The sequence below is a fragment of the Solenopsis invicta genome, chromosome 10 (genome assembly GCF_016802725.1).
Source record: "Solenopsis invicta isolate M01_SB chromosome 10, UNIL_Sinv_3.0, whole genome shotgun sequence".
In the NCBI taxonomy this organism is placed as follows: Eukaryota; Metazoa; Arthropoda; class Insecta; order Hymenoptera; family Formicidae; genus Solenopsis; species Solenopsis invicta.
The window spans coordinates 19,240,631-19,528,988 of record NC_052673.1 but is presented as its reverse complement, the minus strand read 5'-3'; the positions used below and the strand labels follow the sequence as shown (position 1 = coordinate 19,528,988).

At 35.0% G+C, this 288,358-nt stretch overlaps 21 protein-coding genes and 3 long non-coding RNA genes across 69 annotated transcripts in view; 11 read left to right on the top strand and 13 right to left on the bottom strand.

Annotated features, from left to right (window-relative positions):
- The first annotated feature begins 37,816 nt into the window (after positions 1–37,816).
- LOC113003203 (heme transporter hrg1-A) lies at positions 37,817–39,016 on the top strand. 2 transcript variants are annotated; one of them, XM_039454064.1, is made up of 3 exons: positions 37,817–38,050; positions 38,393–38,534; positions 38,790–38,931. In XM_039454064.1, the coding sequence occupies exons 1-3, from the start codon at positions 37,876–37,878 to the stop codon at positions 38,887–38,889; spliced, it is 417 nt and encodes a 138-aa protein (XP_039309998.1). In that variant the 5' UTR covers positions 37,817–37,875; the 3' UTR covers positions 38,890–38,931. The 2 variants fall into 2 exon arrangements, with proteins under 2 accessions (XP_039309998.1, XP_039309997.1); XM_039454063.1 differs by having other exon boundaries at positions 37,819–38,050; positions 38,393–38,566; positions 38,790–39,016.
- Positions 39,017–39,272: 256 nt separating this feature from the next.
- On the bottom strand, positions 39,273–41,564 carry LOC105196646 (peroxisomal membrane protein 11B). Of its 6 annotated transcripts, none has more exons than XM_026131639.2 (6): positions 41,409–41,564; positions 41,190–41,340; positions 40,936–41,092; positions 40,761–40,853; positions 40,064–40,179; positions 39,273–39,977 (listed from the first exon to the last, which is right to left on the bottom strand). In XM_026131639.2, the coding sequence occupies exons 4-6, from the start codon at positions 40,814–40,816 to the stop codon at positions 39,487–39,489; spliced, it is 663 nt and encodes a 220-aa protein (XP_025987424.1). In that variant the 5' UTR covers positions 40,817–40,853; positions 40,936–41,092; positions 41,190–41,340; positions 41,409–41,564; the 3' UTR covers positions 39,273–39,486. The 6 variants fall into 6 exon arrangements, with proteins under 6 accessions (XP_025987424.1, XP_025987428.1, XP_025987432.1 ...); XM_026131643.2 differs by having other exon boundaries at positions 41,277–41,340; XM_026131647.2 differs by having other exon boundaries at positions 41,453–41,544.
- A 625-nt stretch (positions 41,565–42,189) lies between these two features.
- Positions 42,190–44,177, top strand: LOC105196649. Its single transcript, XM_011162683.3, has 4 exons — positions 42,190–42,397; positions 42,892–43,011; positions 43,793–43,879; positions 43,969–44,177. The coding sequence occupies exons 1-4, from the start codon at positions 42,226–42,228 to the stop codon at positions 44,109–44,111; spliced, it is 522 nt and encodes a 173-aa protein (XP_011160985.2). The 5' UTR covers positions 42,190–42,225; the 3' UTR covers positions 44,112–44,177.
- A 581-nt stretch (positions 44,178–44,758) lies between these two features.
- On the bottom strand, positions 44,759–50,668 carry LOC105196647 (fibroblast growth factor 1). Of its 5 annotated transcripts, none has more exons than XM_011162682.3 (5): positions 50,488–50,668; positions 48,822–49,124; positions 46,387–46,580; positions 46,121–46,224; positions 44,759–45,789 (listed from the first exon to the last, which is right to left on the bottom strand). In XM_011162682.3, the coding sequence occupies exons 2-5, from the start codon at positions 49,085–49,087 to the stop codon at positions 45,601–45,603; spliced, it is 753 nt and encodes a 250-aa protein (XP_011160984.1). In that variant the 5' UTR covers positions 49,088–49,124; positions 50,488–50,668; the 3' UTR covers positions 44,759–45,600. The 5 variants fall into 5 exon arrangements, with proteins under 5 accessions (XP_011160984.1, XP_011160983.1, XP_025987387.1 ...); XM_011162681.3 differs by having other exon boundaries at positions 48,822–49,238; positions 50,488–50,624; XM_026131602.2 differs by lacking the exon at positions 50,488–50,668 and adding an exon at positions 50,403–50,421 and having other exon boundaries at positions 48,822–49,238.
- A 115-nt stretch (positions 50,669–50,783) lies between these two features.
- Positions 50,784–52,949, top strand: LOC120358780. Its single transcript, XR_005575636.1, has 2 exons — positions 50,784–51,863; positions 52,609–52,949. It is a non-coding gene; the product is annotated as an uncharacterized LOC120358780 (long non-coding RNA).
- Positions 52,950–53,833: 884 nt separating this feature from the next.
- LOC113003201 lies at positions 53,834–59,752 on the bottom strand. Its single transcript, XM_039454060.1, has 2 exons — positions 59,291–59,752; positions 53,834–56,177 (listed from the first exon to the last, which is right to left on the bottom strand). The coding sequence occupies exons 1-2, from the start codon at positions 59,747–59,749 to the stop codon at positions 55,992–55,994; spliced, it is 645 nt and encodes a 214-aa protein (XP_039309994.1). The 5' UTR covers positions 59,750–59,752; the 3' UTR covers positions 53,834–55,991.
- Positions 59,753–62,357: 2,605 nt separating this feature from the next.
- Positions 62,358–70,487, bottom strand: LOC105196650 (coiled-coil domain-containing protein 13). The gene is made up of 12 exons (XM_039454039.1): positions 70,253–70,487; positions 68,838–70,018; positions 68,623–68,758; positions 68,362–68,532; positions 66,596–66,893; positions 66,112–66,254; positions 65,312–65,483; positions 64,844–65,088; positions 64,505–64,683; positions 64,130–64,394; positions 62,802–62,986; positions 62,358–62,633 (listed from the first exon to the last, which is right to left on the bottom strand). Exons 2-12 carry the CDS (start codon positions 70,001–70,003, stop codon positions 62,489–62,491), a joined length of 3,105 nt encoding a protein of 1,034 aa, XP_039309973.1. The 5' UTR covers positions 70,004–70,018; positions 70,253–70,487; the 3' UTR covers positions 62,358–62,488.
- A 4,036-nt stretch (positions 70,488–74,523) lies between these two features.
- LOC105196653 (WD repeat-containing protein 7) lies at positions 74,524–95,446 on the bottom strand. 13 transcript variants are annotated; one of them, XM_011162690.3, is made up of 25 exons: positions 95,219–95,446; positions 94,299–94,478; positions 93,975–94,207; positions 93,744–93,886; positions 91,396–91,586; positions 90,528–90,673; positions 90,220–90,240; positions 86,278–86,368; positions 85,612–86,026; positions 85,050–85,270; positions 84,291–84,510; positions 83,971–84,085; positions 83,655–83,860; positions 83,291–83,428; positions 83,067–83,135; positions 82,166–82,267; positions 81,236–81,448; positions 80,704–80,968; positions 80,265–80,484; positions 79,883–80,105; positions 79,422–79,759; positions 78,400–78,723; positions 78,165–78,257; positions 77,718–77,915; positions 74,526–77,539 (listed from the first exon to the last, which is right to left on the bottom strand). In XM_011162690.3, exons 2-25 carry the CDS (start codon positions 94,461–94,463, stop codon positions 77,354–77,356), a joined length of 4,536 nt encoding a protein of 1,511 aa, XP_011160992.1. In that variant the 5' UTR covers positions 94,464–94,478; positions 95,219–95,446; the 3' UTR covers positions 74,526–77,353. The 13 variants fall into 13 exon arrangements, with proteins under 13 accessions (XP_025987500.1, XP_025987501.1, XP_011160992.1 ...); XM_026131711.2 differs by having other exon boundaries at positions 86,278–86,365; XM_011162688.3 differs by lacking the exon at positions 90,220–90,240 and adding an exon at positions 89,272–89,298.
- A 589-nt stretch (positions 95,447–96,035) lies between these two features.
- Positions 96,036–99,242, top strand: LOC120356754 (dnaJ homolog subfamily C member 21-like). The gene is made up of 2 exons (XM_011162687.3): positions 96,036–96,314; positions 96,746–99,242. Exon 2 carries the CDS (start codon positions 96,810–96,812, stop codon positions 98,835–98,837), a length of 2,028 nt encoding a protein of 675 aa, XP_011160989.2. The 5' UTR covers positions 96,036–96,314; positions 96,746–96,809; the 3' UTR covers positions 98,838–99,242.
- LOC105196651 (methyltransferase-like 26) lies at positions 96,043–101,140 on the top strand. The gene is made up of 3 exons (XM_011162685.3): positions 96,043–96,176; positions 99,412–99,492; positions 99,774–101,140. The coding sequence occupies exons 2-3, from the start codon at positions 99,461–99,463 to the stop codon at positions 100,414–100,416; spliced, it is 675 nt and encodes a 224-aa protein (XP_011160987.1). The 5' UTR covers positions 96,043–96,176; positions 99,412–99,460; the 3' UTR covers positions 100,417–101,140.
- Positions 100,999–105,033, bottom strand: LOC105196296 (ATPase WRNIP1). Of its 3 annotated transcripts, XM_039454232.1 has the most exons (6): positions 105,014–105,033; positions 103,174–103,600; positions 102,797–102,985; positions 101,813–102,695; positions 101,327–101,548; positions 101,061–101,261 (listed from the first exon to the last, which is right to left on the bottom strand). In XM_039454232.1, exons 2-6 carry the CDS (start codon positions 103,510–103,512, stop codon positions 101,152–101,154), a joined length of 1,743 nt encoding a protein of 580 aa, XP_039310166.1. In that variant the 5' UTR covers positions 103,513–103,600; positions 105,014–105,033; the 3' UTR covers positions 101,061–101,151. The 3 variants fall into 3 exon arrangements, with proteins under 3 accessions (XP_039310167.1, XP_025987509.1, XP_039310166.1); XM_039454233.1 differs by lacking the exon at positions 105,014–105,033 and having other exon boundaries at positions 100,999–101,261; positions 103,174–103,557; XM_026131724.2 differs by lacking the exon at positions 105,014–105,033 and having other exon boundaries at positions 100,999–101,249; positions 103,174–103,557.
- LOC105196657 (protein O-mannosyltransferase 1) lies at positions 104,761–110,260 on the top strand. 3 transcript variants are annotated; one of them, XM_011162700.3, is made up of 7 exons: positions 104,761–104,982; positions 105,944–106,140; positions 106,774–107,075; positions 107,452–107,626; positions 107,702–108,797; positions 109,056–109,357; positions 109,447–109,689. In XM_011162700.3, exons 1-7 carry the CDS (start codon positions 104,869–104,871, stop codon positions 109,634–109,636), a joined length of 2,376 nt encoding a protein of 791 aa, XP_011161002.1. In that variant the 5' UTR covers positions 104,761–104,868; the 3' UTR covers positions 109,637–109,689. The 3 variants fall into 3 exon arrangements, with proteins under 3 accessions (XP_011161002.1, XP_039310164.1, XP_039310165.1); XM_039454230.1 differs by having other exon boundaries at positions 107,452–108,797; positions 109,447–110,260; XM_039454231.1 differs by lacking the exon at positions 104,761–104,982 and adding an exon at positions 105,005–105,197 and having other exon boundaries at positions 107,452–108,797.
- LOC113003218 lies at positions 107,081–108,078 on the bottom strand. The gene is made up of 3 exons (XR_003268330.2): positions 107,881–108,078; positions 107,645–107,786; positions 107,081–107,190 (listed from the first exon to the last, which is right to left on the bottom strand). It is a non-coding gene; the product is annotated as an uncharacterized LOC113003218 (long non-coding RNA).
- LOC105196656 (BTB/POZ domain-containing protein 1) lies at positions 110,129–113,316 on the bottom strand. Of its 2 annotated transcripts, none has more exons than XR_005575670.1 (5): positions 112,798–113,316; positions 111,673–112,647; positions 111,265–111,597; positions 110,956–111,107; positions 110,129–110,702 (listed from the first exon to the last, which is right to left on the bottom strand). XR_005575670.1 is itself a non-coding variant. In XM_039454234.1 (5 exons), the coding sequence occupies exons 2-5, from the start codon at positions 112,579–112,581 to the stop codon at positions 110,538–110,540; spliced, it is 1,584 nt and encodes a 527-aa protein (XP_039310168.1). In that variant the 5' UTR covers positions 112,582–112,647; positions 112,798–113,311; the 3' UTR covers positions 110,129–110,537. The 2 variants fall into 2 exon arrangements, 1 of the variants encoding a protein (XP_039310168.1); XM_039454234.1 differs by having other exon boundaries at positions 110,956–111,132; positions 112,798–113,311.
- A 37-nt stretch (positions 113,317–113,353) lies between these two features.
- LOC105196658 (rho-associated protein kinase 1) lies at positions 113,354–123,976 on the top strand. Of its 6 annotated transcripts, none has more exons than XR_850768.3 (13): positions 113,354–114,163; positions 115,055–115,376; positions 115,466–115,626; positions 115,723–116,061; positions 116,402–117,535; positions 117,726–118,026; positions 118,107–118,130; positions 118,426–118,832; positions 119,004–119,645; positions 119,744–120,157; positions 120,229–120,445; positions 120,537–120,845; positions 122,405–123,976. XR_850768.3 is itself a non-coding variant. In XM_011162701.3 (13 exons), exons 2-13 carry the CDS (start codon positions 115,196–115,198, stop codon positions 122,490–122,492), a joined length of 4,131 nt encoding a protein of 1,376 aa, XP_011161003.2. In that variant the 5' UTR covers positions 113,354–114,163; positions 115,055–115,195; the 3' UTR covers positions 122,493–123,976. The 6 variants fall into 6 exon arrangements, 4 of the variants coding, with proteins under 4 accessions (XP_011161003.2, XP_039310154.1, XP_011161005.2 ...); XM_011162701.3 differs by having other exon boundaries at positions 120,537–120,759; XM_011162702.3 differs by lacking the exon at positions 113,354–114,163 and adding an exon at positions 114,448–114,684 and having other exon boundaries at positions 120,537–120,759.
- Positions 123,977–125,453: 1,477 nt separating this feature from the next.
- On the bottom strand, positions 125,454–144,522 carry LOC105195904. 3 transcript variants are annotated; one of them, XM_026131718.2, is made up of 12 exons: positions 144,271–144,520; positions 140,897–140,980; positions 139,413–139,810; positions 138,791–138,889; positions 137,144–137,511; positions 136,011–136,394; positions 134,978–135,548; positions 133,235–133,332; positions 128,584–128,695; positions 127,874–128,238; positions 127,361–127,572; positions 125,454–127,236 (listed from the first exon to the last, which is right to left on the bottom strand). In XM_026131718.2, the coding sequence occupies exons 2-12, from the start codon at positions 140,959–140,961 to the stop codon at positions 127,080–127,082; spliced, it is 2,829 nt and encodes a 942-aa protein (XP_025987503.2). In that variant the 5' UTR covers positions 140,962–140,980; positions 144,271–144,520; the 3' UTR covers positions 125,454–127,079. The 3 variants fall into 3 exon arrangements, with proteins under 3 accessions (XP_025987503.2, XP_025987504.2, XP_039310162.1); XM_026131719.2 differs by lacking the exon at positions 144,271–144,520 and adding an exon at positions 141,377–141,555; XM_039454228.1 differs by lacking the exon at positions 138,791–138,889 and having other exon boundaries at positions 144,271–144,522.
- LOC120358801 lies at positions 128,599–130,143 on the top strand. The gene is made up of 2 exons (XR_005575671.1): positions 128,599–128,721; positions 129,828–130,143. It is a non-coding gene; the product is annotated as an uncharacterized LOC120358801 (long non-coding RNA).
- Positions 144,523–145,332: 810 nt separating the features above from the next.
- On the bottom strand, positions 145,333–147,525 carry LOC105197883 (growth hormone-inducible transmembrane protein). The gene is made up of 5 exons (XM_039454235.1): positions 147,370–147,525; positions 146,928–147,192; positions 146,633–146,744; positions 145,866–146,483; positions 145,333–145,555 (listed from the first exon to the last, which is right to left on the bottom strand). The coding sequence occupies exons 2-5, from the start codon at positions 147,139–147,141 to the stop codon at positions 145,474–145,476; spliced, it is 1,026 nt and encodes a 341-aa protein (XP_039310169.1). The 5' UTR covers positions 147,142–147,192; positions 147,370–147,525; the 3' UTR covers positions 145,333–145,473.
- A 713-nt stretch (positions 147,526–148,238) lies between these two features.
- LOC105197645 (TBC1 domain family member 25) lies at positions 148,239–155,693 on the bottom strand. Of its 4 annotated transcripts, none has more exons than XM_011164115.3 (10): positions 155,385–155,693; positions 154,609–154,830; positions 153,733–153,842; positions 152,895–152,990; positions 152,609–152,774; positions 151,608–152,319; positions 151,093–151,480; positions 150,565–150,879; positions 150,036–150,452; positions 148,239–149,595 (listed from the first exon to the last, which is right to left on the bottom strand). In XM_011164115.3, the coding sequence occupies exons 2-10, from the start codon at positions 154,648–154,650 to the stop codon at positions 149,139–149,141; spliced, it is 2,703 nt and encodes a 900-aa protein (XP_011162417.1). In that variant the 5' UTR covers positions 154,651–154,830; positions 155,385–155,693; the 3' UTR covers positions 148,239–149,138. The 4 variants fall into 4 exon arrangements, with proteins under 4 accessions (XP_011162417.1, XP_011162418.1, XP_025987385.1 ...); XM_011164116.3 differs by having other exon boundaries at positions 151,608–152,277; XM_026131600.2 differs by having other exon boundaries at positions 154,609–154,740; positions 155,385–155,515.
- Positions 155,694–156,715: 1,022 nt separating this feature from the next.
- LOC105197646 (uncharacterized protein KIAA2013 homolog) lies at positions 156,716–159,500 on the top strand. The gene is made up of 7 exons (XM_011164117.3): positions 156,716–156,932; positions 157,194–157,665; positions 157,754–157,991; positions 158,092–158,330; positions 158,400–158,627; positions 158,827–159,101; positions 159,298–159,500. Exons 1-7 carry the CDS (start codon positions 156,752–156,754, stop codon positions 159,483–159,485), a joined length of 1,821 nt encoding a protein of 606 aa, XP_011162419.1. The 5' UTR covers positions 156,716–156,751; the 3' UTR covers positions 159,486–159,500.
- Positions 159,501–160,045: 545 nt separating this feature from the next.
- Positions 160,046–272,749, bottom strand: LOC105197884 (metabotropic glutamate receptor 8). 8 transcript variants are annotated; one of them, XM_039454227.1, is made up of 19 exons: positions 242,525–242,873; positions 239,652–239,850; positions 235,000–235,206; positions 214,007–214,138; positions 206,292–206,471; positions 200,576–200,745; positions 187,263–187,417; positions 185,825–186,070; positions 183,247–183,402; positions 179,179–179,305; positions 178,340–178,451; positions 173,118–173,341; positions 171,613–171,893; positions 170,586–170,890; positions 170,332–170,487; positions 168,978–169,140; positions 168,830–168,893; positions 168,373–168,577; positions 160,046–167,792 (listed from the first exon to the last, which is right to left on the bottom strand). In XM_039454227.1, exons 1-19 carry the CDS (start codon positions 242,578–242,580, stop codon positions 167,655–167,657), a joined length of 3,276 nt encoding a protein of 1,091 aa, XP_039310161.1. In that variant the 5' UTR covers positions 242,581–242,873; the 3' UTR covers positions 160,046–167,654. The 8 variants fall into 8 exon arrangements, with proteins under 8 accessions (XP_039310161.1, XP_039310158.1, XP_039310157.1 ...); XM_039454224.1 differs by lacking the exons at positions 160,046–167,792; positions 168,373–168,577; positions 242,525–242,873 and adding exons at positions 270,985–271,024; positions 271,593–271,689; positions 271,784–272,749 and having other exon boundaries at positions 168,689–169,140; XM_039454223.1 differs by lacking the exons at positions 160,046–167,792; positions 168,373–168,577; positions 242,525–242,873 and adding exons at positions 270,985–271,024; positions 271,784–272,749 and having other exon boundaries at positions 168,689–169,140.
- Positions 272,750–277,257: 4,508 nt separating this feature from the next.
- LOC105197704 (myotubularin-related protein 14) lies at positions 277,258–282,101 on the top strand. 2 transcript variants are annotated; one of them, XM_026131676.2, is made up of 7 exons: positions 277,258–277,450; positions 278,237–278,607; positions 278,959–279,524; positions 279,986–280,305; positions 280,416–280,851; positions 280,963–281,313; positions 281,387–282,101. In XM_026131676.2, exons 2-7 carry the CDS (start codon positions 278,521–278,523, stop codon positions 281,529–281,531), a joined length of 1,905 nt encoding a protein of 634 aa, XP_025987461.1. In that variant the 5' UTR covers positions 277,258–277,450; positions 278,237–278,520; the 3' UTR covers positions 281,532–282,101. The 2 variants fall into 2 exon arrangements, with proteins under 2 accessions (XP_025987461.1, XP_011162501.1); XM_011164199.3 differs by having other exon boundaries at positions 277,258–277,758.
- A 182-nt stretch (positions 282,102–282,283) lies between these two features.
- Positions 282,284–283,841, bottom strand: LOC105197648 (peroxisome biogenesis factor 10). Its single transcript, XM_011164118.3, has 3 exons — positions 283,148–283,841; positions 282,819–283,070; positions 282,284–282,749 (listed from the first exon to the last, which is right to left on the bottom strand). Exons 1-3 carry the CDS (start codon positions 283,451–283,453, stop codon positions 282,435–282,437), a joined length of 873 nt encoding a protein of 290 aa, XP_011162420.1. The 5' UTR covers positions 283,454–283,841; the 3' UTR covers positions 282,284–282,434.
- A 212-nt stretch (positions 283,842–284,053) lies between these two features.
- The window catches only part of LOC105197651 (ras-related protein Rap1), an 18,735-nt gene continuing 14,430 nt past the window's right edge, over positions 284,054–288,358 (top strand). The window contains exon 1 of the mRNA XM_011164122.3: positions 284,054–284,893. The gene's annotated coding sequence lies outside the window, so the exon portion shown is untranslated. The remainder of the gene's footprint in view (positions 284,894–288,358) is intronic.

Here is a 288,358-nt window from a genome sequence, read left to right as displayed (position 1 = left end):
TATTATCCTACAATCTGGGGGCTCGTCCAGCGATAAGGCTCGTCCAGCGATAAAGCTCGTCCAGCGATAAAGCTCGTCCAGCGATAAAGCTCGTCCAGCGATAAGTGCCGTAACGCATATTATATTATATTACATATTACATGCGAAAACCGTTGGAATGCGAGAACAGTTCAACGCGCGTCGTTACACAGTGATATCGGACAAAGAGACAAACACGAAAACAGAGTGTTGTGTACATAAGTGACTCACAAGGAAATTTCGCGAGAGACAAAGACACCTGTTATTGTGTAATATATTGTGAGACTTATAAGTGAGTTGCGTGCAAGTCGCAATGGACAATATTCAGCATGCAATAATGAAGGATCCGACTAAGTACAAAGTAGAGGCACTTAAGGAAATGCTAAAAAGACATAATCTATCGACGGCGGGAACGAAGAACGAATTGATCTGTCGTCTGATGGAGGCTGATCCGAATGGCGAGTGGCTACGCGAGGATAACGAAGAGTCTCGCGATCGGCGTGGCGATGCGGAGGATGTCTCACAGGCTAGCGTTTCAAGGACGCAGCAAGGTACAAGCGCACGACTATCGGAAATTGAGCTTTACGAAAGAGAGAGAGAAATAGCGCGACGCGAGTTAGAATTAGCGCGGCGCGAAATAGAGATGTTGCGACAAAATCAGCGGATGGAACGCGTGGCAATTAACGAAAATCAAAACGCTAACAATGATATCGTACGAACTCAATCTGCACAATCAAAGATAAATGTAACTGCTATCGCGGATTTACTCGGTTATTTTGATGGTAAATCAGTGCATTACGAGACATGGGAAAATCAGATCCGTTTATTGAAGACAACGTATAAACTAGAAGATGATACGGCTAGACTAATAATCGCTATGCGACTGAAGGGCAAAGCGCTGGAATGGATACATTCGAAACCGGAATATGTTGCGATGTCGTTCGACGCTCTTCTCGGTGAATTGCGGAGCATGTTTCAGCACCGTCAGTCCAAGATGGCACTAAGGAAAAAATTCGAGGACCGGATGTGGAAAAAAGAAGAGACGTTCCATGAGTATGTCCACGAGAAGATCATTACCGGAAACCGTGTTCCTATCAACAACGACGAGATGCTGGAATATATTGTCGAGGGCATACCAGACGATGCGCTTCGAAACCAGGCACGTATCCAAAGGTTTGACACAGTGGAGGCGCTTCTGAATGCATTTGAAAAGGTAACCCTGCGAGAGCGAGGTGCGTTTAACTCGGCAAAATTTGAAAAAAGAAACGGTGTCGCGAATAGAGAGGAGAAGACTGAGAAAGGTGACGCGAAAAGAAGGCCGACAGATACAGTTAGACATTGCCATAATTGTGGTATGCGAGATCATCTGGGGGCAAACTGTCCGACTAAAGATCAAGGCGCGAAATGCTTTGCATGTAACGAACGCGGACATATTGCGTCTAAATGCCCGAAAAAAGCGGGAACCTCGAAAAGCTGTCTTACCGCAACGCGATCTAGGAACCAAAAATATGTTAAAGACGTTTCGATCCAAGGTCATCAAATAAAGGCATTAATAGATTCCGGAAGCGATCTTACACTGATGCGCGCGGATGAATACGTAAAATTAGGCTCACCGCGATTGAAATTAGGCGGAATGCGATTCCGTGGAGTGGGATCAGATAATAACACGACCCTAGGAGAATTCGAGGCCGAAATTCGTGTTGACGAACACAACTATTCCGTGTGTATACAAGTAGTCTCGGACACGTTAATGCGACATCAAATGTTATTGGGAACCAACTTCTTGGATGCTGTCGAGGTCAATTTCAAAGCAGGAAAAATTTCCATTAGTCCGTTACAAGAGTCAACATGCGAGAATAAGCATTCGATACCGGAAATATTTAATATAAATTTGACACACGCGGATTTTGAGATAAATCACGTGGACGTGACCGGCGCGGGAAATGCGGAGCAAAGAGCATCGTTACAAAACCTTATTGAAAATTATAAGCCGAATAAAGCGCGCGAAACTAATATTAAAATGAAACTTATACTAAAGGACGAAGAGCCAGTCTACCAGTCTGCCAGGCGATTATCTCCGTCGGAAAGAGAGGAGGTCAACGCACAAATCGACGAATGGCTTGCGGAGGGAATTATTCAGCCATCGATATCGGAGTATGCCAGTCCTGTGGTATTGGTCCGGAAGAAGGACGGGGCGGCCAGGTTGTGTGTGGATTATCGTCATCTAAATAAAAAGATTCTCAAGGATCGGTATCCGTTACCGTTAATAGAGGACGAGATAGACCTATTGCAAGGCGCTCTGTTGTTTACCACGCTTGACCTGAGAAATGGTTTCTTCCACGTAGCAGTAGAGGAGTCAAGTCGAAAATATACGGCTTTTGTTGTCCCTGACGGACACTACGAATTCTTGAAGGTTCCGTTTGGCTTGTGTAATTCGCCGGCCGTATTTCAAAGATTTGTTAATTTAATTTTTAGAGACCTGATACGAGAAGGGATAGTGATGGCGTACATGGACGATTTGATCATTCCTTCAAATGATGTTGATATCGGACTGAAGAGGCTCGAGAGAGTGCTCAAGGTTGCCAGTGAGGCTGGCCTTGACATCAACTGGAAGAAATGCTGCTTTCTACAGACGAGAGTGGAGTTTTTGGGGCACGTTATTGAGGCGGGACAAGTGCGCCCATCCAATAAAAAGACTGAGGCAGTTCGACGTTTTCCGGAGCCGACTAATGTTAAGCAGGTACAAAGTTTTCTGGGCTTGAGCGGCTACTTTAGAAAATTTATTCCAGGTTATGCTGCAATAGCACATCCATTGTCGAGTCTGCTGAAAACAGGCGTAAAATTCAATTTTGGCGCGGCAGAGAAGAATGCCTTCGAGAGGTTGAAGAAGATGCTGAGCGAAGGACCAGTATTAAGTCTGTACCGGGCGGGAGCAGAGACTGAGTTGCATACGGACGCTTCGGCGCTTGGATATGGTGCAATATTACTTCAGAGAGGCAACGAGGACAACCTTTTTCATCCTGTTTATTATTCAAGCGGGAAAACGACATCGGCTGAAGCTAAATACCCGAGCTACGAGTTGGAGGTCTTGGCTATAATAAAGGCGTTGAAGAAATTTCGCGTTTATTTGCTGGGCATCACATTCAAAATCGTGACCGACTGTCGTGCTTTCACGTTGACAATGAATAAAAAGGACCTGTGCGTACGGGTTGCCAGATGGGCATTGCTTCTGGAAGAGTTCCACTATACCATAGAGCATCGTCCTGGAAAGAGCATGGTGCATGTTGATGCGCTCAGTCGTAATCCGTTACCGGCGTGTTTGGTTATCGACGAGACAGACGCTGGGTTGACAGCTAGGCTCAGGAGAGCTCAAGAGGAAGACGATGGTGTGAAGAGGCTTCGCGAATTAGTTTCTCGCGGACAAGCACAGGAGTACACGTTACGAGGTAACCTACTGTTTAGAGAATCCGATGGTGATCTACAGCTTGTGGTACCAAGAAGAATGCAGGCGCAGATTATTCGTCGAGCACATGAGCAAGGCCATTTTTCGGTGAACAAGACTGAAAGTTTAGTAAAGAATGACTACTGGATTCCAAATTTACGACGAAGAGTCGAGGAAATTGTGCGCAATTGTGTTGCGTGCATTCTAGCCGAGAGAAAGCAAGGAAAGCAGGAATGTTTTTTGCATCCCATTGAGAAGGGGAAGGTTCCGTTGGATACCCTGCATATGGATCATCTGGGACCGTTGCCGTCGACGAAGAAGACTTATCATCACATTCTCGTAGTTATCGACGCTTTCTCCAAGTTTGTGTGGCTCTACGCTACAAAGTCTACGAGTACGCATGAGGTTTTAACGCGCCTGAGGAAACAAGCGGCAGTTTTTTGCAATCCACGACGGATTGTCACTGACCGAGGAACTGCTTTTACATCGAGCGAGTTTGAGGAGTACTGTAAGGTACAAAACATCGAGCACATTTTAATAACAACAGGTGTACCGAGAGCGAATGGACAGGTTGAGCGAGTCAACAGAACGCTCATACCGCTACTGACCAAGTTGGCTGCTCCAAAACCGCATGAATGGTATCGGCACCTTGATACAGCACAGCAGTATCTGAATGCTGCACCTCATCGAAGCTTAGGTTTATCTCCGTTCCAAGTGCTTTTAGGGACACATCCGAGGTTGAAGGATTGTCCAGAAATTAAGGAGATATTGGAGAAGGAGCGACTGGAGTCTTTTCAAGACGCCCGAGAAGAATTGCGAGCTGAGGCGAGGAAAAACATCGTCAAAATGCAGCAGGAGAACAAGCGGAGTTTCGACAGGAGAAGAAAGAAGCCTAGAGATTATCGCGAAGGAGAGATGGTCGCTATCAAGCGCACTCAGCGAGGCCCAGGGATGAAGCTTTCTGGCAAGTTCTTAGGACCATACGAGATTATCAGAGTCCTACGCAACCATAGATATGTGGTGCAAAAAATTGGTGAGAGTGAGGGTCCAAGTCGGACAACGACGTCGGCTGACTACATGAAGCCATGGGTTAGCGAGGACGATCATGATTATTCTGAAGATGATGACGAGGTTTCCGAATGACGCAGGTCGAAGATGTACATTCGAGGGCGAATGTAGCAGCAGGAATGGCCGAGCTGTAGGAGAATAGATATCGGACAAGGATCGAGGGATCGAAGATCGATTGTTATCGGTCGATAATCGTAATGACCTTATATGTTGTCGGAATTTGGAAGAGCGCGAGCGAGCGGGAGTCCGCTGTGAGTCGCGAGCCGAGACAGTGCTCCGTGTCAGAGACAGAGTGTATAAGGACAGAGTAAGAGATAAACAGAGACAGAGTGCGGAAATTCAGAGTTAGCCACGAGTTCGTTTTTCCTTTTACGTGAACTTTTGCAAGAGACGATTGATATTATTAATTCGACTGAAGCGACAAGATTCGCTCTATACGTATATGTAACTATTTAAATCGCGTATTTGATTAAATTGCGACATTATTAATAACAACTACCTTTAATCATTATATTTATTTCTATTTTATCCTTCTTAAAATCATATTATCCTACAGTTATAACATTTATCATAATGGATCGAGTCGCTAAAGTAAAAGACGAAAAAGTTATATCAGTCAAAGTTCGAAATTTTTTAGTAAAATTGGTTTTTTTGCAAATTTCTCCTATATCTATGTGTTCTGATAGCCCACAGAAGAGATACAACTTTTATCATGATGTATCGAATCGCTGAACTGAAAAAGGAAAGACTTATATCAGGCAAATTTCGAAATTTTTGAGTAAAATTTTTTTTGCGATTTTCTCCAATATCTCTGTGTTCTGATAGCCCCGAGAAGAGTTCTAACTTTTATCATAATGGATCGAATCGCTAAAGTGAAAGACGAAATAGTTATATAAGTCAAAGTTCGAAAACTTTGAGGAAAATTTTTTTTGCGAATTTCTCCAATATCTCTGTGTTCTGATAGCCCCGAGAAGAGTTATAACATTTATCATAATGGATCGAATCGCTAAAGTAAAAGACGAAAGTGTTATATCAGTCAAAGTTCGAAAATTTTGAAGAAAATTTTTTTTGCGAATTTCTCCAATATCTCTGTGTTCTGATAGCCCCGAGAAGAGTTATAACATTTATCATAATGGATCGAATCGCTAAAGAAAAGACGAAAGCGTTATATCAGTCAAAGTTGGAAATTATTTAGTAAAATTGATTTTTTTGCGAATTTCTCCAATATCTCTGTGTTCTGATAGCCCACAGAAGAGATATAACTTTTATCATGATGTATCGAATCGCTGAACTGAAAAAGGAAAGACTTATATCAGGCAAATTTCGAAATTTTTGAGTAAAATTTTTTTTGCGAATTTCTCCAATATCTCTGTGTTCTGATAGCCCCGAGAAGAGTTATAACTTTTATCATAATGGATCGAATCGCTAAAGTGAAAGACGAAATTGTTATATCAGTCAAAGTTCGAAAACTTTGAAGAAAATTTTTTTTGCGAATTTCTCCAATATCTCTGTGTTCTGATAGCCCAGAGAAGATTATGACATTTATCATAATGGATCGAATCGCTAAAGTAAAAGACGAAAGTGTTATATCAGTCAAAGTTCGAAATTCTTTAGAAAAATTGTTTTTTTTCGAATTTCTCCAATATCTCTGTGTTCTGATAGCCTCGAGAAGAGGTATAACCTTTATCATAATGGATCGAATCGCTAAAGTAAAAGACGAAAGTGTTATATCAGTCAAAGTTCGAAATTTTTTAGTAAAATTGTTCTTTTTTCGAATTTCTCCAATATCTATGTGTTCTGATAGCCCACAGAAGAGATATAACTTTTATCATGATGTATCGATCGCTGAACTGAAAAAGGAAAGACTTATATCAGATAAATTTCGAAATATTTGAGTAAAACTTTTTTTGCGATTTTCTCCAATATCTCTGTGTTCTGATAGCCCAGAGAAGATTTCTAACTTTTATCATAATGGATCGAATCGCTAAAGTGAAAGACGAAAGAGTTATACAGGGTGTCCCATTTTATTGCTTCCACGCAGATATTTACGTTCCCTTGCATTTTACAAGAAAATGTTTTAGACAAAAGTTGTATGGTTTCGAGGGGTACATAAGATGGTGTCATTAATTTGACTTCGAATAGTTGCTTAAAGGTCACATAAAGGCCAACTTCAATTTTTTAAATAGAAATGCCTATTTTTTATAGCGTATTCTTGTAGCTTATCTCGAGACGTTTAAAAAACACTATAAACAAATGTCTTTCCGTTAAGTATTTTGCGAGTTGTGACGCTTGAAGTTTGGTTGGTTATTTTAATACATCCACGCTAATACTTCCGTTCCCTTGCATTTTACAAGAAAATGTTTCAGACAAAAGTTGTATGGTTCAAAGGGGTCCAACCGTTGATGACCTTGAACTTGACCTTGAAGTCGATTTTCAAAGTCATTTTAAGATTAACAAGTGTTTTTTCAATGGAAACCCGTATTTTTGATCCCGGATTTGGAAAGAGCACAAAATTTTGCATAAAAAATGTGTACCAATGTTAGGGCCTAAAAGTGGACCATAGGGGACTTTTAGACGAAAACAGGTGATTTTATTTTAGCACTACTTTTTGTGATAAAGTATTTAGCACTACACACGTTAATCAAGCACCCCAAGGGGAACAGAAAACTACTACGTCCACGTCGTTGTTCCTGGGTTATGCTAAAAGTAGTGCTAAAATAAAATCACATGTTTTCATCTAAAAGTCCCCTATAGTCCACTTTTAGGCCCTACCATGGGTACATACTTTTTACGCAAAACTTTGTGCTCTTTCCAAATCCGGGATCAAAAATAGGGGTTTCCAATGAAAAAACACTTGTTAATCTTAAAATGACTTTGAAAATCGACTTCTAGGTCAAGTTCAAGGTCATCAATGGTTGGCCCCCTTTGAACAATACAACTTTTGTCTGAAACATTTTCTAGTAAAATGCAAGGGAACGGAAATATTTGCGTGGATGGATTAAAATGGCCCACCAACATTCAAGCTTCACAACTCGCAAAATACTTAACGGAAAGACATTTGTTTATAGTGTTTTGGAAACGTCTCGAGATAAGCTACAAGAATATGCCATAAAAAATAGGGAGGTCCATTTAAAAAATTGTAGTTGACCTTTAAGTGACCTTTAAGCAACTATTCGAGGTCAAATTAATGACACTATCTTATGTCCCCCTCGAAACCATACAACTTTTGTCTTAAATATTTTCTTGTAAAATGCGAGGGAACGGAAATATTTGCGTGGAGGTATTAAAATGGGACACCCTGTATCAAAGTTAGAAATTTTTGAGTAAAATTTTTTTCGCGAATTTCTCCAATATCTGTGTTCTGATAGCCCCCAGAATAGTTCTAACTGTTATCATGATCGATCGAGTCGCTAAAGTGAAAAACGAAAGACTTATATCCGTCAAAGTTCAAAATATTTGAGTAAATGTTTTTTTGCGAATTTCTCCAATATCTCTGTGTTCTGATAACCCCGAGAAGAGTTACAACATTTATCATAATGGATCGAGTCGCTAAAGTAAAAGACGAAAAAGTTATATCAGTCAAAGTTGGAAATTTTTTAGTAAAATTGATTTTTTTGCGAATTTCTCCAATATCTCTGTGTTCTGATAGCCCACAGAAGAGATATAACTTTTATCATGATGTATCGAATCGCTGAACAGAAAAAGGAAAGACTTATATCAGGCAAATTTCGAAATTTTTGAGTAAAACTTTTTTTGCGAATTTCTCCAATATCTCTGTGTTCTGATAACCCCGAGAAGAGTTATAACATTTATCATAATGGATCGAGTCGCTAAAGTAAAAGACGAAAAAGTTATATCAGTCAAAGTTCGAAATTTTTTAGTAAAATTGGTTTTTTTGCGAATTTCTCCAATATCTATGTGTTCTGATAGCCCACAGAAGAGATATAACTTTTATCATGATGTATCGAATCGCTGAACAGAAAAAGGAAAGACTTATATCAGGCAAATTTCGAAATTTTTGAGTAAAACTTTTTTTGCGAATTTCTCCAATATCTCTGTGTTCTGATAGCCCCGAGAAGAGTTATAACATTTATCATAAAGGATCGAATCGCTAAAGAAAAGACGAAAGCGTCATATCAGTCAAATTTGGAAATTTTTTAGTAAAATTGATTTTTTTGCGAATTTCTGCAATATCTCTGTGTTCTGATAGCCCACAGAAGAGATATAACTTTTATCATGATGTATCGAATCGCTGAACTGAAAAAGGATAGACTTATATCAGGCAAATTTCAAAATTTTTGAGTAAATTTTTTTTTGCGAATTTCTCCAATATCTTTGTGTTCTGATAACCCCGAGAAGAGTTATAACATTTATCATAATGGATCGAGTCGCTAAAGTAAAAGACGAAAAAGTTATATCAGTCAAAGTTCGAAATTTTTTAGTAAAATTGGTTTTTTTGCGAATTTCTCCAATATCTATGTGTTCTGATAGCCCACAGAAGAGATATAACTTTTATCATGATGTATCGAATCGCTGAACTGAAAAAGGAAAGACTTATATCAGGCAAATTTCGAAATTTTTGAGAAAAATTTTTTTTGCGGATTTCTCCAATATCTCTGTGTTCTGATAGCCCAGAGAAGATTTCTAACTTTTATCATAATGGATCGAATCGCTAAAGTGAAAGACGAAATAGTTATATCAGTCAAAGTTCGAAAACTTTGAGGAAAATTTTTTTTGCGAATTTCTCCAATATCTCTGTGTTCTGATAGCCCACAGAAGAGATATAACTTTTATCATGATGTATCGAATCGCTGAACTGAAAAAGTAAAGACTTATATCAGGCAAATTTCGAAATTTTTGAGTAAAATTTTTTTTGCGAATTTCTCCAATATCTCTGTGTTCTGATAGCCCCGAGAAGAGTTATAACTTTTATCATAATGGATCGAATCGCTAAAATAAAAGACGAAAAATTTATATCAGTAAAAGTTCGAAATTTTTTAGTAAAATTGGTTTTTTTGCGAATTTCTCCAATATCTATGTGTTCTGATAGCCCACAGAAGAGATACAACTTTTATCATGATGTATCGAATCGCTGAACTGAAAAAGGATAGACTTATATCAGGCAAATTTCAAAATTTTTGAGTAAATTTTTTTTTGCGAATTTCTCCAATATCTCTGTGTTCTGATAGCCCAGAGAAGATTTCTAACTTTTATCATAATGGATCGAATCGCTAAAGTGAAAGACGAAATTGTTATATCAGTCAAAGTTCGAAAACTTTGAGGAAAATTTTTTTTGCGAATTTCTCCAATATCTCAGTGTTCTAATAGCCCCGAGAAGAGCTATAACATTTATCATAATGGATCGAATCGCTAAAGTAAAAGACGAAAGTTTTATATCAGTCAATGTTCAAAAATTTTCCGGAAAATTTTTTTTGCGTATTTCTCCAATATCTCTGTGTTCTGATAGCCCCGAGAAGAGTTATAACATTTATCATAATAGATCGAATCGCTAAAGAAAAGACGAAAGCGTTATATCAGTCAAAGTTGGAAATTATTTAGTAAAATTGATTTTTTTGCGAATTTCTCCAATATCTCTGTGTTCTGATAGCCCACAGAAGAGATATAACTTTTATCATGATGTATCGAATCGCTGAACTGAAAAAGGAAAGACTTATATCAGGCAAATTTCGAAATTTTTGAGTAAAACTTTTTTTGCGAATTTCTCCAATATCTCTGTGTTCTGATAGCCCCGAGAAGAGTTATAACATTTATCATAAAGGATCGAATCGCTAAAGAAAAGACGAAAGCGTTATATCAGTCAAAGTTGGAAATTTTTTAGTAAAATTGATTTTTTTGCGAATTTCTGCAATATCTCTGTGTTCTGATAGCCCACAGAAGAGATATAACTTTTATCATGATGTATCGAATCGCTGAACTGAAAAAGGATAGACTTATATCAGGCAAATTTCAAAATTTTTGAGTAAATTTTTTTTTGCGAATTTCTCCAATATCTCTGTGTTCTGATAACCCCGAGAAGAGTTATAACATTTATCATAATGGATAGAGTCGCTAAAGAAAAGACGAAAGCGTTATATCAGTCAAAGTTGGAAATTATTTAGTAAAATTGATTTTGTTGCGAATTTCTCCAATATCTCTGTGTTCTGATAGCACACAGAAGAGATATAACTTTTATCATGATGTATCGAATCGCTGAACTGAAAAAGTAAAGACTTATATCAGGCAAATTTCGAAATTTTTGAGTAAAATTTTTTTTGCGAATTTCTCCAATATCTCTGTGTTCTGATAGCCCCGAGAAGAGTTATAACTTTTGTCATAATGGATCGAATCGCTAAAGTAAAAGACGAAAAAGTTATATCAGTCAAAGTTCGAAATTTTTTAGTAAAATTGGTTTTTTTGCGAATTTCTCCAATATCTATGTGTTCTGATAGCCCACAGAAGAGATACAACTTTTATCATGATGTATCGAATCGCTGAACTGAAAAAGGATAGACTTATATCAGCCAAATTTCAAAATTTTTGAGTAAATTTTTTTTTGCGAATTTCTCCAATATCTCTGTGTTCTGATAACCCCGAGAAGAGTTATAACATTTATCATAATGGATCGAGTCGCTAAAGTAAAAGACGAAAAAGTTATATCAGTCAAAGTTCGAAATTTTTTAGTAAAATTGTTTTTTTGCGAATTTCTCCAATATCTATGTGTTCTGATAGCCCACAGAAGAGATGTAACTTTTATCATGATGTATCGAATCGCTGAACAGAAAAAGGAAAGACTTATATCAGGCAAATTTCGAAATTTTTGAGTAAAACTTTTTTTGCGAATTTCTCCAATATCTCTGTGTTCTGATAGCCTAGAGAAGATTTCTAACTTTTATCATAATGGATCGAATCGCTAAAGTGAAAGACGAAAGAGTTATAAAAGGTGTCCCATTTTAATGCGTCCACGCAGATATTTACGTTCCCTTGCATTTTACAAGAAAATGATTTAGACAAAAGTTGTATGGTTTCGAGGGGTACATAAGATGGTGTCATTAGTTTGACTTCGAATAGTTGCTTAAAGGTCACATAAAGGCCACCTTCAATTTTATAAATAGAAATGCCTATTTTTTATAGCGTATTCTTGTAGCTTATCTCGAGGCCTTTCCAAAACACTTTAAACAAATGTCTTTCCGTTAAGTATTTTGCGATTTGTGACGCTTGAAATTTGGTTGGTTATTTTAATACCTCCACGCTAATACTTCCGTTCCCTTGCATTTTACAAGAAAATGTTTCAGACAAAAGTTGTATGCTTCAAAGGGGTCCAACCGTTGATGACCTTGAACTTGACCTTGAAGTCGATTTTCAAAGTCATTTTAAGATTAACAAGTGTTTTTTCAATGGAAACCCGTATTTTTGATCCCGGATTTGGAAAGAGCTCAAAGTTTTGCATAAAAAATTTGTACCAATGTTAGGGCCTAAAAGTGGACCATAGGGGACTTTCAGACGAAAACAGGTGATTTTATTTTAGCACTGCTTTTTGTGATAAAGTATTTAGCACTACACACGTTAATCAAGCACCCCAAGGGGAACAGAAAACTACTACGTCCACGTCGTTGTTCCTGGGTTATGCTAAAAGTAGTGCTAAAATAAAATCACATGTTTTCGTCTAAAAGTCCCCTATAGTCCACTTTTAGGCCCTACCATGGGTACATATTTTTTACGCAAAACTTTGTGCTCTTTTCAAATCCGGGATCAAAAATAGGGGTTTCCAATGAAAAAACACTTGTTAATCTTAAAATGACTTTGAAAATCGACTTCAAGGTCAAATTCAAGGTCATCAATGGTTGGCCCCCTTTGAACAATACAACTTTTGTCTGAAACATTTTCTAGTAAAATGCAAGGGAACGGAAATATTTGCGTGGATGGATTAAAATGGCCCACCAACATTCAAGCTTCACAACTCGCAAAATACTTAACGGAAAGACATTTGTTTATAGTGTTTTGGAAACGTCTCGAGATAAGCTACAAGAATATGCCATAAAAAATAGGGAGGTCCATTTAAAAAATTGTAGTTGACCTTTAAGTGACCTTTAAGCAACTATTCGAGGTCAAATTAATGACACAATCTTATGTCCCCCTCGAAACCATACAACTTTTGTCTTAAATATTTTCTTGTAAAATGCGAGGGAACGGAAATATTTGCGTGGAGGAATTAAAATGGGACACCCTGTACCAAATTTCGAAATTTTTGAGTAAAATTTTTTTTGCGAATTTCTCCAATATCTGTGTTCTGATAGCCCCCAGAATAGTTCTAACTTTTATCATGATCGATCGAGTCGCTAAAGTGAAAAACGAAAGACTTATATCCGTCAAAGTTCGAAATATTTGAGTAAATTTTTTTTTGCGAATTTCTCCAATATCTCTGTGTTCTGATAACCCCGAGAAGAGTTACAACATTTATCATAATGGATCGAGTCGCTAAAGTAAAAGACGAAAAAGTTATATCAGTCAAAGTTGGAAATTTTTTAGTAAAATTGATTTTTTTGCGAATTTCTCCAATATCTCTGTGTTCTGATAGCCCACAGAAGAGATATAACTTTTATCATGATGTATCGAATCGCTGAACAGAAAAAGGAAAGACTTATATCAGGCAAATTTCGAAATTTTTGGGTAAAACTTTTTTTGCGAATTTCTCCAATATCTCTGTGTTCTGATAGCCCCGAGAAGAGTTATAACATTTATCATAAAGGATCGAATCGCTAAAGAAAAGACGAAAGCGTCATATCAGTCAAATTTGGAAATTTTTTAGTAAAATTGATTTTTTTGCCAATTTCTGCAATATCTCTGTGTTCTGTTAGCCCACAGAAGAGATATAACTTTTATCATGATGTATCGAATCGCTGAACTGAAAAAGGATAGACTTATATCAGGCAAATTTCAAAATTTTCGAGTAAATTTTTTTTTGCGAATTTCTCCAATATCTCTGTGTTCTGATAACCCCGAGAAGTGTTATAACATTTATCATAATGGATTGAGTCGCTAAAGTAAAAGACGAAAAAGTTATATCAGTCAAAGTTCGAAATTTTTTAGTAAAATTGGTTTTTTTGCGAATTTCTCCAATATCTATGTGTTCTGATAGCCCATAGAAGAGATATAACTTTTATCATGATGTATCGAATCGCTGAACTGAAAAAGGAAAGACTTATATCAGGCAAATTTCGAAATTTTTGAGAAAAATTTTTTTTGCGGATTTCTCCAATATCTCTGTGTTCTGATAGCCCAGAGAAGATTTCTAACTTTTATCATAATGGATCGAATCGCTAAAGTGAAAGACGAAATAGTTATATCAGTCAAAGCTCGAAAACTTTGAGGAAAATTTTTTTTGCGAATTTCTCCAATATCTCTGTGTTCTGATAGCCCCGAGAAGAGTTATAACATTTATCATAATGGATCGAATCGCTAAAGTAAAAGACGAAAGTGTTATATCAGTCAAAGTTCGAAAATTTTCCGGAAAATTTTTTTTGCGAATTTCTCCAATATCTCTGTGTTCTGATAGCCCCGAGAAGTGTTATGACATTTATCATAATGGATCGAATCGCTAAAGAAAAGACGAAAGCGTTATATCAGTCAAAGTTGGAAATTATTTAGTAAAATTGATTTTTTTGCGAATTTCTCCAATATATCTGTGTTCTGATAGCCCACAGAAGAGATATAACTTTTATCATGATGTATCGAATCGCTGAACTGAAAAAGTAAAGACTTATATCAGGCAAATTTCAAAATTTTTGAGTAAAATTTTTTTTGCGAATTTCTCCAATATCTCTGTGTTCTGATAGCCCCGAGAAGAGTTATAACATTTATCATAATGGATCGAATCGCTAAAGTAAAAGACGAAAGTGTTATATCAGTCCATGTTCGAAATTTTTTAGTAAAATTGTTTTTTTTTCGAATTTCTCCAATATCTCTGTGTTCTGATAGCCTCGAGAAGAGTTATAACCTTTATCATAATGGAACGAATCGCTAAAGAAAAGACGAAAGCGTTATATCAGTCAAAGTTCGAAATTTTTTAGTAAAATTGGTTTTTTTGCGAATTTCTCCAATATCTATGTGTTCTGATAGCCCACAGAAGAGATATAACTTTTATCATGATGTATCGAATCGCTGAACAGAAAAAGGAAAGACTTATATCAGGCAAATTTCGAAATTTTTGAGTAAAACTTTTTTTGCGAATTTCTCCAATATCTCTGTGTTCTGATAGCCTCGAGAAGAGTTATAACATTTATCATAATGGATCGAATCGCTAAAGAAAAGACAAAAGCGTTATATCAGTCAAAGTTGGAAATTTTTAAGTAAAATTGATTTTTTTGCGAATTTCTGCAATATCTCTGTATTCTGATAGCCCACAGAAGAGATATAACTTTTATCATCATGTATCGAATCGCTGAACTGAAAAAGGATAGACTTATATCAGGCAAATTTCAAAATTTTTGAGTAAATTTTTTTTTGCGAATTTCTCCAATATCTCTGTGTTCTGATAACCCCGAGAAGAGTTATAACATTTATCATAATGGATCGAGTCGCTAAAGTAAAAGACGAAAAAGTTATATCAGTCAAAGTTCGAAATTTTTTAGTAAAATTGGTTTTTTTGCAAATTTCTCCTATATCTATGTGTTCTGATAGCCCACAGAAGAGATACAACTTTTATCATGATGTATCGAATCGCTGAACTGAAAAAGGAAAGACTTATATCAGGCAAATTTCGAAATTTTTGAGAAAAATTTTTTTTGCGAATTTCTCCAATATCTCTGTGTTCTGATAGCCCAGAGAAGATTTCTAACTTTTATCATAATGGATCGAATCGCTAAAGTGAAAGACGAAATAGTTATATAAGTCAAAGTTCGAAAACATTGAGGAAAATTTTTTTTGCGAATTTCTCCAATATCTCTGTGTTCTGATAGCCCCGAGAAGAGTTATAACATTTATCATAATGGATCGAATCGCTAAAGTAAAAGACGAAAGTGTTATATCAGTCAAAGTTCGAAAATTTTCCGGAAAATTTTTTTTGCGAATTTCTCCAATATCTCTGTGTTCTGATAGCCCCGAGAAGTGTTATAACATTTATCATAATTGATCGAATCGCTAAAGAAAAGACGAAAGCGTTATATCAGTCAAAGTTGGAAATTATTTAGTAAAATTGATTTTTTTGCGAATTTCTCCAATATCTCTGTGTTCTGATAGCCCACAGAAGAGATATAACTTTTATCATGATGTATCGAATCGCTGAACTGAAAAAGTAAAGATTTATATCAGGCAAATTTCGAAATTTTTGAGTAAAATTTTTTTTGCGAATTTCTCCAATATCTCTGTGTTCTGATAGCCCCGAGAAGAGTTATAACTTTTATCATAATGGATCGAATCGCTAAAGTGAAAGACGAAATTGTTATATCAGTCATAGTTCGAAAACTTTGAGGAAAATTTTTTTTGCGAATTTCTCCAATATCTCTGTGTTCTGATAGCCCCGAGAAGAGTTATAACATTTATCATAATGGATCGAATCGCTAAAGTAAAAGACGAAAGTGTTATATCAGTCAAAGTTCGAAATTTTTTAGTAAAATTGTTTTTTTTTCGAATTTCTCCAATATCTCTGTGTTCTGATAGCCTCGAGAAGAGGTATAACCTTTATCATAATGGAACGAATCGCTAAAGAAAAGACGAAAGCGTTATATCAGTCAAAGTTCGAAATTTTTTAGTAAAATTGGTTTTTTTGCGAATTTCTCCAATATCTATGTGTTCTGATAGCCCACAGAAGAGATATAACTTTTATCATGATGTATCGAATCGCTGAACTGAAAAAGGAAAGACTTATATCAGGCAAACTTCGAAATTTTTGAGTATAACTTTTTTTGCGAATTTCTCCAATATCTCCGTGTTCTGATAGCCCAGAGAAGATTTCTAACTTTTATCATAATGGATCGAATCGCTAAAGTGAAAGACGAAAGAGTTATACAGGGTGTCCTATTTTAATGCGTCCACGCAGATATTTACGTTCCCTTGCATTTTACAAGAAAATGTTTTATACAAAAGTTGTATGGTTTCGAGGGGTACATAAGATGGTGTCATTAATTTGACTTCGAATAGTTGCTTAAAGGTCACATAAAGGCCAACTTCAATTTTTTAAATAGAAATGCCTATTTTTTATAGCGTATTCTTGTAGCTTATCTCGAGACGTTTCCAAAACACTATAAACAAATGTCTTTCCGTTAAGTATTTTGCGAGTTGTGACGCTTGAAATTTGGTTGGTTATTTTAATACATCCACGCTAATACTTCCGTTCCCTTGCATTTTACAAGAAAATGTTTCAGACAAAAGTTGTATGGTTCAAAGGGGTCCAACGGTTGATGACCTTGAACTTGACCTTGAAGTCGATTTTCAAAGTCATTTTAAGATTAACAAGTGTTTTTTTAATGGAAACCCGTATTTTTGATCCCGGATTTGGAAAGAGCACAAAATTTTGCATAAAAAATGTGTACCAATGTTAGGGCCTAAAAGTGGACCATAGGGGACTTTTAGACGAAAACAGGTGATTTTATTTTAGCACTACTTTTTGTGATAAAGTACTTAGCACTACACACGTTAATCAAGCACCCCAAGGGGAACAGACAACTACTACGTCCACGTCGTTGTTCCTGGGTTATGCTAAAAGTAGTGCTAAAATAAAATCACATGTTTTCATCTAAAAGTCCCCTATAGTCCACTTTTAGGCCCTACCATGGGTACATATTTTTTACGCAAAACTTTGTGCTCTTTCCAAATCCGGGATCAAAAATAGGGGTTTCCAATGAAAAAACACTTGATAATCTTAAAATGACTTTGAAAATCGACTTCAAGGTCAAGTTCAAGGTCATAAATGTTTGGCCCCCTTTGAACAATACAACTTTTGTCTGAAACATTTTCTAGTAAAATGCAAGGGAACGGAAATATTTGCGTGGATGGATTAAAATGGCCCACCAACATTCAAGCTTCACAACTCGCAAAATACTTAACGGAAAGACATTTGTTTATAGTGTTTTGGAAACGTCTCGAGATAAGCTACAAGAATATGCCATAAAAAATAGGGAGGTCCGTTTAAAAAATTGTAGTTGACCTTTAAGTGACCTTTAAGCAACTATTCGAGGTCAAATTAATGACACTATCTTATGTCCCCCTCGAAACCATACAACTTTTGTCTTAAATATTTTCTTGTAAAATGCGAGGGAACGGAAATATTTGCGTGGCGGTATTAAAATGGGACACCCTGTATCAAAGTTCGAAATTTTTGAGTAAAATTTTTTTCGCGAATTTCTCCAATATCTGTGTTCTGATAGCCCCCAGAATAGTTCTAACTTTTATCATGATCGATCGAGTCGCTAAAGTGAAAAACGAAAGACTTATATCCGTCAAAGTTCGAAATATTTGAGTAAATTTTTTTTGCGAATTTCTCCAATATCTCTGTGTTCTGATAACCCCGAGAAGAGTTACAACATTTATCATAATAGATCGAGTCGCTAAAGTAAAAGACGAAAAAGTTATATCAGTCAAAGTTGGAAATTTTTTAGTAAAATTGATTTTTTTGCGAATTTCTCCAATATCTCTGTGTTCTGATAGCCCACAGAAGAGATATAACTTTTATCATGATGTATCGAATCGCTGAACAGAAAAAGGAAAGACTTATATCAGGCAAATTTCGAAATTTTTGAGTAAAACTTTTTTTGCGAATTTCTCCAATATCTCTGTGTTCTGATAACCCCGAGAAGAGTTATAACATTTATCATAATGGATCGAGTCGCTAAAGTAACAGACGAAAAAGTTATATCAGTCAAAGTTCGAAATTTTTTGGTAAAATTGGTTTTTTTGCGAATTTCTCCAATATCTATGTGTTCTGATAGCCCACAGAAGAGATATAACTTTTATCATGATGTATCGAATCGCTGAACAGAAAAAGGAAAGACTTATATCAGGCAAATTTCGAAATTTTTGAGTAAAACTTTTTTTGCGAATTTCTCCAATATCTCTGTGTTCTGATAGCCCCGAGAAGAGTTATAACATTTATCATAATGGATCGAATCGCTAAAGAAAAGACGAAAGCGTTATATCAGTCAAAGTTGGAAATTTTTTAGTAAAATTGATTTTTTTGCGAATTTCTGCAATATCTCTGTATTCTGATAGCCCACAGAAGAGATATAACTTTTATCATGATGTATCGAATCGCTGAACTGAAAAAGTAAAGACTTATATCAGGCAAATTTCAAAATTTTTGAGTAAAATTTTTTTGGCGAATTTCTCCAATATCTCTGTGTTCTGATAGCCCCGAGAAAAGTTATAACTTTTATCATAATGGATCGAATCGCTAAAGTAAAAGACGAAAAAGTTATATCAGTCAAAGTTCGAAATTTTTTAGTAAAATAGTTTTTTTGCGAATTTCTCCAATATCTATGTGTTCTGATAGCCCACAGAAGAGATACAACTTTTATCATGATGTATCGAATCGCTGAACTGAAAAAGGATAGACTTATATCAGGCAAATTTCAAAATTTTTGAGTAAATTTTTTTTTGCGAATTTCTCCAATATCTCTGTGTTCTGATAGCCCAGAGAAGATTTCTAACTTTTATCATAATGGATCGAATCGCTAAAGTGAAAGACGAAATAGTTATATCAGTCAAAGTTCGAAAACTTTGAGGAAAATTTTTTTTTTTTGCGAATTTCTCCAATATCTCTGTGTTCTGATAGCCCCGAGAAGTGTTATAACATTTATCATAATGGATCGAATCGCTAAAGTAAAAGACGAAAGTGTTATATCAGTCAAAGTTCGAAAATTTTCCGGAAAATTTTTTTTGCGAGTTTCTCCAATATCTCTGTGTTCTGATAGCCCCGAGAAGAGTTATAACATTTATCATAATGGATCGAATCGCTAAAGAAAAGACGAAACCGTTATATCAGTCAAAGTTGGAAATTATTTAGTAAAATTGATTTTTTTGCGAATTTCTCCAATATCTCTGTGTTCTGATAGCCCACAGAAAAGATATAACTTCTATCATGATGTATCGAATCGCTGAACTGAAAAAGTAAAGACTTATATCAGGCAAATTTCAAAATTTTTGAGTAAAATTTTTTTTGCGAATTTCTCCAATATCTCTGTGTTCTGATAGCCCCGAGAAAAGTTATAACTTTTATCATAATGGATCGAATCGCTAAAGTGAAAGACGAAATAGTTTTATCTGTCAAAGTTCGAAAACTTTGAGGAAAATTTTTTTTGCGAATTTCTCCAATATCTCTGTGTTCTAATAGCCCCGAGAAGAGCTATAACATTTATCATAATGGATCGAATCGCTAAAGTAAAAGACGAAAGTTTTATATCAGTCAATGTTCAAAAATTTTCCGGAAAATTTTTTTTGCGAATTTCTCCAATATCTCTGTGTTCTGATAGCCCCGAGAAGAGTTATAACATTTATCATAATGGATCGAATCGCTAAAGAAAAGACGAAAGCGTTATATCAGTCAAAGTTGGAAATTATTTAGTAAAATTGATTTTGTTGCGAATTTCTCCAATATCTCTGTGTTCTGATAGCCCCGAGAAGAGTTATAACTTTTATCATAATGGATCGAATCCCTAAAGTGAAAGACGAAATTGTTATATCAGTAAAAGTTCGAAAACTTTGAGGAAAATTTTTTTTGCGAATTTCTCCAATATCTCTGTGTTCTGATAGCCCCGAGAAGAGTTATAACATTTATCATAATGGATCGAATCGCTAAAGTAAAAGACGAAAGTGTTATATCAGTCAAAGTTCGAAATTTTTTAGTAAAATTGTTCTTTTTTCGAATTTCTCCAATATCTCTGTGTTCTGATAGCCTCGAGAAGATTTATAACCTTTATCATAATGGATCGAATCGCTAAAGAAAAGACGAAAGCGTTATATCAGTCAAAGATCGAAATTTTTTAGTAAAATTGATTTTTTTGCGAATTTCTCCAATATCTCTGTGTTCTGATAGCCCACAGAAGAGATACAACTTTTATCATGATGTATCGAATCGCTGAACTGAAAAAGGAAAGACTTATATCAGGCAAATTTCGAAATTTTTGAGTAAAATTTTTTTTGCGAATTTCTCCAATATCTCTGTGTTCTGATAGCCCAGAGAAGATTTCTAACTTTTATCATAATGGATCGAATCGCTAAAGTGAAAGACGAAAGAGTTATACAGGGTGTCCCATTTTAATGCGTCCACGCAGATATTTACGTTCCCTTGCATTTTACAAGAAAATGTTTTAGACAAAAGTTGTATGCTTTCGAGGGATACATAAAATGGTGTCATTAATTTGACTTCGAATAGTTGCTTAAAGGTCACATAAAGGCCACCTTGAATTTTTTAAATAGAAATGCCTATTTTTTATAGCGTATTCTTGTAGCTTATCTCGAGGCGTTTCCAAAACACTATAAACAAATGTCATTCCGTTAAGTATTTGGCGAGTTGTGACGCTTGAAATTTGGTTGGTTATTTTAATACCTCCACGCTAATACTTCCGTTCCCTTGCATTTTACAAGAAAATGTTTCAGACAATAGTTGTATGGTTCAAAGGGGTCCAACCGTTGATGACCTTGAACTTGACCTTGAAGTCGATTTTCAAAGTCATTTTAAGTTTAACAAGTGTTTTTTCAATGGAAACCCGCATTTTTGATCCCGGATTTGGAAAGAGCACAAAATTTTGCATAAAAAATGTGTACCAATGTTAGGGCCTAAAAGTGGACCATAGGGGACTTTCAGACGAAAACACGTGATTTTATTTTAGCACTACTTTTTGTGATAAAGTATTTAGCACTACACACGTTAATCAAGCACCCCAAGGGGAACAGAAAACTACTACGTCCACGTCGTTTTTCCTGGGTTATGCTAAAAGTAGTGCTAAAATAGAATCACATGTTTTCGTCTAATAGTCCCCTATAGTCCACTTTTAGGCCCTACCATGGGTACGTATTTTTTACGCAAAACTTTGTGCTCTTTCCAAATCCGGGATCAAAAATAGGGGTTTTCAATGAAAAAACACTTGTTAATCTTAAAATGACTTTGAAAATCGACTTCTAGGTCAAGTTCAAGGTCATCAATGGTTGGCCCCCTTTGAACAATACAACTTTTGTCTGAAACATTTTCTAGTAAAATGCAAGGGAACGGAAATATTTGCGTGGATGGATTAAAATGGCCCACCAACATTCAAGCTTCACAACTCGCAAAATACTTAACGGAAAGACATTTATTTATAGTGTTTTGGAAACGTCTCGAGATAAGCTACAAGAATATGCCATAAAAAATAGGGAGGTCCATTTAAAAAATTGTAGTTGACCTTCAAGTGACCTTTAAGCAACTATTCAAGGTCAAATTAATGACACTATCTTATGTCCCCCTCGAAACCATACAACTTTTGTCTTAAATATTTTCTTGTAAAATGCGAGGGAACGGAAATATTTGCGTGGAGGAATTAAAATGGGACACCCTGTATCAAAGTTCGAAATTTTTGAGTAAAATTTTTTTCGCGAATTTCTCCAATATCTCTGTGTTCTGATAGCCCCCAGAATAGTTCTAACTTTTATCATGATCGATCGAGTCGCTAAAGTGAAAAACGAAAATGTTATATCAGTCAAAGTTGGAAATTTTTTAGTAAAATTGATTTTTTTGCGAATTTCTCCAATGTCTCTGTGTTCTGATAGCCCACAGAAGAGATATAACTTTTATCATGATGTATCGAATCGCTGAACAGAAAAAGGAAAGACTTATATCAGGCAAATTTCGAAATTTTTGAGTAAAACTTTTTTTGCGAATTTCTCCAATATCTCTGTGTTCTGATAGCCCCGAGAAGAGTTATAACATTTATCATAATGGATCGAATCGCTAAAGAAAAGACGAAAGCGTTATATCAGTCAAAGTTGGAAATTTTTTAGTAAAATTGATTTTTTTGCGAATTTCTCCAATATCTCTGTGTTCTGATAGCCCACAGAAGAGATATAACTTTTATCATGATGTATCGAATCGCTGAACTGAAAAAGGATAGACTTATATCAGGCAAATTTCAAAATTTTTGAGTAAATTTTTTTTGCGAATTTCTCCAATATCTCTGTGTTCTGATAACCCCGAGAAGAGTTATAACATTTATCATAATGGATCGAGTCGCTAAAGTAAAAGACGAAAAGTTATATCAGTCAAAGTTCGAAATTTTTTAGTAAAATTGGTTTTTTTGCGAATTTCTCCAATATCTATGTGTTCTGATAGCCCACAGAAGAGATATAACTTTTATCATGATGTATCGAATCGCTGAACTGAAAAAGGAAAGACTTATATCAGGCAAATTTCGAAATTTTTGAGTATAATTTTTTTTGCGAATTTCTCTAATATCTCTGTGTTCTGATAGCCCAGAGAAGATTTCTAACTTTTATCATAATGGATCGAATCGCTAAAGTGAAAGACGAAATAGTTATATCAGTCAAAGTTCGAAAACTTTGAGGAAAATTTTTTTTGCGAATTTCTCCAATATCTCTGTGTTCTGATAGCCCCGAGAAGAGTTATAACATTTATCATAATGGATCGAATCGCTAAAGTAAAAGACGAAAGTGTAATATCAGTCAAAGTTCGAAATTTTTTAGTAAAATTGTTTTTTTTTTCGAATTTCTCCAATATCTCTGTGTTCTGATAGCCTCGAGAAGAATTATAACATTTATCATAATGGATCGAATCGCTAAAGAAAAGACGAAAGCGTTATATCAGTCAAAGTTTGTAATGAAGTGATAAATTTTGATGATAAAATACAGTTAACGTCTGAGAAAAAGAAGCGCAAGCATGGAAACATGTTACCGATTTCTATACGCGGTATCATCTGTGGTCCATCAAACTGTGGCAAGACAAACGTGTTGATAAGCTTAATGGAAAGTCCACATGATGTGCGCTTCGAGAACGTGTATGTGTACTCAAAATCACTGCAACAACCAAAATATCAATACTTGGAGAACTTATTGACACCGATAGATGAAATTGGTTATTTTACATTTTCCAACAACAACGACGTCGTTTCACCGAACGAGGCGCTTCCAAATTCCATTTTTATCTTTGATGACGTGGCATGTGACAAGTAAGATGTTATAAAAGAGTACTTTGCAATGGGTCGTCACATGGATGTTGACAGCTTCTATTTCTGTCAGACGTATGCAAAGATACCGAAACATCTTATACGTGACAATGCGAATCTGTTAATCTTATTCAAACAAGATGGTACCAACCTCAAACATGTATACAACGATCATGTAAACACCTACATGTCGTATGAAGATTTTTGTGAATTGTGTAGTACTTGTTGGCAACAAAAGTATGGATTCCTAGTAATAGACAAGGATAGTGCACTTAACAACGGGCGATACAGAAAAGGATTTAACGATTATGTGGTACCGTAACGTGGTTAGTTGTTGACGATACGTTAAGTAAGCAACGTTTCTCCTCCAACATGAACAACAACAACAGTATCGAGGATCGTGAGAGAATAGCAAAGCAGATTGCAAAAACGAGCGATTTGATTCGTAAAAAATATCATGCTTTGAAAACTGGTAAAATAGAGGAAGATATAGCGTTGGAGAAACAGTTTAAACCCATCGGCGAACCTCTAAAACAGATTGTTGAAAATACTGAGAAATCTCAACCGATTAAGAACAATGTCAATTTTGTTGAAGACACCGAGGACTCTCGGCCGATTAAAAGAAAAGTCATTGATGCTGTGAAAAGAAAAATTAAGAAAGAAGTCAATGTTGTGAAAGATGTTAAGGAAGAAGCTAATGTTGCGAAAAAAATCATTAAAAGAAAACATGAGTTTAGCGGTAATAGTGATAGATTGTTTGAATTAACACCACCACCAAGAAAGCAACGCAAGATACAATTGAATGATGACTATGGCGACGACAAGGACACCTTGGATTCATCAACGTTCAGTTTTGAACCAACGTTTGAATCTACACCGATAAAACCGCAAAACCCACCACTACTACCATTCATACCGGAGGAAGAAGATGTCAAAATGAAATCTATATTTGAAACGTCTGTCAGAGAGGCTTTGCAACTACCAGAAGAGCGTGATGTGTTGTATAGTCAGCTAGGACCATTGGGACGAAAGTACGTGGACCTGCTCTTTGCTAACGACAAACAAAACGAGGTTGATTATGTGTACGGTGTATTTTTCGGGAAAGATGGTATGAGGCTCGGAGACAAACAATTTGACATCAACAAAGATGACAAATTAATCATAGGTAAAGTAAGGTACAATGGTACGCCAGGATTATACGAGTTGATTTTCAAGAGACTTCCCGATAAAGCTATTATTACCGAGGATGACAAACAAACGTATAAAAATATACTGTTAAAAACGAATGCTCATAGACGTAGTTGGAGCGCCGATAATCCCATCATAACAAGGGGTACAAATATAAGCAAATCATCGCTCCGCTTATGGGTACAAAAAAGGGTAAAGGCGTGATATCATCCACCATGAGGTTGACTGCTAACAAGATTGATTACGTTCATTGGGACGATCCTAACGAACTAGTGGACCGCCTTCGATTGCTCGACGCTTCTCGTCGAGCTGGCAACAACGCTCATGATAATGAGATTCTGTCAATAATTGAAGAACTTTGCGAGGTCGGCCTTATTATAAATTAAAACCGCACGATACAAAATCATTTAGTCAACGTCGAAATGCCAATAAACAAGTTTGGAATATCACTCGGAAAAAGTGGAGCGGAGCCATACTACCAATGGAATGGATCACTCAGAAATTATGTGCGTGACAATGCTCTTTGCGTGGTCGCAGCCGACTTTGACGCAAGGTCGCGTAAGATTCGACGTGTAGCTCTACCTGTGGACGATGATGATGTTGCAAACAAACGATGCGTGCAACAAAACATACAAATTTTGAAAAATCGACAGGAAGAATTCGAGAAAAGGATGATAGAGTTCCAAAATAACATACAAACTGCACTACATAAGCTTGAAATAATGACGCTTTTTTCTGATAAGACAAAATAGAAGAGAGAGTAAACATCATATCTCTGCGTCATTCGTGTCATACATTGTGATCAAACATGTCTAAGAAGAAAAGCTCCGAGAAGCAGCGGCTGGTGGAAGAACTGCATGCCCCTGCAAGAAGAAATTTTCCGCGGAGACATGTCAGTAGTTTACGGATACGATGATCTGTGGCAAGCAGATGTGGTCAAGATGCGTCCTTATACGCGATTTAACAAAGGTTACCACTACATTCTTACCATTATTGATGTGCTGAGCAAGTATGCATGAGCCATGCCGTTGAAAACTAAGAGTGGAACTGAGATGGCTGCAGCGATAGCAAAGATAATTCGAGGCGATGGAAGATGTCCAAAAAATTTGCAAACCGACATGGGAAAAGAATTTTACAACGTAAACGTGCAAGAACTTTTGAAAAAACATGACATTAATCACTATTCTACATACTCTGTAATGAAGGCGTCGGTGGTCGAACGGTTCAACCGTACGTTGAAGAACAACATGTGGAAACAGTTTACCCTCAATGGAAGGTATAAATGGATCGATTTGTTGCCACGTCTCTTATCGGAGTACAATATGAGAAAGCACCGAACTATTGGTATGCAACCCATCGATGTTACTCCCATGAATGCTGAAAAACTCTTAACCACGGTGTACAACCACCCTAAGATTGCCAAATCAACGCGATTCAAAGTGGGTGATTCGGTACGTGTAAGTAAATTCAAAACAACTTTTGAGAAAGGTTACACACCAAATTGGACGACGGAGGTGTTTAGAATCATCAAAGTGCAGAAAACAAATCCTGTGACGTATCTCCTGGAAGACTACCGTGGAAAACCTGTTGCCGGAGGATTCTACGAATACGAGTTGCATCGTGTCGCTAATCCTGATGTGTATCTTGTTGAAAAAGTGTTGCGCAAAAGAGGAAATGAGGTTTATGTGAAATGGCTGGGATTCGATGAATCACATAATTCTTGGATACATAAGGATAGTGTGTTGTAAATAAATTATATATAAACATATTATTACATTATAAAGCATTTTGTGCTCACATTTATTAAAATATATAAAGATATGAAATACAAAATGAGTTGCTTATTTCTAAAACATATGTTATATAAAAAAATGTTTTATTTATAATATTTGCAATATTTACAAAAATTAGTGTTTTATTTGTAATGTTCGCAATATATACATACATATTATTAAAAAAAAAATTGAGTATTTTATTTATAATGTTTGCAATATATACACATTATACAAATTAAGTGTTTTATTGAGGTATTTTATAATGTCCCCATGGTAGAGTGTTAGTAGAACCGGGTACAATATATCGCTTATCGTCGTATGGACTTAGAGCAATCTTAGTTTCAAACACGGTATATACTTCATGTAATTTAGATCTTATGCATGACTGTTGTCGCGTCATTTCAATTTCATCATGCAAGCATCGCGTATAATCATTGAAAGTTATCGATTTTGCTACAACGTTACTCTTAACTCCCTTGACTTTCTTTGTATCTTTTTTACCATCAACGCGCAAGGCATACATCTTTGCTCTAAGCCCTATGAATTCAGTCATAATCAAACCGTTATTTTCATCTTTCATTAGCCCCGACACTTTTTTATTAGCGAGCGAAATACCATACACATTATCAACTACGTAATCGCTCGTGTCGAATTTATTAATATCACGTTTCATAATTTCATATACGTCATCACATTCAATGTTATATATTAAACTATCCGTATCGGTATACATAATTTTACATTTCTCGCGAAACAATGGTGCCATGTATTCATGATGAAATTCATACAAGCATGTCTTGGATACGTCGAGTATACACATACCCACATAAATTGGCTTGTTGAACTTCACCTCGAGTTTACGCAATTCGATTGCGACCAGATTCTCCGAAAAGACGCTACGACTGTGAAAATTTGGTTTCGCGATTATTGCCTCCGCACCGTACCGTCCATCCCATTTAGTTAATAATTTTACATTGACGTGGTTACGCACATTCTCCATAGTTTTACCGAATACCGCATTATTCATTAATTTATACAAATTTTTCTCAAATTCATTATTTGCACGAGTTCTAAAATCTGTATTTAGCTGAATGTAATTGCGAAGCCATGGAGATTGCGCAAATTGTAGTACGCGGTGAATTTTTGTTACGCGAAGACTGTGGCGCGTGCACTGCTGCAAATTGCGGTAATGGATGACATAACGCTTTTTGTCATAAACCGTCGCTAGAAGTTTATCCTGCCGCTTTCCGGGCGGCTTATCGCGCGTCGGACAGAACGGTAGATCGGCGTGCATGTCATGGAGATGTTGCGGATACTCCAAGTCCGCCTCGAGAATATAACCCATAGGCGAATCCGGAGCGATTGCGCTCGCGTCAAAGTTCTCAGCGTCTTTGACCCATCGAAATTCACCGTAGGGCAATGGTTGACACATTGCCCAACCATATAAATTATTAACATCATAGTACATTAGATACGACGACGGTTTCGATAGGTCATACGAACACATGTACTTGTTATTGGCCTGTGCGTATCTATTGGAACATTGACTTAGACCACCACGTATACCGCGCTCGATAAATAATACCATATCAATGTCCGTCAGTAGTTCAAATTTTATTTGAGTATATTTCAACATTGCATCCCACGTATAACCGGGCAATGTGTAATAATATGCGGGATCGAGTCCGTAACTGGTAACGCAACTGTCGCGAAAGTTCTCCAAAATATCGGCCAATAACAATACATCGGTTTTCAAATATAAATCGCTATAGTCTCCGAGCGTTTGGATGGAGAACCGCTGCCACACGTTAATGGCGTGTGCATAATCGTTTTCCGACACCGTTTCGCCTGTTAATGTACTGAAAAATGAATCGCGCGGTGGTAATTCGGTCTCCTCTAATTTTTCAAAACAATCAACGTATTCATATGGGAAGACGCCTTTTCGCGTTAGTAAATCAAAATTTGCTGCGGATAAATTATAATATTCACGTTGCATTATCCGTAGTTTATTTTTGTTTAGAAATGATGCTAATTTATCAAGACTAGAAGCGAGAAATTTGTACGAATCAATAAATCTTAATTTTATGCCTGTCTTATTTTTTTTATTCTCGGTGCTTTTAAAATGTTTAGTAAAAGAAATATATTTTTCTTTTGTTATAGGCAGCAAATCGATCCTGCCTTCGAACGCGGTAGCAATTTCTTTAATAATAAAATGAGCATCGTAACCAGCTAAATTGTGAAAAACTACGGGAATGCAATGTGAATTTTTATAATTTAAGTTTGAATGGGCAGGGCCACGGTAACGACCGGTAAGGTGACAATGATCGCGTACCCGCGTGTCGTTCAGCGCAAACGGTTTTTCGCAAACATGACAGTGCGTGGTGCTGTTATGTTTTGCCCAATCGTCTCGTGTTAATTCCATGGGGACATTAGTCGATAAAATATTATTTACATTATGTGCTAAGTTTTTTATTTCATTAATGAACCACGCAACGCAATCATTACCACGACGAAACCGATAAAATGATAACGCATCGTCATACGAGCATTTCACGTAATATGCTACACTGAATACCTCGTGATGCTGATACGACGCCTCTCTATCTGGATCCATCTTGCGCAGAACACACTCCAAATCCGCGTACACGATGAATGGTAGGCGCTCCTTGTTGCGATAGTTACTAAATTCAAGCCACTTATCCTCCTCGTTCGGCAGTCGGATGGCGCAGTTATTCATTTTTTTGCAGTCCACTGTGTGAGCCTCCAATATTTCACAGGAACTAAAGTAGTGCAGACATCTGTAAAAAAAATAAAGAAACAATTTTTTAAAATATTTTTAAAATATTTTTTTGTACACAAAAAATATGCCTTTCTTCTTATGATTATACTTACCGATCGCAAATGTATTTTTTATGCTGCTTCTTGTTTAATTGTGAGCTCACGAGGCGTGACAGATTTTTGATCCACGCATAGTGGCCGAGATTATCGTTTCGTGGATCTTGCACGTACAGCAAGTTGATATGCCTCTCCTTCTTGTCGCTGGTGAGCCGTATCGGAAGAACGCTTAAACTCTTTCCTTCCTTTTCGACACTGTACACGTTGATCGAGACACTGTTCAAATTTTGCAATGTCTTTTAGCGCCACTGGAAACTCTATGCCGTTGAAGTGAAGTACTGTGGCGTAATGTGGATAAGAAGATGTTCGGTCCGTATTACGTTCGACTGGATGCAGAGCAGCCACGACTGACCACGCAAAACACGCATTGTCTTTAGATTTCACGTTGATCACTGCTTGTTTCAGCATTATTTCACGTGGTAATGTGATGTCACACCCCGCGTGCATGGGATTATGCTTGTTTATGTTCACCGTCAAATTTAAGATTCGCAACAATTTCCATCCGTTATCACGTTCCTGGAACTCATCGATCATCGCTAACGTGACTTCAATGACGTGTTGCTCGTACCACTCGTGCAGATTTGAAGTGCGATAAAGTTCACAGTTTTTAGTGGCAACATTTTTATTGTCACGTTCACCACGAATGTTCGTAAACTCACCGTTGAACACGGTGTTCACTTTTACACTATTATGTTCTCGTATAGCATCCCCAACTCGCTTGATCACAATTTCCCGCGCATCTTCAAGAAACTGGCGCGGTTCAATGTGTTTAGAATTAATTACCGCACCGGTCAGAACACGATTCTTAAACGCGGTATCAATTTCTCGCCAAACGAGTCTTTCCGCGTTATCACTAGTGCCCGCGTAATCACCACCAACGTGCACAAAACGTCTTTCTAACAGAGTCTTTTCACCCGCGAGTCGCGCGATCCTCGCTACCACAGATTGTCTATGTTCAACGGTGAGCCGAGGACGCTTAGCGCGACTAAGTTCTTCGAGCTGCTCGATGCACTCTTCACATCGTTGCAGCCACGCGAAACACTGCACCAAGGTAGTAATAGCACGGCACTGCTCCAATAATTGAAGTTCCATTTGTTCGAGATGCTCCATTTTTTGAATAAATCGGAGAAAAGAAAACACACAAAAAAAATAAACACTGATAAATATATAATTTTTAAATAGTTCAATTTGTACAAATGTAGCACAAATTACATGGCATAATTTGGTACAACGAAAAAAAGAAAAACTAACATTTGAAATCTTCTTATAGAACTTCTCACAAAACTTCTTACTGATCTTCTGATGAAACTTCTTGCTGAATTTTTCACTAAACTTTCAACTCAAAACTGACCGAGAGTAACTCAGACTTTTCGGTTTTATACTGAGTTAGGACAATTAAAGTACACATTTTTGAAAAAAATGTATGACTCATCTTGACGTTGTCAAGATAAAATAAGTTCAATGTTTTTCAGAAAGATAACATTCGACATGGAACAAATCTTTTTCAGCTTTTATTAATTTTAAGAGATAGTCATATATCATAATTTTATGTTTTATAGTAGGGCCTGCATAGAAAAGTAACCCATAAAAATAAGTTATGTTAATCTGAGCTGATTTCTTATTTCAAGATAAAATGATATAATACAATATTATTTTAAAAACCATTGAAATAGTATATTATCTTGCATTTTACAATTTTATCAAAAATTTTCTTTTAAAAGCAGATATTCACATGTCATTTCATGTTTTGTGGGGGTCTGCATTGAAAAGCACCCCATAAAGATAAATCATATCAATTTTAAAAAGAGCTGATTTCTTATCTGAAGATAAAATGGTACAATAGATTTTCCATTATTTTTTCTTCCTATGACTAAGTTGAATAAAACTTCTTTGGAGATTTTCTTTTCAATAAGTAATATCTATGAAAAATTTCTAGGTTTGAATGATATCAAGAATTTTTTCCAGAATGTACGATGTGATATTGCTAGCTCTATAAATTAGGAACACAGACTACAGCGAAGATGAGAATAGATTGTTTTGCTGTTCCCTACATGGTAGATACAATTATCATACATTTATAGACATATCAAATTATAATAGTAATTGTGATCACCATACAATCTCAAAGCTTTATACACGCAACCATGTGATTCATGGCAAGCTTTCTGACATAATGAAACTTCACCAGTGGACCTTCATTATAATAATCTTACCGTACTAAATGCGAAGAAGTGTCGTAAAAAAAAATTTATTTTATTAAATATATTGAGGGGATTACAAAGTAGAAGAGGGGATTATAAAATAAAGGAGGGGATTACATAATAAAAAGGAAGCAAGAAAACTCTACCGCATCAGTCGCTCAGTGAACAGTTGAAAACTTTCAGAAAAAAAAGAAGAAGATGGACTACTACGTGCCGCTTCAACAGGACGAAATGTGTGAAAAAATGTAAATATTTATAATTTTTATACATTTTTTATATTTTGTTTCCGTTTTTGTAACTAACTTATCCATATTTTTTTTATTTACAGAACATTGCCACGGTATACGCCTCACATTTTGGGGAGGAGATTGGCATTGACGTCCACAGCGTATAAATATCTCGACATTGGAATCAGCGTAGGACCAACATCGTTTGTGGAGATACTTATTGGTGACAATCGAGGCAATCAAATAATTCTGGCTCATGCAACGTGGACAGCACTGTTCCAGAAACGTGTGGACATTGAACGACTCGTGCAGTCGACTTCTCCTTCCTCAGCATTATCGATTCAAGATCTTATTGTACAACTCATTAAACTGCGTAATGAAAATATTGTTAAATTAACATTACGCGATACTTGCATGTATTTGAAACCAAAAACTGTACTTTTTCTGTTTGAGCTCGAACAATACGTCGAGCATATATATTACTCTTTATATCAATATACATATACAGTGAGCGAAAAATATAAACATTTTGTAACCCTTTTACGCCAAAATTATGTTAATAATAAATGCGATGCGGCAAAACTCTTGCGAGAAAAATATGATAAAACTTCGCTTTTAGAATGTGAAATGTTAGCTTACGCTTTAGATAATATTGTACATGATGCATTACATGACAAATAAATAAGAAAAAATTGAAATATTGTAACAATGTCTTCAATATTATCTTTCCTATTCAACTATTGTTCCTTAAAAGATAAAGCATTAGTCACACCATATTCAAGCGAGAACAATGTGTGCGGGCGAGAGAAAGAGAAAACCATGTACAATAGCTGTAACATGTGCGAGTGAGAACGCGCACGAAAAAGGGAGAGAGAGCGATACGTTTATTCCCAAATAATTGTTATTTGCTAAACTAATTTTTAATAAATTAATATAAAATTTATATTAAATTGATATTAGGTTAATATTAACCTAATATAAACATAATAAAAATTCATATTAATTTATCAAAATTAGTTTAGCAAATAACAATTATTCGGGAAAACTATGTGAGCGAAAACATAACGTGTGTGCGTGTGAGAAATAACCATATACAATAGCCATAACGTGCGCAAGCGAGAGCGCGCATGAGGGAGGGAGACAGAGAGAGAAAGAGAGAGAGGGAGCGAGAGAAAGCAATACGTTTATTCCTTAATATTAATTATTAATAATTAATATAGAATTTATATTAAATTGATAATAGGTTAATATTAACCTAATATAAACATAATAAAAATTTATATTAATTATTAATAATTAATATTAAGGAAAAAACGTTATTGTGGAGAGAGAGAGAGAGAGAGAGAGAGAGAGAATTATTCGGGGGACTTATGGTAACGGTGGTGGGGATTTCTCCAACAATTGTTATTTTATTTTCCTACTTAAAATTTTTAATAAATTGATATAAAATTAATATAAAAATTATTTTAATTAATAATCTGATATAAAAATTATTTTAATGAATAGTTTGATATAAAATTAATATAAATATAATTAATTTAATCAATAGTTTGATATAAAATTAATATAAATTTAATTAATTTAATTAATAAAGGAGGGGGGGGCTCTCCCCCTCCCCACTCTTCCCCCGTGTCACGTGACTTCCCCCACCCTAAATTGAGTTAGAATCGGCCCTATACATCTACTTATGTCTATTTTCTCTTGTATCAATTGTATCAGTTAAATGAATATTTCCTTCTGATACATCGGTTACTGAAATACAAACAATTGGTTCAATGTGAAGATTACTCCAGCCATCCATCATCATAGAAACTATTTTACCATTCAAATCTTTTTCAGTGTTTTGTCTCACGGAAGTATAAACTTCATCTAATAATTCGTTAGCAATTTCATAACGGGTTGGTGGTTTGTAACCAGGACGTAAAAGATGAATCATTTTCTTAAATTCGTCATGTTCTACATGCCGAAACGATGAATTCGTACTATATATATATTTTACAATTTGGAGATGAATCTTTTTACTTTCCACTGTTGTAGTTTTTCTTATAAACGAATCCAATTTAGAGCCCGATATTCCTAAAGACGTTGGAAGCAATGGTGATATTGAAGATGATTCTGAAGCTTGTTTAATATTTTCAATAGGATCAGTAATTTTATTTCGTTTATTGTGTGAGCCTGTAATGAAATTAGAAAATGCATTTAAAATTGTATTTGTATTACTGTTATTTTTTCTAGTCAATGTTAGAGAATTCAAACATGTAATGAAACATTGGATACAACAAAAATAATATCTTAACAATGCAGTGTAAAAATAATATTAATTTATTTTTTAATTAAACGATATTTTTTAATTTAAACGAAAATAGTAATAACAGATATGCAAATATTCTCATTAAAATATTTACAATAAGTATAAATATGCAATGTATAATACGTAAATATGCAATTACACATTTTGTGTAATATATATATATATATGTATATATATTGAACAAAATATGTAATTATTATTAAATGTATATATATGTGTGTGTGTGTGTGTAGTGTGTACACACACACACACACACACACACACGATATTATGTACTGCTAGAGTTACAATTAATATATTAATAATATTAACATGTTCATATGTACTTACAATTTTGTCTTTCTGATTTAGTGTTAAGATCGATATCGTCCATTTCAAATTGATCAGACTCTTCGTCTTTATGTGTAGATTTGCATTTATGTTGTATATGCAATTTCATACGTGCTACTAAAGCACATATTTCTTTTTTACAATATTTACATTTGGCTCTTACTTTATCATTCTCTTTTACTTTAATAAAATGTTGCCAAATTGCATCTTGTCGTCGACCAGTCATGTTTTCCTATTACACGTACGAAATTTTGTTTATTTTTACATATAAAAGTAAAAAACAATGTTGCTATCTGAAGAGCACTTGATACACACTTGAATATTCCAATATGTGTTACAAAATATATAATAATATACCTGACAATAAAGCTAGCAAGATTGGAGTAAATGCATTACGTACGTATGCCATTCTGCAGAAAAAACTGAAAGTCTAAAACAAAGGAGCGCGCTTTAAGCAAATACAGCGCCTCAACCTCAACATTGGCGTTTCCTGTCAACAGAGACTAAAGACACTATAAATGCAATATGTCGGTATTATCATACCGACATTACCAACTAATAATACTAATGTCGAATTTTTAAGGCAAGAGCACATATTTTTGACGCATAATGCATAACGCATAAGAAAATCAATCAATTTCAGAATCCTTAATTTTCCTTCCAAGATTAAAAATAAAGGACTTTCAATACTTCCATTGATTAATTCTTAACATATAGAATGTTTTGAAATATAGAACTATAATTTACTATAATTAGTCTAAAGAAATTATATCTTAATGTTTGTAAAATATAAATATGTATATGTTTAAATCATGTTTTTTTTTCATTTTAAACATGATTTCTTTTAACGTAGTTTAAAACATATATAAAACATTAAAAACATGTTTTAAACAAAAAAAACAGAATGTTTAGTTTAAAAAAAAAAACGCAATTTTTAACGGGGTGCGCACGATTGGACACCGCTCGATTGGACCACCACTCACAGCGGCTGATACCTAGAGTTTTTCCGTTGGTTTGGTTAGATAAGTTAAGATGATTGGTTGGTGTCCAATCGTGCTGTGTCCAAAAGAGTGTCACCCTTTTTAACAACCCTGCTTGAAATATAGCTAAGTAGTTCTCGATTTGGCCAACTTCCGGACCCGGGGGCGCTGAGATCTTAGATTCTCGGACCTCTCCTTCTATCTTATGGAAAAGTGGAGGTATTAGCAGTCCAGAGGTATATAGTCAAAGATGCTCATAGCCAATCGCGCGTATTTTTTCATGAGATAAAAATACGAGAAGTGAGAAAAGTCGACAAAGAAGCCCTGCTTTCTGCTTTTCTGTCAATTCTCCTTTAAGGGAAATTCACACTTTGACAGAAATGCAGAAAACTGGAAAGCAGCTACCACCGCGAGTTCTGATTGGCTCACTGCTTTTCTTTTCTGCCAAGATGTGAATTTCTCTTTACTCCTATTACCTGTGCTTTTTATTGTCCATTCAGACCCAGTTGTTCCACCTTTTGGTAAGTATCATGTAATTTAATTGTTAGGTAAACCCATTGAAATATAAGGGCTTTACACATGAAATGCATAACATAAGCACAACATAAGATCGATGAACCAATGAGCATCCTGCATAAAGTCGCTATATTTATTTACATATGATTTCCATTGGTCCAGAGGCCTTATGCTACGCTTATGTTCTGCTATGCATTTCATGTGCAAGGCCCTTTAAAGGTTGGTTTATCCAAACCGTAATCACTAACTTATGCCGGAGTGTATTCCAAAAGTTCTATCAAAAATATCTCTTTTAATAATAAAGTTGGTAACACTGTAATTAACTACACTGTGTTCCGTAATAAAAGTTGAGTTTGTGATTTTGTTAGCTTGCAGAGACCATCGGAGATTTTAATTTAATTTCTTGTAATTTAATTATTTATAAAAAATAATTTTAATGACGTATTATTTATTAAAATAATTATAATCATGTATTATTTAAATAATATTTTCTAATAATAATTTTTTTTTTTAATAAGAATTAAGCAAATGATGGATTTCCAAAAATTTCGTGACGCTAAAAATCGCAAGTTCTAATTAATTTTAAATTATTAATTGTAAGTAAATTAGATTATATCCGTTTGTGTGCTCTAATAGTGTATGATAAAATTGATTTTGTTTAAATAGTTGAAGAGGTAGCTTAGCTGGCATGCTTATAAATGATAGACTTTTATTAAATATTATTATAATATAATTTTATACTTATTTCAAACAAAATCAAATAAGTGTAAGTGATTATAAAATAATAATATCAATATTGGCAATATCAAAAAATTTATCCTACAAACAAACTTTGCAGTTAATTTTTAATCTTTGGAAGTTCTTGTGTTCTTTAATTCCTATTTTAAAATCAAAATTATTGTCAGTAAATAATATTTTGCAAACCAACAATAATCACAAATTAAACTTACATTACGGAACACAGCGTAATTAGTTACAGCGCTACCAACTTTATGTTTAAAAAGACTATTTTCAATAGAACTTTCGGAATACACCCCAAATTTCAACAAGTTTCAAACAAAACTGGCGCATGCGCATTGAGTCACCTAAAAAGTAACTAGGGCTAAAGTTACTATACAATACCCATTTATTAATAATAGGCCCGTTCGTGTTGCTGCCCTTTTTGAATTAATTTCTTCGTCGTCTCTCTCTTTCTTACGGTCGAATATATATTTATTTCATCTCGAGTGCAAAAATTTTTGGGGATTTTAAGCAACTCGAACAAACCTAATGACGTGATTTATCGATATAATAAAAATAATATTTGTATATACGGAGCTAGCAAACGACTAGCAAACGATTTGACACCAAAATATTCACGAAATCATGAGATAAAGGTTCCAATCGTCATTTCACCCAATTAGAATTGTCCACATTTAATTTCGATTTTTTGTCTAAACTAATTAATATACAAACAAAACAAAAAAACATGCAAACATTATAGCAACCGACTAACGAACGACTGGCATTCTCAAAACTATTATAACCGTCAATCCGACGACAGCTAATTTCGCCCCGTTGATTTTCTCTCTGATGTGATCTTTACTATAATTTATAAAATCATTATTAAAATCAATATTTTTTTTTAATATTATAAAATTAAATTGTTTTAATGTAACAAATTTGTTTGAATCGTTTTACTAATTTATACGAGACTAACCGACCATGTCTTTAAAATACATACCTTATATCCATGCATACCTTATATCTATGCATGCATACATGTAAAAAAAAAAAAGTTATATGTATGGACTTTTAACAAATTTCGTTGCAAAACAAATATCTAGAGAAATGTTACGCGACGTTCTTTTGCATCTATTAATTAGTGCCGTAGGTATATTGATTGGTATGTCTGCGTTTTTTGTCTTGTTCATCGTTTATGGAAATCATGAAGTTGGATTTTGGTCGATATTAGCAGGTTAGCAATGCGACGTGTTAGCGTAGTGATGGTGGTGATTAAGGTTAAGTTTGAACGAATTTTCAATACTACGTGATATTACATGTTGTTCCAGTTCATTGATAAATTACAAATTTCTAACTACATTTTATTAATATTCTTACTTATTTCATTTTGTTTTGAAAATTTCTTTTGTAATTAGCAAAATGTCAAGCTGCAAAACAATTTATTCCATCTCTATATATGTAATGCGAAAGAGATATTAGCACAATTCACTTTTGTTCCATATGGTTACACTTATGAAGAGCACTTATGAGTACTTGAGAATTTTAATATTTTACTGATATCGAAATGTATATATAGGTGCCTTGGCTGGAGTTTGTTTTCACTTGCATTGGGTAAAAGGCAAGGAAACTTTGGAAAGATGGCATACTAGAGTTACATTACGAAATTTAAATGTTGTGGGCTTTATAAGTGCTGTAACGGGCGTTACTGCACTAATTTGGTATCTGTTTCTTACGTTTTATTACAAAATTCGTAAGCATATTGTTATTATAGATATTTCATATATAAATTTTATATATATATATATGTGTATATATATATATATATATATATATATATTTATTTATTTATTTATTTATTTAAGAACTGTATATTGTTTTGTTTCTCATTTTTCATTTTTTATGTAACTGCACTCTTTATTCGACGGAATAAAAAAAATCCAATACTAGTTGATACATGAGAATTTATTTTGTAGCTATTCGACCAATTTCCGAGAGCACTGTCATAACAGCGGTATGGTCTATGATCTGTGGAAAATGGGGTGTTACGTTAATGTACTACTCAAACAAATATGAATTATTGATCCAAGAGGGAGCATCACCTATACTTACAGAGAGCGCTTAAAACGTGACATTGTTTATACTTTTATATAATATGATATCGCTTTGTTACAAAATATAACAAATGTATCGTCCAAACGTATTCATGTTTTTATTTTTGAGCGAAATGTTGGTACCTTTCAACTTACTAACCAGAAAGTTCAAATGGACGAGTATCGAGATCCATCCACAAATTATTGTTTATATTTCTGTTCGTACATCTTGTTGTTTATTTTTACAAGTTACTTCCCAATGGAATTGAAAAAGATACATATACATGGGTAATCAACCACTGAATTTAGACAGGTTTGGTATAAATTTTTAGAAACTGTTAAATATACCAAAAAAAGAGGAAAATATTGTGTAAGCTTCATTTATTTTCTTTATACTTCGTTAAAAGTAATTATAAAACTATATAACAATTCGATATATATAAAAATATTGCCTCTCTCCCTATATACATTTATAATCAACTGCCTCTCTTTTATATATATATATACATATATGAATAACATAGTGACTATACAATATGCACATGCACCATAGGAATATGAATTTATGAAATATCTTGTCCTAGGATGGGGACAACTTGTAAAGCGGATCGATAATTGTATACAAACCAATCAGAGAAGAAATTATTCCAAGTAAACCTATTGTACCTGGAGTACATTTTGTGACACCTAATGCTGTCAATGGAATAAATAAATCACATCCGTTTTTCACAGTGTCCATCATTATTTCCTTGTGATTTTTTAGAGACGATAATATGTAATATTGCTTAAATGCATTCTTCTCACGTTCCAAAATCTTAAGAATCTCGTAAATATCTCTCACCAAGCTCATAATAATTGTTAGTAACCAATATTTATTAGCAACTTTATTCCATTTTTCTATATTGACTCGTAAAATTCCTACTCTGCCAACCCAGATAAAATGATCCGCTAATAAATATAAAGCATTTGCCATCTTTGCCATGATTAATGTTACTCTCACTACAGGATCGGGATATTTCATCATTTTTAGGGCGGAATAAAAGCTGTCTAAGCATCGTCCAAAGCGCAGTACTATAGGGAAATAAGAAATAAATAATTAATTTGTGTGTGTTAACCATGAAAAAGTACTTTCACACAAACCAAAAAAAGTTTATTACATTTTCGAAAGGAACTAAAAGTGAATTCCAAACTTCTCAAAATTTCTGCGGAATATCTTGTACTATGTCCATTTTGTGCGTAATACCAATATGCTCGACTTCCATATTGAAGCAATCTGCAAAAGACATAATTTTCTGGTTATTTCTGGTAAGAAAGTGTAATAAAGTTTTACAATTCCCAGCCTTAACACTGATAATAAATTTTCTCCAATATTTGAAATTCAATTTAATTCTCAATAAGAATGTTACGATACCTAATTCTCTAATTTTATATGAAAGAATGATGAACGAATACTTATCGAAACCTAATACAATCTTTAAAAAAAATGATTCCTAAATGTAACGATATATCTTTGCCACTTAACTTTAAATAGATTTTAGTAAAATGTTTAATTTGACACTTGTGATTATATATCTTTGGAATACGATATTGAGCTATAATATGAATAACGATCTTTGATGTTTTTCTGAGTAAAAGCAAAGTCTGTTTTAAATTCATCGGAGAATACGTCGTGGAAAATTAAAGTTATAACTTGTAAATAAAAACTATTCAATTTTAGAAAAAAAAATTACATTATACTTGATTATAATTATTGAAGCGAGTGTAATATGTAAACGGAGCGCACAAAGTAGGAAGGAACGAAAAATTTTTTTATCGAATGTTACTTTACTGAGAATTAGTTCGATAAAAACGTACCTTATTATTTTGTCTCTTCCTGCTGTTTGCTCATTCAACTTTACCACGATATCCATGATCTCTTTCGAAAGAATTTAACTCACAATAGTGTAACTATCAAAAACAAAGCAAATATTATTAATAGATATTAAAAAAGTCTTTCGTGTTGAAAACGATACTTCAAATGCAATCTTACGAAGCAAATTCACAGCAAATTGTCCTTTCTTTACGTTTTTCACATTTGTCACAAGTGCATTATATCTCTTAAGATGATCGCTCGTCATTATCAGTAACCAAGAACAGTTATACCGGACTCTGCACTTTAGATGAAATTATACGAAGCAGTGGTGTATCTATTAGGTTAGTACTAGAGGTTATGAATCATCATATATTATTTTATACATCATTATTCATACATTATTATTTATTCATCACATTTGAATTAATTACACTTGTAAATTCTTGTTGTGTGTGTATATATATATTTTTTTTTTCTCAAGATCAGTCTGTCTCTGTCTTATGCACTACTAGCTTTACCTTACGCAAAAAACAAACTTGAGATAAAGCTCTGCTTTCGACCGATGTGGATTCTTAACTCAACCTAAATGAGATTAACGACGTTATTAATGTTGAAATAATACAATTACAACTTGAAATCAAATACACTACTTATTTTATCCAATCGTCCAGTTGATCAAATTTTTCAAACTCACTCTCTCTCTGTCTCTTTCTCTCTGTCTGTCTGTCTATCTCTCTTTCTCTCTATGTAGAAACGTAGCCATTACGGTAACCATAGTCGATAGTCGATATATAGGAATATCGTCAATTTTCGATTGTGTCAAGATTGATCACAAGACCCGAGATCGATAAAAATCGAGAGCATGATGTAAAAAACAAGGTGAAACAACGCGCATCGTCGGTGGCTCGATGCGCGGTAAGAGGCGTGGCTCAATGTGATGCGCCAATGAAATTTGGGACCAAATATATCCGCGCAATTTAAATACGAACAATCATATGTAGTCACACGTACTTAAAATGTAGAAGTTGTTAAAAAAAATATATATATAAATGTAAAAATACTTGAAATTTATTATCTTTAACACAAATCACTGTTGCAATAAACACTGTTGTTATAAACATGAAATATAACAATTTAGCCATACACATAAGCTCATTCTTATAACTTTCCAAATTTCTTCTAATCCAAGTTTAAAAAATTTGAAATCACAATTTTCATTAATGTACAAAGTCTCAACCTTACCTTCACGTTCTTCTTTTTTTAAGTAGCTTTGAATTTCTTCGATTCACCAATTATCTCAAATTCACGTATAAATACAAGTATGCATACGTCCCAGTACCGCAGCCGTAGCCATATTGAATCTCAAAATTTGGACCCAGTTCTGATTGGTCTAGAGTATGGTCTACTGCGCATCTGGTTACTTGTTTCACCTTTCTTCTTACATCATGATCGAGAGCCAATTGTCGGATGTCTCTGCAACTCTGCGCGCACAGACACGCTGAGCGGTTGTTACGCGTTGCGTTACGTCCTTGTTGGTCCTTCTCAGTCCTCCACCGCAGTATAGATATGTCGGGGACGATGACAGCCAAGCTTCAAGACGATATGAATAGTATACCTCTGGCGGACGACGATCCTCAGGGTAAGATTTGCCTTGGGCTTAGATTTGCTCAATTCGCGCTAATTATTTGTCTCTGCTCGTGTATCGATTGATGATTATAACCTATATCGTCTCGAACAATTTACACTAATTGTCCTGATTTTCTGCGTCTTCTTTAACGTTATTTCGTTAAATTTGCTAGCTTAACCGGCTCGATATTTTATTTTATTTTATTTTTTTGTTTGTTTATTCAGAGATTGTTTTTACTAATTGTGTTAGAATTAGTAATGACAATATAAAAACTATTTCATTTCTGCGAATTTGATGTAGAGACATGGAGATGAGCACTATTAATGAGATTTTTAAATTAATTGCCAATTTTAGTTGGAAACTTTTGATTGTTTGCACATTTTATACGTGTAACGGTTTGCTTGTACTTTGGGAATGAAGAATCTTTTTTTAATTTTTTTTTTTTTTAATAATGGAGTAATGGAGACGTTACGTTACTGAGGCGACTTCTCAAACATTATTTATAGTGATAATACCAGAAGAAGAAATTTTGGACAGTGCCTCGCATATATCCGATCCGCTAGGCAGAGGACGTAGCATGGATTCTATACCGTCGACTTTTACCAACGGAAGCTGTAGTCCTAACAGTAAGCGATATTACTGCTCTCTTCTCTCATAATGTAGTTTTTTTACATTGTTTCCAAGTAAACGTATAAAGTAATAATAACTTGTTGAATACTTTTACACTGCGGAAACGAAAATTAACGTTTTGATTACACACATGTTTTTTCGATACCTTTCTACTATGCACGTGGATACACTTGTCAGACGCTTAATTTAAAATATTCAAGAGTTTTTTTAAAAATTCATGAAACATCCGTTAATATTTAGTTGTAGATTTTATAGTTATTTACCGAATATTTTTTAGATTTTTGTTTATAGCGAGTAACAAACTTTGTCAGTCATTCCATATTCCATTTTTTGAGTATACATCAAAGTAAATGGCGGTGCAACGATTTGTCTAAATTTTTTTAAGAATTTAATTACAAACAACATTTTTTATATAATTATAATTGATATACCTGTAGAATAAGTTCCCACATGGATTCGATACGTCCACGTGAGACATTACATTCATCTATGTAATAGCCTCTCAAGATCTTTCTACTTTTTTGGAGAGGATAGCCGGATAAACAAATTTGTTTGTTTCACAATTACGAATAAATGTAGATAATATTATTACAAACGTCTTGGATTCACGTGTATAACTGGAGACTCAAGTATGCAAAATTTTGACTAATGTTATCAAATAGTTGTTATGCGATTAAAGAGAAAGTATTAATAATATCAACTTGAATAAAATTTTTGCTTTCATATAAGATTGTAATATCAAATTGTAGTTTGTACAAGGACTTGTATTCGTCATAGGCTTAGATCCAGATATTAGTCCAGATGAACAAGAAGAAAAAGCTAGATTGATCGCACAGGTTCTTGAACTGCAAAACACTTTGGATGGTACGTGTATATTTCTGTAAATATTAAGGTTGCGGAAGAATATATCTATTGGCACTTTTATCGAGTGCAAATATATGTGTTCCGTTTAGATCTGTCGCAAAGAGTGGACAGCGTGAAGGAAGAGAATCTCAAGCTGAGGAGCGAAAACCAAGTTTTGAGCCAATATATTGAGAATTTAATGTCGGCATCGAGCGTGTTTCAGTCAACGAGTCCCAACACCAAAAAGAAATAAATTTTACGTCATATTGATTAAATGTATTAGACAATTTCTGAATAAGAGAATTACGAATCAAAGTGATTATTTCGAGTTTCCTGTATGTGCATATGCACTTAATTACGATTTACATTTAGCAAAAGGTAAAGATCGCAAAATTTTTACAGATTTCTCCGCCTTTCGTGTTTAATTTGTCATCTTTTTTAACGTGTATTTATTTTGTATGGAAGAAAAATCTTCTCTGATAATCTCTTACATCTGACTGTTCTCAATCAGATATAATCTTTTTAAAGTAGATAAGACTTAATAATATATATTCGCTGTGACTGTGACTTGAAACACGCTTATAATTATAATTGTATGTGTGCACCAAAGAGATCCATTTTACACTTGATCAATTTTTATGAGACGTAAGCGTTTTGCTAAATGTTTAAGAAAGAAATGTTTGTTGAGTGAAAGCTCATCATTTTGAATATAATTTAATTTGTCTAATTTTTTAAAATTAAGACTAGATTAATTTTTATAAATCAAATGCGCATAATATTAATAATATATATATTTATTGCACCAAATTGATAACAACAACAAAATTTAATTCAAACGTTATGCGAAAAAAATAATATAATAGGTCGAGTAGAAATATTTCTAATAATTTAATATTTATCTATTTTTTAATTTTTTATTTGACATACAACGTCGTTAACTTTAATTAATAAATGTTTTATATATAATTACCAATTCATCTCTTTTTTTATACATTTACTTTTCACATTTCTGTGCTTCAAAAGTTTACACACAAAATACACACATTTGAATATTAAAATGTTTTATATATGTATATATTTTTTTGTCGAGATATTCGCTTTTTAATAGAAAATTCTTGTCTTAAAATTTTAATCTATTAATATATACGCATTGTTTGTAGACGTACAAAACAAAATAATGTATAAGACACTATGTGCAATACGCTATAATTGACATATTATGAAAAACTGATGTTCGTACATTATTGTTTATACGTTTTAAGCAAGATGATCGAATAAATTTAGATATTTACGAAACGATTCAAGTTACACATGCAATCGTCTCGCTTGTAAGCGCATTGATCCGACGTCAACGTAATAATAACAATAATAATAATAATAATAATAATGATAACAACAGTAGTAATAAATATGTATCTGCTACAAATGAGAAACTGCGATAGAGTTTCAGTTTGAGGGCACAAGCGGAATGCACATTCCTAAATTATCTCATTGTTGAGTGACACAGTGTTATAATAAACATTATATTCTATTGTGAAACGTTACTGTTTCGATGATTTTTGGTTGCTCGCCCAAACGATTTCCTTATTTCTTGTCGCGAGACGTCACCTCTGCTTATAAAGCTCCACTCGCTCATCGTTATCCTAAAATTCTTTCTAAAAAAAGTTAACAAATATCAGGGATAAGAAATGTGGGCCCCATAAATTGTCCATCCGTATCTCGAGAGTTTTCAGAATAGTCGATCAATCCTGTTGGATAGCCGAAAATTGTATCGCTTTTTGTCCCCAAAATGTTTTCGGCCCGGGTTTTGCGCGTCCATTTTTCTTTACTCCTATCCACCAGCCATATCGCACGTATTTACGCGATCGGAACGCATCGTAGGAACCAATGCTCCATTGTTCCCATTCGGTATTGTCTTTAGTCATATTTATCTGAAATGAAAATTAGTTGGACGAGTCAAACTTGTACTTGTAATCATTAAAATTTTTTAAATTGTTTTTTAAAATATTAATGATTATCTCGAGCGAGACATTTTTTTGTACATTGCGACCAATGCGATGATTAGGTAACGTTGATAAAAAGTTGTTCCAAGAAATTTCACGCGAAACACGTGTAGAATTTCATAGAGCGCTATATAAAATTCTATATAAAATACAGCTACATATAGTGGATACTATAGCTCTTGTTAAAGGCTTCTGTCAAACGATGGAAAAGTTTACTCATCGTTACATTTTTATAATTAACGTACAATATTATTCTCACCTCTCCGTACAAGCGTCCCTTCTCGTTGAATGCCAAGTAGAGTCTCGTTTCGATACTTTGTATTCTGATAACGCCGAAAGATACCGGTGTCGCGTGAAGCAGAGCTATAAGAGCGTATATAAAGTACTCGCGAGTAATAAAAATCTTAATGGTGATTGTATAATAGTTTTAAATTGCTTTTATGTAGCATACGATATATGTTATAGAGATTTTTATTTTACTCGAATTGATATAATATATTTAGAGTGACGTGGATATACATGTACCGTGTGAGTCCTCGTTTTCGGATAATCCTTCGACCCGTCCTGACGGCGTAATTGCCAGATGATACCCGGTACGGCAGTACAGCTTAATTATTCGGCAATTGTAGATAGGATTTTTCGCCGGCTGTCGAGGATCCCATATTACGTAAGGTGAATACTCGCGTGATTTGGATTTACGTTCAATGTTGCGTGGCGTTCTACAATTGTAATCAGATAGTCCATAGATTATCATCAGCGTGTTACGTAACGCGGACGGAAGGATAGAGAATAAATCTGTGTATTATTTTCCGACGAGAAAGAAACCATGCACTTTTGTCCAATAAACCAATATTAATAAAGATCGCGTTGATCGAAAGTAATAGGAAATGTAATAACGAATTATTTTTATTACCAATCGACATAATTTAGCAGCTAAATAATACTATTTTATTATTATCTCCATATTATACAGGTATATCTTGAGATACTCTCGCTATTTCTCTCCAAGGTTTGTCTTTGCCACTATACACATAAGGGGTGTTGACAGAGGGATCTTTATAGAGCGCGCGCGCTGCGAAATATAGGTCGGCCAGTTTTTCCAGGTCAGCGAGCTCCGTGAATGAAGCGCACTGCACGCGATATATCGTAGGCGTTCTCCCGTTCTCTTGGTTAATTTTAAACCGATTCTCGGAGGAGAGGAAACGAAATGTCGATAGGCTTTGTGCCAGAGATTTACGCCAACGAACCGCTTCGAACCGCCATTGGGAAGCGTATATGTTAATTTTACATGGCTTCGTGCACAACCGCGATATCCACGCGATACGGCTTTCCGTGATATCAACGCGATACACACTATGTTGTAAATAAAATTTATTTTTACGCAAAAATGTTCAAAGTCAAATTGTCAAAATTCTTTTCATCAGTTATTTTTGCTTGTATATATAAAAATAAACGACAAATGTCTTTTTTCTCTTTTTCTTTAAGTTAAGACATTCATATAAAGGGCGGAATCGCGTGAATCATTATAGAGATGAAGAGCGCGTATTAATTTGAGCTAATTCTTATATATTAACGTTATATGTATATCTGCTACCTTTGTTTAGTGTATAAAAATTATTACATCTCATATTTTTCTCAGACATGGCAGATATCGCGTTAAGAAAAAAAGTACTTATTGTTAATTTTGGCCGCGCGCGCGCACGCGTGCGATAATTAAGGCGCGATGCTGGAGTCGTCAATGTTTTATAGATAAACTCGATTTACAATATACAGACCTCTACGTTGAAGCCTTTATCTTACGTATACGTATATGTATGTACACTGCAATTTGTCAAACGTTCTATTCTCTTAAATTAGGCTTTCCGAATTAATTCTAAAGATTCAACCCTATTCATTTATTTATTTTACAGTCGGCTTTGCCTTTATTTTGCACAAATGACCCGCGTAACGTTACCCACGAAGTAAATGAGTCTGTGAATTAATTGATTAGAATCGATTTTAGTCGCCATATTAAATTAAAAATCGATAAGAAAATCTGTAATGTTTACATTTTTTCCTGTGTTTGGCAAAACATGGACCATACGTCAGCGTGTATTTTAATTTTGTAAAAGGAATTATATTTCTGTAAAACCAATAGTACTAACCAAAGTACTTACAACTTATTTAATATTTAACAAAATGGTATTTTTGTTGGTTTATATAAACAGACGACTCTAGCATCGTCTTAATAAATAACAAAAAGATTTCGTAGATATATTACAATAGTAGATGAATGTCTCTACCTCTGTACGTGCGTGAAAAAATCTCTTCCAATACGTAGGGACGTAATAATTCTTCCCTGTTTCCAATGTCTATTGGAAAATTACTCCAATTCTCTCTCTCTCTCTCTCTCTCTCTCTATATATATATATATATATATATATATATATATATATATATATATATATATATATACATATACATATATATATAGCGTGCGTATAACATTTCTAGCCCCAAACTCGAGTCAAGTGTCGATTATAATTTCGCGTTGTCGCGCTCACTTGATACCGTTAATAACACGATAACTATACAGCTAGCGCATCTGCGCTGACCCTGTGACGATATGGAGCAGAAAGTTAATCGAGTCAAGTGATCAATGAATGTACATTTTATAGCATATGCTCCAACAGGGCGACTAGATAGACGAACGTGCCGTGTGTGTGTGTGTGTGTGTGTCCAGTAACGCCGTACGCGGGGCATTTTATCTCGTTTCGGCAATTATGCTAAATCGTCCATTGACGCCAATTACCCTTTGGGGCCGGGTAAAACTCGGATGAAACGCGAGCAAAATGGCCAACGGATGAATTTTTCATTTCCATTGAACATTGAGATATTTTTTGTTATCAAGTGTGCAAACTGAAGACCGTTCGTGGCGTGCATAGACGATTCAACTATAAATCCGCGAATGACGACTTTACCCGCCGTTTCCGTGGAAGGTGACGGTCGAGGTCGGGCGGGCGGCTGCTGCTGCTGGTCTTCTGGTTTCCCTCTTTTTCCGCAGGCCACCGCGAGCGATACCCTGCACTTTTCCGTTTTCCGTCGTCACGTCCTCGTCCCTCTCCTCCTTCTCCGAAAGGGACAATTCCGTGTCATAGCTGTCGTCGCTGCAACTGTCGTCGATATCGCTGCACTCTTCGTCGCACGTTGGCGCTTCTAGATTTTCGTGAATCCAGCGCAAACTCATTTTCACTTGGTTTCTCCGCGCGGCGCGGGCGCTGCTGCTGCATAAATTCACGAATCCATTTTCACATCGCGCATCTAGCGCTAAAAATCTCTGTGGTAATTTATTTCGATTTATTTCGCTAACGCGAAAACAGCATTCTCCGTGGCACTCTCTATTAGTAGTCACAAGTAGAAAATAAGAATCGTGTGCGACAGTGCGACAGCGCATTTGCGACCAAATGCTACGAGATATACTTGTATGGCTATATGAATCTGCGCGCAGAAGCGTACGTTTTATGAGCTGTTGAACTGCACATTTTTATTGGGAAACTAACATCGATGCTCGATCGTTCGAATGGTTGAACGTTACATTACGTTTTGAACTTCATTAAGATGATGACGAGAGGTGCGCGATGCGTTTCACGTTATTTGAAAAGGCGACTTCTAAGGACTAAGAATTAAGATTTGTGGCAATGTTTCGTATATAAATACTATTGTATCTCACAATCAAAAATATATCGTGTAAAAATTGCATGTAATATTTTAATTTGCGATTTCTCGAGAAAATCGAGGAATCAGCTCTAAGAGCTCCTTTTTCCCGCAGCAGCATCGTTCTCACGAAAGATTTATCGAGAGTGTGTAAGAGATAGTAGGTGAAATTTGAATCTATTCACGAATGTCGGTTGGAATACTCAGGCGTGTGAAATATTACTCATTCGAGGCAAAATAAACGGTAGTGTATAGCGTTTGAGATTTAACGGTATGCAGGTCTCTCGGTCTACTAGCGGCCGTGCGCAACGAGTATGTACGAGTACGATAAAATAATTGCGCATCGCGGAAATCGCGCATGCATTTATGCGCGAAAGTAACGTTAAACTGATCGAGTATATTCTGTCTTTTCTAAACAGACATGTCGCGCGCAAATTTACTTATGAATACAAAAATTATTACTAATTTAGGCTGCGGTAACGATTGTCGACTGCAATTACTGAATTCGATAGGAAGACTTGGATGCGCCAGTGCGCTAGCGCGCTAATTACAATACTTACAGCTATCGTTACTGTAATACGTTTGCAACAAGCGCAATGACAACAAATATGTTACATCGTTTCACACATGACTTCGTACATACATCGTGTACGCCATGCCAAGTTCCTTGCGAAATTAGTTAACGATTAAAAAGAAGAAAAAAGATATGTGTATCGAGGTGTCGTAGAAGCTAGTTGCGATGGTCGTTTCACAGCGAAATTTTATTCGCTCATTCATTTCAATACTCTTATTTCTTTGAATGAAAAATATAATTCTCTTCGATCACACGACACACTCGAGATACTTATCTCGTCCACACGCGTGAGCTTGATCCGATCCACCGAGCTTGATGATCGCGCGAGGCGTGAGGCGCGAGACGCCCGCGAGACCTACCTGGGTGCTCCACGTTTATCACGCGACTGAGTTGCCCAGTTCTCACGTTCCCGTGGCTCGTCGAATAATAACAGACACGACGCCTCGACGGCCTACCGACCGCCGCGTCTCACCGGCGGCGGCGGCGGCGTCGGCGTTCCGTGGATCTGTGGCAGAAATTCGCTGTGAAGCGAATTAAAAAATGTCTCCCCAAAGTCCCCGAGCGCTTTTCCAAGAGCATACGCACGTGCGCGCATCTTTTATAGGTGCACCCCCCCCTCTCTCTCTCTCTCTCTCTCTCTCTCTCTCTCTCTCTCTCTCTCTGAGAGAGTAATGTTCGTTTTGGTAATGTCGTTTCTTCTCGAGAAACCTTTGACCTTTTAACGGCGTACTCTCCGGCCGCGCGTCGATTATTCGATCTAGCCTTGAACGGAATTATTGATAAATCAGTTACGATCTTTCTTCTTATTCCTCCAATTTAAAAACTTCTGTTGTCATCGAAAAACTAATATATTTACAATGTAACGAAATGAGCGATCAAAATAGTTTATTAATTTATTATAAATGTATCTTTTCTAAACGCAAGTTGTTACAGTGTCTTTGTACGTATAATATTGAATGTCGCGAACAAACGTAATATTTCGGAAAGTACGAAAAGATTCAAACAGTTGTAAAAGCGGGGAACGAATGGTGGAACGGAATCAATCTTTTTTCTTAAATCAAATTTTCAAAATCACAAGATTATGGCCATTATTTAACAATAAATTTCATCGTTTCTTTTACATTATATTCGTTATTTTGTTACATCTTCTAGTTATTTTGTTTATAAAAATATTATAGTAGAGTTATCAAAAATTTTCAATTGAACAATTTACTTAATGTTATAGATTATATATTTTGTATTTTGTATTATGAACAATTTTATCCTGACAATTTGCCATATACCTACATGTAATTACTTATATACTCGTATGTCTCTTTTTTGAAAAACAGTTACAAAAACAGTGTTTTCTTGATTAATATTTTTAGACGATGTTTAAAATTTCCAACGTTTATTCAATTTTGAACATAAAAAAAAAACATCGGAATAATCGTCATAAGATTAATTGTGTACAAATTCATGAAACACGTGAAATCATTATGAATCGCAATCGCCTTACAGGTGAGTCGTCGTGAGTGGTAGTGCAACGCTCGCCCACGCTCGCCCCGCTCTTATCAGCGGCGATGAGGCCAAGTAGTCGCGTCCGCGTCGCGTCCCTCGTCAGAGTTCACCGGCCGATCGTGATTGTTGTACCTGCGGAAAATGTTATGGCTATCGATCGATCGCAGTACACTTCGATACAACTAATAACGGTCGGCTGCATCGAATCGCAGCGAAGCGATGCGTAATATACTCGGTAAGCATTAGAATTAACCCTCGGTGAAGCCCACGGTCATGCAATTTTCACTGTGTGACCGTCGAGTGATTGGGAATCAGCTTCAATAGATGACTTGTGAGAGAAGCCACGCAATTTTTATCATCATAATTATGACGCAGCGGATCAAATGCAGAATCCTGTGCAGAATCTGTAATAAGAGGATTTCAACTGTAATAAAAAAATAAAAAAAAATACAATATTGCGTTTCACAAAGCAATTCGAGCAATCTTGTTAATTTATAAATGTATTTGATTTTCACTTACTACGCTATATTTATACACCTATTTTTATTGTATAAATGAAATTGTATAAATGTAAAAGCTCTATTACGTTTTCTGCAAACTAACAAAGAAAAACCTTCAGATATTTAATTAATATTACGAACAATATAAAATACCTTTTATACCAACGTTGCAAAATTGTTACTAAATAGCCTTGTTGCATTATAGTCATTATTATGTAATATCAATCAGTTTGAAAGTACTAAAGAACAAAGAAAAAAAATTGTATTTACCAAATTGTATTGTATTGCATGTATAAGCGCTATAAAAAGTTTTTATATTATTGTTAATAATCTACAAATCTACAATTTATTATGTATTATAAGAAGCAGCTACAAGTTAACCTTATCCAACCCTCAAACGCTTATCCAACTTGTTAAAATCAAGATATATAAAATGTCTTAAATATACTGGAATTATTTTCTCTTATTTCTTCTTTGTAGAGATTGCGTACTCGAGCAACTGCCTTTGCATCCTTGATCAATTTCATCGAAGCGTTGTCTCAAGCGATGTCCACAAAGAGAGCAACTCCATGACAGTGTCTATTATTACCATACTGTCGATGGATAGCTCTCTTCATAGCGAGCGCTTCACCCTTAAATTGGATTTGGATTTTCCTTCCATCCTCTGTAATGGTCCAAATACTCGATTGACAAAACAGAAAAATAACTAGACTACGCACACTACGCCTTATTACACTGCCCATATCTTAATTACCCACAATCTTTAATTTTATCTTCAATTTTAAAAAGTTTTATTCACAATGTTCACAAAAAAAAAAAAATATTGAAAACTGAAAATATCCTAAAATTCTCAGTAAATATTTTAACAATTTTTAATTGTGCAAAGTCGCTGTTTTCGTAATACTGATTTATTGAAAAATTTAAAAAATTTATTTACTCAAAATAGCTACTTGGAATAAACAATGTTCGTAGCTTACTTGCAACTCGCTTAACAACTTTGTTTACAACTATCAATGTCTCGATATCGAGATGATGTCATTTATTTCGCTTCTGGTATCTGTAAATAAAATACGTATCGTTAGTTTGTTACATCTATCCGAAAGATTAGAATGTCAATGTACAAAGCATGTTGTAATTTTGTTATGGAAAATTTCTTGAAATAAACACATCGTATGTGCCAAAAGAAACTTTCTCGTAGAAAGAAGTTTACTAGCCGTAATAAATTTTGCGCGATAATCGTTATCGCGCGAGAGTCATTATACACGATACATGCAGCAGTGGCGTGTCGTAACACGAGAACCCTGAGTAAACTCGTCAGCAAGATTTTAACCTGTTGCTGTACCGAAAGATGGATGAATTTGTCATAGAAATATTTATTTATTTCATTTCCTCTAGATATTGAAAATTTTCAATAGATATATATAGATAAATAAGGAAGGAGAGAGAGAGAGAGAGAGAGAGAGAGAGAGAGAGAGAGAGAGAGAGAGAGAGAGAGTATCGTGGTCGCCATTTGTATAAAACGATTTGCACACTTTTTTTATCCAATAGTATAAATGTATATTAGATTTTTAATCATACAGTTTTTAGAAACAAACCTCGAAACCTTCGGTTGTGGAGAGTAAAAAGATTTTGATTTTTTTTTCCTTCAAAACATTCCGCTCAAATTTTTCTAATCTTACCTCTACACTCTCATATATTATGTAGCTTTTTCGTTTTTTTTTTTTTTTTTTTCAAGTCGATAACCGTGATTGTAATTTTTTACAAGTATCAAGTATACTTGATAATTATTCTCGTGCCTCTCTCTTTTTAATTCAATCGATTCTCATGTCAATGTTATTATTAACATTTGATATACGTGCTGTGCCGCCTGCATTTGCTCTTTGTAAACGACTAGCTTCTCTTTTCATTTGCAAATTATTATTTTTGTTTTATTTGTAATACACCGCGAGCAATATTAACGTTCCGCAATAGCAATAACTAGTCCGCGCGATCGCGATACGAGGAAGAAAGAGCTAGGCAGCCCCTGAAAGAGGCAAAAGAGTGCTCCTCCAAGTTAGCGCGCGCGGCGCGCGGCTCGTTATCGGAAAGGTGCGAGGAGCCTCTTCCTCTTTAGCGCGCCGCCATCTGATTGCACCGCAAACATAACTGCTCCGCTACCAGCTCGTGCCACGACTCGTTAACACTTTTTTTTTTCTTTCTTTTCCCCCGTTACTCTACGATTCACCGCGAAGCACGAAAAATTGCAAGTCGATGCGGCACGGCGCGGCGCGGCGCGTTCGATGTTCCCTTTAAAATTAATCGTAAAATTAGAACTTAATCCCTACAAGATGTATAACTTGTTTAATATTGAAAAGTGAGAAAGAAGGAAGATTTAAGAGACTCGAACAATTTTGTAATAATTTTGTAGCAGTTTCTATCGCTTTCGACACATTGTCTCTCGGTTTTTCATCGCGATAACTCGATAACTACAACGCTATCGTAGTGAATATTTAAATATTGAATCAATATCAATATAAATTAATATTATAATATTGCGACGCGGACGATGGTCCCTTTCACCGTTTAACCGTTTCCCTATAACAGAGAGCTATATGTACATATATTGTGCTAGTACCTTTAATTCTTGCCAATTCTTTCTGAAATGGCCAAGTATTCGTAAGATTCCGGTGTCGTGCCAACTTGGCGTCACTCGTAATTAACGTGCTTCAACTAATCCATGTACAAACCTGTATGACATAAACGAACGGTACGTCGCGTCGCGTCGCAACGACACATTCCCGAGATGGAGCGAGATCGTTCCGCGTTCTATTTACTCAGATGACATTTTCACTGCGCGGTTACGAGCAACTGCTTAAACAGTCGTTAATTCGGCGATTGCAGCGCGAAAAGTGTTGAAATTTCAGTTAAACTTTGAAAATTACTCTTTGCATTTTTAATGCAATTACCTCTGGAGAAGCGTAAGAAGAGGGATAATGTGTGTGTGTGTGTGTGTGTGTTATGAGTGCCATCTCTAATCTATATATATAAATTGGACTCTTTAAACATCTCGTGTACTATTGATTCTAATAATTCCAGTTGTTCCATACACATTCAGTATGGAAAATAAAATTTCTTCATTTTACAAGTTTTTATAGAAATTTTATACAAGGTAGAAAAAAAATTTTTGTCAAGTTTACATTAATGCCAGTTATAATAAATTATTAATCGCATAACGTTCAGAGCAGAAAAATCAGCTCCGATTTTCAATCGCTTAATACAGTTAATATCGCGCGATGAAACGTACGCGCGCGCGTCTTTGAGAGCCGCCTGATTGCACCTTATCAGCGAGTGATGCGATAAGGCGATAACGAAGCGAGTCACTCCGGCATTACCAAAAATCCTCGGCAATAATTCCCCCGAGTAGTAAATTTTAATAAATTACGCGTACAAACGTAACTCCTCACTCATCCTCGCGCCTCAAACATACATGTACGACGATGTATATACATGTATAATACGAGTACATAGTCTGGGGGGCTAGCCGCATTAATTACAACACACCGGGTTAATTTACAAGTGGCTGCACGTCCTCTCCGGTGGTTTACACGAAACATAACGTACTATTACATAATCGATCTTGGTCTTCATTCGCAGTCGGCATTATATTGTTTTTCCTTTCGGTACCAACCGATACCGAATAAGGCGGTAGACGACGTAGACGACGTCTCCTCCCGTTGCAGAGCTCGAAACGATTACTTGTATATCGTTATATACGATCGAAAATGACCAAGTTACACGATTAATAAACGAACATAGTCGAATCGACGACACCTGTGTTAATTAAAAAGTGAGCGATCTATGTATTATTATCTCAATGCGATATATTATCGAAATGATTCCGCTATACTAGGTACGATACGATCACCGCTAAAATTTTCAATCGGTGATGTAATATACCGTATGCAACTAATCGCGTTTATGCCAACGTTCATACGACGAAATCTTATCTTCACTGACGAATTATTTTTGAGGAGACTCGCAAAGACTGCCGTAAAACCGTCGTCGTCCAACTATAAGATAAAAGAAGTAAAGTGAAGCGGAGCGTGAAACAAACTTGCTTGAATTTACTTAAAGATATTCGACATTATGGTTTGTAGGAAAAAGTACAAGCTAGAATATGATAAAAAATTTTTCCATTAATTATAATATTATACGAGTAAATGTTTCGTTACGCACGCGATAGAATTGCCAATAGCTGTCAAATTGAAGACGCGATGTATAAAATATTATATACTATATATATACATGTTTTTTTTACAGATTACGTATTACATATTTAAATGAATTTTAATTTTTGGACACACAAAATATTTATTTCCAATGATATCTACTTGTCATATCTTCATGCGCTTGATACAAAAATATTTGATAGTTTTATTATCAAGTTCTATTTCATATTATATTTGACAATTAAAATACAACAAAATCATTTTATAAAATTATATAATTATGTTAATAATAATACTATAAATGAATCATTTCTTTAAAGTTCCAACTGATTTAATCCTTAATTTATTAAAAGAATTTTTTTCAATCTTATTGCTTTCTTTTAAAGCAAATTTCTTTTTTCTTTTTTTTTTTTTTAAGAAAAATAAAAACGATTCAAATCTGCAATACATTTTTTATTGATTTTTTCCCTCACAAAAAAACCCGTTGTTTCGTTATGTGCAGTTGTATAACTGGTATTGCTTTTATTGTTTTTTATTACTTATTATTTTTATTATACGAAACTATCACTCTGTATCAAGAAATACTAGCACTGCGAAAATCGACTTTACGCGTTATCACGTTTTTATAACGCTATCTCATTTAATATTTTTATTTTTTAAATCAAAAGTTAAATTTTCAGGAATTTTACACACACATTTATTTTTATTAAACGTTTTGCATTCTATTTTCACTACAATTTATGTCATTTACTTATTAGTGTAACATTGCACTATTTTTAACTTTAGCTTGTAGAAACAAATCCAGCAACTTACAATGTACTTAATATTTAATAAAATAATACGTAAGGAATTATTAATTTTTAAAATGTAATTTTTATTTTGATCCAAATTTATGGCTATGAAACATGAGTGAACAGAGTCATACTTAAATCAATTTCATAGTTTTTATTCATAATTCTATTCTTTTTTATTTCAAATTTTGATTGATTCATTTAATTGATAAATTATCCTAACAAATTCTAAATACAAATATTAGAAATTGAAACAAGTGATATGCGCGCGCGCGCGTGTATGTTTGCGCGTGTGTGTATATGTGTACGCGTGTGTGTATCAAACGTATTAAAAATATATTTCAATCAAGTAATAAAGATATACGATTTCATTTCCCTATCTTACGTTATATTTGAAAAGTTGAATGATAACTTTTTATTTCTTTTTCATCTATCGTATAATTTAGATTTATGGGATATAATTATTTTTTTATGTAAAACACGGATATTGCGATTATTGCGAAGCAAAACTTATTGTTGCAACTCTGAAAAATGTTAATTGTTCTTTAACCGATCGATATAATAGCATTGATGTCCTAATAACACGTGAGAAATCCCATTTGTGATTTAGTCGTTAATTTTATACATTCATTATTGATCTTTTTAATATCGCCTTTGAATATTAACTAATAATTTGTTACAATCTACAAAGCAAAAGACAGGCATATATCTTTTTCTTCTTTAAATTCTAACGCTAAAACAAACCTTCCGTTACTTTATTTTACCTAATATATTTTACTAATATAATTTATTTACGAGCATAATTGCGGGGTCTACAATTGCATAAATGTTACGACCAACAAAATGGACTTACAATTAGTGGCTGCAGGACAGTTGAGTTTCCTTAAATGAATATAGGCAGTTCTTATATTTAAAAATTATTGACTACGTCATTAACTGTATAAAAAATATATAATATATATACGTATATAATACTTGTGTATTAAAACATTTAAATACCTACTTATTTTATGAAACACGTTTACAAGTGCAACAATTATTACTGTTGTAACAAGTGTTTTTTTTTTTTATGTATACAACATGTAATTCTTTTATCATTTTTGTATCTATGTAAATGATATTGAACGTTTATTTGAATAGTTTTTTTTTTTTTTTAACTATTTAATCAAGCTTGAGATAGGCGGCAAATATAGTGTTAAATACATGCTAACAAATCAAAATTTGACTTTCAATCTTGCGATCGATAATCGAGCTAATCGGTGTCGATGAGAATCGTTTTAATTATTCGCTATTAACGCTATTACTATATCATCATCAATCGTATCTATATATATCAATGACAGAAAGGAAAAAATATGATACATGTATGTTAAATCTAGAAGAAAAATGAACATTACGATAGACATTATGAAAAAGTTGAAAAATTATCTAAATGAGTTGAGAAAAAAAGTATAGATATTTATCAAGACATTTAAATAACGAGAATGTGGCTGTACCGCATTGTATCGATTAAATTATTAACTTACAAAAGTATAATAGTCATCCGTTAAGTTTAATCTCTTCGATCGATCGATCCAAGTAAGTGATAATTTTCTTTTCATTTTAATGGCCGTAACGTCGAATATGAAAGCAACATTAAACAACCATATTCTATTATCGGTTCCAGTCTTGGGGAAAAAAATATCTCGATATCTCACGTTAGGGTTGGCACATAGAAATTATCATTTCCATAGGTCGATGAGTAGTGTGACGGCCTCGCGACTGTGCGTTACGTAACGTAAGTGGAGCGTACAACGTACGTATTGGCCCGATCGCGCGATTGTTCTTTCAAATTTACACATGAAAAGATAAACGACTGAGTGAGAAAATTTCTTTTCAGAAAAGACGAGTGATGAGTCGTGAGCTCGAAATATGGAGAAACCGAAGGTTCTACAATACTATCGATCGATAAATCTATCTTGATCCCACGATCGATTCCACGTTCTCTCTTCACTTTCCAAACGAGATAAAAATCGAAAAAAAATCAAAAAATGTCTGAAAAATTAGAATGCGGATTACGTTTCGGTAACCATCCGCTTCGGTAACGGACGATCGTTTTGTCATTTGCTTCGATATTCGATCCATAAATCGATCTGAATCATCGAACCGATCCATCTGGCTTACCTGCGAAAATCCGCGATCCATCTCCGCGCTGCCGCGAAAGTTTCCTTGGCCTTCCTCGGCTGGCAAATCTTCGGAACCGCAATTCGGTCCGACTACGATAAATCGGCGCGATATCGGCGGAACGCCGATCGCGAGTGGCGATACGACAAAAATTCGCGGCAAACTTGAATTGAACGGCGGAATGAACGGACGAAGGAGGAGTTCAAGAACGAGTGACGTGGACGTCCCACGGCGTCGACTCATATACTCTACCCGCCAATCTGACGTCACGGGCGCGTTTCTTATCAGCCAGGAGGCCCAACACCTGTAAAGCCCACACCTGTCGGCGGTGAGCTTAAGCGCCGTCGGAAACACGCCCAGCTCGTTCGACGACGACGACGACGACGACGACGACGAAAGTTTTTGTAAAATGTTATTCGCAAATCGCCAAAGTGCATCCGGTATTCGATTATGCCGCATTAGTAATATAGTTGGATCCTTAATTGTTGTTTAAATAAGAGATCTAAAGATATCTAATTTCTAAGACATTTCAATAAGATTAATTCTTTAATATCTCAAAGAAGAATTTTTTTTATATTTTAATTGAACAGAGAAAATATAAAATGTCTGTCTTTGAGACATTTAAATGAGAAAAGTTTTAATGAATACATCTAAGCATTTTCTTAATAATTCTTGCGACAACGATAAATTAATGCAATTTTGCAGCTACCGATTTTCCGAAGAGAGAGAGAGAGAGAGAGAGAGAGAGAGAGAAAGTGTGCAGAGAACGTTAAAATTTTATCGAAAAATACTTTGATGAAAATTTAAATGCGCTTCGAAACTTCATCTTGTTAATATCACAAAATATTGGAAAATTCCGATTATTTTTTCAACAATTGAACGGAGATCTCTTTTAATTGATAAATCTAATTTGCTTTACACATAACAGAGAGCATTTTTTGTGAAAAATATCACATTTCTCAATCTCTTTTTACTTTTTAAAAAAAATTAAGTTGCATGCACTTTTGACCATTCATCATTTTACATAAAAATAAAAATTACAAGAGACGCGACAAGCTAGAGCTTGACGGTTGTCAGAGAAGCGGAATCGCATCGACACATCGCATCGCTATTATGTAAAATGGATAAATGGATAAATGGGTAAATGGATAAATGGATAAATGGAGAAAATGTTATGTCAATTGTACAAAACATTAAATGGGACGTGAGAAACTTGGGAGTAAATTAATCGATAATTGATTTTCAATATAAATCCAGAATATACGTGAAATGCGTATTTGAAAAATTTAGAAACTTGAGAAAATTTAGAAATAGATTATAGCAAGCTCGATCGCATTTCTACTCGGTTCCAAACTCGGATCACCACTTTGATTTATTGATTTAATTTTTTAGTCACATATCGACGTACAAAATAATGATATACTTGACGATAATGAATCGGTATCTTGCAGAAGCTGTTAAACGGTTTTTATACGCGTCAAAATTTTGTCAATATCGCGTTTATATAACATCGCGAGAGGCGCGACGTATATAGATTCTACAATACAATTTGGATTGTAGGCATTCGCCTACGGGCGCGTTGAAAAAGACAAAGTTGAAAATCATCGCGCTCTTGAATATATAACGATGAGAAAAGCGGGATGAATTTACGGCCGCGCGATGCCGTACATACAATTTTGTAAGTAAACGACGAGTCAACACCGAGGTAAACACCGCGGAGCGACGCGGACGTTAAGGGAGCGGTGAGCTGAACGAAGTGGAGAGACGAAATTGTAGAGTTTTACTCCGACACAGGTTTACGTGCGTTGTGCACCTTATCTCGTGTCCCAGTTACATCGCCGCGCCGCGCCGCTTTGTTGCCGCTACATATGCTACATGCTATACATGCTACATGTACTTTTGTACGTATGTACGTCCATTCCGATTGCGAGCGACTCTGTCTTGTCTCCCTCGTATAAGAACGTTCCACTTGATTCGTTTCTCTCACAAATTCTCACATTTCTTCAGTGCAGTGTAATTGCTGCGGATTGAATCAAGAATAATCAGAAATTCCCTCGTTTCGTTTTCGTTAATTTAAATAGTTATCATCGAACGACTTCCATTGGCTGCAGCTAGTTTGTTTCTGAAAAGAGAAATGTTTTTTATTCGTCATGTCGAAGGACAATAGAAAGAAATAAAAATATGTATAATGTATAATGTATATATAGACTGAAAAAATGCTCTGAATGCTTTGAATATGAATTAAAACGTATATAGTTTGATTCAATTGAATCACGGGCTATTACTTATTAGTGACGCTTATGTAATCGTTTTTACTTTTAACCTTTTTTCATTATCTCATTAATTGAATTAACTTATATCGAATTAACAAAAATCCATTTCTGATTAGACTGATGCAGAAAAATGCTGTTGATTCTCTATGTAAAAAATATATATATATATATATGTATATAAAATTAACTTATAGAATAGTGATATATACGAGTATTATTGAAATTGAACGAAAATCATATACACCGATGTATATATGATTTTCGTGTAAACTTCCCTTCTTTTTGTTCCGCCAAAATTTAGCGAAAAAAAAATTAGGATGCAACGCGTCATTAGGATGCAACGCGTTTTAGATAGATAGATCTCGCGTAGCCTGTAGGCCAATAAGCATCACAGTACAGCACTTAACGGTAACAACGTTACACGTGTGTGAAATTATAACGTTCGTCTCGTCTAATAACTACTAGAGTCGGTGGATAAATCAACATTTTTTGTGCCTTTTGTCATCTTCGTGTCTTGGAAATTTCAGACACAAATTATATTATTAGTGATTAGAGAAGCATAGGAAATAATGACGACATATCTTTTGTACAATGTAATATTTAAGAAGCAAAGGTGAAAATCTAAACTGAAAAATGTAAAAATATAAACTCGGTCGTGTCTGTAAAATTTTAGAAAGTCATTGTATGAGATTAGCCGGGAGCTGGGAGCCAGGATTGCCTTCTGCTTTCTGCAAACGTTATACGCATGTAGTACTATATATTCATATCAGGAGGCGCGGTCGCGTCTCGCGGTATTTTTTTTTTTTTTACGCATTTACACGAACATGCATAAGCAACGTACGAAATGACAAAATTTAGATTTTGTCTATAGAGTATTATACAAATGGAATATTATACAAGTTTCGAACAGGATCCAGATTCTAGCTCACCTGCACGCGTCTGTAAAAGTCTTTCTTGCTTGATCGAGCATTCGCTTGTACATGGTGAGATCCGATGCTTTATCCTGCTGCACGGTATCTAATCTGGCCTTCAATGCTAGGCACTCCTCTTCCAGTAATTCGATTCTACGTCAAACGTAAAAATATTGACGAATAGAAGAGAGATTCGACGCGACGCGACGGCGACGTGCTCGCCGCTCTGTCGAATAGACCGTTGCAAATTCGAGCGTTAAAGGAGCTTCCTCCTTCGAGCAGATGTTTTTTTTTTTTTTTTGTTACGACATATAATTAATAAGTTACTTATAACGAGTTTCTTCGGGACTTGGAATCACTTGGTCCGTTCTTAGACTCGACAGCGATTTCGCGCAAGATCTTGTTCTATATCCCTGCGTATTCACTTTAACGAGTCCTACTCTCTCTTTTTCCGCTTCTCGTAATTTCAATTCTAATTTTGCACACTTACTCTTTTCCTTACGCAGCGATTCCTTTTTTCAATTAAACACATATGTACAGCTACAAGTTTCATAAGAATTCACTCAATTTTCTTATCTAATTTCAAATCATACACTATAGTTTTACATCGTTATTATCAATTGACTAAATCTGTTATTTCGATTTTGTTTTTATGTCTTGTACGATTCACAAATTAATTCTCATTAAATTATTAAATTTTTTATCTATATGTGTGTGTATAAAATATTAGATACCCCGATAGAACAACATTTATTATTATTATTAAATTATATGACAAAATCTTGCATAAAAATTATAATCGGCAATTAGCCGTACGACATTTATTTACGAGAATAAGTGTACAAGTGCATTAACCTTTTATAAAAAATATTGATAAATTAATTGTTTGTTCAATTAATTGCAAAATAGTATTTCGGTAAAACTATAACGAATTGGCAAAACTGGCGATGGCGAATCATCGTAGTGATATTCGTTATAATTTGCAAAGATCCATAAATTTGGAAGGAAATAATTGTTCAATAATTAGGAAAAATATTTTTCAGCTGCGTGTTACGTGTAATTATATTTCTAAATGTAAAACATTTAGAAATATAATTAATCCAAATAAATATTTACAAAAATGCACAATTACCCTTAAATTATAATATAGAAATATTGATATATAAAATATTACACATTTTCAGCATGGTAACATTTTAAATAAAGAAACAAACGCGATTTTTCAAATAATTGTAAAATATTTAGGATTTCAAATTTAGATTTATCTAATTTTTGACAAACATTATTTAGAGATTTTATTTCGACAAAACTGCGTTCTAACGCATCATCTTAGTGCAATTATTTAAAATTTTCGTCAATTCGCGATGCTCTATTATTGTATTATTGTACAATATTCGCAAAATATGCCTATCGGGATATATGCATGCGTATATACCTCTTATTGATAATATATTCGAAGGAAGGAACGTTTCACACAATTTTATGACAATCTCAAGGATTTTAATTCTAAAATCTACAATTGATACACGTATACATACGTATATCAATATAATTGTGAAACGTTCCTTCATCGAATTACCAAATATAATGAAATATCAAGAAAATTTCGTTAGTAGAAAGTCAATTTGTTAGAAATGTAAGAAAAATTAGCTTACTGCGAATGCATCAGCTTCGTTTCTTTCCTTGTCTAGTCGTTGATTGAGTACGGCTACCAATTCCAACAGCCTCATCCGTTCGGCTTCAGCAGCTAAAGCCAAAGTCACGTATTCATTTGGTTCGTCCAAGACGCCACGACGAGGACTAGCGATTAGACTGAGCTCGATCTGGCCCCGCCGTTCTTCTTCGGTTGGATGAAAATCTAGGCGATGAAGCGACGACGAGGTTCGACGGTTGAAAGATTCGTCCGACGAGATGCCAGTTCTAAAATTAAGAATAAACAAATGTGTTTTTTCTTTCCTCATGCGCCTGCTAATAATTGGAATCGTGCCGCCGCGCCGCCGCCGTTCAGCACGGTTCGTTCTTACACAGACCTTAATTTGTCAATCTCGATCTCGCGTTCTTCCAATCTCCCGCGTAATCGATCGACGTGCAACTGCGCTGCTCGCAGCTCGTTCCTAACGTTCGCGTTCTCACGTTCGATCTTTCGTTCCCTATTTTGTACTTGTTCCTCGCGATCTTGACATCTCGCTTCGGAAATCTTTAACCGTTCCTGCAGGCAACACATTACACACTTGGATTATACGTTCGATACAATTCACCAGAAAATTCGTTAATGTTCTAGAGCATAATTGCCCTAGAAACAACTCTTCATGTATAATTTACGTAATTGATCCTTTGACAAAATGATTGAATTTTTTATCATCACTAACGTTAAGCGCGTCAATCAGACGATCGTCGTGAGACCTTTTTTTATTCAGCATCTCGATATTTCCCTTCACAGTACTCAGTTCTTGCTCCAATACTTTTATTCTCGCCTTTGAAGCGTCAAGTTTCCTCTTCGAGGTCTCCAACGCTACTTCCGCTCGTCTCAGCTCTTTCGCCATATTTTCCATCTGTTGCCGTCTCTCCTTTTCGGCGTGCCGAAGACACGCTAAATTTTCTCGATCTAGGGAAGCTAAATAAATAGCTTGCTTTTTCTTAAAAACAATTAAATGCACAATTAAGTACGCAACTTTCAGTTATATGAATTGAATGCAGCTATATTATTTAATTCATACGATGTCGACACGTGTGTTGTGTACAACAAGCTTGCGTATGAAATAAAACAATAAAAATATAATTCTGAATCTGCAATTTGACAATAGAGAGATGTGAATATAATGAATATTTTCTCCTACTGGAAAATTCTTTCTGGGATTTCTCCGTTTCAGACAATTTCGTTTGCAGTTCCGCCAACTTTTGTTGCAGATTCCGAATTTGCTCAGCTCGTCCACGCCAACCGCCTAACGACGACGCTGCACTCGAAAGTGCGCTGATGTTGACGTTTTCACCCACCTCGCTGCACAATAACTGATACTTGTATTCTTAGTGATAACTCCATTACACACAGAGAAATTAAGGGAGCCTATTCTGTAACCTTAACGAAAGTTTTTTTGTATCACGTTTGTATGCGTGTGCAACGATATTCGTAACGACGCGATGTCGACGTATCGTTGAGATTGCAGAATAACGGCCTAAGGCCTAAGGCTTTGGTCAAGCGACAAAAAAAAAACAAAATAGCCATTTCACTTTCTTACATAATTATTTCCGAATTATAAGGATTCTCTTTTTCATATTTTTCCATATATAACACAGACCTCCTAAAGACGTCCACATGCGTTGTTTTAAAGACGTTCTTTTAGGACGTCTTCTAGATTTAAAATAATATACACATATATATGTGTGTGTGTGTGTGTGTGTGTGTGTGTGTGTGTGTGTGCGTGTGCGTGTGCGTGTGCGTGTGCGTGTGCGTGTGCGTGTGCGTGTGCGTGTGCGTGTGCGTGTGCGTGTGCGTGTGTGTGTGTGTGTCTATATCTCCTTATTTCGTTTTATCTCTCAAAAATAAATTAATAAAACAGACACAGTTCTTCTATAAAATCTTATCATCGTTCTAATAAGTTTTAATAAACTTAGAGAAGTACGAAAACATGAAGAATACCTTATGCGCTTTATTAATCTCTTGCCTAAGAGCGGCACACGTATTTCTGGATTCACAAAGCTTAATTTGGACTCGTTGCAATTTATTCTTGAAACATTTTATTCGTTCCTCATCACCTATGCCTAAGAAATTGTTTCTTAAATCTTTATATTACCTTTCGTTGGTTTCCTATTATCTCTGACGTTACAAATATGTACATATATATATATATATATTTATTTATACTATGTCAAATTACTATAATTTAAAAATGAGTAAAAAAACAAAATTATTAATGAATATAATAAATTATTGATAAAGAAAGAAAAAAACTAACAATTTTTTCGACAACTTGATCAGTATCACAACTCGATGAGTTTAATTTCTTCCGTGCTAAGTTTTCTAAACTCTAAACAATGAATCTCAAAATGAATAACAGCGAGATAAACACGTAATATCCATGTCGTATTGCTTGCACAAAATAGAGAAAGACAATTCAACTTACTATCGTTGGAATTCTTGTGCATTTCGGATTTGCGAATCTGTTGCAATTCCATACTTTGGCGCTCCAGCTCGCCATCTTTGATGACCAGAGTAGTCTCTAAATTCTTGCATTTTGTCTTCAACACTTCCATTTCGACGGTTCGGTCTCTATATTTCTTGCCAAGTTCAATTAGCTTTGTCGTGGCCGATTTGGTCGTCATTACATCTTGCGAATTTTGCTTTTCTTGCGACAGATTCCGCAACTGCTCCTCCGTTTGCTCAAATGCTCGTCGCAAACATTCATTCTCCGCCGTTAAATCCTGTTACATGATCGCCAATTCAGCACGACAGTGTATTAACCATAAATATAATTACGTGATTGATTTAAGTGAAATGGATAATAATTGCCAAAAATGTATAAAAGTGTATACCATTTATAAATAATAAGGGATATTCGCGCGGAAAAACAATTAAGGATTATTTTCATATAAGTGTATAACTTATTTGTTATATGTATGTATTGGATCCAATAAACACATTAAAAATATAAGTAAACAATAAATTATTGTAAGAATTTTTGCTTTCTTTATTCTTCTTTTGTTAGTATAACTTTATAATGTATATAAATAAGACTGTAGGAACAAAAAGATAATTATATATATAAATTTAATATTACAGTAATTTTATATATATATATATATATAACGTACACACACACACACACACACACACACACACACGTGCGCGCGCGCGGGGTAGGATTATTATACTGTACTTACACGAATTCTATCCTGCAAAAACTTATTTAACTCTTCTGGAAATATCATACGTTCGGAAAATTCTTCCTATGTAAAAGTCACATATGTAAAGATTCACAATTAAACAAAGTATATACAAACACAACGATTGAGAAAGATATAACAAAATATTGATACATATACATTTATGTTCGGGAACGGCATGTCCTTTCGTAATTTATACTTACCAACGATATTAAGAACGTGTTAAAAACAATACCTTGAGTTTAGTTGGCATATTTTCATTATCAAGAGAATCATTTGCCTCGAATTTGTCGTCTGCCATTCTCATTTATATTAATCATTAATAAACAATATTTGATCTAATCTTATGAGATGACAGTACTCTCAAGAATAAGTCGTCGCATATGCTTGTACGTTATCCGTGAAATAATTTGCATAAAATAGTATCAACGATTTCCTCTTTATGCAATATTATGAATATTGATATCGCAAAACTGTGAAATAGTACGAATCCAGAGGTGACGATTCCATTCTATTCATCTAAACATTTTTTTTTTTTTACTAACGTCAAATATGTCCGCGCTAAATATAATGCGAATGTATACTCGTTTGTTTTACAAATACTTATATGTATCATAAATACATATACTTATATACGCATTTAACACTCGAATAAATTCTCTTTTTTTAATGTATTTAAACGAAATTACAGGTATGTTTTGTGTTTGATGTGTAACCAAATAAAATAATCAACAAAGATTTCATCGCAAGGAAATTAGGTTAATATTGATATATTTACTTAGGGTTACATCTATAAAATAACATAAATGTGATCATAGAAAATAAACTATATTTAAAAGAATCTTTATTATTGATATAATCGCTTTCTTATTAAAATTGCTCTTTCATTCGTGATACTAAATGTTTAAAATAAATGATTTTGCAAATAGTCCTTTGTTCATTAATCCTATTTATTTCATTACGTTTTCGGCTCCTATTTCTCCTTTTCCAATAGCTTCTCTTTTCAATTTTCTATTGGTTTCTTTCCAGTCCACTGTGCTTGCGACTTAAATTTTTTAGCAGTTACAAATGCTTCTGCCTCTTTAGTAGTATCTGTCTTTCTGCCTCCCTTAGGCACCGAAATTTCAACATTTATTCTCCTTTTCTTTAAGAATGTATGATTTAACGAGAGTCCTTTCTGTTAAAAATATAAAAATCATGTATTGCAATAAGAACGTAATAAATAATAAAGGTATCGCAACAAAAGGATAATACAGGATGCTTTTACCTCAAAATCTTTATTATTCGCCACCTCCACATATGCAAAGCCACGTGGTGTTTTATCTGGTTTAGTTGGAATTCTGATACTCGTTATTTTATCAACCTTAGTCGAAAAATGCTGTTTGATCTCGTTCTCGGTTATACTGTAAATTGGACATTCAAATTACAATTTATCTAAAAAAAACCAAACAAGAATATTAAAAACTAAAAATATTCACTCACTTGTATGGTAAATTGCCTACAAACAGGACATATTGCTTCTTCTTTATTTCTTCTTTTTTCTGGTTATCTAAAGATTGCGGGACTTGTTTATTCTTGTTTTGTAGCTCTTTCGTCCTCTCTTCTAAAACTTTTGTTTTTTTGATTATATCTTGTTTGCTTTTGTCATCTTCCTCGACCTCTTCATCCTCCTCATTTTCCTCATCTTCTTCGTCCTCTTCATCTTCTTCGTCATCTGTTCCTTCATCTTCCAGATCCTCGTCATCCTCGTCACTTTCATCAATTTCTTCTTTTTTCATATTTACAAGTGCATTTTTAGTCTCAATTTCACCACTTTCTTCCTCAATGTTATCATCTTCATCATCATCGTCATCGTCATCGTCATCGTCATCGTCGACGTCATCCTCATCCTCCTCCTCCTCCTCATTATCATCGTCAACGTCAACATTGTCATCATCATCATCGTCGTCGTCGTCGTCGTCGTCATCATCATCATCATCATCATCATCATCATCATCATCAATCTCTTGTAGCTTATCTTTGCTTTGGACATGTTTCTTTTCTGGTTTTATTTTATCATCATTATTAACTTTCTGTTTATTTTTCATTAATATATTTGCTTGATATTCCACTTTTTTGTTACTTTTCTTTTCCATTGTGCCCAATTTCTCTGATACATTTCCATATTCCTTTAATTTTCTGTTAAGTATACCCAATATCCGTTTTGCTCTCTTTGACAATTCTTCTCTGCTCTTAATTTCTTCAATCCTTTTTATTATCTGTTCCTTAGTAAGATTAATAGCATTAATAGAACGCTTCTTCCTTGACTCAAGACCTCTAGCTTTATTACTAGTAATCTCTTTCTCAAGTTCAGCAATAGTTGATTTTTTTGTCTTTACTACAGTATCTCTTTTTATTTTTGATGGTTCTACGATGCTATTTTGCTGTTTTACTATCTTGTTCCTCTCCTTTTTCTGCTGATCTTTGAAGATAGGCGCTTTTTCTACCAGTGTAGGATTTCCATTTTGTTTAGAGCCAAATTTAGCAAATTTGGCTCTTTTCGGACTCTTGTTGAGTTCATTGACATTCTGATTCAACTTTACAGAAACGGAAGCTTCCTCGCTAAGAGATCGTTTCTTTCCTTTCTTATTTACTACTTTAGTCTTCATTTGGAAATAGATATTCTGCAATACCAAAATAAAAAGATAACTACAAATAAATTATATATAAATAAATCCTGAAATTACAATTAAAAGTATCTTATAAAATTTCAATTTCCAGTCAGAAGATATCAGTAATACTAGTTTAACATATTGGAGGTTAGAATCCAGAATACGTCGCACATTTCGGTATATGTAAAATGCAACTATACTTTCGTTCAAGGAGATATTTGCAAATAACTCACGCGTTTAACTTACCTGTTCAGAAACGATTCAAGATGCTTTTCAGTAAAACCCTCCGAAAATAATGGTCAAGAAAATCGTTGCAAGGTTAAATCCTAAAAATCGTGCAACATGCGGCAGAATACACCACGCGGAATTAGAATGACCGAATGGCCAGCGTGGTTAGCGGGAAAGTATCATGTAATGGAGAATGGAATGACAAGATGGAGGATGGAGGCTAATGGAGGCTGTAGAAGAGAATAGCCCATTCTACCCGTATCAGGGTGCTATTACACGTGTACGACGAATTTTTTAAACGTGTTGATTGGCTGTAAAATAGAAAATTTCTCGTGTCTCTAGAAATTTTCTATTCTGTAGCCAATCAGCACGCTTAAAAAATTTGTCGTATGACAAATGTAATACCGGCCTTAATTCTTGGAAATAGATTCCGAATAATTCCGTTTTTCCTAGAAAACACAATAAAAATTTAGGTAATAATTGAATAATTTTGATCGGAATTCATTCCCAACAGTTTTATAATACGAAACTATCATATATATTATGGGCTGCGTTCAGATTCTCCACCCGGTGAGTGATCTCTGGGTGACTGGGTAAATGGGCGGAACTAATGAAAAGCTCCCTAGTGGTTTATGGAATCTGAACGCACTCTCAAACATTGGGTGTGTTTAGCAAATAACGCTGAGAAATAGTAACATAAATATCTCAGATTCAGATTAAATTACATAATAAATTAAGATAAACGATAAAGATAATACATAAATATTTTACTATGAATATTTTTATCAATATAACTAAAGTAGATGAAAATTAAATGTTCGTAGAATAGGACGAATCAATTTAAACAATGAAAATAAATTTTTATTTTAACAAATTAGATGAAGATATATATTGCGCATATCATCTATTATATGTATAGGCTTGTTTTCTATTCCTGCACTAGACTGCACTGGAACATTCCTTCTTGTTTTTACTAACTTTCAAATATATATCTATTTCACTTTAAGTGCACACTAATTCAGGGAGTTCAGGAACAGAAAACAAACAGTATATTTTATTAGTATCAGAAAATATTTAATAATACTAAAAATCTTTAACATACTAATCTCAAATATAAATATTTATATAACGGTTTTGTGAGACTGTAGACCAAGAAACCTTACATTAATAGAATAAAAGATTAATATTTATTAATCTGTAATTACATAAACAGAATAATAAACAAAACGTTTAAACTTTACTTGGTTATTAACGTTTTTCTTTATTATATTTATACATTTTAATTTTTATTTACTATAATATTTTAAATTAAATTTATTTTTTTATTTTAAATTTGTTTTAAATATACGAGCTTTATCACAAATGTATAGAAATTTTTATAGCGATACATTTTGGAACGCACCTTTACGTCACCCACCCGTTTCACCCGGCTCAAGGACCCATGTGGTTTTTCCACTCTCTCGGGATAGACAGAGTGATAAAGTGAACGACCCACCTAATGTCCGGTAGGGGCACTCTAAAGGAATCTGAACGCTCTTTAGGTGCCTGGGTGCACTCGGGTGGGGAATCTGAACGCAGCCATGTATGGGACTCTATTCTTGGAAACATGCAAATAACTTACGTATACAAAAGTGATAAAATAGCCAATGAGAGAATACCATCGAATAATTCCATTGATTATTCTTATTTACCAATTTAACAACTGAAGCTTATTGGTGTGATTCTAGATTTGGAATAAGGTCCTTTTTCGGTGTAGGAACTCCAGTAATTTAACCAATCATCCGTTTGTTTTCTGTTCCTGAACTCCCTGAATTCGTGTGTACTTAAAATGAAATAGATATATATTTGAAAGTTAGTGAAAGCAAGATGGAACGTTCCAGTGCATTCTAGTGCAGGAATAGAAAACAAGCCTCATGTGTTGCCATTGGCTTAGTGAGTTCCGTGGCAGACCCCACCTGACGGTCCGGTAGGAGCGACCTTGCGACATAGCGCGAAATCACTCCCCCCATTGCCTCGCCGGGGAGGGATGGAAAACACTAGTGTACAGTCGTGTTCATTATAGTTGCGACACTTTTTCTTTGGTAGTTTTAGAATGTAGCCTTGCTCATCGAGCGGCAAACGTAATTGGCTGGATCCACAAGTAAGAACCAATCACATTTTCAGCTCTTGTTATAGTTGCGCGTTCAGAAACGCATTGAAAAAAAAGTGTCGCAACTATAATGAACACGACTGTATACCAATGGAATTTGATTCTGTCCATGGGGAAATTTTCCAAACCGAAAAGTCGCTATCTCTCTACATACTTAAAGTTCATGATTAACGTAACGACCAATAAGCTCTAGTCATTTCATGAATCATGAACTGCAAATATGTAGAAAGTGGTAACTTCTTAGTTTGGAAAATTTCCCCATGGACAGAATCAAAGTCCTTGGGTGTACACCCATGGAATTTGATTCTGTCCATGGAGAAATTTTCCAAACTGAGAAGTCACCACTTTCTACATATTCGCAGTTCATGATTGATGAATCGACTAGAGCTTATTAGTCGTTAAGTTAATAATGAACTGTAAGTATGTAGAAAGATAGCGACTTCTCAGTTTGGAAAATTTCCCCATGGACAGAATCAAAGTCCTTGGATGTATATAAGGCTTGTTTTCTGTTCCTGCACTAGACTGCACTGGAACGTTCCTTCTTGTTTTCGCTAACTTTGAAACATCTATCTATTTCATTTTAAGTGTACACTTATTTAGAGAGTTCAGGAACAGAAAACAAACGGATACATATACAGGACATATAGGGTGATTCTTAGGCCGGTATTCATAATCGATTCTTATATTCAAGATCGTCTCAAGTATCACCTTAAGATACCGTCAACCAATCAGAGAAACGTATTAGCATCTTAAGACGTTACTTAAGACGATCTTGAAATAAGAATGGACTATGAATACCGGCCTTAATGGTTGTATTCACTTTTTTATTATAGGCTTGTTTTCTATTCCTGCACTAGATTGCACTGGAACGTTTCTTCTTGCTTTCACTAAAGGCTTGTTTTCTATTCCTGCACTAGACTGCACTGGAACGTTCCATCTTGCTTTCACTAACTTTTAAATATATATCTATTTTAAGTGCACACTAATTTAGGGAGTTCAGGAAGAGAAAACAAACGGCAACTTTCAAATATATATATCTATTTCTTTTGAAGTGCACACTAATTCAGGGAGTTCAGGAACAGAAAACAAACGGTATATTAATATAATCCGTTTGTTTTCTGTTCTTGAACTCCCTGAATTAGTGTGCACTTAAAGTGAAATAGATATATATTTGAAAGTTAGTGAAAACAAGAAGAAACGTTCCAGTGCAGTCTAGTGCAGGAATAGAAAACAAGCCTAAGGCTCAATGCACACAGGACGCGTCAACGCGTTACGCGTGGCGAATAGCCAATCATTTTTTCGTTTTTATGACAAAAAATAAGAAAGCAAAAGAATGATTGGCTATTCGCCATGCGTAACGCGTTGACGCGTCCTGTGTGCATTGAGCCTAATATTAGAAATTACAAATGCGTCGGTAAGTCAGGTTCCTATGGTAAAAAGTGGACACAACCATTAAAGCCCGTATCAAACTACGCATTGAAGATTGAGATTGAAGATTAAAGATTGAAATTTGACCAATCAAAACAAGGAAATTTTAACTCCTTTTATTTTGATTGGCCAAAGCTCTACGCAATAATCTTGCGTAGTCTGATACGGACTTAAGAATTACCCTGTATAAAAAAATCAATCTCTATTTTTAAAGTTATTAATTACAATATAATAAAAAGCTTCAGAAGCTGTGCATTATAACAAAATTGACTAGCAACGCGATACACAAATACTTTTAGAGCAATAATTTGATTTTTTTCACAGTAATTATGTGCGTAAAATATATTTTTTTTTATTAAAAAAGTAATGAGTTTTATAGAGTTCTACTTTTTAAGTATTACTTTTTAAGTATATAATTTAGTCAAAAGTAGAACTCTATAAAACTCATTACTTTCTTAATAAAAAGAAATTATTATATTTTACAAAATTATTATATTTAATTAAAATAAATATTTATCTTTCAATTAAATCGTTATGGTACGTTACGAATGTATAAATAAAAAATGTAAATTACAACTATTCATAAACCAAATTTAATGTCTTTTCTTGGTATTTGTATTATATCTTAATTTCATATTTTCGAAAACGCACTCAAATTTTTGAAAAATCTCTCATAAATATCGCTCCAAGAAAAATGTATTAAAAAAGACGATCGAAGTTTCTCTCTTTATTACATATCTATCGACAAAACGATGATGTTACGTGAAATAATTTGCTCCACCGAGCTGGAGCATGACCCAGAGAGTTGTGCATAATGCGCACACAATCGGCTACAATGCATAGACAAAAAATCAAATCCATAAATTACATATAAATACCATTAGGCGCGATTCGGTTTTGTGTACACACATCGCCTGCGATCAATTAGACGATTATAAATTCATTCTCATAATCGATCGATCAAATCGTTGAAACGCTACCGATTCGCATCGCTCGTAGAGATTTCGAATGAATCGACGAGGATGAGCTAGTCTCGTTAATTTTGAAATTAATATTAAGTTTCGAGAAAAAGAAAGAAAAAAAAGAGAACGTCCATTCTCCATACATTCTTATTTCCTTCAGGATTTTCTTTCTCGTGAAAAACGAGTTTAGGCATATATAAATGTTAATTATATCGAGACCTAGAAAACTAATCGTTTTCCGAATCTATCAACAAAGAGATATTAAGAAAAGATCGCAAACACGCCCGCGCGATGCGACAAGTATTGGAAATGTGTATCATAAAATGAGATATGATTGCGCTAATATAATGAATAAACAATTTTGTTACGATAAAAAAAATTTTTTTAAATATGTTGAACATTGAGAACAACTTATCTGTCCTCCTGCATATAACTGATATTAATAATTGATTTAAAATTGAATTTTGAGTCAATTTTTCTTCCTAATAGAACTCAGAGTATCATTACAATTATGAAAGAGAGAGAGAGAGGACGCACGCTCTTTATTAGTTGTATATTAAATTAATAAATTAAAAAAATTCTGAGCGTAGTATATAGATTAAAGCATTTCATAACTTATATATAAGCGTAATATATGCGTAACTTTGACATGTAAAATCAATCGATTCTCAAAACTATAGTATACACTCAAGAATTATCCCCGCTAGCACAATCTTACATCGCTCTATGATACACGCTACGAGCAGTTTAAAGCTATGTATATTCATATATATTCCTTCAATTTGTCTTACTAATTTCCTCACGAGAAAAAGCGCGTCGATCGAAGACCTAATCCATAAAATTGCCGATTTATTAATCGTTTCACGATTCAAGTTCGAATTTCGGCAAAAGAATCATCATCCTTCACCAATCGCAAGATTCATGCGGAATTGATCTCGAGTCACGCATCTAAAAGGTGAGAGAATTATATTACAGAATTGTAAATAAATAATAACACGTTCAAGAGAAGAACGAGAATTGTTTTCGCAAGAAATTGAAGAATAAAGGAAGAAAGATTTGCACGCAACTTATGACACACTCGATACGCATTCGAGCGGCATCGTGTAATGCGAATCCGCACATATAGTAAAAATGATATAAATTAATCCTATATGTATAACCTGTGCAAACAACGCTTCGTTACTCACAAATAGAGAGGAATCTCTATTCGGGTCGAGAGAAGAGCGACGATACGATGTCTTCGGGTTGATCGATCTCGAAGAACTTGGTTCTATCTTAAGTGATAAAATAAATATACTAATATCGGTTATTCGACCGTGGAATATTCATCAAATTAACGTGACGGGTATTAAATGTGACAGAGCCTCTAAGCTACTGTCACGATTACTTTACTACCTTTCGTCATTAGCTACATGTATATACTGTTCTACTGTTTTTTTTTCTTTTTTTCTTATTGACATTTTATTTGTTTTAATCAAGAAATGCACCATATCTCAAAATAATCTGACTCGACATTCAACTCATAAACACGTGATCTAGAATCCGAAAACTTGGACGATTCGACGATTCAAAAGATCCCGAAAAATTAAGAAAAGCGACGAAACGTGCGAGTTTAATCCACCGGAAGTGGCTGTATACTTTCAAGCGTTATATGTACATGATAAAAATACAATAAAATATCTTCTTTTGTGGCTTTGCTTAATAAAGCTAAATGAAAATTATCCTACTTGCCATCGTATCAGTATCTAAATTATGACAAAATATTCGATTATTACTAAAACTAAAACTTTACAGATACGCGACAAATTATGTATCTTACAAACGCCGCAAGATACTTCCGGAGGATTAATAACAGGAACCAATTCGCATCGCATAATCTCTCTGATCTTCACAATTTACGTGAGAAATTATTGGCGATAAAAACCGTGTACTCGAATCGCACAACTAGCGTCGAGTAACACTGATCTTAGTCCTGATTTTATCTAACGATAAGAGGAAAGTAGCATAGATAAGATTGGATCTAGACAGCCGTATCGTACATAGTGACAATGTACACATTGAAACACCATAAAATCCGATTATTCAGTACCGATATTATCGATCAAGTACCAATGAGCGCGTCGACGGCGCTCCTGGTTTACGCGCAAATTTTTCAACTAAAGTCGCGCCGACAACTTCGATTAGATAAACAAAGAGAATTTAATAAATAGTTTACGCTAAACCTAATTTATAAGCAGTGTTTTCTTTAAATCGCTATACTTTTTACATTACATACATGTAAACTTTTGTATTTTTTATTTGTTAATCGTTCTAGAATGTGAACGGTAAAATAGCATTCTTTAACTCGCGCGAGAGAGTGCTCTCTATTAAACTCTATTAAACTTTCTTCATTGTAAACAGTGTTGTTGCTCTTGCTGTTGTTGACTGTCTCTAATATTCCTGTGTGAAAAATCTGTTAAGAAACAGAGCACACTGTATAAACGAAGACCAATCGATGCTGTCGGCCCTAAATGATCGAGCAAGCTACTTTCGCTTGCCAAATGAATTAATAGCTCTAGACCGATTTCGCATGGCATTCAATTAAACATTAAAGCGTGTTTCCGAACCATCGGCGAGCATTAAGGTGACCGTGCGATTGTTGATCCAAATCAGTCGAGCCAAACGCATAGGATTCAATCGGGCTACGTCGTTGATAGGCGCGGTACTGTACGACTTGACGCAGCGAGTCTGCGAGTTGCCCAGGCCGAACATGCCGCTACTGGTTTGCTGAAAAATTACAAAATAATCAATTATATGTACGTCGTAGTCATGATAAAACATTAAATAAACTAGAGCACATCTCATTAAAATCTTTCTATCTAATTGTACAATCGGCTGGCAACGAGAGCGGTATAAGCGTAAATATTGGTAATAAGAATTAGAATTAGACATTGCGATATTTTACCTGCCAGAAGCATAGTTTATTCTCGGAACAAGAATAACTGACGAGGAACTTTCCTTCCGGTGAAAAGGCCAACGCGGTGACCGGCGCTGAATGAGCCGAAACGGTTTGACATTTGACGTTACCTCGCAATTCGTATAACGCTAGCTGACCGCCGCGACCGCCAACTGCTATCCTGCGCGTTGCTGGACAATGACTGACCTACAAATAAAATATTTTAAAAATAACTTGTAAACATCTATGTAAAATAAAGAACTTTGAAAACTATAAAAAGTTCATTTTATACAACTTGACAAAATTTTGATAAACTATAGAGATATTTAATTATGTTATTACATCATCTTAAAAGATCAAGTCACAATCTTTGAATAGTATGAATAATTCAATCGTAGGAGCGCCTAATTATGCGTATCTTAGGCGCGCGCGTGTATGTGTGTATATGTTGCTTACTTGATTAAATCTACACACTGCCGGAAATACTTCGTTCAAAGGCTTCATTTTCAAATGACCTGGATCAAGGCAATGGAGAATAATGTCCATGACCTGTTATTAAAAACGTAATTAATTACATGCAAATTAATGAAAATACAGACACATTGTTATAAATACATAAAACGTGTGGCAAAGACTAAATTTTCTTTTTTTTTTTCTTAAATTTGTTTTTAAAACAAAACTAGATTGATACCTCCACAAGAAGATCGCTCATCTCACTCTGCATCTTGTCAATTAGTTGTTCGACGATCCTAAGAATCTCTGGCTTTGCTCTGGTCAAAACACTTGCACCCAGATTGACATTCAAAGTCTGAGCATTCTGTTGGAGAGTGTTAAATCTGGCCACTTCGCGAGCCATCGTGGTGATAAAGGCAGCTGGCCTAGCGGTAGCAATCAGTGTTAAAGCGTGACGTGCCGTGCGGCAAGAGTCGGCTTGCGGGGTGAGAGGAAGGCCGTATGTCAAACTGGGCACTAATTTATCCGCGTCGCAGCACATTTCCAATAAACCTAATAAGACCTACGTTAAAAATAATAATTAATTATACACGTACAAATGCACATATATATACGCACGCACGCACGCACGCACACACACAATCATATAATGAACATAAAATAAAATTTCTATTAATCTCCTGAGAACTGGCAAGACGACTTTTACAGTTTTAGACTTGAAATTTTGTTGACTATGTTATTGCATCGATCTACGAAAAAGATGGCGCCGCTCCAGAACCGATACCGATCGGCTTCCGGTCCGGAAGGGTACAGAAATTTTTTTTTCATATTTGAGCTTTATATTATTATATATTTGTAGCATAACAACATTTAACAACATTTGCAATAAAGTTTTATAAAAAACAATTATAAAAATATTATACCAAATTTTGGGATGTGTAGTAAGGTAATAAAAAAATATTATATAAAGTGCAACAATTTACTTCGTAATAAATGTATATAAGTGTATGTGAATACAAAATAAGCAATTTACTTAAGTCGTAAAAAGCCAGTATATATCGGCTTCCGATCTTCTAGGAGTTAATAAACTTTTTTACACAATGATAAACGTTTATCTGATTTAATCTATTCAGCAAAAGTAATGTTTTATTATTATTATTATCTTATAAAAATTTATCCAAGTAGTATAACACAAAATTATATAACGTAAATCTGAAAAATTGAAATGACACAATAAAGTATTTCGGAATATTTTTTTACCTTGGATACATCGAGATAAGGTTCCCACACAGTGAATCCCCTACCAATAAGATCAATCGCGGCTCTTCGCAGTGCCGTGTGTAACGGTAACTTGGGAGAATGAGGCGCGTGTAATAAATGAGTAAGAGCCATACTAGTGTGTCTGGCAAGATTATTATTTCCTATGCCAAAACCTTCCACAATCGAGCTCTTCCGTCTTTGCTCGTTGTCCCTTCTTTGGTTCGTAGTAGTTACATCTTGACCAAATTCAGCCCCTATAACACCCAGCAGCACTACCGCCGTGGTTTGCTTTCGTTTCAATTCCGCCACGCTCGACGGCTTCCTAGCTATATTTAGCTCTACCAAGAAGGATTACAGATTAATTATTTTATATTCATTATGTATTCACATATATCTCTGTCGTATTTATTTTTCTTACTATTTGTTTAAAAGAATACTTTTTCTTCCAAAATGGTTCTTACCTTCGGCTAATTCCTCTTCCTCGTCTTCTTCCTCTGGTTGCGACTCGGACGGTGGCACCGGACTTCCGGCCGCCGGCGTTTGGCTTTGCGATTGCGGTGCGATCGGCTCCTGAGTACTATACATCGGCAAATACTGTGACCAGTTATCGACAAGCGCTTTGCGACCCTTTGAACCCATCCTGCCTAATTCAGCGAGCAGCAAAGCTTGAGCTGCTTCTCGAATCTAGCGTCATCGAACAATATCATGTCACGTGTTCCAAAAATAAGACTAGTAATAATTATTCAATTTTCAATAATTCAATTAATTTAATTATTACGCGAATGGCGATTAGGTCTGACAGTGAGTAAAAATAAGCGTATCTGCAATGGTTCAAAGACAAACCTCTACACACTGATGTTGCCATCTTCGTGCCATCATCTCTACTTGCGGTCGCTTGAAAGTCTTGACGCCACCCTGCGCCGCAACTTTATCAGGTAACAATACGCAGTGCAAGGTGGCCAGGAGGGACCAACCCTGTTTGATTTGAGCTTGTTGTACCGTGTACATTTCCTCATTTTCCTCTTCCGTCTTATTCCAATTTACCGCACCTCTATTGCCTGGCCTGTTGATAAAAATTTACTTTCCATACTTTATTTCATATTTCTGCATATTATTGTATATATTCAGATGGATATTTCTTTTTTATAATTATAATATAAATTTGTATAAAGTGTAATTTTCTTTTTTCAAAAAATGCTATACAACTCTATTGGAGTAATAATACAATAATTTTCAGAATTAATGTTACGTAGTTTAATTATTTTACATAAAATTAATTTACCTATGCATCTTGCGATTTCGTTCTTGTTCAGGTACAAACGTCGCATTGTTCATCGACATTAAAGTGTTCGATAAAGCGACTACTGCCAGTAAATGGTTACTCGTTAATGTTGTAGATAATTCCCAATGTGCTCTCGCTGTAAATGCTCTAGTGAGTCTCTCCTGCCTAACTAATTCAGCAGGCAAGCGTTGCTCCAATTGAGTCGCAGGTTCACCTACCGGTTCAAGCTGCGTCTGCCAAGTAGGCAATAACAATGACATGTAACCTGCAATATATATATATATAGATATAGCCTCTTTTTATTTGATATTAAAATATTAAAAAGTGTTCAATGCTATGTTATTTTAAATACAATATATTTCATCTTAGGCAAAGAGAAATTATTTGTACATGTAATGCACAATATAATAAAATAAATGTTAGATAAAAAAATCTTTGTAAATTAATTTTTTAATCATAACTGCATATAAATTGTAACAGATATTTTATTTTTAAACAGTATGCACATGACTTTTCAAATTTTGAAACATACCTCCTTTGGACAGTACACCGAATGAGACGGGAACCATAGGCCGTAGTAAACCTAATTTTCCCTCGCAAACTCTATCCAAATCTGGATCCATGCCCCAAGCATGCAGAAGGCTCAAAAGTAACTGCGCTACTTCCATCGTCGCGTTTGGCTCGCTGAATGCACCGTTCCGTTTCAAATTATTTTTTGCCGCGTCGCTGTTATTCCAACTGTCACCTGCAAAAAAGCCGTGAGTAAATATGGGCATTGCAATAATTTTTTTAATAATACTTAAAATTATAAACAAGAACAGCTGCGACGTAACGCAACTGAAAAACGAAATTTTTACAAAAGAATAAATAAGTACATAAACATATTGGTAAAAACTCATTAAATAAAATTATGAAAAAGTATTCACACTAGTATTAAACAGCATAATTAAAAATACAACACGCGCGCGCGCGCGCACGCGCACGCACGCACGCACGCACGCACACATACACACACACATATACAAATACGCGCGTCTACGCGCGCAATAGTAATCAGTATATGATTCTCGAACGAGCACATTACAAACATACAATAAATTACTAAATCAAAGAGAAGCAAGAGTGAGAATTCAGTAAAAATATATTAAATAATATATTTTTAATAAGCGTGCGTATCAATAAAATTAAAGCAATCTTAGTAATCATGATATCCATCTCCTTGTGTGACGACTCTCTTGGTGTTTAGAATAAACCTAATAAAATTGTTAAAAATATATTGTAGACAGATAGTGAGAATAAGGCTGCTTAGTGCTTTAAAGAAACTAACTACGATTTCTATCTATTGATACATAATAATCAATAAAAGGTGAAAACTCTAGAATATAAAATAAATTCGTGCGAAACACGCTGTTGAGAGCATAAACTATTAAAAAAAACTTTTCGTCAAAGATATATGTCTAACCTTTGCCGTCAAATGTCGACGGCTTGAGGCCGACGCTTTCCGCTTTGGCCTGTAATTTAGTATGCACATTCTCCGCACCCTCCTTCATCTTAGCCAATATACCTATAGAAAGAAATCTGTCTTTAGACAGCATGATAGTCGAAAAGAAGTTGCGAGGAAACGTCTATTACAGATGATTTAACTAAAGTGTAAAGAGAAAAACATTAACACTATTGCAACCTATTAAAAACAGAAGAAAGGTAAAAAATCTTTCATACATTTGGACTAATTATGTTTAAATTATATTAAGAAAAAAGTGTGTGTGTGTGTGTGTGTGTGTGTGTTTGTTTGTTTGTGAGTGCCTGTGTGCGTGGGTATGTGTATATGTAAAAATTTCATAATTGCATTTTTTTATCAAAAGCTTTAAAAGGTTTTCAATGATATGAGAAACAAAAGTTTAAGATAGCACAATAAAAAAATTGATGTAAAAATTAAACTAAAATATGATTACTAAAAAAAATTGACAAGCAAAAAAAATACCTACATGATACAATGAGCATTTTACAAATAAAGTATAAATAAAATGCACGTCAAATAATTTCTTTCAATTTAGGCAATTACAAATTAAATCAAGATTTGTGATAAGAAAGGACAACAATATCATATGCTGACAATTACATGTGTCAATTAATAAGATAAACAAATAAAAAGCGTTATAAAAAGTAAAATATTTTCAGAAAATTTTAGAAAAGTTTGCGACAATATTGATATTTGACTTGTAAAGCTTGTAGCCCAATTATTGATATATAAAGGAATTTTAGTGATGCAAAAAATTTATATTTTTGCGTATTTTTGAGTAAACATAAAAATATATGTAAATAAATAGAATTGCGAAACAAGAAACAGTAATAAAACACGATACCATGACGATCCTTCTCCTTCAATATTCGCTCAACATCACCCGCCTTATCCTTGACGCGACCGAAAAAGTCTACAAAGGGATACATTAATAGAAATAGCTTTAATGCTTAAACGGATAGAACTGCGAAGAGAAACATATGATACGCTTATTTACAATAATTTAAGATGTAACATATTTTGTCATAATTTTCAATATAATTTGGAATAATGTGAAGAGATGCTTACCAACAATTTTTTTGTGTGCATCAGGACTGGCGGACTGAGTGAGCGCTGCAACTTTCTGATATTCAGCAGCGGAGATGAGTCCTTGCGCTTCTAAAGAACCGGGCGACATGGCACCATATTCATCGCTGAGTAATTGCACTGCAGCAAAAAAAAAAACAAATTAGATAAATTATTATCGCAACTCGTGTCATATAAGTGCAAAGTAAATTAACGAATAATAGAGTAAAAGAATTATGATAGATGAATAAAAAAATTAATTTTTGCAAAAATATGCTCCAAAAGAACTAGTACAATGTGTAAAGTATGGGAAGGAAGGGAGAAGTGGGGGAGAGAGAGAGAGAGAGAGAGAGTGTGTGTCTCGTACCTATTAGCGCTTCTATGTCAAAAAATAGGATATGACTTTCCGGATCCTTCGGATTACTTCTGAATCCTTGGATCATCAACGGCGAACCTTTAGCTTTTATTTGATTTCCGTGATCGGGACCGTGTCCACCGTGGAGCTGTTGTAATTGATGCAGTCCTCTTTGCGTCGCGTGTCTAATCGCCGACAAGTTCCGATGGCGCAAACCCCTGAGAAGTAAAAATTGGACGGACTGTAACGGAGAACGTTATCCCGGATGATTCAATTTGTTGAAGAACACGCAAGATTCTCACCATCCATGCCGCAAGATTTCATTTACCTAAAGAAATGCACGGCAGGATTAGCTAGTCCTAGTTCACCGCCGGCGGCGGATCCACCGGCTGCCGCTATGGTGTTCTCGTCGCAAGCATAGAGCACCTCTTCCGCAATAATGCCTAAAAGAAAAGCATGATGTGCTGTTCTTCTACCAATTCTACACACAATTTAAAAAACATGTAATAACATGAAACAGAGAACATAGAATATCTCCAAAGCTTTGAAGAAGTAAAAATAGGACGAGTCCTAAGCGTTGAAAGATTAAGAAAAAATATGAGAAAAAATATGAACATTCGCGGGAGATTGAAACTGGAGCTAACGAACCGTGCAGTACGCGATCCAAGTGACCAGTTTCCATTTGCCAGACGTATACGGCACCGTCCGAACATCCGACTATCATAAAATCATCCAGCGGTCTCCATTTGATAGTCACAACCGGGAAAAGATGTCGCGAAGCAAGCACAACGCATTTCCTTTCCGCTAACGAGAGCAAAGTAACACTGTGATCCGATGCAACGCTGCAAACGCATTTCTGTATCCTAGGCTGCAAATAAAAATTGTATAATTCTTGTAACTAGACCGCCTTTTGTACAATATATAATACAATTGAAGACAAGATAGGCCTGTATACGGTCATAACAGAATCTTGATGCTGAAATAATATAATTTTTTTTATTTTTTTTTTTTTTGTAATTTTACATGTAATTTTTCATTTTTTCCAACTGCGTGCCGTTACTTCTGGTTTTAAACATAATTTTTAAATTGAAAATAAGGAATAAGACTTTTCACTTTTTCCAGGGGTGGAAATCTTAAAAAAGATATTAATTAAGTAATTAGTTTAATTCTGATTCCCTTGTTCGGAAAGAAGCAAAAATTATATGTAAAATCAACAAAGAATATCATTTCGACGCCAAGATCCCGCTACGAGCGTATACAGGCCTATCTCGTCTTTAATTATATAACTCTTTTTATAAGCCTCGATCGGTCTATATCTTTTATAGATAAAAATCCAAGACTCGCAAATGAAGCAGTTAGAAATTAATATCGCAATATCTCTTGATAAAAATAAATAAGTGATCGTACACTACAATTATCGGGTGGCACCATCAGTTGCGTGATTTCGCCGGCATGAACGCAAAACCGATGAATCAGTGTACCAGCGTATAAATCCCAGAGGCAGACAGCAAAATCCACGGAACCGGAAACGAGATGATTGCGGTCGTAACGAGATGCCGCGCCGTGAGGATAAAGCAGACAATTTACTCGTCCCGAGTGGCCCAATAAAATTTGGTGTGGTGGCCAATCTAAATGTACGTTAGAAAAAAATAATCAACTTGAGCTAAATGCGTTACGCGTTGACGCGTTGACGCGTTCTGCCCAAGTTCAAAGCAACAAATCTTGATTTCATTACAAGTTGTTCAAAGTTATAGTTGTAGTTGTATAAAATATGACACATTTAAAAATATTTAAAATTATTTCCTTGTGTTTTGAATTTTTTTCATTTTTAGTTGCACAATTAGTTGCACAAGTTGTCATCGATCTAACATAATAATATAGTACAGAGAGTTTAGAGAAGGCTTCCTTCTCACATCACATTGTCGGTAATCGATTAAACATATATTTCACAGAGAAATAATAAAAATACCATCGTACTGCTGATGATTGCCATGAAGCAGTTGAAGCATTACAGTTTGCGTCGCCGGCACGATAATGATGCTGCCATCCTCACGACCGACGACCAGTCGACTCTGTTGCGGCAGATATATGCAAGCGGTGAGCTTAATTCCGTGGCCATCGCCAGTGTCCAATTGATCGAGTATTCCTACGGGAGGCGGTTTCATCGCGTCCCAAGCAGCGGTGAGACTCGTCTTGATGGTCGGTGACAAGGCCGGTGGTGACGATCCGTCACTCTGAGAAATCTGGGCGAGTTGCTGGCTCGTCACGTCCGGCACTGTCCAGAGAATAACGACCCCCTCGCTGTCTCCGCGCAACAGATATTTCAAAGTCTTGTTCTGACGTTGCACGGTGACCAATTGCATAGCCGGTGGACAAGAGAGAGGCTAAAACGCATAAAAAGAAATTACACGAGAGATTCGGAGATCGTCGCGAGCTTTGGAAATAAGGCAACGACACACATTTAGAATCGAGATTTCTAGAAATCCACGAAATTGATACTCATCCTTTGAGGAATAAAAAAAATTGCGAGTTATCAGATCAGAGAGATTATTAGAATCAACATAGAATGTACGTGTGCAACTGAAATGCGTGTCCATAATAATAAAATTATTGAGACACGAGTGCTTGTTCTCACCTTATCACCAGGTTGCGTTAATGTACAGTAGAGATACGGCTGATCGTACTCTGCACCGGCGGTGTGAAAGTTCTTGTTATCCGCAACGCTACTGTGTGTACAGTGGAAAGAAAATTCGTCGTTAGCAATTACTGTCGTTTTTTATCAAATAAAGATTTAGACACTATTCATGGACATTGTTTTCTAGACTCGAGACAATTTATATCGTAAGATACGACATAGACATGAAAATCTTTCATACGACGGATATGCATGTTCGAAAACGTGTCCGAAGAATAGTAACTATTTTTTTTTCTTTTTCACATTGCGTAAGCTTCATATGCGTCATATCGCGATTAATTTCAAATATGCGTATTTATTTGCCAGCTATTAAAATTTGATTTTGCTAGCAGGCAAATGCTGCAAGTAAACATCTTTTCAAAGCAATAGCATTTTCAGATTGCGTTATAAACGATACACAAAGGTTTAAAAAAGTCTAATGTCAAGATGTTGGACAAGTTGTAATAATAGAGTCAAAATTATCCTTGTTAAAAGTACAATACAAAAGTACAAAATACAATATGTGTACAATAATATTTTCTCCCTTTTTTTTTCGAATTATAATAAAAGCATTGACTCTTTGAATATAGATATTCAAATATTTTTTCTCTTAAGGGGTTACACCACAGTAGAAATTTCAAAAAATCAATTTTTTTTTATTGGCTTAAAAAATCCTTTGAACCCTCTAGAATAAGAGACAAACGGTTTTATATCTGCCAGAAATCGTTTTCATTGAAATTTCGAGCTCTTTCTTGACCCCTCCCGACTGCTCCGAAACGACTACCTGCGGTAAATACGACACCTGCTTGTCGGGTACAGTATTATGTCTTACCATTCGATTTTTAACTTCTCTAATACACTAATAGATGTTGTTAGAAACATTTTCAAGCATTTTAAACACAAAGTACGTTAGTACAGCGTTCTTTGATGTTGAGAGAAGACGTAAATTTTGCGTGGAAATTATTCGAAATTACGATTTTCTTTTGCAGTGCTAATTTTTCACACGTTATTTGTAGCCTTGACATTTATGTGAGTTACAATGAGTGAAAAGAAAGTGTATGCAAGCCATATCCACAGCACGAAAAATGTTCAGAGTCTTGGTGCAAATGGAAGAAGGCGCAAGCAACGGGTTCCTTAGATTCCTTTCATCATAAGCCGGCACTAGCGAACGAAGTTTTTGAAGCCATCAGACCAATCTACAAGGATTTGAGCCGTGACGAGTTGCTGACGACGTTGCTTGGAAGGCTATACGCGGAACAGCAACAAAAGTTTTCATTCTACAGTCTGGCACTTGGCTCCTAAAAATTATTCAAGCGGAAAGAAAATATTACAAATAGCAAGTGAAATTGCTGTTTATAACTTTAATGATAAACTGATAAACGTTTTAAGAATAATGAAAGTGATGGAGATGAACATTGGACCACAATTCTACAACTTTTGCTTAGAGGCGGACGCTGCTCGAATACAACGCGCGGAGCGCTCTTTGACGGACGCGGCGAAAGAGACTCGCTCCAGCATAAAAGCGTCCAGGAAAGAAAACGAGGAAGAGTTTAGCAACCTGGAAGGTCAGCTTTACGGTGCTGAAATAGCAGATTAAAGGTAAAAAATTTTTAGTAATCAAATTTTTTATTTTATCATGTTCAAAACACGAGTCAAAACTTTAAACGCGTTTTTCTCGAAACACGTTTTTTCAAATCGGCACGCAGCATAACTCAAACAATTTTCTATTTTTTTACTCCAAATTAATATCACATCTTTAAAACAACATTCCGCATAGAAATACGTAACCGATTTTCGATAAGTTAATATTTCGATTTTTTAGGTACAAATAAGTGCCCGTTTTTTGGTAGTAAAATGAACTTTTTTTTTTAAAATGCTCGCCAATTTAACAAAAATGAATATTTTCAAAATTCCCTACGTATTTCTATAGCTATATTAATGTAGTTTAAAAAAAAATTTTTTTATTTTGTTCCAGATTAATTTTTGCTGCACTTCTACTGCGTGCCGCGGAGTCCCTAAAAAAAAAACCGTTTTGCAGAAACGGCTGTTGGGCAGCCATTTAGTAATATTTTTTAATAAATAAAATTTTTTTTAAAACTTCAAAACATGCTTAACAACATTCTTAAAAAGAATTACCCTTTTACTTTTCCTTCCACTTAAAAAAAAATCGCAAAAAAACGTTAAATTTTTGCTCTCTACTGTGGTAGACCCTTAAAGTGGTAACCCCTTAAAGATTTTTGTCCAATGAAATACCTTTGTGTCACGCACTGTTAATAACAAACACACAGTTAATAATAACGGTGCAAAAGCAACTTAAAGCAAATAGAAGAACAAATGTAAAAACACAAATAATGAAATATGGCAATACATATTTCTTCCTCGCATTTACCTTTTTTCGCATATCTTTACAACATTTTTACCTCGTCTATATCATCTGTATTTGAATTGTGATTACGAAATGTCAATGATTACGATGAATCGAATACACACCTGTCTCGTGTACAACAGGTTGCAAATGTATACAAACGTATACGAGTGGGTATATGTAAATACGCCAATGAAAATTGCCCAACGTTCGTTATAAATGGAAAATGAGAAAAGATGAAAGAGAATACCATCGCATGTTCAGATATCACTAATAATGCACGTAATTTGCATAATGTAACAAACTAATAAAAATTCGTTGAAAAGAAATGTGAAATTTGATGCATACTGTTTTCACTAGTAATATCAACATAAATCTACGCTGCCGAGTTTATCATCTTACTATCTTATACCAAAGAACCATGAACAAAAGCAAATCATTATGTTTGCGAACACAAGAGAAAGGTGAAGGAGAATGACGACGAAAATGATTAACATAAAGAAATAAAGAGAAAAATAAAAATTTATAGAGAGAGAGAGAGAGAGAGAACAAGAATATGAACAACATGTACAAGTGATAATGCGGGTTACCTGCTGAGAGCCTTGCCCTTCAGCTTGCTAGAAGAACACCAGATCCCGCGTAGAATGCAGTAGATGTGAATAATATGAAAAAGACATTACCGTAAAATGGATTGTGTTAATTATTAATTCATGTGCATGGATGAAAATCTCTCTGTGTATTCTGAGATTATATTACGTTCAGCTGAACGCTAAATCATCTCGGATTTCGAGCGAAGCTCGCAAAAAAGAATTTGATCATTATTTTCACTTGAAAGAAATAAAATTCGATGAAATAAAAGAAATTTATTTCATTAACATTTTTATCATCGCGTTCAAGTCTAATCATTGTTTTATTATCGTAACACTTATACTTGAACAAAAGTCGTACATAAATGGGGCAGTTGTACGAAGAATGTAAAATTATTTCCTACTTGATGAAATCGGGTTAATAAATATAACGAAATTTTAATAAACGACAATGTAATTTTGAACATGTAGACGCATGATAAATGGTTACAAAGAAGATAAAAAACCAAATATTCGAATGTGTGCATTGCCAGCAAGTGCTTCTACAGCATTCAACCCTATAATTAAAAGTTGACAACTTATTTTCGAGTTAATGCGCCTAACAATTATACTAGAGATTCAATGTGATTTTGTCGATATTTTTTTTATATGTGTCACATATTAACATATACATAAAATATTAAAGATTAAATTGTGAAACATCTGTGAGAAATTATTTCTCAAAAATGTATCACGTAAATTACGCGCGAACGATTAAAAGTATTCAGCTATTTAAATCGCTACTTTAGCATTTATTCATTGCTATAAACTGCTTTGTAAACTCAACAAAGTGCGCTTTAGTAATCATAACCATGCTACCAAAAACTATCGAAATAACTTTTTGCACAAAAATATTGTTAAATATATAATTTTTGCAAAAGAATTATATATATAAACGCGAAAATAAACTACCTGTCAAGTTGTACCAGAATCCTAGAAGCAATAAAGGGATGTGCTAATCAATAAGATTCAATAAAAAAATTTGATGAGTACCACGAATCGTTACATAATTTCACTCGATCGCAAATATTAAATTTAGGGTAAAAGAGAGAGAGAGGGAGAGAGAGAGAGAAAGAATTATTCATTCTTCTTTTAGGCAACGTTATTATCAGCCAGGGAGAAAAAACTGATTAAAAAAACGTTTCTAGAATATACTTGACAATCGGATGGCGTTTATCAAAGAAACGCTTATTGAACATTGTGTTATAACGGGTACGTACTTTGCTGGAAGTTTATATAAATATCCATGACCTTCATCACTCCACAGAATGACCCTATCAGCAGCCAAGAAATCGCCTGCCATCCACCGTTCGCCACGTGGAGCCGTTATTGAGCAGAGAACTGAGAAATCACCGGCATCAAATATCTGTAAAAAAATTATTTAAAAAATATATATTATAATATTAAAACAGTAATCAAAAGATTACAGACACACTAATCAACATAAGTGTTTTAAAAACACTTATAAACTTGTATTCTTCAAAGTGTTAACATTTTTTTTTTATAAATAAAAATTATATAACAGATAACAAACAATTGCGAGCTCGTATCAATAAATTACAACATATGTCAAAGCAAGATGGGTCGTTTGATGAAATATAATAAAATAATTCATATTTCAATTAAATAATAAAGATCCACGTAGATCTATCTTATCCCCGTCTTTAATTTTATTCATTATATCTTTATTTATTATATTAATTTATTTAAATTTTTCATTGACGTATCGCAGTTATCGGCGTGTCTGTTAGCATGGATATGGGCTGTAAATATTCAACTTTGACGAAAGCTGACAAAGCTAACCAGGTTTTTTTTACTCAGTAATCAGATTTGATTTGCTTTATACTCTATGTATTAATACCGGCTATTAGGTGTTGAAATTCGCTGAAGAAGGCTCTGTGAAACCAAAACGTTCGAATTTAAGACTCGATAATATTATTCAACATGGAACATTTAATATAAATATCGATCAAATACATTTATTATTGTTTTAGGCTAGTACTTTTTTGCTCGTCAAACGGCCTATCTTGCTTTGACATTTGTAAAAATTATATATATATATTTAGTGACAAGAGTAACAACAATTACCTGCCAATATTTGGAGCACACAATCAATACTGTTCTCTGATTATAAGGACAGCAAGTCATTGCGAGTGCATTCAAACAGCGAATCTGTTTGCTTTCGTGCTCGTACAGAGGCTCGCTGTTCCGATTCTCATGTCCCAAAAGCGTCCATACCTTGACTGTGCCCGTCGTCGTTAAAGCCAGCACGACGTCGTCTTTAAACGAATGAAAGCGTCTGTTGCGCGTTAAGTAAATCTAAGAGAGCGTTGTAGCATTTTAAGCATTCGATAGAACGTTTTCATTAGAATCGCTACAACATCTCGTTGTTCGCTATCGACACAAAATTTGTCGATACAGCTTCAATGACTTGTAATAATTAATTTACAAATACATATTTATGTTGGAAACAGATGGAATAAAGCAGCTAAAAAAAGTAGTCTTACGGGTGATTAAAGGTAGCGTTATTCCAATATGTACAATATGATCTTCGTGAAGCGGTAATAATTTTGTGCATGTATGCGTAAAGTATAGTATTGCGTGCATGCCAGATGTTTCCATGGATTAGAAAGCGATACGTATTAAATTACAGCAGTCATGCTTAATTCCAGTTATGCAGAAGCTATATGTACTTGATTTATTTGACTAAGCGGATTATACCAAGAATTATACTGATTAAAAAACAACGATTAATGCGTCTAATGGACACCGATAAGATTTGCTTTTCCGTCCTGTTCAGTCGTTAGATTTCAAGGTCTTCCAAGATCAAAACTTAATAGTTAGTCTCACTGATTTTTGCATGTAATTCTAGTTTTTATGACTCGACGTATAATTTGTAAGAAAACGGAAAACTATACCATATATGTATATAAAACTAACTGCTATAAATATTAATAGTGCTATAAAACAAAATTAGAAATTTAAAAAATTTGGTAAATTACATTTAAAGCACTGTAAACACTGGCGTTTCCTTCAAAATTATCTTAGAATTTACAATTATAAATTACAAAATAGGATAAAATGTACAAAAAAAAAAATTGTCTAATTATTAAATTCTTTTTAACCATAGTTCCGTATTTTAAAAATATAATCTATAATTTGAATGAAACATTGACATAATTATCATATCAATTTTAATTATGATATATAAGAGAATAAATTTAACGGTAACATAAAACGTGCAATTGAATTATAAATTATTGTGTTATATAATATACAATATATACAATATATGTATATATGTATATAAATATATAGATATATATACTTACGAATAGATAGAAACATATAGTACACCATGTGAAAGAGTTATAAAAATGTAATGAAGTGCAATGTGTACAAGTGTATGAATGACACACCATTTTTACGTGAATAATAGAATGAAATGAATATATTGTATGGTATTGTGTACGAAGAGAGTCTGTTAATATAAAAAGAAGGAAAACAGTGAAACGATTATTAATAATGATTACGTTGTTTGGATGATGATGCGTAAAGAGAAGAGATGTGTAAACTACAATTAAGTAAATGAAAAAAAAATGAAAGAAATGATAACAGCCTCGACTAGCAACGCACTAACGCTGACTCGTTTGTCCAGATTCGTTAACATGCTGCAACACTGTAACTATTATTAAGTGTGATCAGTCCAAAAATATTAGATATATAAACTGCTACTGTTGTATCAAACAGGATACAATATGACTTTACTCGTAAAATCGAGTAATATATCATAACGAGATAATAATACAAAAATATTCATTTAAAGAACAGTCTCCGTTTATATCCAAAGCATAAAACTTTTTCAGGTTAATTGGCTAAAAGGTAGAGTAGCAGATCACAAAATTCAAAGTCAAAGACAAAAAAAACCAAGTGTTTGTACATACAAGTGCCTCCGATTAGATCGTTAGTTGCCTCAAGTTATACTAGTACACTTAATTATTATAAACGACAAGTATTATCATCTAACTTAATTTCACTCAAATCAAACACAAAAATAATTGATAGAGAAACTTTACCGCTAGTATCCACAAGTTCACTTTACTTGAAAAGAAACACATAAATAGACAAGATAATGAAATACCAAAAGATACTGTTTGACGTATTACTGAATTTTTATTTATGAAAAAGAATTGAGAGTATCAACACTCTCTCTTTCTCTCTATTTCTGTTAAATAAAAAAAATAAAAAAAAAACATTGGGAATAGAAAGAAAATGCAAGTAACAGAATTGCAAGTTGAATTATTGTTACGAATTTTAGAGATTTAAATTTGTTATAAAAGCTGTTTACGATTTTTACAGTATCCATTGGTAGTGAAGTCGATAGAAGATAGCTCTGTTGATGGTATAAAGCGTAGGTGTGATGGAGTGTAACTAACTTGTATGCACGTAGAACCGACCTTTCCGTTTGGCCGGCCGCAAAACATGCAAGGCGCTAATCCAATCTGGATTGACGCGGGAGCTCAGGGTAAACAGCACTTCCAAACTGAACGGATCCATCACCAAGACCTCGGGATAATATCTGAAATAAATAAAATAAAAAGAGATGTACATGTGTGTAGTCACGATGACTGTGATACTTGTAGGTAAATGAATAATGCTATTTCTACCCGGAGCAAAACAGTCTGACATCTTCTCCACCAGCGGAAACATAGGGCAACATTTGCGTGTGCACGCTATTGAGTTTCACTGCCTCGCGACATTTTCCATCAACTAGATCCCAAGTACACATCTCCCCGCTCTCGCTACTGCTCACGATAAAATTTTGCTCCATTACGACGCTGGCTCGACTGAGACACATTATCGGAGCGGTATGTCCAACCAGCAGACATCTCGGAGTCATCTACATGGGAAATTGTTAGGACCATAAAAATTGATTGAAAGGGGAAAAAAAAGGATTTGCCGCTTTCTACAGAGATATATTTCGTACATACCTTTAACGTTTCCGGATCCACTTGCCACAGACATATTTGCCCATCGTAACATCCCGTTACCAGAGTCTTTTGATCCCGAGACAAGTAAACGCAAGAAATACAATGGGTTGGCGCTATGCGTCCCCATAGCACTATGGGCACCACTAAACTGGTGCCTGCGGTCATCTTTGCTTAGACAATCTAGAAATAATTATGAAATAATAAACAGAATTATTGTATATTTTTGTTGTTGTTGCTCGGTAATGTCTCTTTTATCGTCCAAGGAATAAGCCTTGAAATAAAATGGTAATTTAAAAAAGGAAAGCGTTAGGTCACAAGTTCAGTATCGGAGGTGGTTAGAAATGGTTTTACACCGTCAATCATCACATATCTCTGCGATGTCAATCGAAAAAATGCGTAAAGCGCAAAAGATAATTCCCAGCAGTGAATAGTTATATATCGATTATATCGCAATGTTATCACCGATATGAAACGAGCGCGAAGATAACCGCGCAGTAAATTGACAAACTTGACAAGTATGTATGCACGTATATGTATACATAGTATATATTATACGTATGTACAAGTCTGACGTGTGAAAAACGCACAAACCGGCACAAAGGCGAAGAACGTCGAGAGGCGTTGACTGGCGACGTCAACCGCGTCAACGGCGTCAAGCTCACCAGGAAATCGTTATAAAACCGCGCACCGCGAGGGGAATCGATCGAATCGATTGAGAGCAATTAGAGGCGTCTGCTACATCATGTTGGCAAAGTGTCACAAGATACCCGATCAAAAGGCTACGACAGCGCATCGCTCTGTGCTGCGGCGAAGGAAGAGAATACACGTCTCATTTTTTCGACGGTGACAACAGTCGCTCGCGCGCGCGCGACAAGCACAAGACTCACAAGACTCACAAGAGTCACAAGAGAAATAATTACCGTTATCACAAACGATCGGGACCGCGTGCGCGCAAGCGCGCGCCCGCGAGACGTGTCGACTCTGGCTGAATATCTGCCTGATTTTCTCACTACGCTCTCGCAAGCATCGTTGTTGCGACTGTTGCGAGTTGCCTCGCTCGCGCGCACTCTCGTTTTGTTTTGTGGTTTGCTCTTTGCTCTTGCTGCTGCCGAGTGCTGCCAAGTCTGCCAAGTCTGCCAAGTGTCACACCACCGAGAACGGATGTGTCCTTGCTCTGCTCCCTCTCCGAGACTGTCCGAGACGGCTCCGATGTGGGATGTGAGCTCCGAGCTCCGAGTCTCCGAGTCCAAATGGTCCAAATTTCCCGAAAATTGTGTTCCGAATGCTCCGATAGCTCCGATATAATCGAACAGGGTGAACGAAAGAACAATCAGCTGTTCAGCTACGAAAATCCCTAAAGTTGGCCACGAGCCACGATTGCCACGATTGCCACGAAAATAATAGATTTCAATCGCGATCGCTTTGTTCCGCTTTGTTCAGCGCCCAAAATAATTCTCTTGGCTATAGTTTTATACAATACATCGAGTTGAACTGCAAAAGAACTTGCTTATAATTGAACGGATGAAATCGTACGCGATCTCATCCTACCCTAACCTTCGGTAATTGCAATTTTCAATATTTTACGTTGATTACGCGTCGTCAGTGGTCGTCAGCTGTGCGCAGCGCACGCAGCGCACGCAGCGCACGCAGCGTCGTCAGCAACAATAAGATCGATAAGCTCTAAAAAGTCGGTAGCGAGACTAGCGAGCGAGTCCATCAGAGTCTCCACACAACGAGTGGCCACTGGCAACAGTGGCAACTGGCAGTAGCGGCACTATTTGGCACTGTTGGCGATTAGCACCATTAGCACCGATCAGCACTGGCAATTGGCAAACACTGGCAATTTGGCAAACGCACGCGGCTCGAGCGCGGACACAGGCACGCTCTTCTTTTACCTTTCCAAGCATTTCGCAAGTGTCCAAAGTGTCGTCCATGACCAACGATCATTTATTGGAATGTATGATTAAAAACGCCGTGATCGAGAATCGAGATTGGCATCTTGTATACGCAAATAGGGTAATAAGACGGAAAACATTCTGTCTCGGCTTGAAATGATTTACGATATCGTTACACCTGTTATTTCTTCTCTCGATTCAAATATTATGCCAAGTTGAATCGCGTCACTCGGTTAGGTTAGGTTTTAAGAGATTTATATTTCAAAGATATAGGTTATGAGAAAACACAATCAATTGGACAAGGCTCTCGATAAAGGGACACGCTATCGAGAAATTCGAGAGACGCGATCGATTCAGTTATTTGCAGTTGTAGTAGTACTAATTTGTTATTTTCATCAAGTGGATCTCGTTTCATCTTTTTTTTTTCTTTTACAATAAGTAATATATAACTTACAATGAAGCGAATGAGCTCGTGAATCATTTCAAACCAAACTGAATATTAGACTTGGAAGCTGTTATCATTTCATAATTTAATAATTGAAATTCTTTTAGCGTACGGTTTGTGGTTTAAGTAAGGAAATTGTGTCTCGAGCGGGGTTGTGTGTAATCGCGTAGAATGAAGTGTCATTACCAAGTATTGGGAGTCGAAAGAGATGCTTCGGACGATGACATAAAAAAGGCATATAGGAAGCTAGCGTTGAAATGGCATCCAGATAAGAATCTCGATAATCCGGATGAGGCAAAGGAACAGTTTCAACTTGTTCAGCAAGCGTGGGAGATCCTGAGCGACGCTCACGAGCGCGCTTGGTATGACAATCATCGAGAAGCTATTCTGAAAGGTGGTATCGGGGAGGATTACAAGGACGACTCGATAAATCTCTTCCCGTACTTCTCTCTCTCGTGCTTCAAGGGTTACGGGGATGACGAGAAGGGTTTTTACACCGTCTACAGAAACGTTTTCGAACGAGTGGCGGCGGAGGACGCCGAGTTCGCCAAAAGTGGCGAGTCTGACGAGGAGATACCCGGCTTCGGCGACTCTCAGAGCTCCTACGAAGACGCGGTGGGCAACTTCTATGCCTATTGGCAGAGTTATACCACCAAGAGATCCTACGCTTGGCTGGATTTGTACGACATACGCGAAATACGGAACCGACGCGTTCTCAGGCTCGCGGAAAAGGAAAACAAGAAAGTGCGCGACAAGGCGAGACGCGAGAGAAACGAGCAGGTGCGGAATTTGGTTGCCTTTGTTCGCAAACGGGACAAGCGGGTGCAGGCGTACGCGGCGAAACTGGCTGAACGCGCTCGTGAGAATTTTCGTAAGGCAGAGGAGCGGAGAAAAACGCATCTGCTGGAAAGGCAGAAACTCTTGCGGGATCAGACCGAATCCGAATGGTCCAAGTTCTCGAATATGGAGGCAGAACTGAGAAACATCGAGGCGAATCTAACGGCGGAGTTTGGGACAGATGACAGAAAGGTAACAACAAAAAACAGCAATCCAGAAGCGTTTTATTGCTTCGCTTGCGATAAGATTTTTCAGACGCACAAGGCTTTTACGAATCACGAGAATTCAAAGAAGCACAAGGAGAACATGAGCGTGCTCAAGCGTGTCACGTATAAAGACGACGACGACGACGACGACGAGGATGAGGATGAGGATGAGGACGACGACAACGACAACGACAACGACAACGACAACGACAACGACAACGATCATCACAGTAGTTGTCAAGAGAGCGATTCGAGCACAGAAAAAGAATCAATTTCACTGAGTGAAGCCAAGTTGGCAACAAGTTCACAGATGCCCGACTTCTTGTTGAACCCTCCTCAAAACGATTCGAGACGAAACGACGACAACGACGAGGATAACGATGACGCCTCTCTCGCCGAACTCGTGTCGGATGAGGAAAATCCAGAATGTCCTCGACCGACGAACGAAGAAAGGAAGATGGATAGTTACGGCGGAGATGTCCCACTAGCCGCGGCGGAACCACTGATGGGCGAAAGTATTTCGTTTTCATCTAAAATGGAAGATGAAGATGACGACATAACTTCCGAGGACGAACTATTATCCGATCAGGAAGAAAACGTTGCCGCATTGTCGAATCGTCAGAAGAAAAAAAAAAGGAGGAAGCGTAACGTTCAAAATCCTATGCTTGAATCCTATGCTAGCGATGACGACACGGAGAGTATTAACGAGGAAATATGGCTATCGAAGAAACAACGCAAAAAATTACAACAAAAAAAGATGGAGATAAATAAGCAATTGCGAAACAAGGAAGAGACGTATACGACTAAAGAAGAGGAACGAGAAGCAGAGAGTGAAAGTAAAGTGATGGAAGAAGCAGCGAGTGTCATTGATAACGACCTACTAAAAGCGGATAAAGCAAAGAAAAGTTCGAGGAGAGAAGAACGAGACGGCAAGAACAAAAGTAAAAAGGATTCGGTCGTAGATATCGATGATTTGGCTCATCGTTGTGTCTCTTGCTCATCCGAGTTTCCTAGCAAAAATAAATTGTTTGAACATTTAAAGAAAACCGGACACTCTGTATATATAGCGGAATTAACGAAAAATAAAAGGAGTCAAGAGAAAAAGAAGAATACAATGGCCAAAGGAAGAGGCAATTTGGATAAAAAGAAATGTTGAATCCGAATGTTATGAAACACATACGTGTTACTTCTTGTAATTAATTCTTGTATTTGAACAGCAATATAATTTGTTACGGTTGGCAGGAAAGATTTTTTATATATCGCACGCATTTCTCCAGAATGCGCGGATTCTGTAAAAATTGTCTTTTTGTACATATATCTTGTACAAAGTATTATTAAAATTAAAAATATTTTAATTTAGACACGAATCGAATAAAATTTCTTTGTACAATTACCTACTTGTATCGATTTAGAAATGAAGCAATCGAGTGTAAATGCAGTGTTTTGACAAAGCACAAGGGTGAAAAATTACAGTACTTGTCCTACTACTCCTATTAAATGTACACATAACTAATTGTATTATAAATGATTACACATCAATAAATACTACTTATTAATACTACTTTTATTTTCTATCAATGCTTATCAATGCTGTTTTTATTATTTTCATTCTCCTACATTTCAAACTTGTTAAGAAATTAAGATATTAATTTGTTTCTTAAATATTGGACAAAGCAAAATATTTTATACAATTTTATACAATAGTACAAGATATTATTTGCATTTTTCAGGGCATGCGATATCTGTTGCTATAAATATCACGACTAGCATAGCATAGAAATGAATATTATTCATTACGCTGCTAATCACAGGTGAGCACACAGGCACATTTATTATAAAATTGGCAAGCATACACACCTTACTTGAGCTTTTACGTTCAATTTCAAAGTGGCACAAGTCAATCTTTGTGTGAAATGAAATGAGATTAAAATCGATGTATAAAACAACAGATACAATTAACGTAATGTATTTTGCAAAAATGTATCTCTGCACGTGCCACTTTGCAATATGTAACAGCAATTAATATTACGTAATATGATACACGCGTCTACAAGTATACAAACTTTCTATAGGAAACTGAAATTTCTTCAAGGTCGCACACTATGGCTGCCAAGAAGCTCGTTTATCCTGCGGCAGACCGCAATAAGGATCCGATATTATCAGTTTTAAAACGGTACATCCAACGCGGCACCAATCAGACACTCCTGGAGATATCTTCCGGCTCGGGACAACACGTGGCACATTTCGCGCCGCATTTTCCACACGTTACGTTTTATCCTTCGGAATACGAGCCGCGACTTCTGGACAGCATCGCCGCGTATGCGAATGGATACTCTAATATAAAAAGCCCCATAAGAATTGACATCACGACGGATTTCCAACTGTGGGGTAACGGCATTTTCAAGCCGAATAGTTTAGAATATATATACAATGCGAACATGATACATATTTCGCCATACCTGTGCACCATCGGTTTATTTAGCAACGCGGGTCAGTTGTTGAAACCGAATGGACTGTTAATTACATACGGACCGTACGCTTTTGATGGTCAAATCACTCCGCAGAGTAACGTAATTTTCAACGAGTCCTTGAAATCACAGGATCCAACTTGGGGTTTGCGAGATGTAACGGATTTGAAAAAGTTAGCTGAAGAGAACAATATTAAATTAATAGAAATTATAGATATGCCCGCTAATAATAAAACGCTAATTTGGAAAAAAATTACTCGCTCATAAGGAATTGAAACGGATGAGGTCACAGAGGTTTGTCACGATTGACGCGATTGAACGAAAAAATTTGCAAAACATAAATTTGTGTCTAATTTTATTATACCGAATTAAGGTATCACTTGTTTAGTTTCGCGAGCGATCATTAAAAATACTTTTTTAATATTTGTACAGTATTATATACATCCTGTACATTTGTGCACATGTATACTGTTATTAAAAATATTTTATATATATATATATATATATATATATATACATACATACATACATACATACATACATACATACATACATACATACATACATACATACACACATACATACATACACACACGCGCGCGCGCGCGCGTGTATTTATGTATTGGAACTACATAAACATTGTACAAAGAAATTAATTATAACAGGATGATATACAAATATACCATCGTTACTTTTGAAAAAGGGATGGATACAAGTATACAAGTATACCACCATCGTCATTTTTGGAATTACAACTACATTGCTGCAACTTCCACGTTATATAAAATGTGATACCGAAACTTATTCCGAGTAGATAAAGACACGTACGCGTATGCTACATCTCAATCATTTGCGTTTACGATTAAAATTTTAATTCCTGAGAGATCTGAGATTTTGGTACAAAACTTGTATAAAATACAATAAAAATGTGTTTTTGTTATATAAAAAAATAATACATCATAAGTCATAATAAACATAAATCTAAATTAAACCATAGCATTTCTACATATCATTCTCATCGTTTCTAAAAAAATTTAAATTCTCCAATCCTTCCGGCAGATAGCCTAATCCAGATTCATCCTTGTGCATCATATTGTATCCTTTACCATACCCTGAAATCAAATAATAATTTGATTTACGGAAAGGGCAAATTAAAATAAAGGATAAAATAATTTACCCAAATCTTTCATAAGTCTCGTGGGGGCATTCCTCAAGTGCAGGGGTACTCCTGGTTGCGGACCCTTGTACTCGGCTACTACTTTTTGCGCAGCTCTAAGTGCATCTTCCATTAGTCTGGATTTCGGTGCTCTCGCTAAATATGTCGTACATTGTGCCAAAAGAATATCACATTCCGGCATCCCAATCATTTTGCAGCCATGCATCGTGTGTACTGCTATTCCTATGTATCGTTTACATCAAATATATATTTGTCAGACTTGTAAAGTCTATTTTATTCGTCGTATTATAACAAATATCAATCGTATTATAAATATCAAAGATCGTTCCACAATTAAATCTATTATATGTACAATTAGTATATACATACATACATATACATATATATATATATATATATATATATATATATATATATATACATATACATATACATATATAGGTATAGTGTATGAGTTTGGAAATGATGAATAAACAAATTGCTAACCAAGAGCTTTTGGATCAGCTAAACCAATATCTTCGCTAGCCATCCTCACTAATCTTCGCGCGATGTAAACCGGGTCCTCGCCGCCGGAAATCATTCTCGTTAACCAGTAAAGCGAAGCGTTCTCGTCGCTGGCTCTGACAGACTTGTGTAACGCAGAAATCATATCGTAATGATTATCACCCTTCTTGTCATATAGCATGTGCGTTTTCTTCAGACTCTCTTGGACGTCGTTGAGCGTTATTACGGTCGGACCAATATCGAAGGATTCCGCCTCCTCCGCCTCCTTGTTCGGTGCTTTACATCGTACTGCCATTTCTAGTCCTCCCAACGCTATGCGAGCATCACCATCGCAAGTTCCAGCCAACCATTCTATCGTCGGTTCATCTATAATAAACTTTGTATCGCAGGACGACGCGGAATCCATATCGACTCCGACCTGCTCCAACGCGTTTTCTTCGCTAGTATCTCGTAAAGTGCTTTCATTTTTATCCAACGCGTGTATTATACCTTTTAGCGAAATTACTGCGCGTTTTAAAATCGATAGCAAATTGGCGATCGACAATTTGTGTAAAACGATCACTCTGCATCGACTCAGTAATGCGGAATTTAAGCTAAACGAAGGATTTTCTGTTGTAGCCCCGATGAGAGTAATAGTTCCAGATTCAACGTGCGGTAGGAATACGTCCTGCTGCGTCTTGTTGAACCTATGTATCTCGTCCATAAACACTATCGTACGCTGTCCATACTTGGCATGATTACTGGCAATACCAATGACTTCCTTTACCTCCTGGACGCCAGCCATCGCAGCGGACAATTTAACATATCGTAACTTACGGCTCGCGTCATTCTTGCACATGTGCGCTATAACATTGGCCAAAGACGTCTGCAAAAAGAAATGGATGAAACGCCACACATTGTACGTCTCAACATACGTTTACTAAAAAAAAAAAAAAAATTCAAAGAATACTAGTAAGGCAACAATACTTTGCCACATCCAGGCGGACCCCAGAGAATCATGTTGGGTATTTCACCTTTTTGCAAAAGTTCAGAGAGCATAGTGCCGGATCCAAGAATGTGCTTCTGGCCTACAAAGTTTAGTAGCGACGTTGGTCTCATTTGTTCCGCGAGAGGTACACACTCGTTCCTCCGTAACTTTTTGCATTCATTTTCCATCTATAAGTAAAAAAGTCATACTTTTAACATTTTCTTACAAGAGTAACTATGCGATGCAATAAAATTTGTGTATAAATACTAAATACGTGTGGTATAAAACAGTGCTACAGCTTTTGCAATCTATGTTGTAATATTTATAATATATTTTTATATAATAGATTACATAAAATATAAAAACAAAAAGTTACACTTTTCTGTGGCACATGGTTCTCTTTAATATCTCGTTCAGTCATAGAACTTTGGGTAGAGAACTGCAGGTCCAAAGAACTACCCTTTCTCTTAATAGGCGCTTGATTAGCTTTTTTCACATTTGCTGGCTTTAATTTGCTTCTTTTGCTCATGGAACTGGAGTCCTTAAGCAACGTTGCATCTTCCACGCTCATAGATTCATTCAGGAATAAACACTTGCTGGCGTGAGACTCGATGATGGTGGAAGCAAATTGCTCAGCACATATCGGACACAATACTTTGTCAGTGTCCATGTTTATAATAAATAATAAAGTTCTGTGATTATTTCTTCTGTTCATTCAAAAGTTATTCGTCAATGAAAGGGTGATGAAACAACAAAGAGAATGAACGAGCGTGCGAGTCTCTCTTGGCAGAAACGTTTGGCAGCTGAAAAGTAATTAAGACAAAAATAATTAATAACAAATGGATAAGAGGAGCGGCGTAAGAGAGCGACGTATATATCCATCATTAATTTTTCTTAATTTTTACAGCAGTCGATTGCAATCGCCCGTTATTTCCAGAATAAATTGTGAGAATCCTCTTACGTAACATATCCTGTATTATTTTAAGAAAGACGAAAATATTTTTGGAAATGATTGCCGTGCTGTCATTTTCTTTCGCGTGTCATCGTTATCGTTCCGTTCCAAAAGCGTCAAGTGTCAAAAGAGAACACGAGGCTGGACTGGCTGGAGGCAGAGCCGCAGAGGCAGAGAAGGACGCACAGGATGTGTGTGAGTGTGAGAGAGAGAGAGAGAGAGAGAGAGAGAGAGAGAGAGAGAAGTCAGAGAGACGTGCTTGCCAGTTCGCCTTCACACAATCACAACAAGCCACAAGAATGAATTTCGATAGTGGATAGCGTATGGATATACGGGATCCACGTGACACACCGAACGCACCAAACGCGATGCACACCTACCGATCGCAACCGGATCACAGCGGGGGACGGGACGAGATCCCCATCCCGTCCCCGAAGACGGTACATGTACCGTTATATCAAACTCGTACTAACCTAAGCAACGGGAACGCGAGAGCGACTATCGCTATATCCCGTCCTGGCGTCCATCCCGTCTGCCGAGAATACCGAGTATCGAGTGCTGTGTGCAGCGTGTGCGGCGCGCGACGAGGCGACGACGAGTCACCGCCAGTCACCGCAACGAGCGGTGATTCCTGCCGAAGACTATCTGAGACTATCTCGGCGCGAGCCGGCGAGCGCAAGCGTTCGACTCGTGTGTGGTCAGTGGATGGATGCAGCTGCGGCCATGCGGCTGCCGACGCGAGCGAGGGCGAGGTTTGAATCAGTTTGAATTGATTTGAATGATATCGTCTCGTCTCGGACGGGAGAACCGCAAGGATCTTCTCTAAAAGAGGAACGGGAGGGGGAGGAGTAAGTAGGATTGTTGTTACCGGCATCGACTGATTACGATCAACGAGAAAGGAGGATCATCGTAGGTAGAGAGTGGTAGAGAGCTCATCGAGCGAGTCAGCCGGATCTCTGTGGATCTCTGTCGCCAGCCGTGAAGGAGAGCTGGCTAGAGAGGGAGAGAGATCTCCCCTTCCCCTTTTGTTTTTTAACAGCCCGCCGATTCTCGCACACGCTATTTCCGGTTTAAAATTTTCTTAAAATTTTCTCGCTCACACATCGACACATCTGCGAGATGGAAGTCCGGCGCAGACGAGCGAGACTACAAGACGTCGGTAAGCGCGACGCCGACGCTGTCGATGCTGACGCGACGATAGATCAACCGGGAACGCTTTCCAGAACGGACGAGGTGAGCCGCGACCTTTAAATCCGATTCACACCTTTCTCAACGAGTGATCCGCGGTGATCCACAGTGATCCACGGTGATCCACGGTGATCCCCGCGGGAATACGTGCGAAAGACGTCAGGTGTCAGAGTTGGTCAGAGTACTTTTGTGTAGCACAGATGCCATTTTCATACATTGAACAGTGCGATACGAATTTTTTAATTCGACGCGAGAAACAAGTACATTATTATAATACTCGTTATATATTATTAGATGATGTATATAATAATACACCATTGTACGTATATTATTGTCCTTGTATTGTAGGATATATATACATACAATTCTGCTACCACCTCGTTTTTAATTAATTAATTAATTAAATCCTAAAGATTCTAAATTTATAAAATCTTTTAATGTCACGTTATCAATAATGTTTCAGTTATATTCAATTCAAAGAATATCTCAGTCATTTTGACTTTAAATGCACCGCTGTGAAAAAAATCTCAATTACATGTTTTCGTATCTTTAATCTTCTATATGAAAGAAGGATTTAACATAGAAACTTAATTTCCTACTTTATTTTTGTAAAGAAAAAAATTGAAACTTTAAAACTTATCCAAACAGGTATAAAATTGAAAGAGTCGATGATAATGTATACATATAATACTTATATTGTATTAAAAACCTATCAGTCTTTATATTTTAGATTAGAATTAAATTATATTAGAATTAAAAGTTGAAATTGAAATGTATGTATAAATTTAAATTGTTTTTTTCATTACATCTAAATGTATAATAGATTAATTAATAGGTCAATCATATTTCTGTCAAAAGTTATGTCTCTTATAGATAATATCTTGCCATATTATTTCGATTGCTAGTCTAATTTCTTCTAAAATCAATTCTCTCTCTCTCTCTCTCTCTCTCTCTCTCTCGTGTCGTATCGTATTGATTATTGTACTAACTTTTTTAATTGTTACAGACAGATCCAAATACTTCGATAGAAAATAACAAAGTAAATCCATGCTGTTCCATCGAGGAATCAAAGCAATTTCTTTCGAACAATGCGGTTCGCGCTCGAATTAAGATCAGCCTAGAAATTGATCTGATAGCAGCGATTTTACTAATTACAGGCATTTGCACTCGCCTTTATCGCCTCGAGGAACCGCGCAGTATAGTGTAAGTACAGTATTCACTTCTGGCAGATAGTATGTACAATGCTAATGTAAGAGAATTCGCATTGTATAATGGATATATGACATTATGTTGCTACAATGTTTACGAATATTACAGTGTTCCTTGAATATTTTGTCTAATTTTTGCAAAATATAAGATATTTATATAAGATGATAATTGTTCTTAACAACCGTTTAATAAGCACCAACAACCGTTAATTTCCGTTAATTTCAATCGATCGATCGATCAATCAAGTGTCAATCACGATTGGTTATTTCTGATCAATTTTACTTAACGATGCGATTGGTGATGTCAATTTTAGTAGAAAAATCATCAGATTAAATTAATGGCATTAATAAAATTGGCCTTAATATAGATACGTTATATAATTTGAAAATGTTGAGTCGAATGCCTTTCGCTTTTAGAACTTTTAATCGGTTTTAAAGTATCATGCAAAATGAATTACATAAAACTATGAGGAAAGCTTTGAAAAGATTCTGATGAGAAATTGAAAAGTTAGTTCAGTGCTTACAATATATTTATGTACATTTATCTATTCTTCTGTTATTGAAAATGCAATTGTAGCGTTTGTAATTAACTTGTCTTTCTATCTTTCTTCGACACACACACACACAGCTTTGATGAACTGCATTACGGCAAGTACGTCGGATTGTACATGAAGAGGACGTTCTTCTTCGATTCCCATCCACCTTTAGGAAAACAATTGGTCTCTGCAGCGGCGTACTTGGCAGGATTCGACGGGCAATTCAAGTTTGACAGGATCGGAAGTCCTTACAGCGACGCGATTCCGTTGTATGCGTTGCGCCTGGTACCAGCGATATGCGGCAGTTTACTAATCCCCACGGGATATTATCTTGTTTTGGAGCTGAGTTTGAAGCAGTGGGCTGCAGCGATTGCCGGAATTCTACTCTTACTTGGTAGTCTTCCCTCTCGAATTAGAACATTCATGCGCATTTTGCGAAAGATTACGCGACTGCGCTATGCCGTTTACGCGCGTACCTCTCATGTTTGATCTTCACTCGTATATTTGGACTAAAAAAGTTTTGATTAAAAACACTAGCGTGTTTAAAACTTTAATTTTATGCTTGAATTAAAAACAATGTGTAGCGCACGCGAGATTCTACAATCCACATGTGTAACTTGATGATTTTTGTCCCAAGTTTTAAGTAATGAGTTGTATATGTGAAGTAAAATCAAAGTAGAATAAAAGTGTGTATGCGCGCGCGTGCACGCACACACACACACACACACGCGCGCGCGCGCACGCATATACATACTTGTTAATAATTTTAGATAATGCATTGTTGACACAGTCGAGATTTATACTAATGGAAAGTATCTTGATGCATTTCTCGTTGCTCGGCTTATTGTGCATTGTAAAATTTCGAAAAGTTATGGATCGACCGACATCCGCATCTTGGTGGATATGGCTGACGTTAGGCATCGTGAATTTAACGTGTGCACTATGGTATAAAATAATTCTTACAATCTTTTTCTTTATTTTCCTCTTATTTTCGATTATGATTAAGGCATTTCTTTACAGCGTCAAGTACGTTGGATTTTATTCAATGATTCTCGCGTTCTTCTTGATCGCTCACGATTACTGGTCCCTGCTCTCAAGAAAGACCCTGTCGAACACGATTTTATGGATTCATCTTTTATTAAGATTCGTTGTACTGATCACTGTTATTGCCGCGGTATATCTGAGTATATTCTACGTACATCTGGCGATACTCTCGAAGGCGGGACCGCACGACTCGGTAATGACGAGCGCGTTTCAAGCGAGTCTGGAAGGAGGACTCGCCAGTATCACGAAAGGACAACCTCTGGAAGTGACGCATGGTTCGCAGATCACTCTGCGACATACGTACGGCAGAGCCTGCTGGCTGCACAGTCATAATCAAGTGTATCCGTTGCGATATCCCGACGGTCGTGGCAGCTCTCATCAGCAGCAGGTCACTTGTTATTCGTTCAAAGACGTTAACAATTGGTGGATCGTCAAGAAGCCAGACAAGAACGATTTGGTAGTGACGAAACCCAGCGAGCCCATCCGCCACGGTGATGTGATTCAATTGGTACACGGAATCACGAGTAGAGCGTTGAATTCACACGATGTTGCAGCGCCAATGACACCGCAGAGCCAGGAAGTATCGTGTTACATCGACTACAATGTATCTATGCCGGCGCAGAACCTGTGGCGGGTGGAAATTACCAATAGGGATCACTCCGGCGATGTATGGCACGCGATTCAGAGCCAGGTGCGGCTGATACACGTGCACGCGAACGGAGCCGAGTTTGCGTTAAAGTTCAGCGGCAGGCAACTGCCCGACTGGGGTTTCAATCAGCACGAGGTTGTCGCGGACCGATTGATGGACCAGACCAATTCTATTTGGAACGTTGAGGAGCATCGATACACCAAGAGTGAAGACCAGAAGCAACGGGAACGGGAGCTGATCAGCGCGGAGATGATACCGTTGCAAGCGACCACGTTAAGCTTCTGGGAGAAATTCGCAGAGCTGCAAGTCAAGATGTTGTTTGGCGGCCAAGAGGGTCAGAACAGCCACATGTATTCCAGTGGACCTCTCGAATGGCCGTTCATGTCCCGCGGGATCGCATACTGGGTGTCTAACGACAGCAATGTAAGTCGGAAAATTTTACACGCGATCGCTCGATCAATCGATGTCATTAGAGCAAAATAAGATCTTTTAATTACGTTCGACATATTTTTTTTGTTTTATTTATTTATTTTTTACCTTTTTTTTCTTACCTTACTCTATATTTTCCTAGTGAATTTTGGATCATTTTAAACAATTTCGAGATGATTTTCAATTAACTCTTAATAGGGTTATAAATTCTTATATCCCTAATTCTTATGAAAATTTTGCCCATTGTTTCAGGCACAAGTGCATCTTTTGGGGAACATTGTGGTTTGGTACTCCGGTACGATCTCAATGATCATATATGTGACCCTATTGATATTTTATTTAATGAGGAGAAGAAGACAATGTTTCGACATTCCGGAGAAAGAATGGAAAAAGTTTGTCGATAACGCTTATGTACTGTTAGCTGGATACTTGATTCATTTTTTACCTTTCTTATTTGTTGAACGAACTTTGTTCTTGCATCATTATTTACCAGCTTTTATCTTCAAAGTTTTATTAACGGCAGCTACAATTGACCATCTACACTATTTAATTAGGTAATATTTCCCGGTTCATGGTGCAAATTTGAATAAAATTTTGTTTCATAAAATAATTATGAACTATTCGTTTGTATCTTCTATTTCAGCATTTATCGTCCAGCATGGAGCCTTTCATTGTATATCGTTACATTCGGTATCATCGCTTGGGTATTTTTCATTATCTACGTGTTCAAGAAATTCATTGTATTCAGTTATGGGACATCAGTTCTCACTGCCAAGGACGTGATAAAATTAAGATGGAAAGATACGTGGGATTTCATTGTACATAAAACGTAAGAATTCATTAAGTTTAAGAATTACGAAACCTGTTATACAAGATGTAATATTTTTAACTACAACTTTATACATTGAAACACACGACATTTACAAAACAGACGTTACTAGTGTATTTTTACGAAAAAATTTTTATGAAAATGCTATTGCTTATAATGCGCACATGTACACGTGTCGAAATATCTTATTATAATCGAGCAACAAGTGCCACGAAGATGGAATAATAACGTCGCGGTGAGTTCTTTAATAATATTGTGAAAAGTTAAATATAAATTTATATAGACTGATTTTATTTTATGTTTTGTCGTTATTTAATGACGTAATTTGATATTATAAAAACCTTAAATATATTTAGAAAAGAAAATATATACATATATTATAAGCATATATATATTTTATAATTATTAATTTCAAGCGATATTTTATGAAATTTGTTTAATATATAACAGATGTATAATTAAATAAAACAGAGAATTGTACGTGAAAGCTATAAAGTTAAGTTATAAAATTTTTTATTTTTTACAAATAATGTATTTTTTAATAATTGATTTAAAAAAATCAAAATATGAAAGAATTTGTATGTAAAGCATTTGTATGACAATAAAAATAAAAGTATTAATAGTAAAATTTAGATTAGATTCTTTTTGTAAAAGCACATATATTGTACAATAATATCAATACCGATATTATCTGACAGTATAAATTGAAGAAAGCAATTTCTAATCTTTGTAACTAAAATCGATACGAGTATACAAATGATACAATTTTTACCAAATTTCAAAATTTGCAATAAACTGATAAGCTAGAAAAACAAGATAGTATAACATAAGAGTAGAATTCTGTCTTATCAATAAATAAAAAAATATATAAACGTAATTTTATAACTATCACCTGATTCGTTGCGTTAATGATATGTGAAAACTATAGATCGTATAAGACCGTCGCGAACCGCGTGTGCAGTATTACCCACGCCAAAGGAGAAGAACACGGAATCACAGGACATGTTTTGGGCGCAAACTCCTACTGGATACCAACCAGCCTTGTTAAATACCACGCCAACTCGGTAAATCTGTCAATATAACAGAATAACTTATAATACTTAACTTTTATAATACAATCATATAATTAATCAATTAAAAATAATATTTAAAAATGAGAAGCTTTGATGCTTGAAAAAAAAAAAAAATAAATAAAATAGAATATTGCTTTATAAATTTTCACTTGATTTTTACTTGATTTTCACAACGATAACATATAAATAGTTGATTCTACATAATGGAAAAAAAAACATGTTAAAATAAGAATATGTTGTGGTAACAAACCTTATGCTTCTGAATGTAAACTGGTCGATTGAAAGTAATTTCCACAAGAGTACCAAAATTCGCTTTAGTAGTGAAATGTGTATACGTCAACCGCGTACCATCACAATCGAGAAGATGAGCGTACAAAATTTCGGTATAAGATGTATCAGCATCTATAGCGTGAGTGAAATTACTTGCCTATAAATAAAACAAACGACATGTATGTACGTGTGTGTGTATGTATGAGTCAGAGAGAGAGAGAGAGAGAGAGAGAGCGAGAGAGCAGTATATGTATAATTGGACAAATACAGCATGCAATCTCTAGCTTACCGCCGCGATTTGCGTAGGAACCTGTACACCAACCACACAAATATTCTTATCCACGCTGAACGTGACGGAACAATCCAACACGTTTGTATTTAAGCAATCAGTTTGCTGAACTACCGATCTGAGACAATAATACTTTGGTCCCTCGCGTACGACTACTCCTGTGGAAGAGGTCGTGGGCAAGTTACCAGAGTCCTTGTTCACGCTCGCATCCACCAGTATCGGTGACGTGTTCCGTAGAGTACCGCTACTGGACTCTCCATCGTTTAGAAAGCCAGAACGTATAGGGATATTCAAATTACCGTAAGGAGCAAAAATGTGCCTCGAAGTCATCATCTAAAAGAGGAGTCAAATGGTAAAAGAGGTGAGATATATGGAAGAGCGAGAGAGGAAAGAGAAATAGTTACTTACGGGAAGTCCCATACTCGTGGAGTGCCCAAGACTCGCGGAGTGAGTCTTGGCTGATTTCGCTCTGCTATTGGATGTGCTGCAGAAACCTTCGGGCATAGGAGTCTTGTTGCCAGTACACAGGATATTCATTAATATAGCAAAAGCCTCGTCTTTCGTGAGTAGCGGAGACATGCCGGGACCTTCGGCAAATTCTTGCGGTGTCAAGCTCAGAAACCTTATCTTTAAAAGGGCATTTCCAATGACGGATTTGAGAGATTTTCCATTTGTCGGATCGAGAGATTTTCTAGAGCACTCCGACTTTGCCCATCGCTCCACCGCAGTAAATAACTCGATCTCCGAGCTGATTTGCAAGTCGTCTTGCTCTAAGACCTTGAGAAGCGTCCCCAGCTCTACATCTTCCCAGCTAGACTCCTTCAATACTTCGTCCGTCTTGGTGCGTATGATCTGCAGGCATTTGTCCATGAGTACGGGTTCTTCGAAAAGTTTGGCAAACTCATACGCCCTACATGCTTTCTTTGGCGAGAGGTCACACCACAGATACTTGGTGCACTCCTCTACTAAGGATGGTAACATGTACTTCTTGGCGCAATAACATAACTCACAGGCCAATTCAAAAGAACCTAGCTCAACTTTGTCCGTATATATGTATTCCAGCAAAGCCTTGAACGCATCGGGTTGAACGTCTCTTATCGGTATTGGATCGTTCTTCTCAGCCATGCCGCCAAAGAACATGGCTTCGAAGACTGGACTGGACATGGCCAGGAACAACTTGTGACCCTTGAGGGTCTGCTGCTGGGGTTCCTGACCTACGATAAAATTGCAGTCGGACCATTGTCCAGTTTCCAGCAGATGTTGGCCACGCTCCGACAGTTTTTGCTTGCCAGTCTGCCAGTCACAGGGTAGACTCATTTTCGTGGCGCGTTACATGCGCGTACACTCGAGTACCAGTGGCTGGGGAAGACGGGGGGGGGGTGGCTGCAACGCAAACGGAAAGTCAAGATCAGGATGGCGAGTCGAAATCCGTGCAGGCAGACTGACGTGACACACGGTACCGCGGAAATCGCGAAGACCAGAAAAAAACGGCCCACGCGCGCGATGACGTTACGTATGTACATACGTACTCACCTATTTTTGTGGGGTACGCGTGAGCGCTATAAATACAGTGTGCAACATTCGTGGCGCGCGGTACGTAACACTGCTGCACACAGCCAACAAGAGGGAACCAGTCGTAGCGCTGCGTGGCTGTGCGTGGCGCGCTTGGGCCCGATAAAGCCGGGCTATACTCGGCTATACTCGGTTACTTCTCGACGCTTAACGCTCTGCTCTGGCTCTGACCATGACGCTCTGGCCTTGACTAGCGCTAATTGGCACGGCACACGAAGCGCGTAACCTGGCGCAACCTTCTCGCCCTCTTCTCGTCCTCCTCGATCTCGATGGTCGCTGATGGTCGCTGATGCTCGCTGGCTGATGCTCGCTGATACTCGCTGATGCTCACTGATGGTCGCGCGCGTCTGGACCTGGGTCAGTGGTTGATGGTTAGTCTGATATCGCGAAACGCTACGCCATCTTAGACCGAGAGCTGAGAGAGTTTTCCCATCATCGTCGAGTCGTCGCGCTGCCTCCGCGCTGTACCGCCTATATCTACTACTACTCTGCTACTACTGGCTACTACTACCTACTACCATCACCTTTTCAAGTCTCGCTCAATCTTCCCCCTCTTCACGGTGCAGGGTCTCAGTCGTCCGGGTCCGACGTGCCGACGCTTTTCGAAGCGCGCGGTTGACGCTGGTTGACGCTTGCTCCGTGCTCCGTGCGTTCTCAACGATTCTCCACGAATACGACACGATGTACCCTCCCCTCTTTCGTTTACCAACTGAACTCGCTAGCGGTAACTAACGCGTAAAGCCTGCTCCGGCTGATTTCAGACCGAACACGTTTATCGCGGCGATCGATAATTCCGCAGCGCAGAGAGAGAGAGAGAGAGAGAGAGAGTGAGAGAGAAAGGAGGTGGAGAAGGGGAGGGAGAGGGATCGAAGCCCCGCGGAAGTACCGTCGTCGTGCCGTAACGTGGTGGTGTCTGGTGACCGCGCCGCGCGCGCACGGACCCATCGTGAGCGTGACGCGACGCGAGCGAGAATCGTCAATCGGATTTCTGTAGCGCGGAAACGGCGCGCGTTACCGGACTAACCGGAGAGAGGTACCCTAGGTACGAAAAATAGAGAGAGAGAGAGAGAGAGAAAAAGAGGGCGGATGGAGTAATAAAGAAAGCCGAAAGTGAGAGGAAAAGAGTGAGAAAGAGAGAGAGAGAGAGAGAGAGAGAGAGAGAAGGGAGGCGGATTCTCTTTCGGTGGCTTGGACGACCGTTATGAATTGACCGAATGGCGCAGGCACGGCTCAGCTGTACGATCAAATAATGCGTCTTTCTTCTGGAAACTCCTCTCGTTCGGATGACAGCGCTTACTAGCGACGAACGTAGGGTGACGTTGGTGAGGTACGTATAACGCGCAATTGGTCGCCGCGCAATTGGTCGCTCATGTCGTTCGCCTCTGCCGGTACGGCGATCGCCGCGGACGTCCGGATGTTCTCGCGGACACTTTGGCGACGGACCTTGCGGTCCTTGCGCGAGCTATCGCGCGGCAGGGCAGCGGGAAGCGGGACGCCAGTGTATGTGTGTGTGTGTGTGTGTCTGTGCCCTTGCAATCGCGAAGAAATGGGTAAAGGGGTGGGGAGGAGGAGGAGGAGGAGGAGGGCGCAAGGATCTCGCGCGTCTCACAAGTTTGACACGTTGCGACGTGTCCCCGTCGTCGTCGTCGTCGTCGTCGCCGCTGCCGCTGCCGCTGCCGCTGCCGCTGTGAAATTCTGCCGTTTACGTTGACGTAACCTCTCGTCGCGACGCGACTCTGCTCGAGCCCTCGGGGCTCGGGGTTCGGAGCAAGCCGAGGATGACGTCGGATCGCTCTTTGTCGCCTTGTAAATTACGCGCGGCTGAGTCATTGCCCGCGTTGATGAACGGTACGCATATTTCTCCGTTTTACGTCGCCGACGCCGTTGAGATGTCTTTATCGCGCGAGCTCGGTTCTGTAACTGTTACATCTGCCATTCCCAGTTGTTTGTCTTACCTTGGCACTCCAACACTAATATCGTAATGTTATGTTCCCTTCGTATATTTCGTATTATATAAGAAGTGAAAATATTGCCAAGCCGCACAAACCCTCTGTTTTGATGTATAAAACTCTCGCGATGTTTCTTCAGCATTTTGACGTAATTAGCGTATAAAAAGAAATCTGCACTTAGAATGCAGTGCGTTTATGTAGAATGTAGAATGTAGATTGTATTGTCTGTATATAATATGTACTTACATTTACAACATTTGTTTGTTCAGAAAGTATGGAGCGTCCGTCGAGCGTCGCAGTTACAACTCGCTCGAGTCAATGCTGCATTTAGCCTTGCGTTTCGATAGTTTTTAATGCGAGAGAAACAGTACGTTGTTAAGGCACAGTGATCCAAACTCCTGTAAGGAGAAATGGATACGGTGTGCGACGAGGACAGGCGGAGACGCCTGCGAGCTTTGGAGGAGCGTATAAAGGATCCGAGAAGCGTTACCAACATCGATTGCTTGTTGGATACGGTTCAAGCCCTGGTAACAGATTGCGATCACGCAAGCGTGAAACGTATGAAAAATATAGAAGCTTATATGAATAGATGTAAGTACCATAGATACGACGATACTCGTACTCGCCCACCCTCGTCGAGCTACAGCCATTACGTTAATGATCCATTCCCTCTCTTGCAGATGACTCTGTAGCCCAAGAGATTTATAAAATGCGAATGCGCACGGACGATTTTACTTTAATCAAAGTGATCGGCCGCGGCGCGTTTGGAGAGGTACAATTGGTTAGACACAAATCTACGCAAAAAGTTTACGCTATGAAATTACTTAGTAAATTTGAAATGGTAAGACAAATGCTCTTTGATCGCTCGGCCGTCTCGACGAGATATATCATCTTCCCTTCGTCTGCAATCTTCTTCTCTTACGCTATTTCTGTTTAGATTAAAAGATCGGATTCCGCATTTTTTTGGGAAGAGAGGGACATAATGGCTCACGCCAACTCACCATGGATAGTCCAGCTCCACTTTGCGTTCCAAGACCAAAAGTATCTCTATATGGTGATGGATTACATGCCGGGCGGGGATCTGGTCAACTTGATGTCGAATTACGAAGTGCCGGAGAAATGGGCAAAATTTTACTGCGCCGAGGTGGTGCTGGCATTGGACGCGATACATAATATGGGTTTCGTTCACAGAGACGTGAAACCGGACAACATGTTGCTCGATAGGCATGGCCATTTGAAGCTTGCTGACTTTGGTACATGTATGAGGATGGATGTTGTAAGTTCTGTCTCTTATTTTTATTCTTTATTTCTAATGCGCGCGCGCGCGCAAGAGAGAGAGAGAGAGAGAGAGAAATCACGCGAGAGGTAACTGACAAAATCTTGATAGAGAATATTTTGTACGAGCATCTTACAGTCACAATCTACAAGAAACGACCTGAAATAATTGTTAATTTCGCGTTTTATTAGATAATTCTCAAGATCAAGTTTCACGATGAAAAAAGTAAAGGTTCAATCAAGGAAAGAGAAAAAAGAAAACAACTGAAACTTTCTCTTTAGTTCTCAAAAAGTTAAAAAAAAAAAGTTTTGTTTTTAATGTTCAATCCTTTGCTTTACAGGATGGTTTAGTACGGTCCGATACCGCGGTTGGTACACCCGATTATATATCTCCGGAAGTTCTGCAGTCGCAAGGTGGAGAAGGAGTGTACGGTCGCGAATGCGATTGGTGGTCCGTCGGCGTCTTTTTGTACGAAATGTTATTTGGCGATACGCCATTCTTCGCCGACTCTTTAGTCGGCACGTATTCCAAGATCATGGACCACAGAAATTCGCTCTACTTTCCTCAGAATGTGGAGATATCTCACTCAGCGAAGAACTTGATATGCGGTTTCCTCACCGACAGGACGAAGCGCCTCGGTCGCAATGGCGTCGACGAGATCAAAAGTCATTCGTTTTTCAAGAATGATCAATGGACCTTCGACAATCTGAGGGAATGCGTACCGCCGGTAGTGCCGGAGCTTTCCGGAGACGACGACACCAGCAATTTCGACGATGTCGATAAAGAGGATGGACCAGAGGAGAGTTTTCCAATACCTAAAGCTTTCTCTGGAAATCATCTGCCTTTTATCGGATTCACTTACTCGGGCGATTATCAATTAATGGTTTCTTACGGCAAAGAATCTGTCGACGGTCTCGAGAATCATGTCAATAATGGCACTACCGACGATATCAAGATCTCGCAGCTGGAGAATTTACTGGAACGCGAGAGGCGACAAGTAGAGACGATGGAGTCGAGGCAGAAGGTATTAAACACGCAATTGGAAGCTATGGCGTGCCGAGAAGCCGACCTGCGCGAGGAAGTTGGCAGAGCGGACAAGGAGTTGACTCTGCTCAGGCATAATTATAAGGAGGCGCAACGCAGAGTGGAGCACGAGACGGAGACTCGTCGTAAGGCGGAGTCGCTGTTGGTAGAAGTGAAGAAAAAGTTTGACGAGGAGCAAACGAGACGAGCGCGAGACGCTAGCAACTCGCAGCAGACGTCCGAGCGAGTGACGACGCTGGAGAAGCAGATTAAAGAGATGCAATGCAAACTCGAGAGAGAAACGGAAACGGTTACGCGGTTGCGCAAGCAAGCGACGGAGATCACCGTGGCGCGCCAAGCCGCTGAACAAATGGCAAACGAGTTGCAAGTCGCCAGAGCTCAACTGCAAGCGCAGCGTGATAACTTGCAGCAAGAAGTCGCTACTCTCCAGGTAACAATACAGTTTTTTCTTGTGTGTGTGTGTTTCTTACAATAACAAGAAAATATTTTTAAATGAGTGTGTAAATTTTCAAAAAATGACTCGTCTTTACACAAATTACATCGATTTTCAATATTTACGCTGGCGTTTGTAATTTGTGTTAAAGAGATCAATTCTTTAAATGTTTACTCGTTTGTTGCAGGGTCAGCTTTCCAAGGAACGTAGTTCGAGATCGCAGGCGTCATTGTTAACGGCTGAATTGGAAACTCGTCTAACCACTTTACATCTCGAGTTAGAACGCAGCCAGGAGAAGGAAGAGAAGGCTACTCTAGACAATAGACAACTAACCGAAAGAGTTTCCGCGTTGGAGAAAGAAGCTGCTAGTTTAACCTTGGAATTAAAAGCTGCGCAAGCCAGGTACAATCAAGAAGTTGTAGCGCATCAAGAAACGGAACGTTCGCGCATTCTTTCCAAGGAGGAAGCCAATCTGGAAGTTGTCAAAGGTACTTGCTTCAAGTTGACATGAAAATAGAGGCATTGCTTTTTTTAATTAAGTGCGTTTTATTTTGTCCGTGCAATGCAGGGCAAAAGAATGGAATTTTCAAAGGTAATACCGGGTACTGATCGTGATTTATGAATTCACACCTTTTTTTCCTTGTAATGTATATTTATTACGTTATTTTACATATAAATACCAAATGTATTGTAAATACTGAATTTTTGCATCAGGCTAATCGTTTCTTTATCTTTTTATTATTGCTGCGTATTTTTGTAATTTGGCATATCTATATTTACGTATGTATTCATTCTCTCTACTTTCTATTTATGAATTTAAAGATATTAAGACATTGTACATTGTTATTTACAATTGTACATATTAATTTATTAAATAGCTCTACAAGCAAAACTAAACGAGGAGAAAAGTGGAAGACAACGTGCGGAATTACTTGCGCAGGAAAAAGAACGTCAGACGTCGATGCTCTCTGTCGATTACAGACAGATACAGCAACGGTTGCAGAAATTAGAGGGCGAACATAGGCAAGAAATGGAAAAAGGCAAAGTTCTGCAGGGCCAAGTTGAGCAGGAGCAACAAAAAAGGAACGTTCTACAGACCGAATTAGGCCAGCAAACGTCTGAAGCCGGCAGGCTTCGCGCTCGCGAGCAACAATTAGTCGGAGAAGTTGCTCAATTGAGAGAAGCTAAGCGGCAAATAGAAGAGGAGTTACATCATTTGAAGACACAGAGAAACGTCGATCAATTGCAGACGAAAGAATTGCAGGAGCAATTGGAAGCCGAAGCTTATTTCTCGGTAAATAACAAAATGCGATTTTTTAATTACATATTATATGATAATAAAGGAATACGAGTGAAAAATGTTAAACGAGTGGTACGGTAACGATTCAAAGATGCAAAGATGAAAAATTGGCGCAACTTGAAAACTTTTCAGGGAGAGTTGTAGGTTTCGATTTTTTTTTTCCAGACTCTATACAAAACACAGACGCAAGAGTTGCGCGAGGAGTTGGACGAAAAAATGAGGTCGCAACAAGAATTGGAAGAAGAACGTAGTTCTCTGGTCCATCAACTGCAATTGTCGTTAGCGCGCGGAGACAGCGAAGCTCTGGCTAGATCCATAGCCGAGGAGACTGTGGCGGACTTGGAGAAAGAGAGAACCATGAAAGAGCTGGAATATAAAGATGGGATAACAAAGCATCATCAGGAACTAAGCGCAAAGGAACAGATCATAAACAGACTTAAGGAGAATGAGAGTGAATTCAAGAAATCGGTCGATCAAGCTCTAAAGGAAAAAGAAGACTTGGGCAAACGATATAAAGAATTGCAGGAACAACTTGGTAAAGCGCAGTCCAATGTGGAAGAAATTGAAAAGCTGAGCAGTAAACTCAAGACCGAGCAACTGCTGAAGCAGCAGGCGGTCAACAAGTTGGCCGAGATTATGAATCGGAAGGATCTTTCGTCAAGCGGGAAGAATAAGAATAAGGCTTCTGCTGCAGATCTGAGGAAAAAGGAGAAAGATTGCAGACGCCTGCAACAAGAACTCACTCAAGAGAGGGAAAAATATGGACAGCTGGCAGCTAAATGGCAGAAAGATTTACAGGATTTGCAAGTAAGCGACGTATCGTTGCTCGTATCGAGTCTAGAACGCAATAATTGTATGCAATTGCTTGTGTAAATTTATTAAGAAAAAAAATTTTTTTCCTTTAGGCACAACTCGTGGAAGAGAATCAGGCCAAGTTGAGATTGCAGATGGAACTCGACTCGAAAGATTCGGAAATAGAAACGTTGCAGATGAAAATCGCGTCGCTCAATTCGGAAACTGCAAGTGTCTCGTCTATAGAGAATGACGATGGTGAAGACTCTGTTCTGTCCGAACATGGTACGATGAGATTGGAAGGTTGGTTAAATGTGCCAAATAAGCAGAATATTAAGCGACACGGTTGGAAAAAGCAATACGTCGTTGTTTCCTCCAAGAAGATCATTTTCTACAACAGCGAAAATGACAAAATGAACGCTGATCCGGTTTTGATATTAGACTTGAATAAAGTCTTCCACGTTAGATCTGTTACTCAGGGTGATGTTATCCGAGCCAATGCCAAAGATATACCGAGAATATTTCAGGTATCTATTCTCTGTACACGCGCACACAATTAGCATTGTTCACAAATTAATCCAATTAATACTGTATACAGTTATTGTATGCTGGTGAAGGGGAAGCCAGGCGACCTGGAGACGAGGGAAATACACTGCCTGGAGTGGATTTACCACAGCTCACAGACAAACCCGGCACCCAATCGCTCAAGGGCCACGAGTTTGTGTCAATATCTTATCACATGCCGACGACCTGCGAAGTCTGTTCAAAGCAACTCTGGCACATGTTTCGACCTTCACCGGCCCTCGAATGCCGAAGTGCGCGATCGATCTGTCATAATATCTTATTCTTATATTTTTATTTATATACATATAATATATAAGACGAACTTTATATTGTTGTGCACAGGATGCCGCATTAAGGTTCACAAGGAGCACTTGGATAAGAAGGAAGATGCCATAGCCCCGTGTAAGTTGCACTACGATCCGAACAGCGCCCGTGAGCTACTGTTGCTCGCGGCGAATCCCGAGGATCAAAAGTATTGGGTCTCGCGGCTGTCCAGGCGCGTTCAGAAATGCGGCTACAAGGCCAACTCGCACGTGGATGGCACGGGACAGCGCGTCTCGCCAAGGTAGCGTAGCCGTGCTGCTGCTCGACGTGAGCGGGGACTAAGTAGCTCTCTTATTTTGTGGCGTCGCATGATGTGGGTGTAGAGAGGTTAGACTCGTTTGATTTTTCTTTCAACTTTCTTCTTCTTCTTCTTCTTCTTCTTCTTCTACTTCTTCTACTTCCTCTTTTTCTTCTTTTCCTCCTCATCTTCCTTTTCTTTCTTGTTCTCTTCCTCTTCCTCCCTTTTCCTCCTTTCCCTTTCCCTTTCCCCCCTCCTCCTCCTTTTTCTTCCTCTTTTTTTCCTCCACTTTCCAATCGTTTCAAATATTGCTTCCCTTTCGCTTTTAATGATCGTCATTCGATGGAGTAGAAAAATATAATGCAAATCAAGTATTATTATTATTAAAATAAGCATGAAAGAAACGAACTCAACTCGATAAATGGTGCGCAAAAACAATTAATTTGATGTTTGTATAAAAAATGTATCATTTAATATTTAAGGTGAAATTACAATTACTTTACGTCATGTGTTACAAAGTTTTTCTTACAAATGTAACATTACGTAATCCGTTAATTTAATCTTAAATATTATATATTTGATGTGTTTTTAACATCGAATTAATTGTTGTTTTTGAATAACGAGCAGTTCTTGCTATTTGATTTTTTTATTTAATATTATTATTTAATGTATATTGTAGTATTTATCATTAATTTACGTAAAAAGTTTTAATCTTTTTTTTAACAGTTTAAACACGCTAACTCTATATTTATTTATTTTAAAATTTTATTATTTTTATTTAATCAAGATTACTACTGGGAAAATGTCTTATACCATAGCTTATTGTTATCTTTAGGCCCGGTTTTTCGTTATCCGGTTAACTTGTGGTTAAACTTAACCTGATGTTTTATCCAATGAGATTCACTCATAATGATGCCATAGGTGAAGCTCATTGGTTAAAACATCAGGTTAAGCTTAATCACAAGTTAACCGGATAATGAAAAACCGCGTTAGTATCACGAAAAATTATATTTTCTAGATTAGTCATCCATTATGTGAAATTTGTCAATTGAAAAGAAAGATACAATTCCTTTGCACCAATTTTGTGTATATATTTGTGTATAAATGCATGATATTGATAACTTATTAATGTGAGTGATGCGATTAAAATTGATCAAACTGATTGAGTTAAATCGAACTTGGAAAAATATTAATGAGAAACGATATATGTGTGTGTGTGTGCGTGCGTGCGTGCGTGCGTGCGTGCGTGCGTGCGTGCGTGCGTGCGTGCGTGCGTGCGTGCGTGCGTGCGTGCGTGCGTGCGTGCGTGCGTGCGTGCGTGCGTGCGTGCGTGCGTGCGTGCGTGCGTGCGTGCGTGCGTGCGTGCGTGCGTGCGTGCGTGCGTGCGTGCGTGCGTGCGTGCGTGCGTGCATGCGTGCGTTAAAAATGGCATGTAGATGTTTTATTGCACGACGAAATTTGCACTTTCGACGTTTATTACAGTTCATTAAATCAGCTGCACCACTTTACAATCTGCGTACCATTCAATTGTCGTGCTATCAATGCTTCTACAGCTTTAACTATTTTTCAGCGACGATTTTTTACTTGTGTTTTTGATCAAACGATGTATAAACGGCAGATATGTACGTGACAACAATTTTCTTTCTAGGGAATCTACAAGGTCGACCTTGAAGCCATATTTATCGGTGCAACAACGATCCGCTACGTTGCCAGCGAACGCCAGTATGGGCAAGTGATCTTTAAAGACGCTAATATTGGCGATTCTCAAAAGATTTCGCTCACGATCTGATATCCCGCTTCCTTCGATAGTGACATCAGTAGATATCACGGGCTGTAACAAATTACCACGACCTCGCAATTTTCTCTGCGCATCTGATGACCGAAGTAGACTGTCAATAATTTTCCTAAATCGAAAGTAATCGAAATAACGATTGCGATCGTAGTGTTACTGTTTGCAGCTAAGAGAAAGTGAAAAGCAAGTTGGAGAATCGCTGGAGACAAAAACAGGGTTACTTATATACCGGGTGATAGACGAATATGGTACGGAAAGGAGGATAAAAAGGTAGGACGCCGTGCCCACAATCTCTTTTCGCGCTCTAAATTGTCGTTCCCAGAATAACGATAACACGGAACCAGAGAGAGATGCGCTGTGTTCTTCGGAATTGCTAGATTGTTTTATCGTGAGAACGATGCTAAAATAGTGTAATAATCTTTTTGTACATTATTCATGATACTCGCGATAGACTGTAGAATATTCTTTCGAAGGATGATCGAATTTCCTGATTGGAACTATACTCGACTTTATACGCACATTTCTTACTGCCTTTGATAATGTTTAACGACGAACCTTGATGGAGACTTTTAGCTTAAGGCATTTTTTGAATGCTTTAAACCGAAATTTTGGAAACGTATAGTAAAGAATATAGTATTTTGAAATTGTTTTATGTATACATATATAGAATATGTTCTCTGAAAATGTGTGTCAGTAGATACATACGCGCAGAAGTCTTGCTTTTAACGTAACTTGCGTCTTAGAGCGGGTTTATTCAACGTTTGATATTCGAAGTGCTTCTGTGGGTAAAATTACATTTTTTAAGAGAAGGTGTAAATAACTAAACACGCGTCGGAGAATCAACGTTTTCATTCAAGTCTGGCATGTGAATCGGTTTCGCGGACATTGCGCGAAGAAGAAGCAATATTGTAAAATTGACCAGCGTATGGCGCGTGTAGGGAGTATACGAGTAGACAGCGGCGAGTGCCAGCTTGTATAGTAGAGATAACGATTACGACTGTAAGTTAAGAAATTTTTATTACAATGATACACGAGCTAATGACGTCCGCTGTATCCCTGACGAAAATATAGATAGAAGGGTAAAAAGAAAAAAAGACGCTAAGAGAGGATAAACTAAGAAAGAAAATCATGCATAATCGAGAGGCTTAGAAGCTTCATCGTGGTGCCATACGGCTTGCTGGTCATTTTTGGCAACGAAGGAAGCGATAAATAAGAAACGAATGGAAAATTAGAAGCGACATTAGGAACCATCTTAGGTTTATTATTAACGCGTCATTGCCGTCTGTGTTCTTTTCAAAATATCTATGCGAGGCTTTGTACCGCGCTAAGACTCGTCGAAAAGAGCTGTATCGAGAACCGACATCGACACGTTACCTAACTATGGTTAACTAGATTCTCCTTCTTCATAAATTGAATTTACAGACATTAGTCACACTTAAACGAATAATTATATTCCGTCTTTGTTCTCTAAAGATAGAATCTAGAGAAAGTGGTCAATTTATGTTTCTAGAAAGTTTTTTTCCAGAGAAAGAGAGAGAGAGAGAATACATTTCAATTGATTTTGATTTATGGATGATAGCGAGAAAGAAAATCAATGATTAGACTCGAATTAAGCAACAAAGAGGAAATAAGTGCAGTAGAAATAAGTTGTACAAGGCTCGACATCTATTACAGCAAACTTGAATTAAATTCTCTTTTTCCATCTACAATTAGAAGAAAATGGAGAATGGAGAGTCGTCAACTCCTCTCTCCCTGGAGTTAGTTAACTAATTGTAAAACATTGTCGATGTAAGTGTGACTCCAAGAACTTTGCGAGACGTCCTTCAAATGGTGCTCCTCCCTATCCATCCTTTTGATTTAACGAAGCAGTGAGAATGAGCGAGAAGTTATCGAAAGCTTCTCGTTGTCGTGGTAGTAATCGAAATAAAAAATACAAGGGAGAGGAAAAGAAAGGTGCATATTGAAATCGAAAGAAAACACCATCCGATGTACTGCCCCGTGCCTTCTTCATTGTTTCAGTCCTCGATGAGGGCGAAACTAGAAGAAAATTAACAATGAGAAGAAGAAAAAGAGTGTGAGAATGAAAATGAAAGTGTGAGTGTGAGTGTGAGAGAGAAAGAGGGGAAGAAGAGGAAAAACTTGTTACAGCATATTTTATTGTTTAGTTATTTACAATCTGTATATTATTAATTAATATTACGATTAAAAGTATTTTGTAGATAATATGTGGGCCTTTTTGATATTTTTATTACTATCGACTGCGCAACCTTGAGTCCAATTTTTTGCGATAATCATATTTCAAAGGAATTCTTTCCAGATTTTTTTTTTTTTTTTAATTGTGCTACACTATATCGGCTTAAAAGCTGTCTTTGTTTTCGTTAATGGACGGGAGAATTCGTCCCGTAGAATTAATCGAATGTCCGTTCTATGACTGTACTGACACAATCTTATAACATTATCGTAATCGAGAGTAAATTTTGAGGAAATGTCTCCAATCAAGTACGCAATCAAGAATTATAAACCATGTCGTATCTTTTTCTTCGATAAAGCTGTCTCATTTTAATTGAATAATTACGACATTTTTGAAAAAAGTGTTGGCAAACCGGATATGCTCAATCTCATTTGCGAAAGCAATTTGTCAAAGACCTTGTTTCTCCCAGAACACACGCATGGATTATAGATTCGCATTAGAACTGATAATGAATAAATTCTAAAATGTGTGAATGATAAATAATAAAATTGAAATATATTTATTTCGCAAATTTACTTGGGTATCGATCAGGGATTTAAAAATCCAAATTATTTTCAGAGCATTAAATATTTATTCTGTTTAAAAATTATTTCGAGTTTAAGTAATTCTGTTTTAACTAAGGATGAGGATCTAAGAAACGAAACTAACTGCAGCTTAGATTCATTAAAATTTATTTCGGTTACATTTGAAGTCTTGCGTATGAATGAGATCATGTGAGACCAGCATGCAAAAATAACACAATGCAAGAGTCGAGTAATCTATATTGATGAAGAATTTTAATTTTGAATTCCAAATCGTTTTGGGATGATTCTACATACGAGTAAATTGGTGATGCAGTACACTCGATGAAATATCTCTATCCGATTACGTTTTCACAATTTTGCTCTATATGTGGGAATGTGTGTGTGTGTGTGTGTGTGTGTGTGTGTACACACACACACACACACACACACACAGAAATTAATCGCTTTTTGCATACTAGATCTTCTATTTGGATATGTAACGCGATTTTTGTTCTCCACGGTCATTGCTCTCTGCTTTTGTCATTGGCGTTTATCTTCCTTATACTTTTCCTTGCGCGCGCATTGTGTTCAAGAAAGTATAGTGACTCTTTTCGTCGTTTTCGATAGATGAAAACTGGTTTATCGTTTCATTGATATTTCGTGCAATCAAGCCGGGTGAAACGACGAATTGTACGTTAAGTATTTGTTTAGTTAGCTGATGATTTTTATTAATAGATTTAGAGATCTATCGAAGCTATCGAAGGTATACATATCCGAATATTTATGGGCTCATTGAATTCATAAATCTACGGATGGATTCGTAAGATACAGAAATTTGTTGTTCAAATACTCTACACGCAATTAAATTAATACGATATATTAACATATTTATGAAATACAATATTTACGAAATATTAACATCACATCAACGCACGCGTGAACGACTTACTTTGAACGACCGGAACGAAGCGCTCTTTAAATACCATGTGAAATCTCGATACGGCAATAATCTGATATAAATCTTTATTATATGTACAACAGAGAAGGGATACGCCGTTCTCACTAATAAAACGCTATTATTTAAAGGCGAATAATAATCGATACATTCGTAGACACATGCATGCATGTCATGGGACATAATCTGAGCTTAGAGGCATAATCCGAGCGAGTAGAGACGAGAGGGAGATGAAGAGAAAGAAACGGAGAATCTCGAATGAAAGTACAAACGAAAGATCGTTGCTTTGCTCGCTTGTGCAGTACGTACATACATACGTAACTTTCTATTTCCACGTGATTAACCACGCGACGAAGCTGTAAAAATTGGAAATTTTCTTGGAAATTTGGGGGATAAATATTTACCGCTCTCCCTCTATTATCCTTATTAGAGCTAATCGTTACGTTTTCTTAGAGTTCTCGTGGACACCACGGCCTCTATAGCACACGTGAGGGATGCAATCATCCTTTTACGTTTGACAATTTTTCCTTTCGAGAGAAAAAGTTTCCTTATCATCCTTTCTTGAAAAAGAGATCTTTCATCTTCTTTCTTGAAGAAGCTTTCTTCATTTTTTTCCCCTAATGAAAATTTTATTTTCGTCTATCGAAGAAAGTTTCTTCATCTTCCCTCCTTTTCACCTTCCAAAACAAAACAAATTCTCCTTTTCTCAAAGGAAAAATTTACTTCTTTTCGTCGCCTTTGTATTATAATTGAAAGTCTGTGGTGCCCCTCTCCGCTCAACGTTTAATTTCCAACGAGACTGCGCAGTCTCGTGGCGAAGGATTATTTTCTTACAAAAGCAACCAGGCCGCGATTCAAGTGCGTCAATTTCGGTTTCATCGACAGCTTTGCCAGAGCTGGAGAGGATTGCTGATGATTCCGATTTGCCCCCTGCTGCATGTTTTGATGTTTCTTCTTCAACGATTCCTGTTTGGCACCTCTGCATAACAAAATTATAATTGTATATTACTCTTTTTGTTTCAATGTAAATTTTTGTTATTATTTTTATGAGAGAAGGCAATAAAGTCTTTGGATTATACGTATAAATCTCTCAGAGGACTCACAAGTATCGAGTAAGGTCTTCCACATCAACGAGCATCGAATCTTGCTCCATATGCAAATCGTCTCTCCTCAACAGTCCTTCAACGAGCGCCTCATTTAATGCGGCGATCCTCGCGTGCAAGTCATTCGCCACTACTTGCAGTTGTGCGACATTCAACTCCGTGAGAAGTACACGAGACAATCTACGTCTGTCTTCTCCCAGCTGTACACCGACCTGAAAAGATACAAGATGCAAAAGTTCATGAATGTTCTCTAAACAAGAAAGAAAACTCTATATACATATATTAAATTTTTATTTTTCCAGAATTTGCATCAGAGTGTTAATATTAATTCTTCTCTTTTTTTTTTCATTAATAATCAGTTAATAAAAATAGCGTAAAATATTCAAGTTCATACGTTTTATAGCTTATTTCTGTCTTTGGCTTTTTTTCATCCAGAATTCTTCTACTCTATAAATAAAATCTACATTATCTATTACAAATTATGATTAATCAACAAATTAAAACTCTACTTACTTTTTCCAAGCTGCATCGCACCATCTCTGTGATGGGGCTTTGTTTCAACCTCTGCCTCTCCACTTCCATTTGCATATGTGCCATTTCCTTGGCCTGTGCCAGAGCCATTCGCGCTTCGGTTTGCAGTCTAGCTTGCCGCGCGAAGAAATCGGCTTCGTCGACCGGCGGGATGGAGTTTGCGCCTGCATCGAGTCTAAAAGATGGAAGACTCAACATCTGTGGTCTTATCGGTGCCTGCTGCTTTCCGCCGAGTTGCTTCGAGCCAAGAGACGTAGGCGTAGATCCGGGCGATGTGTCATTTTCAGAACCCGGGGACTCGGTGTCCGATGATGTCTCGTTCATGAAGCAAATCTGGAGATTCATTCCTGCGCAAGGCAAATGTATTCTCGTGATTTCATACTTGATATTTTCCTCGGAAAATATACATGTGTATAAGAAAATTTAGCCAGTGATATTATTTAATCATTTGCTCCTATCGATATATACAATATCAATAATGTCCAGTATATGTAAGTATTTTTTTCATGTGCGAATAAAAATATTATAAATAAAAATTTTCACGTGTGTGTGTGTGTGTGTGTTTGCTATCTATTAAGAATTTGATGAATTGCTGCTTTAAAGATAAAGCATTCATTTGTTTATTTCATTATTATCTGATACTATTTGATATATAGAGCAAACTTAATATAACATTTTAGATCTATACGGACCACTCTGAAGACGCGACTGCAGACTAGGTTTTCGTCCACGTTCAGCGCGCAAATCTTCGGCATCAGGTCCCATCGCGAGCCTCCTTCTGATTTCCTCGCGATCATTTCGTCGCTGTAACCGCAAAAGAAAAATAATTTGTTAGTGTTACATTTTTTATATTTTATATATATATATATATATATATAAATCTATATATAATAGATTAATTATGAACCGTGATGATAGCTAAATCATAACTGTACACAACTGTTGAAGGATGATATAGCGTAATTCCAAAGTGCAAGGACGCATACAAGTCACAATGTTTGCATATGTAAATTATAATTTAAAATTGTTAGCCTTTAAAAGATTTGCATGATTCTCCGAAAAGTGTTATAACTACAACGTGTGAATTTAAAAATTCAAAACTTGGAAAAATATGCAAAATTCCAATATAAATATTTTAAAACTCTAAACTTAAAAAATAAAAAGTACCTAAAAATATAATCAAACATAAATTTTAATCTTTGTTAATCGCATTACAATCAGTATTATTATATTGTATAATTGAAGGAGTAAACGTTAATATTACAAAATAGTTAGGAGTAACAGTACAATACATATCATAAATTTTGACAGTTTTCAATATCAAATACACGTCGATGCTCTGGCGCACGCTTGTCAAATTAATTCACACCTGTAAATCGCCATCAAGCTCGCCTCGTATAATTCTATCGAATCGCGTAATCAAATCTTCCCTTTCGTAATCAGACTTTTCCAAATCCTCTGCCTTTGTTTCTTTCGGTTTCTCGGCTTGCACGACTGGTTCCGGGGATTTATCCGTTTCCGTAATAGACTCTTCTTCGTCATCTTGACGCCACTTTCACAAATTACGCTTTTTACTTTTATAAAACGTGTAATACACGCGATGACACTACTTAATTCTCTTGCGAAGGGTGACAGATTTTTGTAGATTCCGTAGATTCGAAAATGGATTCGAATCATCGGATATATCGGTTACAATACGCGATAGTCGAAAACAATATCCTCCAAATCTCCTAATACGTCCTACAATCGCAAAAGACTACGAGAATGGCTATAATTTAGTATAGTTTTTAGAATTATCAGAAATCTCTAGGCTTGAATTGCGAATTGTTTGATAAATTTTCACATTAGTATAAGATATACAAGTATATGTATATATAATTGCGATTGTAGCAGAGAAATTAAAATGTTTCTATGCTAAAATCTGTTTGTTCATTAGCAGCGCGCGCGCACGACTTCCGTGACCCACTTTCACGCCTGCGTCGATCCGGAACCATACCGAATCGCACGGTTCGTCGACCTTCCTGTTAGAATGACAACACAAACACGAATCTGGAATTATTAAGTCTGGCATCATCCGACGAGCCTGACATCCAAACCTAATAATGCGGCAGTTTCCTGCACGTGCATTCGTCACTACGACTACACACGATCGAGACACACGCGTGAGATTGAGAAAAGTGCTGTGACTCATCCTTGTGCATTTTTATTATCTACTTCTTTATTCGACAAAATACAAATTATTTGTTCCTTGACACTGTTGTTTTATTTGCGTAAAAAGAAAAAAAAAATATATATATATATATATATATATATATATATATATATATATATATATATATACATAATATATTAATCGAGCAAAAATTAAAATAAGGATCGACAAAGTAACTGAAGTACATTCGTTAGCGTATTAGCTGTTTGGCGAAATTAACGTAGCACTGTAAAATAAAAAAATTCACTAAAAAAGAAAAGAGATAGAAAGCCAATGCGCGGAGTAACTTTATGAAATAGTCATTTAAATTTAAAGAACGGAAGCCAACAATGTCGATCTCTCACTTATTGGAAGTGGAAAGAATGAAATGCGATAAACATCATACATTCTGCACTCTCCAATTAAGTCACAGAGTATGAATTTAATTGCTCTGATTTCGCTCGTTTCAATTTCTATTTCTTCATGTTTGAATAATTAAGTTATATTGTCGCCAAGTCACATGCTGTCACCCTTCGTCCTACATGTCCCTTACGCAATCTAAATCGTCGTCGTAAGTGAATGTATAGAGATCCGCGACGAATCTTGAGTCCTTCTTATAATGCTTGCGCGACTTGTTGCTGCTGCCCATGATCGTGAACCTTTTAGTTGGAAAAAAAAACTTGCTAGGTAAACCAAGCTTCTTTTTTTTTCTTGTCAAATTTATCGCGTTTCGTTTTTCCAAGTTTCTTAAATTGTTCTTCTCCTCCCCTTTGGCGGGCTTTGCGAACTCGCTTTCTCTCGTTTCCCGCACTATCACGGACAGAACTGTGGACTCTGATCTAGAAAGGGAATCACCGATCACGGATCTCCCTCGGCTGAGACTCGGTTGATCAAGGCTACTTCAAGTGCAACTGACCCCAAGAGCGGACGACGAGCGTCAGTCATGAGATTTGCACGCGCGTGAAACGAAGACTGCATGAGACTGCAAGGCGAGTCGAACGAGATTCTTCGTTAAGGTTTGCTAGCCGCGAAGTAGGCGTTCAATGGCGATGGCGATGGTGGTGGTGGTGGTGGTGGTGGTGGTGGCGGTCGTGGAGGTGGTCCTTGTCTAACATCTAGGAAGGCTTCTCACGGGGATTCTTGGTGAAAGTGCTCGACGAGAGTGTGTTGACTTGGGTGTTCATAATTTCCGAGTTCACAATTCGCTTTAGAAAATGAATGGAAAATTGCATTCGATGCTATGTTCCACGGACACTTATTATGATAACTTTTGGAATGAATGGTTTCAGTAAAATTTACGTAATAGCTCTACCTTCGGTGAATCCCACTCGGGAGTAGGACTTTCAGACGCTATGGAATATAATTTTAAATATTGTATTTTGTACATGCTACACATTGTATATACACTATACATACAGTTTTTTTTTGTACCGTATTGTACGTTTGATACATTTCTCATCTGATTGCGAGTATTAGAGGATATAAAGACTAAACGTACTTTCTGAAAAGTTTCAAAGATACAAAATTACATTTTTTATCAAGTCTTTTTTTATAAATTCAGTTGAATATTGCAAGACTACATAAACATTATATTATAAAAAGAAATTTTCAATAGACATTTCTCATTTACATTGACAGATTAGGTTGACAAGTTAATCGTTAGAATAAATAGCACATGCGAATCAATTTTTACATAATTTACTCTCGATTTAGCTTATTGTCTTCTTATGCGTATTTTATTCTTTTGCATACAAACAAAATGTAAACATTTATGTAACTATAGTGCATTTTGTCATATGATAGTAATCTGCAGGTACACGACATAGAAAGTTGTAAGTTAATTATTATATTTTCGTTTGGAAAGTGAATTGCTTAACGCGTGCAAAAGCTCTTCCAACTTTATTTAAATTATATAGTGCTATATGCAAGCTGCCGCGTCAGTCGCATCACGTTACAACAAAAGATTCCGATTTAATCATCTTCGGGACCGTGCGTAAAGCACGGTTTCGGTTGACTAGTCGTGCGTGACTTCTGCCCTGTGTGCAATTCAACATTCGAAGCACTATGCTGCACATACAACTCTCTCGATCTAGTATAGGCAAGAGCTAGAGGTTTAGAGCTAGAGCAAAAAGTTTAAATTTGAATTGAATCAAATTGAATTACAGTACATTCGATTTGACTCGTTTTCAATTTATGCAGACTTATTATACTCGATCGTTCCTTGTATTTTGTCGTTTTATTCATCGAATGTATCAAAGTTTATCAATTGCGCGATATAAAATTATCACGCAGCTGTCGAAAATAAATAAGACCACGACATATACCATTTTTAATTTTTCTTCTTGATTAGTAATTATTTTATCGTTAACTGAATGCCGATAGACTCTGAACTAAAAAGAAAATCGTATTACAGGAGCTCTCTTGGAAAATTTTAAACGCGTCTGCTACAAATTCTCATCTATCTAATAGGATACCTGTGTACTACACATACGCGTCCTTTGCACCTAAATAGGTATCCAAGTACATGCCTCCGCCTCCGAAAAATACGTACATTGGACATTGAACACAAACGCGAAACCTTGGACAGAATTGACTGCTTTATCTGCTGCCGCTGGTTTGACGGAAGCATATTCGATAATCCATGATATTGGAATAAGTGTGTGTGCGTGCGTGCGTGTGTGTGTGTGTGTGTGAATGAACCGAAGACTTTCATTGACCCGAGAGCTCGCGAGTTAATTTAAGAACTTATCCCTGTGTAAGAAAGGAAACATTGGAAATCGATACAACTGCGTTTCGTATTCGAAGAATGACTTATAATAGTAGATAAAATATAAATATAAATCATAAATATATACCTACACAAAATCGTTCTCTTTTATGATGTAATTTAAAAATGTAAATAAGGCGTAATATTTCAATAAAAAAAAAACTTAAACGCGCGCGCGCGTGTGTGTGTGTAGTTGAAGTCGTTAAGTTTTATATATATATATATTTAAAAAAAAAAAGAAATAACGTTCCGTTCGGTGCTTCGTTAAATGCAATAAAATTGCTATACAAGTAATGTTATTAATTGTAATATTGCTAATATTACAATTCACATGTCACATAAAAAATAATTATTAATTCGTGTGAAAAAAATGTTGACTACTCACTCGACGTTCTTCCTCGCGTGCAGCTCTGAGGTGCGACTCGATCGCGTCCAGATCGATCTTTGGCATCGCTGTCTCGATGTTGTAAACGTCGAAACCACCTTTAACACAATAATGTGAGAACGTGAGAATCTTTTACAGCGACAACGACGGAGCTGTGAAGAGACGATCGAAATAGCTGAACGGAAACTGGAAACGAGTGCTGGACCATCGCATGCAAGTGATAACTCGAGTGCTCGATCAAAAAATAAAATCTATCTCGTTGAGCCGTATATTTTTCAAGGATCGCAATCAATAAATATCCATATGTATATCTGTTATTATACAGAATATGCGTTTCAAATTTATCGTAGATTTTATCACTCGATATCAATTTCTTTTAATTTAAATTTTAAATTAAATTCCATTATTTTGCAAGATTCGAATGTATAGGAAAAATCGATATATTACTCTATCATATCATACAAATTCATTAACGCTTAATCAATTTCAATAGAAGCAATTGTTTCGAGAGATTTGACAAAGTAATTAAGTATATCGAGAAAAAGTAGTTTATCAATTTTAAGAAACGCACAGCATTTTCAAAGCATGTGTGCAATTACTTATAATTACTAATTCACAATCACCGCTGATAAGGAACGAGCAATTATTTTTTCAATTACTGAAAAAGCGAATCAGTTAATTACTTATAGTAGAATGTGAGTGCCATAAAATGTAATATGCATATTCATTATATAATCAAAAAGAATAGGTTTTGCTTTTAAATATGCAAAAGATTAGTATTTAGAAGGTTGTGAAAGAATATATTAGTAATATATCTACAGTTTCCAAAAAAATTTGTTTGATAATTATTAGATATAAAGTCATTATAATTTATATGTAATAAAAAGTTATGAAATAAGAGTTACGAATAAATAATAAGAGAACATTCGAATTAAAGGTGAAGCTTTATCTGGTCAGACTTGGATCTTAATATTTCTCGTATGATTTTACATTTTCAACGTCATCAAACTGCGTGCATGCCGAATAAATTTTTGATCTTAAAACATAATTCTAAACTGAATAGTCTTTAACTTTAATACCACAGTTATACAACATTAAATTGATATTCAATGATAACGATGCTAATATTATGGCAATGACACCAAAATAGCTGTTACATTAATATACGAAGAATTACAAAATGAAGATAAAGTATCAAGAAAAAAGATGCAGCAACAGTTGAAAAATTGGAAAACGACATTGTTAAAAATTCGATGTATTTTTAAGTTACACAAATACATAAAGTTTAATGTATCTATTACTGAAAAGTATGAGCATGAAATTTAGTGCAGCGCTTTTGACAACATAAAATTTTTTTTATGTACCTGCTTGAAATTTGCTTTCGTTACATTAAATAAAATTTTGCTGCGTATTTTTAATGTAATGTAATTATAGCGAGTGTAATTATAGCGATATATTAAATAAACAAAAATAATATTAATAGATATAACAATAAAACGATAACGTGATCTACCCATTTTTCGATTCTTATATTTAAGACCATCGTCTCAAGTCTGACTGTCTTAAAATGTCAACCAATCACAGAGCCGTATTAACATCTTGAGACATTACTCAAGACGGTCTTAAAATAAGGATTTGATTATGAATAGCCAGTAACAAAGAGACATAAAATTAGAAATAAAAAAAAAACTAAAATATAATAGATTAGATGAAATAAAATGACACGCGAGTTGGGATATCTACCAGATCCGTTATCGATGTTAATTCTGCGTTTATCGGGACGTCTCTGAGAGTTGGAATTTCGCGATTGTTGCTGTTGCTGCTGCTGCTGCTGCTGCTGTTGCTGACGGCGTTTGGCCTGGTTCTTGGCCATCTTCTCCTTCTTACGAACGTCGGCGCTGGAGGCTTCCGAAAGTTGACGATCCAACAACTTGTTGGTGTCCACTTGATGATCCTTGATGATCGAGGTGGGTCGCGATTGGCGTATACTTTCGATCGATTCCATCGCGACTACGTCTGGTACGGGTTGAGCGTACTTTTCGAGATCGACGCCGATGTCACGGCCGATGCTCGACAGCAAATCGATTTCCTCCAGTTTCGTGTATGTCGGCCGCTCTTCGGCGAAGCCTTCGGAGTAGTCGCTGTTGCTCTCCGATTCGTCGTCGTCGTCGTCGTCGTCGTCGGCGGCCGAACCGCCCGTCGACGTCGACGTCGTCGTCACCAGCTGACGGTTGCCTATTTTGGATCGATCTGGGTGAGGCAACTCCTTTGCCTCGCGTATTAGGTCGATGTGCTCCACCGCAACGTCCTCCGTCTGCGCGCCCACACCGAAATCATTTTCGTGTTTAATCGACCGTTCGCAAGAACGTCGCTGCGCGCGAATCAGACAGGCGGCCAATGACAGGAAGTGGGATTAGTCGGAATAGTAATTGTCATGCAAATCAATTGCACAATAACGTTTGTTAATGGACAAGTTGCGGAAATTGTGTATTATAACCATGATCAACATACATACATACATACATACATACATACATACATACATACATACATACATACATACATACATACATACATACATACATACATACATACATACATATACATACACGCCCGCACGCGCGCGCGTGTGTGTGTGAGAGAAAAGGTTTAGATCCCGGATAAATACAAGATTGTTTAAACGAAATGCTGTCACATTAATTAAATAGCAATTACAATAATATCCTCTCGAGTCTCATCAGTCTTAAGACGAATCTTTATCACCTTAAAAGCTCACCTCGCCGATTTCACTAGTCTTTCCGGAATCCAAGATCTGCTCAATCTCCGGAAACTGTAGACTTTCGTTCACGCTGGTGGTTAACTCCACCAGCTCGACCTCGACGGGTACCTCTCTCTGACGTTTACCCTCGAAGGTCACCTGCGACAATTCGGGAGCGCGCTCGTCCACCTGATTAGCCAAACTCTCTTCCCGCTCGTCCAGGAGCGTCAGATGGGTCTCCGCCTCGACGATGCCGTTCACGACGACCTCCTCCGGCTCCGGCTCCGGCTCCGGCTCCGGCGAAAGCGCCTTCTCTTCGGATCTAGAGATCTCCACGCTCTTTACGTAGTTGATGCACTTTTCCGAAGGCGGCACCACCGCCTCGTATAGGGAGGTCACAGTCTGGAACACGAGAGAGACGATGAGAGCGATGATGTCACGCTCGAGAGTACGCCCGTAGGAGGATGCTCGATTATTTTTACGCGTTGATAACTCGCTCGTTGACCGTTATAGCTGATTTTGCCAGTGACAAATTTCACTTACTCATCCTAGAACGAATTCGCGACAAATGACGACAACGTCGAGTCGAAACGCGTGCAAACCCGAATTAGTCTAATCCTTTTGCCGACGACGAGTGCTCAGAAAGATCACCTCTTTTTAGCTCATTGTCAGTGGAAAAAGTCATTGCTCGACCATCCGATCTTTTCCGTTGGAAAGTTTGAAAACGGAAGGCTTCGAAATCGAAGAAAGTTCTAGACTAAAAAAAAAAGAAGAAAAAGAAAAAAGAAAAAAAAATTATCTGCGCGTATATGCTGCATTTGTTAGCGGGAGAAGTGAGGGGGGAGAGGAGGAATTTATTTCAATATTAGCAAAATTCTTTACTTTGAGAAAGAAAAAAGAATCTTGTAAGATTTTTTTTGGTTCCTCGATATAAATTTAAACTTTTCAAATAAAAATAACGTGGATACTTAATCAAATAATGGATGCATTCTATTTAGTGACACAAATCGACAATGACAAACGTCGTTCTATCTTTCTTGATATTCTTGAATGAGAAAAAAAAAACGTAACTTTAACGACACTCGTGTCACTAAATGTCAATGGAAAGCAGTCATTGTTGAAACATAATATCTCATCGGTTCTGATATTACCTGTATATTAAACTTGGGCTTTTCGTAGAAAATCTTGCGATCGTGGTGCTGACCGCAGAGATGATTGATACTGTCGTCGATGTTGTTGTTGTACTCGTTGTCGTTTTCTGGCAACCTCGTCGTCGGGGTCACCTCGTCGTCGTCGTCGTCGTCGTCGTGGTGGTGGTGGTGGTGATCGGAACAGCTGTCGCGCTCGTCTTCGGTCAAATCGGTGTCCGACAGAAGCGAAGGCGCTAGATGCTGAAAGCCGGGGTAGTTGGGATTGACGATACCGCGGCAACCCGCCGGCAGGTTCCCTTCCTCGGACCAGTCTGACCACTCGGACGGTGTCAGCTCGTGCGACGAGTTCTCATGCGGAGAGTTACGCCCTGTAACATTTCGCGATTACTCGATCGTCTCCAGGAGCGTCAGTCGAATAATTGGACACGTCCGTGACTCATCCGCGTCATCGTCGCGCCACCAATGTCGGTGCAGGCTTCGTATTATTACTTCTCGTATAGATAGGGAATGTCAACCGTCTCTCGCAACCTATCCGCGATACTTGACGCACACATACATATGTATACATACGACTCTCCTTCTGAACACCCCATAAAAAATCCATAAAAACCGATTCTCTGTGCTTTTGTTTTTAACAGTTATTGGAGAACCGTTGGTACGATTGTTCGATTTGTTGATAGATCAGTCAGATGCCACGATCAATCGCGTGATCATTCCAGATCTTTGATTTCATACACGATTACTTGTGTAAAGACTCGACTGTGTATAAATTCCTCTGTATAATAAACTGTCCTTTGCATAGACCATAGACCTTTGGTTTTGTGGGACAGATTAACGGGGGGGGGGGAAGGAGGGGGGATTATCATCAGCTGCTACGTAGCTGATAAGTTTCAAATGATTTGCATATTGTCTCGATATATAATTGATAAATTACTGCAGGCTTGAAAAATTTCATAAATAATTGACGATTCATATACACTGCTTTGGCGCTAATGATATTATTGAATTTAGACTGCATATTACAAATTAAAAATCCTTGATAAGTAATGTCATTGTTACGTGTTTGTAAGTTAATTATCGCAAAAATGTAACACGTATATGTATATGGCACTTTGTGTGCAATTAGACCGCGATGAACTTTGGTTAAATGAAAAATCTCGAACCTGCACTTTACGGATAATGGTTAATGTCAAGGACACACGCGTTATTAATGGCAGTGTGTCAGTGCATGGAAAATATCGAAGTTCGCCACACGCGCCTGTCGCGCGCATTTTCAACGAAACCTTCAACCGCCATTGTTTTCCAATAAAATCTAAGGCAACAGCATATAGCGTAGCGCTTGAAAGAAGCGTAACTAAAAAAAGTAGGCCAATCAATTGCTGAAGGGAGAAGTGCAAAATTAACAGATCTAATATGATACAGACACATTCGTTTATTGACTTTATTGCCTAGTATTATACTGTTAAATTCGAAAGATTTGTAAGTGACGAGTGCAAAGATGCACGTGACCGCGCGGCGTTTTATTTCTCTTTGCTTCAATTAATTTCTTTTTTTTTCTTTCTTTTTAAACATGGATCACATTGAGCAGACACGAAATATTTTCAATACGATTTAATGTACTTGATACATACAGAGGGGAAAGCTCACCTTCGTATTCGGCGAGACTCTCGATAGAGCTGCTACTTAGTATCCTCAGCTCGGTTAGATTGTTGTTGTTTACGTTGGTGGATTGCTCTCCGATCGTGCCTAATAATACAGGTCTCTTACTTACAATTAGAAAAATCATTTTTTAGCTTTTTTATCTTTCTAAATAAGGATTTAGAAGACAGCAGCTCTTTATACTCTTTCGATTTCAGAGGAACTCTGAGAATATTTTATTATTTATTTATTTCACGTTTTTTTGTTTTTTTTTTATACGATTAAATTGTACGCAACATCAATCGGTTACGTTTTGTTGTTGCTCTTACTTCATGATCGCAACTAACATCACCTACGCGTGAATAAATTGAATTGAGCATATATATTCGTATTGCATAATAGTGACGTAAATTCGTCAATGTGAGAAATAATCAATAATAGATTGAATAAAAAAACTCATTGACTAAAAAAACATAATCATTATTCAATAATTTAATTATTCCATGGAAGAATAAATCGATCGTAAAATATACTCGTATATTTTGAAAAGCGAAAGAAACATGGAAAAAAGGAGAAAAAGCAAGCTATAACACAGACCTCTCAGGATATATCACAGATCTGTAGCACGTACCTTCGTATTCGACTAGGCTATCGACGGAGCTGTTCCTCCGTACTTTCGACTCGGTGAGATTATTATTGACGTTGACGGTGTGCTGCGTCAACGTCAACGACAGATTGCTTTGTTGCACATTGTCGCGCGCGACCGCCAAGGAAGACCACGTGGTAGTGTCCTCGGCCAGCCGGAAATCCGCTGCCGACGACTCGTCGTTCGGGAAATCCCAGTTTCCCGGCTCCTGCTGCGAGGTTGTATTGGCGGCGCGGGTGCTACCCGGCTCTTGCTGCGGGGTTGCGTTCTCGTTGCGATCGTCGATCTCACGATCACGAGCACCACCAGCGTTGCCGCTGCCGCTGCCGACGTCGACCGTTCCGACGATGACGCTCCGGCTCGGGCTGTGCCTGCGGAGCTGGCTGCACGAGCGAGACCGAGAAATGAGTCCAAGTGGATCGATACTAGCGTTGCTGCTATTAGGTATACGGTATACCCACATACCCACTCGCGACTCGCGACGGCAGCAGGCGGCAGCACGCCTACGGCCGCCACGGAGCGGATCACACGCGCGGCGTTATACGTCTATAGTTTATATTTAGCGTAACTTATAACTAGGAAATAGTTATCAAGCAAAGATTATGGTGCTTGATATTTGCGGCTTGTAATTTTCTCTGCCTGTATGTCATGGAATATGTTTCAATTTTTCAACCTTTTAACTTGTAAATAATTTACGTGCTTTAAATTTAAAATCCGACTTTAACCTTTTTTTATTTTATTTTAAAGCAACGGTCATATTTCTTGTAATGTTTTATTATCAAGAAAGAACTCTCATTGCAATTTGTTTTCGAAGAAATTTATAATAATACAATAGTAGAGGACACATTTAATTTTTACATTTCAACATTTGACAGATTAAATTAACATTTAGTATTTAGTAATATTTACTAAAAATTTGATAATTTTAGCAAAATTTACAGGCAGAAAAAAACAGAGACCAATAATTTTATTACTCGTACAGTACAGCATGCAGTTGCAGCAACCTTAAATTGCAACGTTGTAGCACTATTGCGACAATATGTCTGCAATATTTACAGCTTCTGTACTGTATAAGTAATCACAGTGAAAAAATTCCTTCAGAGAGAAAAAAATTAGATTTTTAAACCAATGATACACGGAGATACATTGTATAAAACATACATAAATGATTTTAAGAAAAAGGTGAGGCCTTTCTCACCCTATAATTTTCGACGGGCAAAGTGCTATAGTGTAGCGTTAGAAAGAATCGATCCTTTTAAATAATTTAAATGGTTTTGAGCAGCAGTAAAAAAAAAAAATAAGCAGCATTTGAGAAAGAGTTACATTACGTAATACAGAAGCAGAGAAGAAAGTAGATAGCCTGCAGCTTTCCGCCGCGCGAAATTCGATTAATTATCCGTGTGCACGTGACCGCCGCGCCGGCGACCGGCCGGCCGCCACAATTAACCCCTTTTCCCCGGGATACTTACTTATTGTTGTTCAGTCGAACAGGATGCAGCGGCACCGAGATTGCGACGGATTCCCTGAGTCGCATATCGATCGAGCAGCCTCGTCTGAAACAGAACGCGTACCAAGGCCGGCTCAATTCATCGCGCCTCACCTTCGAGATAAATGGATAGATGGATAAAGACTAGAGAGAGAGAGAGAGAGAGAGAGAAAGGGACGAATCTCTTGGTGCGTGCACTTAAATGCCGATCACCGATGACTCGCACCCTCCTGGTGCGAGCGGTAAAGAGAGAGAGAGAGAGAGAGAGAGAGAGAGAGTGAGGAGCTGCACCGCAAAGCCGACAATAGTTAACAAATGTAAAGCTGACAGCGAGCAAGACGATCGGCAGGTGAACGAACACGGAAACGCGAGCAGCGACGAATCGATCGTACGACTCTGCGCACCCGTTTAAACTCTCTTTGGCAAAATTGCTGAGGAAAAAGGGAATGGTGCAGGGACTCACCGTCCGCCATGTTGAAGCCGTGCGCCATCGTGCCCCGCGTGCGCAAAAGTGACGCTCACGGCTGATGCGCGCGGCGCGCTGCGCGCGTTCAGCGTTCAGCGTTCAGCGTTCAGCCCCCCGCGGTTTATCGACTCGCGCCAGTCGCGCCTCGCGCGCGACCGACATCTACTCTCTCGCTTCTGCCTCAGGGATGATTTCGCACCTATGAGCACCCTGAGCACTCGCCAGGGAGCAGTTCTCTCCGTATCTCTCTTTTCACCCTCCCCTCCTCATATTTTACCATTTCCACTGACTCCGAGCAATCAACTTTGATTAACTTATCAGCCAACACCTTATACCTATACACTCATTTAATGGATAAAAAAAAGAAACGATTAACGAATTATATATAATTGGAAATTTTGTTGCTATAGCGTTTTTGCCTGTTCAACTATATAATCGTCGATTGAAGTAATAGACTACTTTCAAATCATCTCTCTAAAATTTATATACAGTTTTCATATGTTGTAGTTTATAATGTGGTGTATATATAACATTGTTTGGTATGAGAATCAACTCATTTAATCGGGACTCAATTTTCTATATATGTTTATTAATGCAAGGTCCTTTGAGAAATTAGAGAGAATTTCTATAAAAATCAATTACGATTTCATATGGTTAATACATATATGTTTTAATTTTATTTATTTATGAACAAAATTTCAAGTATGTATAATCATCTTATTTAATTTGATACCTTATTAATATATGGTATATATTTGTAGAAATAACCAAACCTTTCTTCTTAATTTTCAATTAAAAAATTTTAATTTTTTTATAAAATAATTTATATAAAATTTATGAAATAATTTGCTATAGAAATATTCTTTATTGTACGAAGGAAAAGATGTGTATGGATGTGTGTGTGTAGATTAAAACGTAAGGAACAACGTTGTTAGCCCCTAAATTTAAAGCGGCACTGTCGTCTCGCGTAGCGTCATCTTCGTCTCGCGCACGTGCGCGACAACCTTTAGGCAGCAGCCCCTTAACCACCCTCATCTTGCTTTCCAACCCCTCGAATATTCTTTCGCGATGTACACCATCCTTGTGTGTATGTGCGTGGAATCGAAAAAAGCGTATATCGCAGACTAGAGAATTGCCTAGAGAATCACGAAAGAAATCTCGAAAGAATTTTCGTACAAAGAACGAATATGAATAATTCCTAATAAACATAACGATGTCGATTAATCGTGACTCGTGTCATTATAGTGACTGAAAATATAACGTCAATGCAACGTAAAAATATAACGTCGAAATGTTACATATCGATCATGTCATTTAAGTTCGTCTGAGAGATGTTATTTTCGACCATATATATATATATATATATATATATATATATATATATATTTCGACCATATATATATATATATGTTACAAGTAAAATTAATTTTATCGATTAACATCATATTCCAGAATACACGCGATAAAATTATATTATCTCTCAAGTTATTTTTTCCAAGCTGTACTCGCATACGAGTACCACCCATTTAACTCGTGCAAATTCTAATAATCGCCTAAAATTTTTGAAATCTGACTTACTGCAGAATTTACAATTTATTGAGAGAGAGAGAGAGAGAGAGAGAGAGAGAGAGAGAGAGAACTAATTTTTATTTGACAAATTTCTTCATTTCAGTTTCGATACGTATAGAATATTGATTTAGTGCTTTTATCACAGCCTGTAGATGGGCTGATCTAGCATCTTGCTGATATTATTTTATTTGACAATCACATGCGTCGATCGATCGATCAGCCACGCCACGTTATGTCGCGTCGCGGCGCCGCTGCCACCACCGCTGCCGCCGCTGCCGCCGCCGCCGCCAACGTCGTTCTTTCCGTCTAGACGAAAGAGCGTCGCCAGCATGTGCTACCAAATTTTGCAGCCGTTTTTCAAGTCGCGTCCTCGCTCGAATCGTTAATGAGATGCACCTTCTCGCACACGGCGCGTTCGAGACCCGTTCACCCGCTCGCTCACTCGCCCACCGGCCGCTTTTCGCTTCGAGGCTCTTGCTCGCGCGACATGGTGAGACGCACGCGAACGATAGAATGTACAGTTACTTTTTTTCAATCGACTATTATATTCACAGCACCAACGTGTATTAGAAAGAAAGAAAAATTTTTAATCGATCGAAAGAAACAAGTGAAAGAATTTATAGATTGAACATAACAAGTGTTGGAGCTTTGAATTTCGAATGATAAGAGCGATGCAACGAGATCCTAATAAAAGAAAAGAAAAACTGGAGATTATTATTTCCTGTTGGATAAAACACTTGGTGCTCCGAATACGTATTGTCTTTTTCATCATTTTGGAATAGCTATTACGTTGGTGAGAAATTAATACTTATACTGTTCCATTAACTCACAACCAGATTAATAAGTCAAACTTATTATAATCTCGCATAATAAACTATCGTATGGTGCATTATTCGAATAACAATTACAAATCGTTGGATCGACTCCTATGGTTTTAATATCGTTCCTAAACAAAATGTGTTAAGACGAGAGAGATATCAGAGAACTCTATAAGCATTCTTCTCCATCTTTCGATATTAATTTACTCAAAAAGAATAACGGTTTATTTATAAAATGTTCTTCCTAGAAAAGATCGATATATTGCAACGCTCTTAACGAAGAGTGAAATTTATTACTCTTTAATCAATTCGCTAGATATTAAACGAAAAGGTTTCATAAATGGAATTCATAAATGATTCCTACCCCCTCGTCGAATTTTCGAAAGACAATCCGCGCGTTGTAGCGCACTCGATGCAATCACGTATTCGAATCGTGCAATCCCTTTCCCTTCCCCCCTTCCCCTCCGCCCTCTTTCCCATAAGTATATCGCTCGATTCACTTACATCTTCGAATCGCTAGGTCGTCGACGACTCTTCTCGCTGTTCTTGGAGCGTCGTCTGATAAGAACCTCGAACTAAGCTTGTCGCACTCGAAAATGCGCTCGTCAAGCGAGCGAGAATACGAAAATTCCGCGACGAACACTACGCTAGGAGAATTTAAAATACAAAAGGAAGTGCAGCGACGAGCGCTCCTGATATACGGCGCGAGCGAGAGAAGACTGCGTGTGAGACTGCGAACAGCGAGGCCGAGAGGGCCACAGGCCACGGTGTCGGCGTTCAATGTCCCTCTCTTTCTCTCTTCCCCTCCGACATTCTCTCTCGTTTTAACTCACCCGTCTCCATCCCCCCCCCCCTCTCTCTCTCTCTCTCATTCATCGCGCATCAGTATCACCCTTAGCGACGACGACGACGACGGAAAATGAACGCAAGCGCAAATCCTTCCTCCCTGCGAGGGTTGCTGACTCAATTTGTCCCTCTTCTTCGCTTTGCGATGTCATTTCGCTACCGGATCGATAATTGACACTTGTCGATTATCGATCCGCTAGTCGATCTCAATTCGATAACTCGAACGGTGATGGGAGTCGGCGGATGACATCTTATTGCTAATTTCACCTTTCGCCATGTATAAATTAATAATTAGTAAGAATACCGACATATTAAATTAAGTTTTATGTTTAGATAACATAATTTCGGTATTCGATTCAAGTTGTATGTCATGCACTATTTTTGCAATAAAAAAAAACCATAAAGATCATGTTTAGTGCTAATTATTGAAATATATGTTCAAGCATTCTAATGAAAATTTGTAATTAAAAATGTATTCAGAAAGGAGGAACAATTTACATGAAATATTTTAATACCCTGAACAATACAGTTTTTGGACAAGTATAAAAGGTCGCGCATATAACATTACAATATGTAATAATTTTTCATCTAATATATATATATATATATTAGATGAAAAATTATTACATATTGTAATGTTATACGTAATATATATATATATATATATATATATATTATTATATATGCATATGTGTATGCACAAATATGGAAACACCGCGGTAATGAAAGATTTTAATTTATTTATCTTAGTTTAACACTGTACAATTTATTCTTATTAAGACAAATATTATGACTAAATTGAAATATGTGTAATTTTCAAATTTTTTGATCCTACTTGATTAGTTGTTACATTCTACTCTTCTATTTACGTCTATTACCACCAGCCAATATGCTCAGAACTCGCACGAATATGTTCAATGTATCCAGGTAAATCGAGATTGCACTGTAAGAATACAAACGTCATCAATAATCTTGATTAATTTTATATATATATATATATATATAAAACAGAATATATAAATTATTTTGCGAGAGATAACATGTCTATATCATACATCATTTTGTGTAAAAAAAATTGCGTAATTTAAAAAAAGCTCAATCTAATTTAGAAAAAAAGAAATATTTTAGGTTGTAAATTATTACATTATCCAATTGCCTTGCAGTACGTTATTATTAACATTTTTCTAAGAGAGAAATCAATTCTTTTCGTTAAACAACAATTCTATCCTATTCTCTTCGAGAATCCTACTTACTTATTAATCGGATCGTATGGTCTATCATGAATGTTGTAAATCGGATGAGTCTCCGCCTGTTTGATAATCTTCTGCGTGTCGTAGAGTAGAAATCCAGAGAAGAGTAGAAGGCCACCGTAAAGAGCTACGGAATACAGTCCGGATCCAAGAACGGTCGTAGGTGGAAGAAACATGGAACCTAGCGAGCTGGCAAACACCACGCCTAGACCAATAGCGAGCGGACCGCCCATTGCTAGGAACTTGTCGCTGGGCGCGCAAACGGCTATCGCTGACAAGCCACCGACTATCCCAGCGGTATACCAAGCGGCACGGAGGACCAATGGTCCACCCAAGAGGGTCAACGGTGCCACAACGGCGCCCAAAATGCCAGTATGTACTAGCCAAGCTATATGTTTGCTATTGAATCCTTCCTTGTATGGAATTCCCTGTACAATCATGCCACTGCCAATCATTGCGGCCAACGATACACCTATAGCGACCCATCCCTGACGCATCACCAGATTCATTACAGCAGGTGAACGCAGACACATAGCCGCGGATGCTGCACTGGCCGCAATGGATGCACCAAAGTACATGTAAGTAGACTTTACTCTGTCTCTGACGTATTGAGGCCACAAGCTGTATGAAAAAAAAACATTGTCTAGGTTTTATTTTTATTTATACATGTGTAAAATTGAATTCAATTTTGAAACTTGCGATACCAATAAACTGAGCTATCCTGTTTCAATAGCTTGCTTAGAAATTTGAGAGAAAAACAAATTGCTTACTGTGCGTGATCTATAGCGCCTGTTCGCGAAGAAAGGCCCAATCCATAATAACAAAGACCACCTAATCCCATCACTGCTCCTCCAGCGACTACCGCCTTCCCAACGTTAATCGCTGTAAAATAACATCATATTAGTCATATATTAGGAGGAGGGGGGGGGGGATTATAATCCAAAAGATTAATACATATTCAACGATTTTTTCACTCTCGCGTGTTCCATTTGTCTCGCCAGTCTCGCCAGTGTTACGTGCATGCAAAGAATTTCATAGAAATGCTATAAAAATATTGAACTTTACCCGTTTCGCCGGCTGGGGCCATCGCTTGCTCCGCCACAGTGGCTCTCCTCCTCGCGGTCCTCGTGTAGGAGCTACGTCCATCGCTGACGAATAATCTCACGGTTTGACCCTTAGAGAATTGAGACGGCGGTGTCGTTGGAACGATTCGAGTCGTCCGGACGAGCGACGCCAAGCCCGGCGAAACGCCAGCCCGGCAGATCTTTGCTGCCAACATCTCGTTTCTTCACAATTCTTACTTCTTACTCCTTACACTTTCCTGTCAATTCTACGAACGAAACAGAGGCACGTTACTACGTCACATGTGTGCGTGTACACATGCCGTTATTACGGCGCCGTACTCCCGTTGGTTTACATGAAAATGTTTCACGATAAAATTTTTAAGGCTCGAAGGACAGAGAGGGACCAAGTATACTTCGCACTAAAATTCTCGTCATTTACTTACATGACGCAATAATTATAAACGATTGTTTCACGGCGCACACTGAATACAGATCAAAGCAGCCGAATGACGCAGCTACGCATGCGAGAATGGCGAGAATAAACCAAACTGCGAAATACGACGAGTACGACGTCTACGACTGATTCCGGAATCATTACGATCGAGAATCGAGAATGGTCGCACGTGCGCGATATATTCTCGAAATTTCTCGATTGATTTTTGCCTTGCAAAATTTGAAAAGAATATTGCAACAGTTGCAAAGTTGCTTTACTTTTTTTACTGAATGTAAAGTTAATGCGCAAGTACTTATGCGTTATAAAATAAAGAAACAGAAAAACCGCATTTGAAATATTGAACCATAAAATTTGTGACAATTATAATATGAATTTTTATCGTATTTGGATTATCAATAAGCAAACATTAGCTAACTTTTATGACTCGATCTTTGATAAATTTATCGATCGTTATCTAAGGAAAATTTTGTAAAATATTTTTACTAACATTAAAATTAAAATTTCAAGAAAACAAAATATTATATATTATATATATATATATATATGTTTAATTACAAAAAAAAAATCAGATAAAATATTTGTACATTTTATAAAGAAAACAGTTGTACTATACATGTCGTCAGTATCACGTCATCGCTTAATAAAGAATGTATTTTTGCGAGATAGCTTTTCAATTATTTAACTTGTTGTTTAAACGCTATAAGTATACATATATTATTTCAGACTTGAGCACACCCAATTATTATTAAGCGAACAAAAATTGATCACACGATTGTTAAAAAGCGCCAGATACTTTCTTACCTTAAATTGCTTGTATAACTTCAACTGCGGGTCTAAACTAAATGAACAAAAAGTTTATTGACAGCGATAAAATTAAATGCACTTTATTGTCGTTTCTCATACCGTTTGAGAACAAAGTAAGACTCAGCTACTAGGATAGATGTAGGTGTATTTTACAAATTTAATGCATTCGAGAATGACATATTCAAAGTTGTCACCAGAATGCGTTACCAGCTAGAGTTCTAATTCTACCTCGAGATACAGCGAAAGAGGATTTGTCGCACAAGCGTGCGAATAATAGGGTGCATTGTGCATTATCGATCGCGATGAAATGGTAACGTGCGGGGATTAATTAAAATAAAGCGTTTCCAATCGTTGTATCCCGAGCTCTCCCAATCGAATCCATTTATCCTAATTGCTAATAAGTACGAATGAGCCTAGATGGTTCGTCGGCATACTTGTCTCTGATCAACCGTTTTTTTCTTCTTCATTTTAGACTTATCTTGAAAACCGGCTCTTACGAAAGAAGCTCTACAATTTTTATATGATTGTAAGTACATTGCATTTTATTGCTTTCGTGTTACACACGAGTGCTTATTGGTTGCTTATTCGTTGTCGCGTTTCTATTTGGGCACGGATAACGTTTAATTCAATTCAATTATTTGTCGAAAGAAATCCTATTAATATATATCAAAAAGAAAAAGAAGGAAAGAATGGTTAACCAGAGATGCTTCTCATCTGCGACACGACTGCGCGCATGGCCCACGAGTGTCATAAATATCCCACGAACGTTGTTAACGGAAGAACACTGTGATAAAATTATTTCAAGTCCTCTTAAGTCATCCGAATTTTAGTCAGGAACATAATTTGATATGATATGTCCCATTTAAATTCTATTCAAATGAAATAATTTCTGAAATCACACGTAGGTCACCTGATTATATGATTTAACGTTCTTTAATGCTGATCGACAAAAAATTACACATTCACGCAATCTGGTTTGCTAGTGGAAGTCGAGTTGGCCGAGGAGGACAAGGCAACGGAATGTCTTCTAAGATAGCCGGCGAATAGTTGTCGCGCTTGATTAAGTACACGAATCACATTGTGACGGCGAACCATCTTATCGAAATGCATTGCCATTTCGTTATAATCCATTTGATTGCGCATTACAAAGTCTCGATGTTGCAGCAGAAGAGTGATGCACAGGAACATTAGAAAGGGATTGCCGCCGCCAAATTCGTGCGGTGGTGGCAATGAGTTTTCTCCCAGTTGGTCCTCGCTCGTTCCCGCGGGTATCAGATTAATCAGCTCTGTCGCTTCCTCGCACTGTTCTTGCACAGATTGTTGTTGCTGCTGCTGCTTCATTGGACTTTCTGGTACAGGTGTAGTCTGATGCCAACTTTCAGTTCCTTCGCTATCCGACGCAGATTCAGATCTGAAAGATAAACAAAGTGTTTCGATAGAATGTAGAAAAACATTTCTGCTTCCTATCGTAACAAGTCCGGTATTAATTTTCTTGAATTTTAACGATAGAGTTTTGATCTTGTATATTTATGCTGAGATATGGGATTTTTCTTTTTATATTTAGCCGTGTGTTGATAAAATTATTATATATATTACTTTTATATATTTATATATTTATATATATATAAATAAATATGAAATGAATAAAAATATTTTCTACCTTGAAGGCTAAAATTAAATAAGAAAAGTGAAAGAAATATGTAAATATATTTATCAGAAGGCTAAATCAAAGAGGCTTTTAAATTAAGTTAACGAGAAATTGAACTTTCAGTAGAAAGTTTATTTCTTAAATTTTGCTGATAAAAATTTTCAAATTTATAAATCTTTACTCTAGATGCATATGTAATGTACCTAGTAGTGCGTTTGAGCAATCTGATTGGCGTGACGGATTTCACGCCGTTTTGATCTTCCAAAATTTCACCGTCATACTCCAATTCTGCTTGCTCGTCCGGAGTCGTGGGATGATGCTTCTGTTGTAACGTGTGTAAAGGATTTTCCCATACAAACACATCCGTCGCTGGACTGCATCTCGCCAATTCCGTCTCCGTCTCACTTTCTGGTAAGTCACCTTCTCTTTTTGAAAGCACACAGTCGCATTGCAACTCGCTTGGCGGTGAAGGCCCAAACACTTGTCGATCTAGCGATTCCAATTCCAGTCTTAACTCTCTAGTCATTGACGTGGTCATCGGGAAGAAATCTGTCGGATCATCCGGTGAACTTGGTTCATCCCTCAACACTCTGATAACGCCGCTTTCGCTCGAGACACGTCTGCAATGTAACAAAATATAATACTTTCGAATCTTCTTTAATAAAATATATAACTCGCACAATCTACGATCTCGATTGTGTAACAAGTATTTTCTATATGCAGTACAATTACCTGAGTTCAGGTTCGGCGTCGCTTGGCGTGACTTTACTACGATTGAGACTAGTAAAATTCAAGAATTCATTCAAATTCTTTACCACTCGCGCACATTTCTTTTCACCAGAATTGTCGTTCTGTTCACTGTTTTTAGTCTGCTCTTTGTTGGGGGAAGACAGTCTCTCTTTCAGTTCCAGAAGATTCGCGCGTTTCGATTTAACGGGAAGAGAATCTGTACTCAGGCACTTTTCTGTCGATTCGTTATTCCTTCTGTTTTTCGTGCTAGTCAAATCATTTTCTGAATCAGAAAATGTTTCATACGGTGAGTTGGATCTAAAAATAAGCATTTGATTAGAAAAATTAAAATTGCTGGTTAAGAGACAGAGAACACTTAAAGGAACAGGAAAATTGTACTATCGTTTAGTCTAAAAAATGTCTTTGTTTATCTACGTCTTTCACGAATTTTGTTTAATTATATTTTATCCGAAAAGGATGAAATCTCTTTTCAAAAAACAATTTCAAGTACGAGCAATTATGTAAATAAACCTTTTCGTTTCTCCGTTAACTTCAACGGATGATTGCAGAATCGGTTCCTCGGTACTGAAGGCTTTCCGTCTCACACTAGCGGCGATGCTGGCCGAGGAACTTTGTCGTCTAATAGCACAAACCTTGGTATACGCATTCTCACGAATGTGCTTCACATTTGGACTCGGTGGCGGCGACGCTGGTGGAAAAGGCACCTCGGCAAGACTCAGTTCGCCGGTCGGCGGCGATGCCGGTAAAGCCGCCCACAGAACTTCGAGCATCCTAAGCGCGTCATCCAGCGCAAATTCACGTTTCATTTCTAGCAACAGCCAACGGTAACAAAATAACAAATCGTCCGCTTGATGCAACTTTAAATATGCATAGAAATCGGGATCATAGTGTTGAAGACCTGCAAGGAAAAAATCATATATCTTATAATATCCATTATGAATATTAAGACAGAAATGTAGATTGTGAAGACTTCCAAATAAATAAATTTTCGAAAGATATGATTCTTTATGACTACGAATGGTTACCTTCCGCGAGATGAGCGAATTTGGTAGTCATGGCGATGCCATCGAGCATAAAATTGTCCTTCAATCTTCTCATGAGGGCGCAGAGACAAATGTAGGCCTGCGCTTCATCCCGCATCGTGACGAGAAGAGGTGAGGCCAAGTCGCTCATGCCTTGGCAGTAACTCACACTCGGGTGATTTAAGGCATACGTTGTCAAAATGTTGAAGAGACTCGCTGTATTCTGATTGTCGTCCGAACCACCGTAAAACTTGTGATGCCTGTCCGTTCTGAGAACATCCTTTCTCACCATACCAGTAACGTAGCCGAGATCGCCGATGTTTTGTCCCTTTTGCACTAGCATTCGCCACCGCTCGCGCAGAGTCTGATATTCCTGCGCCTTTTTCTTCATATAGTCCATCCGTTCGCGACCCGACATCCCCTCTGGATATACGTTCAAGATATGTTTCCAGACCACTTTGCGCAAACTAGGTTCGATTCCACCGAAGTAAATAACTGCTCTCAATTCCTTAGAATGCACCACCTGGCCGATCGGATCCAAAAATCGACGAAATTCAGCGTCGGTCAAAGGTGGTCTTGGAGGTTGAACATTCTGCTGATGAGACTGAGACTGAGACGACTCGTCGCCCAAGTTGCCCAATGCACGTTGCACCATATTCAGCGTCCTTTCCATCTGTGACGAAAGATTAAACGCGAAATTGGATACACCTGATAACTGTAATAATAATCACGAAAATAAAAAATAATAAAATAATAAAATATAAGAAAAATAATAAAATTAATAAGAAAAAGAAAAAAGAATCAAATGGAACAAATTAAGGTAACTTTAGAAAGTATATCAGAAAGATTCGCGTGTGCGATTTTTAATTGAATAAAAAATATGCAACGAAGGATTAGTTAATTTTGCATGTTGTGCCTTTTTTGACATTTCTGTAAAAATATTAGATGTTTAGGAAACTTTCGACGTTTTGTCGTGCAATTGCTAAAGGCATAACGGCACCTACCTTATTCATTATGAGACCGGGCAGCTTGGGTGTTTTGTAAGGAAACCCAGTCTCCTGCTGACGCGTCGAAACTTCCTGTGCATTTTGTTCCCAGTAGCACTCGCAGTCTCCAGTTTCACCAAAGGGTTTCAAATTCACCTGCAGATAGAGGTATGGCTCCGATGCGCTGAAAGATAAAAAGATATCGTGTTAGACCAAAATGCTTATCGAAGCACATTTAATTTATCCAAGTATACTGTATCTGTTTCATTATCTATTAGTTGAAATTAATTAATCAGTTGGCCACCTGATAAACGCGGCGTCCAAGTCCCAGTCTGAAAGTAGGAAGAGATACGTCTCCGATCCATAGTCGTCGATCGCTCGATACGAAACGGTGAATTCCCTACGGCACGCGAGCGATTTTAATGGCATTCCGTTTAATATTTCACTATTTGCTTCGATATATTCAAGGATATTTATGCGTGCATTCGTCTCGAGTGATTCTTTTGCGATGTCTTATGTTGCTACGTGATGATTTGAGTGATGAAAAATACCACGCGTATACTAATCTAATCCATATTATTACAAATAAAGGGAAGAATTATATATATATATATATATATATATATGTGTGTGTGTGTGTGTGTGTGTGTGTGTGTGTGTGTGTGTGTGTATGTATATAATTAAAATATAAAATATTTCTCTAATATTGTACGTTTCATATTAATGAGATTTGTATCTCTTACAATTTAAACATTTAAATATATAAATATACTAAAAACATATCTGATAAATATATGTAACTGTGTTTACGTATAGCGTGATTATTTTTTTACGTTCAGAAACACGTTCGACGAGTGTCATGATAAACGTGCTGAGATGACGCTCAGTTTCCGTCACAATTTTCCTCAAAATTTGATTCAATTTATATTAAAAATGGATAAAAAAGTGACACACACACACACACGCGCGCACGCGCGCACACACACGCACACACACACACACAATTTTATTTTCACTTGTCGACATAGAGCAGAAGAAACTCGAATGCGGTTGATTTTTCTTGTACATATTTTTATGAATATTTTTAGCATTCAAATTGTTAAATCATATTAACAAATTTTCTTATCACTAATATGACTTACCCCTTTATATCAAAAGCTTTTATAAGAATGCTTTGTAGTACTTCTATTGACGTTATCTGAGGATCCACGCTAAACTTGCGGTATTCAGGTTGATGTCTAGTTTCACATTTCTAAGAGGCAGAAATTTGTTATTTATTCTTCGCATTTAAAATAAACGTAGGTATATACAGTAAATGATTTATAAGTTATATTATAATTAATTATATTAGTGGTAATATTTACTACAGTCTATAATTTTATATTGACTTGTAATCTGACGTATCGCACTTAAACTTGGTGCAATAACAATTAACAGTAGACTTCCAAGATTTTATCTCAAGATAAAAATTCTAATATTAAAATATTGAAGCTATAATTTTTATATGAAAAATGTTAAAATTGAACCAATCCAATTGCTTGAAGATCACACACTCAGCTACAGTATGTTGTATAGTGAAAATTGATATAATTCTACATTGTTGTAATTACTTTTTAATTTTATTGCATTTATATGCCAATTATTGACTAATTAATATGTCAATATTTTGATAGTAATTGAATAAAAATGACAAATATAGATGTTGAAACGTGATATGTGTAAAGCTATCAAGTGTAAGAGTATTGTAAAAAAAATGATGTACATTGTTGTGCAATAAATCTGAGTACGCGTTCTTCGAATGATTTAACGAGTAGACTTAAAAATTTATAGTATTCGATATTAGGGCTTTCACGTCGTCCAGCAAAATCTGAAGCACTTGATATAATTGTTATTATAATTTGTTTCATTTTATATTTCTATGTTCAATGAAATATAAACTATATCAAAATCTCCATTGTGTTAATTTTATAAAACTAAAAATGTATGATAAATGAAATCTTGAAATTAACCATACCTACCTTAACTTTGACACGCACGGCTTCTCTAGGACAACCAAACATATTGCCACTGTATTTTATATTTGCCCTTTTTTAAATTAGTATATTGCTGGATAAGTCTTCAGATGTCATGTTCCTTGTGTGTTGTCAATCCTTTGTATATTGACAATTTATACATATTATCAATTTTAAGTTTCATCACATACTTGATCACGTATAGAGTAGTGAGACTGAATGAATGAACTAAAAAATTGATAGTCCAAGTTTATAATAGTGTCATTGCAATTAATAATACATATTGATAAGGTAATACACAACAACAAACCAAAGAAAATTTTCTTGTCTAAGTAGAACATTTATTTTTTGAATAATTTTAATCATGAAACATTATTAAATTATGAAATATTGTCAATAACCATAAATTATAACAATAAAATGTTAATACTTAAGATAGATATTTAAAATTTTGTTAATCGAGATTAGAAAGTCATGCATATCGACTACCTGTATGTCCTTGCGATATAAATGGATTTATCGCAATTCTCTGTGTGACTGTTGTAACACAGAGTTCAATCGATAAATTTAATTCTTTAAAACCTTATCGAGATGTCTCCTTTGATTAATTGGCTTATATCAGCATCGCATCAATAATTAAAATGTTCAATTTATTTCATCTTATTCTATCATATATCCTTCAAAGTTACTTGATTCAGCATCCTACGTCTCACAACTTTTGTTCAACTTTCTTTCGTCTCGATTAACAAATACTACACGATATTTGGACAATAAATAATTACTGAAAGGGACCGTATGTATGCTTGCTCGATCCACGGTGTGCAGTCCGGAGTGCGGAAGGCACTTTTCACCGCCAGCTTCTCAAGACATGCTTTCTGTTTTCTAACTCTCCTAATTATGCGTTCGGGATGGCCATGTGTCTCCGATCACTCTGGTGGGAATGCACGCGATCGGTGCAGGACGACCGGGCGTTCCAGGCTATCGGTGAATATCGTTGTTGCGACGTTGTCGTCGACGATGAATATTTTAAACGTGGTGGTTGCCCCCCACGTATTGTCGTCGATGGCCGTTGTCAATGCCCGACGTTGTTTGACGTCGATGTCGTCGCCGTCGCCACCGCCGTTGTCGTAACACCGACGTAAGACAACTCGGTGACGAGGAGGTTATTAAACGTCAATCGCGTCGATCGCATCAGTCGCGCCACTCGCCACTTGCCAGTCGCTCGCTCGCGCGCGCGCTTGCTCAAGTTCTGTCAAGTTCGCTCGTCCTGGACGTATTTGATAGTGTTCGATTTTTGAGGTCACGACACACGGCTGCTCACGGCTCGCCACGGCTCGCTAAACTCAAAACTGCGCTAAACGATGCGACAGGAGCAACGTGTCACACACACTTTGTCGCCCTGCTCCACGAAACTACTATTTCATTTAAATCTAGATATTTTGAAACGTAAAACAAATACACTTTATCCGAATGATGTCGCGATGCCCTATGACGTCCGCATGGATGGTATGGATGTCGCGATCAGTCGCGATCAGTCGCGATATCCATGCGACGACCCTCGGAATGGAAAAATGTTACATGCATGGGTCTCATCCGATTTACCAATTTACTTTCGCAAACGTGTGCGCGAAGTGAGCGGCGTGACAAGTACGGTGCGAAGTTGCTGCCGAATCTGATAGCGAGATGTGAAATGAGCGGCGAGTGGGCTATTGCGAATTGCGACTTGCGACGCCGTTCACGCCGTTGGCCGCCCCGTTACTCGTGTCCGTCAGGTCCGTCTGACCGTCTGCGTGTCTGTGACTACTGTGTCTGTGACTGTGACTAGTGTGACTGTCTGTCGTCGTTCATTCACAGCTGATGTGGGTGACCGCACCGGTATTTGTTTATATCACGCGTAGAGTGCAACTCCTCTGACAATGCACTCTGATGATTCGAACGCGTACCGAGTCGCGTGATTCAAAAGCAACGGGATGAAAACGGGCTCTCACTGATGATTTATGCGAGCACTTTCTCTCGGTGATAAGGTTATGTCCATGATCGTCGGTGGGGCGACGACGACGACGACGACGACGACGACGACGACGACGGGACCAACGACAATAGTACTCAGGCATCGGTGTTTCACCGGCGCGTCAACACTCTCGCGACGATGAGAACGGGCGGTATGCTGGACGGCCGGGAGTTTGGCAAGCGCGTACGTCGCCTCCTAGACGGCAATTATTCGTATCGTAAAATCCTCCTGATCATTCTCGTTTGCGGCGGTCTTTTGCTATACTTTGGTCCATCCTTCGCACAGTGGCTCTTCTCCTCCGCTAGAGAACCTATACAAGGTATGAGTTTTGTTACTTTCCATCTTGAAACACCGTTAACTGTCTCGAGTCTCGTTGGACACTCGCAAATATTTATGGAAATAAAACTTGCTATCTATACCTTTTTAATAATATAGTACATGGATGCTTAAATAGTTTCTCCGAGGGGCCAGATTTCAAATATTAACAAGTGTCTATGCGAACCAGACAATATACAGAATTAACTTTACATCTTTCTATAGAAATTATTACCAAAATATTAATATGAATGCTTTTCCACAGCATTTGAAGATCATTGCATGAATGAGAGATTGGCTAGTTTCTACTTTGATGCTGTTGAATATAATGCAAATATTCTACACAATCCTCCTAAGGAGAATGAACATTCTTATCTGCCATACATTGGTAATGGTGTTTTTGGAGTTCCCGTTTCTCCAGAAGCCTGGCTGTATATTAAACATGGAAGAGCACTTTTGCTGCCTGTACAGTGGCAACCATTGATCTCACATCCTGTACCTAAAGATAGCTCTTATCGAGAAGCAACCATTATTCATTTTACAAATGGGATTGTTTACAAGTACCAGTGCCTTAGAGAGGGATACCACATAGAATTTCAATATTACGCTCATAGAAGTCTCGATGGGATTTTGGTACAGACTGTAAAACTTTCCAATCCATTTTCTCTCTCTCAAGAAATACCATTGAAGCCACAAGAATCCGTTCATTGGAGTAATTCTCACATAGAGCCCATCAGGTAAGCAAAAGTGTTGTTTTAAATAATTAAATAAAAATATATCAAAAATGTATCATTAATTGATTGTCATCTAATTTTGTGACGTTAGAATTCAGGTCGATGGACTTAATCATGATTACTCTTTCGTGTCTGGATTCGTATCCGCGCCCAACTCCAACAAGATAATAGTTGTATCGATTATTTACAAGGTTCCGCCTAAAACGATACAAGTGAAATCACACAGTTCCGTCAAGTTGGAATTCCTGTCGAGCATTCAATACAGCGAGCCAATTTTGTCCGAACAGTATCACGTGGAACGCGATGCAACTAAAAAGAGAGCTATCGATGTATGTAAACAATTGTTTAATTTATTGTTTTCCAGAAGAAAAAGATAAATTCAAACATTTTTTTATTTATATCTATGGATCATTATTCTTGGTTGTGCAGTTGTTGAGAAAGGCGATTGCGCGCCAGCAACGAAATCTAAGAGAGGAGCATGTAAATCTTTGGCAAAGTTATTGGTACACGAGTCTGAAAATAAGCGATTCCAAGGCCGATGGTGCTATCAACGGTCACAAGATTAATTCTACCATGTATTACGTATTGTCTCAGGTTCCACGGAGTATTTACAACGTCGAGAAAAATGTTGCTATGAATGAAGGTTGCTATCGGGGTCATCATACCTTGTAAGTGTTGGAATTGTGTTTACCTTTTAAAATAATTTACATTTCATAATTACGCTTCTTTTTTCTCAGAGATGCTCCTCGCTTGTGGAAAGATACCTCGACCATTGACGCCGTCAACGAGATAGTCGAGGCATGGTTGATAACATTAGAAAAGCAAGGTTGCCATCATTTAGTGACCGGAGGTCCCACAGCTGTACAACAAGCGATCGTGCTGAGTCTTGGTAGTTTGAGATTTAGTAATCAACATCTTGAATTTAATATCGATCCTCAGTATCTTCATCGCGATTATTTGTTCAGGTATGTTTATTATTTATCGCTAAGATGAACATAATATTAAAATTACATAAATATTAGATGTTGAAAACAAATTGTGAAAAAAATACGATTTAATTCTTTTTTCGTTCTTTTAATTTATCACTGTAACTCTATATATATATATATATATATATATATATATATATATATATATATATATATATATATATATTTCTTTCAGACGTATAAGTTATGGAAATTTAACGCATGTAAATATATCGGTAACAGTTGGCGAGGATAATCGCGCGATATTAGGAGTAGCTTTGGATAAAAGTGATAGTGTTTATTTCGGATGTGATGCTGGTTGTTTAGACGCACCAGTTTCTCTCGACCAGACTTATACAAATTTTCCCGTAAAGTTGACGAAACCACTAACCGCGATACTTTACATAACATCCGATCATCAGCACATGCAAGAGCTTCGTAATGCTTTGCACGTGCATGAAGTGGATGATGGTAAGTTAAGAAATGTAACTTGATTATTATCATTCAGTTTAATTCAGAAAATCTTTATTTTAATGAAGAATTGTATAATTTTAAAACATTAAGACTTTACTTACAGAAAAATTTTTTCAATAAAATTGGAATCAAAAAGTTAATGTTTTTAGCATAGAAATTTATTATTAAAAAATCAATGTATATCTTTTTTCAGCACCGGCACACGATCATCAAGTGATGGCTTTGCATAAGCATGGACATCAACTCGGAGGTTTGCCCACATTATTCTGGGTTAGCATATGTTTTCTGATAATTGTGTTCCATTTGTTTCTATGTAAATTAATTTGTAACGAATATTACGGTCATCAGGATCGGCAAAGAGTTCGATATAATAAACCGTGATATAATTGTACATAATTTTCTTGTTGACATGTGATGCATATATGTATATCGTGTGTGCATGCATGTATATGTATATATATGTGTGTGTGTGTGTGTGTGTGCATTTTACACATAAACACACACACACACACACACACACACATGTATATTAGAGTCGTATCATTAATGAATGAAATATTTTTTCAAGCGATGTTGGTATGTACGTGCGTGTATGTCTTAAGATATAAATTTTATTTTTTTATGGCGTTCATTGCAGTGAGCTATATACTTTACGACTGTTGTAAAGTGTTTTTTTCACGCAATAATAGTATATTTCAATTAATCTCTATTTTCCATTCTTTCTTTTTGGTATGAGAGACAAGCATATGACGTAATCGCGTATAAAGTTTTCTAGCCAAAGCATAAAAGTTACGAGTAAACATTTGTCTATTAATCTTTTTAATTCTAAAGCCATAAGTCTAAATAATTATTATTTTGTTACAATTTACTGTTATGTCTTTTTTTTGCATGATATAACATGGTAAGAGGAAAGGATTATAAGATTAATCAGCCACATTTTGTGCTGATTGTAAGACGGAAATAATTTATTGACAACATTTATTAGAGAATATATTAAACGCATAAACCGTATCACAACGTAAATAAACGCATACATAATATAACAACGTAGGATAATAATATTGATAAGATACGAATGCCAAGTGTCTATCGATTAGCTAATAAATATGGCAAAATATTCTAGAATGCTTAAAAATGACCATCATTATGATCATTATTGATGAAACGATTAATGGTGGTAACTAATAGTTAATCCTCACCCGATTAAGGTACACTTTTAATAAACATGATTTCTCACATACACATAGACACACATACATAACAAAATAATTTCATTTTATTACAAAATTGAAAAGGGATTGTGATTTTCCTGTATAAATAAGCGTATTGTTTTCAAATAAATAAATTAAAAGGAGAAATATATTTTGAAATTACTTTATGTAAGAATAATTTGAACGTGTTAAATATCGATTGTAAAAAAATTTCAAGCGAGTTATTTTAAAAAAATTTTTCCAAGCGACCATGTGCAATTCATAAATGAATAAAATATTTATAATCTAGCTAAATAAAGAATGATTTTCATAGAAAAGAATATGAGCAAAAAGGGAACATAAAAAATTCGTCTGTTATTATTCCAGCCAGTGAGGATCAACAAGAACGCGAATTTAAAAAAAAAAAAATATCTAGTAACGAAACGCATAAACGGTGACGAATGACTCGATAATGACATTTAAATCATAGTAATTGTTTTAAAATTGTAAAACCTGCAGAAAGTTACATGAAAATTTATTGGGCGACAGCGTGTTTCAGGGCTGATAACGCCACAAATTATCGCGGTTTGTTAACTTAAGTTTTTTTATTAATTGACGTATACTGTTCACGCTCATGCTCTTTCGATGGGCGTCATGCGCAACGCTTATAAAAAAAATGGATATCTCCATGGAGAGACCCATTAATTAGTCTAAATTTGTTTAATCTATTAACGACTTAACATACAATGAGATCGTATAAGCGAGATCGCTGATCATCGGATCTTGTTATCAGCGACACAACTTCTATCCTTTAGTCCGAAAACGAATAGGCGAATTCGGGGATCGCGAAATACTGATTAAAAACTAAATCAATATAATTAGGCCTACGGAACTGCCAGATTAAAAAACTTTTCTGGTGAAAATTTTCTCAGAATTTTTGTACAAACTTTTTTTTGATACACTTTTTGGGAATATTTTGCAATTTTAATCTTTTTTAAATTTATGTCCTATAATTTTTGAACATTACTTGAAACTTTTTCAGATTTTATAAGATTTTACAAAAATTATAGAATGAGAAATCTTTTAGAAATCTCAAGATGTATCAAAAAGAAAGTATTCTAGAAAAGATGTAAATTTTCTCAACATTTCTGAAAAAACAAAGTTCAAATTCGTATAAAAAATCTGAAAAGTTTTCTAGAAAGTTACAAAATTATACAGAAATTTTGAAAAATTTTTATAAAAATATAAAAATTTTTTACATATTATATGAAAAATTGTGAGGAAATGTTCACCAGAGTCGTTGGAACATTAGAAATAAAATAAGAGTGATAATAAGTACTTTTTTTCTCAAAAGGCAAGAAGGTTTAGCAACCTACAAATTCTTTAATTTGGTAAAAATAGAGTATATATGAACTTAATTATATAACAATATTCCGTGTCAGCTGCAGAACCATTCTAGAGTGAAAAAATTGATCTCTCCAAAGAAATCAGACTTTTCATATTTCTGTTAATATTTCAGAGTAAGAGATTATAAGAGCCATTTTGAAAAAAATTTAAGATAAAATATAAAGATTGATGATTTTCAAAGCTTATAGCGATGTGATAAACATAAGTTTTCTTTTATATTTTTTTTCGCCAACTTAAAATGTTTTATAAGCTCTGTACTATTGCGCGATATATGAATTGAAGATAATATTTAAAAACGTGAGATTGATCATTAATGCATGAAAACAAAGATAAAAAACACATCTTTTACAGTTTCTTAGCTGTTAACAGAAATGTGGAAAGTCAGATATATTTTTTGAAGGGATGTTTTCTTATCGTTTATCAGACAAAATAGAAAATTGTTACATGATTAGATTCACATATATTTTTTACAAAGCTTTGAGGCAGAATTTTTGGGAAATTTTCGAATTGCAAAACCTTCCTTATGGGACGAGTCTTTCTTCGAATAAAAGAAATTCTCGCAGTATTTTCAGAGAGACGCGTTTGTATTTCACAATTTTGAGAGAAGTCGTTTTATGTATTAATTTGTTTCTCGATTCGTTACAGCTTATGTTACAATTGGCTTTCCTCTTTACAGGGCATTGGGCAGAAAACGTTAATTTGACTTATCGAAATAACGTCATACGTTAAATAAAAAAAATGTTTTAAAAAAATAATATTCAATAAATGATATAATTAGGCATAATTTTTCTTAAAATTCACAAGATACCGGAAAACACCATATGTGCGACGGTGCAAGTTAAAATTTGATTCTACGCAATGTTACTCACATAGAAAATAATATTCGATAAGATGATAAATGTACAATTCTAAAATTATTACATCCGATTTCTCTCTGGTTTCACAATCGCAATCGCTTTGCACAGCGTTTCTTCTCTCCTCCGTTCCAACTTTTTTCTAATTAGGGAAGAAATATTTGTAATGCGACATTCAATATTAAATATTACATAATTAATTACACAAATATAAAAAGTAAATGGAACTTAAGCAAGATGATTTGCAATGTAAAGAAGTCTGAAAAAGAGTTGGGTTTCATTAAAAGAAACAATTTCAACTGTTTAGATCTAATTTGAATCTTATGCACGAGGATGAATATACGTATAAATGGCTTGTTAAAGCCGCTGCTTTTGCACACATTTAATATCGCGCGCACTACATATATACCATGTTACGTAATACATATTACGTGTCTAGTGTCCTCCCCTTATTTACAAAATCTTATTCGCGTTTATCGTTAATATATCGACTTAACGTTTCGGGAGACGATTCTCGCGCTGTTGTTAATATCCTACGAAATACGGTTTGCAATTTATATCTACGGTACATCTGTAGGTTTTCCACAATTCTCTTTTTTGCGCTAACATCGATTTGGCACCGTAATATAAAATTATGTTTTAAAATTGAATACTCCGCGATAGGGAATAGTTGTTTTAGTGCGGTAAACCGAGAATTTTCGTTCGCATCTGACATAATATGCATATGTATATATTTAAATTTTTTCCGTTGCTCTACTTAAATCGATCTCAAACACGTAGATATATGTATCAAACTACCGATAATCGCGTTTATCGCTAAACGAGTTTATGGAACTCTGCTATGGATTGTACCGCGCAGCGGTATATCGCCAGTTCGTTAATTTATTCGCGTTCTAAGATACGTTTGATGCACGTGTATGTACTCGTGTACCATTGTTCATAAATGATTGACCATACACATCAATATTCTTGACCCGTTTCTTCTAGGAGTAATATACATTCGGTCATACAGCACAGCATTGCAAAAATATTGCATAATATGGCTGCAACGTTACAACAATATTTTGCAATGCGCTTGCAGTGCTGTGTCTGCCTCTCTCTCTCTCTCTCTCTCTCTCTCTCTCTCTCTCTCTACACACGCGCGCGCGCATACACACACACACACACACACACACACACACACACACACACATATGGAATCTCTCTTTAAACAATAGTTTTAAAAACAAGTCTGCATGATGCATATCTTTTTCGATCCGTCTTGTAAGTAAAATTCTCCATGACACGACGAAGACGAGAAGATATGATTCGACCGGATAAGATCGAAGAGCCTTTAACTGGGACAAAGTTAGAATAGTTAGAATAGTCCGTCTATCTGTCTGGATAAGAATGAAAAACCGTAAGGACTTGCACTTAAATCGGACACTGCAGTTTAGACTGGTGAAAACAGATCTCCTTAGACTAGCACTGTTATGTACAGAATCATTCGTTAATCGGCTTATTATCGCAGGCAGTATATTTATCAAGTTACTTACGCATCCTTCGGGCCGATATAGTTTGATATACAATTTTTCGTCGTATGTCCAATTAACATAATCGTGCATCCTCACTACTTCACTACGCAGTATTCCATTAAGTCGGATAACGGCTATACTCGTTGACAATTTTTCTTTTTTGAAATATTAAAATATTTGTTTAGTTATAATAAAAGCAAATAAGGGGAAGAAAGAAAGTGGTTTGGCATAATTAATAAATAATAGCGATAACAAAAATTCATTATTTTTTACATATAACATATGTATCTTTATAAAATATAAAATAAGACTTCTTGTATGTACATATGTTACACTGATAAACTACTGCTTAGATAAAGATAAATTATACATTAACATATAAATTCAAATTTATTAGTTACTCAATAGAATTTATAATACCTACTAAAATAAAATTATATATCACTGCACTGTTGTTTGTTGAGGAAATCTTTTTGGTATCTTTTATCATTATTCGACTTAATCACGAAGACATCGATATACAGTCACGGAAAGTAGCTCACATGGCTAGGCACATAAGTATACACGTATAACAGCTATTATATATTAAACATGCACGCAGCGTCAACGACGTCTCTTTAGATTTCAACGCTATATAATATTTTGTACAATTATTAATTAAGAAATATTCCATTTCTCGGGGATGCGAGATTCCGCGATCGTCCAATCGTAATCGTAATATGTGTATTTACAGATGTTTAATTAACAGAGATATTAATTAATCATTAATTAAAGTAATTTAATAACCAAGAAACATCAGTGAATTACAGATTAAAACGCTGATTACAATGTTCCTTAAATATTAATTGAACCGAAGATACGTTCGGATATATATATATATATATATATATATATTTTTTTTTTTTCCATTAAAATAAAGAGAAGAGAAAAGAAGACGAAGGAATTGGGTAATATCTGCGAAAAAAATTATTGGTTATGTTCGAACTTATTTTCTAAAGTGATGCATGTTATACAAACATTCGTTTCAGATAATATCAACGTAGACATATTAGGATAAATAATTAACAACGATATTTTAGGCGTATCGTATATACAACGCGCAAAGTAGTCACGCAGAAATCGAATTAGCAAAACATTTCGCATCTTTCGATATTCTTTGAAACGATAATAACAGTCCTAACGAGTTGATAGATTTTGCCTTCGTTTACGTTCTACGTTTACGATGGCTATAACAACATTAATGTAATTGTCGCCGAAAAATGCTTCGTCGAATCTTTCTTACCTAGCAATTCTTATCGTGCTGCAAGTAAAATCTTTTTGATTTTGGTTTTTTTATACAGGAATGCCTTACTTGGGTCGATATGTTTTCACTCTCTCTTTCTCTCTTTCTAACTGCCTGTCTTTTATCTCCCTTATTTTCATCAAAGCAATTTATCATTAGCCAAACTCTCGATGTAACATCTACGCTGAGACGGATTAAAATCGATCGATTCATCGTTGTCTTAATCTTAACATATTCATTGTTTCGAATTACACTCGGGACTAATGTTCTATTTTTTAATTTATTCCCTAATTTGATAAGTTACCTTTATTTAAAGTTAAACGAATAAAATTTCTATGCTAAAATTGGAAGAAAAATGCGAATTGGATTTGAATCTGACGTTTTTTATTACAGCGGCTCTTGCATAAATTCCAATATAACATGTATAAATTAATTTTTGCTTTAAAGTCAAATTGAAGCGATAGATTTTAAGAAAACGATCGTATCACTGCGACTAGATTTCCGTTTCGAATATTTGATAGCTGAATTCTATGCAATTGCTGTTGCCGTTATATAATCGATATTTTTGTTTCACTACAACCGAAATTAACGAATTAATCTCTGGCATTCGTATACGCGATTCCTCTTCAATCGATAAGATGCGACAATTACTCGATTTTAACCAATCGAATTTTATTATTGCTACATATCCTAGCACACTCATATTCGTTCATAGTTAATTAACGTACGCATCTGGTATTTCAAAATCACTGGATAGGTTTTCAGAATTTTTTTCACATAATTTCAAGTAATCTATCATTACTTGGAGTAATTTATCATAATATATCCAATATTCGAACAGTTTTACAGTGTTACGAGTAACGAACAAAATTTTGCTGTTTATCTGGTGCAAATTAATTTAAAGCAGAGAAAGATCCAATATTTAATTCATGCAAATTCTCTTGTGAAAGATATTCTCTAAAGAAAAAAACAATCTAAAATAATATAAATATGGTCGCTTGTCTTTATATACATATGTTGAATAATATGAAATACTTGTCGAGTTTTGGTCAATCCAAAACTTTCATATATAAACTCCACTACGTTATTGGTATGCAAGTAGGAAAAAGGTCTTTGTTCGTGAGAGATTAATGCTTCCCAAAAACTGATCGCGTAATACTGGAAACTTGCCGAGTGTCGTGAAGAACGTAACGTTCGTACGCCAAGGCAAACAAAACACAAAGGTTTCTAATATGAATAACTACACAAGAAGGACTATTATTTTGGACAACCAAATTGCAGTCATCGAGAATGTATTTTAGTAACGACAAGATTGTAAACGTCACACTGCGGTCGCGCGCGCGAGACAGAAAGAGAGAGAGAGAGAGAGAGAGAGAGAGAGGGGGGGGAGGAGAAATTATTCTCAAAACTTGCTATAATTTTCTAATAATTTCTTATTATCAAAAAATTTATCTGTCTTGAAAGAAGATGCGACATTTTAGAAATACAAATTATCCATTTGATGGAAGCTTTTCTAATTTTGATTTAAATTCATCTTTCATCTTTCAAATTCATATTAATTTATAATAAGAATAATCATCAGATTTAATTATAGAGGATATTTCGTAAGTACTGGTGTGTTGTTTTAAGAATTGATTTATGAAGAATAATTTATACGAATATATAATCTCAAAGGCTACGTTTTTAAAATATAGGGTGTTACAAATTCCATAAAAGTATTGTATTTCTTTTTAATTATCGCTTTAAAATTTATAGAAAAAGTGTATAGTAATATAATTATAAAAATTTGATTTCATGTGTTGGCAAGTTCGAGATAGTAGTATACTACTTGAACGTTATTCTGCGCTATTCTCTTTTTACAAAATGGCGACTATAGATAAAAAATGGAATTTAATTTTTTATTTACCAGCTCGAGTTTGAAAAGGAAATCTCTTTCCATTTAGAAGCTATTAAGAAAGAAGATAATTTTACAATATCTTAATACTATCTAAAATGTGATTCTCAAGACCATATATTCGTATAAACTTTTTTTCGTAAAATCTTATAAATCAATTTCGAAAGTTTTGGATAGTACTTAAGAAAAAAATATTCTGTATAATTAATGTGTTTTGTGTAATCACAGAAGTGCAAAGAATTGAACAAGTGTCGTCAAATCACTTACATTTCGTCGGAATATACAAAACGTCTGGCGCATATAAAATATCGAGTGCGGCAAGATAGACGAGGCCTTTCGTGCTGGTCGGAAACTTTGTGAAGGATATTGAAGAGGACGCTTCGTTGAGATTCGAGATGACCGTTTAATACTACGAGGAGAACTCGGAGAAGGTCGGCGAGTCGCTGTAGCTTAGAATCTGCTCCTCGTTCAGGTACGATCTCTCTTTCCTCGCGCGCGCTTCTACTCTCTCGGAGATACTGCTGATCCTGGCTTTGCGATCGCTCGGCTCGAAAAAAAAACACAGGAGATTATACATTAAAATGTATGTGTGTATATATGTGTGTGTGGACGTGCGTGCGTGCGTGCGTGCGTGCGTGCGTGCGTGCGTGCGTGTGTGTGTGTTATAGATTAAAAATCGTGGAGCTCGCTATTTCGTGATGCGTAAGTACGATACAAAGTAACGACATGACAAATGTTAAAATGATAAAAAGTGACAAAATAATACAAAAATGATGCAAAATAATATAAACGATGTAACACAAGAATTATGACGGAGCGCTAAAAAAATAAGAAAGCAAAAAGGTCCTATAACGCAATTAAATAAACACTGTCAAACTATTATAAATGAGCAACTGCCGAACACACGATCATAGATTTCAATCCTAATATCGACATCTTGATAATAGCTCTCACATGGAAACAAAAGGATTTGCTTTACGTAAGTTAGGGAGAATGAGCTATTAAACTTTAATTAGACACCACTGCGAGATATCACGTTTTTTCGACAAGCCGCCCAATTCGTTCAATCAAAGCTGCGGATTTCTCATGGGAATAATTCTCTATTGGAAACAAGGAAAATCTGTCACCTGATCGGAGTGGTGACGCGGCTCGCCTTGACTCCTCTCGCGCACTCGGCGCATCGCCAAGCTCATGGGTGGACTGACGGTGAGCTCTGGTAGTTCCTGAACAGTCGACAGCTTGCGTTCCTCTTGGTCATCGTCGTCATCGTCGTCGTCGCTGCCGCTGTCGCCGTTACCGCTATTGCTGCTGCCACTACCGCTACCGTTGCCGTTGGCACTAGCGCTGCCGCCGCTGTCACCGTCGCCGCCGCTATCACCATCACCGCTGCCACCGGTATCACCACCACTACCACTACCGCTATCGGCATCGGCACCGGCACCGCCACCATCGCTGCTGCCACCACTGTCGTCGCCGTTGCTGCTGCTGCTGCCGCCACCACCACCACCACCATCATCATCATCATCATCATCATCATCATCAGCATCGGCATCATCATCATCATCAGCATCATCATCACCATCACCATCGTCGTTGTCGCCATTGACATACACCTCCGCCTCGGTCTCGCGCATCCTCGCCCGATGCTCTGGACAGGGAGGGAGGTGTATGAGAGCGACCTAGCTAACGGAAGTCTCCTCGACCGACGGACTCGCCAGCACCTGGGTCTCACCGTTCGCGTGCTTTCGCTCATCCGCACGTCCCGCGCCCCCACGGGACATTGGCGGGCTGCTGCGCGAGCCCGATGTCACGCTCTGCATCGTCTGGCTGCGACCACCGGCAAAGCGCATGCTATACGCAGAGCGATTGCCACTCTGCAAACCGTCTCTGCTCGTCTGTGGAAACCCAAATAGATTTTAAATATCTATCGACATATGATTGAAGAACAAGGGAGAGGATTTTTAGCCTATAGAGAATTTCTCTGGGTTATATTTCTATAATTCATACCAATGCACTCGAAAAGCCACCGCAGCTAGATTTATCGAGCGCACGTAAGCATCTCAATCAATGGAATGGAAATTCGTTGCTCGACATAAACTCCGCAAACAGTGCGGTAACTTACGCTCAACGTCAAATTGATCGAATCGTTAACGTTAGCATTAGTAGTGTTAGCATACGCCTTTACATCAATTTACATCCGGCCTTTATGCGCCTTCGTGCGCACCGGTGCATTCAGTCGAATTCGGTGTAACATTCACGATCAATTCTGCAATATTTGAATATAGTGTTCACGTTCACCGATTTGTGTCTGGCTCATGCATGCTTTCTCTCCTGAAAAAGATGTAAGTTTATAGAAACTTGATTCTCTTTCATAATTAGACTTGGAAGGCTCTGTACCATGAATATTTTTTTATGATTAATGTTATTCACAAATAGCTTGAATTTTTTTTTACGTCTTTGAACCGCACCTTTTGATGATTTAACTAAATAGATAAATAAGAAAACCTTATCATTGTGTTATGCGATTTTCTAAACGTTTTGCGGTCGATGGAATTATTATAAGATAAAACAATTTTTTCCATCAGATTTTAATACTTGAAAAATAAATTTTATTAACAAATTCTGCGCGATATAAACTCACGCGAGTATTATAATTAACTTGTTAGATTTCAATAGCTTAGTTAATAATAGCGAACCTCAATGTAGCATTAGATTAAAGTTTATCTCGACATACCTATTATGCGGGAAAAAAATTAACAGATAATAATTTGTTTACTTGGGAGGAAAAGAAAAAATGAGAGAAAAAGAATGAAGATAATTGGAACGAGTATATAAGCGTACAGTAAAGTCTAAATTGAGTTTTCGAATGGAAAAGTTCAAATATGCCTTGAAATCTCCATCAAATTTTACGTGGAACATATAAGTTATTAATCAAAAGCGAAAAGGAGATAGCTATTGAGTGAGAGAGAGAGAGAGAGAGAGAGAGAGAGAGAGAGAGAACTAGTGAGATTTCGACAAGCTGTCTATTTCACAGATCAATTGTTAGATAGATTGGGATAAGGTAGAAGAACAAAACCTGTACATACGTTAGGATGACCAGGGCGAACGTTTTTGTAAGGCTGGAACAGCACTAAGTAGACCTTGGGCGTGAAGAGGCAGCCGAGGGCAACCGAAGCGGAGATGTTGATGCACATGCACATGCTCGCGATCTGAACCTGCAACGTAGGCAGCCGTCCGCTCGACTTTACATGTTAACACAGAAAAACGCGCCGTGAGGCTCGTCTGTATATACGTATGTGTATGTGCACACGCGAAGACGCGAACGGCAAATGGCACAGACCTTGTAGTCGTTGTTGGTACCAAAGTAGATGGGCACAAAGGCTAGCCAGACGATACACGTGGAGTACATGGTGAAGCCGATATATTTGGCCTCGTTGAAGTCCTCCGGGATCTTGCGGGTCTTGAACGCGTACAGGGTGCACATCAGAATCAGGAACATGTTGTAGACGAGGGACATCATCAACGAGAACGTCGACACCCGGCACGTGAGCACCGCGGACAACGGATATGGATGGATCTCCGTGGTATCCGGCGGCTCGATCATCAGCCACACGATAGTGCCGATGAGTTGCACCGCGGTGATCCCTGCACACCAAGTGGGAAGCGCGTAATCCAGGATCAGACTCTGCGTACTTTAGAACCTACCGTTTACATTGTTAATCGAATAACGAATGGAAACGTGTGTGGTGTCGAGAGAAAATCTGCAATGCTTCGTTTCTCCCAATTATTTCCTTTTTATAAAAATTTAATTGCACGTAATATTCAATATTATTCAATTCTAAAAGAATGAGAGAACACGATTGTGTAGAGTTGATAAAAGAGGCAATTGTAATAAAATTGTAATGCAAACAAATCATAGCATTCTCTAATGGAAAAAAAAAAAATTATATAACTTGGAGAGAGAAATAATAATAAAAAAGTAATACTCAAAATTTTTTTTAAGAAAGAAAAAGAAAATATGTAAAATGTAAAAAATGTAAAAATGTAAAAAAAGAAATGACGACTAATTCTGAATGTTCTTCAAATAGAACGAGACGATTAATTTGCGTTTTGTGAAAAAATAACGATACAAACGATATAAATTTATAATTATTTAATTACGATGAAAATTACAATAAGCATGAATCCTAGAAAAAATTAAGAAATACCGATACGAAATCCTATCGCGTAAGGATCGCGCCATTATTTCCTTTCTTCGATCGAACATGACTTTTATTTCACATTGCGTCAAGCAGCGGCGTGCAATTATCCTCTCGATGCCAGAGCTTGTCAACGTGTTTACCGAGGTGAGTGCAGCTCGTACTCACCGATAGCGATTACCACTTGGCTCTTGGGCGATGTGTAGGAGAGCCTCTTGATCTTCTTCGTGCCCTGGTTGAATATCCGCGATATACGATTAGTTTTCGTGAGAATCGCGCTGTAGCATATACTGAGACAGAGGCCGAGGCCGATCCTGAGGTATGTACAATTCCATATGGTCGGCTTGCTCAGTATGATGAAGCTCATGCCGTAGCAGGAGAGAATTCCCACCAACAGAACGTAACATAGTTCGCGTCCCGATGCCATAATAACTGGAGTGCGATTGAATCTACGATTCAGTCACAAAATATTCATGTCAAATTTGATTAAGCCAAACCGAAAATATACGTTAATTAATATTTGTAGAAATATTAATTATTAATTTAGCTTCTTAAATAAATTAAGCAATTTAACTATTTAATTATGATAAGTAATATTTTTGCAAAAGTGCGACTTGATATATCTGTAATTGTATACTTGTTTATTTTTGTATTATTTTCAACGTTCTGATTTTTTTTCTTTAATATTCGCGATAGGCCAAAATTTCTTCATTGCACTAATTGATTAATTAATAATTTCGAGAGAGAGATACGATCAAGTTTAAAATTTATTATTATATTTTCTCAAGATGTTATAAATCGTACAAAAACGATAAACCATACCTTTTTTTTTACATGAAGAAATCGATATGCGCGAATCGATAATTACTTATATATTAATCATTTAATTTCAGTAGAAATTAAAAGAAAAAAAACATCTGGAATTTAAAAGTTATATTCCTTTTTGAACATCTATGTATAATGAAATGCAGAAAACCTTTTAGTACTTTAATTAAGTAAGTTTAATAGGTCGCTAATTAAGCTTTCGATTAAATTTTCGCTTCGAAAGCATCTACTTTAAATCTTTTTAAGCACTCTTTTTCGATGCTAATATTCCTCGTTCAACCTTGTTATATATTTTCATTGAGAAAAAAATGTCAAATGCGTCAAATTCAGTATTCACCTTCACAAATTTATTTGTCACTTTTGCATGACAGTAAATTTCAAATAATCTTTTTGCATTACTTATACTTTTACTTAATGTAATAAAAATTTGTACAGACTAATTATGTTATATTTTTTGCGGCGCGCAATTTTTATGAAATTATATCAAACTGTAGCAACATCCAATCGTAAATAAATATCGATATAAAAAAACAATTATTAAATTAAATTACAATATTGTTTTCTTTTTCAATGTAAAGTTCACACTTTTCTGTTGTTAATATAAGCAGAAATATTAAAATAGATTATTATCTACTGTGAAACTTTGCATATCAGATATGACATATATTGTAAGGAGAAATCTCAAATTGATTAAAATTTTATTTAAGGAAGATCCACTTTCTTGGACTCGATCGAAAAATAGGATTTACCAAAAAATCGATCATTTTATTAAAACACAATGCGATAGAGAGAGATTCCGCATAAGAGACAATGGAGCAAAGCGCAAAGCAAACTGCGTGCGTACTTACCGTATGAAGACGACGGTGGTGAAGAGGGTGCTGAGGATCCCAATGGATGCAAATATCAACGGTACCAGCGCCCAGGGACTCGTCCAGGGTATAACCTCAGCGGTAAGCTTAACGCAGTCCGTCATTGTGGAATCCGGTGCATACCCGGGATTGCAGTTCTTGCATGTGTCGTTGTACACGTAGGCGTCCTCTCGGCAGGCGACGCAACTCCAACAGCATGGTTCCTGGAGATTGACAAATTTTTTATAACACGGTAGCATTATTGATTGAGAACGCGAGAGTGAGAATGAATAATTAACGATAACCGCTTATCTTGAACCACTGCTGAATAACAAAAGCTTGTAGCCACAACGGATGTCAATATCAATTGATTAATAATTATCATTGTTATTAACAATTGATTGATAACAATCATTTAATAATCATTATTAATACAATACAATTTATCATAATCATACACAATCCTACATTGAATTGTTGCACCAAAGGAGTTATACATATCAAAGAAGTAAATTTTGTATATTGTATTCATCGAATTATTGAATTAATCGCATGAAACAAATCAAATCGCACTAAACAAAATAAAAATTAGAGCTTAAATAATTCATTATTGTATTGATATAAAATCATAAATAGATGGAATTTTAATAACATTTACGCGCGCGCACGAATTTATGATTATTGATTATACAGGATATACGAGCGAGCTTATGCTTTTGGACAAGCAAATTTTCTTGTATAAGAAGTAATGGTTTGTCAGTCTTTATCTATAACTATCATTGTCTAAACGATAGAAAAATATTGACGTAAAGTATTATATGTTCCAGTAAATGCAATGGCATCCAATGGTGTGTTCAGGGAAAAACTTTTTTTTTTCTTTTTACATGGCACGCAACTGCTACAAAAATATTTGGTTCTGTGAGATCAATGAGATCTCCAGAGACGTTTGTTGGAACTAACAGACAAATAAACGAAATCATTTACGGAATTTGCATGGAAAAATAAATTTGTTTCCGAGCGCAACATGCTCCCCTTCTTCATTAACGTCGGCTCTACATTACACTGCGGAATAATAAATGCTCTATACCAGAGGTAAAACTGAGCGGTTTCATCGCAGTATTTGAAATTATTCGAGTTAGTACTCGTCCAAGTTTCTAATATTCATAAATAATGCAGAGATTGCAGATAAAACTGAACCAATGAGACAAGTAAATGTGTGTGTGTGTGTGTGTGTGTGTGTGTGTGTGTGTGTGTGTGTGTGTGTGTGTGTGTGAGAGAGATATTTTAACAGAAAGATATTTTATAATTGGAACTTTATAATGCATGTATATCACATACATGCGTAATTGCACACAACAGACAGGAATTGTACATTGACGGTTATCAGTGATCTCGCCTTTCAATCAGTTTGCTATTATTAGGCTATCATCGACCGATATTGATTTGCAACGCTTCACTATAATTTCTGATTGCTAATGGCTAATAAATTCGCATTATTGTCATTAGCATTACCACAATAAAAGCTTTTATAATTATTATAGCCATTGCAAGTTATATCATTCGCACGACAGATCAAACTGCGTGTGATTATGCAGAAATGGATGATTGTGGAGGCAATTAATTGTTTTAATTGTCGTTACAACGACATTCGTTGATAGACATCTATCAGAGCACGCACTTCTGCGATCCTATCGAACATTCGACTGGTCTGTGACACGAAACGCACACCAGTTATACGCTATCAGCGTAATTAATTAATTGTTTAATTAAGTCACGCTTGACGAATCGCTTAACGCTCTGGGAGCGTTTGTTTGTACTTCTCTTTCGTTTGCGCAATATAAGGCTCACACAAAAAATGCAATGGATAGTATATTTTAAGCTTATTATACAAGCGTGTAATGTTCATTTAGATCCAGTAATTAACAAAATAATTTTGCACATGTCGATTATCGTGAAACGTTTGACTGAAATAATTCTAATAACTTTATAGAAAATTTCATAAAAATTTAAACATAATAAAGTTTCTATTTTGAATAATATCTTTCGCAATGCAGACAGATTATTTAATATTCATTAATATTCTATCATTTCGATTACTGTCTCTTTTCTTAATTATAAGTTTATACGTATTATTTATAAATTAATTGTGATTCAAAGAGCCAGTTTACGTACGGATAGCAAAAGACAGATTTTAGGAAATTTTAGAAAAAGTTTCCCAAAAAAATTTTCCTATAAAACTATTTATAAAAGAAAGCTTGAAAATAACTTGACAATGTTGAAAATCCTGCGAGAATCCTGTGTGTGCAAGGTGATAATGTGAAAGGTATATGTGGAGGAGAGTATAAGAAGAAAAGTGAATAATATGAAGAGCATATGGTTCGTCGATTAAGGCTGCGGATGATCGTCTAGAAATCTGAAAGTAAATTGCACAAAAATAGTTCAGTCAAGTCAGCTGCGACACTAGGTAGAAAAGAAAAAAAAAGTTAAAGAGCTTAGATTAAGAGAAAATGTAAGTCAAGCTTACTGAAAATTTCTGTTATTTACAAGCGAAATCAAAGTTTAAAGGTAAAGAAGATGGTAGATACGAATAAAATGAAGTGAATGCTTTCGTTCTCGTTCCTCTTGTAGAAATACTCTAAGAAGTGTAAATGAGAATAATTGGATTGAAGCTCTGTGAATTGTTCCCCAAGTCCAAGTTTTATAAAATAGCGATTGTAACAAATGCTATGCAATAATACAGAGAGCATAATAGGCATAATAATGCAGTATAAGCAAAAATGGAAATAATAAAAATCATATTTTAATGATATTTTCACAACCTAACTTATTTGACTTTTTGTACAAATTGCTTGCACGAACAGTAATATTTCATTATTTTAATTAGTATATAATAGATTGCGTTTGGTAGAGAAAAATGAGCAAGAAATCATTTGGCGAGTTCTCTTAACATTTTTAAAGAAAGTCTGATTGTGAGCCCTAATTAGACATCGTGCCCATAACGAGAGACTCGATAATGTCTTTAGCTAGGGCAATTCATCACAGTATCGAGTATTTCTCGTTTGTTCAATATCAATGAAGAGGAGCAACCAATTATTGATGTTATGGAGCAAACTGTTGGCGATTTGAGAAGAAAGTTGGATGCGTGTATCGTTAACTCTCGGTGATGAAACATTAAACAAGACACTTTAAACATTCATATGCCATATTCCGGGATATATCTCACTCACGTGAGTGAAATGAGTTAGATCCCAAGAGATCTAAGCACTAACTAGAAGGTGTCGCTGTGCTTTACGAATACAGCTAGATGTACATACATATATTCTGATAATACAGATTTACAAATTTAATCTCTAAATTAATTAAACTAGATATTCAAAATAAGACTAATAATGCACGATAAATTCGTGAAATGTAATTTTAATGCAAAACACTGCAAAAAAATTAGAGTAAACATATTAGTTGGAAACAGAAAGAGGATGAAAGAAATGAGAAAGAAAAGTAAGTATGTAGAATTTTGATGTCGTTTAAAAAGTAAATCTTTTCATAACTATTATGTAATTACAAAATTATGTAATGCTCATAGATTCCTATAAATTCATTTTACATTTAATATGCATCAAACCTGTATATTACCACTTGCTCTCCTTGGTTACTTGTTTCATAAGAAGAGAGGCATGAGAAGATGGTCTGCGTTCACTTTATTAAACGCAATTCGCATATCACGAGAGTCTGTGACAATTGTACAGTCGGATAATCCATCCTCGTGGAATTTCAGTCAAAATGTGCGAGTCAAAATTTAATTATACAAATCGCGTAAGACAAGCTAAATTATTGCTGGAGTAACGTCACAATTAGTTATTAGTTTCGTTATATTGAAGCAAATTCAATTAATAAGTTTTATATTTTATCCTTGATGTATTCTAAACGCTCTCGCAATATAAAAGATAAACTACAGCCAATACATATCAGTTATAATGTAATATAAGAAAAAGAGAAAGATATAGAGAGGAGATTATTAATCCTTAAACACAGCACATTCGACGCCAACGTTAAAACATAAGACACGAGTCTGATAGATCCATGCACCTTTAAGAGGTCATAATTTTGATTTCAATCAATAATTTTCAACCGTTTTTTTTTTTTTTTTTTATGTGAAAGTTCAGAATCTCAGAAACGTGATTGAATAAACGGCATTGCTGAAAAATGATCTATTGTAAAGTTATTAGAAAAAAATCATTAAGTGAAAATAAAGATTTATAAAAAATCAATTTTTTTATCAATTAAATCATATCTTTGCAATAAAAAACATTTAAGAACTTAATAATACGGCGTTTTAAAGCTAAAGAGTGATACATTTAAGAAAAAATTATGACACTGTTATTCTTTAAAAAACAAATATAATTATGTAACAATGAGAATATGATGACAAAAAATTTTACTTCTTTGCCGTTTGAATTCTAGTTGAGCTCTGAAGCTGGTCAACGTAGCGATCGATAGGGGAGACTTCTAACTCCCCCCTTCTCCCTGACTCGAACCTTCTATCTCATTCCTTCTTCGTACAGCGATCGAAATTTCGTAGTCTCCCAGACTCATTGTCAGTGATGTATTTAAGAGTTAAATAATATATTGAGTACACGTGTACGTACGTGCGCGCGCGCGCGAACGCCCTTTGTACGTTTCTATGATGAAATAATATATTTCGTTGAGAAATAATATTAGAATAGCATTTTAAGAATTTGCGTTAATTCTAAAACCGAGTTGATAAAATTAGAGATAAACTATAAACAAAGTTTGGTGCAACAGTTGAAATGTAATAGGAATTAAAAGGTGCTATTCGAAATTGGTTAATGCTTATTAGTTAATATACCGATTCCCATTCCATTTAACCACTAACCACTAAATTGGTTAACGCTTAACTCGCCGCTAAATTTGGTAAATGCCTTATGCCTGCGAAAGCTGATAAGGAAATGATATTAAATTATACTGTATTAAAATATAATATCATGTTAAAGTCGTATTAATATTTATTTGTAAAAAATCTCAATTTATTATTTCATGCATCCTCCATTATCTCGTTTAGTACTCGCTATTATTCGCTTTAATCTCTTGTTCTTTCATTATTCGACGGATCGATAGATCTTTCGTGAACATTCTATCAGCTAATAGAACCGCATAGCACTCAGCGGTTCTGGTTATCCTCAGACTTTGCAATGTGCACTTACTACAAAATTGCGGACGTGTCCCATCGGGCAGTTATCGCTGCACATACTAGGTGGAATGTGAAGCATGCCGACTCCGGTCGCCCATCGTGTCATATTGATGTCCAGAGAGAGCCTGAGAGAGTAAATTAACCTTTAATTAGCAATTCGGACGCTATAGTGATTTCATCGGTGAATTGTTACATTGAAGGCACTGTCCAAAGGAGATGTTATGCCAACAAAACCAATTTTTTTTAAAGAATTCTGCAAGAAAATACTAAAAATACACGAATCGTAAACTGATTACTTCCAAGTATTTGAATACTCAGTCTTGTATACTTTTTGTATAATACATAGAACTTTTTGTATTTCTTCATTTTTCAAATATATTCCTTTATTTTACAAGAAAATTGCAACAAATTGTTAATTAAATTCAAATTATTTTGAGAAAATATCGTATTCGCAAATAATTATATAGATGTAATCTTTTAGCTAATCAATGAATAATACAAATTTCATTATTGCCTTTAGGATTGGATAAAATCAATCCTGCAATATATATATATATATATATATATATATATATATATATATATATAGATAGATAGATAGATAGATAGATAGATATTTCAAACACAAATATAAAATATAAACAGTGTGTGCAAAATAATTGTGACAAATACATTGTAATTTATAAAGTATCTTATCAAACATTCAAATCCTTAGAAACACATGGGACCAAAAGTCACATAAATTTTTAACTGGATTACAATAAAATACTACGTGAAGTAAAAGAGGGTTAAAGGTGACAGTTTGTGCAACCTTCCATTCGAATCGAAGGTCGCTTTTTCAAGTTCACTTACTCTTCCCTCCACGTGCCGATGAGAGTGTAATCGAAACGACCCTCGTCCTTTCTTTGATATTGATAGATGTTGTAAAATCCGTAGGCATCCCCGTCAGAGTTAAACTTAATTTCCGTGTTTTGGCGACCTAAAACAAAATAAAATGTTACTTTTGCTAATTTAAACACAATAATAATATTTACGTAACTATAGGAAATATAGGGTTTAATTACATTTAAAATTTTTAAAGATTCATTACACATCTTTTAATTAATGTTACTGTTAATTTCAGTTGCACATTCTCAAACATTATTGCGGCTGTAATAAAATGCTGTAGAAATAATACTTTGTTAACGGAGGTAGTAATAACAACAAAAAGTTGAAATTAACAAAGAAAAGATAGGGAAAAAAATCTATCCTTAAAGTAGTTTGAGAAAAACCAAAGAAGTAATTTCGGATATCTAAGTCATTAAAAAATAAACTAAAATAAATTAAAGTTGTTATATAATAAGTGAGAAGTGTAAAAAAAAAAAAAAAAAAAAAATGGAAAATAAAACACGAAATAATACTGTGAATAATATGGTCAAAGGTCTAGGAATAAGCAAACGTTTGTGGATGTGAGATCGAAGCTAGTTTAGACGTTCAATCTGTGAAATTTATACCAGCCATTTTACACGTGGATTACGGTTTATTTATAGAACACTACCAAAAGAAGGACCAGCGCGCGCAGCTTCTTTTCGTCCTTGTTAGGGTCTATCCGCTTTTCTCGGTTATCTCTCCGCCCTCGTCGGCGTCGTAATAATTCGACGCCGACAACGCAAACTGACAGGCACAGGCGGATATACAGAATGTATACAAAGTGTTATCTCTAAGACCACGAATGAGAAAAATAGGTAAAATAAAAAAAGACCGTGAATACAAATAAATATATTATACTGGTAGTGTCGAAAAGAAATGGAAGATTTCGTACGCGAGGGCGGACAAAATTACGAGTAGCTATGAGGGTAAAAAATCGCGAAGCATGAACGCAGTTGTGGTGGTAAGACGCGAAGAAAAGATTATAAAAGCCATGACAATAACGTTAGCAATATATTTTCTCGCCATCATCTTTAACGTTGTGCAAACCTGAAATTTTGCTGTTTCTGGGTTGAATTAAACACTCTTATTTTAAGGCCTCTCTCTCTCTCTCTCTCTCTCTCTCTCTCTCTCACTGCTCATACAGTACAACATTGCACAAACGTTAAAAAATATTGCTGTAATGTTTCAGCAATAAATAACTTTGGAGTATCTCTATATTTTTTATACTTGATTGTTTTAATTGTTTCAAGCATTACAAGATGATTTGAATTGTCAAGATAATCATAATTGAAAGTGATATTATATGGAATTTACATAAATTGTTGAGTTCTTATATAATAATAATGGTAAAATTATGGACAAATGTGTTAGATAGAGAAAGAGAAACGGGATATCTCACATATCGTTTATTGGATAAAGCTATTAGCCATCTCATCAAAACTAACAGGAATGCATGAAAGAGAATACTTCTCGCTGGTCCATTAAGTTATTGTTATTATTGTAATTTTCCCTAACAAAGGGAAACCTACGGCAATAAAAGCAACGAAGCGCGTTTAGTACGATGAAATTCACCCGGAGGTTTATTCGTTTCTCGCAACATCAGAGTATATGAATATAACTGGGTGCAAACAGGTGCAGGATTGTCAGGGCTAGTAAATAAGTTTGACAAAGGAAAATACATGTACATTGTTATTCCGCGCACGTAAGCGCCTCAGATTTGTATTGCAAGAGCTCGTCGGCGAAACGCTCAAACAAGTTTGCGGCGTTTCTGTCAAGTTATCGTTATCATTATCGTTGCGACGAGACTAGCGTATCGGCTATGTTGAGAAATTACGTTTCGCTTGAAGCGAGTTATCGTCAATAAGAACGTTACGAAAATTCACAATTTAAACCGCGAATTGAATGATCCGAGCGACAAGCTATTTTCGTTACTCAGACGAAGAGTTTTCGTTTTTTCAAGTAATTAAACAAAGCTTAGGAGCGCGTAGCGGTGAATTATTCATTTCATATTATCTGAATAATCTTGGCTTTTGATCATATTTTTAATTCGCGAATAAGGGAACAACTATTTTACGGACGCACGTATAGAATTTTTTTTTCATTAATATTTGTTAAAAATTCATTTTTCCTTATCCCCGTAAAAATATTTATCTGTAATAGACCAAGTAAATAAAGTACAATAATCAAGAGTCAAAAGAAAGAAAGAAAGAAAGAAAAAACAATGGGAAAAAAAGATAATATCGAGTGGAGTTTTTCGTTCTCGTAACTCGTGGTAGAGTTTATTGCCAGTTTATCTGCGAAAATATTACGGGAAGAAATGAAAGTATTTGAGATGCATAGCTTTTCCTTCCGAATGTTGAACAACTGAGGACGAGGAATATATATGTATATATACGTATACAGAGAGAGAAAGAGAGCCAAATAACGCCCAAGTTTCAACCAAACCAACTCTTTTCAGAGCTTACAGTTTCGCTATAAAGTTTCCTTTCGCAAAATCCAATTATCGAAAACAATTTACAAATATAAAAACAAAGTTCATTGTCTTTATTTGAGACTATGTGCGTGGCATTTGGTGCATGTTGAATTGACACGTACATTGCATACCGTGCTGTAAAGAAAATAATTAAGTACTATCGAATAAAACTGTACCAGTTGCAGTAATTGATATTTTTATTCCCATTATTGCATTCACAAATTAATTTTCCAATAAATTAAATTAAATTTCTTTAGTAAATTGAAAATTATTATTACATATATCAAAAGATTTGTTTAAAAAGATTAGTTCCAAGAATGTTTACAGAGTAAATAAATAAATAAATAAATAAATAAATAAATAAATGCCTGTGTGTTAAAATTTTTGCACTAGAGAGAATATCTTTTATAAAATTTACATTGAATTAAAAAAAAAACTACAGCGCTAATATTTATCTTTAATACTCAAGCATTAGAATTTTGCAATAAAAATTGTAAAGCTCACCATTGAATAATCAAAAGGCAGATTTCTCACGACTGTTATGTATTTATCAAATTAACTGATGCCTTCCAATTTCATTCAAATAATTCAGTATTTGTACGTTCGTTGAATGAAAACTTGACGCAAAAAGTACGAGTACCAATATCCAAATATGGATTAAATGAAGATTAAACGTGTAATACTGAGAATGTATATAGATTTCAGCTATTCTATAGTTTATCTTAATGATTATCCCACATTTGACCTGCTAATAAATAGGAGGTACGTAATGTACGTATATTCTAATACGAACGAACATTCCGAGGGGGGCACAAATGCCTCAGGGATTAAAAGCGAACAAAGGTATAAGAGCGTAGGATTGAAAGATGAGTTGGCGGTATTATGAAATTATTGGACGAACTGGGGAAGAAAGAAAGGTAAGTTTGTGAAAACGTTATGCAATGCATGCAATATATGGTAGTGAGCTAGAATAAATCTCGGGCGATCGAGGAACGACCGCGCGGCGATTATCGCAGTATGATCCCGTATTGCGATTTGATAGTGGAACGAGGAACAGTCTTAATTGTGTCGCAGAGTTCACCGATGTGAAAGTGTTACGTGCCGTTAAATCCGGGGAAAGTGCTTTAATTGCAATATCGATGAGGCGTCGAGATTACCACCCTCTGACGTCACTGAGATAGATCGCTTCATGCGGGATGACGCAGTTGCCTGCTCGGCGTACGCGGAATTCTCATGGATATAATTGATCGATTTGTCCGAGCCTCTCTCAATTTAACAGCTCCTTTTTTCATATTCGCTATGTGAAAGTGGAAAACGTTAACAAATATTTTACCGATTAATCAATTCTCTTTCGTGCAAAACAAACGCATATTATGAAAATATCCTTCTACGACACTTAAAATCCTTAATAAAAGAAGCAACTTGAAATTTCAAGTAAAATTATTGTGTATACACGTTCCTTAGACAGCCTTCCTTTGAAATTTTGCTTGAGAGTTAAAGGAAGAGATGTTTTGAAAAACTTTACATACATAACTCACCAATGAAAGTGACATTGCGAATGTGTTGGAGAAGTCGTGGACCGTCCGGCGCTGGTACGAGCGATTCGCAAAGATAATGCGACGTACCCAAATTATTTACGCATTCTTCCTCGATAACGTTATGAACACCGTGTGCCATGGCGTAAACTGCATCCACTGCAAATAATATGAAAATATCCAGTTTCAACAATGTTCCATTAAACACTATAACGCGCGTATTACAATATCTATTTAGTATGTGTACATGACGGCTTCTTAAATAAATAGATATCATCAGATGTGTTATAATTTTATTAAATACAGCTGTTTCCAAAGGAGAAAATTTACTTTTGTAAATAATTTATAATAAGAGTGTTAAAAAGTCATCGTCCAACGTGCATAAAGCATGAAAGAGAAACTTGGCATAGAAAAGTTGAGTATTTCTCATTTGTATTAGAAATTCTCTTGTAAAAAATAGAGAGAACTAGACTTTTCTAGATGTCAAATAAGAGAATATCCATACTGTTTCGCTTTTACATCTCATTCGTTAAGATATCCATTCGAGCCTAATTTACTTGGCACAATCAGACAAATTTTATAGTTTGATCCATCTTGAAGATTTCGCGTAACGCGCGATAACGAATGCTACCATTATTTATTTATATTCCAAGGTCAAGCGTAAATTAATTGTTGCTTGCGGAAAAAGACAGTAGTTTCGTGACAGCTAATGAGATGAGATTTACAACATCTGCCGTCGTAATGCACTCGAACATAATAAAGAGTTTTCGATCGCTTTGCGCTCAACAAGATCCCCCATCATTTATCTCGTAAGCATATATGTATAAATGTATGTATAAATATATATGTATGTATGTATAATATAAGAAAGGAAAGAGGAAGGGAAAGAGCAGGATTCAGGAAAACGTGACGGTTGATTTCGTGCAACTTTTCACACGCCAGCGAACGTGTTTGTTAATGCAAAAACCATAGCTGGAGAAAATTGCTTCGCTCGGTTCACCGCCACGTTTTCTTCTTTTCCATTTGTCGTGGCTTCACTCCGCAAAAGTTTGTCGCGAAAGTTTATTCGATCTCATCCATCGGAAGGTACGCAATCTAATGGATCACGGAGTACAGCCAGCTGCAGTTAATTGCGAACACTGGCGAATGCTTACGGACAGACGATAGCGACCTGGAATTAATTGTGTGAAATTTATGTTTCTCTTCAGAATTTTATCTTTTTCTACTTTCTCTTCTTCTACTGTTTTTAAATTTATAAACATGGATTTATAAATTATATTTATTTATGCGTAAAACGTATCTTTCAATTCAGCATAAATATCCACTCTTCGAAGAAAGAAATATAAAAAATTAATTGAAACTAGAGAGATGTATTAGTTATTAATTAAAATAAATAAAAATAAAACATACTGTGTCAATACATAGTTATATACTATGTAGTATATATAGTAGTATATATATACTATATGTGTGTGTGTGTGTGTGTATTTATGTATGTATGTATGTATGTATGTATACATGCTTTTAAGATTTATTATATTGTATTCACTTTCAAAATTCTTACAATTCGCGAGAATATAAGAAGAGACGAAGAGACGTGTCAATCGAATCGCTTTCGCCGCCGACTACATTTACAGCGGAAAATAGATTGGATAATTTGTAAAATGCGAGATCGGTTATGGACAAAAGAAAATCAGTGCGGCAAATAATCGATGAGGCGTACAGTTATTTCACTTCAATGTGACGCGAATGTCACTCATATATCGTCGGAATTACGATCGAAGACGGAGACGATCAAGTTTTTCCTTTTTCTGTTTTTGGACTAGAAAAATGGTCGAAGGGTGATGAAAAGTTGGAGGGTTGCCGAGAATACTTCCTCTCCCTTTCACTCTTCTTCTCACCGATAACTATCTTTCCGCTCGTCTTGCTCTCCGCTCTTTCTTCCGCACCAATCATTTCCTTCGCACTTCAGGATATAAACGATCGCAAAGTGTCCCCTGTCTGCAAAGTGTTCCGATTCGTACTTTCGCAATTAATTAACCGTCATGACATGAATGAAAAGATTCAATCATACGTTATTTTTTTCTTCTTTTTTCTTTTTGTTACGATGGAATTAAGTATAACTGATATGGTAATTTATTTGTCATGACAGTGAATGAAAAGTTAGATTGATTTTTCCATCAAAATTAAAAGCTTTAAATTATTAATTGCCAATTAGTGTTAATTCTCTGAAAACGGATAATCTCTTTCACAAAAATCGAAAACTCGATCTACAATCTGTATCAGGTTAATTCAAATATTGAATTTTACAAATTGTAGATTTGAAAATTCAAATAAAGAAATAAAAAAACAATGTTGAAAAACAATTTTCAATATTTTTGTTTTTTTTTTCCCCTATACTCAAATTAACAATTTTATTTATACATTTTTCCAAGGAATCCACACATCGACGCGAATCGACGTGAATCGACGTGAATCGACATGGTTACTGTCATACACCTTTCCCTCTGTGTGACACAAGAGTAAAATAGGCATTCGGTGAAACGTGTCAATATAACGACAGGATAAATCCATACGTTACCGACAAAAGGCACCAAGCCCTCCTCTTCGTAATCGGCGAGGTTTTCTACACCGGTGCAGCGTGTCACGTCGCTCGACGCGTTCGCGCTGAAAGTGCACTTGTGATGCTGCGACCAGAATTCTCGAAACCAAATATTCCGGCAGTTTACTATCTTGCCTTCCAACTTATGGGGAACATTGTTCTCTGTCTGTCCGCCGCACTCGTCGCCCATTCTTGGCCGCAATTTCAAATAGTACTCGTCGAAATCTACAACATCAGAATTGAACCGCACTTGTTACAATCGAATCGTTCATTAAGGTTCGATGGCTGCGATATATCATGCTTTTTGCCAGAGAAACCTTTCGCGTTCTTTATAGCTGCGATGAAATTGAAATAACAACATTTTATTCCAGAAATAGACCAACTAACTTGAAATAGATTTATTTTTCATTGAAATTTTGAAAATTTATCGGAACCGCATCGTAATGTTTTAATTTAGATGTTTCAGTTGTGACTGAATATATAAATAAGATTTGAGTGATGAGTTACGAGAGAGTTTCTTTGTAAGAAAACAACGAAATTTCGAAATAGCAGTTTTTTATATCTACTCACTAATATTTCTTACCTTGAAAGGGTAAGATTAGTGCTTACCCTTCCAAGTGGTCCACTTATTCTAAAGTTTGCATAATTTCAGAAAATTATAGCGCAAGGGTTGATGACAATTGGAGCAATCGGGAAAATCATCAGTTGTATCCCCTTTTTCAAGACTAATAATTAATAAAATTAATCAACGTCCTAACGATGGCCTTCATCATCACTCGTTGGTACTTGTTGGTAGGCCATAATTTTCGATAATTTGGCCCAACTAGAATTCGACATTTCTGTGTTTAATTATTATTTGGCGTGAAAGAGAGACGTGTGCCACCCATGGCGTTCATTCGTTTGGTCTGCAAATTCTAACCCGCGAGTCAGAAATGATACGACATAATCGGAAGCGGAAAATATTACTCACTTGTCATGTGAGATTAATGAACGTCGAGCTAAAGTTGGAACGCTATCGCTACTGCGGCAACAAAGTTGCACAGTAAGCAACTACGGTAACAAGGAATTTCAGTTGTGGCTCACTAAAGCGTATCACAAAAGCGTTAAAGATTAAAGAGTCAGCAAAATGAAATAATTTAAACAAATATATACGTCATATGTCATAGAAATTAAGTAAATGAGTAAATTAGTACTTTGAATCAATATTCTACAATTCTATATTCTATTACTTTAATGTATCTGTGTTTCTTCTTCCAAATTTTATTCCTTAGAGAAATGATTTTAATTGATTTTAAATTGCGTTTTATTATATTAATCCTCGATTACAAAGATTAACTCAGCGGAGAGTAAACGTTCTTCTAATTAAGTCGGTTGTAGATAGGAGATATTATCGCAAGCACGTGGCAAGGTCTTTTACCTTTGAGGGCGTTCCTATAGGGGAGGATGGTGATAGCACCTTCCGCCGCGAATTCCTGATCCCGGACGGGGTGAACTTTAGCGCCCCATGAATCGCTACCCACCCACATGAAATGGCCCGTGCGATTGGCCCTTACTGTTGCCTGAAGCAGTTTCCTGTAATAAGATAAGCCGAGTGATAAGGATAGATGTGAATTATGAGCAATGATGAGCGAGACTATCATTAACCCACCACAAGTACAATAGGATCTTCTATCCCTGCGATCGCTTAACTAAATCAACAACATTCATTAGTCCTTACTAACGAGATATTGTTCCCCGTTACACTCTCCTTATCGGCTTATGTTTCTCACGTAATTCAAATTTCTTGAAAATGTAGCGATACATGTATTATATTTTTTTTCTACTCTTTATTGTTAATACATGTACTCTTTTACGCGGGTACGTTTATGGTTCTATGCATCTAATTAAAAGGATATCTCATCATTTAGTAAGAACGATGCAATTGAAGGGAGAGTGCAATATAAGTGCAATATAATTAAAGAAGCATCGATATTTGTTATAAATTGTATAAATATTCAAACTTTATTTCTACTTAAATTAATGCAAGCATGCTTATTACTAATAAGTGTTTGATTTCAATGAATTATTGACTCGTGATATGCTAACAACAAAAAGCAAGACTTAATTTATAATTTATAAATAATCAAAAATTTGCACTATTTAACTTATATTAGTAGACAGATTGTGTGTATTGTGTTGAGGAAATTGATTCGTAGTATTTACTCTAATACATTTCTCACTTTATTAATCTATTCTACTGACAATGTAGAGAAGATCAGAGTGATTCACGAGTCGGTGGTACGATGAATCTTATTTCAAGCCAGTAGTACTTGAGACAATTTTAAATATAAGAATCGACTATGAATATCAGTCGTATTGTGACAAGTGCACGAAAGATATTGATTCAGAATCTTATTACTAGATGCTAGTTAGCATCGGTAATATTAAATTGATTTGTCAATTTAATTCTGTAATATTATTTTTCTGATCAGGAAGAGTTGTGTTTGCAACCGAAGGTACAGTTGATTTCAAGAGAAAACTGTCTTGACGCGTATACAAAAGTATCACGTATCAAATTGTAATTAGAAATATGGCGTTATTTTAATTTTCCGACATGAGAGAGAGAGAGAGAGAAAGAGAGAGAGAGAGAGAGAGAGAGAGAGAGACACAATTGTTCCTTTATCAAACAGTCGACAAGACTAACTTGGTCAGTACTCGACTTAACTCGATCGTGGCAATAAGAAAATCGTCGAAAGGATGAGTTCTCGTATTACAACGTCAAGTTGAGTTCCGTAGGGAACCGCGATAGGATTCAATCGCGTTAATCCGGAAAGATATCGACGGGAGAGAAGCGCGCTCCGCAGAATACCGAGCCGCAGATCGATATCAACTTATCAGTCCATGGAAATCGAATCGTTCCGGTAATGGCTTTTCTCCGGCGTCGGGAAACCCGGCCCAGAAGTCAATTATTTGCCTCACGAGGATCAAGCTGGGGATCGTAAGCAACCGGGAGACATCGTGTTCGACGTGGAACGACGCCGACTCTGACGCCGACGCCGCGCCACGCCGCGCCGCGCCGATGCAATGGACCAACAGCGGGAATCTGCGACCGATCGTTATCTCGTAATTCTCGTGAGCTCGGAAAAACAGCGTCGCTCGTTCGCGTATTTACGTCAACTTGTGCAATTTCTTCGTCTTTTTCGAAATGTCGCGCGTCATACCCCCTCGCTCGCTTCACTGCGTTCATCATTGTTAACAGCGAGACTTTCAGACGCATCGATTATTGCACGAGAGTTGCTCGCTGCCTTGCTTCGTGTTAAATTAATTTCTTTCATAATTTTGCTTTCTTCAGTTTTGTCAAATCAGAGAGAGCACGCGATGTCTCTCGGTTCGAACAGTCTTTTTTCAATCGTAAGTGCGAAAGCGTATTCATTTTTCACTGTCCTCCTTCCAGATTTATAATAAATTTTTAGTAGAGAACAATTCAATCGATAATGTGACAACACAAATTAAACAAGAACGCCTTCAACGGTCGTAGCTAGATCTTAGTGCTTATATTTATTCGTGTGATTTTATAAATTATGCGTTTTGTTCAAATTTGTCAAACTGCGCGCCAAATTATTTTTTCAGTCATAACAGCTCTAAGTTGAATAAGAATTAGTAATATCACGTTTGTAACTAAATAAATTTTTACATATGTAAAATAAGATTTATATATAATGTAAAAAATTGGAGAAAATGTTTAGCAATACTTGTAATTTCGTAGATATAATTTTTATATAGAAAACATAAGAAATATAAAAGATGTTAAGTGAAACGTAATAAATGAAAGTAATAAAAAAGATGATAATTCATTTACAATGCAAATTTACAGCAAAATACAGTCTCCTCCACCCCCCTCCCCCCTCTCTCTCACATCTGTGATTTTATTTATCTCGTATGAAGATCATGTGCAACGTTATCTCGCGTTGCAAGTGAAATCTAGCATTAAATTTATATACGAACCTTAGTTAGTACAATTAAGCTATAGTACTGCTGAAAGCTGGATCTGGATGATTTAGTGCTATAAGGGTAGTTAGGTAACCGTGATAATATTTCATAGCTTAATTACAGTTTCTCCAAATTTCATTACTTAGAAGAAAGACGTTCATTTAGAAAGCATTTTAAGATACATATTATATATAAAGTTAATTTAATTATCAAAGCAATCTAGTTGAGCAATTGAAATTTCAAAGTTTTTATTCTTTACTTTCTGTACAATTATATCATTACGTAACATAAAACGGTTGAATAGTTTTAAAACATAACATAATGAGACGTCATCTGCATGCGGAGATAAAGATAATATTATATATCGCGCGCGCGCGCGCGCGCGCGCACACGCACACACACACACACACACACACACACACACACACACACACACACACACACACACACGCACGCACGCACACACACACACACACACACACACACACACACACACACACGCACGCACGCACACACACACTAGAGTTTTTCTCAAAGAGAATTCTCAAAAAGAGAATTTTTCAAATATAAATGTAATTGTGAAAAATTCTCTTCTCGATTAAAATACTCCAATCTTAAGTCGTGATCGAAACAGACCAATGCTAGGTCATATCTCGTATTCTTCGCGTCATGAACTCGCGCACTACATGCGAGAGAATTGCGTAGAGATACTTATTTAAATTCTTAATTTAGGTCGCCAGCTTTCTCTTTCCCACGTTTCTACTTTCTTCATCTCTATGCACTTTGTCGCGTGTAAGCCTCTTTTCCGCTCGCCTCGCACCCCGTTTTTACCTAAGAAGATTAACCGTCGAAAAAAGTAACCGAAAATCCCTTCGAGCACACTACAGAAAATAACACCGAAGGCCCAAACTAGAATTCAATTAAACAACTTTCTTGTGTTGTAAAAAATCGAAATTCGACTATACGATAACTTTTTTTTAATCCAACACGTGACCCAATCAACGGTGACACGGTACATCCTGATTTATAGTCTATTTATATGTAACTATGTATTTGTACAATTACATATATAAATGGAAAATTTGAAGACTTGTAAGCGCTATAGTATCAAAAGCACTTCATCATTTTATACTTGTTTAATGCAAAGAAAAAAAATGCAATACATTTCGGGATTGACATAGCTGATCATTTAAATCAGCTAATGTATCATATACGCAGTCAACAAATGCAGCAAATTTAAATACGAGTACAGCGTACACGATCGAGTATTCTTATTAGTAAATAGACATTTTATTCACAGAATAAATTCATATCGCGGTAGTAACTAGATGTTTCAATGTTGTGTTTACTCGCAAGATATGGGAGATCTACTCGTGAAAGTTGGCGACATGTTGTGGTATAAAGCAAAGTGGTATAAAGCAAACATAAGGGTAAGGAAACCGCCCGGCGATCGATCTCATCACGATATATCGAGGTCATGGATTCCAATCGCTACCAAGAATGTAACTATCCATTTCTACGTCTGCTTCTGTTGTTTCATCTGAGAAAGAATAAAAGGAAAGAAGCGAGAAATGTACAACAGAGCTTCCCACTTTTGGTTGAAAGTTTGACCAGTTTCGAGGGAATTGCACAGGAAGGTCCAGCTATACTGTACTACTTGTACTATATTGCTATGTCGGCAACAAATCGGAAAATACCTTTGAAAATACCTCTTGAAACTACATCCGAAATTTTTATGATAGAAGAATGTACCATTCGTATATAATGTACAGATAGTAGTGACAAATGTCGCGTTTAGAAAATTATTTTATAAGTAAAATGGATCTTTTAAAAATACTAGACGGAGTCACTAGATAGTTTATATTTTGCAGTTATATATTGATAAGTTGATTAAAAGAAATGTCAATTGCCATTCCGCAGTCTGTAGATCGGTTGTAACCACAAGTTCTTTAAAATTAAAATTCTTTCTATTTTGTTTATTGTTCTTTCTTTCAGTAATAACTGGCTTTCAGTAATAATAAGCCGTTCTCTCATATTTAATACTGCTTTTAATATTCAATACCGTTTGTAAGTTTTATTTACTTTACGACTTGTGCTTTATACTACTTACAAGCTTCTAATATTAATACAACAAATTTTTGTAATAAAAATATTATAATTTTATACGGCTATGTAGATATTATTATCATATCAATGACAGAGCAAATGCGTTTTTTTTACTGACAAATTAAACAATAACAAGTTTATAGAAATTTGTATACATAACAAATGTTTCATAATTGAACACTAAAGATTACCTTATTAGAGATCGAAACGATTCCAGTTATATATACATATTTTCTTAGTTTATACTTATTACATGTGTATTTATTTTCAACTTTGAAATTAGATAAACAAGCCTTAATATCCAGCTTGGCTGATAGTCTTTTATAATCTTATGAGCTCATAATGCTCATATATTATTTTATTTTTACAATTTTATATTTCAAAACTGAGCTCATGTAGAAAAATGATTAAAATTTATTTTTATATAAAAATATATAATATAAACTCTTTTTAAATTATGAAAGAATTGATTATTAAATTTTTATCAAAAAGCAGATAAACTTATTTTAAAAAATCTATACGCTAAAGAAACAAAGATTATTTTAAAATAGGGTGGGTGCGTGCGTGCGTGCGTGGGTGCGTGCGTGTGTGCGCGCGCGCGCGTGTGCGTGCGTGCGTGCGTGTGTGTGTGTGTGTGTGTGTGTGTGTGTGTGTGATATTTATATAATATTATAAAAATTTAACATCTAAGTTTTGAGAAAATATAAAATAAACTAGTTTCAACTTTGTTGAAAAAAATTACATGTACAATAAAAAGATAAAATTTCAAAATAATTCTGCTTTGGAAAATTAGATTGAAATCGTGGCTAATAAAAAATTTTAACTTTTGGTTTGGTGTTTTTTTTTGTTTTTTACTTTGGGTTCTACCCATAATCTCTCTCAATGAAAAGGTTTTTATTCTTTCATCGAGTTAAGTTACCATAATAGAAAAAAAAACCTTTAAAGAGTAAACGACCTTCTCTTTATTGACGTGATAGGTATGGTGGCTGGGAATAACGCAGCTTACGTGCAGGAAAACATTTCCCAGGTTTTTTTAACATCGACGCCAATGTTTCTTTTACGCTTTTGGTGGCTCGCCAAAAATTTCATTGCTCGCGGAAACACCGTAGCGCCCGGTAGGGCGGCTCCAAGGTATATGCTAGGTGGTTGTTCGATAATGTATCGTTTCCTCTTGAATGCGCAATAAAGCCCCGCCGCTTTAAATAGACAGTCGAGCGCTTCTTTCGAGAAGGGAAAAAATTTCCGTTCGATACATCAATCGGGTAACGGGCGAGATAAATAGATAGATGAATAGATACATAGATAGATGAGTAGATAGATAGATAACACAGAAAAAAGTTAATATCATATCAACAATTTATTGTTTCATATCTAAGCTAGAATATCAAATCTTGAAAGAACTTGATAATTTTAAACAAACAATTCTTTCAAGATTTTATATTCTTGTGTGTGTGTGTGTGTAGAGAGAGAGAGAGAGAGAGAGAGAGAGAGAGAGAGAGAGAGAGAGAGAAATCTTGAAGCTTCGTGCGTCGGCAATGCCGGCCGGAAATCCTTTTCACCCTTCCAAGGGGGGAATGCATCCGGCGGGTGAATCAAGTTCTGATCGATTAGGACAAATTTTCGCTCGAGCAACATGATGCACATGTGCAACCAGTGCAACACACCGCATGTCACCAAGTGAACCGTTCAGAATGTGAGTGATAAATCGAATAAATGTCACGTGTGCCATTATAAAATAGAATAAAAATAATTTAAAAAAGAGAATTACGCTCGTAATAAGAACACGAATAAAAAAAATTGAGTAACAAATTACCTATGCTTTTTTGTCGATTTTAAAGAGCAATCGCAGAAAAACTTTGTATTTTTTTAAGAAAATAATTACTATTCTTTTCAAGCGAGCTCCTCTAGTATTTGTTTTTCGTAATCACGTATATGAGATGCAAATTATACAAAAAAAAAAAAATAAATAAATAAATGGATATATTTTTTATAATACAAGCGAAACAATAGAGCGAGTCCTTGAAATTAAGCAAAGTAGGAGCAATGAGAGATTTCGACGTTCAACTTGAAAGCAAGCAGATCGCCGCAGATACCTGCGTTAATTCTTTGCGTAGCAATCTTGCTTTACTTGGTCGCGTTGCTCGTGGAGAAACTAATCACGACTCGTCTGTGTTTGCAACGAGGAAAGTTGGCGAGCGTGCAAGTCTCGGCATTTAGCGTTAATCGGAAGTTTCACAAGGAGCAAATCCCTGTGCGCGACGCGGACCAGGGTTGAAATATGTCGTCTTTGAACTGACATGCGGAATACACGTAAGATGCGATTATCCGTGAGTCTCGTGCAGCTAGGCAAATGGAGAGTAACTGGCGAGAAAAGCCAGTACATCACAATTTCGACGGACTTACGTCATGGCACGGGAAGAGCACGTCGGCGAACATTTCGCGATTCGTTGCTGAAGCGGTTATAAGCTGATTCGAGTCAAATCGAGTCGAATCGAGTAGAGTTGAGCCGAATCGAGTCGAGTCGAGTCGAGTCGAGTCGAGTCGAGTCGAGTCGAGTCGAGTCGAGTCGAGTCGAGAATCGCCTACGCTTCTTCGCGCTTCGTTCGCATTTACTTGCATTTACGTCACTCGATCGGGCGCAGCCGCGAAAAAGAAGAGTGAGCTGAGTAATTTCGCAACATCGACATTTACGAAAGAGAAAAATTAAGTGAAAGAAAAGAACTGTATGTCTGGTACGTCACAGATATCAAGAAGGAAAAAAAGCACGCGCAGCAATTTTGTTAAAATATTGATGTCCAAAGAAAATGGAGTAAAAATGATCATCATTTCTCTCAAAACGCGCGCGTTTTAATTAATATGTCCGATCTGCCAAGTCAGATAAATTATTCGCTATTGATATATGATACCTAAGTAAAGATACGATTATTTAAAAAATAAGATGAATGTACTTTCATATAAAGTATGTTTCAAAGAAAACTATCACATTAATAGTTTAACGATGTAAGATCTTAATTTTTCTGCAAAAATAACTTGAAAAATATTTTATTTTATCATATCAAATCTTTAATAAAAGTTTATTATAAAACAATACTTTATCTAACTTTATCTAACTATTTTCATCTAAATTTTTAACAAATTTGTTGTTTTTTTTTCCTTTGGGGAAAATCACAAATATATCTGTGTTTATAGAAGATACACGAGACATCCACACAGCCTCTTCGTACAGTTACTGTTGTACTAAATTTGTACGATCCATTAAAGTTTCAAACACTGTCTGTTAACGTGCTTCCGAGATGCTTGATATGCGAATATGTATCTACATGTTGAGTAAAAATTTTCCAGAAAGTTACCAGTATAAGTAATGACGACTGTTGGAAAATGTAATTCTCAGTACAGCATTTTCAATACATTTAAAAATTGTGCTCACACTGTAAAAAAATTTTCTCAAAATTATCCACTATAATGCAATAGATGAAAAATTACTAAATAGTTGTAAATTTCCACGTTGCATTTGTGAATTTGCAACATATAAAGCTAAGATAAATGTTGTAATTTGTAATTAAGCAGATTGTACAAATAAATTTACAACGTGTATGGAAAGTTATAGAAATGATAAGGTAACAATACGTTTTGCAATTGTATTACTTATTATATATTTAAATATTTTCTCTCTATTATACATATTGTAAACAATAGAATGACTACTTACTGTGCCCACGTATAGTGATATTAAATGGGCAGAGTTTTCACGTATACACAGTAAACGTTGATCGCATTATATTTCACAACGATATATAAAATATTGTTGTATTACGTTATGTTACAAAATTTTAGATAATTACATATAATATTTAAATATCTTGTACGTAATTATTCGTATAAAATAAGATATATTTACTCAATAAAAGCAAATCTGCATATTTTTTGGTGGAATTACATGATTTTTTTATATTTACAGAATTAATCGTGTAACTTTTACATCTATTATATGTAAATTAACAGAATTTTTTTTACAGTGCAGAGTGCTCAGACACAAAATTATTCGAATCTATTGTATACAGTTACATATATAAAAAAAAAAAAAAATAACCGAAATGTTATAATTGCATTGACATACGACAACAATAAAGATTCTCTAAAAAAAAAAAATATATATATATATAAAACTAATTTTTTTTCTTTCTACGTATACAGACGTAAACGTTTCAAGTATGTATTAAATTTTTATATTGATTTTCTAACATTTGTTAATATTAAATTAGAAATAAATTAAAAATATATTCTCTGTAAATATTATATATAATGAGTATAGAAAAATAAATTTGTTTTGTATTTATTTTCCTTTTCAAAGTCTATTCAATTTTGTTTCTTTTTCTTAATAAAAAATAATTTATTTTATTAATCAACTGCATTTTTCTATGTCAACTGCAAGAGCTTGGTACGTTTTATCATAAATGTTTCTTGCATACCGTATAAGCAGTGAGATCTCCATTATTTCTCTGTTATCGACGTAGGTGAGAAATGCATTCTTGCAACTGCCCGTTGCAGCTGCTCGACATTTAATTCGGCGCTGGTTTCTTTGTGTTGAAAGCAACCATGGATTGCACGATGAGTATCAAGTTGTTTTACATTTATTTATTTTTTTTTACAACAGAAAAACACGCTAGTTGCATGTTTCTCAAAACACAAAATCTCGACACTGAGTTTTTCTTTCAGATCTTAAAATCATCAGAAAATTTCGCGAGACAAATGCGTGAAAAATTCACGAAAGTCTCACGAGGATTAATAACAATGCCGAGAAAAAAGAAAAACGCTATGTCTTGAAACAAAAGTGAAACATGAGTATGTGTTGCTTGTAGATAAAATGGATATTTTGTTATATTTTAAAAGAGGTAACAATTTTCTCTCTTGAGAGGGAGAGAAATAGATAGAGATAAGCAAAAAATAATTCTTAGAGACAGAAAAAGATTTTAAAATCTTTCATCACTTCTCAATTCAAAAGTTATCGATGCTTTGCCCGTTGCAGCTGCTTTAGGTTTATTGAATAAAATGAATATACGAGTATGTCATAACTTATCTTTATGGATGCGAAAAGTGAAACTACATCAAGCGATGGAAAGTTGCAAGTCACTGGAAATTTTCTAGATTCTACTTTGCAATAGTTGTACATACATATGTATATTACTTAAGATATCCAGCGGAAAACTTTCTGTTCGCAATACGCGTTTATATTATGCATTTTGCAAATGTGACGAAGGTCCAAGATGATAATATAGCAAAAAATTGCATTTCTGGAAGATTTGCTTCAACAATTCATATTTATTATTTTTATCGTTTACTTCAAATTAACTACATACAACATGATTATACGTCTTCCTTTAGAGCAAGTTTTAATTTTAAAAAGATGTGAGAATGTTGTATGTTATTGTTTTACTATATGGAAATATACAATAACATAAAAATGAATTACAAATGGAACTCTGATTACAACTATCTAAATTAATTGCTACGAGGTTTTCTGCATAAAACTGGCTTTTCATGTATGCGTCTATGTAAAAAAACAAAACTATGTAAAAAATTTTTAAATGCACAGTATTTAACGATCAGAGGAAGCAGTATCTAATTACAATAATTCTATAGTAGTAAAATATGATGTAATTTGTTATTGTTGCTAGGTAAATGCGAATCATTCGAGTGCTAAACTCAATCTAATAAAGCTTTGGCTTGAAAAATAAAATTTCATTTAGCTAAAATATAATGAACACGATAGTGAAAGTTTTTCGTGCGTGATATAATGTTGGCTGTATGATTTTTTTTCTCTTTAGCCATCTATTGTTAAAGCAACTGAATCGAGCAGGCTGCTTGTCCCAGCAAAAATACACGACGCAAAAAGGCCCGATCGCAGTTCGTACACATTGAGGCAAACCGTTATGTTTAGTTTTCGACTCTTCGAGACACGGTTCCTCTCGCGTTTTGCTTGCTTTCCAATATTTGCTCGACATTCCAAGCGACATTCGGTATCGTCGAGAACTTGGTCACCTTCGGCGACCATTTTCAGCACTACGAGAAACTTTCGAATAACATTCCATGTTAGAATATACATCTTACGATCAAATAAATATAGGGCAAAATCCCCTTCTAGGGGAAAAGCGAGGATTTTGTGAGAAAAAGTTCAAGCGTAAAGTGCATTTTAATAGACGGAAAAAAAATATGAAATATCAGCAACGCTCGTATAATTATACAATTAAAATTTGCAATTAAACGTTGCTTTAGATTAGACCGTAGTTGTCTCCATAATGAATAATTTTCCGTCGAGATTTGAACGATAGCTCATAAGGGATTTCGATTGAAATGCGATGCACGCGCGCGTACGCGAATACGAGGCACGCATTGTGTTCCCATCACTATGTATAATTATAAATGATTAATAATGCGGTTTTTCACTGATATTCACTGAACTTTGTGTTTGATGATTAATTTTACACTTGACTGTTTTATTTCATCGCTTTGATAATTATTTCGTTATTAATAGCAAGAAGGTGCGCGAAATAAATTTTTAGTAAAAGATTAAGTATTTTTACTTAAATATACAAGTTTAGTAACAATAGTACGAAACGATCCAAACGTTCCAAGCGCGCGCGATCCGTCCATCTGTTTAATTAAATAAATACACAGTTTTATTAAAAAATATTATATGCAACTTCAGTATGTACGAGTATGTATAATATTATATGTGATACACATCACAAAACTAGGCGTCGCTCGTGTCGCTCCCGCAGGAAATCACATTGATCACTTCTTTAGGTCATTATTTGAAACTCACAATACAAACTTATAATTCTATAACGCATATATTATATGACGTACGTATTTAAAAAGCGTACAAATATAATTGTACGTAATTGTAAATAAAAGTAATATCTAATAAATAACAATCATATTATTTATACTACCATTGCTAATATTATGAAATCTTTTAAGATAATGAATTTTCAAGTAATATATTTTACTTGCAATCTCTCTCTAGGAAGAAAATAAGCTATTAATAGTAAAAAATACATCAAAAAGTAATTCCCATTATTTATTGCCTAACTAATTTTAACGGTAATTTTAACGCTATGGCTTTAATGGAGCTACGTAACGAGGGGATGTTTTCTCTTTTCAAACAAATTGTATAGCCAGAATTTTGAATTAGTAGAGCAAGCGAGTCAGCCATAGGTTCGCCTTCATTTCGCTCCTTTGCCTGGCCCTAAAAGCTGGCGAGTATCGACTTTATAGAATGCGAGATTAATCGCCGCCCTGTTATCTCGTCCGCTCGGTTACGCCCCGATCCGCTTTTAACGCCGTTGAAATGCATATCGTTTTCAAAAATCTAGCGCTTTAATATTCTTTAAACGAATAGACGCGAGCGTCAAATTTTATCCCCCTATTTCATTTTAAGAAACATTATTCTGGAAAAGAAAAAAAATCTGTTTAATCTGATAATGGTAATATGGAAAAAAGAAAACACAATCGCTTTGATGTGGTTCCTCTTTCACTAAACCATAACATTTTCTCTACGTAATAGAAAATTTAAAATCCTTTCTGTCTCGTTTCGACACCCGTCCATACCCGCACAATGTTTTCTCACAATGTTTAATATGCAAAAGACAAATAAGGTACGTTTAATGCCGGACATTTTGTCATAACATTTAATAGCTATAATTAGCTTAGAACACACACAAATGCAATGAACGCACGTGCGTTTAAGCGGTCGTTCCTAATTGCGCCCGTCGACTTCCTAATTCAATATTGTTTCTGCCGACATCACATTAGGTCTTAGGATAATCGGAAATTACACGTTCTACATTATTCGCTCATATTACGTCACTATGTATCAGATTTGAACGGATAGAAGTTTGAAACGAATTTTATCGCGTTACAGTGGCTCAAATATATTATCGATGTCAAACCGCTCGTAAAGTGCGACATTAATTGTTTTAAAAAATAATACTTTAAACACACAGATATTTTTTACTTCGACGTGTCCACATTTTTCTAGCTTATGCTTGCAAAGCGAACTATAGTAATTTCTGAATTATATGCAAGTGAGATAAAAAAATATTACACATAAAAAAATCTAAATGTATTTATTAAATGATTTTTTATGTCAAAAAAATTTATACAAATTTCACATTTCAATTACGTACATGCATGCATGCGCCCGTGTGTGTGTGTGTGTGTGTGTGTGTGTGTGTGTGTGTGTGTGCGCGCGCGCGCGCACTTTTTCCCATATTTTGGGTTAAATATATGCTTTCTTAGTTCAATGAGAAAACGTTATTTAATAAAAAATGTTATTTAATAAAAAATAAGTTACACAGAAACTATAATTTGTTTCCATGTTTGAGAAGCACGTTTTTTGCCCAATATAGACCGTGAAAGCACCGTGGTAGTAAGAATAAAAAACATTTCTCTCTCAGTCGAGTAATTTCATTTTTCTACTCTATGTGTGGGGTAGAAAAGAAAATAAATACAGCGAGTACACCGCATTTTTCATGCAAGACAGATTTCAACAATCGCGCTTTTTGTAATGCTATCTTATATCGTATATTTTATGCAGTGACAACCTCTATTTAAAACATAAAGCAACGAAAGCGTATTCGAGATTAATCTTACCTTATGTTATCCTCGTCGACGAATATTATGACTCCCCTGGCGTTATGTTTCGAGCTCAGTCGTTCGATTATTCTATCAAAGTCCTCGGTCTTGGCATTTCTCAAGATCTTTTCGCTGACTGCGACACAGATGTTGTACTCCGACGAGAGGGCAATGAAACTGGCGATGCCCTGAAAATAGAGTTTCGGCCGCAAATAAATTGCCCGTCCGTCCGACGAGAAATCGAATTTTGTCGATAACATGTGTGTCTGTTTTCTTGCTAAACAATTGGAATATAGTGAAAATTTGATAAATATTGTGTTTCAATATTGTGCGTTGCGTGACTTACATGCTTAATTATTGACAATAAATCTTAAAAATTTATATGAGTTTAAGCGGCCATTAAGTAACAAACTGTTGTTCGTGCACAAAGGGCACAAAAGAAAATGTATAGACAGTAGTAAGTTTGTATTTTTTTTCACAGTCTTTCAGGTTTTTACAAAAAAAGTAATCAACTATTAATAGGCTAATAAGAGTAACCGCGTTGTTGGTGGTTGGTGCGTAGAATTAACAATTTTATTAATTTAAAAACAAACGTTTCGACTCAGCTTCGAAGAGTTATCTTCAGCTACATTTCCTTCTCTCTTGAGCGCCGTTACATACGTTTGCTTTCTTATATAACGTATATAATTGCGTCGAAACGTCCGTTTTTAAATTAATAAAATTGTTAATTCTACGCACCAACCACCAACAACCACGGTTACTCTTATTAGCCCATTAATAATTGAATAGTTGATTACTTGACAATTTCAGAGTACTGCACTTCCGTGTCTTTTCTTGTAATTTACAAAAGAAATTTATTTCGCAATTCATTAAAATTCTTTCAAATTTTCATGTTAAATAAATTAAATATTGCATCAAATTTCAGACACAAATCTTAAATAAAATCTAATTCAATTTAAGTTAACAGAAAAGAAATTCTGAGCATAGTTTTGTGAGATTTAAAACAATTTGACATTAAATCAAAGGCGGCATAGTAAATTAGATTTGAAATTAATTGAATAAAGTTTTTATATCGTATAAAAGTGAATGATTTAATTTTTAGTTAAATTTAAAACGTTAGAATTAATTACGCTCTTATAATAGATTTCTTCTGTCGACTCTATTCGTTCGAAACAATTTGAAGCGAGATGCGACATGACGATCACTAGAATGACCGGTCTTATTTTTCTCACCAAATAGTATATCTAAACGCATAAACGCAAATAGATCGACGCGGCTCGCCCGCATCCTCGCGATGTGTTGTGTATGTGGGGGAAAACGAAAAAAAACAATTGAAAAAAGATACGGTAATAAAGAAGAGCAATTACAATTTATTACAATATACCGGATAAAAATCTTATCCTATCTTTGCGATATCCAAACCCGTTGGTTACATAATGGTTACATAATAATTCAAGAATTATCGATATTTCCATGATTCTAAATGGGATAAATTTTAATATTCATTGGTAATAAATTTAGTATTCTGATTGAAAGTTCGATAGAACGTTGATTACATAAATCCTGATTATCCAAATTGATTGAATATGGAATCATCATTTGTACTTTTTTAAATATTTGTGTGTTCTGGAAAGTTTAGCTTATAGTAGATAAATTTTTTAAATATATATTTAAGGAAGATCACCGATATCGATATACCACTTACATTTCTTAAAGTTCTCCAATCATTTCAATACAAAAACTTGATCAGAAATTTTAAACAAGCTTGTGATTAATATATGTATAGATATTTTTTAATTTTTTGAAATTTTTTTAAATAAGTACAGTTTTCTTTAAATAATTTTTGAAAATAGCTTAAATTCTCATGAGAACAATGGTTTTTAATAATTCAATCGCAAACGAAATATAAAATAAAAACTATATTTATATGGAAGAATGGTATTTAAAGAACATTTTGCAATTAAAAAAATTAAGTTTACCTTTCTTTTTCTTTCATATAAATACTTACAAGTCGTGTACTGAACATACACGAGAATTCCTAAAAACCTTTCACTTTGTTGATGTTGGTATTCTTAAGCTACTAGCTTAATAAATAGATTTCATAATATCATACATTTTCTTTTTATCCTTTCCACATAGTTTTTACTATCGTTTACTATTGATCTGAAAGTATTAACTGGATTAATACTCTCTTTTATCGTCTATATCGTAAAAGTGATTAGGTAAGAAAGCGGAAATTGGTGAGAATGCCTAACACTCCCCGCTGTGGAATAAAAGGTTACAACAGTATTAAAGTCCTCTTCAAATTGTACAATAAAAATTATTCCACTATTCATTTTTATTTCACGAAAAGTAATTAGCGTATTTTCGAGTTGGAAAAAATTTTCAATGATTCATATTTTTTAAATATTTTAAATTAAAAATATTAAATTGAAATTAAATTAATCTCTCAATATTTTTTCTACAAAACAAATAAAATTTAATTTCATAAAAAAAAAGATAAAACTTTACAGTATGTACGTCAATGCATGTGCGTGCAATAAAATAAAATTACGTAATTGCATGTAATTGCAAAGCTGAGCGAAAATATCCAATTAACCTTTTTATGAAGGCAGAAAATTAATCTGGCAATCGCAAAAGTTATATCGTTATTGCACACTAAAGATTCTCATTCTCCTTGGATTTTAAGCTCTACGCGCACAATGGAGGAATATTAGATATTGGGAATAGAAATGAAAATTTTAAAATCAGTTTTCCTAAATAAAACATTATAGATAAATGTTGCGTTTCGTATAACACTTTTATATCTTATTAATTATCCATTGTGCGCAGGGCCTTATATTACCGAGAATAAGTAAATTTAGAAAAGCAGTCATAATTGTAAAGCAATGAAAAGAAACCGAATAAAGAAATGTAATAGAAAATTAAAATTATCGATATAAAAATGTAATTTAATGTATTGCGAATTTATCTAGAATACTATAAAGATAAAAGTATTGAAAGAAAAAAGAGAAAGAGATAAACGATGTAATTATTCGGGAAATAATAAGACTTGCTACGACGCGACGTAGCAAGATGTTGTCTGATTTTCTTAATGAAGCTTACTTTCTTCAACAATTCATCCCATTTCTTTTTATTTCTACGTGATTCAAATCTTTTTTTAGACATTTTCCATCTATTACATATATTTACGCTTGGGAATGATTTTACTACGTCCCCCAATGGTTTAAAATTGTGTGTAGTGTGTGTTTACTTGCTAAAATAGCTATTACTTTTATAAAATTCAATAATTATTTTTTCACGTACATTATACACTTATAGCATTAGTAATAATGGCAAGCAGCAATTAATTAATTGCAAAATAAATTTTAAAATAGTTGAAAGTACGACACGTGATTGTTGCAGAAAATTTTCTTCCATTTCGATCTCTTTCGCTCTCAATTTATATGATGCGTTTGACGTTCTTTAATTTGCTGATAAATTATCTTTATGCACTTTGTACCCCGTGCCATTATAAGGATATTAACGAAGCTACACTCGTATAATCGTTTTACGCGAGCTTATGCTCGTTGAAATATGCACCACATTTGCAACAGCCGCAACTGTGCTGCTGTGCACCCAACATTTAGCAAAAGAAACGGCTCATAAATTTCGTTAAAAACCAAAAGGAAATGTAGGCATCCCATTATCTCTTTGACGATTCGCAATGAGATTTTCTTTTTATGTCTTGGCTGTTTCATAATATATTTTATAAATTTGTATCCGAAAAAGTTGCGTACTGCACATTTTCGATTATTATTAATTTTATTTATTATTTATTTCGTTATATTATAAACTTGAAAGAGAAAGAGAGAGAGAGAGAGAGAGAGAGAGAGAGAGTTTTCTCTGCATATTAATATATATACCTCACGCACAATCGCGGATTTTTCCATTTAAGTTTTTTTTTCTTTCATTGTATTTTAAATACCGATACAATATATCATCATTTAAGACACAAAAACGACAAATATTTTTTAGATGAAATTTATCGTTGGTATATTACTGTGCAATTAATTTACTTGACATTCGTAGATTGATAATTATGCGGCTTCGATATTTCGGTGGATGATCGACAGCGAACTAATTCGAGCCGAGTAATTGCCGAACTATTACGATACCTAGGTAGTGATTAATTAGACTGATCTTTGGCACTAGTTTAATTGCTTGGAATGCGATTACTACCGTACCGTGTGTCTAGAGTCCTTCCGAGAACGCGAGTACAGGTACAATTCACGACGTCGCGGCGTCGCGTCGCATCGCGTCGCGACGGTAAATTTCTATGTTCCAAAACGTGCAACGCATCATTGTCGTAAGCGTAATCATCAGAAAGCAGCCATTTGGATAGTATAATTGGACCATAAAATCATACCTCGATCAACATTCGCGACGAATATGAAAAATTCTTACGTGGCGTTTCTCAATGTAAGAGAAATTATGGGCATTGCGGATTAAATTTTATCGCTCTCCTCTTGAATTATTATACCCGTTTGTTCAACTATTACGCGATAATGTGTCATGAATAACAATATTGGAATGCCATTGCTGGATGAAATGCGCCTATACAAAATAAACTATTGACAAAAATAGTAATTGATTAAAAAGAAAAAATTTCACGATTTCAAATTATTAATTTAAAAAATCCATACTTTCATCTTTGTGTTTTTGAACGTATTAAACTTGTGTTGATTAAACGTTATTTCCCATGTTTTTTTTTTGTTTTTATAAATATCCTTAAGCATTAATAATGAAATATTGATAATAATAGTATTTTCTTCTTAGATCCTTAAATCCTAGCTTATTTCTATGTCAAAGTCATCCATGTTGCAATTAAAAAACAAAAAATTCAAGAATCGCAGATGCCAACCAAAAAATTTTCTTTTCTGCAATTTTTGTAAGATTGGATTGCTCTGGTAATCTCTCCACGCAGAATTCTCGCCGCATACTAATCGCCTAATTTAAGCAGCGGATGGCGCTTTAACATCAAGTTTTCTTACTTGATTGCGCAATTAGTTGCGCAATAGTTTCATCTTTGCTTGTTATCACACGTAACGGTCTCATATCATAATTATCATTGTTATAATAACTATTATTAAACGTAGTATTAACACTATTGTATAATATAATATAATCCTACGAAAAAATGCAAATAAGTTATACATCATATTATACATTTACTTGAATATCGTGTTTTCATCAATTTTTGATATAATCGCGAATTTTTAACAATATTTGTGCCTTAAAATGGTTTGAAATTATATTTAATGGTTGCAAAAAGATATCGCGATAACAAGAAATTTCGAATTCTGACAGTTTATAAACTCAAATCGTAACTTGAAACATGTAAAATGTGTGGAAAGATTTAGCGATCGCTTATAACTTTACGAAGCAAATATAACACAGATACGTTACATTCACACACAAATATATTAAAAATTTATTATTCTTTACGTTATTTTTCTAATCAAAATGTATTTTTTTCTGTCAAATATTTTTACGAAATATAGTAATGGTTAGAAAAATTGTATGTATGGCATTTTTATAAAAAGTACTCTTCTATATCTCTATATCTCGTTTTATTACAGGATAAATTTTTTGAGGAACAAACGTAATTAAACGCGGTAAATAAACATTTCAACGGTCATTCTCTGTCATTTCACATGTAACGCATATCGACTCCCTTAAATTTAGCACTCACCTTTTCGCCGTATTCACCTTCCACAGCGACTGTAGAAACATATTTCCATCCGAGCAGATGGATCACTTCAACGATCGCCTGCGCCTGAAAATTATCTGGCGGCACCACCCTGCTGAAGTACTCGAACCGGCTTTTGTCTGAGAGTTCTGTGCTGGTAGAGGCGTAACTCACTTGTGGTATCTGCAATCACGTTACCATGCAACCAGAAAAATGGAAAATATAGGTACTTGTTTTTACGCATATCTGAAAAAGAAATAACTGTAACAGCGGTGAAGAGAAGGAGTAACGTAAATAAATTTTTTTATAAAATTACTTAATAATTACCATTACGCCCATTACAGTGACATTACTGAAAATATTACGCTTTGTATTGTATAATTTATTGAAGAGAGCTTATATGTGTAAATATATATATTTTATGTAGTCACTATAAATTTCTAATATTACGTAATACTACAACATATGAATGTTTAATAATATTACTGATTTGGCAAATCAGTAAGTTTGTGGAATAAAAGACAATATTTTGATACACAAAATAAATTTTCATCAATTATATATTGATGACCATTTCCATCGATGAACTCTTGTCATTTTTCCACCAACTTGGTGGTAGGAATGCTGCGGCCGCGTAAAACGTCTGAAGGTTTGTGAATTGGCGAGTGAATTGGAATGAGAACCAGCGCAACCAAAGCAAAACCCGAACCAACTTGTTTGTCAATCCCATACATTGAATCCCATACATTATAAAACGTACGATATTCGAGTTAATATAATATTTTTCAACGTTATTTTTTAGTCAAGTTTATTACGACACTCATTTGAGAGATATAAAATGATGTAGGACGCTGTGCAGAGATACGTGCGTGTATAAAGGTTAATATCTCGCGTTATTTGATGCGCAACCCTGTTTCTCGACGCGGATACGACGAAGAGAGAGCCTGTAACTTTGCAGCATCTGTGCAGGCAGCATCGCGAATCTAATAATCTTGTGCCTGCTGGAAGTGGCTAAGTCTGCGCGTCAGTCGTCACCATCCCTCCCTCCCTCCCTCCCTCGGGCTTCTTTGGTTGCAACGGGTAATTCCATTTTTGCACAAAGAGCATGCGCTTCACCGAGATAGCTTCCCCTTGATAACATTGTTCCTTAACGGATGTTATTGGCATTATCACGCGTCCTTATCGCTCGCACCTACAGTCACACTGCATATGCGGAAAGACCGACAATAACGCGGTGCGAAACCCGCACCCGCATTATCGCTTCCCGTATTAATTTGCATCCATTTGTTTCGATGGTTACTATTGACGTGACGTAAATTACGACCTACGAGAATGATCGATCGAGACTTTACTGCCAGAAGACTCGCTCGGATTGGCGACACAAAAATTCTCTAGTAATAACAAAGAATATGCGTAAATCGATACGAAACTTTTCATCTTCTCTCATTTTCCATTCTATTGAGTCCAAATGAAAATATATTATTTATACAAGTACAATTCTATTTTTACTTAATTATTGATATTAATTTATATTGTTATTGCAAGATAAACACAATTATTAGATTGTTCGATACTAATTATAATAACGTTACTTTTACAACAAAGTGCAATTTATAAAAATTTAAAAATAAAAAAATAATACAGTTCATTTTAATTTTAATTGTATGACGAATAAATAAAATTATATATTCTAACATTCTGATAAAGAAAGGTACAGAAGTCGTGAAAGCTGCATTTTTCTTTCTTCGTAATTTAAATTCTCATGCTATATCTAATAAATTTATTATAGTATATCGTACACTAATTTCATAAATGATCTTAAAAGAGAAAAGACATAGCGATAATAGCAATATTTAGTTATGAAGCATTATAATATTTTAATAACATACTGGCACAAAAAAAACAAACATAGTCCGAACAAGCATAATCGGTAATACCTATAATGTTTTAAATGTTCTATACAAATCTACTATCCAGATTACTCCATCACAATTTTGAGAAATTTGCAATTAAATTTGTAAAAAAGGGCTATTTTATCATATTATAACTACGATATGTGACGTGCTGAAGAAGTTTGATTGTAATGAGAATCAAATATGTTGTTAGGACTTTCAATCCTCAAAAGGAATTTTTGTCGGTGTCAAGTGTGATTAACAAGATATTCATGATTAAATATAAGGTAAATTACCGAAAAACTACGAATTAGATCACTGACAATTGACCAACTAGCTTTCAATTATGTTCATTTAAACTTGAAATATTTTTTAGACTTCGATGAATACAAATCCAATGTTAAAATCGACAAAAAATGCTGGATTAAATATGATAAATGTGAAAATTCAAAAAATGTGGAAAAAAGTTGGAATAATAATCAAGAAAATTTGTTTTGCTCAAGGAGGTGATGTGTTCAAAATAAATATATTTACTTGAAGATAAAAAAGTAATTAAAAACATCGTTTTTTGTTAATTACTGAATAATTGAAAATCTATATGCACTTTATTTATTAAAGTGCATATAGATTTTTTATTAAGAAAGAATTATTATTTAATTTTTCTGCATGGAATAACGAATGTAATTATACGAATGGTACTTTTAAAGTCTAAAACACGTCTGAATAGATTCGTTGCGTCATACAGCCACTATATTACAGAGGATTAATATACTGTGATTTGCAAAGATGCCCTGGCTACACGTTGAAACTAAAATTAATTAGTTAATTATTACCTAGAGAGAAAAACAGAGAAAATACAAATCGTCGCTGTCGTTAATTGATTGTTGTTGATGACATTCGTCGCTCGCAATTCTTCCTTCTTAAATCTAATCTTTTACAAAGTTAACAAGTTAAGAGTCGTCGCTTTACTATTACAAATACTAAAACTAAATACGTCAAGCGAAAGACATTTCATCTAATGAATTACCGCGCGAGCATATAATTACTAATTAGAATCTTTTAATTAGAAAACCGAGATCAATAGAAATGGTTTGATGCTACAAACGGTTTGTCGATACCTAATTACCAACCAGTAGCAATTAGATCTCTACTCGATACACTCACTGTTTCGTAAGGCATTTGGTACGTCATTTGCACGGCGCGGCGGTGGCGGCGTTGTAATGTCCATAATAGAGAGGAATTTCTGTAAATGGAAACTCAAACCGCACATCGTCGCAGAAATATCGTCACTTGACATTTTCTTTATCATTTTCACCCTTTCATCTGAACATATTTTCTATAATTTTTATGTCGTTAATTTTATTTATAATTAATAAATTGTGTGTAATTTTATTATTCATCATGAGAGATATTTATTCGATCTTTATTTTGAGGAAAACGAGAGAGAGAGAGAGAGAGAGAGTTATTTAATCATATATTTCAATATATATGTATATCCTCTAATAAAAACGTAATTAATTATGTATATTAAATATGTATATTAAATATGGGAGCTTTAACTTAAATCAATAAGTGGTGGCTCATAATTCTACGTAAATTATTCATTCACACCCCCGGTTACAATTAGAGTTTAATTGATTTTGGACTCAATTAACGTTTAGTCTCCCCACACTGCGGTCGCAACTGTGTCACGGCCAAAATTCAGAACATACATGTCTGCCTAAGTGATTTAATAGATGGGAAATAATCCAATTATTTTTCAAAGATTAGATCTATCGCACAAAAGACGACACTTAAAGAGATCAATAAATAGAAAAAAATATCACGAAACTTTCAAGTATCAGAGAATACATTAAATAAAGTATTATAATTATTAAATAATTGAGATCGTTACATATCGTTGTAATATAATCTTAAAGAGATTAAAGGTCTCTTCTTTTTTTAATTAATAAATAATTCATATTTGAAGAACACTTAATTTTCTGCACAAAATGCTCGACGTAAATTTAGATCGCTCTTTTTGGTGCCTTGTTACATTCCGTTAATAATCTTGGCGCGAGCGCCTTTCTCGACTTTCTCGATTTTCAACATTTCCGACAAAGTAATGCAATAAACGACTCGTTACAATTCCGATGAGCGTATAGTTGCGACGCGATGCACAATTCAACATTAAAATCAATTCGAACAATTAAAGCTGTTCGGTAAGAAAAAGAATCAAAATGAATGAATTAATGATAGTCGGTCGAATAAATAGGACGTGAGTCCTTTATGAAACGAGTCGTTATGTAATTAGTCGTCAATTTATCTTTCATTGCGTATTGATCAGCACCGCGGAGCGACGCATGGCATAAATGATGTTGAATAAAAAATTGCGATATTTACGAGACAAAATAGTTGCAAGTCAAAAAACCAAATTAAAAAAAGAAAAAAAGAAAAAAAAGAAAAAATATTACGATTATTCATCGCATAGAATATAAAATTCACAAAATTATTTAGAAAATCAGTTAATTCAATCGAAATTTAGGAGAATGCTGGAATGTAAATTAATAAACGTGTTTCGATATTAAAGCGCGAAGAATCAAGTAAATATTAGTTTCATAAATCGCGTCATTTTTCATTTATGTCTCTTAACTATTATATAAAAGTATTTGATAAAAAGGACAACACTTGAAAGATGATAACTTTAATTTTCAGGTTTAATCTTCAAGTGTAAAAATCGATTCTAAAATTGCTACTTACATATACGTATAAAAAATCCAAGACCCGTAATATACTATAATTCATAATTAAATAATCTAATTGGCATTATTATTTCTCTTTTAGCCTCTGATAGGTTCGGATTAATCTTATCCTTCGTTATATTGACACACTTTCAAATTTGTTTTTTATCATGGGCAGTTGACATAATACGAATATGCACAAGGCACAAAGGGTTAATTGCGCCCTGCGGCATACAAAGGAAGAGCATCGCATAACCATCGAGTGCAACGAGCGGCTTCATACCGAGAATTCTAACGAACGAGTTACGTTTGCTATGTAAATTGAATGCGACGCGCGCGAAGGTTTGCGACGTGGCAAAGATTAACTCAAGTTGAATAACGAGTAAAATAATACAGCCATTTTCCTAACGTTTGAACACGTAGAATTTAAATTTTTCAACAGAATATACATGTGTACGTAATTATAATTACGCCGTTTTATAAATTATAAAATTTGCAAACTCGAACGTGTTGTAAAAACAACATTTCGCGAGCATGGTTCGATTGTTTAATCTTATATTATTTTATAATATTAATGAATCTGTAGGAAATTAAAATTAAATTGGCTTGGAAAAATCATTATATACATATATCGCTTTTCATGCCACTTAAATTCTTCTCAGTGACAGAATTTTATTAAGATATAAGACTAGCTTCCATTTTCACCAGCTTTATTTAACTGTGTTGAAATGTATGCGTTTCTTTTCTAATCTTAAATTAATAAATTTAACATAAAATATATATATCAACTTGCATTACGAATAAAATCGTAAACCAGCAAGTAGAACAACACTGTAAAAAAACGTTTTCAAAATTATCCATTGTAACAGGTGTAAAGTTACTAAATAGTTGTAAATTTGCAACACGTATGGAAAGTTATAGAAATGATAAAGTCAATAAGTTTTGCAATTTTAACGTTAATCGCATTATATTTCACAGCGATATATGGAATATTGTCGCACCACGTAAAGTTAGAAAAATTTAGATAAATACATAGATATAATATTTAAATATTCAGTTATATTATATAGTAATTTTCCGTATAAAATAAGATATATGTATTCCATAAAAGCAAATCTATATATTTTTTGTGGAATTATAATACATAATTTTTTTTTATATTTACGGGACTAATCGTGTAATTTTTACATCTATTATATGTAAATTTACTGAATTTTTTTACAGTCAAGGTAATGGAATTGCAAAAATATGCGCGACGGATATCTCCTGTCCTGCACAGTAAAAACATGTCGGCGGAAAGCAAACTATTATTTTTTTATTTTAATACTTTTATGTACAGAATAACAATGAATTTATTTAAAGAAACGCATTGTTACTTTTCGATAAAATTACGCAATTTGCAACATACAAATTACATATCTTTATTAAAAAGCGCAATTGCGTATTTTCTTTACACACTAAAGGATTATTTAATTATTTCACAAGTGTACGTAAGTGTTGGGGTTTTTATCAATTATCAAAAAATTAACTTGATAACTTTGAATTATTATTTACAATGTATAATTCAAAATAAAAACATACAGCCCCGATGCGTGAGATTCTTTACACGATGTGTAGAAGAATAAAAATTGAGAATAGCATATCACAAATTGAATTATATATGTGGGAATCTACGTGACATAATCGTATTTTGTATTTTGACAGGAGCTGTGACGTTCCGCGACGTTCGCGAAATCCATTGGCGCGTTCAACGTGTCGGTGGTAGCAATGGGATCGATAGAACGTCTCGACAACGGTGGAAGCTTCTTTGGCAAGCCGATTTCGCGCGGATCACCGAATTCCTTTCAGCGAACCCGCTGCTGCGCGACATATTTTTGAAGGTGTGTTACGAACGCGGGAACCTTATCCGAGTTCGATAAGAACAGACCGATGGTGATGCTACGAAAATGCGATGGCTCTTCCTTGGCTTGATCCTTACGGACGATCATGGCTATGATTAATAGTCGCATCGAGCCTCGCGTCGTCATTACTGGTCATGAAATTGCGCCATGTCACATGCCATTCCGAAATTATCTGGCGTCTTACGTTTTCTCTTTTTCTTTCTTAAACTCACCCTTTGTAATCTCTGTATCAAAGCAAGTTACGATTACACACGTCCTGTCAAAGACCTGTCGATATCCGACCGTGTGCTCTCTACGAAGCTGCTTCTCGAAGCTGCCGGCTATTTTTCGCTTCTCGATCTCGAGTTGTCGACGGACCCCCGCCGCGTGGCATAACAACACATCGAATCGCATCCGAAAGAAGTAATGTCGAAATGCCACGTTTTTACAAAATCTTGCCTTTGAAATTTTCTATGAGATAAATAGTGTCCAATCTGTTATAAACGTAGTATAAAAATGTAATGTTTACAATATCACATATGTCATTATGTAAAGTTAATTTGCAAAGAAACACGGTAATTAATAAATAAAGAATTATCATTAGTACAATTCATTATATATTTGTATATTGTTTTTTTATCTTAAAAACTATAAAGTAATGTTTGGTGTGGGTTCAAAGAAATGTACAATACATAATGTCGGACGATAGTAAAATAATCTTTACATGTCCTTAATGCTCTTGCATTTTTATATATTTTAACTCTGCAGTGGCACACATATTTTTTCAGTACGTGAAAGTGACACACATGGGTCGTTTGAGCGGCCGACCCGATTGTGAGGCTCCTAAAGCACTCGAAAAATTCTGTTAAAATTCACACATGTCCCTTAAAGTCTCTACTAAATTAATTCTGCTATGCGGAAAGATTTTTTAAAGAGAAAATACACAGAACGAGCCGCGTAAGAGTACGAGAAGTAAGAATCATGAGAAACGGACGCGAACGATCTGTGTATGCCAGTGACCGCTAAGGGTTCGTTTTCTCTACATTCTCTACATCTTTCTCATTTATTTTTTATCACCAAGTGTTCCTTATATTAAGTAAAAATAAAAAATACCGATGAGAGGTACAGTTCAGCAACTCTCCCCTAATTATTAAGCTAAACTTATTAGTCACGCTATAAGTCAAGATTTGTAGCATTCGAAATAGTTAAATTGTATAGACGATTACCTTGAAGAGTCGCAAGATGTTGGCGACCATAATGGAAACTACGCTGAATGCAGCGCCTATCACACCAGTTACCGGTTTGTGGGGAACGTAAGTGGGCGTCTTGCCATTTTCGCATTTGTACTCCGATATGTCCTGAAACGAGGAAAAAAATGCCAAGATACTTTTTTGCCGTACGATAATGGGGTATAATGAGAAAAACGCTATATAATTTTTATCGGAATGTCGCACTCATGTCGCTTATAAAAGCGCTTCCTGTAACGTTGGACAAAATTTAATTTTGCGAATAATTTACACAATGTGTGGCGTTCTAATAACATTTTTAACTACATTTATTAGCACGCGTCTGTTTCTACAATCTTAATTATTCTAAGAGCTATCTATTAAGAAACGATTATTTTATAAAATTTCCAACGCCCGATGTATCTAAAGTGAGAAAAACTTTTGAGGTCATACGTGCATAGATGTAAATTTTTCTTTTTGAGAATAAAATATCCTCAAAAATCAGTTGCTATAAAATATTAAACAATACTTGAAAAAAATTTAACCCTTTAGAGATAAATACACCCTATACATCTCTTCGCTATTTGCAAATGGAAAGAAAATGGAGTATTTTTAGAAATAAGAAGAAACGATTCGTTTCATTATTGGAAAATTATTTTAAGCGTTTTTTGTGTAACGGAAAATGCGCAGCTGCACGACTTTTCACGTGTATGTTATTCACTCCGCTCCCTCTCTATTCAACAGAGATTTACGCGGCTAACTGCCGTGATAAATGAAATTCGACTGTAAAGTTAGCATAAAGTTCGTTTCGTTGTGCACAACTCGGTCGTGCTCGTTAGATCATTCCTACAAGCTATGGCATCACACGGTTCGTAATTAAGGAATCCTGTACAATTCACAATTTAGTATGGAAGTGCACTTGCCGTTAGCGTGCGTCCAACTATCGTGCTTGTACCTATTCCAAACAAGCAATCTCAATAAACAAAACAATTACACACCACCTCCTGTTAAATAATAAAAATATACCCTTAAATATTTTTTTTATATATCGCAATCAAATCAGCAAACAATAATTCCAAATATATTGATAAGAGGTATTAAATTATTGCTCTTATCTATTTTCAAACAAATTCTTTTAATTCTTTTATCAATATGATAATAAGCGATAATATAAAAATCAATCTCAATTGTGTGTTCGAACTTTTCGTATTTGCTCTGTAAATGTATGAATAGTTGCCTGTAACGAGCTTTAAATTTAAGGCAAACATTGCAAAGAGCTGGCATATTAGTGTTAGAAGAAGTAACTTATACTATATTGCAATAATTATATGTATTATTATAAAATGTAACACGCGTTTAACAGTACCAAATTGCCTCCATTATTCAACACATAGTTTGCACTTGGCACTATAATAACCATAAGCATACTAACATTTTCGAAGCCAATTAGATTTCGCTGAATGTAGCTTTTGAGTTGAAACTCGGTCGACTCGGAAAGTCTGCTCAATTTCGACGAGAGGGCCCTCCCTCCCCATCCTTTTTTCACAGAAGCGGATGCGGCGTTTCGTCTCTTCGTGATCTTATCGTTAATCCTTTAAATGTCGCGGAATATCCGGCCATTTAATTCAAATAGTAGCAAATATATATTACCCTACTTAATTTTTAAGCCGCTGAGAAATTATTTCCGCGAATCTACAATTTCAGAATTGCGTCGCAAAAGAAAACGATAAGGGATATTATTTCGATAATTTTATGACGAAAGTTACATATATATAAAAAAAATGTGATTTTCAAGTTTTATATATACATACATACATGTGTGTGTGTGTACATATATATATATATATATATATATATATATATATATATATGTACACACACACACATGTATATATGCAATTTTTGAACCCGAATTTTATTGACTAAAGCCTTTAAAATTTCCATAAAACTGAACGAGTATTCTGTCGACATTGTATCTGTAATCAATTGCGAAATACACGAAAACTTTTGTGAATTATACGGCAATTAAATTTTATTAATTTTTGAGCTATACCTATGATTTATATTTACAATTTGCGATTTAATTTCGCGAATATTCACGAGCTCACCAGTGTTCGTTACGAGATTTTATCGCGCATTCAGCGTACTCATGAAAATGCCCGTTCGCAGGGAGTGTCTGGCGAGTGGCGAGAAATTCGAAAATACTATTCCCTGGTATGTTCAGACGAAATATGGTGAAGCAAACATTATACGCAGATGCATGCGTTGTATATTTCTATGAGGAGAAGTTATTCTTCGAACAACTGCATAAATCTGAAATGCATCGTGTTGCCACTTCAAGTCATTTAAATATCGCATGTGTCTCCAGCGCGGCGCGGCGCGGCGCGGCGAACTCATGACATATTAATGCGATTTTTTCAGAAATAACTTGTCGTACGTATGTGCGCATGCTTACGTTAGTGTAACGGAAAAGTTAAGTAGCGTAAAATATGTCGCCACGGAGGAAGAAAGAAAGTAGCGCATTTATGAATGCATTACGCAAGCTGGAAATATTCCGTTACACCTTATGAATAAATACATATTTCGTCACATGATATTATCGATTATTTATGCAATAGAACAGTAATAACATTGTTAAAAGATTATTCCGTCGATTCGTAAATCTCAAAGCTTATGTCAAAACAAAAACTTTTTATTTTGTTGTTAAAAAATGTCATTGAATCAAATGAATAATGTACAATATAATTGTCATTCGGTAAATAAATTACCGGATAGTTAAACTTGGAAAATATAAGTATTCAATTCGTTTCAATTTTAGAACGATTAATTTTATTTTGTCAGAAACATATGGGTTATTAACTCGAAAATTAAAAGAAAACATTAACAAATTCACATAGAAAAATATGGCGACGGATAAAAAAATATATTAATTAAATATCAAAGTAATTTAAAAGATAATTTATACTTGCTAAAACACACGAGTATCAAAAGCTCAAGGAGTAAAAAGATTGATTCATATTAAATGTTTTAAATACGTGTAAAAAGAGCTCATCAAACTTTTGTAGCGCTCGTCGATATCACAAAGTGCCTATCGATTCTCACAAGTACCTACATAATTTACGGTTAATCGTTACCCGTTATTTGAATTATTCGAGTATCAGTTATGTCGGACATGATGAACGAGAGCCGTAAGATATAGAGAGCTATCAATCGAGACGAGACGTGATAGCTCTTAAATCATGGCAACGTTCCAAAGCGTTCGGCATCCGAGTGAGTGAGTTTTGAAAGAGACTGAAGACCAAAAAAAAAAAAAAAGAGATCGTGCCATCGGATCCATAGATCTTCGTTCAAGGAGGCGCCTTCTTTTGGTGAGGTAACTGCTCTCGCTCAAACGCGAGAAATAAATCCAAACACTGGATTCGAGCATGCATTATTCACGCCAAGAGAGATTCATCCGATCCAACGTGGAAAATAGAAAAAAAGACGAATTCGTCCGATTAAATACGACCGCTGTAAATTAAACGCGCGTATGTTTCGCAATAACGATACGTATTTTTAACGGATTTACAATAAGATTTTCAAAAAATGCGTTTTTGTTCTTATAAAATAAAAAAAAAATAAACGTTTAAGGTTTCTAATAACGGAAAAAAACCTTACGAGTTTCTTTGAGTCATAAAAATAAAATTATTAAATGCATTTAATGAAATTGGAAAATTTTAATTTTTTAAATTGAAATACTCAAGATGAATGTGGCTTAGACCTTGGATGTATAAAATTAATCATGACAAAAAGTCAAACGAGTTGTAAGTACGTATACCGTATATAATAGGACCAGAAGGAAAAAGAAAGGAAAAAGAGAAATTTTTTAAGACGAGCAATAAACATTCGATAAAGCTGTTTAATTTTTAGCGACAAGTAAAGGATACACGATGTGCGAAGAGTGATCCATTTTTAATTGTCAATAAATATGAGCGAGAGGATAAATCAATGTAAGATTTAGAAACAGTATGGAAGGGGTTAATGAATATTGCGCACGGAAAAGAATACTTATAAAGAAAAATGTATCACTCCCACTGGAACTTGATATGATTTACGATTCTCACGTGATAACTGTTCCCAAGAGTACAGTCGTAGCGTTGAATGGAAAGCGAAGGCAATTGCTTGTCAGGAAACGCGGAAAATAAATGGCTTCGAACGAGTGTCGTGTCGCGCGAAATCAAAAGGTAGGACTTTTGACAATTGTGGACACGGAGGTAATTCTTCAAGATCGTACAACGTGTCGCTCGACTGTGATAACGCGATCCAATTTTGTGGTCTACGCGGAACGACGGGAAGCTATTACATCCGGCAACTTTCCTTTATTAATCACATAATGAAGAGAATAATTAAAACTTGTAATATGATAGAGCATAATTAAACATGATAAAGGATGGTATTCTCTCCTCCTGATAAATTAATGCAAGGCGAGCTCGGATCTCTGCAAAGCAGAAGGTTCAAACAAGGTCTATGCTAATGCATTCGAGTCTTATGAAGTGTTCTCTCGCTATATTATTTTAGTCAAGTATAATCAACAATTTAAATAATATCATATTTAATATTGTCAAATATTAAGAGTATTTTACTTAATATTTAGAAATAAAAGGATTAAAAGTAAAGATTATCCAAAGTCTATTTAGCCTTTTTATTCTTAAATAAAAGATCAGCAACCAGTTAAAAAGTATTTGTTTTATAAAATCAGATTCATTTACATGTGTGTTAGAAATTTAAAGAAAATGAAAATTTCAATTTTAATTTATATTAAAGTTTAAACTTTAGGAAATATAGATATTTCTGTAGTATAACTTGTTTATAATTCTATGCACGGTATAGTAACGAGTTAATCCCAATTTCTTTACGATTCGCAGAATTTATGCCGCACTTGGTACCGCTGAGTTTGTATTGCGTCGAGATGCCCGCGGCGACGCGGACTTCTCTCTTTTAAGTTTGCAAGATAAATTCTCGGCGCGAATAAAAAGAAGCTAGGGGAGGGAGACTGACTTATATGAATTTACTACGATTCCATGGATCTTACTCAAGCGAAAATGCTACTTCCCGCAATGAATGTGTTCTCGTGTTCAAATATTTCTGAGGAAAAAAAAAAAAATCTGTATGATCGAAGAGAAATCTTCAATAATGATAAAGTCGTACGTATATTCTATAATGCAAATACGATGAGTACTTTTGAATTTTTCTTCTTTTTAATTAAAGGATGTCCATATGAAAAAAATTCAAGTGATATTCTTTTTAAATTTTATTATCTTATACCCGTGCGTTTTTCAATTGTTTTATATGTAAAAAACATTTAATTAACAGATAACCGAAACTTGGCTGAAAAGTACACACGCAAGCTTCTTATTCTTACCAAAATTTATATCTATAAATCTAATTGAGACATGCGCAAACGGGCAAACTTTCAAAACATTTCAGCCGTTAAAGTAAATTAACTTCTCTCATCGCACGAGGAAATAAATTAAATGTGCGCACAAAACTTGAAATACAGATGCAACTCAGAGTTAAGTTTCCGTTAAAAGAAAGTAGTATGTCGTAATAACGAGAGAGAGAGAGAGAGAGAGAGAGAGAGAGAGAGAGAGAGAGAGAGAGAGAGAGAAAGAGGGAGGGAGAGCGAGCAACGTGTCACTGGAATTATTTCCACCGGTGTGCACATCGTAACTAACTACTTCGCTCCAAATCACTTTTGCGAACGATTCGGGTACTATATCACGTTCGAGCGGTACGTGACTCACAATTAGAGGCTATATTGTACTCCGCAGTTTTTCTGCGTAAAGTTTTGCCGATATGTCCATGTCAATTGAACGGGGCTTGCATCACGTACACCGAGATAAAAGACGAGTTCAGCAGGAGTTGGAAAGCGTTTATCCAACTTTGCAAATTCCTGCCTCTCTTTGCAAATTCCTGCCTCTTTGGAATTTTGTCGGTCGATCTTTTTACGCTTCACGCGATAATCCTTATCAAAATTCCTGCCAACGTAACTACGGTTGACGATCCCCGGCATACGACTTCAAAATATCGATCTTCCATAACATAGTTTTCATTCCAGACGGATAAGCTCTCCGGGCTTCTTGATTTTTAAATAAATATATATATATATATATATATAGTTATTATTTTAAACAACTATATAAATCTTACCAAATATTATAAACAAAATTTTTATTTTACTCTACTTTTAATCCTCTTATCTAGTTTTAAAATCAACAAAGTTAAAAAAAACATTTACGTTAGAAATATTTATTTTCACTTTTATCTCTATTAATGTTAATATAGTAAAAAATATAAAATATGTTTCGTATTTATAAGAAATTTATTGAAAAATATTATAAAAAAACAATTACATTTACATGTAAAAAGTTAGTATAGAAAGATTCAAGTTTCAAAACTTAATAAATCTGTATCTTATTTTTTATTATTGTAGCTAATTCGTTCATCGTCTCGACATAACGGATTTAGCTCGATTCATCTTCTTTTCGTTATATCACGACTTTTTTTTCCCCCACCGATGTGTCACACTTTGCGACAACAGCAGCTCAGAGGATCGTATTTGAGTTTTCGACCCTCCACAAATCTACAGACTCTATTACGGTTCTTCGTCAACTCGGGCCGGCAGAATAATAATGTTGGTCACTGGGATTTGCAAAAAAATTCTAGGCTCAATCTCATCTATCAACTGTCATTTATCGCAGCTTAATGAAATAAAAAAAAAGAAATACGCAACATTCTGGTTAAAATATCAAAAACGTTCTTTGCACTAGCCGTACAACGCGCACGCTACAAACGATAATAATGTTTAACTTATTACAATAAAGTATCTGCTAAATCTTCTGCAGATTCGCATCTGACAGAAAATAGAGCGCAACTGCAACATTTATAAAACATAATTTTGTCTGAAATGTTTTTCATAATATTGTCTGCTCCTTTTAAATTTCCTACAAAAATAAAACTGTTCAATTTCTTTTTTCCTTATAAAAATTTATATAAAAAAAAAAAAAAAAATCTCAAAACGACAAACTAATTTTCCATTTGTTTCATCTTTGACATTTTTAAATCACCGTTAATTGAGCGAAATGTTATTAAGAAAAAAATTGTTTTCGTAAAAATACCAAACTTCACTATTCGTTTGAAATGAAAACAGGCAAACGTGATATTTAATGTGATATAAACGATTTGAATAAATTTATTATAAGAACCGATGCAAGCTATTTCCGCGTCAATTATCGTAACAAATTATCATGTCAGTTTGAATGACGCGATGACGTTACTATATCGCGTGCGTAAAAAATTTACTCGATAGAATTCTGAATTTCCGATTCATATCAAATTCTTTCCTCGCAGTCCATCCATAGGTATTAAAAAGTAGTAACGGAATTTGCTCCATTCTATTGTCTCTTGCACTTTCCTTCGCATCATATCCTTTCAAGCTCAAAGTTAACTGGACTTAACCGATGATATGGAATAGTCAGTACTAATCTACGAGTGTTAAATTCGATTCAGATTGTGGAGATAGTAATAATATATAAGAGGCAAAAAGAATAAACTTCTCTAAATTAGATTCCATTTTCTAGTCAATGTCGCAATGCACAATAAATTTTAAAAATGTTATTAAAAATTCAGTGAATAATCATTAGTATGTAAACTTTCAGCAAATTACTCTAATACAGCATAACCAATTTCTCAGTGAAAAATATAAGTAAAAAATATTTAATTGATTCACTATTTTATTGTTTTTATTATAAGAGAGAATTTTCTTTTACTTTAATACGATCATTGATATAAGTTCGATATTTATAAATTTGTATTAAAAATGAATTGTTTGACAAAACTATATATTGTCACAAATAAAAATTTTTAGTACTAAATATGTTTTAGTATTAAAATATGTTAAAAAAACATTTAAAAAACAGCTGGTTGATTAAGCACTTTAGCTTAAAATTTGAATAATTGAATTATGAAAGAGACATATGTAAATGTGAAATTCTTTCAAAAATGTATTCTTACAATCGATGTGTCTATAATATCTTGTGTACTATAAAAGTAAGAAACATAGTATACAGTGGCGTGCAAAAGTTTCCGGTCAGTGACATTTTGTACTCTAATTTATTAAAAAAACAGCCTAATAAAATTTTCATAATTATCAGGTATGAGTATAAGATATAGATAACGAAATAATATAGTAAAACACTGATAATTATGAAAATTTTATTAGGCTTTTTTTTAATACCTAAATTAGAGTACAAAATGTCACTAGCCGGAAACTTTTGCACGCCATTGTATTTGCGACGGTATTAAATTCAATAAATAAACTATTAAATGTCCTTCTCTGAACGAACACTGTTGTCAAATTGTCGTTTTTATAGAAATTGATGTGGGTTAGCCAGACTTCACTGACGGCTGACATTTGATTCGTCGATTCGAACAGAGTGATTTCATGATACATACCTACATATGCGTAGGTCAACAAAGATAATCTGGAGATATTGATCTTTTTTAAAAAAGTCGTTCGCCATTTAGTTAATCAATATACTCCAAAGTATTTAATTATGACAAATAAATTATGACGAATAAAATCTTAAATGGACAATAGAGTGGTTAGTTTTCTAATATTTCGATTATAATGTAATATAATTATTAATTTGATACGGATATAATATAACAGTTTTAATTATAAAACTGTTATATGTACAATTTTATTTCTTGTGCAAAAACGCAAAAATAAATTGCTAGAAAAACACAATTTTATAATTCTAACATGCTCATGAGTGTGTGCACGCGCGCGCGCATATGTAGATATTATATGTATACATATAATTTAAAAATTCTTCCAGTATAAAACGCAATTAAATTATTCTTTATTAATAACGGTTTTTATTAAATTATTAATTAATATATCTGTAATTGAATTTGCAGTATATATTATTTGAACAACTGTTGCCAATAAAACAACATGACATTCGACAACTTTAACAATTGTGAAAGGAAATTTTATCAAGATATATATCGAGAAGATAAATAATTTTTCTTTTATTTGACTACACGCGATCTACATGTGTACTTGATTTTATGTTTTTCTTCTTCTGAAATTAGGTAGGAGTATTAATCGTACGGTCATATTGCTGAACGGTAATTTTCGGCACTTAGGATGATTAGAGGGCGATAAGGAAGTGAACCGAGTAGAGGAAGATTACGATGATCGATAGTGACATCTCGTTAGGGTTTCATCGGCCGCCGTTCTTGAGTTTTCACGGACGTACACGTCAATCACTTTTTCTTATCCCAAGTTTTCGTCGTCAGAGTGGCTTTCTTATAACTTTTCCTTACGGTGATCAATGTCACCATTGAGAACGTCAAAGTTGCTCTAGACCGATAAAGTTCTTCGAATATTAAGTTTGCCGATTTTCAGCGTTAGTCAAATCTTCTTGCTTTGTTGCTTGAAAGAACGCGTTTGGTGTCTTATCTACATGTAATAATATTTTTACGAGATGTTACAAGTCATTTTAAATATCAATTGCAGGATTTATCTAATAATTATATATAATGTGTTGGAGTTGTAACACATCACGTGCGTATACGTCACGCAATATAAAACGAATTATGTAATGTGATTTAAATTACATTTCGACAATGTAATTTACTATAGAAAATAATCGCAAATTTTCTCCATCCTTCTTAAATTATACTTGGGATGTACTACAATTATTATACATCGCGCGATAAGCAAATAAATTCCTCATTATAATTCTTACAACATTGATTAAACTTGATGCGATGTAAGGCAACTCGAAACTAATAAGGGAAGCTCAACGAAACTTTGCTCTTACCGATAAATAATTTTCTTTGACGTAAGTAACGTAATCTTCCCCGACCGAAGTAACGTAATCCACACGCAATTCGTTTAATCCAAGTTAATTACCGCTCTATGAAGATTATAGACACGAAACATACGTGTGCATGTGAGGTACCGCGGAACGCATAAAATTTCACTTTTTAATTAATTCTGAGTTGATCTCTGAGTTGTAGTTAGTAAAAACATATTAATACTTGTTAGTTGCACTGGTAAAAGTAAAAACTTTTAAACGTTCTAAAATATATATTTTATAATATAGGTATATGCAATCTAAAAATTGCCTTCCATGCAGGTTACATTTGTAAATATTTGTATAATATTTTGAAACTCGTGAAGAATCTTGTTAAAAAGCAATATTTAATAAATTGAATGTTTAGGCATGTTCCGATTTTTAAATACATATATTTTTGAAGACGTCAGTGGTACTCTTAAATCTTTTTCGGAAGCGTGCCGAAATCTTTGCAGCTTAGGACACTTACTTTCTTAAATCCACGCATACGTCTACTGAATTTTCAAATCTCGTTTAGCCAGCAATTTTGTTTCGCGACAGTTTTACTGCTCCACGCGCGCGATGCAAGTCGGAAAGTTTCTGGAATTGCATTCTGCGCGTAAGGCAGCGTCATAAAACTCGTGCTACAAGAATAGCCGTCAGCGAAACTAGGTGGTTAAATCAAATATCGACAAAACTTGAGTTCTCTCGTGACAACAGGGGAATACAATGACAACAGCAGGACTTTGTGAAACTTGATTTCGCTGGTTCAACAATTGCGCGCGCTCGGGTATCGACTCTGCCGCCTCCTCGTTAATATCTCTCATTATCAATAAAATGAGCACGATCTATGTGATTTCCTTTGCATAAAGTTAACGTTATTATATCGTGTATTGTTATAAGTATCACAAAAGTGGAGAATAACAAAGTTAGAGTAAGAAAAAAAATGAGAAATAAACGTACGGAATACGCAATATCCATTCCATTATTTCAATATAATGAGAGCAAAAACGCGCATATGACACGCGCTATTAACGTGCAATTTCGCTTTTTTTCTTTTTTTTTTCTAAAAAACATAAAGTCTAAAACTTTCACAATATATAAAATTTCAAAATTTCCAATTTATTATTACGACGTTAAAAAGGTTATTTTCGCCTAGAAGCAATATTTATTTAAATATTATTTATTGTACATTATCATAAAATCAAATTCAAACGATAAATTTAATTTTTTTTTTACTTTTCCTATTCAGTTAACTGATAATGATTATAAAATACTTAAATAACGAGGCAGAACTATCGTTTCATTTCTAATTATGCTATGAAATATGTCGAATAAAGTTCGCTACGTCTATTTGCGAAAAGCAACGCTCGAGTAAAAATACTCTCCACACATTGCTTTTAAAACTTTGGAATACTTTGACGAAGAAAAGAGCGCATTATTGGAAACCGATATCCGTGCAAGAAAAGCAGACAGACTGTAATTACAAGACGTTACACGATACTGGTGTACTCTGGCAAGCCATTAAGCAGTTTTTTTTTCAACGTAACCCATGAAAACCGCTTCAATTTAACCGCTTCGTTTTCCTACAAAATAGCTTTCATATTTATTATTTTTGAATTTTTACATCTTCACAATGATCAAAAATTAATAACTTTTCAATTAACATTCTATAACATTTTTAGTATCGGATATACACAAGTATACATATGAGTCTGAATTTTAGGTATATGTAAGTTAGTATTTATAGTTTTAACGTGAATCAAAAGAAAGTGTTGTACATCAGAGAGAGGATAAAATACTCGGAGTAATGTTTGTCGACATCAAGTCGATTAATCATTTATATTGTAGTTGACGATTGTCTAAATAATTTAGTATTTTTAAATAGCAATAAGTTTTCATAAATTCTACCTACCAATCTAATGCAGAGATAGACGCGGAACATTGTTTTTATCATTTCGTATAATCTTTTGCAATACAATTTTTTTTTTGTTAAAATATTAGTTAAAAAATATTAACAACGATATATGTATATTATGCAACGCGATATGTCACTCTTGTAATTGAAATATGCCCGTGGCAAAATGTTGACCTACACTATTAATGCAATTTAATGTTACAATTTATTATGTAATATTATTAAATATACTGTCAGCTTTATATCGATTTAATTAAAAGTTGTTAAAAATTCGATTACTTTTTTCTCATTTTTTGCATTTTACTGCCTTGTTTTAATTTTAGATTTAATTAAGCTCAACGCAAAAGTTATTATAAAATAATTGAATATATCAATAAAGTCATAAAATAACATTTATCAATGCCTCTTGAAAACGTAGTCTCTTCATTATAAAATAATTTATCAAAAAACAATACAAGTTACTCACGTTAAATAAAGCACCGTTACAAACAAAATGATTCCTTAACGGCACAAGCTGACGAAAGCGTATAATAGGAAATAAGGGGTAATACGTTAAGCCGCGAAAGTAATTAGTCTTATCCATCACCACGATTGATCGTGACGTGGCAAGAGATGCGAGTCTTTATTCTCTCCATTTTTCGAGCCTCGCGAATATACATATACATATAAACGCGTGTCTATCCTCTTTCTTATCCGCACATCCAATTGACGAGTTACCCATCCGTGATCGTTTCATTAGCCCCCTCGCCCCTCCACCCTCCCTCGCTCCCCTCCCCATCCTCTTGATCACCTCTCAGTTTCGCTTTCCAGAGATATTGCAGATGTATCACGCTCAACGGTATAGGATCCGCGCAAACTTCCAATCGAACTGTCAGTAAATTTTTGTTTAATTAATCATTTGGCTGGCTGACCAAGTCGTAGAACGAACAATATTGCAGATTGATACGAATAATGGTTCGAGGTCAACACCAAAGTGAAGCGACGATTTTGAAATAAATGTCGCGGTCATTCAAGCGATTTCACCTAGTCGGATATGATGCGATCGTCATCGGGTTAAACGACATCACTATCGATGCTCCACTGGCTATCTACAATATCGTTCTGTTGATGAGTAAAATACAATGACGAGTAGTAGATACTGCTGCGAGCCGTCATAACGTAATTCTCGTCAGCAAACATCGTCGTTAATAAAACTTATTCTCTCGTAAGTATAGTGTAACGTAATATGATATTTATCATATTAGATATCGCGAGACAAGTTGAAATTGTGTTAGCAGGAGAAACTTCATGTCGCAATGAATAAGTCGTAAACGAACGATGTTGTAATGATTTTTTAACAAATTGGCCTTTTTCGAATTTTGACTCTAAATAATTGCCGAACAAGGCAGTGATTCATATTTAAATGTAAAACAATGCGCTAACTTCAATTTTTGATATTTTTGCACAATGTTAGTTGAAAGAAAAATTTCTTCGAAATTCCAATTGTAAATTTCTATAAAATAATGGAAAAATCACGTTTGTAGAAAATCTGTTTAAGCGGCTAAACGATAAATTTCAGTTAAAAGTAATCGCGATATCGCATGGTTACTTTGTCGATCATTAAATATTAGAGTTTATCACGTTTCATACACGAAATAGTAAATATTTGCCATACCCATCTTGAATTTTCATGATGACACATTGTAAACGTGCCTCTTAACGTTTGCTGTATGCGAAACATGGTATTGCAGAAACTGTCTAATATTTGCGAGCAGATTTCGACAGTGTTCACAGACGGTTGATAAACTAGCGCTTCTTCCTGAGAAGAGTTTACTGTCGTCCGCATGCCGACTAATGAACATTGCAACTCCCTGCACATTGCACACCAGTGGAACTCGCTTCACAACTTTGCGTTTCATTCTGTTCATGTTACGTTGACGTGTAGTTATCGCCATGATCGAGTTAAATTCTATTGGGATGAAAGGGTCAGCGAAGCACGACGGTGATTGCCGAATAATGTTTGATAAAAGAATTATGCGCGATTAATGTCGCTATTTTAACGAATAAGCGTAATAATTGGCATTGAGAACAGTTAAAGTAGCACGGCGATTGCTTTAGAAATGCTCAAGTAAGAGAAATAATTCATATAAATTTACATACTTGTGCTCTACTAATTTGAATTCTTGTGATCTAACCTAATGCAATTCTCAAAGGAAAAAAGAGAGAGAAGAAGAAGAAAAATTTCTATACTCGTATGTACGTATTACATGTATAGTATATAATAGATAATAATCCACGATACATATATGTATCGTGGATTATTATCATTTCGGTCGATGCAATACTTTTTATAGCGGGACAGCGCGCTATCGAAATGTAGCAAAAATACAAAAATGACTCGATGAGTTCTTTGCGTTCAAACCGATATCTTTCTTTCCATGAAGAAATCCAATAATTGCTGGAAAAGTGACAGAAGATTATAGAAAATGAGAAAAAATATGAAAATTTTTCAGATTGATTTATAATTACTGTATTAACAAATGATAAACAAATAATTGTATTATTTACTTCATTGAATATCATATAATAATATATCAATAATTATCATAGTCATTCATCTTAATCGATTTACTAAAAAATACAAAACATAAATGTTACAACTCAAATCGACAATCGAGGTTACACAAAGACTATTTTAGCTTATTTATTTTTTCATTTAAAAATAAGAGAACCGTGTACAATTTTAATTTAAGTCAAACTCAATTTCTCGAGAAAGAAACTGAAAACACGTACGTGCGTACTTGTAATGTCACAGTTTGTTCTCCTCGCTACACTTTCCAACTGCAATTTCTCACAACTGTCGGAAATGTTGGCATTACGTTCGATTTACTCTATTTGTTTTCCAACAATTCTCACACTGATATATGAATAAAATTTATCATAGGAAAATCAATCGAAAACTAATACCTTCGTATATATACGGTAGTTATGTCCGACAAATCATTGAGTTTATCACTGCTCATTCTTCACTTCCATTAAATCAAAGACTTGTCATAAAAAGACTGTAAGCTTCAGATTAAAAAAAATAAAAAAAATAAATAAATAAATGACTCGTTAAAGACACCTCACGTGTCAAGACTAAAAAGAACAATAATGTTATTTTACAAAATATATATTTTTATATTAATACTTGTACTCTCTTTTACGTATCTCTCATCTTTAATTAATATCAAACTTTTGACTAAACTTTTAAATAACTTTTAAGTAACTCAAGCATAACGTACGCATTATCTATGCATAATTTTTTAATCAACATTGCGAGACAGTTCGACGAGAGTTGGTAACAATTTATAACTTTTTAACCAACACAATAGCCTCTCACCCGATTTTTTTGTCGCTTTAATGCCAATTATATTTCGTTGCGCTTAAAGTGTATTGCATCACGCTAACAAAATTTTTTATGAAAGCATAAAATTGCTGGCCATCGATTAACGAGAACTCGATAAATAATTCGCGCACGTGCGTCCTCACTGTCCCATCAGGCTCATCCACACACTTGACATAATAATTTAATCTATTTCCTTTCATTTCCGCCACCGACGACCGACCCAGTTATAACCGCAAACCCTATTTAGTTACGTCATGACGCTGACGTCGTGGCATATGATTTAGGAACCAACGGCTATTGTCCGTGAGACAGAACCAGGTCGATTGCAGTGATTTCGTTCGGACGTTTGACGCAAAAATATCTGATAAAAATTAGTACAACTTAATCTGACGTTGCCTTGAGCATTTTCAGCAATATGCCCGAGTTAAACTGTACGCGCGCGCGGATACGCTTTCATACGTCAGCATAAAATTTAGTTAAATCGAGAAATGTACAGATGTTATGTTTCATCATAATTTGAGAACAGACGTAACATGTATTAATACGCGTCAATTGCTTTATATTACTGTCTTGCGTAGGGTGTATAAATTAACTAACAATAAAAATCAGCTCAAAGAGCAAAGCTCTTACGTTTACTTTTTCTTCATATTTTCTGGATCTACGATACTGGAGTACTATCGTAGAAACATACGAAATTTTAATTTTATTAATTTTTTTTTCCAACAATTAGAAAGTGCTCCTTAAACAAAATTAAATTTATTTTTGAAAATTTCCGTTGACAAAATATTTTCAGGATATTCGTTCATGCACCGTTATACTAATGAAATAGTAAGTAAACAAGGTGGTGAGAATTTTTCTTCACTTTTCCTCAGGACCCTTGCGGGTAGTTTGTTTCACAAAAATCAGCAAAGGATGAGATATACGCAAGATTTTCAAAAAGAAGAAAACAAAAAGATAAAAAGTGATACGAGACTTTTCTCTCTTCTTTGTTAGTTATCGCGTGATTGGCAAAATCATAAAAGACGTTTTTCTCCCGCACAATTTCCACTTAATTTTCCAACTTTCTTTATCACCCAAAAACACCGCTTATGTGAATTATCATACGGTAGTCTCACAAAAAACTCGAGAATAAAGCATACATTATGATGTTATTAAATAAATTAAAACTTTGAAAATTATTTTTACGCGCGAAATATAATGTATACTTAATATTTATATGTTTTTAACTTTAAATAATATTTAAGATGTTTAATTCCACTTTTTATCGTTGCTATATGCTGTAAATTTTTATCTGCTGTACGTTCTACACATACAGAAGTTATATCTATAAATAAAAATTATTAATCATTACGAGATATCTCATGCGTTCAAAATTGCAAATTTTGTCAATAAAAATTGAAATTATTCAGTATTTCACGTTTTCTCGCTACATATCGAGTATTCAAGTTATTTTAATAACAATCTTTGCGTTAAGCGTATCATATGAGATAGTCTAGTTGTACATGAAGAAAAAACACATTTATCTATAATGACTATACTTTATTTATATAATAGTACGGACCAGTTAACAGCTGACTCACGGTGAGTAAAGGGAAGAAGACTGATCGATCGATCGTGTCTTCTTTTCAACGTGCGACCTCAACTTGAGTTGCTCCGGCCTCGAGTAGCCGCGTACAAAAAGCGGCTTGTGGTCCCAACTCCTTTACGTCAATAAATGTTTACTTTGTTTTCATGTTGTTGTCTGATGCACTGATGCACTAATGTAATCGTAAGTGCGACAATCAGTGCATAGATCCGTGGGTAGATTCACGTCTCGCGAACAACGGCGACCCGTCCTCATTTGGCCCGACGACTAAACGATAAATATTTACGGATTTCCCACTTGGGGGGATTCACAGGATCCAACGCCATTGTACTTTGTAATATTCGCGTAACGGGGACGCGGCGCGCGGCGCGACGTGGCGATTTGGATTCATCGTGGATGTAATTTCCATCGATACATATTTATCGCGTGACCTATACATTCAGATGAGAATCGCAGTGATATAATGGAATTACCGGGGTTACGTCCTCCAAGTATAAAATGGTGTTTACACAATTCTTTATTGCTTCTACGACATTTACTTAAACTTTCTCATATTTCTCTTCTATTATGTACAGCATTTATTTGTAATTTGTCTGTATACTATACGTGTTCTATTGATGTTTACATACAAATAATAATATATCTTTTAATTATATTATTTCAATTCTTTCTTGTTTTGTGTAAAGTGAACGGTAACTGGTTTTAACCAACTCCATAAAAATTAATCTGCAAATTACATCAATTTACAATATAAAACTCTCTCTTTCTCTTTGCTGCTGCTGCTGCTGCTGTTGCTGCTGCAGCTGTTGGTGCAAACTTTTTCATGTTACGTATAAAAAATAAAATACATTTTTGCATTAAATGTTGAAAGTAAAAGTATAAAAAAAAATATTTAATAAAAATTGCAATTTTATTGTTACGTATTTTAGCTATGACATTTCTTTTTTTTTAATTTGTAAAAATAACAAAATAGAAATACATAAATTTAATTTTATGACAAATTATAAACAAAAATAAAGAGAGAGAGGGAGAGAATTAATTAAATAATAAAAAAGGAAATATACAAAAGAGAAGATGATCATTCAGAATTAGATGAGAATAAATTATGAAAACAATTATGTAACACGCATATCTATATTACTATGTTGTAATTTCTACTCTCGTGCAACCTTTAATTAAGTTGCTGGCAGCATCATTTCTGAAATATTTCGAGATACTATACCCGAAATATTTCATAAGATATCAACTGGACAGCCTCATTTATTTCGTAAATTTTGCCATATATCTCTGTCTACATAGTACATAACATATACGTAATACATGACTGTAATGTATATCAACTTGGTATATTACAAAATTATAAGTAAAATATATAATTGTAATTTATCGATAAAACTATTATTTATCTTATAAGACAAAAAATAATCCATATACGATAATTGCACGTATCTAGCACGATAATTACATTTTTATATTTAATATAACATGTATTAAATAAATTTTTTAGAATTAAAATTTATTTTATAAAAAGGGAAATAAAATTAATTTTTTAAAGAAAAAGTAATATATTATAAAAATATTTTACAGAGAATTTTAATATAGATAGATTCCAATGTATTAATTTTGGATTATATTATTGCTCGTAATAATTGTAAAATACGTATAAAAATATATCCGTAAATTTCTATTAAAACAAGTTTTGGCGTTGGTTGTTGTTTATTTGGGCCAGAAGTGGCGAGAGCTCTGGGAGTTGTTGCATTTAATCAGCTTTGCGGAAGATGTTATCCAATCGTTTCTCGCCACCACTTCGGCATGGATAACCAACTAAAGCAGCTCGTCGTTATTGTTGCTGAAGCTTGGAAACTCCGGGAATGATGGCACGCGAACAACCGTATCTATTTTCGTTAAATACTCATTTTGCTAAAGAATGATAGTATGATAGTGCCAGCACATGAAGCATGAAAATTTTAGAAAGGTGTTTAACTAGTCCAAGGTTTAAAGCTTTTAGAACTTTCAGTTTTGCTTTTACTCCGTGCGGCTTCTTCAATGTTTTTGACTGTGATTGAAATCGCGCGGTGTAAAATATTATATATCAAAAATCGTGTTTATTCTCTTTCGCTTATAAGCTCTCTCTAATGCGCTTGCAATCTATTGCAAAAATTTTACTAAAATAATAAATTATTCATTATAATTCTCAAATTTTTAACGTTACATATCTTGCCACTTATTATAAATTAAAACTTTTATCATCACACAAAAAATAATTTCTTAATTCACGTATATTTTTATTCTTGAATGTTATTTGTTTTCATTTAAGTATGAAATGCTCTCTTCAAATACAATTACACTTGTATCAATAATAAATATATCTGTGCCAAGTATATTTTATTCTTAAGATCGTATTCTAAGATCTTCTTTCTAATATCATATTCTTCTCACGACAAGCTCAATCACATTATTTGAAATCACACTATTTATTCTTGGATTACATATTTGAAAGTGCGCTCGACTCAAAGCTCCCTTGTTTTGCATTCACGGGCAACAGTGTGCACGACAACCCAATAGATCCCAGTATCAAGCAAGATGTTTCACCCTCTGTTCGAAAATAAGTTTAGTTATTATTAGTAAAAGTAATGCAGTTGGCAAAAGTAAAAATTACTTGGCGTTGCGTTTCGTTTCTTCCACCAGTAAAACCAGTAGACGATCTCAAATAGTCCGAAACGTCATAAAGATTTTTAGGTTTAAAGTTGCGGACATTTCAACGAAGAGACTTCGTTTATCCAAAGCGCGCGTGCACGCCTTTTCTGTTAAAGCCCCACTTGAGTCGTTGACCGTAGACGGTCCCGCGTCAGACAGACGCACGTGCTTGCCGTCTGGGCCGCCTCCCCACTCTCCGTCGGCTGAAGAGAGTGGGGAGACGGGCCAGACGGCAAGCACGTGCGCCTGCCTGAGGAGACCGTGTCAACGACCCGAATGAGGCTGTGCGCGCGCGCCTTGGGTGAACGGAGTCTTTCTCGCTGGGCCAGACTACCGCAATGACTTTTAAGAGAGATCTTCTTGCATCGCATCGCGTTAAACGATACCTATGAGTGAAATGTGTAATGAGTCCGTCGCAGCAGACCACATTGAAGAAAAAATAATCCTAATACAAGCATATTTAATGTTAAACGGGCGCACAATTCTATTCTTTAAATAAAGTAAAATTTGTTTTCAATTAAGAATATCTTTTCGCTTTGTTTTAAAAATAATTTATTCTTAATCGAAGATTATTTATTCTTAGCGTTATTCTAAGCATAAAATATTCATAGATTAAAGCTTTTATGCATTTCTTTAAGAATTCATTCTTTTTTTTTGTGTAATCTCTTGTACATTAAGATATTATACTTAATCATGTACACTTAATTTTATCAATACTAGTGTTGTAAAGTATTTTATGTGGAAAAAGAGATTAGTATTTTTCTGTAAAAATAAACTGTAATTATTCCAGATATATTTTTAATGATTATATCAATAAAGAGGTGTGGATTTTTTAACTTTTCGTCGAGTCTGAATTTTCTATTACACCTTAGGGGAACAGAAAGCGTTTTTAGAGCTCGAAAACATATTGGCGATCGAGCTTCGACACGATAAAGCTTGTTATTGAGTCTATAAAGAGAACAAATGTCTAGAAGGTAGAAGGAAGAAAGGAAGGAAGTAATGTGCGATCGTGCATCCTGAACGTTCCTCTCGATCAAATTTCTATCCGTATTCTCGCAAAACCGTCGAGTCATAAATTTTTCCCTCACACAACTACGCGGTCTGTTTTATGTCAAATAGATTGAATCTTTTATCTCAAAACCGACGTGAAATAACGTAATTTCCGTGTAATTTAACGAAATAAGCAGAGTTCATGCGCAACAGACTGCACCATCGCGCGCGCGCGCGAGAACAATCGGAGAACGAATATCGATCGTTAAATTTATTTCAAGATCATATTGACATACTTTTTTCATCCGACACGTAAATCGAATTATCTCCTGATTTAATAAAATATATATAACACGTGAAATATAGCTTCTTATAAAATATAAAGCTAATTTTTATTTTTTTCTTATAAACTGCTAACGGAATTAGCAATTTAAAAAATAGTTGTATCATCAGTTGGTTCTCTTTAGCATTTTAAAATTTTACAAAAAATTCTTGTGTAAATACTGCAAAAATACATATCATCATGAAGCTGAAGAAATAGTGACTTACTTGATTCATGTATGATCTGACGAACTCCATACTTTGATCCAGAGCATAAGTGTCGCTACTGCAGGAATCGAGGATGAGAGCACCCAGTGTTGTGTTCGGCAAGAGTTCTGTATCAGCGTTAATTTGATCCAGGACATACAACATAGCTTCCAATCGTTGCATACCCTTCTCTTCTTTCACCCTCCCGCATGGTAATTGGCCTGCAACCTAAAAATAAATAAACTTGTATGCTATCCAATTTGCTTTATTTTTTCAACACGGTATAGTTATAACTGTTTATTTATTTATAGCTAAACAAGGTTAATTATAGTTATACAAATTAATATAGTTACAGAATTTTTAGAGATTATTTATAATTTTAGAATTATCTGATTTTTATTTATAAGATAAAGTAATATTATATAATTACATCGTATAATATATATATAACATTTTAATAAAAAATTCTGATTTTCTGATTAAATACATAGCCTCTCTCTTTATTTCTTAATGTTTTATTTTACTTTTTTCCATTAGATTTTATATATTACATTCAAATATCGAGAGTGAGCAATTTAAACGTATCAATGTAAACGATAACTTTCAATCAAAATAATGTAGCATCGAAAGAGAACTAACAAAGAACAAGGTAGACGTTCAATTTGGATGGCTTACTTTTCCCTAGAGTCATTCATTTGTACAATGTCTAGGTACAATGGTATGGGTATACGAGTACAACTTGGCGTCATGGGACCAAAAGATCAAATGACAGACTTCGGTCCCTCATATTCTCGAGCACCACGGTCGAATGTGCTGCTCGAAGCTGCGCGCTGTTGACGTCGAGTTCAAGGAGTATGAGTGAAGTTGTGAGGCTACGGTGTAATACTGTAAATCCACGTGTCGCTATGACTCTATATATATATATATATATATATATATATATATATAGAGAGATATATATATATATATATATATATATAGAGAGAGAGAGAGAGAGAGAGAGAGAGAGAAATCGTCAAACCGAAAAATACACAGTCTGGCCAAACACGCTCGTAAATTTTGGCAACAACACGATCCCACCGCTGATTTTAATGTTTGTGAAATCAGCTGGGAACTAGGAACGCTGACCATTCGTTTCCGGAGTTACAAAGCCTTCCCGGAATAAAACTTTTAATTTCAACAATCCGAAATATGTAAAGAACGACGATATTTCAATTTCCTACTACATTTTTGAACGTATAAAATCAAACATTTAATCTAGTTTACTTTAATGTATAATCATGCAAAACCTGAGCCTTAATAATTTTAAGTTTAAAACAAAAGTTCTTGATCAAAATTATATAAACATAGGAAAGAAACAGACAAAATGCTCGTTTTTAAATTAATGTTATCCAATCCAATATAAATGTATACTAAATGCTTCTAAATTATGCATAATTCTTAAGAGACGCGTTAACTATGTCCTATAGCGTCCACTTAATGAAAGTCTTTAAATTAAAATTTAATTTCTTGTCTTATGATATTCACAGTGTTTATGAACATTATCATGCTAATTCATTTTGAAAAATTTATTTTAGTTGCAAAATTGATTTTTTCAATGTGTTTTATATTTTTTATGTTATGGAATGTTTTTTTATGCTCCGGTACTATATTCAATTATTATTTTTTAGCTAACGTTACCGATCTGGTCATGAGCAGAAACAATAGTTCATATCGGTTTTTTTTTGTTTAAAATAAAAACGATTTAAAAGAGTTATATATTTATATATTTTTTTTTTATAATCAATTTTAAACATAAAATCAATATAAAAGACTATGCTTTGAGGTTTATTTTGTTAAATCTTATTTTTGTTTATCTTATAAAAAATTTAATTATTAAAAAATCTGGAATAATATTATAAAAACTTCTAAGTCATCAGATAAAAGACACTTTTTACTTTGTATTTATGTTTTCGAGATTTTTGTTTGACAAATAATCCAGAAACAACGTGATGTGTCAATATCACTGATCTTCTTCTCAAATTGATTTTATTTGTTCATTGACTGGTGCAATAATGTAAAATAGAATAAAATATTATAGATATATTAGAATAAAATATTTATATGTTATAATAAAGTTATAATAAAACAATAGTTTTAAAAATATAGATTTTTTTTATTTGTTATAAATAATTTTTGCTCGTTATTCATGAAAAAAATCGATATTAATGTTTTTCACCGGAAAAGTTGCAATATCGCCTCATTAGAAATTTATCCGGAAAAAAAAAAACTAATCCGCGAGTCCGGGTCGCTCGTTACTCAGGAGTCACTATATCAAGCGACAAGAACAACTGGCGAGAACGAAAGTTATCTGTTAGCGGAAGTTCGGTGAATGGCGGTTATTTTGCACGAACTAGTTGCGCGACAACAATAAATCAGCTTAAAGTTTTCGATATTATTCCACCTATAGCTAAGGAAGAGATAACGTTTCACAAGCATGTTTACTTCGCATTTTGTGAAGCAATCAAACTCATTCGCATATTCGAGAAGAATGCGAGAGAAAGAAGTTGAAATTAGTGAAAAATAAAAGCAAAACCCCTTATATAATGAAAAATTTTCAAAATAAAGTTCTAAAAAATCTATATTTCATATATTTCATTCATATGTTTTATATATTTATATTAAACATAATTAGTCCTTCTTTTCGGTCTCGATTTATAAATTCTGAAATAGTATATTAAATAACAATTTAGAAACAGTAAACGGATATAGACTCACTTTGTATTTAATAATGCTTATAATCATTATACATTTTTAATATTAATTAGCTGTTTTTTAGAAAAAAAACCAGAAACAATTTAAAAAAAAAAAAATTTTTTATTCATCATAACACAATGACGAACTGTAAAAATCATACATCCTACGACTGCAGCAAAAATAGTGTTCTTTCTTATTCTTTTTTTTAAAATAAATATTACACATTTTTTTTGGCAGACGCATAGAGCAGCAAACTATACACTTCACAATATTATATAATAGTATATAATTTTCTATGAAAATTCTAAAAAAAAAAACAGCAACTTTAATAGAAAGAATATATTAAATTTTTGCAAATTTTGAAAATTTCTTTCTTATTGTTAACAAAATATTTCGTGATAATAGAGAACACGCACGCACACACGTATGCACTTTGATATCTGTAATCCTCTCATTGTCAGATAAAACTCTATCCTAGATTCTATTTGAGAATCGTGTATGTGTGATATGACATCAAAAGCAAGAGTCAAGATTTGTTATGTTAAACTTTTACCTTTTATGTTAAACTTTGTGTTGCGTAAAATATACCAGATAATTCTAAAAGTTGACTTATTTTTTATACAATAGCGTAATAAATTATTTCTTGCAAAATAGTAAAATACGCGATTCAGTTTATCTATATTGTCTAAATATAGTAAAATTTGAAATTAAATGAGATTATATAACTCAATCACAATTATTAGCTTAATTTCCTTTCTTTCTTTTCTTTTTAAATTTTTTTTTTTTTCAAATACGTTCTTTATATTTTGTTGTAACAAAATATAAACAATTATAACAGACGTTTACAACAAAATTTTAAAAGACAAAGTAGACTGATTTTGATATTAAATACAAACAAAATTTGCCGATATCAAGATTTTTGTAAATTGAAAAATATAAAAAAAAGGATTTTAATGTTTAAAAACTATTATTAATTAAACAATTAATTAATTACATTTATAAATATTTACTTGTTTTAATATATGATATAACATGAAAAAAAGAAAAATTAATCTTTTAAAAAATAGAAAAAAACGCAAGTATTTCTTTTTGTCTGAGAATCTTTTAATTCCGAAGAATTAAATCTTCTAATTTCGATTTTTCCAAAGAATCGTAAAAAAGAAGTTTTCAATTTGTTAATTATAAATGCTAATGGATTCAGCAACGATAAGAAACGAACGATATTTGTTTGCCACTGGCAATGAAGAGTATTTTTATTTGGTTCTTATTTGAAATATTCGTTATTTTCAAGTAGAAACTCGAAAGACGAAAGCGCGATTTCTGTAAAACAATTTGAAACGGAAGAACGCGGAATAAAAAGAGAAAGAGAGTGCACTTTCGTAGATACAAGTGCAACAACTAGCAAAGTCGAGATGTATGTACATTGACCAGCTCCAGGCGAAGTTTAATATAAAAAAAGTTGTGTGCTAATTTAATCTTTACATGCTGCAGATAATATTTTTAATTTTACTTATGTAAATAAAATCACAAAAAAATTACAATATAAAAAAATAATAACATATTTTATATACATATTTTAATCAGAAATCAAGTTTCATCGGCCAAAATTTGCTTCGGCAAATTAAAACTTTGAAAAAATTTTTTCTTGCAAAATTGAGCAAATTTAAATTTAACGCAAATGTAAAAATAAAAATTTTATTAGTAAATTATGTATGATAACACAAATGCTTACGTTCTATTTAACCTTAAACCTATTTTAATACAAGTTTTATTTGCAACTCAACCAAGATACGTATCGTGAAAAATTCAGAGAATACGAAGAATCAAATCTAAACTTTCGCTAAGGAAAAATAACTCGAAAATTATCGAGAATGTCTATAGCTAACAGGGAATATGTAACTATTAATGTCTGGTGTAGAAAAGCTGAAGAAGCTTACTTGTTCATGCATCGGAAAGATCCCGCCGAGGATGATGTCACCATCGATGCGTATCAACTTTGAGCCATCTTCGCCTCTATTCTTTGCGTTGTAACATTCGCTTGTAATTAGGAAGCACCACATCCATGGCAGGATCCTACGTAAGTTCATCTTGGCTACGAAAGCTGAACTACTCGAGTGGTTCGTGGATGACACCTCGCTAAAACACAAGACGACATTTGTTATTTTTTACAAATTTCTCTAAAAAATAGTACATAAGTATTTTCTTCTATTTCGTGGCGTAGAATATATGATAACACACATAAATTATAAATTTTAAATACTAAGATAATTGTACCCTATACGTGCAATGTACAAGGTCTATTTAAGCTTTGCGATTTTTTCTGATTTTTTAAATATAGTACTATTATACAACAATATAAACTTCAGAGATTAACAACCATCGCTTGACAGTTATAGAAAGTAACAACCTTCCTATCAAATATTAGATTGTGAGAAACACAATTGAGAAAATTCTATTTTTGACTTCACTGCCAAAAACAGAATACCGAGCAGTCAACTGTTGTAAACAAATCACGTTGATAGCTTGTACGACATACTAGCATTATTTGTTCAATTCACCATGTAACTATACTTAAAAACAGCCTATACTTAAAAGTAGGCCATGTGGAGTACAGTTACCTTAATAAATATTATTATTCAACTAAGCATAAGTGAAACAACATGAAAGTTAAACATCAAGATCAAATATTGAAAGAAAATATTTCTAAATTTCTGTATTCCATTTCTCCGAGGAAAAGATAATATTGATACATTTCAATACTTTATTTGAATTGAATGTCGTGCACAACGTTTCACGTAGCATTTCAGTATGAATATATCTGTTTATATTGTCTAAGTTCTCTCTCTCTCTCTCTCTCTCTCTTCATATCTCTTTCATAAAATGATTTATTATCATTGCATGTAAGAATTATTTGAAAACGAGAGACTTGTAATGCGAGAGACGATGCTTTGACTTGAAACAAAAATTTCGATATGCAACGTCATATATAATTCTCTGGTGCGCCGAAAACATAAATTTACAGTGGAAGCGGATGGATCGTACATGTATAAAATATTTACAAATATATATATATATATATATATATATATCGTACGTTGCACATTTTCCATTCCTGTCTATTGTAAATTCGTTTACTCAGATCACGATTTCAAAACTTGTGAAAAAATTTCTTTTCGACAATAAAATTCTCTGTCCGCGTCATATCGAAACTTTCATGTTTAAAGATAGAAGAAGAATTCTGCTTTTAGCCCGTTGTACTAAATTTTTCTTCTTAAAAAATGATCAAAAAATAAATTGTTGTTTTAGAAAGTAAAGTTTTCAAATCTTTGAGTGAAATTCATCGATACAAAGTCGCATCGTGCACTTGAAGCGTTCAAATTAACGCGCGATCCTTTCTTTCTCTAATCTAATTCGACTTGGGGTGTACGTCCACAAGGATCGTATAAGGATCAAGGATATTCACCCTTGGCCTCTCCTTTAATTACTTCGTTGCTCGTCGACGTAATACGGCCTTACAGCTCCAATTTTCTTTCCAAGCAATCGTCACGAAAGCTCGATTTTTATCATTAGCACAGAAAGTTTCTTAAGCAATTATCTTCAATTTAGTTGTCGTAAGCGATTCTACTCCGTTATACGGACGTTCTATGCCAACAAAAAAATTCCCTTATTTTTAAAAATACGCCTTTCTTCTTAATTACTTTACTCTCTCCGCTTTTGCAAACACGTCATTTTCTTACGAGGAAAAGTTGCTGATTGCGAGTTTGCTCGTGTGCAATGCGTCTGCAATCTAATTCACGACGATGCAAATGAGAAGGAAGAAAAGCACTGGTGGTGAAATGACTTGGTTAAACAAATTTAATTTTAGCTCACGTCTTCACGGCGTGTTTCGGTTTTCTAATTGTCTCCCATTTTGCCTTCTCCAAGAGCTATTCGAGGTTGTAATTTTGTAATTTAATTCGGCTTTTCCAATTAATTTAAGACCTTTACCTTCAGAGCAAACTTGCTCATAGGTTCTTTATACTTGATACCTAGATGACACCGATTAGAGGTAATCTAGCGTAGGAATATTGCAACTGACCGATAATTCGTTCTTGATTAAATCCAAAGACTTTTTTTCCCCTCTTATTTTATACATTTTACACAGCAATATGAACGTTCGACTAGTCTAAACTAGTCAAATTTTAGTATGCAATAATACGGAGAATAATAATATTTATTTTAACAAATTGGATAAACAATTTTATGTAAAATCTATTCAAAGATTTAGGTATTATTAGAAAAAAGTAAAAAAAAAGATTTATAATTTACATTTCACATTAAGCGCTCTCTCCTAAAATCGAAAGCATACGTACATTTCCTGTTCAATAAAACGAGTTTATTATTATTCAATCTCTGCAGTTTATCAATCTATACAATAATCTTAATTACGTCGAAAACGATGAGATATTAGATATTGAATACTAATAAATTACTTTTGTATAAGAAAAATAAAAAATTTTTATGTTAATATTTTCATGTACAATATTATTTTAAAAAATTCTCTATTTAATTTATTTTGTATAATCGTGCAACATCAGCAAAAAGGAGGAAATTATTTTTGACAAATTTTTACCAACGTGCAACGGTTTAACCGCGAATAGTCGGTAATTGTAGTATATTAATTTTATAACAATATATAATTTGATTTTTTATTTTTATTTCTATTACACTTGATTCTATCACATTCACCCGATACCACATTCAAGGATATATGCAGTACGCAAACACTCAACGCCTTAACTGAGATTGAATGGCATTGTATCGAACATACCAGAATTCAGTGAGGCGTTCCACTGGCCCCAGAAGAGTCTCATGAATGTGGAGCATCAGTGTGACCTGTGGCAATGATCGCCGTGCGAGTAATTCCGCGTACTTCCATTGGAGTACGGTCTTTTATTGGAATTTTTGGCTCTTTCAACTTCATTACTAATTGTAAGCGTACGTTAAAAGAGATAAAGTAACAATCTCTTCTATTGTTATCCTATCGTGTGAAAATCATTACAAAAGTTTTTCTTTCCGTTATTGTTCTATTCGATAATAAAGATCAACGTAACTCCGTAGCGAATAAAAAAAAAAGAGAAAGAATGTGAAATAAAGACTGAAAAAAAGATCCTCAGTTTTCTTTTAAACTTTTCAAAAAGTAATAATTTCATAAAACGCTAGAGAATCGAAAAGTAGAATATTTTTCAATACCATGTAATTGTAAAACTTTTATTCAACAACTACTTTTTTTATAACTAACTACTTTTATTTAAAAAGATAGATAAATAATAGATTTAAGATGCAAAATTAGAATAAATATGAAAATAAATAAATAGAAGATAAGGTGCTATTATATTATGGGCATTCATTTACATTTTATTCAATAAATTGTTGAAAATCAATATTTTCTATTAAAACTTCACGATTATATTCAACAAAATGTTGTTTAATAGATTCTAGATTTAGTTATGACATATTTATTATTTAAAATGTAATTTATAAAAATAAGACAATACTGCATAACGGATTGGAAAAAACAGAGATGGTAATATGGGCCATCAAAAGTAAATTTAAAAATTGATTTTGTTTAAAAAAGATATAATATTTTGTTAAAAAATTATATATTTTTAATTTTTCGTGATTTATAATAAAATTTTTTTGCGTTTAGAAACATTAGAAATATCATTTTAGCTTTGCTCAATATTAAACAACGAGGATAAAATGATATTTCTGTAGAGGGACAACTAATTTATTGAAGAATTACCGATATGAAAATCTCGATAGTTCCCAGAGCACGTTTCTATGACCACGTTAACAAAATGCTATACTATTGAATAACTTTGCATAATTTGAAATGTGTATAGCCGAATAAAAAGTTAAACAAAAAAAAAACTCGAGTACGTAATATACATTCGTGTGATAATACTCTCAAGTTTAAAAATAATGAGAAACTATGTGTAATTAAATGTTGTTGAAATGTACCATGAAATGAAAAAGTTTTCAAGTGCTTAAAGGTAAAAATGCCTTGTAACAATTGTCAATTACTGTGTATTGGCACATTAACGACGCTAAAAAATGGCGGGCTACTAAAGAAATAATTTTAAAACATAAACAATTGTTAGAATTCGTCACCTAATAACGGAGATAATAGAAATAACTGTAATGTCCACAATAGCCATAATATTTACTTACCATCTTGTCCTCTACTTATCTATCTCTTTAAATAAAAGTTTACATAGTGTTGTTGAAAAATATTCTGTTTTTCGACTCATTAGAATCCTAAAATTCCTTAAAAAATAGAATAGAACAATGACAGAGAAAAAGAATTAAACTTGTATAACTTTATCGTATTTCTATAAGATAAGCTAATTGCAATATAATGTAAAAAAATTTTAATTCAAATACACACCACGAATAATTAATATAATTAAAATAACAAAATTTTCTAAAATGCTATAAAATAATAAAAAATAAATTATTGCGATGATATCTTACTAAAATTTGTTTAAAACGTGATCAGTGTTATTAAGATTATAAATCAGAAATGCTCCAATTTTCTTCTACTTTTATAATCCGTCTTGTTCGCGTGTAACTCAATGGAAAAAGAAGCTTTTCGTCGACAATGGAGCCTTGGAAATAGCGTGTTTCACGTCTTTGATTTGATCCGCGAGTACCTGCCGAAAAGTGCCCTCAGAGAATGTTACGGAAGGTAGAGCCACTCTAGCAAAGATATCGTTTTACTCAAGCAGAAGAGCTAGCTCGAAATAATGTACCGGCTATCTCTAGAAGCCAGACGAAAAAGCGAATTCACACCGGATAAAGTAGCGTAACGGAATACAAAGCAAAGGCATACAAACAAGTTTGAATGCCAGATAAAAAGTGAACGATTGCACGTTGCTACTCGCTCACGATTAAATGAACTGCGGATTAATGTTCAAGGAGCTATATATTAAAAAAAAAAAAAGAGAGAGAGAGACAATCAAATTCACCAGAATTCATACAAATATATCTTATAAGATTAACTTGATCAAATGTGTATTGCAATTCAAATAACTTTATTGAATTAAATCGTATATAGTAACATTCAATTATTCAATTAACATTGCTAATAATTATTGCAGCACATTTTTCTATAATGAGACTTTTATTTGTTCTTATTACGATAAGTAACAAGAGACAAAAGTGACAAAGGAAAGCTGTGCCTTTATTTCAGCGATGTTGGAGCAATCGAGAACGAAATTGAGATACCTACGCGTAATCCTTCGATACACTCGAGTCGATTCCGTCCTGACTTTGCTTCGTCAGGACGCGACGGGAGTTGGACTATTTTCATTTCTCAAATAAATCGTGTCATTTTCTAAAACTTCTTGAATATTGCAATTCGTGAAAGCAGACTCCAATCATCTCGGGATGGAAAATCCTCTTTCTAGTCAAACGTATGCAAACGCTATGCCTTAGTCATTTAAAATATTCAAAATGTTTTATTGCGTTAGGAGCAATATCTTAAAAACTGATTTATAGAAATTAATTATTAATAATTAGACATAATTTGTTCTTTGCGTACTTTGCGTAATATAATACGTTCTTTATATCACATTGCATGTATGTTGGATAGAACGGAATATTCTTCCGTTAAAATTGAAATTAAAAGAAATATTTTACTGAATAAAACATCTTTCAGAGAAAAGAATAAAACTTATTTTACGCATATAATAATAATTGCATCAATCTATATAATATTATTATGTATATATAGATTTTATATAGAATAAAATTTCTTACTGTATATTATACATATAATAAATAGTTGAAATTGAGAATTCAGTTTTCAATATTTAACAAATTCAATCTCTTAAAATGTACGAAAGGAATTATAAATGGATCAAGTATCGATATTAAAAATCTATCAATAACTTTCAAGTTAGATGAGTAAAATAAATGCATTAGATATATGAAAGGTGGATAAATGCGTTATAGAGCGAAATCTGAAGTTTCCTGATAAACGGCCGAAGCGGATAGAAACGGAAAGTTAAAGGATGGGAATAGCTCTTGAAATCGAGCAATTTGTCTCCGTCATGGTAGCCCGATGAAGTTTCTTAGAAGACGCATAATTTCTCATGCCATCGTACATCCCAGGAAATCTAATGGCGATTACTGTGAAGAAAAGGATTATCGGAAATTCTTATTTCCAGCAAAAGATCGCTGATAATATTATATAGCTCTTTGATTATCAGCCAAAAAAAAAAAAGAATTTCCGATTTAGATGCGTTTTCAAAATTGACATTAACGTCTCGAAATCTAGTATCTACGTAATTTCTATGCTCAACTTATTTTTATCTCTACAATGTATGTAATAATTAATAACATTACATACGTATATTTCTTACTTTCACATACTCATGTACGCGCGCAAGAAGATAAAATGTAAAAGAAAATACGAGAGAAAAGAAACTCATGTGACACGCGTTTAGTATATCAAGAAGAAAAACCTACTATCTGTTACCGAGTGAAAGAATACGTTGATTACGTTACACGTTGTAACACAAAACTAAATTACATGAAATGACGTCGGAATTCTTCAAATCCTATAAAACATGCAACTATCGAAGGGGATTTGTTATTTATTATAGGATCCGGTCGACTTACGGATTTTATAAAATCAAGTCACACACACACACACACGCACGCACGCACGCACGCACGCACGCACGCACGCACGCACGCACGCACGCACGCACGCACGCACGCACGCACGCACGCACGCACGCACGCACGCACGCACGCACGCACGCACACACACACACACACACACACACACACAGAGAGAGAGAGAGAGAGAGAGAGAGAGAGATTGTATAATTAATAATTACAATTAAACAATGAAAATTTATACTAGATTTTTTCAAAATTTGTTCAGAAATATAAGCAATTGGATCTTAAGTAATGTCTCAATCAAGATGCGCACACATAGCGCGTCATAGATGGCTGTTCCTTCCAAGTAGGATATGCATACACACCACATTAGTGGGACATCTTAAGCTAATTATCTGGAATTTACACGATAACGACAGCGCATTTGACATGCAAAATACAAAGGTAATGCGAGTGCAATGCGCATCAGCAGCCACAAATGCGACTCGCGAGTGAATGGAGTAAAGTTAAATGAGCGTAAAAGCGATTACGCGAAAATACTGGGAAATCGAAAGGTGAAGCGAGATGGAGAAAGATAGATTGCTGGACAAACCATCATAACAGGATTCGATCATTTTATTCGATGTTGTGGAAAAATACGGGAAATTCTATGGCTCGCGAGACAAAAGGCACGCTTCTCATCGAGCTTTCCGCACGTTCCAATCCATCGGTGAAAATTAATCTGCGCGCTGCGGTACGAACCGTTGCTGGGATTTCTATATCGGGATCACGATTTCTACTCCAGCTGTTTGCGGAAGAAATGTCCGATAAAATAATGTAACGCCTTCGTAGTACGAACGGTTTATTTTGAGAACTGCGTAAATCAATTCTGGAAGCGCACTCGGGATTTAGTATTTTTGCAGCAAAGGGCTTAGCCGAATAAGTATGGTGAAAATACCTCCACGGTTTTTCGAGTTGACCCTTTTTTCTAAGATAACTTATATGAAAAATATGAAAAGACACTTACATACCAAATTTTATATTTTTATATAGAGACGTGACCAAAACAGATTTTCTTAGTAACAAATCAAATAAAATTTTTGAAATTGAAAAAATTCTGAAAATTTAATTACACTTAGACTTAATAAAAATATTTTTTACATTTGTTTTCCAAGCAAATTTCGATTATAAAAATAAAAATAATTAAAAAAATTTTTGTCCCACCCTGATTTCGTTGATTTGCCACTTAAAAAAATGTAATCTCTATTCCCAACTTCTAAAAAATATTTTTTTTTCAGATTTTTTCAAAAAGTGCGTCACAATAAAAAAATTAAAATAACATTTTTTGTTAATTTTTTTCAAAAAATGAGCAGGTAAATCGTTTTTTATCAGCTCTTTAACGTTTTATTTGTCTATAAAATTCCACTGAAATATTTTGCTAATCATAAGTTGAAAGTTAATAACAGCTAAATTATTTTCAATTTTTATAATTCCATAACATAAGGTTTTTAATTCATAAATATAATGTTACACTTACACATTAATAATATTACATTTGGGTATTAATTTAATATTACATTTATTGTTAGACATTAATAAAAATATTTTTTTACATTCTTTTTTGGTGCGAATTTTGATTATAAAAAAATGAAAATAACCTCTAAACATTTTTTCCACCCTAATTTCGTTAGACCACCTTAAAAAAATTACATGTAAATTTCTATTCCTAACTCCTACAAAAAATATTTTTTTCAGATTTTTTCAAAAGATTGCCCACAATGAAAAACATTAAAATAACTTTTTTTTGTTAATTTTTTTTGCAACATAAGCAAGTAAATCGTTTCTGTCAGCTTATTAACGTTTTATTTGTCTTTAAAATTTCATATTGAAATATTTTGCTGATCACAAGTTGAAAGTTAGTGGCTAAACTATTTTTCAATTTTTATAATTCCACAACATAAATTCCATTTCTCATAAATATAAAATAAATGCTTATGCTACAGAATTATAAAAATTAAAAAATAATTTAACTATCACTAACTTTCAACTTGTGATCAGCAAAACATTTCAATATGGAATTTTATAGACAAATAAAACGTTAAAAAGCTGATAAAAACAATTTACCTGCTTATTTTTTGAAAAAAATTAACACAAAAATGTTATTCTAATTTTTTTCATTATGACACACCTTTTAAAAAAATCTAAAAAAATGAATTTCTTAGAAGTTAGAAACAGAGATTACACGTAATTTTTTCAAGGTGTTAAGTCAACGAAATCAGGGTAGAAAAAATGTTTAAAAATTATTTTCATTTTTTTTATAGTCAAAATTCGCATCAAAAACAAATGTAAAAAATATTTTTATTAATGTCTAAGTGTAATTAATTTTTTAGGATTTTTTCAAAATTTTGTTTGATTTGTTACTAACAATAAGTGAAAATATAAAAAAATTGTTTTTTCGCTCTATCTTGGTCAAGTCTCCATATAGTAGAAATCTAAAATTTGGTATGTAAGCGTCTTTTCATATAAGTTATCTTAGAAAAAAAGGTCAGCTTGGAAAGCCGTGGGGGCATTTTCACCATACTTATTCGGCTAGACCCTTTAAATATATAGCAATATCAACGCTCTCTCTCTCTCTGGAGGTATCAATAAATTTAAATAAGATAACGTCAGAATTAACACTCCGTGTACCTATTCTAACGAAATTTTGCAATTTATAAGAAATTTCATTACTTTCAATTTTTCTTCTAACGAATCGATTTATACGCATGTAGTATGTAAACTACAAGAGATATATATACATATATTTCAAAAAAATTTACTTAAAAATTGTTATGCTCGAGTTGTCAACTATCGATGTCCCTCAACATCGACACGCCGCAAACGGTAAAAAAAGAGGCTCGGAAAATCGATACGACATTATTCCGAATGTGTTCTACCTCCCTCTTTTGCATCACATTCCTCTCGCACATCTCGTATCTCATTCTCTCTTTTTATCTCGCACTCAACTTTCCATCTTTCTCCCTCTTTCATTCACATCCCTCTTGCATTTTACCTTTTTCTTTATACCTTCGCTCTCTAGAAACCAACCCTTCTTCCAGATATTAAACCTGATCCAGAAAGAGCCAAGTACGGCTTTCATCTCTTCCTACGAAATCGACCACATTCGATGACATCTCATCTGATAATTTAAGGTAGATTTCGCAACAACTGCAAAAATGTTGCGACGAAGGATAATCACGTGACATTCAACTTCACTTCCGTCTCTCGCAACTAATCAAAATTCTAATAAGAATACTTATGTGAAATTATTATTATCTATTCTGTTTGCAAAAATTATTCCAGTTATCTACAATCTGCATTTTCTTATTCAAATTTGCAAATGTAATTATATGTACACTTTGCATATATAATTTGAAATTTATTTACTTTTGTTTAAATATCTCAACATCCCTCGATTTCATAAATTTATTAACTTTATTTTTAATTTTTTGATCGTGAGTACCAGTCTTCAGCTCTGCGTAAAAAAAGGGGGAAAAATGAAATTGAATGCCGGTCAAAGCTGGTTGACCCGAAAAGAAGAGGAAAAGCCAATTTAATTAATTTTTAATTAAAGCATCACGCGGCCAGAGATAGAGACATCATAAAAAAAGAGAATGCACGTTTTTAATTCTCGTTACCGATTACCATTGACTTGGTTGCAAGATTTATAAAAATTCTGATAAACTGAGGTGTATCATGATGTAAAAGCTATCCAAACGTCCTCAGTCAGTCAATTCCGAACACAAAAGATATTTAAAATTTATAATTCTACTTTAATCTTTAAATAAAAGTAATTTAATGTTTTTTTAAGACAAATGATTAGTCGACGTGTATTTCTATGTTAAATATAGAATATTTGTGTGCGATATATGATAGATAAAATTATTATTTGCAAAACTCACGTTTAATAATTGACGTATCTTTAAATATGCGTTTGCTTCTTATTAAAACGCGGTAGATTTAAAAGAATAAAAGAGCACTTTTGAAAAAGCCAAGAAATACCAGCAGTGCGCTCTTTATGTTGGTAAAAAAATAGATTAATTAAACGCATATTAGAAATATTATTTGCATCCTTGTAAACTCTAGCAATTTGTAACACATTAAATGTATACCATTCTTTTGTATGAATGAAACGGCATTGCATTTTGTACTAGTTTTATAATGGTAAAATATTAATTTCTAAAAAATTAATTTTGACTATAAAGCAAAGCTTGAGATTATATTTCAAAACAATTAATTTACTAAAAATTTTATTGTAAAATTAAGTTTTAAATAATATGAAACAAAGTTTTTATTTAATTTAATTTTATAAATAAGCTTCAAAAGAATAAGCGTAAAATTATACTTTTGTAATTATTTCTTCTATTGCTTTAATTCAGTGCTTTATATTTTAAAAACTTTAACTTTGTCATTTAATTTATTTAAGAGAGATAAATAAATTCTTATAAATAGCTAAATATGTAAACTATTATATATATATTTATATTTATATTTATATGTGATGTAATTTTTCAATCAAGTATATTGACAATTTGTTAAATATTTATCAATATTCGCGTTTACTATGTTATAATATTAAATATTTGCTATAATAATTTAATAGAAATACAACTTTTTTTTTATTGTAATTAAGATAGAAGTAGAACTTTTAAATTTCGTGTATAAAATAAAATTATTTCATACACTATTTCTTCCAACATGAAATGCAAATTGTGCTTTACAAAAAGCTGTGAATACCGCAATATTATAGAAAATCACAGACATGGCCGTCAGAGCCATGCTTCTATAAGAGTACATAGGCATCTCGCTATATGCAAGAAGTACTGAACATCTGCCGATTCAACTTTCCATCGGTCTAATATTGCGAACTTTCTCTCGAAGGAAGTGGAATGCCCTTTCCCGAGTAAGTTCTCCAAAGTTCCAGCCCAAAGGGCTTTCTAGAAATGGTCTTGGAGAGTCCAATAAGAGCGGCAGCCAGCTTAGTATAAATTTCTAAAATGTCGCGACACGTCAAAGAAACTCTGATCCTACGACCTTTCGATGTTGTCGATTTATATTATTCATAAAGATTATTCACGTTTAAATATGTAATAATTTTAACTAAATCATCAAGTTTACTTAATAATAATTTTTACAAATTTTCTATAAAATTTAAGATTCAAGTTCATTAGATTCAAGTTCAAAAATTAATATGTAATGTAAGTACTTGTCAAAATTACGTAAAAAGTATACACCTGTAAAAATGTTTGCTACCTAAAAACTAAAATTTACAAAACTAAAATTTAGCTTTTATAAAAACATAACGAACACTAACGATCAGTAATCATCCTACCATGTCTAATAGACTGTGATAAAATTATTTTAACGCTAGCTTTTACAATTCACACAACAGCCGTCCATCCTCTATTATTTACGACTTTACGATACCAACGGTAAAAAATAACATACATTTCCTAAAGATTTGTCAGTAATGCGCAAGTATCATATACGTGTTGTTTAATAAACTTTTCTCTCGTAGGTGAAATTGCGAAGAAAATTTATGTACACACTTTATGAAGACTGGTTCTTAATGGGTTAAAAGAAAAGTTGCGGAAGTCGCGACTGAAGTAAAGTGCAAAAGATAAAATGTAAACTGCAAGAAGGTTCTTGGCGGCTGGCATCAACTTGTTTAAGAATCATCGCCATGAAGACGAGGGATAATGTCAAAGACGACATTCTATACCTTCGGGGGATTGTCGTCGTCAGATAACCCCGAGAACGCCTTCTATTTTCCAATGTAGAAGACCGGGGTGTGCGACAGAAAGTAAACATTCCTTCTCTCACGCACCTCTTTCTTACTATCCCCTTCTCTAAGAAATCAACCTTAATCTCGGATTTAAACAAAGCTGAAAGAAAAACTGTTGTCCAACATGAAAGCAAATATAATTTTGCGCTATACCTGATGCGCTATAAATAAAAATTACTAAATATAACTGAGAATTACTATACTGCTGATAGAAATTAATAAAAATATTGATATACCGCCAATTAGCGATAGTTATCCGTCAACATTTGTTCTGAAACTTGAGAAAAATCCAATGTAGAAAAATTCATCGCTTATTCATTAAATCTACTCTTGTAATCTACGTGTACGTTAATCTATGTTAATCTGTACATTCTAACATCATTTGTAGTTATAATTAGAATTACGTACAAAACTCTAAAGATATTATTTGTAAACCGATTAAAAATATTATATTAAAGATAAAGAGCTAAAAAGTTAAGTTACAAGTATAAATCTATTTATAAAGTAAAATGTTGTTCGTATTATTGGATCCCCTTTAACAAAAAGGGCAATGTGGAAAAGACCTTTCCAAAAGAGTTCTTCACAGTCGTTACACATACATTGGTAATCGATAGCTACCCTCAAGTCTCGAGGCTTCATCTAAAACTCATTACTCGCCAATTTCCCATTCGTTTGCGCTATCCGTTACTTCCGTAAAACGAAAGTTACAGCGCGACTTTACGCCGCGCGCGCTGATCGGAAATTATTAAAACATCAAATTCACATAAGCTATTCATATCTCGGTTCGTTCCCGCGAACCCTTCGCTACCCCTTTTCACCGTGTCCATGCCGAGCCCGCCCGGCACGACTCCTAATGGATTCCGCGAGTTCTCGAGCCGTACTTGTTCGCCATTAAATCCTGATGTGCGGTTGGTCTTGGTTCTCCTTGCGAAGTGCGCGGACTAACTCGAATAGAAGTGAATAAAGCAGTCTGTTGTGAAATTCGCATTGTCATCATTAGATGAGAGATACAAAATCATTTTTCTTGCAACAATATTATCGAATGTTGTACTTTTGTGAAATCAATACTTGTTACAACTTGTCGTCAATGCAAAATAATTCACGGAGAGTAATGAGTGTCGATAAATTTCACAAAGAATTTATAATATCTTGCAATTACCTATTCCCACCCACACACACACACACACACACACGTACCAAAATAAAGTTGCCTGTTGTCTTCTCGAATTCGCGAATAGAACTTGCGCTCGCAATGCTGAATCGGCAGAATTTCGTCACGATACGAGGTCGTCGAGCCGACACATCGATCATAGCTTAGAGAGTCACTTTACGACTTGGAGAAATTCTCGTTTGGTGCGCGCGAGCCGACTGGTGAATCTCCATTTCCGTTTCCGATACGAAGTAGCCACTAGCATGAGAAAGCTTTTCGTAAAGTCGCGTAATCTATAACCATTTTCAATCTTTTATTATTTCACTTATTTTGTATTATGCACTCTCTTTGATTAAATCACGCTTCTCTATTTTTCATTGCCTCGAGTAACAATGATATACTGGGTGAATTAATAAAATAAAATAACAAGAAAACAAGAAGAATGATACGTCACAGATGAAAAAAGTATTCGTCTCTATTTGGTACAGGATAATTTTTATTATTCTGTAGAAAAAAAAGAAAAAGAAAAATATAGATAAAATGTATCTTTTGATATCAGAACATGTTGATGCAAGTGCAATTGATGTATTTTCTAGTAAAAATGCTTCGTAATACCTATTGTTTTTCTTTCGATTCCAATTTTGTTGTTATGTATCACTGAAATCACACACTAACTACGTCATCAGGCGTTAATAACTTTTACGATGAAAATATTCAATTGAAAATGATTGAGCATTAGTTATGTGCTATAGAGAATGACATTGTAATGTAGAGACGTGACGCAAGATTGGACTGTTCGGGACCATTTGTCACGTGTGTGCCCAACATCGTAGTCGTTATTGTCAAGCGGTCCTGCCGCAATTCCACATAGCCGAATGAGTAAGCACAATACTCGCGTTCCTTGCTCGCGTTGTCTGTCGGAATCGTCGAGAAACATACGCCGGAACGTATACACGGAAAACCAATTAGGATGGGCACACCACGGAACTTACAGCCAAGTGTTCTCCCAACAATCTCCGATACGAGCCACGATGCAATTTCTGCGAGTAATTTAAACCCCTTCCGGACTAGTTCTTTCGCAGAGCATCGTCAAGCGTGCCAATCGGCGTGATTAGATCAATGTGTCAACACGAATTCTACAGATGTTTCCTCGAGAGCAAAGCGTTAAACTAATTGTTTGTATCATATAATCCTCAAGTCTTTTCGTACTTTTCGTTTGTACGTACGTATTGTCACCATACAATATATTTTTGCAACACGCTTGTTTGCAAAAATTGAAAATTATCACTGCGAAAAGCTAATAGTATTAATGAATGTGTGGGGGAAAAAAAATCGATAAAACACCAAGTTAAACTAGCGCTATAGCACCCGTTCGACGAAAGAAGGAACGTCGAGCCATTCTCTCAACTCAATAGATTGAATAAGAAACTGGCTCATCCACCTTCGAAGGTACTCTCCATTTTCACTTCATAGTACCTTCGATATCTGCCCCGCATCGTTAACTCTCGCTCTAACGTTTCCTTTTGGCTTCCTCATCTAATTCTTGTTGATTCTCCTGACGACGTGCTCATGATCCACAACGCGTTAAAATGCAATAATGTTCCATCTTTGATATCGCGTTTTGGTGAGAATTACTCACTTTGTGAGTAAAAATACACTGAATATAATCTAGAGATAGACGACTCTCTCAATGACGACAATTACTCGAGCTTATCTTACAGTTAGAAAAACAAAAGCTAGACGATTTTTAATGTAATTTAATTGTAATTCAAAATAACGTATATTTGCAGTTTTAGAATGCTTTTACAACAAGACAAATTTCTACTTTGGCCTTACCTTTTAATCTGCTTTTTAAAAAAATGTAAAATTTGCATAAGAATCCAATGTGTAATCATCACACCCTTTTTTATTTTAGTACAATTAGTATAATTGTCACAAAACATGATTGTCACAAGATGGAAGGTAAAATGGTCTAAGAAAATGGAATGCAAAAAAATGAGTCTCTCTCTCTCTCTCTAGAATAGAATAGAATAGAATAGAATAGACTTTTTCACTTTCAGCACATTGCTCAAGTGCTAAAAATACTACATTTTTGTATCCAAGTAATGTGTCTCTAGATACAAGGTGCTACGTGTGCTACGTCATAATAATGTAAATCATGGGCATTTCCATGGATGCAAAGATGGAAGTAGCAGCGAGAAGATGACGTGGGGAACGTCATCATCTTTATGATCGCGCGGAAGCGCACCCGGGCGCGAGAAAATCCAAAGGCTTCCTTAACAGAAATGCGGAGCGGCGAGACTTTATCGACGTCCTGGAATTGAAAACTCGAGGACAGGGAGCGAGCGACTTCTCCGCGGAAATGTTCTCGTACCTTTTTTCCAAGCGGATTACTTCACGTCACGATCGAACGAACACGGTCATCGAACGCGAAAAATCCACGCGTCACTTTTTCACGATTCGTGATAAGAGATAGAGAAATACCTATTCATCGAAACTACGAAATGTATTATAGTAATCTGTAGTAATCTGTGTCATGCTATTAGGGCTCAACTTGAAACTTTTATTCCTTGGTAAAAGGATGTAGAGTTATCGAAATATCATTATATCGACATGCTTGATAGACAATAAAATATCAAATTTTTTTCATGTTATGTCTTCAATCTGTGTATAATACAGTTAAATTATCAATCAAGTATTTAATAAAATTATGTAACGGCTGCATTTTGCATTTTGCAGTTAAGAAACTAAAAAGTCTCTCGTGTACCTATAATGTGAACATCTCGACTGTTTCATTTCCAACACGTTTAGGACTTTGCCATTTTCAATTCACACTCTCGTAAATGGAATAACAAAACGTTTATTACAAAATAGAAGATAACAATGGATAATAAATTGAGAGAAACATATTAGACCTAAAGCGAGCGAAAAGCTAATTCGCTTGTTGCGAGAAATTGGATTTTCTAAAGAATTGGGAAGAAAACCACAGTCATACGCGAGGAGACAGTGTAGCGCTTTCGCACATCCTCGACATTTGCATTCCAACTGCGTACAGCAATATCCTCGTCGATATTCGCGTCGCGAGAGTCGCTCGTGCGTTTCGTTGATTTGGCCGAAATTGCACGTGGAAGTTGGCAGGGATATACGAGGGAGAAAGACGCGCCCCTATGGAGGATTTAAAGGTCAATTGCCTGCACATACGAATATCGAGAATACAAAAGAGGCAAGAAAATCTCTTGGCAAGACCTTGGAAAAATTATACGTTCCGATACTCGACACGAATGCGCAACATGTTACGTATACGCCATTCAGAAGACGGAGAATTATGTGTCGGTATAATTGATCGATACGAAGTACAATTCGCATTCGTATTTTAAGCGAATGGATTTTAAGCCAGTGGATTTCAATATACGCGTCAGTATGACAGAATTTAGTATTGATAGTACTGATTTGGACCGAGTGTTGATGCGAGGTGTTGATTGATAACAAATTCAATGAGCATCTTTCGTAGAAACACGAGCTTTTACTTTTAGTTTAAAAGAGAATGTGAATAAGCTGTTTAGATAGAAACTATCTGAAAAAAATTAACATTATTTTAGACACTCTCTTCAGCATTAAAAACACTTGCCGATAATTAATTATAATAGATAAAAAAAAAGAGAAAAAAAAGACATAGACAATTCAATATTATAATCTCATATTATAGAAAATTATTTCAGAGATACGAGGCAAATAACATTGAAATGAGAATGGACGTTTCCAAGTCGAGCGCAAAGAGGACTATGGATAATATACGAACCACGATTTTCCCTTAGATAAACCGCGTTTCGCCAAAAAGCACCTTTCAGAGGCTATGAAAAGCGGCGAAGGATTTATTTATAGATCGAGTGGCGAAAGTCCTCTTCCATTCACATTAGTCTTCCTCCGTGTCATCATACATACAAGCCATTTATCTTAAAGTGGCATAAGTTGACTTTTAAAGTCCAATAAATTTAAAAAGTACACGAGTAGTTTAATGAAGTTTATACAGAACGCGCGCCCGCACTTATTTTGTTTCGATAAAATTTAAAATACCAACTCGCCCAATTTTCACACAAAATGCGCGACGCGGCGCGGCGCGATGCGCGGCATACAAATCAAGAGAATATTCTACAGAAAATATACAACGATAGAAAAACACTATGTCCATACGCATGTTTTGTGACGAATTCATATTTAATAAAAACACTATAAATAAAATTTTTGTACGTTTGAAAATTTAATTCGTTATACGATGTAACATAATAACATGACCTCGATTAACTATTTGTTCGTCGCTTTCGTGAAATTTTCAGCGCGATGGGAGCTGCACCATATACGAACGCTATCGGTGATTCCATTCGAGATAAATCGATCCTTTGTTCCCTTTTGGTCATTCGATGGACGAAATCTGAACGAGAGCGATAAAAGAGAACGATCAACTGTGCAAATCAGGAATAAATTCGACCGCGCGTTAAATCGAGAATTGTCATTGGACCAGCCAGGTGCGCAAAGCAAATCGGAAATTAATAAATGTTATAAATGATATAAGCGGCTATAGGATTATGATATCAGTTAAAACGCTTGTAAAAAGTCGATGCGATTCAAAATCGTATGAACTTTTGCCTTTAATCGACTATGATTATGCTACGTTGATGACGCTATCGCTCAAAGGAAAATATTGCCCTCCCTCGCTCTCACCTTCTCTCTCAGGTCTTAATTGTATGTACAACTTTGTTTTCTACATTCAAAAAAGAAATGTTTAATTTCAAGATATTAAAATATTTTATTTCAATCTCCTTTTTATAAATTTTTAAAAATATTTTACTTTTAAACAGTATTTAGATTCAAAACACTAAAACGTTTAGAGCTGTTAAAGATTTTTCAATTTTAAATCAAACGTTGTTTAAGACTAAAACATTTTTAAATATTTAGAAAATGAGGGCAAAGCGAGACATATTAATATTTTTCTTTTTAGCGTAATCTTATTTTTCTCATCACATAAATTATATAAATATATATCTAAAAGTTCAAACATATTGAGACTATAGCTGCCATTTTAATTTTAAGCAAAACATACATAATTAACGTAATAAATATTAATTATTGATTATTTGTGTGTGCGATAATACATTGCAAATTGACAAAAAAAATTTTTATTTCTTACACTAAAAAAAAATTTTTCTCAATTTTATAGTGGATATATTTCTTAAAATTAAATTCATTTAATTTAAATAAATAATGTTTACATTATAAAGCTTCTTTTAATCATAATAAATCAGTGTTAAAATTAAAAAATAAATTTTTGATAAAAAGTTTATTTGAAAAATTAATCAACTTACACTTAATATATTACAGTGTAATATTTGTTGAAATCTAGTAAATAAATTTCTAAAATACTGGATCCGATATTTTTAATTTTAAAAATAACATTTTAGTACATATTTGTTTAAATTCACGTTTCAAACTTATGAAAATAATAAATATAAATAAAATTGTTTATAAAAGATAAATATTTTTTTAAAACAAGTTGTTACATATAAAAAAAAAACGTATATCTGAATAAAGTTAACATACCTGACAAAAATGGAAAGATTTTTACACTTGTAGTAATAGTACGCTGTTTATAAACACATGTATAATACATTTATCAGTTAATGAAATGGCACAGTACGTAATGTAGAAAACTCATGATCCAAAGGTCCCAGATTCCTAAAAGTTCAAATCCTACTAGGATAAGTGTTTTTTAAAAACAATATAAACAACATTAAATTAATTTAAATCTCTAATTTCATGTTAAAACCTCGTTATATACCTAACATACTAACGCCTCACGACAAAACTTTTAACTTTAACTAACATTCAATAATTCGAAAACTTTAAATAAACATTTTCCCTGTTTTTATATTTATGAGTATTAAACATTTTCATTCCTCAAAGCTCATCGTAATTTTCTCGTCTCTTTATGCAATAAGTGGCTTTGGACTCCCGAAAATAATGACGTCGATATCCGAGAGTATCGAACCATAAGAAGCATACCGAAGGATTAAGAGCTTTTATCGAAACGTGGCCACTTTGATATGCATTGCCTTGAAGCGGACTAGATAGCCTAGTAGTTCCCAGAAACCTGAGACGAAATGCCATAATCGATATACCCGTGGCTCCATTTTGGCCGGACGTGCAACTACGAGTTATGCGTCCCATGTACCATGCGGCCTGTTTGCGGAGATGCGGTGCAGCCACGCGCTGGAACGTCCGTCTTGAAACTACATCCGTGTGACGTTTAACCCGCATATAATTGAAGAACGTCTTGTCATCAAAAAATAAGCTTTCTTGCTTAAGCGATCCAATATTAGTCAAATAAAAATATACTTAAATGCCGAAAAGTTATACATTAACAGCTTACAATAGTTCTTACAATAGTAATTTTATCTATACATATATATATATATATATATATATATATATATTGTAATGTATATAAAATTACTATTACAAGAATCCTTATCAGATGATTAAGCAATCACCATCCTAACGATACTAACAATAAGAGGTGAGAGAGAAGGGGAGAAAATTAAAAACGTGTCATCTTTTCAACTCTGTTCCATTTATACTAGTATAATACGAATGCATTCTATATCGAAATTTATTCTATTATGTAAAACTAACCAAATTGATTAATTTTGGTTAGGCTCACGTGAATATCTCTTCAATTATTGCAACTTTCATCTCAGGTGACTTTCCGCGAGATTGCAGACTGAAAATTCGACCTGGAAACTCGTAAGACCTTTGCACAGCTGATTATCGACGAACTTGGTGATTGGTTCGAATTAACTTTAATCCAATTTAAAAACTTAGTACGATGACCTACCTCACTTACTCTAAAAATCGCAAGTTGTAGTTAGTTCAGGATTAGTTGGAATAAGTTTTCAATGCAATTCTCATTAAAAATTAAACTCCAACGACTTTACAACTCTGACAAAGCAATTGCATACGTTTGAATAATGCTAAGAAAAATAAGCTACATATTTAAGCTACATACTTCATGTAGTGACTCGTTTTACGTAAATCGCAAGTTTTTTATGCTTTTTTGAATACTATTTATTATATAATTTTTTGAATATAATTAAATATATTTCTATTAACAATTATTATTACTTAAATATTAATCGTATGATAATCCAAATTAATAATTTTACATTATTTATAGAAAAATAGTTTTATTATTTAACGATATTGATTTTCTCAATTTAATTAGTCGGAGCCAATCATCTATTGATATTTCATTGTCATTTTTTTTTTCAAATTCGTTAATAAATCTAAATTTATTATTACAGTACAATTTCAAATATTCCGCGTAACAAATTCAAAACATTAAACCTAACATATAAACATATATATATATATATATATATATACACCTATCATATAATGTGCATATGTGTATATAAAATACAAGTATGTATATTGCAGAATGCAAATGCAATGAAATGTGAATTTACGTAAGTTATCACGTCACACGGGATTCTCTCACCAACCGCCGAGATAGACAGAGATAGAGAGAGAGTTGATTTTTCACCGATAAAAAATTTAAATTTATGCTGGAAGCAAACAAAAGAAATTTTCACCATTTTGAATTACTTTTGCTCTTTTTACACATTTCGCTAATTTGCATATTAACGTGCAGGAAATTCCTGCCTTACTCTTTTTGACAGAATAGCCGATGGCTCCGCCGCCGCGCTGGAGCAATAGTTACAAAAACAAGAAAGTTTATTCGAAACTGTCGAATTTAAATGCGACTGTCGAGTTGAGAACGCTGAACGCCGACACATCAAATGATTGCTATGATGCAACTGCAACGATGGAACGATACACATTGCGCAATGGTTAATGTTGGTGAGAATATTAAATTTATTGTATTATTACAATAAATACTCTTGTAATTTATGTATTACAAGTTATACACAGCAATAATTACTATTATCGTATCATGATCATTTCCCTATTATCTTTAACAATCAATATTCATCTCGCTTTAATGATTCGAAGCCTGTCTCGCGTAATCCAATATCAAAGCCCAATTTATAGACGCGGAAAGCATGGATTAATAGGATTGATGGGATTGATTTTACGCGCAATCTCTATGCATACAACAATTTCGTTGAATGTGTGCCGTCGATGCCGTTGATGCCGTTGCCGTAACGTCATCAAAATGGCAATTAAATTTTAACACCTTCAATGCTACGTAGCGTAATAATCATCTTAAAAATTACAAGAGAAAACAAATGCAACAAATTGGAGGTATACCATACGATATGCGAATGCAGGGTGACGACTATATAAATTTTGCGGAGATGTCGTACGACGAAAACTCATGTCGTTACATTATTATCTGTCGCGTTACATTATATGGTATAGTGGCGGAGCACGGAGCACGGAGCACGAAACGCGGAATAGGTACCGAAAGAAACTCCACGCTTCTCTATCTCTCCAGTAAGTTATTTCGAGAGATAGTTTGCGTACGTGCTCGCTTGCTTCCGCATGACGTATCTACATACTTCGATGCAGTATATTCGCCGCCACGAATTTATAAATGCGGCGAATTGCCGATTCTTCGTGTTGCACTGTTCAACCTTGAAGATAAATTTGTACGTTTCAACACGAGCGAATCTTTATAATACGCGAAACGATCGCGCGTTGAAAACATCACGCGCATCACTATTATCGTGTACAACGAAGCGCAACTGATTGTTAATCAATAATTACCTTGATCGACTTGATATTTGATATTTCAACAACACACGCAACTGACTGATATAAATATTCATATATAAACCAATTTTTAAGTAAATTGCTTTTAAACAAATTCAAAATTCTATTACCACTCACTTTCATTACCGTTCCTTTCGTGCTTGCACATGTAAAATATTTCAAGTGTAAGAGTTTCTTTTGTAAATTTCCTTTTATATTATTTTATCTTATCTACATACATCATATTGCATCATACGTATTATTGGATTACAGTTCCAAAGTTCAAGCCGAAACATGTAATGTACTAGATTAAATCGACAAGCGATTTAATATAATAATATTAGTATTAATAATCATCTTAAAAAAAGAATATATTTTTCACTTGTGTTTGAATGTTATAGTTATAAAGTTGTATTTCCAAATGAGGAGAGAGATTTTGTTTTAGATCGCGTCTTATCGTATTTTCGTTTTAACTTTATGAGTGTAAACTCATCATTCTTCTTGTTAGCTTCACTGCTCCAATATAAGATCGTTGATACGAACGGAAGGAATTGCGAACGGAATCGCAAAGCGAGTTTTCTCTCTCTCTAAGTAGTTTAGCAGAGATTTAACTCGGCCTTCAACCCCTCGCCTCGTTTGGCCCACGTTTATTTCGAATAATAGCTATTTCGAACAGTAACATTGGTCTGATCAAAATTTGCTAGACCAATACTAGCGTTGGCAACTTTTGCACGCATCTTCATAAAACCTACAAATGTCTCCCTGTAGTCTCCCTATCGAATTCGTACGGCGCAAGACTCGCTACAATAACGATACATCTCTCTTTCGACAGGTCACTTTACTATTCCATCTTATTACTTTGCAGAACGTTCGCGGTGTAACGGTCGCGACTGGTACGTTAATCATAGAAAATTCTCCTGCTTTTCAAATATCCATTTCACTATCGGAAGCTTCACTAGCCTTCACAGTGTCTTGGCAACTTTAACAATATAGTATATTGTTAAAGACGATCTTTGCATTCGCACGCAGACTACATAAAATTAATTTTATTTTATGTATGTTAATATTATAATTCTCAAAATAAAAAACACGCTTTTTTTATACACCGGAAGAATGATAATTATAAAAATAATTTAAAAAAATTTTTCAGATTTGTTGTAATATGTATAATGCGAAATGAAAATACACGCAAATGCAGCAAGATTTGGTTTCATTTAATAATATCATATTAAAAGATTAAATATATTTACATTTTTGTCGTACAATTAATGTGAGACTTTATCATGAAATTTTGTAAAAATATACACAAATCGCTGCAAACTACATGGGTTTGGCAATGTCATAAATCATTTTCGGCGGATACCACAGATGGGTATCGCGACTTACGGTTACTCAGGCATATTTCTCCTGTCCTGCATTACCGTTGCATATGTGATGTCATGAGCATCTGTCATATGCAATAAATATCTGTACACTCCAAGTTATATAATACAAAGTTGCATTACACACACACACACACACACACACACACACACACACACACGCGCGCGCACGCACGCACGCACACACACGTATATCTCTTGTACAGAAAAAGTTATCAAAAGCTTTTCAGAGTTATCAGAGGGAAAGTAAAATAAATTTTTTTTCATAATATATTCTTAAGTATTAATGGTATAATAACTTTAGTTGATAAACTTATCTATTAAATAAAAAAGGAACTGTTAGTTTTTCCAGCATATATTACAATCAGATATAAGCCACACATTTTAAGAAATCTAGAAATCTATGTCTACAAACCTTTGGTATATCACATCCCAAGTAATTATCTTGTAGATAGTATTTCAGAAATCGTATATTTTTTTTAATACATGTTAACAACAATAATAACAAAGTTAGAAGTTCTTTATTATCCAAATACTATAAATAATTAAAAATTTAATTGTTTTAACAACTTAAACTTAAAAAATGAATAGACTAGTTTCCCAATTTTTTATTACTAATAATAAATATAATTAAGCTGCTATCAATCTTTATTTTAATATCATTTAGTATTTTTCTTGTCAAGAAATAATAAATTTTCTTTGAAAATATTTTAAAAAGAATTACATGAAAATTTTGGCTAAATATTAAATAAATCCATTGCCTATATTTCGCCAAGCAATCTTGTGGAAAATGCGCGATTTCTGAAATGGCCTACATTACTCACGTATCGTATAAAGTGAATTCTCTTTAAGATATCGGGCCTTCAAGCTCCACCATCTCAATAAATTATCTTTACCTCCGTGATGCACATAAATTATTAGACATTCGATGCGCTAGATAGAAGCCGAGCTTCGCATTATCGATTTGATCACGATTGTTTCAATTACATTTTCCTACAACTACTGCAACTATTGCAACAACTATTAATACAGCAGGGTGAAATGGTGAAGACAGACCATTATCAATTTCCTGAGACGTTCTCTCGCTGAATATATCACATCGCGAGACATTAAATGGGCACCTGTCATCGCACATTTGGATGCGACGGCAACGGCAACGGCGACACAACGGCCGTTGTGTGCATTAAGAAAGGATACATGCGCTTCGCATGCAATAGCTGAGATCGTGATAGACTGAACTGCATGCTGACGAAGATTCTAAAATTAGTAAACAGCACTAACGAACAGCAGCGCAATCAGTATTCGAGTATTCGTTGTGAACATGAGTGAGAACGGCTTTGATAACGGATTTTATTTGCATTGAGTGCAAATCTCATCTTGATATAACTCAATTAACTTCACTTTCTTAACTTTATCATAACTTTTATTCAGTTTTATATATATGTATATACATTTAAAAAAAAGCGCACAAAGCTTTAGAGCTAAAATTCTTAGTTCTTCGATTATTATAATCGATGAAAGTTTTGAAAGAAAATGAAACGCTGTTAACCAATCTTTGCAATGCGATGCTTTTTCATGCAATTGATATCCCGCGGTTATCTTATCGCTCATCAATGGTTTCTCGACAAGCGAAGCTTTTCTTCGTTTGTAGCTGATCTACTTTTGTTTTTTAGTTGGAATCTATTCGGTAGCGAAGATATTACTGCGTCTGCCAAGATCGTATCGCATTTGCGTCGAAGTGAATTGCGAAAATAAGATACGCTGGTTTCCTGGGAAACCTCATCGGAACGAATATAATATTTCACATTTTAATTCTTAAAAATCTCGCCGTTATATTATTTGTGATAACGTTAAGTGTCATATTATTGATAAAAATTTTTATTTAAATTTCAATGAATGACTTTGAAACTATTATAAAAATTCTTCAAAAAGGTTGTGAGCTATTAAATTTGGATAAAGGAGCAAATTTATAATCGCGAAAAACATTTATTATTTCATGTGGTAAATATATCATACTGAGAATTTTTTTTTAACGATAGCTACAAGCCGTGTCGGATATCCTGTATGCGTGCGTGCGTGTGTGTGTGTGTGTGTGTGTGTGTGTGTGTGTGTATGTGCGCGCGCGCGCACAAATTTATTCAAAAAAGTTGATAACAAAATATAAATAATATCAACATATCCAACGTTACAATTAATACGTTAAGCATCGCACAGAAGTATCGTTGGTGCACGTATCGCGACAAAACGGAAAACAAGTAGCGTGTAGCCTCGTATTCGTTACAGTCGCGGCAGCGAAACGCGAAACAAACGCCCACGCCAAATGCACCATCATCCCTATCTACTCTCTAGTTTCCTAACTAAAATGGAGGACTATCCCGACATCCTACTTCTCTCGAAATCTCTCTCAACGACGTGACTAGCAAAGATGGGGCAGTTAAATTTTTTTACCGTGTAACGTGATCTCGTATTAAACTTAAAGATAGTCTAGGGAAGAATAAGAGTTTAATTGTGTTTTAACTAACTGAATTAATTTGTTAGAAACGTTGCAAGCCGTTGCTGCGCGCAACAGATACAAGTTTACAAAGTTAAAGAATAAATTAAAAATGATGAATTTTTCGCATTCATCGGATAAGTATTCAAACTGTTGTTTTTTATAAATTTCAATGGGATTAAATTAATTTAATATTAATTTTTATTAACACACTGCGCTGTATTTAAATGTGTTTAAAATATTATATTTCACATTTTGAGATAAAAATACTTGTATTTAAACAACTAAGCAATTCGTGATATATATATATATATATATAAAATAGTAACAAAATATCTTCATTCCACAACAATTTCGACAAATCAGCGTCTAACAACAATAATAACAACAGCAAATAACAAATATAAAAAGGAGAGTCATTTATGGAGCAATAAGAAAAAAAAGGGAACGTCATCATGATCCACCATGAAAGAACAAAGGAAGAACCAATGACGAACATTCGTCGCGCAAAACACAAAACACATAGACAGCTATAGCTTCGTCCAGAGTTTACCAATCAGGTAGTCGCATATCCGCTATCGAACACCGAAAAGCGATCGCGTTCCGTCTCCTTCGACGATTCCACTATTTAACAAGGCAAAAAACAGCATCACCATAAGAGAGTCGCGAGTTCACTATTAGTTAAATAACACATACAGGGCACAATCACATGCCGCGCGGATGAGGCGGATGAGGCGGATGAGGGGTTCAGCGGAGAGAGAGCAATCCCATAGGATGCGCGCCACCCTCGCACGACCACGCAACAACAGGCACAACTACTCCCGCCTTCGCAATACTCTGTCGTTCTCTTTTTATGTCAACGTACGCGCGCTGATCGCTCCAGGAGAAGCAATGACGTTGCTGACGTCGACAACGCGACAGGGCGACAGGGCGACGACGCGCTGCTTCGCTGCCTCGCTTAGTTTAACGCGGTGGCAGCGGGATGAAAAAGGATGAAAAACAAGAGCCCTCTCCCTCTTAGTCGAGGCCGGGGAGCATCATGACGACGGGTAATAACGTCGTTCTCGAAGAGGGAGGTTTGTAACGCACAATCACGACCGCGGCGCCGGTACCGCGGGTCAGACTGAAATCCGCGCGAGTGCTACTCAGCCTCTTATAGGAAACGTTGGAGCGCAAGCGCTACCGGTGGGGGTTTATCGGGGGTTGCCCGAGAGGGATGGGCCACGTTTCGAAAAGAGAAGCTCCCGTCGATCCACCCCCGCACGGATCGATCGACTTTTCATCGGCGCCCGTCGAAATACGAGCGACGAAACGTCTCTCTCTGTCTCTCTCTCTCTCTCTCCTCGTCTCAGTTAAACGTAAACACAAACGTATACGCACCCACTTCATCTTACTATTTATGTACAATAGTAAATGCATAAAATATAAAAGAGCAATCATGGATCGGAATATAATTAGCCGAAATAGATAATAGCTGATAATAAAAGCAGAAACCCCTATCGCGCTGTGACAGCCTGTATCTACCCTCGACTATAATGGGGTGCGCATATATTAAGACTAAATATTTACTACCATGTTCCTCGTTTATTTCAAAAAATATATTTACAACTATATTTATTATTATCAAATTCACCGATTAGCAAAAATTGTTCACAAACTAATGCTAAAAAGCAATGCAATTCTTATCGATTTTGCCAAGTCGAATCTTTTCCAAGATAAGTAACATAAGAAATAGTATGTATCATCATAATCGCACAAGAATATTCATCCGAATTATTAATGAGACGATAAAACAAATGAGATTATATCTCAAGTTTCAGTGAAATAATTTATCATTTATTCCTGCAAGTATAACCTTCGTAAAAATATGTAATAAATTTTCCACATTGTTTTTTATTTTGTCATAAATATCAAATATGATATTTAACGTTAACACGTATTAACACACAAACATTCGCCCGCGCGCGCACGTCCGTACAAAATTAATACTTCAAATTTTATAAATTTAATCTTCACTTCTATTTAAATTCATCATCACAGTCATCACACAAAAAATAGTTGTAATATTTTTCAAATATTTTAGATATTCTATATTTAAAATTCAATTACTATTCTAGATATTTATTGTTTTATATAGAAACCTTCTGCAATGCATTTTAATTATCAAGAATTTAACACATTAATTTTATATTATTTTAATTACATTTTTCATTTAAAACAGGTAAAAAGTAATGACTTAGAAATGAATATTGATGAACATTTTTTTAATATATGTACAGTACGTTAGATAAGTAATTTAAAACGACAAACAGCTGAATAAATGATGATTTAATACATGCAAACTATTCTTTAATAAAAAAAAACTGTAAATGTATCCTGTGCAATAAAAATAAAATGTGTACAATAAACAACAATGTATGTACTATATATTACTATCTACTATCGACTTAATCATATACGCCTTGTGCTTAAACGTTAGTAAATTTAATGGAATATATAAAATTAAAATTATCAGACTAGTCATTTATGCAATCGATCAAACAGATGTAACAAACATAAAGTTGATTAATCTTTAATAATATTTGAATGTTATTTCATTCGTCTGATTACTATGTAAAAAAACAGCTCTTTTATTATTTATTTCTATTGTCATACTATTATTTATGTTATTATTATAATATAAATGTGTATAAATATTGTAAATTCACTTGATGCGATAAAGCATATGCAGAATGTTTCGTAAATATTATTTAATAATAAATATAGGTATAAATATTTTTTTTTAATAAACGTGAAACATTACGTGTAGCAAAAACAAAATATTTTGTCAATAGTAAAAATAATACATAAAGTCTACCAAACCAAAATCATATTTAAAATATGAGTATATATATATATATATATATATATATATATATATATATATGTATGTATGTATGTATATAATCATTTATCTTTAAAAATCTAATTATTTTATGTTACCTCACAATGCTTCAATAATATACTCAAAAGTATCTAAAATATTAGGTGTATATACGTATTTCACGCATGCGTACGCGCGGATGTGTGTACGTGTGTTTGTATTTGCCTGTATTTAAATATTTTACACATTGACATTATTTTATGCTCATATATTTATTTTTGAAATATTTTACATATTTGTATGTAGCTATATATATTTCATTCCATATATTCCTGTAAAATTAAATTATTAATTCATTTAGCTTTAAAACAATCATATCTCACAAGAAAATATTGACTGAATATGAGAAACTTATTGTTCTGATTTATTAGAATGCACATATAGTTTAAATATCTTCGTGTAAGATATTTAAAGCGCGTAATAAAGTTATAATATAGTAACTAAGTATAATTATAATTATCTGTATTCCTATCCTTGTAAAATTTTTATAAATTGTTTCAGCGCAAAGAATTTTACACAAATTAATTAATTGATCATTCATTGCTTTAAAAAAATATAAGAAATTGTTAATTTTCTCTACTTAAAACAGATTCTTTATTAAATTTATGATTACTGTATTAATATCTCCATTTTATTGATACATAATTAAACAATTTTTTAATAAATATATAGAACAAAATCAAAATTATAACAAAAACTATAATTAATGAAAAAAATGCTTGTAAAATGCAAAAACGTTTGGAAGTAATACTCTGTAAAAATATTTTAAAATTTAAATTATAATTGCTTTTTATAAATACTTGAGCATGTTTCATACCAAATAAAATAGTCAATGATAATTGATAAAATAAAATTAATTTGCAAATTTATTGACATTTGTTTTTCAAATATAGGACACACACACACACACACTCAAAAACCATAATAAAAACCAAATTAAGCACAGGCAATTTAACTGTATTGCAAACAATGCAAACGGATATCTTAATAATCAACTGTATATTACATAGTTTTCAAGAATTTTTACAGAGTATTATTTTTAAAAGTTTTCGCATTTTATAAACATTTTTTTTATCAATCCTAGTTTTTGTTAAAATTTTGATTGTGTTCCATTTATTTAAAAATTGTTTAATCATGTCATGTATGTATCAATAAAATAGAGATATTAAGATAATAATCATAAATTTAGTGTATATATATATATATACACTAAATTTATGATTATTATCTTAATATCTCTTAATATCATTTATCTTAATATCATTTATATAAATATAAATATATATATATATATATATATATATATATAGAGAGAGAGAGAGAGAAAGAGAGAGATAAATCGTTTACAATACGAAGTTTGCGTTCACTTTGAATGTTCTTTAAAACTAATATGGATAATACTTTGAAATGTCCATTACAACTACAACCAGTGTAGACAATACGCGAGCCAGAGACTATGCAAAATAAACCCGGTTTTCTTCACCAAACTTTGCACAGAGTAAGCGACCAAAAACTAATTTCACTTCTCTTATCTTCTGAATTTATCCCTTTTATCTGTGCATCTGACACTAGTTTCAACTAGTTCTCACTGCTCAAAGTTACTTTCCTACTTAATAATCTTTAATTTCAACATTGTGACTCATGGTAAAGACAAACTAAGAATTCAGATACAACATTGAATTTTAAAATATGGATCAATGATAGTATCTAATAAGTAATAAAACATGAATTTTTTAGCATAATAATTAAAAGTGAAAAAAAATACTTAAATTTATATTATTATATTGATGAGTGCCTTATTTTCTTCATATCATCTAAATTTATAGAAGTACTTTTATACACAATATATAAAAAAATAAATATTTTTATATCAGAATAATAAAAGTATTATTATCACCATTTTAATCTAATTAGTCACAGTTTAGTCATTAATTTATTTATTATGATTTCTTGTAAAATATTTATAAATATTCCTCTGTTATTGTTCTCAATAGTTTTTGTCAATTCCATTCACTACTATTGCAAATGATGATAAATAATTGAATAGTTATAATAATTATAATAAATGTATTCACTCACCAGCCATTGCATCATATCCATTGCACTGTCCTAGTGTGCCCTGAAAGCAATTTAAATACTAACCATAGCTGTATTATTTTATTTTCAATATAATTAAAATATAGTTTTAGATTTGATAATAATTTTATAATCTTGATTTTATAATAAACAAACAATGATGATGCAAAATTTTTAATGAAGCTTAACGACTTGTTGCTATACATTTAGATTTAACCCTTAAACACATTACTGGAAATCCTCCTAAATTTCCATCGCTTGTTGTGTGGGGACAGAATGAGAAAGAAAAAATAGGCTAGGTAAAAAAAAATTTCAAGTTTCCTCTATCAACTACTATGATTGACCAACTTTATTGCTCAACTAAAATAAAATGGCATAAAAGTAAAGTTTTTTCAAGAAGGTAGGAAGAATAAATAATACTTATATAGACATAAATTTTTTTCTATTATATTAAAAGTATAATAAAAATAAGAGGATAATATTAAAACTGTAATTATATTAAATATAAATAAAATTTAATGTCCAAATATAAAAAATTGATAAAGAATTAAACCTTTTTTGCATCATCTAAACAATTTAATTTAAAAAATATTAAAGCATTCAATAATTACCATTTCTTTTGGTTGTGAGAGGAACAAGGTAGTCGAGAAACAATTACTCAAATTAATGATAAGGCTAAGGTGTACAAAATGGTTGCTTGACTTCATTCTAAAAGTAGAAATAAAACTATATTTTTATTTTTATATTCAAATTGCAAAACATAAAAACATGCAAAGACATGTTAATAAAATAATATACTTACGGAGTTACTTTGACGAATGCCGTCTTCTCGCTGGAATTCCGCTACTCTCCTCGAACTGCACATTAACAACGATAACCTGATACTTTATTTAGTATTCCCGGTCCCCCGATATTGCGTGAATAATACGTATCACATACACGAGTACGAATAATAAAACGTAAAACGCGCGCGTGAGAGTTAACTCATCGCGACGCAACAGGTGCTGTCGTTATACGTAGGAATATCTTGCGAATACAATTGTTTCTATTTATCACGGTACGACTCGCGTGTAAATGCGACCGGTTCGCTGTTACATTCGTCATTTTCGGCATCGTACCTATGCACAATTTGCATTTAACAAATGCGGAAAGTGTGACGTGCCGGACGACCAGACCAGATGCAAATATGGCGGCGCAAGAAGAAGCGAGAAGCGAGAAGCGAGAAGAGAAAAACGACTTCGCGATATGCGTCAGCCAAAACCGTTTGAATAAACGCACGCGTAGATGTAGAACAGATAAAGATGATAACACACTACCGTTCGCGAAACTTCTGTCTAACGTGATCGTACAACCAGTCACGTACCATTTGACACTTTCGCGATCTCGATGCATCCCATCCGAGCGACGTCGCGCGCGCGAGAACTTTACGCGCGGGCACATGATGCCAACCTTCGCGAGCTAGCACGATCGTTTCTATGTATGATCTTTTGTTACTCGCATACCACGATACTCGTTTGATCACGATACAAACTCTCTGTCGAATTCGGTCCAATACACGCGCGAAAAACGGCGCGTCCAGCTAGCGAAATTGCGCGAAACAAAACAAACGGCAGCGGGCAGCACTGGCAAGGGCAACGGCGACGGTGGCGCAATAACGAGCAGGGGCTGCAGAGGATAAAGAGATGAGAACTCTCACTCACTCGCGTCAAAAACTCGTACGGGACGACGAGGATGCGATGAGGAAGTTGAAACGCGCCGCGACGCTCCGCGACCTTCCGCCGTACTCCCTAACCGACCGACTGCGGCTACTGCGTAATGGCGACGATAGAGGCGCAGCGGCGCAGCGGCGCGCAGGCGCGGCCTCGCGTCAATCACGCCGCTACGTAGTGGCAGCAGTCGGTCGGTTAAGCAGGACGACGGAAGGTCGCGACGCGTTTCAATTCGCATCCTCGTTGTCCCGTATACAAGTTTTTGATGCGAGCGAGTGTTTCGAGTAGTAAACAGGTATTGCACGCACGTCGTACGCCCGTGCACTCTAGCTCACCTTACTGTTGGTCGTCAGTAAGGCCTATTTGCATCGTATCTTATACATTCTCGTATAGCTTATAAAATCTGCGTGCCGAGTGATTGTCGGTGATTTATAATAAAGTTTTATTTAAAAGATTTTTTAAGATAAATAATTTTTATTAAGAATATCTTTTAAGATTGAAATTTATTGAACGAAATAAATTAAAAATAAAAACTAAAAACTAATAAAAATAAAAACTTTTTAAAATCTTATAACAAAACTATAAAATAAAAATTATAATTATTTAAAAACAGAACTTAGCAAATTAAAAATAAAAACAATATTAAACTAAAAAATAATAAAAAGTTACAAATATGTTTTTGGACAAAACTAATAAAAAATTACTTAAAAAATATATACTCCTGACTGCTGATAAAAGTACTTGGATTAATAATTAATTTTTAATATTTACATAATTAAACAAAAAAATTAAAAAATTAAACTTACATAAAAATAAAATATAAAAAAACAAAACTAAAAATTGAAAAAATGATTGCTTTAAAAGTTTTAAATAAAACAATGATAGAAAATACAACAATCTAATTAACAAAATAAATTAGAATAAAATATACAAATTTATAATTAAAAAACAAAAAAAGATAACTTTAAAAAAATTTTTTTAATTACAACTAGAAATAAAATAAAAAAACTAAAAGAATTGCTTTAAAAATTTTTAATAAAAATACATTAATACAGTAATTTAAATAACAAATCAAATTAAAAATAAGTTATTAAAAAAATATAAAATATTAAATAAATACATAAAATATTAATATTAAAAAAATTTAAAAAGATATCTTAAAAAAAATTTTAATAAACTTAGAAAAATGAAAAAATGGTTTAATAAAAAGTTTATAAATATTAAAAATTAAAAACTAAAAATTAAAAAATAAGTACCAAATATAAAAATTTAAGATAACTGCAATTTAAAATAAATGTTTAACAAATAATTTTCAATAATTAATTTTATTGTAACAAATAATTGTCAAAATTTTTTAAAATTTCTATAATTTTATAACTGTCTTAGATTTTTTTATACAAATTATAACGTTTTTTTAAAGACACTTAGAAAGTTTTTTCTCAGAATTTTTCGTATATGTTAATTATAAAATATCTTACAATTGGAGTGCGTAATGAAAACTGCGAAATGTTTGTGATTGGTTTTGCTCTTGTTCCGCGTTACGCTATTTCGCTCCATGGGTTTGCACTCTTAAGGGCCTTGCACATAAAATGCATAACATAGCATAAGCACAACATAAGACTGATGGAGCAATGAACATCCAGCATAAAATCGCTATATTAATTTACATAAGATTCCCATTAGTCCAGAGGCTTTATGCTACACTTATGTTCTGTTGTGCATTTCATGTGCGAGACCCTTTAAGATTAATTTATGCAGGCAATAACCGCTGACATATGCCGAAATTGGTAAAAAATTAGTCAATCATAATCGATTTATAGAAAAATAATCGACTGTGATTGGTCAATTTTTTATCGGTTTCCGCATAAGTTAGCGGTTATTGCCTGCACAAACCAATTTTAAAAGGCTTTTTTACAATAAGCTATTAGTCGATATCATAAGTCATAAGCCATAAGAATTGATAAATCATAGTCGCATATTCTCCTCACATTTGACTGGTACAGTCGTGAGCTAAAAGATTGCAACACATTTTCTTTGATGTCATCAATCGGCGAACGTAATTGGTTGGATTCACCGGTAAGAACCAATTACGTTCGCCGTTCGATGAGCAAGTCTACATTCCAAAAACCATCGAAGAAAATGTGTTGCAACCTTTTAGCTCACGACTGTACACACAAGGACTTTGATTCTGTCCATGGGGAAATTTTTCATACTGAGAAGTCGTTATCTTTCTACATACTTATAGAGTCCTATATAAAGAGAGAAGCGACATCGAACCCCCACCACAACCTTCAGTATCCAATTGAGTCCTCCACCGCCATTTTGAGACCGCTCTAACGTCATCAAACACCATTCGTATCATTCTGCAACAGTTGTGTTCACAATATGGCTGCTCGCTTAACCAATCAAGGGCCAGTTTCACAACTTAGTTTAACCGGAGTTTAAACCTTTAAACTTGGTTTACGGAAAATATTGTGTCCCATAACTGTCTTAAACCTCGGTTAACGTTGTTAAACTGCGGTTAAAGTTGAACGGCGAAATTCGGGCGTTTAAGGTAGATAACCGAGGTTTAATACTGCAGCGCCACTGCTTTCAGTAATCTTTCGAGTATTGTACTTCATGGCTGATATCTCCACGGAATTGTAAAAAGGTTATGTTGCAAGATATGGCTCTGGAATATATGTTATCGTCATCTAACGATGAAGATTTTGTGCAAATAATAAATCGACGCCCGAGAATAATTAGAAGACGACCGTCATATTTTGAAGAATTTGAAGAATTTGATGACATTGATTTTTATGCTCGATTTCGCTTAACCAAGGAATCTGTTACTGCAGTCTTAAGAGAAATCAAAGAAGAAATTTCTCATAAAACAGAACAGTAAAAATAGTTTTGTAATATTATTAAATTAGTACTTATAGATTACATACTATAATTACGATGACCATATATGTGTTTTTCCAAAGAACAGCTTTTTTTTATTTCGAGTGGCTGTCTTTTAGATTTATTTATTTTTTTCAAAACTCAATTTTGTCTTTTATTCTAATCTGTTGTTCTTTATTTTATGAGAAATTTTTTTCTAATTAGTGTTCCAATGTTTAATGTACTTAATAAAGTGTAAATTTTTACAGTAACAATTGAATTTAATTGTTTAGTTCAAACTGATTTGGAAACATGTAAGAAGAAAACTTTAAAACTTTTAAATTTGTTCATTATTTTTTGCTTTGGTGTATAGAACCTGTAATATCTCATTCCCTACTCTTCGGTAACAACCAATCACACTACTTGTTCTAGAAGAAAGATAAGTCTGTTGAAGTTTCTTTGCATAGATTATAGGTTTACGTAACCTAGAGTTAAAATCTGGTTGTGAAACGCGATAGAAGTTTAACCGTGGCGTTAAACTTGACGGTAGTTCAACTAAGCTCGGATTAAACCCAAAGTTGTGAAACTGGGCCCAAGTATCAATCAGATTACCAATCAGAGCTTCGGACATCAATGTCGCTTCTCTCTTTATATAGGACTCTACATACTTACAGTTCATGATTAACGTAACGACCAATAAGCTCTAGTCGTTTCATTAATCATGAACTGCGAGTATGTAGAAAGTGGTGACTTCTCAGTTTGGAAAATTTCCCCATGAACAGAATCAAAGTCCTTGGGTGTATAACTATTTCTATTTGAGAACTTGGATTGAAAACTCGGACCAATTTCTAACATTGTGTATACAAGGCCTAAGGGAGAATTCACACCTTGGCGAAAAAGCAGAAAACAGAAAGAAGAGAGCCAATCAGAACTCGCGCTGGTAGTAAACAGCTACAGTCTGTAGCAGAATTTTGAAACTATATACTACCAGCGCAAGTTTTAATTGGCACTCTGCTTTCTGCTTTCTGCTTTTCCGCCAAGATGTGAATCCCCGCTAAGCCTTCTGTCCACGATGCTAAAAATTGATCCAAAATTTTGCATTAAGAGAGAATTGACCAATCGTATTTGAATATTCGGCCAATTGATTAATGCGATTGGTCAAGGGGTCAATTGTGGTAATTGTATATCATGTAACTAAAGTGAAAATTACAAAAGTGAGCAAATTTACTAGGTGTTGACCAATGAAATTATAAATACTCTAGTAAATTTTTTCACTTTTGTCATTTTTACTCTAGTTACTTATACACAAATCGACCCTCAGTTCTCTCTTTGTCCGAGATTTCGGACCAATTTCTAATATCGTATACAGGTTGTGTTCCGAAATTTATTGTAAATAAAGTAACTAAAAATCTATAGTTTACGTTACGTCTACTATAGCTTTTCTGTAGTGGCAGTAAATAGGTCTGTTCGAGTTGCTTGAAATCCCTAAAAATTTTTGCACTTGAGATGAGATAAATATATATTCGATCGTAAAAAAGAGAGAGACGACGAAGAAATTAATTCAAAAAGGGCAGCAACACGAACAGGCCTAATTTCGAAACGCAGATAGAAGGCTTTAGGTTTTTCAAGCAGAGTCCCTAGAAATAAAGTCCCTGTTACTAGGGACTCTATCTCTTTGCCGTTAAAGGGCTGCCATGATCTCGTAGATAACCTTAAAAGTACGGGAACGTGACCGCGATAGGGCGACCGCGTGATACGTGTGCGTGTGATAATCGCTTTTGGACGGCTCTTCCGTTAATTGACGATTGAAACGTATTCATACGTGCCGAACGTGCATACGAAGGCCGAGTTTCTTCGTTTCTTGAAAGCGCGAAGTAGGAGCATGCGAATATACACGGGTACTTCTAAGCTGAAATCGCAATTTTCGCATTCGAAGATGTTCGCGGACCCTCGTGCCCTCGTATCGCAGATTTTCTGCGAGTTCTTGGAATTTCAAAAACGTATTTCCCGTTGTAGAAACACGCGGACTGCACAATAATTCCAACGACATAACGTCGTAGCATTTCTACGTAGCGGGAATTTAAATGTCGCATGTTTTTTTCTCAACGACTTTGGTGGCACATGCGGCGGTGATGATGAATTGTACAGTGTTCCCGTCTTTAGGTTATACAGTGTTCGCAAGGATCGTGTTTGCGAGAAGGAATTGGTCTCTCGTGTTTGAGCTTTCTACATATTCAAAATTTATAAACTTAATATGTTTATTTAAAAAATTAGATATTTATTTTGTGTTAAATATTAATATTATATTATATGTATATATAATATTATATAATATATATTAATATTATGTATGATTTATAATATATTTTTAAAAATTTTGAATTTATTTTTTTTTTATTTTTTTTTACTCATTTTTAACCTCTATTTTTTCACGAATTTTTTATTGCATGTGTAAGCAAATTTATGTATAATAAATATTTAAAACGTCACGGAATAATAACGCGCATATTTCCCTTGATGTAGAGTATACTTTGAAAGTTTTTGTATTCAGCCTAAGGTCTCGATAATTTGACAGCTGTAGATACAAGAAGGGTATAGATATAAATCCACCAGGGTTTCTTGAGTAAAGAAAATTTGATTTTTTAACAATCACATCAACAGAGGTAAAAATTTATTGTCTACAGAGGTAGCATGTTATTCCATTTTACATGCATGGAAGATCATGTCGTCGACGTCTGAAGATAAATTGTGACGAAATGAATTTGATAAATGTTGATTTGCAATGCCATGTGTATATACCTTGAATTCAGTGTTTGTGTCGTGTTTCTGTCACGCAATAGATACTGGCAACTAATGCCTTGTGAATTTAATTTTAATAAGAATTTAGTGCCTCTCCTGGAAAGATATCTTGGGCAAGTTTCCTCTTCTATAAGCAAGAAAACTCATTTAGTTCGAGCCACAGCAAATCATGACTGAGATTGGTATAGATAGTCTACGAAATCTCATCACGCATTTTGTAAAGAACACATACAGGACCAAAGATGCGGATGTCACGGTAATTGTCTTATAATCTTAGGATTAACATTTGACACATACCTTCTAGAACATTTTATGTCCTGTGCATTTTTTTTTAAATATCTTGATTTCTATAATTGGTTGATAACATTTATGATTTTTTCTAATACATAATCATACTTAAAGATATTAAAGTGCATGTAAGAGTAATAATGTTAATAATTTTTAATAATTATTACTATATGTTTATGAAAACACGATGAAAATTCAATATAATGAACATAAACAACCCACAGTGTGTAGGATGTGAAAAACAAAGGTGTGCGTCAAGTGTTAAGCGTATCGATGATAAATTCTTGGTAAAATTAATGAAGCATGTTATATTTTACAGAACCAGGAGATCATGCAGAGATGCATGCTGCTTGCAGCCTTTGATTACGACTATTCCACAATAGATAACAGCAGAGGTGCCCTTTGCCCACATTATCCTAGCTATCTTATAATATTAGAACACGACAAGTTTCGAAATTCAAAGAGCTGCGACACACCAGTGGCATCATCATGCATAATGGAAAATACATACGAAAGCATACATTTTAGGAATAAGCTTATTAAACTGATGAAGCACTCAAAATTTGCCAGATGCCATTTAAGATTTCCAGTGCCTGTGATACTTTACAAGGACAGGCATGTATGCAGATCTTCAACTTTAGCCAGTGGTGCGGAAATGTTCGGTAGAGCTGGATTAGAATATTTGCTATCCAGTGTAGCCAGTGGCAGCGCCAGTGCAGTGCAGACAGTAACGCAAGTAGAGGAAAGTCTACCCGAGGAAGAAGCAAAGCTCACTGACTTTAAGAATAAAGTTAGATATTATGATATAGAACTTCTCAAGACTCTTAATGTAGGAACCATCGTAGACTTCATGGTGGAGAAGAAGAAAGTTAAATATGGGATGACGTAAGAATGATACTAAGTATCTTTCTTGTATTTGTACATGTCGTAAAGCAAATACTTGTAGAGGGCTAGGTGTGTGTTACCTAATGGTTAAACTTTGTTTAGTAATTGCAAAAACTTAGTAATATTATTTTTATTAAGACTTGGCATAAAAAAAAGTTGTTTTTATGTAATGAGAATAGAAGAAAAACAAGATGGCTCTATAGTAAAAAAAAAGTTTTATTGAATGATTAAATGATGAGTGAAGATTTATAGTTTGTAATAACGATATTTAGGATGAAGCATGTATAGCTTCTTGAGAAGAAAACTGCATACATAGACAATAGCTAATCCGATAAGGAGATGTCCATCCTTGCAAACACAGTAAAGTTTCATAATAACAGTTATTAGTATGAGCGGTTTGTTTTATTCTATGAATCCACTTTTAGAGGACCTTAAACAGAGCTCTTTTGTTCGGTACTCAGCGTTACTTCGTCGGAGAAGGTAGACCAAGAGAGACGGTACAGCAACTTTAACCTCATCTCACTGCCATATCCCGGATGTGAATTCTTCAAGGAATTTAGAGACCAAGATTATCGATCCAAGGATCTGGTGTTTAACTGGTGCCAGAATTACATAGACGCGCCAATATGTGTACCTGAGGACTCAATCTCCAGTCAATTACGAGTCAACTGGGATCAGTATACAGAATGGAATCTAGTCAAATTAACGCAAAACTATTTAAAATTAATATTGAGATACTTACGTGATAATAATAACGGATTATTGATTCACTGTATCTCAGGTACAAACATATTGCTCTATTAAAAAATAAGTTTTATAACAAATAAAAAAAAAGATTAAAATAATTTTTAAAATAAATATTTTATGAATGTTTTAATATGTTATTTGTAGGTTGGGATCGCACACCACTATTTATTTCATTGCTGAGAATTAGTTTGTGGGCTGACGGGGTAATTCATACAACATTGGATTCATATCAACTATTGTATTATACCATCGCCTACGATTGGATGCTCTTTGGGCATGACTTAGCAGATCGACTCAACAAAGGAGAGGAGATATTTTTTTTCTGTTTTGATTTTTTAAAATATATTGAAAATGATCACTTTAGCATACATAAACATTACGAGAGAACATCAACAAGGCATAGCGAATCGGAAACTTTTCTGATTGACAGCGATTCTTTCGAAATTATTACAAAATCCAGTTTTAGTCCCAAGTACAGTTCATCTAGTTCTATTGAACAAAACAGTGTAGATGGTGATTCATCACCAGCTGCGTTTTTTACTGATCCTTTGGATAATCAAGATGACGCACGAAATAATGTGTATGTTATTTTAATTATTAATTTTTAATATTATGTTTCTATTAACATTATCTGTTATACATTCTTATATTTATACTTATATATACATATATTTATATTTGTACGTTGTAGGATTGTTGCACACGGAATACTTAGTACGTCTCCAAATAAAGAAAGTGCTGTACAAGAATCGCGTCCGTCGTTGTCTACAAATCGTACATCTCCGATTGGCGTTCCCATACCACGAAATTCGCATGTTCGACAACGAAACGATTCAACGTCTTCAGGCGATTCATGGCAATTAGTAACAGGAACTGGTAGTTTGTGTGGGTCCACAACTGCTAATGCTCTACACTTGGATAACGTATTGCCACCCGATTCAGATTGTAAACCATCATGTGGTACTTGTCGTAAAACTCGGCGCACATCACAAGAACGCGGCGCAAATGTAAATGACGATGAGACTTGCGTATCACATACACAGTAAGTTTTCAGTGTAAATTACTCGATTGAATCTCTTACAAGATCCGCAACTATATTAAAAATTCAATTCTAGACGTAAAGAACGGTTGCATTGTCTTCGAAATATATTTTACAAGGCTTATGGACCTCATGGATTTCGATTAAAGGACGACTCAGGTGGCATCAGCCAATACATCGGAAACATTGTTGGGATGACTTCCATTCAACGCACATCCTAGTGACAAATGTTTTTAAGTGACTTTCCAAGAGCATGAGTTTACAATCGATTTTTACTATTCTAAGATCCAACAATTTTTTTTATTTCAGTTAGTCTTCATTTGTTTTGCGATACTGAAAACGTTATTACATGTCGTGTTTTTTTCGCTCTACGTTAGAGGAAAAAAATAATCCTTTTAGTACTGAACCAAATGCAATGAAAATGCAATGCTGTGTGGCCAGGATAAATCAGTTTTTTTTTTTTTTTTTTTATTATTTTATACTAAGCGCATATATGCTCTCAAATCGAAATAAATTTAAATGCATATATCTGGCAACACTACTCAAAGGGTTAAAAGAAATTGACTTCTAACAGAAAAATAAAGAATAAATGCTCTTAGAATACTGAAAATTGATTATATTGTTAATACTTTTGTCCAATTAATAATTTTATAAAATGAATTTATAAACTGATAATGAGAAGATTGTACATACTGTTTTTCTCAAGATTGGACTGTTACATAATATGTAGCACGACTTGTGCCGAAATAACATAATAAAACTTGATATTTTTGTATATGTCTACAGGTAAAGTAGGTAAATATATTATTATTACTTTTTCAACTTTTCCCATATAAAATCAATATTAGTTCTTGTTTATCAATTATTTCATTATCTTCATAATCTTACAGATGAAAAGAATTTGGATTTTTTCATATAGTTTTAGGAATCCCAGATTTTTTGAATAAATCTTTCCAAAAGAAAAGCAGGTAAAAAAACTAAACATTCTTTTTATTTTAAAGATAAAGATAAAGTAATTGGCTTGAAAATATATTATTCGTAAATATGTCACGTACATGCATACTGAAATCCTTTACATATGTACATATATTTAAGAAATATAAGGAATATATTATCACAGGAAATTACAGATTCATCAGGTGGACGATTCTCGATGGTGGTACGTATTCTCTACAGAATGGACATTGTGGTTTGACACGTAGCCATTCGCTAAGACAACTCCAACAAAACAGATGGCCACATAGCGTTGCAGTTGTTGCTGCTGCCTCGAGGCATAATTGACAATTGTGATTGCTGCATTTAGCATTAGATGTATTTACAGTGGTAGCGTCTTGCAGTGCGCCACTCTGCCAAATTCTCAACAGACATTGGATTAAAGTGGCAATTCCCAATAGTCTTAATCCCCAGCTAACGGTATCCACTGGTCGAGGACCATATACCTTTAAATTATTAAGTATATAATAAGATTGTGATATTGCAAATATCTTTTCACAGAGCTTAAAATTTACCTTAGTATAATCTAATCCAGCGATTCTCCTACCCAAGCTGTAGTACCTGCCATAAATATAAAACAGCCCTTTGTGGAATAATACAATTATGGGTATCATTGTGCGCAACTTTGATAACAGGGCGTTAAAAAATGTTATCGCCGTTGGGGTCAACTCCCTATGTGGATGGTTTACGTACGATTGCAACTGTTGCAGTAATTTGAGCAACGTTCTCTCGCCGAGGCATTCTAAAACTGCAGCTAATACTCTCACCTAATAAGGGAGAACAGAATTTAATTTAAAGTTGTCGAGATGGGTTTGCTCTAATGGATCTCTCGAGCCGAACATACAATTAACGTCGGAATTCTACGCTGCTCCAAATTGGCCTGTACTATGCCAGTATACTCCTCGCCCAGCGTCTGATTACCCATGCCCGACGTGAAAACGAAATATAATAACTTGAGCGGAATATCGGACCGAATGCACTGGTAAAGGAACGATCTGTGCATTCCAAAATTCTGCGATATCTCTGACAGCTTCTCCTGTAGGTATTTCACGAAATCATCATCCCGTTGATGCGATCGCAATATTTCTGCCTGACTCGCACACTTAAACTTGCGCTTCGACCAGGAATTTCTATCGATGTCAGTTCCCATCTCTTTTCACACGTTTGTTGCGTAGCGATGGAAATATAAAATGCGCGTCAACAGGTCAAGTCATGCATGAACTGCATGAACTTGGAAAACATCAGTTTCATTCGAGATCCAAAACATTCTTGTCATTCTGCTTTAAATATTCACAGAATATGTATCGAAAAGAGAAGAGATGAGAAATCCAAGTATATGTATGTACTCATGGGTGTAGCCAGACTAGTTAGATGCGCGACCGTTCAACGATCACGTAGCAGATCGTAGTATAGCGAACAGTACCAAATGCACCAATTAAAGGCTACGGTCCACTTGATGTTACAAATGCTTCAAAGTATTCTTCGATTGGTCAATTTGTAAAATTCATTGTTCTGATTGGTTAATTAAGCGCTTCGAAGCATTTGTAGCGTCAAGTGGACCGCAGTCAAAGACGATTACGCGTGCCGAATGTGAAAAGTGCAAGCAACACGAACAGACTTTGGTCGGTAAGATAGGACGCGGCAGTCGGTCGGCTGCGTCAAGGGCGCAATGGCAATGGTGGGCAGTGGAGTTGCGTGCTCGCGCGCCTCGCGGATAGAGGGCACGACCGCGGCGCGGCGGCGAACGGCGGAGAGGCATCGCCCTAGATAACGGTAGAATCGCGCAGTGGTGTCGCGTTGTCTTCTCTCTCGCGAGAGTGTGAAAATCTAGGCGGCGGGGGTACGAGGTACGAGAAGGGCAGGCGGCGACAGGAGAAAAAGAGAGAGAGAGGCGCGTCCGTCCGCGTAATCAGCGTCGTCGTCGTCGTCGCCTTCTTCGAGGCTCTCGCGCGTTGCCCTCGTGAACCGCGAGCGAGTCGTCTATGCCTGCGGATCGATCGGTACGCACAGTGCCGATATATCAGGCGTGTCGTGTGTGCGAGGAACTTTGCGACGAGAACCCGGTACGTAACCCGGTTCGACGCGAATTCCGACCCTCGTCGACCAGTCAGTGCGGAGTCGGTCAAACTAGTTGGCTGGCTAACGGCAAGAATCAGTTTGACGGCGAGAACGAACACGCTGCTCTCCCTATGAACTCGTGACAGTGCAGAGACGAAGAAGCCGAGCCGAGTAGAAAAAAAAGGAAGAGAGAGAGAGCGCGCGTGCGGGTGGACGGACCAGGTAGCTCTATTAATTACCGAAAGCTCTCAATCGTGGCGACGAGGAAGAGGTACGCGTGACGACGGGGACAACGAGGGACGTGAGGAAGATAAGAGAGAGAGAGAGAGAACATACAAGTCTGTGTGTATGTGTATATGTATGCGCGCCTGAGAGCCGCCGAGCCGACTTGCGCGAGCGATAGAGATAGAGGAAAAGGCAGACAGAGAGAAAGAGAGAGATAGGGACGAGAAGCGGAGAGAATTATCGAGTGAACCCGGGAGATACCGTGTTCTACTAGCGAGCAGCGTGGGGCATTCAGGAGTCACGAGAGGTAAGGATTTGATACACGAGACGGGAGTGCGGCTTCTAAAAAAAGAATCGTCTCTCTCTCCCACTTTCCTTCTCCTTCTCCCCTCCCCCATCCGCCGTCCAAGAAGGCACCGCGCATCGCGCCGTGGCGTGGCACGCCGAACCGACCGGAAATCGTTTACGGTGGCGTCGGCGGCCGCTCGCTCGCTCGCTCGCTCGCTCACTCACTCACCCGCTCACCCGCTCGCTCGTCCGCGCCTTCGCGTACGCACCGGGGAATCAGAATCGGCACGCAATTCCACTACCATTTATAAAATTTCCCTCCTTTTCGGCGAAAAACTCTAGGAAAACGCCGAAATCATGCGTTTACGTTTCGCAATCGGTATCGTCGACGATTCGCGGGATCGCCTACGCGCGTCTGCGACACCGGCGGAATCGGTGCTGAATGACCGGGGCTGAGCGTCACGCCGCCGCCGCCGCCGATCCGGCCGTCATCTTTCTCGTCAAAAGAGACTCCGAATGAAACGGGCGTTGTTTCTTCCTCGTTATCTCTTCTCGTGATTTTCCCAAGTGAGCGTGCGAGCGAGCGAGCGAAATCGCCCGGCTTCACTCTCCTCGTTTCACACCGGGCAACTAGCGTTTCCTCTTACGGTCACGGCCCACCCGAGCCGTTCGCGATATACGCGGCGAGACGAGTTTTTTTTCTTTTTTTTTCTTTTTACCGTGAACTTGTAATTTTCGCGGGGTTCAGGGAGAGACGTCAGGCAGAAATTAATGCCGAGTGGCTTAGACCGATTCCCCCCCTCCCCCTGTCTGTTTCTTTCTCCCCCTTGTTTCCTCCTTGCACGTGGAAATGCGTGGAGAAAACGCAATTGCATTTGCAATTGGTGTTATTAACGAAAATTTGTAGGAATATCTCGCAGCTGGGCTTCCGCGTGACTAATGCGGCGAAGAAATAAATCGCCGGAGACAAAGGCGAACTTCTTTTCGGCCATATACATAGTTTCTTGCACTGTCTCTTAGCGTTTCAAATAAAATAGACTCGTACTCACACACATACACACACACACAACACACGGGATTTGACTGGAGGGGAGTAAGTGGAAACGCGGGAATGACTGTACAGTAACGCAACACACATACAACATACAGAAAAACATAATAGGAGAAAAAGTAGTAAAATTAAGCGCGATTAATGATTAATGTCATTCGTCTAATTCTTGAAACTAAAAAATGATAAAAACCTAGATCAAGGTTAATCTATATGTATTTGTAGAAATAAACAATTTTTTTTCATCTATCTCTCCGATTAGATGTAATATATACTTGTTTTCTTTCTATGAAGAAATGTAATTAGATAAATTTGAGTTCAACCTCTTTACGTTCGATGCATCAACTTGAACTTATAGTCTTTTAAATCTAAACGTTGACGGGAATCTCATTAATTCAAGTCCATAAGGCAGACGCGCGCGGTGTTGGGAGAAAAAAATGAGAATTAATCGTTTTAATATCGAAGAGAATAGACTGGGCTGATAATAGCTGAGCATGATTGAAGCAGCACACTAAAGAGAGATGTATGCCATGTTTAAAATTCTATCAACAGAGAAAAAAAATCGGAGGCATTACGTATGAAAATATTAATACTCAAAGTCACGTAAATTAATTTAGGACTAATTCAATGTTTCTAAGCGTTTTTAATTTAACTTTTTAAATATATTTCTGTAAAAATCAAACTTTAAGTGAGAAATTCAAGTTGAAGCTAAAGCTGTTCAAACATATAGGATAGAAAGAAAAATTGAAAATTTCAGCCTACTTTAGGCGATTTGATTCGCAATAAAATTCTTGTACGTTTCTCATACATTTTGATATGCTCCGTATTAGAGAGAGAGAGAGAGAGAGAGAGAGATTGCCTAATACATTCACGTGCGAAAAATAAACAATAGAGTTACAAACGGATTGTGTTCTGTATTCCGACTTCCGATGCGAATCGCGGATTGTCTAGGGCAGAAACTTGAAAGCAAAAGCTTAAAAAGCGCTCTTCCACGTGCAAAACTTTGGAGCTTTTAAATCGAATGACCTTGATTCACTGACTCGCCACGTGTATTTTTATACCCGAAAACAATTTAGCGATCGACGATAGCCTTTTCAAGTTTCAACAAAGATCACGGAGACTCGTGTAACGTGTTCTAATCCGTAGTCGACTCACGTGAGTCATCGACGACGCGCAGGAAGTGGCTTCTGGGAAGAAAGACGTCTAGAATGTCGACATACTGCTGATCGAGTATTCTTGCTTATTGTGAGAAATTCCCATTTCAAAGAAAATCCGAAAGAAAGAAGAATATTCTTTGTTTATTATATTTTTTTTGCAACATGGACAAATGTGGAAAAATTGTAGGCGCCGCGCGGAAATTTGATAAAAATTCGTATTTCGAATGTCAATTTTTCCGAAGGACCGAAGGAACTCGTCTCTGTCTCGAAATGAACACGTCACGACCGATATTTCTCCCATGGTCGGCCAATGTAAAAGTTTACGATAAGAAAATACGAATTCAATTGAAGCGCGATATTATATACGCTTCGAACGTAACGTCGCAATAAGAAGACGGCGCGCAGCGCGCGGCGCGGCGGCTTGCTTTGCAATTCGTAGATGCGTTCGGTAATTTTACTTTTGTTCTTCCTCGCGCGCAAGCGTTATTTACGACCTGTTGAACCGTAAATGACATTAGATAGTACGTTGAACGCTACGGCGCGCGCGGCGTGCAATGGTGTAGATGGTGTAGATGTGAGCGATGAATGAAGGCGAAGAAGATCGCGCCGCGCCGCGCCGCGCGCTGTATCACAGGCCGTTACACAGGCGCTAGGCGGTTAAGCAGCGCGACTTTAAACGTTTTTCGAAATATCTCAAAGATAAAGCGAAAACTTTGGCGAAATTGCGAGAAAGTACTTATGTCGATAATATACATGTAAATTCCGCGCGACGCAGAGTTCGACCCGTTCATTAGTCCAGAGAGAAAGACCAGACACGCACAGTTAGCGATATCATCGCGTATCGCGTGGTAAAACGATCGAGTATTTTATTTAAGTGATAACTCGCCAACGGACCGTTTATCCTTGAAAGCTGAAACAAGAAATCTTACTCCGCGTTGTTTGATCGATGGTTACGAACGATTATAAAGATTGATGCCGAGGCGTACTTGGGCGATTTCGTTTCTGTAATGGAATATAGTTTTTCTCGTGCAATATCGTCCGTCCGTCGTTTCATTCACGAGCACGCTTCTTCGTTACAAAATCAAGTCACCAACACGGATTTCGGTGATTTGTAATGCATTAATACAATTTCCATCGATTCGATGTCTTTGTAGTCTCTAGAATCTTGCCAACAGATAAAAATAGATAAGTAATAGGTAAAATAATAATAGTAATGATCGATACGTCGTTTCACCGTGTCTCGCAATTTCGCAAAAGTTCGAGTGCAGTTTACGAGAGA

Bases quoted from the DNA above. Each gene is read 5' to 3' on its own strand.
- LOC105196296 (XM_039454232.1), bottom strand. From the start codon at position 103,512: ATGAACAGAAGAAATAATCACAGAACTTTATTATTTATTATAAACATG. The intron at 102,986-103,173 runs GTAACTTTTTGT...TTTTACTTATAG, and splicing joins ACCATGTGCCACAGAAAAGT to ATGGAAAATGAATGCAAAAA. The intron at 101,262-101,326 runs GTAAATTATTTT...ATTTGATTTCAG, and splicing joins GAGACTTATGAAAGATTTGG to GGTATGGTAAAGGATACAAT.
- LOC105197648 (XM_011164118.3), bottom strand. From the start codon at position 283,453: ATGGGAACTGACATCGATAGAAATTCCTGGTCGAAGCGCAAGTTTAAG. The intron at 283,071-283,147 runs GTATGTTCGGCT...CTCCCTTATTAG, and splicing joins GTAGAATTCCGACGTTAATT to GTGAGAGTATTAGCTGCAGT. The intron at 282,750-282,818 runs GTAAATTTTAAG...AATAATTTAAAG, and splicing joins CTGGATTAGATTATACTAAG to GTATATGGTCCTCGACCAGT.
- LOC105197645 (XM_011164115.3), bottom strand. From the start codon at position 154,650: ATGTTTGGTTGTCCTAGAGAAGCCGTGCGTGTCAAAGTTAAG. The intron at 152,991-153,732 runs GTAAGTCATATT...CGCGTGCCGTAG, and splicing joins AAAGCTTTTGATATAAAGGG to GGAATTCACCGTTTCGTATC. The intron at 150,880-151,092 runs GTTTATTTACAT...GCTTATTTTTAG, and splicing joins GTTAACGGAGAAACGAAAAG to ATCCAACTCACCGTATGAAA.
- LOC105197883 (XM_039454235.1), bottom strand. From the start codon at position 147,141: ATGTTGGCAGCAAAGATCTGCCGGGCTGGCGTTTCGCCGGGCTTGGCG. The intron at 146,745-146,927 runs GTAAAGTTCAAT...GTTATTTTACAG, and splicing joins GGCCCCAGCCGGCGAAACGG to CGATTAACGTTGGGAAGGCG. The intron at 146,484-146,632 runs GTAAGCAATTTG...TTTTTCATACAG, and splicing joins GGCGCTATAGATCACGCACA to CTTGTGGCCTCAATACGTCA.
- LOC105196658 (XM_011162701.3), top strand. From the start codon at position 115,196: ATGGATACGGTGTGCGACGAGGACAGGCGGAGACGCCTGCGAGCTTTG. The intron at 118,027-118,106 runs GTACTTGCTTCA...CGTGCAATGCAG, and splicing joins CAATCTGGAAGTTGTCAAAG to GGCAAAAGAATGGAATTTTC. The intron at 119,646-119,743 runs GTAAGCGACGTA...TTTTTCCTTTAG, and splicing joins AAGATTTACAGGATTTGCAA to GCACAACTCGTGGAAGAGAA.
- LOC105196649 (XM_011162683.3), top strand. From the start codon at position 42,226: ATGTCTCTGCAACTCTGCGCGCACAGACACGCTGAGCGGTTGTTACGC. The intron at 43,012-43,792 runs GTAAGCGATATT...TATTCGTCATAG, and splicing joins CGGAAGCTGTAGTCCTAACA to GCTTAGATCCAGATATTAGT. The intron at 43,880-43,968 runs GTACGTGTATAT...TGTTCCGTTTAG, and splicing joins ACTGCAAAACACTTTGGATG to ATCTGTCGCAAAGAGTGGAC.
- LOC105197884 (XM_039454227.1), bottom strand. From the start codon at position 242,580: ATGCTCCACATTCATGAGACTCTTCTGGGGCCAGTGGAACGCCTCACT. The intron at 187,418-200,575 runs GTAAGATTAATC...ATCTTATTACAG, and splicing joins GTCGACGAGGATAACATAAG to GAAACTGCTTCAGGCAACAG. The intron at 167,793-168,372 runs GTGACAGATTTT...TTTTTTTTCGAG, and splicing joins CGCGTCACCACTCCGATCAG to CCGAGCGATCGCAAAGCCAG.
- LOC113003201 (XM_039454060.1), bottom strand. From the start codon at position 59,749: ATGCGGCATAATCGAATACCGGATGCACTTTGGCGATTTGCGAATAAC. The intron at 56,178-59,290 runs GTAAGCCAGATG...TTTATCTTATAG, and splicing joins TGGATCGCGGATTTTCGCAG to TTGGACGACGACGGTTTTAC.
- LOC105196656 (XM_039454234.1), bottom strand. From the start codon at position 112,581: ATGAGTCTACCCTGTGACTGGCAGACTGGCAAGCAAAAACTGTCGGAG. The intron at 111,133-111,264 runs GTAAGCTAGAGA...TTTTATTTATAG, and splicing joins TTCCTACGCAAATCGCGGCG to GCAAGTAATTTCACTCACGC. The intron at 110,703-110,955 runs GTTTGTTACCAC...TTATATTGACAG, and splicing joins TTTACATTCAGAAGCATAAG to ATTTACCGAGTTGGCGTGGT.
- LOC105197704 (XM_026131676.2), top strand. From the start codon at position 278,521: ATGACTGAGATTGGTATAGATAGTCTACGAAATCTCATCACGCATTTT. The intron at 278,608-278,958 runs GTAATTGTCTTA...TATATTTTACAG, and splicing joins CCAAAGATGCGGATGTCACG to AACCAGGAGATCATGCAGAG. The intron at 281,314-281,386 runs GTAAGTTTTCAG...ATTCAATTCTAG, and splicing joins ACTTGCGTATCACATACACA to ACGTAAAGAACGGTTGCATT.
- LOC105196650 (XM_039454039.1), bottom strand. From the start codon at position 70,003: ATGAAGACTAAAGTAGTAAATAAGAAAGGAAAGAAACGATCTCTTAGC. The intron at 68,759-68,837 runs GTGAGTGAATAT...TCCAATTTACAG, and splicing joins GTAGGCAATTTACCATACAA to TATAACCGAGAACGAGATCA. The intron at 65,089-65,311 runs GTAGGAGAAAAT...CTATTTATTTAG, and splicing joins ATCCCAGAAAGAATTTTCCA to CTTCCCTAGATCGAGAAAAT.
- LOC105195904 (XM_026131718.2), bottom strand. From the start codon at position 140,961: ATGCGACTCAGGGAATCCGTCGCAATCTCGGTGCCGCTGCATCCTGTT. The intron at 137,512-138,790 runs GTGAGCTTTCCC...GAAATGTTACAG, and splicing joins GAGTCTCGCCGAATACGAAG to GGCGTAACTCTCCGCATGAG. The intron at 136,395-137,143 runs GTAATATCAGAA...CTCGTGTTCCAG, and splicing joins AGCCCAAGTTTAATATACAG to ACTGTGACCTCCCTATACGA.
- LOC105196646 (XM_026131639.2), bottom strand. From the start codon at position 40,816: ATGGATATCGTGGTAAAGTTGAATGAGCAAACAGCAGGAAGAGACAAA. The intron at 40,180-40,760 runs GTACGTTTTTAT...TGTCTTTTGCAG, and splicing joins GGAAGAGACAAAATAATAAG to ATTGCTTCAATATGGAAGTC. The intron at 39,978-40,063 runs GTAATAAACTTT...ATTTCCCTATAG, and splicing joins TTTTAGTTCCTTTCGAAAAT to TACTGCGCTTTGGACGATGC.
- LOC120356754 (XM_011162687.3), top strand. From the start codon at position 96,810: ATGAAGTGTCATTACCAAGTATTGGGAGTCGAAAGAGATGCTTCGGAC.
- LOC105196653 (XM_011162688.3), bottom strand. From the start codon at position 94,463: ATGACCGCAGGCACCAGTTTAGTGGTGCCCATAGTGCTATGGGGACGC. The intron at 91,587-93,743 runs GTTAGTTACACT...ATTCGTTTAAAG, and splicing joins TCGGTTCTACGTGCATACAA to ACGACGTCGTGCTGGCTTTA. The intron at 85,271-85,611 runs GTATTTTTATTA...ACGTACATTTAG, and splicing joins CAATCATCAGCAGTACGATG to ATTGGCCACCACACCAAATT.
- LOC105197646 (XM_011164117.3), top strand. From the start codon at position 156,752: ATGAGAACGGGCGGTATGCTGGACGGCCGGGAGTTTGGCAAGCGCGTA. The intron at 156,933-157,193 runs GTATGAGTTTTG...GCTTTTCCACAG, and splicing joins CGCTAGAGAACCTATACAAG to CATTTGAAGATCATTGCATG. The intron at 159,102-159,297 runs GTAAGTTAAGAA...ATCTTTTTTCAG, and splicing joins CGTGCATGAAGTGGATGATG to CACCGGCACACGATCATCAA.
- LOC105196651 (XM_011162685.3), top strand. From the start codon at position 99,461: ATGAATATTATTCATTACGCTGCTAATCACAG. The intron at 99,493-99,773 runs GTGAGCACACAG...AATTTCTTCAAG, and splicing joins CATTACGCTGCTAATCACAG to GTCGCACACTATGGCTGCCA.
- LOC105196657 (XM_039454230.1), top strand. From the start codon at position 104,869: ATGGAAGTCCGGCGCAGACGAGCGAGACTACAAGACGTCGGTAAGCGC. The intron at 104,983-105,943 runs GTGAGCCGCGAC...TAATTGTTACAG, and splicing joins CGCTTTCCAGAACGGACGAG to ACAGATCCAAATACTTCGAT. The intron at 106,141-106,773 runs GTAAGTACAGTA...ACACACACACAG, and splicing joins GAGGAACCGCGCAGTATAGT to CTTTGATGAACTGCATTACG.
- LOC113003203 (XM_039454063.1), top strand. From the start codon at position 37,876: ATGTATGGACTTTTAACAAATTTCGTTGCAAAACAAATATCTAGAGAA. The intron at 38,051-38,392 runs GTTAGCAATGCG...ATGTATATATAG, and splicing joins ATTTTGGTCGATATTAGCAG to GTGCCTTGGCTGGAGTTTGT. The intron at 38,567-38,789 runs GTAAGCATATTG...TTTATTTTGTAG, and splicing joins TACGTTTTATTACAAAATTC to CTATTCGACCAATTTCCGAG.
- LOC105196647 (XM_011162680.3), bottom strand. From the start codon at position 49,294: ATGCGCTGTCGCACTGTCGCACACGATTCTTATTTTCTACTTGTGACT. The intron at 46,225-46,386 runs GTACATGTATAT...ACGCTCTTATAG, and splicing joins CGAAAACGAGGACTCACACG to CTCTGCTTCACGCGACACCG. The intron at 45,790-46,120 runs GTGAGAATAATA...TTTTCATTTCAG, and splicing joins AGGGACGCTTGTACGGAGAG to ATAAATATGACTAAAGACAA.